The sequence below is a fragment of the Taudactylus pleione genome, unplaced genomic scaffold (assembly GCF_031769625.1).
Source record: "Taudactylus pleione unplaced genomic scaffold, aTauple2 ptg000488l, whole genome shotgun sequence".
NCBI lineage: Eukaryota > Metazoa > Chordata > Amphibia > Anura > Myobatrachidae > Taudactylus > Taudactylus pleione.
In genome coordinates, this window is record NW_028284890.1 from 1,183,092 (window position 1) to 1,442,928 (window position 259,837).

Sequence of the window (259,837 nt, forward strand, 5' to 3'; positions counted from 1 at the left end):
GCTAAGACCACCTCGGGCTAGGGCCCATATGTTTTTGAATAGGCACCATGCCCATTCTACCAATGTCCAGGTGGTTTGTGATGCAAAACTCAAAATCATGAGTGTTGTAGTTGGCTACCCTGGCTCATGTCACGATGCCTTTGTCCTCAGTCAGTCATCCCTCCATGACAAATTTGAGGCTGGTCAAATGCCGGAAGGATGGCTGCTGGGTAAGTATTTTCAATTTTGGTTTTGTCTAAGTTACATAGAAATACACATATAGTTCTAAATCTAATTTCTCTCTTCTGCACAATAGGTGACTTTGGTTATGGGTTTTGCTCTTGGTCACTGACTCCACTGTTGCTTCCAAATTCGCCAGCTGAGCACAAGTATAATGATGCACATAAGTCCACCAGGTGTGTGATAGAACGTACATTTGGCTTGTTAAAGTCTAGATTCCGTTGTCTAGATAAATCTGGTGGAATTTTATTATATGCGCCCAATAAAGTGTCAGATATTGTGCTCTGCTGCCGTCTTTTGCATAATATGTGTTTGCAGCAGCCTTTAACCGCTGATTATGTGGAGGACAGCCAGCAGGCGGGCTTTCTGGACACATCAGGCGACAGCGTGAGCACAGGAACTGGAAGACAGGTGAGGCAGAATCTGATTGAGGAGCATTTTACTGTCATTCCTCACCTGGTTTATTAGATGTGTCCTATGTTTTTATGTTCCAAATTTATGCTTAAGTGTTTTTAATGGCTTTTTTGTTGTCCAATTTTTTTGGGCTTATTCTAATACCTACATTGTTTGTTTTTTTTGTCATTTAATTAGGAATTAACATATTTGGCCAGTATGTTTTTTTCCCTAGAGTTTTCTGCTAGCTATTTTTTTCGGTATGTTTGTAACCTGCTGTTTTGGTCCCCTGAGTTTGTGTGTTCTGCCCACACCCTTGGGCCAACATTGCTGCTTTTACTGTTATTTGTTATTATGTTTTGTTGGTCAACCTTTGATGGAACCTGTACCTTTCTCATCTTTAACCAAAGCTTAATACATATTTACCACGTCATTACACCCATTTTGTGATGTCTAACTCAAAAATAGTCTGGTCTTTGGCATTCCAAAAATTGTTTTTATTATTTTCGAAGCAACCAATATAACCTATTTGGTCATTTGAAATGTATATTTGCAAAGTAAACAATCTGCTTGGTCTTTTTGACAAAAATATTACACAACGTCTTTGTGAAATAAACAAACACATAATTACATAAAAAATGGACAAAGAAGAGGACTTCTGGTTGGCGGCGCATCGTGTATGGCCGCTTTTTACCAGAGCTCCTCCAACTTATTTGAAATCCTGGTCTATCTGTCCTCCCACACAGCCTCTGTCTGTGATACTTTCACAAGAAACTGATAAGGAAGACTAGAGGCTGCCGCTGGACTCTTTATTTTTGGAGGAGCTGCTTTATTCCCCGGAACCCAGCCTTTACTTCTAAGGTGTTTATGACCGCCAGTGTTTGGCGCAAAACTATGCTGTGACTTGTTTCTCCTACTCATCACAAGCTAAGATACCTCTTGCTCTCCCTCAATAACTGCCCAGTAGCTTTCTTCACTGGCTGCTTCCCAGTTTGGCCCCGTTGCCAGTGTGGTACCTCCTACCTCTGAAGTCTGGCTTGCTGTGCGGTGTCGGGAAGACGCTGTCAGTGGAGGAAGCACTGTGTGCTTCTTCCCCTGTGCCTGCTGCTGATGGGAAGATCTGACTGCATCTGTTGCTCTGTGCTCCCTCTGTCTTCCAGGCTGGTTATTGCTGTGATCTTTCCTGCCACCGCTGGATCATACTCCCTGGACAGTGACCCTCTTATTCATTTGGCACCATCTTGTCACCGCTGCTGACTTCCTGAGGACTTATCTTCAATGCGCCTCCTAGATGGTGGCTTCAACTTCTGTATCTATCCGGCTTCTGCACTCTCGGCAGCATCTAACTCTGAGTCTTTCAGGTAATCTGTGCAATGCTGCTGCCTGCTGCTACTCTATTGGATGTCCGTCTGTGAAACTGTGACCCAGCTGTTTGTGTCTGCCTGATTCTACACCTATCTACTGGATTTATATTCTCAGGTATATCTGAGTCTATATTACTGATCAACTTCAGACCAAGGACACTGTCAACAAAATTATAATATTGCTGGACTCGTAGCTTATCAGTTTTCTAGTATTGCTGTGATTGCATATAACAAATACGCCATCTAGTGGTGAATTATATTCAATACAACTTACTGGTTAAACTTTTATTACAGTGTCATTGATATATTCAAACCTGCCAACTTTATGGTTACTGTTTATGGTTTCAGTTGACCTGGGTTATAACTGTACTTTACTGCTCATGTAATATTGCTTTTGTACTGTTTTGTATTATCTGTGTTACTTGGTCTGTACCTTTATTGGCTATGGATTCCTTGCCCGAATTTCCCATTGTAAACACGCCACAACTGACAGATTTTGTATCTCAGCTCTGTAACAGGCTGGATGTTATCTGGGTTTCACTCCAAGCAGTGATGTTACGATTAAGCTCTGTCGCACCACCTGTCTCCGACTTACAGCAGAAGCTAGAGGATGGTGATAGCGTACTGCCTTTACTGACAAATATTGCTCAGTCTAATTCTCTGGTTCTTGTTTTCCCACCCACTGATCTGGTTGACCTGAGTAATTATGATGCTCGTCCTAACCTTGAAATCCCTGGTGTGCCTGGGGGAATCGGGAGATCTGAGCTGCCTGATATGTTTAATGATTTCTCTCTCCCTCCCATTTCCATCTTTGGCTATACACATGTGCTTCTTGGTGACGGAGTCCTCCTGGGGCTCCCCAAATTTAGGTTTGGTTTCCCAATTTCTCTGGCTACACAGGGCTCTGCTTGCCTAATTTCCTTGGATGCTCCCAGGTTGGTTTCAAGCACTCCCATTCCTTATTTAAATCGCCCCTTTTTATTCCCTAGAAACGGTATGGGTTGATGCATATATTTATTTTACTTTTGCCTAGTCCATTTCCCACTGGATGCTTTATTGTTGCCTAATACAATTTATTCGATTTCATGCTGGCTGCATTTAAACCACGATTAATGTCTCACTCCTCAAATATTTGTTTACTTGTCACTATCTGCAACTAACATTTTATTTCTCAAAGTTCACTGCATATACAAAATGTATCTAACATACTGTTAAATGTTTTAAAATCTATGACATTTGTCATTTTGACCACATTTGTGTTATTTCTGCTTTCCTTGTTTCTCCTTCCCATGACTCCTCTTATCCGATTATTATGCTAGTTTTGCATATATAGAAAATTGAGAAAGTTTCTTGTTCTGCTATCATCCTTTGTTAAATATCTATCTGGATGTACCACTTTGTTTCTCCTTAATTTTTTTTTTGGGATAACGTGTTTTTTTTGTGTGTATTTTACACAACCATGATGTATATCTCTCTCTATGTTTGTACATCTGTAGGAACTTTCTTGCAATAAAAACATTTTGGAAAAAAAAAAAATGGACAAAGAAGTGTATTAAAATACACCTGAAACACAACACACAAAACTGTCCAATCCCCTTTTCATGTTTTCAGGTAGATTAACACATACAAATTTCCATCAATACTAGCAATTCTATCAAAACATAGCAATTCTTTACAAATGTACGTAAGGATAAAGGGGCCTATTCATTAAACCTAAAAATTCTCTGGAGATAATTAGCTTTAGAACTCTCATGGAGTTCTACCTAATTATAGGTGGAATTCATCCTTCCTCCTCTCCATAAGTATCTATTCCAAAAAGCTGTCATTTTTGCGATGACAGCTTTTCGGGAAATAGATACTTTTCCTGCCTACACCACCTTATCGCATCTGGAAACAGTGCTGCGCATGCGCTGTTACATCTGTAAAACCAGCGCATGCGCAGCACTGCCTACAGATGCGTTACACCCTACACCCCCCTCCGCTCACCTCCCCCCCCCCCCGACTTACCTGTCCGCGCAGCAGCCTCCGGCTCCGTCCTGCTGGTCTGTCATGTGGTTTCCCAGCAGACCACATGACAGATTAGAAAAAAAAAAACTTTTTAGTTTTTGTCTAAACTTTCTTGTGCTCTGCTGGGGAGCACACATGTCCGATCAGCCTCCGGAGCCTGAAGACGGAGCAGAGCGCCGGAGGGACTCGTTGGGGGACCTGCACACACGGATACAGGTAAGTTTCACCTGCTATTCGCCACCTCACAGTGGCGAATAGTAACTGCATCAAATTCCGAAAATTGATAATTGTCGGAATTTGATGAATACCACAATTTCCACATCCCCATACTAATGTACTAATGTACCCATACTAATGTACTAATGTATGGGGAGTGTGGAAATTAACGCAGGGGAACTTAGCAAGGAGATATCTGTGATATCTCCTGTGCTAAGTGGCTACATGAATACCAAAATAACGTTATTTAAGGAAAATGTCCTTAAAAACGTTATTTTAGTGTTGATGAATAGGCCCCAAAATCTGATTTGTCTATTCACCATAGTTTTTACATCTGGCTTTTGTTCAAGAAATCAGTTAGAGTGACCCCTCCCTGACTTGGTTTGCCACCCTGACTTGGTTTGCTGCCACCTCTGGTTCGCAGTGTTTGTCTAGGTGGTTTTAATTGGTGTTGGTGCCAGTGAAGTGCTGCTCGAGGTCAGGCTTGCTGTTGTTTCGTGTAAGCGACCTAACATTTGTGTGCCTAAATTTTGCAAAACAGCACAATACTCCCTAAAGGCAGCGGTTTGGTTTGCCATGATCATGAAATGATTGTTGTACGTGTGCAGCCTCCAATCTCACAATGCTCTGTCTTATTTGTTCTAAAGAGTTGGCGATTCGTGTAAGCTCCACCCTCTGAGCCATCTGGATTTTGATATGCCTATGACCAATTTTGTTTATGGTCTGATTTTGGGAAATGTGCTGTTGCAATCAATCAATTTGTTGTTGTTGACAAATATACATTTCTTGCCAGTATGTGGTTTCTGGCTGTGGTGGTGGAGGTTGAGATGCTGGTTGTGCTTGTGGTGTCCCCAACAAAATTGGGGGAGTGGAGGGTAGAAAATTTGATGCTGGCATCACTGGTGTTGGAGGTATGATGGTTAATGTAAACGTGTTTTCAGGTTCAGAAAGTTCATCTTCAGTCGAAATGGTGTCTGCAGGAAGATCAGGTTGTTCCAGAGAATCTAGAAGAGAGTTTCTGGTAAGTTTTTTTTAAATCACCTTCACATTTCTAAAGTTTTACCCGCAAGAATAAAGTTTTAGTAGGTATTGTCCTCCAAACCTAAGAACATGAGCCACATTATCTTGGTTTACACACATTTAAAAGCCAAATTATGGAGAATGTTTGGTGTCCTTAAAAACAGAAAAATTGTAAATAAGACAAAACTAGCATGGGCCCAAAAAAAAAAAACCCAACAGGTGCAACATGACATACCCAAGCCAAAAAAATAAATAGCAACGTATGATGTAGGTTTCACAACATACAAATCTATTTTTGGAAAAATAGAAGGCACATAGGTAACAAAAACAACTTTTTTTTTGTGATAAAGTCAGCAATTAAGGTTCGTACATTTTAAAAATGTGTAATGTATGTTTTTAAAACACATACGAAGTCAATATAATATATGAACAGAGTAACTTTTAGGAAAATAACAAAGTTATCCTTTTTAAAATGCAAAATCACAGGTATGATCTTACATTTAAGTACCTAACTAAGTTGAGAAACCAACACAATACTGCAAATGAAAGGCACAACAGAACTCGCCAGTGTGTTTCCATGGGACGAATTAAAAGTAAAAAAAGAAGACCCTTAAAATTAGTGTTAATTTGTCCAAACTTCTAAAAGCAAAACCATGTAAGTAAACCTCTAAAATTACTGAGACCTTAAACTAACAATGTCAACCATGAAAAAGTATTAGAAAAAAATGGAAAAAAAAAATACTAACAATTATGCATATATTTTCCCAAAACAGATCCACAACAACTCACCGTACAGAAGAGGTGAAGAGGGGCCTCCAGAAAACAAATCAACTTCATCACATATTGGTGTTGCAAAAACTGGGGGGTCAGATGCCTCTTTTTGGGAGGGCAGATTTGATGGTCCTACAGAACAACATTAACATTGTCATGGTCTCATTTACATTACTGTGGGTCTACACACAACTCCAGCTCCACAACTCACCAGCCTCCTCGGCCTCTTCATGCTGCTGTGTTATTTGGAGCTGCTGCTCTTGTTGCTTCTGCTGTTGCTGGGGTGGTTGCTGCTCCTTTTGGGGGAGTGATTTTTTACTCTTTTTCTTGGCTCTTTGTTAAAAAGAAAAATATTTTTTTTACACCAAAATGCATGCCATTTCTATGTGCTAACAAGGTACCATCAGACAAAAATGAGTGATGCCTCATTAATGACATAGGGCTTTAAAGAAATTAATCAAGTTGCATTAAGTGTGTTGCAGGGGTATTTCCATTACATTTCCAGGATTTGGGAACCTGATCTTTGTTTTAATTAATTGTACTTTGGACCATTTAATAAAAAAAAACACTTTATGTTGTTAACTCCAATATCTAAAAAAACATTTGTGGTTGACTTATTTAGTGCTTGGTATTTGAAAGCGTATACCAAGAACAAATCCAGGATGAAATGACAAACATATTCGAACCTACCAACTGCAAAATACACTGCAAGCTGGGTGAAAACACCTAACACAATGCATGTGATTGTAGGGTCCAAATACTTTCTGCAAAATGGTTGCTGTTGGTTACCACACTCAAATTAGTAAATTCATTTATAAAAAACGTAAAATAAAACAATGACACTGGACCATTAAGTGAAAACAATACACTTTTTACATGTTGAAATTAACTATTGTGAAGAAAATGTTAAGCTTAGCGCTCTATGGTACTGCAATAAGTATTCTATTCACGTCCTAATGTATGTCGTGGTCTATCTATAGAGCGTCCTAATGATTGTGTGTAGTTCCTAGTAGGCTTATGTCAGGTAGGCAATATCTATAGGCTGGATATTCCTTAATAATGCAAAAAGACCTTGCACTTCAGTCCTATATCAGCTCAGCAATAACTTTGGGCCGTGTGTTCTGATGGTGATATATGCAACAACTCTGTTCTTACACCAGGTGGACAATAACTTTGGGCAGTGTGTTCTGATGGCGAAATATGCAACAACTCTGTTCTTACACCAGGTGGACAATAACTTTGGGCAGTGTGTTCTGATGGTGATATATGCAACAACTCTGTGTTCTTACACCAGGTGGACAATAACTTTGGGCAGTGTGTTCTGATGGCGAAATATGCAACAACTCTGTTCTTACACCAGGTGGACAATAACTTTGGGCAGTGTGTTCTGATGGCGAAATATGCAACAACTCTGTTCTTACACCAGGTGGACAATAACTTTGGGCAGTGTGTTCTGATGGTGATATATGCAACAACTCTGTTCTTACACCAGGTGGACAATAACTTTGGGCAGTGTGTTCTGAAGGCGAAATATGCAACAACTCTGTGTTCTTACACCAGGTGGACAATAACTTTGGGCCGTGTGTTCTGATGGCGAAATATGCAACAACTCTGTTCTTACACCAGGTGGACAATAACTTTGGGCCGTGTGTTCTGATGGTGATATATGCAACAACTCTGTTCTTACACCAGGTGGACAATAACTTTGGGCAGTGTGTTCTGATGGCGAAATATGCAACAACTCTGTTCTTACACCAGGTGGACAATAACTTTGGGCAGTGTGTTCTGATGGCGAAATATGCAACAACTCTGTTCTTACACCAGGTGGACAATAACTTTGGGCAGTGTGTTCTGATGGTGAAATATGCAACAACTCTGTGTTCTTACACCAGGTGGACAATAACTTTGGGCAGTGTGTTCTGATGGTGATATATGCAACAACTCTGTTCTTACACCAGGTGGACAATAACTTTGGGCAGTGTGTTCTGATGGTGATATATGCAACAACTCTGTGTTCTTACACCAGGTGGACAATAACTTTGGGCAGTGTGTTCTGATGGTGATATATGCAACAACTCTGTTCTTACACCAGGTGGACAATAACTTTGGGCAGTGTGTTCTGATGGTGAAATATGCAACAACTCTGTGTTCTTACACCAGGTGGACAATAACTTTGGGCAGTGTGTTCTGATGGCGAAATATGCAACAACTCTGTTCTTACACCAGGTGGACAATAACTTTGGGCAGTGTGTTCTGATGGCGATATATGCAACAACTCTGTTCTTACACCAGGTGGACAATAACTTTGGGCAGTGTGTTCTGATGGTGAAATATGCAACAACTCTGTTCTTACACCAGGTGGATAATAACTTTGGGCAGTGTGTTCAATAGGTGGTGAAATAAACGCATAGACAACTGTGATCCAACTCTCCTTGTATGCAGGAAGTCTCTGAGTGTTTCTTCCCTCCTCTCTGTATAACATCATGGATACCTCAAAGTGAAATGAGTGCAGTATCAGGGTACTTGGACACTATATATGCAGATTGTTAGTAGATTGGAAAGTACTCACCAAATAGTGGCTTCTGCTGGTCCCCCAGCTTGCTGACTTGTAACTTCATGCATATGGGGCTAAATGATGTGACTATGGAGCTGATGTTAATCTGAATAAAACCTTTTATTGTACGCTTGTACTAAAAAAACAGCTGTGTGTTGCTGCTATTAACAAAAAAGTCCAGATATTTAAAGTCAATGCAACAAATGTCCTGGTGGTCCCAACGCATATCGTCCCCGTTTTGGGACTTTTTCAAGGGCAAATGGGGTGGTGGTGTGACTTACCCTGCTTTATACCCACTGTAATTAACCTGGGAATCCCTTCTGTGTGTGTATCAGCCTTACTTCCGGGTTCCGTCAGTATTGCCGCTCACGTGACTCATCACATGTCCATGTATTCCTACTGCACATGCTCCGATAGGTGTATGTGGTCACAATGTGTAGCGCTGGTCTATCTCTAATACCTCCCCTATATTTCTCATTAACAGTGCTTTGTATGGTATTTAGACCTGCCTAGTGGTTAGGCTTCGGTCTCTACCCTTGAGGCGGCCATTTTTGAAGTGATATTTACAATGCCACAGACTCGAATACAGTCTGCCTTTTGTTAATGTTTATTTTTTGTGTTTGGGAAATCTCTATTACCTCACAACTAACCACCTTTTATAAATGTGGTTACATAACAAGTAAATTTCTTTATCTCCATCATCTGCATAGCTAGAGTCGAATAAATATACTGAATAAAATGAAGTGTGGAATATTCTATTCCGATATATAATATTCTATATGCATATTCAATTGAGATTTATTGGTGGCTCACATATATACACATATATATATATATATATTACACATACATATCGCATGACATCTTCTGCATGTTGCATGCTAAGTTAACTGATTAACTAATGTGTCTTAGTCTTACACGTGGGGTATTCCCCCTAGGATATTTGGAGTATAAATTTAAACAAGTAGGATTGTATTATTGGGGGACAGGTCAATCCTTCATTGGATCTAACTTGTCATATAGAGAGTAGGGTTGTTGTTCATGAATCTATATGACATAATCACTAACTCAGGGATTAAGATTAAGTTCGATGCCTATCCAATGCCTAGGGTGGATTTCTGCACCAGAAGGGTTGTTCCAATACAAGATGTTGCCATTTGGCTTACATGGGGCACCTGCTACCTTTCAAAGGATGATGAATAAAATTCTAAGGCCCCATAGACAGTATGCTGCTAATTTAGCAGTCTCACTTACCCAGAGTACAAGCAGTGTTGGTCTACATCTATAAAGCTGGATTGACAGCCAAAAAGTGTTGTCTAGGGATGGAAGAAGTAAAGTGTATTGCATACACCATTGACAGGGGTTTGATGAAGCCCCAACTTAATAAAATCAAGGCACTACAATATTGGCCACAACCCCTAAATAAGAAGCAGGTGTGAACATTCTTAGGAATCACGGGGTAGGAGTTTATACCCAATTTTGCCACCATTGCAGTCCCACTGACAGACCTTACCAAAGGCAAAGAAACAGTTATGGTTAAATGGAGTCCTGAAGCAGAAAAGGCTTTTCAAGAGTTAAAAGTAGCATTGTGCACCCAACCAGTTCTGACGATACCTATATCTGACGAAATTCAGGTTGATTACTGGTCATGCCCCTTTAAAATGGTCAGAGAATAAAGAGAGCAATGGGAGAATAACTAGGTGGTTCTTGGTACTGCAAAATGTTACATTTTCAGTAGAGCACAGGCCAGGAAGCCAGCTGGCCAATGCAGATGCTTTGTCTCATGTGTTTTATATGGTGGCTGCAGTTGTTCCGTCCCACAGGTCAAAATAAAGGGGGGGGGGATATGTGACAGAAGCACTGGTAAAGTGCTAAATCACATATATGTATCTAAGGTTTTTGACCTATGTATTTTAAACCCCCAGGAAATGTATGTGTCTGCTTGATTAGAGTTTGGGCTTTAAGTAAAAGCCGGATAATGGGTCCTGGGGGTGTGGATGTGAGAGTGAAGGGAGGGCTCCATTCACGAGGCTGGTTTATGTGTTGGGGCCTTCAGCCTGAGAGCAGGCTAATTAGTGACTGCAGCTGTGAGAGGCTGATAAAGGCTGTGTCAGGGTTTGGCTCAGTGTCTCATACCTGGGAGACAGGCAGCAGACACACTATGATGTACCACTTGTAATACTGTGCATATGCCTATGTTGGTGGTTAAGGCAGTAGGCCCTATCACTTTGAGAGAGGGAATTTATTATCTAGTTAGTGCCCAGACAGACTAAGATTTATTTTTGTTTTACATTTTTATACTGCACAATAAAAACTAGCTGTGGCTAGCTTGCACGAAAATCCTGGACTGCTGTGTTGTTTCCTGGCAGGTGTGTTTTGAGGTGCACATCTACCCTAGGAGAGGGACCTCCTACCCCAATCCTATTACAGCACATACATACACACACATACTTTCTGTGATCATTTTATCCTTAATGATAATGGGTAATGAATATTTGTCAGTGTAACAGCAGTATATTAGTATATTTAGACATTGAAGATATGGCTTTAATTTTTATAAAAAATTTGCTATGAATAAAATTTGTACTACTATTGGGGTAAGAATTTGGTATTGGGATTGCGTAGAATAAAAGTATAGGGCAATATTATTGTTATTCATATGCTACTGAGGACAATGCCTAGAATTTATTTCATTGTCTATACAGGAAACTAATAACTGAGGTTAGGTTGTGGGTGAGATACTTAGACTTTGGGGGGGTTACAGTTAAGCTGTGGGGGATAGTTAGGCTGTGGGTGGAAGGCTTAGGCTGTGGGGGGGTTAGGGTAAATCTGTGGGGGGTTATGGTTAGGCTGCGGGTGGAAGGCTTAGGCTTTGGGGGGTTATGGTTAGGCTGTGGGGTGGTTAGGGTTAAGGCATAAGGTTTAGACTGTGCAGGGTTAGGGTTAATCTGTGGGGGTCAGTGTAAGTCTGGGAGTTATGGTTAAACTGTAGGGGATAAAGTTGGGCTGTCGGGGTAGGGTTAAGCTGTCAGGGGGTAGTGTTAGGCTGTGGGGGTTAGGGTTTAGCTGTGGGGGATAGTTAGAGTTAGGCTGTGGGGGATAGGGTTAGGCACCTTATGGAGGATTAGCAGGATACTTACTGGAATGTTGAAGGATCACAGGTCTGAAGTTACATGACAGCTGGGACACGGAAGCTGCTGCAGTCATCAGGAGCAGGTAAGTAGCTGCTGGGCCACCAGGGAGAATATGGTGACATTCAACATGGTTCATATTGACATTCTCATTGCAGCATTATAAATGTTGCCAGATCACACCATCGATGGCTTGGTTCCAATGTTAAGTGGCTTACCCAAAAAGGCTGAGGTTCCAATGTTTCCTTATCATTGACAATTCAGTTCCAATGTTAGCTCACTGTGACTGACTCCCGCGGCCGACCTTCCCCCACTAACTTCAGAGAATCTTCAACCAGACATGCAGCTTGGGCAGCGGCCAGTTGTCTGACGTGATGGTAACACTCATTATGTCACAACAGAGCAGCTCTGCCTGGCAATGACAAAGTGCACTGCTGATTGGCTAATCTCAGAGTCCATCAGGACAGTCACATGGGTGTCACAGGAGGCAGAGCAGTGTGTGATCACTACTGATTGGCTAAGCTCAGAGTCCATCAGGGCAGTCACATGGGGGTCACAGGAGGCAGAGCAGAGTGTGATCACTGCTGAGCATGAAGCACAGTAAAAGCCAGCCTACCATTATTAGGAGGTGGTGGGTCAGCTCAGCCAGTCCTGCTGTAACCATGAGGAGTCCTGTGTAGAGACATCAGAACACACTGATATGTTTAACGTTAAAATTTTTTGACCAAAGCTAAATACATCGGCTCTATCAATGGTTTCTTTATGTCCATTTCTTACTGTAATACAGACATCAGTAATATTATCTAAGTTGTCATCAGAGAAAATGTGGAGATGATTTACCAGAGATGGTTCCAGTGACAATTCCCAGCATCCTCCTCCAGTCCTCAGACCAAAGCTGGGGGATGTGCAGAGGGGCAGGTACATTAGTCCATGTATAAGGGGGAACTGTCCTGTTATATCTGTATGACTAACATAGAGCAGACACTTTACTGACATAGGGAGACGCTGTGACCCATCAGATAGGCTCATACACAGGTCCTTGTACCCATTACATGATCCCACATATGGGCTGTTATGGATCACGTGTGGTGAATTCTCCCATGTAATACAATTCTTCATTGCTGATCAATACCATATACTATACACTACACGGGAACCCTGGTATTGCTATACTATACACTACACGGGAACCCCGGTATTACTATACTATACACTACACGGGAACCCCGGTATTACTATACTATACACTACACGGGAACCCCGGTATTACTATAATATACACTACACGGGAACCCTAGAATTACTATATTGTACACTACACGGGAACCCCAGTATTACTATTCTATACACTACAGGGGAACCCCAGTATTACTATACACTACACACAGAAAAAAGAAAATTGCCCTCCAGCACACTGCAGATAATTCAAAAATACTTGAATCCTACATGATAATAGAAATTCAGAGGTATTGGTTTACATACATTTGCAAATATATGAATAAGCGCTGGGCCGTCGTCAAGGCTCCTCTATACCAGCGTCCCTGAAATTAAGGGGTTCACGTCCGAGAAGCAAGGCACCCCAAAAAATTCCAGCCAAGGACCACCCCCAGGGCATCACACGAAAAGGGGAAAAAAGGTGATAGTGAAGTGTTAAAGGATAGGTGTGTAAAGATAAATCAATAAGTGTTAATGAGATGTAAAAGAATTAAAATGACATAAATAATACACAAACGCATAGAAAAGTGAAAAAATATTCTATGTGAATTAAGTGGTGATGCCATGAGCAAGGTCCAGGCAGAACAATCCCGGGGGCCCCACTCCCAAACGCTCACCCCCAAATAATTATTGCTACATAATAGTAGCACCCACTCTGGGTCATATAATAACAAATTGATGTACTGCATGATAACAGTACATGTATGAGCTGAGAGCTAACTTACCTTGGAGGTACCCCAAAAAACCTCCACATGGCACTATAAGGATCAGCACCTCCTCCTAATGCTGACTCCTTTCGTGCCTCCAAACTGCAAGCAAAAAATATGGTAGTTGCTCAATCAGCTTGTAAAGGGCGGGGTTTACACTGAACACAGAAAAAAGAAAATTGCCCTCCAGCACACTGCAGATAATTAAAAAATACTTGAATCCTACATGATAATAGAAATTCAGAGGTATTGGTTTACATACATTTGCAAACATATGAATAATATAATTTTTTGGGGTGCCTTGCTTCTCGGACGTGAACCCCTTAATTTTAGGGACGCTGGTATAGAGGAGCCTTGACGACGGCCCAGCGCTTATTCATATATTTGCAAATGTATGTAAACCAATACCTCTGAATTTCTATTATCATGTAGGATTCAAGTATTTTTGAATTATCTGCAGTGTGCTGGAGGGCAATTTTCTTTTTTTCTGTGTTCAGTGTAAAGCCCGCCCTTTACAAGCACCTGTAGTATATTAAGCTGATTGAGCAACTACCATATTTTTTGCTTGCAGTTTGGGGGTGAGCGTTTGGGAGTGGGGCCCCCGGGATTGTTCTGGCTGGACCTTGCTCATGGCATCACCACTTAATTCACATAGAATATTTTTTCACTTTTCTATGCGTTTGTGTATTATTTATGTCATTTTAATTCTTTTACATCTCATTAACACTTATTGATTTATCTTTACACACCTATCCTTTAACACTTCACTATCACCTTTTTTCCCCTTTTCATGTGATGCCCTGGGGGTGGTCCTTGGCTGGAATTTTTGGGGTGCCTTGCTTCTCGGACGTGAACCCCTTAATTTTAGGGACGTTACTATACACTACACCTGAACCCCGGTATTACTATACTATACACTACATGGGAACCCCAGTATTACTATAATATACTCTACACCTAAACCCCGGTATTACTATAGTATACATTACACGGGAACCCCGGGATTATTATACTATACACTACACGAGAACCCCGGTATTACTATACTATACTCTACACGGGAACCCCGGTATTACTATACTATACACTACATGGGAACCCCGGTATTACTAAACTATATGCCACACGGGAACCCCGGTATTACTATACTATACACTACACGAGAACCCCGGTATTACTATACTCTACACGGGAACCCCGGTATTACTATACTATACACTACACGGGAACCCCAGTATTACTATACTATACACTACATGGGAACCCCGGTATTACTAAACTATACGCCACACAGGAACCCCGATATTACTATACTATACACTACACGGGAACCCTGGTATTACTATAATATACTCTACACCTAAACCCCGGTATTACTATAGTGTACATTACACGGGAACCCCGGGATTATTATACTATACACTACACGAGAACCCTGGTATTACTATACTATACTCTACACGGGAACCCCGGTATTACTATACTCTACACGGGAACCCCGGTATTACTATACACTACACAGGAACCCCGGTATTACTATACACTACACGGGGACCCCGGTATTACTATACTATACACTACATGAGAACCCCGGTATTACTAAACTATACTCTACACGGGAACCCCGGTATTACTATACTATACACTACACGGGAACCCCGGTATTACTATACTATACACTACATGGGAACCCCGGTATTACTAAACTATACGCCACACAGGAACCCCGATATTACTATACTATACACTACACGGGAACCCTGGTATTACTATAATATACTCTACACCTAAACCCCGGTATTACTATAGTATACATTACACGGGAACCCCGGGATTATTATACTATACACTACACGAGAACCCCGGTATTACTATACTATACTCTACACGGGAACCCCGGTATTACTATACACTACACGGGAACCCCGGTATTACTATACACTACACGGGGACCCCGGTATTACTATACTATACACTACATGGGAACCCCGGTATTACTAAACTATACGCCACACGGGAACCCCGGTATTACTATACTATACACTACATGGGAACCCCGGTATTACTATACTATACACTACATGGGAACCCCGGTATTACTAAACTATACGCCACACAGGAACCCCGATATTACTATACTATACACTACACGGGAACCCTGGTATTACTATAATATACTCTACACCTAAACCCCGGTATTACTATAGTATACATTACACGGGAACCCCGGGATTATTATACTATACACTACACGAGAACCCCGGTATTACTATACTATACTCTACACGGGAACCCCGGTATTACTATACACTACACGGGAACCCCGGTATTACTATACACTACACGAGGACCCCGGTATTACTATACTATACACTACATGGGAACCCCGGTATTACTAAACTATACGCCACACGGGAACCCCGGTATTACTATACTATACACTACACGGGAACCCCGGTATTACTATACTATACACTACACGAGAACCCCGGTATTACTATACTCTACACGGGAACCCCGGTATTACTATACACTACACGGGAACCCCGGTATTACTATACACTACACGGGAACCCCGGTATTACTATACTATACACTACATGGGAACCCCGGTATTACTAAACTATAAGCCACACAGGAACCCCGATATTACTATACTATACACTACACGGGAACCCTGGTATTACTATACTATACACTACATGGGAACCCCGGTATTACTAAACTATACGCCACACAGGAACCCAGATATTACTATACTATACACTACACGAGAACCCCGGTATTACTATACTCTACACGGGAACCCCGGTATTACTATACTATACACTACACGGGAACCCCGGTATTACTATACACTACACGGGAACCCCGGTATTACTATACTATACACTACATGGGAACCCAGGTATTACTAAACTATACGCCACACAGGAACCCCGATATTACTATACTATACACTACACGGGAACCCTGGTATTACTATACTATACACTACATGGGAACCCCGGTTACTATACACTACACGGGAACCCCAATATTACTATACTATACACGGGAACCCTGGTATTACTATACACTACATGGGAACCCTGGTATTAATATAATAAGTTGGGGATGGGATGTTGGCCGTCAGAATACCAACAGCAGCATACAGTCAGAATCCTGATGCCTGGAGGTAAGTACCCTAATCCCCCCTCAGCCCCCTCCTTGTACCTAACCTAATACTTACCATCAGGATGTCAGCGGTGATTCTGGTGCTGGGATTCTGATCGCCAGTATTTTACCGCAGAGCTGCCGACTACATCCCAATAAAAAAATGGTTACAGGTATATCCCTCATTCCCCCCACACATCGCCTTTTCCTTTATACACAAGTTATCACTAAACATAGCAGTGAGGCAGAATTTTCTACATCAGAGTCATTTTATTGCAAGGTTACAAGAATATAGTTTCCTTCTGTAGTAACACTTGGAATGTTATTTATTGAATATTTAATACTACAGATTACTATAATATTGTGTGAATGTTTTGCTGCTAGAATAGTGCAAGAAAAGCAGATTATAAAATGAGCAGCTGCTGTATCCTGCAAACCTGGGGGCAGACACACAAGCAGCAGATAAGGTGGGTGGAGCTGGAAATCTTTAACTACAAAGAGAATGGTAACAGCAGCACAAAGTAATTCAGCTCATATAACTCCATTACAACTATGATCAGACAAGACTGACATGGATACAGCTAGGTAACAGAACAGAGTAATGATGTGAGGCTCCCGGCATACTGGTGCAGTGACTCTGTGCTGTGCACCTGTATATAGATAACAGATCATACATCCAACGCTCAGAGATGTGCAGCATCCTGGCATTTTCCATCAGGTGTGGTCTGTACGTATTAGGAGCCATCCATGAGGAATAGCTGTTCTGGCTTTCTCTCTTTGGTATAATATAGTCCTTACATTAAAGATGAGAGTAACATCCTGCACATAATAGTCCTGTAAAGTCCAGTTACTCATATAGAGCAATTCCTGTTATTATTCATGGCTTGTGTACAATACGTCATTTCTGTATTACTCATGTATTATAAGCTGCAGGATATGATACTCGCACAGTGCTGTCATTCCCTCCATGACACACATACAATAGAGATGACATATTATCTAATACATATGTACTAACAATATACTGATATATACCATGATAGGAGGTAATAACAGGACAGGCCAGTGTATCCATGCAGGTGCCCATCAGAGAGCAAATCCCCAACACCAGAGCGGTGTCACAGTGACAGGAGACAGGAGAGAGGGGTACACGTGTAAGACAAAACCTTTCTTGTTTGGGTATGAGAAATGGATACTAAGACAGTCACAGTATAAAGATACTAAAAGCAAAGTTAGGATAAATCTAAAAAACAAAACAAAGATCTTACACCTAGGCCATCACAGAATATGTGCACCACCAAAAGGACAACTGGTCACTATTCCAGCTTTACTAACAATGTACAAAAAGTTGCAGGTCAAAAAGTGTGGAAAATACTAACAAGCGCGACACGCAGCTGTGTTACCCCACATGGACGTCAGACAGGTCCGTGCGGTGTTTGATTTTCTTACTTGTTACCAAACTCTTTGAACTATTTTTGTAGGTTAATAACAAAGCTTGTATTGTCCTTTCTATGCTCACTACCTCACTACCAAATAATCTCCATCTCCTGACCCTGCACATTACTGGTGGTGTCACCACTGTGGGAGGTGAGACAGGACATACTGGGGACAACCTGTACTGATCCTACTTATCCTGTAATGTCCCTGTATTATTCCCCAATTACTTCGTACCCTGCTCACATATGTATTCTGCTGGGGATATCGGGAGCCTGATGCACTTATTGTACATTACTGTTAGTGGTTTATACCAGGACCAGCAGCTTCCTGTGTCCCAACACTAATTACATTATATAATAATGTACAAATTACATAAGTGATAATCATTGTAATGTTCTTATCTTTTGGAATAATGTAAATAGTAGGTTACAGAGAATCTAATTAGAAGGAACCAGACATCAGACTGCTGTAAGGAGATTAGAGATCCATTTACCAGGAAACCCAACCAGAGAATACTGGATCCAGTGAGATAAAATCAGCGGTTACAGATGTCATTATATCGCCCATCTCACCCCATCACTTACAGCCCAGTCATCACATGATGTCATAGTTTCCCACTTCCCATATTACATCCCCAGCACATTGTCATGATGACAGATTAGTTATGTCCCTATATTACATCATGTGGTCTTGTTACTGTACAAATAGGCCAATAGCACAATAATATTCTAATACAGAGCTTCCCAAACTCTGCCATTACAATCCAAGTTTTAAGGATATCCATGTTTTAATACACATTGTTAATTCAAACTGACTAAGGCATTAAGTGACCTGTGCTCAAGCATGGATATCCTTAATACTTGGCCTGTAATAGTGGAGTTTGGGAAACTCTGATCTGATAGAATAAGGAAACTGACAGCCATTACATGAGGAATGTGTGGGAGCCCTATGTTGGTGACATCCGTGTGGATATATAATAAAATGTAATATATTAGTGTATAGGGGCTGATTCACCAGCGGACACAATGATGATAGTTACACAGATAGAGCGAATGTTTGCCATCACACCAGCATCTAAGTTACACTGCGCACGTACAGCGATCACATTGTGATTACGGAAGCACAGAGGAATACATCGCATAGTGAGTGGCAGGGTGACAGCATTTGGGGGGGAAGTAACAGGGGGGTGGACAGAAAACTGCAGGAGTGTCTGTCCGTGTGATTGCCATGTCATGGGCGTGGCTGTCCGTGTGATCGCCATGTCCTGCAGATGTGTCCGTGTGATCTCCATATCATGGGCGTGTGTCCGTGTGATCGCCATGTCATAGGCGTGTCTGTCCGTGTGATTGCCATGTCATGGGTGTGTATAAATTAGCCATAGCGATGGCAGCTGCAGCATGAGACCTCTCTGCGTGTCAGGAGAGCTGCAGTGTTTGCGGCTGGTCAGACCTGATGTAAATGCTGTGTGACTGCTTGATGTGCGGCGATGGTACCGATGATTACACAGGAGGGCGACATTGTACGGTAAGAAGACAGCAGTGGGCGTGGTTATGGAGGCTGTGCCCCGCCATTAGCACCTGCAATCTGTAAGAGACTGCAGCTGCATTTGCTTCCACTGCTGAATCAGGCCCATAGTGTGATAATGCAAATGTAATTTAACCTTCACTAAGCAGGGACAGCAATCTAGGCTAACATTGTATTTATGCTTGTTCTGATAATTCCCAATATTACAGTACTGCAAATACCGCTGCAATTTCTATATATTTCTAGATGCTCATACACATCGTTTTTCTCCTGTGTGACGTTTCTGATGACTAAAAAGAGCAGATTTATTTGTAAAACATTTCCCACACTCTGAGCATGGAAATGGTTTCTCACCTGTGTGACTTCTCTGATGTCTAACAAGATATGATTTCTCTGTAAAACATTTCCCACACTCTGAGCATGGAAATGGTTTCTCACCTGTGTGACTTCTCTGATGTCTAACAAGATATGATTTCTGTGTAAAACATTTCCCACACTCAGAACATGAAAATGGTTTCTCACCTGTGTGAATTCTCTGATGTATAACAAGATCTGATTTCTCTGTAAAACATTTCCCACACTCTGAGCATGGAAATGGTTTCTCACCTGTGTGAATTCTCTGATGTCTAACAAGATCTGATTTCTGTGTAAAACATGTCCCACACTCAGAGCATGGAAATGGTTTCTCACCTGTGTGAATTCTCTGATGTCTAACAAGATTTGATTTCCCTGTAAAACATTTCCTACACTCAGAACATGAAAATGGCCTCTCACCTGTGTGACATCTCTGATGTATAACAAGGTTTGATTTCTTTGTAAAACATTTCCCACACTCAGTGCATGGAAATGGTTTCTCACCTGTGTGACGTATCTGATGTACATCAAGTGTTCCCTGATGCAAAAAATATTTCCCACATTCAGAACATGTAAATGGTCTCTCACCTGTGTGAATCTTTGTATGTCTAGTAAGAGCTCCTTTCAGTGTAAAACATTTCCCACACTCAGAACATGAATATGGTCTCTCACCTGTGTGACTCTTTGTATGAATAGTAAGAGTTCCTTTCAGCGGAAAACATTTCCCACACTCAGAACACAGAAAAGGCCTCTCAGAAACGTGAACTCTCTTCTGATGTATAGAAAGACTGATCTGATTGGTAAAACCATTCCCACATTCAGAACATGACAATGGATTATCACCTGTGTGATCTGAGCTGTGTGTAACACTACTGGGATTATCAGGGGAACATTCTTCATGGTTAGAGAGATCAGATGATATATCTGTACTGTGAGATGCTGGATGCATACTGGGGATAATGGGGTTTTCTCCTGGAGAGTCCTTTGAGAAGTTATCATCTACGTCACCATCTGGAGATATGAGACGTCTCCCCGAGTTATTCCTGTTGCTGTGTCCATCTGTTGGGAACAATGAGTGTTATGGTAAGAACTTACCTTGATTAATGCTTGGTTTCGAAGTCCATAGGGTCTAGAGGGAGATCTTGGGGTATAGCTGGATCTGAATCCCGTGCACCACACAGTTAAAAGCTTTGCTCCCAGGATGCACTGGACCATCCTCCTCTATACCCCGCCCCCGATGCACCTCAGTTGGTAAGTAGCCAAAGGCCAGAGGAGGAAAAAAGAGAGAAGACTGGAACACTCAAAAATCACACTCACAGAGGAGACGGAAAACAGGTGACCAACATAAGAACCCACATGAAGCCAGGTGTGTCGTGGCGGGTGCCCTGTGGACCCTATGGACTTCGAAGAAAGAGTTAACCAAGGTATGTTCTTACCATAACTCATTTTCTTCTTCAGAATCCATAAGCTCCACAGGGAGACTGCCCACGAGGGGGGCTCACAGACCGAGTAGAATGAGCTTTAACAGAAGCCGGAACAGGCAGGCCTGCCTGTGTGTAAGCCTCTGGAGACAGTTATACGAAGCCATCTAGCCAATGTTTGTTTGTCGGCTGGCCATCCCTTTTTGTGAAATCCAAAGAGCATAAATAATGATTCCAATTTCCAAAGGGAACTGGTCCGGTCCACATAAATTTTGAGAGCACGGACCACAGCCAAGGAGGTCTCGCCCGCTGAGAGGTCAGGTGACAGAATGGCCGGTCCTATAATTTCCTGATTAATGTGGAAATTAGAAACCACTTTAGGAAGAAACTCAGGGCGAGTGCGAAGCACAGCCTTATCCTTGTGAAATATCAGAAAGGGAGAACAATAGGAGAGAACCCACAATTCCGACACCCTCCTGGCAGATGCATTTGCCAGAAGAAAAAGAGTATTAGCTGTTAACCACTCAATTTCCACCGAATCTAGTGGTTCAAATGGAGGGCCTGAAGAACTACAACCAAATCCCTAGGAGCCACCGGAGGGACAAAGGGAGGTTGAATCTGGAGAACACCCTGGAAAAAGGTGTGGATATCCAGGAGCGGAACCACACAGATAGTGCAGAGACATGCACTTTCAACGAGGCCAGTGAGGAGGTCCAAACCAGATTAAAGGAATGCTAATATTCTGGAAATACGAAACACTTGAGGGTCGAATGCCTTGTGCGACACCACTAAGAATATGTATGCCACACTCTGGTAGATCCTGGCTTAAGTGCTCGAAGCATCATGCCGATGACCAAGCTAAAGAATCCCTCGGAGCTTAAGATGGATGTCTCAAGAGCCACACCGCCAAAGACAGATAATCCAGGTCTGGGTAAAGACAAAGACCACGAGACAACAGGTCCTGATGTTGAGGCAGCAGGAACGGAGTGTCGATGGAGAGACTCCGAAGATCTGATTACCAATTACGTCTGGGCAAAGCTGGAGCCACTAGCAGGACCATGCCTCCGTCTTGCTTGAAATTCCAAAGAACCCGAGGAACCAGGGATACTGGAGGAAACAGGTACGCAAACTGGAAGGTCCACTTCACTGACAGAGCATCCATTTGCTTCGGCATCTCTTGTCTTGGACCCGTACACTGGCAACTTGTGATTGTGATGGGAGGCCATGAGGTCCACCTCTGGGAGGTCCCATTTGTCCACTAAGAGCTGAAACACCTCTTTGTGAAGAGATCATTCCCCTGGATGCACGCTGTGATGGCTGAGGTAGTCCGCTTCCCAAATGAGGACTCCCGGAATGAACACTGCCGAGATGGCCAGGAAGTGACTCTCTGCCCAAGTCAGGATGCATGACACTTCTGTCATTGCTGCCCAACTTCGAGTGCCTCCTTGATGGTTGAAATAAGCCACCGTGGTGGCATTGTCGGACTGAACCTGCACGGCTTTTCCGTGAAATATGTGTCTTGTCATCCTGAGGGCCCTGTACACAGCCCAAAGTTCCAATATGTTGATTGGAAGGAAAGCTTCGTCCACTGTCCAACGGCCCTGAAACAAATGCGGGCCATTCACCGTGCCCCATCCCCGGAGACTGGCGTCCATTGTGAGAAGTACCCAGTCCGGGATCCAAAAGGGGCAACCCTTGGTGAGAGAATTTGTCTGTAGCAGCCAAGGCAGAGACAGGCGCACCAGCGTCTGAGTCCTGATTTGGTGGGGTAATCTGTTCCACTTGGATAGTATCAGTCGCTGCAGGGGCCTTGAATGAAACTGGGTATATTCCACCACGTGGAATGTGGACATCATGGATCCTAGAACCTGCATTGCCGAGTGTACCGACACCCGGCGACAGAGCAGGCAATTGCGCACCCACAGTTGCAGAGAGATCTTTTCCGGAGATAGAAAAATCCTCTCTGATGAGGATCCAGAAAGGCTCCCAAATTAACCATTCTCTGAGGGAATGAGGACTTTTTCCAACTGATCAGCCACCCGTGCGCTTGTAGACAAGCGATCATCAGGTGCAACTATTGCTGAAGTACCTCTGGAGAGCACGCCAACTACAGGTGGTCGTCTAGGTACGGCAGGAGTTGTATACCCTGACTCCGTAGGTGGGCTGCCATGACCGCCATAATTTTGGTAAATACCCTTGGAGCCGTGGAAAGGCCAAAGGGCAGCGTCCGAAACAGGAAGTGTTGTTGCAGTATAGTAAACCACAGATAATGCTGGTGGGAAGGCATTATGGGGACATGTAGGTATGCATCCTGAATGTCCAGTGATACCATGTAATCCCCAGGTTCCATAGCCAGTATGATGGATCGTAAAGTTTACATCCTGAACCTGGGCACCCGGAGGAACTTGTTCAGAGATTTGAGGTTGAGAATAGGCCGGCCCATTCGGCTTTTGAACCAGAAACAGAGTACAGTAGTAACCAGTCCCGCGCTGAGATAGTGGAACTGTAACAATAACCCCTGCTTTCAGCAAGGACTTTATGGCTTCCTGAATCTGTAAGGCCTTGGTCTTGTCTATAGGAGGGCTCCTGCAGAAAAACTGGTGGGGAGGTCTTTGATGAAAATGAGAGACCACTTCTTTTATCCATGCATCCTTGGTTGGATGACACCAGTACTGGGCAAACTGAAGAAGTCGGCCTCCCACCCTGGGATCCCCCAGAGGGAGGCCCGTTCCATCAGGCTGAGGGTTTATCCTCTGTAGGTAGTAGGGCTTCTGGCACCCCAGGCCTGTTTCTAAAGCTGCGTACACACACAATGATTTTTTGAACGATTATCGTTAAACGATATCGTTTGAAAAAATCGTTCACTTTCTGAGTCAAACGATGAACGATTATCGTTCATGTGCGTTCACGTTTGTAGTTCAGGCAGACTTGTCAACTCAACGATTTTCATTAAGGGAAAAAAACGTTCATTACACTTTAAAAAATCTGACAGATAATCTGACAGAAAATCATTCATAAAATCGTTGGTAACAAAATCATTGTGTGTGTATGTAGCTTAAGGCTTAGAGGTCGACTTGGCCGCTGATTGTCTAGGGAAAGACTGTCCTTTGGGCTTTCCTTGAGAACGAAAGGACCGAAAGGAAGAGGTTCTAGCCTTTGAAGGAGCAAATAGCAAAATGCCTTTGATGCAAATGGCAGAAAAGCTGAGTTAGATTTTGCCAGAGTGTCCACAATTTTGTCCAGGTCTGGGCCAAACAATATCTACCCATTGAAGGGCAAGGCTTCCAGGCCCTCTTTGGAATCAGCATCCGCCGTCCAGGAGTGTAACCACAAAGAGCAGCGAGCAGAAACGGCTGCGGCCGAGACTCTGGAGGTCAGTAAGCTGGTATCCAAAGCAGCCTTACCAATATAGTCGGCTGCATCCATCATGTGGCCCACTAGAGACCTTTGAGTCTCAGAGGCCTCCTTGGCGAAGGTGTCCTCCAGAACATTTGCCCAGTTCTCAATGGCCTTAGCCACCCAAGAGATAGCCATGGACGGAAGGGCCACAGCTCCAGAGAGAGAGTAAATAGATTTCAGGCATGGCTCCACCTTCCTGTCTGTAGAATCCTTCAGAGAAGAAATGGAAGGCACAGGCAGAGTAGTTCCCTTAATCAGGTGAGTAACATGAGAATCCACCGCAGGTGGCGATTCCCACTTCTTGCAATGACCGTCAGAGAACAGATAACATGAGGCCAAATACTTTTGCGGTTGATACCTCTTACCAGGCGATTGCCAGGCCATGTGGTTTGCCAGCTGGTCATAAAGAGGGAAAACTGCTGAAGTCACCGTAGCCTGTTTAAACTCAGGGTATTTGGATTTAGGGGCAGGAACGTCATCCTCTATATCTAGTATGGATCGGACCACCCTTACCAATGCTGGAACATTAATAGCGGATTTGGGCTCCACCTACAATGCAGGGGAATCCGAATCAGACACCCCAGCCATTTCCCCATCATCTGATGACAAGTCCGAGAGTTGCGTAGACTGGGATGACAATACAGGACGCCTTTAGATGCCTTCTGAGGTCTTTCATTCCGCAACATGGTCTGACAGGCCATAGACGAAACTGCCAAACTCTGAACTGAACTAGAGAAAACATCCACCCAGGGTGGTTGCACAGCTTGCGTAAGACCCTGGAAGGAAATGACATTGTTGTGGTACCAGAGGGGATTGCATATAGAGTGGTAACCCCCGAAAGGGAACAACAGTTTGAGGCCCAGGAGTAGACTGCAATATTTGCGGGATACCCAAAGAGAGAAGGATGGCTGTTTGGTGTATTCCAATGAGGATACAATTCTGTGAATTAGCAGCTCCACCATTTTGTGGGTGACAGCAATCTCATTCTGTGAGAGTGCTGAATCTGCAGTTAACCACATTGTGTCATGGCATTCCATATCTGTATTATGCAAGGAACATGTAAAGTAAGGCGTCAGCCTTAATGATCGTAATTTCATTGCTTTTTAGAGTTTGAGTGGCAGAAATTCAGTAGGTTTTGTGAAATTTGAGATCATGTCTAAGAAGCCCTAATGGGACATGTGAAACCTTAAGGTTTTTTGGCTATGGAATTTCATTGCTTTTTTAAAATGTATTAACAATCAGGGTTTTTAGGAGCAAACCGGGTCACCTGTAGGGAAGAAGGGCAACAAAATGATACACTAGCGCAGGTGGAAGAGGGGCCGGAACACAGGAGACGAGAGTCGGCTGCAGGGGTGGACTGTATGTGTGCGGGGTAGCAACAGCAGCATGGGTGCGGAGGGGCAGCAGCGGGCGACAGAGTGCTCACCGGTACTGGGCATGCGCCTGAGAAAATAAAATCAATAAGTCACAAATGCACGGGCGCATCTGTGAGATCCATCTATGGGCCATTCAATTTGGAACGAAAAGTCCGTTATCAGCGATAATTCATCGCCGATGTCATTTTCACTTATCCCCATATTCAATTTTAAAGACTTTTCGCACGTGCGAAAAGTCTTTGTAAAAAAACGGGGATAAGTTTTCACCACTGCATAGGTGGCGAAAAAAATTGCAGAATTGGGGTGTAGAATTAAAAAAAGTACCCTGCAGCCTTTGGAATCTCCCCTTAAAGTAATCTGTGTAAAAATTTTTTAAAAAAAACAAGCATAGGACAGCCCAAAAAAAGGGGTTAAAAACTAGCGAAATTGACTCAGGGTGGTCCCCAAGTATGCTGCAGGTGTTTTCTAGAATGCGGGTGGTTGCGGCAGGTGCATTTTTGAATAATTTTTAAAAATCATTTTAGGGACTTAAAAATATGCTTGCACCCATTTTCATGTACCCCAAATTTGATGGGAGTAGTTATTTTTACTAAAAACGAAAACTAAATGCTATTCTTCACCACTTCTTCAAAGACGCATTAATGCACCTGCCGCAGCTGGTTAAAACCCCCCATTACCTTCAGCATGCCAAATCGGGGGTACCCATAGTGATCCCCCATGTCAGACCATCTTTGGTTGTTGACAGGAAGATTTCCCCAAAAGTGACAGGATTTTTTGATACTTACCTTTTTTTATCCCGTTTTCGCCGATTCCTAACTGAATACGGGGATAAGCGTGTACGCGCCCGATACTTTATCCCATTGAAAAACGGCGATGATGGTGAAAAGTCTGACCACGGACTTTCTGCCTCTGAATATGGCCCTATGCATTTATGTTAAAAATTGAATGTGTAGTGTCCTTAGAGGACACTACTAATGTTCGTGTTGTTGTGTTTTTTATTTGCCAAGACCCTGGATTGCCTACTTTGGAACGAAGAAGACAGATCCACGTATAGGAGGAGGAGAGTATGGATTTTTTATTACAGGTACTCCATAGGATTATCTACTGGGGAAGAGGACAGATTGGCTACAGGGATACATAGGTGAGTATGTGAGATAGTGAGTACGTGTGTGTGCATGTTAGTTGTAATAAAATTTTACTTTTCTACGGTGTGTGTGTTCTGTGGTCTTTTAATATTGATTTTGCTATGGTTCTCCAAGTACCAGCATGCAGGGGAGGCTTGCTGGGAACTGTAGTTCTGCAGCGAAAGATAATATTTTAACTTTAATTGCACCACACTTTACATAATCAACCCGGCACCCACCGGCCAGGGGTGCCGTGGATAGTCCCGGGCTATCAGCCTGGGATGCCCTGGAGAGGGGGACCCCTTTATTAGGGGGGTCCCCAGCTCTCCAGGGATCCCCGGCCTGGGCTGATGCTTTGACTGGGGGGGGGCTCGGTGAAAGGGCTTCCCTGGCTGTGGCATCACCCCCCCCCCCCCACTAGAAACGGTCCGGTGCTGTTTCTGGTAAATCCAGGGGGACCCTACACTTTTTTGCCCTGTATTTCCAGAACCAGGGACGGCTCAGAGCCCAGTGCTGGTTGTGCTGAATACGGGGGACCCCTAGGTCATTTGTCCCCAGTATTTTGGCAACCAGGACTGGTTATGAAAAGCCTGATATGGGTGAGCCCCACGTTTTTTGTCCCCTGTATTTAGCAAAACCTAGCCCGGAGCTGGTTGTTGTTTTTGGGTGGAAGGCCACGCCATTTTTTTATTTTTAAACAAGTTTTTTTTTTAAATTAAACACAGATGCACAGACGAATCTTAAGGGGCGTACACACTGGGCGATATTACTGAGCGATTGCACGATTACAACATCGTAATTGTGCAATCGCTCAGTAATCGTGCACTAAAATGTAGGAAATGACCAGCGATGCACGCGCCCGCTGATCGTTTCCGACATTGCAGGCCAATCTGCCGATAACGACAGATTGGCCATGTTCAGGAATGATGGAGTGTGCCTGCACTGAACGACTGATCGTTACATGATTACAATGTCGTACTCGTACTGTTGTTCCTGATCGCACAGTGTGTACGCACCTTTACTGATCCCGTATTTTGTTTCTGTGTTTGTTTATTTAAACACAGATGCAGGTATTGCAGATCTTTCAGATCCGAGCATCTGTGTGCTGCTACCTCCCCCGGGGCCTAACGCCTACACCACTGCCACTAATGCCCGCTACCGTCCCCAGGTCCCGCCAGGAGCTAACGCCCACAACCTCCCAGGTCCCGGCCGCAGCTAACACCAGTCTAATTCCCCTGAGCTCATCGCCGCTACCGCCCGCAGATGACAGCCATCTTGGTGCACCCGAGTGAAGCCACAGTGAGTACACCTGCTGGAGGCTCCTACTGAGGCTGCGCAACAAATTGAAACTTTCTATCTGTATAATGGCGGGTTCCTGAGGTAATAGTTTTAAAACTGTAACTTTCTCAATTACCTGAACCCCAAAAGGCCGACTGTGCCCTTATAATATATATATACGGGAAATCAGGAAGCGCAAAACTGAGTACCCACAAGGGATGCAAAACACTGGTCCAACAATACGGCACCGTGCAGCACACATGTGACAGACTCACAAATAATTGATATATAGAGATATATAATCCATAAAACCTCCCCTCACACACCGGTCAGGGCTGTAGGAAAAGGAAAGGGATAGATACAGACTGACAGAATTGAGAAAAAAAAAAAGCCAGCACTGGCATAAGTGACATACAATGCAGATAGAAAATACCTACTGCAACTTGGCACTACAATCAGCTGCCCAGATTCAGTGTCTGCTGTATACACTGACCCCAGGGGAAAGGTATACAGGGGGACTGGTCCGCACGCTTCTCCAGACAGATCTGTACTGGCGTCGGCGGGGTGAAGGAGCGGAAGCGCAGATGGCCTATGGACAGTCCGACGCTGCCGCTCTGAAGAATGAAAAGAAAAAAAACTATAAACTCATAAAAATAAAATAGCTTTGTGGCTGCTAATCAGCCCCCCTGCGCAAACAGTGACCCGACTATGGCCGGGCACAACTAGAACTGAGGCGCCTCTGGCTCGGTCGCGGGGTATAGAGGTCGATGGTTCAGTGCATCCTGGGAGAAAAGCTTTTAACTGTATGGTGCCCGGGATCCAGATCCAGGTATACCCCCAAGGTCTCCCTGTGGAGCCTATGGACCCTGAAGAAGAAAGAATAATTATATGGGAATTAGTGCTCCTGCATAACTATACTATACTGTGAAACTATTATAAGTTGTGCCCGGCTGTACCCCAACATCTCCATACTGTGTAACTATAATAAGACGTGCCCGGCTGTACCCCAACATCTCCATACTGTGTAACTATAATAAGACGTGCCCGGCTGTACCCCAACATCTCCATACTGTGTAACTATAATAAGACGTGCCCGGCTGTACCCCAACATCTCCATACTGTGTAACTATAATAAGACGTGCCCGGCTGTACCCCAACATCTCCATACTGTGTAACTATAATAAGACGTGCCCGGCTGTACCCCAACATCTCCATACTGTGTAACTATAAGACGTGCCCGGCTGTACCCCAACATCTCCATACTATGTAACTATAAGATGTACCCAGCTGTACCCCAACATCTCATACTGTGTAACTATAATAAGACGTGACCGGCTGTACCCCAACATCTCCATACTGTGTAAGTATAATAAGTCGTGCCCGGCTGTACCCCAACATCTCCATACTGTGTAACTATAAGATGTACCCAGCTGTACCCCAACATCTCCATACTGTGCAAGTATAATAAGACATGCCCGGCTGTACCCCAACATCTCCATACTGTGTAACTATAATAAGACGTGCCCGGCTGTACCCCAACATCTCCATACTGTGTAACTATAAGTTGTGCCCGGCTGTACCCCAACATCTCATACTGTGTAACTGTAATAAGACGTGCCCGGCTGTACCCCAACATCTCCATACTGTGTAACTGTAAAGACGTGCCCGGCTGTACCCCAACATCTCCATACTGTGTAACTGTAATAAGACGTGCCCAGCTGTACCCCAACATCTCATACAGTGTAACTGTAATAAGATGTGCCCGGCTGTACCCCAGCATCACCATATTGTGTAACTATAATAAGACGTGCCCGGCTGTACCCCAACATCTCCAAACTGTGTAACTATAATAAGACGTGCCCGGCTGTACCCCAACAACTCCATACTGAGTAACTATAATAAGACGTGCCCGGCTGTACCCCAACATCTCCATACTGTGTAACTATAATAAGACATGCCCGGCTGTACCCCAACATCTCCATACTGTGTAACTGTAATAAGACGTGCCCGGCTGTACCCCCAACATCTCCATACTGTGTAACTGTAAAGACGTGCCCGGCTGTACCCCAACATCTCCATACTGTGTAACTGTAAAAAGACGTGCCCGGCTGTACCCCAACATCTCCATATTGTGTAACTATAATAAGACGTGCCCGGCTGTACCCCAACATCTCCAAACTGTGTAACTATAATAAGACGTGCCCGGCTGTACCCTAACATCTCCATACTGTGTAACTATAATAAGACGTGCCCGGCTGTACCCCAACATCTCCATACTGTGTAACTATAATAAGACGTGCCCGGTTGTACCCCAACATCTCCATACTGTGTAACTATAATAAGACGTGACCGGCTGTACCCCAACATCTCCATACTGTGTAACTATAATAAGACGTGCCCGGCTGTACCCCAACATCTCCATACTGTGTAACTATAATAAGACGTGCCCGGCTGTACCCCAACATCTCCATACTGTGTAACTATAATAAGACGTGCCCGGCTGTACCCCAACATCTCCATACTGTGTAACTATAATAAGACGTGCCTGGCTGTACCCCAACATCTCCATACTGTGTAACTATAATAAGACGTGCCCGGCTGTACCCAACATCTGCATACTGTGTAACTATAATAAGACATGCCCGGCTGTACCCCAACATCTCCTACAGTCAGTGGTCGCGATTGTGGGAGCTCCCGGAGCAATTAAATTCAGCGTAACGACGTAACCTGGGTATTTAGTCTTGAGAACCGGCATTCTCCGACTAAAGTGCTGGCTGTGAGGCTGTTAGTACTGGGCTAAGCCGTCAAACAGCCGCGCGGTCGGAACTTTCATCAGAGTTCCTCTTCCACCCTCAGAAACATCGCGCTATACTGAATGGCGGCCAATGACTTCATCATGTATTTGGCGATGTTTCTCATGAGGAGGATTAGGGTGCAGCAGTAACACTGGCCGGGGAGTAATCACTAAAAATTACAAAGGGGGAGATGTACCAAACCTTTCAGAAGGTTTGTGGAGAAGTTGCCCTTAGCAACCAATCAGCTTCTGTCATTTCACTGACTGTACTTGATAATGATAGCTAGAAGCTGATTGGCTGCTGTGGGCAATTTCTCCTCTGTATCTCTCTCTAAGGCTTCATACACTTCCCCCAGATTCTCTCTCTTATGATATGTTATGTACTATGGGTGCAACATCAGGGCTTAAACCTGGGATTTCCTGCACTGAATTCAGACACCTTATCTATAATCTACACCAGTGGTCGAAGTGTGCCGGTATGCGGCGGTATGACATACCGGCACTTCGATTTGCACTGACCCAGAAGTTGCTGTGTCTGTACACTACAGTGAGCTTCTGGCCTTCTGCACAGCGGGGGAGTGGCTGCACGTGTGACTCATACAGCCACACACTCCAGAGCCCGGATTGCCACTTGCCTGTATAATGCTGCTTCTCGCCGGAAGTTCTGCTGCTCACAGGGCTGGGAGGCTGGATGGCCCTTGTCTGCTGTTGCTACTGGATGGATCTCCGGCGCTCCCCTCTTCATAGACACAGATACACTCCCTCTGTGCCTCCACTCCTCCTCAATTGACTGCTGCCCTTGTCTCCCGCGGTGTTGCAGATTACCGATGGACACTGTGGTCCCTGCTCCCCGCTCCCCACATCATCTCCACTCCCTCAGTGCCTCCCCACCCATCCTTCTCAATTAATTGCTACTGCTGCTCCTGTCTCCCACGCGGTTGCAGATTACAATGGTCGGAAATGCGGTCCCTGTTCTCCGCTCCCCTCCCCTTCTCCTTATTTGACAGCTGTTGCTCCTGGCTCCCACAGGGTGTGGGTTGCTGCTTGATGGAACTCCGGTCCCTGCTCACAACCACATCTCCTTTCCCTCTGTGCCTAACCTCCCCTGCTCCTCATTTGACTGCTGCTGCTTCATGCTCCTTTGGGGTTGCGGGTTGAAGGTCGGAACTCCACTCCCTGCTCCTCTTCTCATCTCCACTCCTTCTGTGACTACACACTGCCTCTGGACAGACACCATCCTAGGAGACAACCTGCCTACCTGTACCATGTCTCCGCAGCTCTGTTGACTGATTAGTGAGTAATACCTTCTATGGTGTATGTTTTTCCTGTGGGGCCTATGTCTGTGTATTTATTACTGTGGGGGCCTGTGTGTGTGTGTGTGTGGTTATTACTGTGGGGGCCTGTGTGTGTGTGTGTGGTTATTACTGTGGGGGCCTGTGTGTGTATTTATTACTATGGGGGCCTGTGTGTGTGTATTTATTACTGTGGGGGCCTGTGTGTGTGTATTTATTACTGTGGGGGCCTATATGTGTGTATTTATTACTGTGGGGGCCTGTGTGTGTGTATTTATTACTGTGGGGGCCTGTGTGTGTGTATTATTGCGGGGGCCTATGTGTATGTGTATTTATTACTGTGGGGGCCTATGTGTGTGTGTATTTATTACTGTGGGGGCCTATGTGTGTGTGTATTTATTACTGTGGGGGCCTGTGTGTGTATTTATTACTGTGGGGGCCTGTGTGTGTGTATTTATTACTGTGGGGGCCTATATGTGTGTATTTATTACTGTGGGGGCCTGTGTGTGTGTATTTATTACTGTGGGGGCCTGTGTGTGTATTTATTACTGTGGGGGCCTGTGTGTGTGTGTATTATTGCGGGGGCATATGTGTGTGTGTATTTTATTACTGTGGGGGCCTGTGTGTGTGTATTTATTACTGTGGGGGCCTGTGTGTGTGTATTTATTACTGTGGGGGCCTGTGTGTGTGTATTTATTACTGTGGGGAATGTGTTTGTTTGTATTTTGTTATTGGTGACAATGTGTGTTTTTTTCATGTGAATTCTATGGGGGGAATTCAAAGTGCATAATGTGTAATGGGCACTACTGTGTGTACAGAGGCGTAACTAGGGTATTTGGAGCTCAGGGCAAGCCCCCCCTATGCGCCGAAAAATGGGTATGGTCATGAGGGCATGGTCACTTTAAAATGGACGTGCCAACATGACACACCCCTTTCTCATCACTCTGCACCTTAATGTGTGGTCCCCCCTATGCAGTGCCACTTATATAGTGACCCCAGTAGTAGTCCCACCCATGCAGTGTCCCCAGTAGTGGTACCCCCTATGCAGTGCCCCTTATATAGTGACCCCAGTAGTAGTCCCACCCATGCAGTGTCCCCAGTAGTGGTACCCCCTATGCAGTGCCCTTTATATAGTGCCCCCAGTAGTGATCCCCCGTATGCAGGCCCCCAGTATTGATCCCCCCTATGCAGTGCCCCTTATACAGTGCCCCTGTAGTGGTCCTCCCTATTTAGTGCCCCCAGTAGTGGTCCCTCCAAGTGCAGTGGCCCTTGTGCCCCCAGTAGTAAGCCCCCCCAGTAGTAGTCCCCAGTAGAGGTCTCCCTTCCCGATGCAGTGCCCCCAGTTGTAGTGCCCCCAGTAGTAGTTCTCCCCCCAGTAGTGCCCCCAGTAGTAGTCCCCCCCACCAGTAGTGCCCCCAGTAGTAGTCCCCCCCCCACAGTAGTGCCCCCCAGTAGTGCTGACAAAAAAATAATAAAAATAAATAAAATAAAAAATTACCTGAATCCCAGCTCCGGCTCCCGCATTCATCCACGCATCAGTCCTCCCGGGCTGGCGCGCTCTGCATTATGGGAGCTACGTCATGACGTCTCTCCCATTACCCACTGCAGGAGCTGGAAGGCCAGCTCATGAGTTAGCTCCAGCCCGGCTCTTGCAGTGGGCGCTGCAGAAGTCAATGAGAGTCTGTCTGACTCTCTTCGGCTGCTGATTAACACACACATTGCGGCCGCGCTGGCGGCAATGTGTGTGTAAATACACAGCCTGAGCCCGCATATTTACAACCTTACTTTTTCCATACCCCCACTACAAATTCCCACTTCGACCACTGATCTACACTGTAATGGATGTTACACTGAGCTAAAACAGTCACTACTAATAGAGTGCAGAGTGCTCTATACATTATATCACACACAGGACATACTAGCTGCATCCTGCTGTGTCCTCACACTCTCCATATCTCCATCTCAGTATGTGTAACAGAGTGCAGGCATGGTCTATACATTATATCACACACAGGTCATACTAGCTGTATCCTGCTGTGTCCTCACACTCTCCATATCTCCATCTCAGTATGTGTAACAGAGTGCAGGCATGGTCTATACATTATATCACACACAGGTCATACTAGCTGCACCCTGCTGTGATCTCCATCTCAGTGTGTGAGATACACCAGAGAGTGTGGGGAGGAGACGCATTCGGTATGGAATGCCGGCTGCCGCATGACCGGCAGTTCGAATCCCGGCTACGGCAGCCCGACAAAACAGCATAACCCGGCAGCGGAAGACCGACAGCGCTGGAAATCCCGATCGTCTAAAGGTAAGTATAAACTATTCTATTCTAACCCCCTAACCCTCCTTAGGGGTGCCTAACCCTAACCTCCCCCCTCTAAGTGCCTAACCCTAACCCCCCCTTCCCCACTATCTAAACCTAAATCCCGGGGGGGGTGCCTAACCCTAAGACCCAGTGGGGATGCCTAGCCCTAACACTCCCTCCCCCTAGCCTAACCCTAACCCACCCGGGGGGGTGCCTAACTCTAAGTTCCCCCCAGGTGGCCTAAACGTAACCCTCCCCCACCCCTGCGGCTGTCCGCTTGCAGCGCCCGGCATCCCTTCGATCGTGATGCCGGGCGCCAGTGTCGGGAAAATGACAGGCGTCTGGATTATAGACGCCTGTCATTTAACCCTAGCCGGGATTAAGGATTCTAGATGCCGGCAGTCGGGATTGCGACCGCCGGCATCTTAAACATATCCTGGAGGAGACTGGTCAGATCTCTGGGCTGGTAGCACACAGTGACATGATGTGAGGGGGGAGAGCAGGAGTATAATAGGGGCTGATGGCTCCCGACTCCCCAACTAGGCAGATACATTTCCCTCATTAGTTTGTACTGACAGTGAAAGGTGTAGGCTAAGAGATTGTTGTAGTGACTGAGAAAGGAGAATATGTGACTGTTTTCTGTAGTAAGTGTGTATTACTCACCTGTGCTATCTGTATGGATTTCCTCCTCCTTACACTGCTGATCACTCCTCTCAAATGTCTCTTCTTCTCCCTCTGTATCTTCTGCCTTCATATCAGTCACATACGTCTCTTCTTCTCCCTCTATATCTTCTGCCTTCATATCAGTCACATACGTCTCTTCTTCTCCCTCTGTATCTTCTGCCTTTATAGCAGTCACATACGTCTCTTCTTCTCCCTCTGTATCTTCTGCCTTTATATCAGCCACATACGTCTCTTCTTCTCGCTCTGTATCTTCTGCCTTCATATTAGTCACATACGTCTCTTCTTCTCTCTCTATATCTTCTGCCTTCATATCAGTCACATAAGTCTCTGCTTCTCCCTCTATATCTTCTGCCTTTATATCAGTCACATACGTCTCTTCTTCTCCCTCTATATCTTCTGCCTTATTAGTATGAGCTGCACCCTAAACAGAAATAGTTTTTTTAAATAATGTTTGGTTTCAATAATTGAGAATAAACAGTAGAATATTAGTGTATTAGACACACACAGCATCTCTACACATCATATAGTGACAGTCCCTTTGGTACCTGATGCTCCTGTGGGATCCTGTGATAGTCCTCTGTAAAATCCTGGGAATAAAGAGGACGGGGACATATCTCTAGGGTATTACTGTTACTGGGCCCATCTGTAGGAGACACACAGTGACTGAGTACATTGTATATATGTGATTCTCCTCTGTACAGTGCTGGGAATACAGAGGACGGGGACATCTCTCTGGGGTATTTCTATAACTGGGCCCATCTGTAGGAGACACACAGTGACTGAGTACATTGTATAAACAGTGTTCTCCCCAGAAATTTTTTCCAGCCGGGTGGCATCATGAAGTAGCCGGGTGAGGGCCTTCGCAATAATAAAATGTTTTAAACCCTGACCTTACAATTAAACTTGAAATAACAATTCATATAGTAATTTTCTTATTATTAGAGGTCCAGGGGCCTATTCATGATGTTAATTATCAGGGTCTGAATGGACCCCTACAATTAACATTCTGATTCACCGCGGCTACCGGAGCAACTCATCATTGCACCGGCGCAATGACAGCTGATGCGATATCAGCTGTCCCCGGGAGCCGCTTCATTGCTCCTTTTCGGAGCAGTGAATCTTTTTACTGCTCCTAGCGGAGCAGTGACGGGACTGCGCATGTTTAACCTACAGGTCACGCATGCGCATAAGAGTCCCGACATCCAAAGGAAGGAGCCAGACAGGGGCGAAGGGATCTGAAAACATCCCTCATCGCAACCTGGACCTCCTTACCATAGGGAAGGAGCGGGTTGCAATGCCATAGCAGGAGCATTCGCCATCTGAAGATGGCGAATGCTCCCACAGTCAAGCTCTGAAAATATTATATTTCCGGAGCTTGATGAATTCTGTCCCCATACTAGTGTGTGGGGACAGCAGGCCGTTCCACAAAAGGAAGGTAAGTAGGAGATAGCTGTGATATCTCCTGCTTTACCTACTTGATGAATGGCACGATAACTTAATTTTTACAATTGCAGGTGAAAATGTGCACTTTCACTTTCTTTTGTGAAAATTAAGTGATGATGAATAGGCCCCTCAGTCATCTGATTATGAAAAATCTGCAAAGTCTGTAGGATCTGGTCCTTTTTATATAGCTCCCAGATACTGTCCCCACTTGCAGGATCTCAAAGTGCCGGGTGGTGCCTGGGGAGAACACTGATATATGTGATTATCAGGTGATGTGTGTATATAGAGGTCCCCATACCTGCTCTCTCCTGTACAATAAGTTATAGTCTCCTCTTACCCAGTGATGTGAGGGGCCGGTGATTCTCCATCATTACGTCCTTGCACAAAGCCCTGTGTTCCTCTATATACTCCCCCTCCTGCATGGAGACATAAGACAGTGACATCCTGACACCTTATAGGAACCTGACACACACAGTGATACAGTCATCACCCAGACACATGCCCTGGTGTTACTGTATAATGTCCCATTCCCAGCAGTCACCTCTCCAGTCACCACCCAGACACATCCCCTGGTGTTACTGTATAATGTCCCATTCCCAGCAGTCACCTCTCCAGTCATCACCCAGACACATCCCCTGGTGTTACTGTATAATGTCCCATTCCCAGCAGTCACCTCTCCAGTCAGCAGCTGAATGATCTTATTGGTGAGTTCCAGGATCTTCTGGTCATTGTCTCTCTCATGTATCAGTGAGTGAGGTGGAGGCACCGTGATGGGGCTCTGGGTCCTGCTCAGTTCTCCTGACACACGGGGATGGCTGCTGGGTGTCTCACAGTCACCGGATGTCTTCTTCACTACTGTGTAATCCTGTGTATTGGGGGAGACACAAAATATCACTGAATACACTCCCAGATCCCCTCACCTCCCCAGTCATGTCAGTGCACAACAGGGGGTGTAACAGCTGTACAGAGGTGTCAGTAACACAGGGGAGGGGGAAGGGAACAGAAGAGGTTAATAACACAGGGATAGGACAGCAGGCAGCCCAGGGGACACACAAAGGGTTACACAATACAGAATCCCATCAGTCACTCTGCACAAATGGTGAAATGACAAATGACCGCACCTCAGATGTATGTTACATGTGTGACCAGCCTGCCGGCCGTGCGTGTGCAGCGTAGGGTGGGGTGAGACATGTCCTGGGGGATAATCAGTGACACTCTGAGGATCTGGGGACTGTCACAGCCACTGGCTGTCTCTGAGAGAGTCTCTATTGCTCAGGATAACAAGACGCCCTGACAGACAGTCTCAGCTCAGGGAGTGCTGCCCTTTGTTACATGGCCTGTCTGTGTCCTTCTCACACATCCTTCCCCAGCTCCTGTTATGTATCATCTGGTATATATAGGAGGGTGGTTCAATAAATAAAGTAACAAGACCTCTCATTGTGTAAATGTAGTCACCTTGTACATATACATATAATAAATAGCATGGCCTTAGTACAGATTATTTATCCACATAGAGCCCGTACTTGTCTAAACATTTGTTCCAACGTTACACCAAGGCATCTATTCTGGCCTAGAAGAAATCAGGGTCAAGCGTCTGAAGCCAGGACATGATGGATGCTGAATTTCACCATCGGCTGTGAATCACCTTCCACCCAGGTACTTCCTCAATAGTCCAAAGAGATGGAAATGACTTAGTACCAGGTCAGGACTGTAGGGAGGATGGTCCAGTATCTCCCAATGGTAGCGCTGTAACAACACATGCATGCGGTTGGCTGAGTGGACGTGCTTGGCTGCTCATCTTGAATGTATGTCCTGCTGTTATCAAAGGCACCAACCCCAAACCTGTTACCATGACATTATCACCGTACACTCCAATAAGCTGGTGATGAATTACAGCTGCTGATGTGCCCTTTATACACAGAAATCTGATCACACTATGCACCTTAATGTGTGCCCATGTTACCGCCAGCCCCGCCATCTTACACCTGATGCTGGGACAGTATGACTGATATGAGGCGCAGTGTAATGGGTGTGAGGGGAAGCAGTGGTCTACCTGCTCTGTCCTGGTGGGTAATTAGAATGAAATAGAGAACATTACACATGAGAGGTCTTGTTACCTTATTGACCACCCTCGTACATAAGGGGTTGGGTTCAACATCCCGATGGTCAAAATGCAGATGGTTGGAATGCCAGAATTGGAATCCCGACACTGAAAATCTCGACATTTTCACTAAGTATCCTAAGGTTAACTCTAAACCCAATCCACCCTCCCGCAGCCTAACCCTAACCACCTCCTCTCCTCCCGCAGCCTTACCATAAACCTCCCCTCCGGTACCCTAACCCTCCACTCCCACAGCCTAACCCTAACACTCACCATTTGAAGTTGTCGGCATTTTGACCCGTCCGGATCCTGCAGACGGTATAGGGCGCATCAGGATTCTGACTGTCGTGATACAAACTATTTCCCATACATACATGTTATACCTATTATGTGTTATTTCTTTATCTGACAGCTCATTTGTGTTATTATAACTCTGTATCTGCTGCTATATAATAACAGGACACCACAGGCTGCTCCACCTGTAAAATTATTGTAGCAGGACACCACAAGCTGCTCCCCTGTATATAATAATAACAACAATTAATAACAACAACAACAATAACAGGACACCACCTGCTGCTCCCCCTCTATAATGATAATAAAAAGGAAATCACAGGCTAATCCACCTGTATAATAATTTTAACAGGACACCACGGGCTGCTTCTCCTGTATAATAATAATAATAATAACAGGACACCAGAGGATGCTCTCCCTGTATAATAATAATAACAGGACACCACAGGCTACTCTCCCTGTATAATAATAATAATAACAGGACACCACAGGCTGCTCCCCCTGTATAATAATAATAATAACAGGACACCACAGGCTGCTCCCCCTGTATAATTATAATAATAACAGGACAATACAGGCTGCTCCCCCTGTATAATAATATTATAAATAACAAACAAAAAGACACAGTATTCCTTTATGGGGCACTCACGGACCTATATCAGTTCAATATGACAAAATTTTGTCATTCAGTTATTTGGGAATATGATAACTATATTAAAATATAACCTTTATTCATATTAATGTGTAAAAAATGTTGTCCTCGAAATATAAAGTATACAATGAAAAGAAAATAGTATGAAATTAAACCAGTTAATAAAAGTTGTGTTACCACATCAAGTTCTTAACGTATTATTTATTATTATATGAATATTATGTCATGACATTTTAATAATCCATGATTAGTGTATGAATAGGGTGTCAGTAGACAATGGACACTTCACAAATAATAATTCACATAGATCTAATTAAACTCAACTCACATCAACTGTTAGTATCCACAGTGACTGTGTGCAGACGTATTCACAAACCCTCCTCACTGTCTGATTACAGCACTAGCTATGTAAGGGCTCAATATATAAAGGTATTATATCTATATAACCCACAGTATAGTGAGTAATTGTAATGCTGTCCTCTAATGGAAGATCTCATAAGATGCTCTATCAGGCATTTGGAATGACGTTCCCTAATAATCTAATGCACTGTTGTATGAGGAATCACCAATCACAGTTATATAATATAATAAAGGGAGGCTTGTATTTATATGCACTGGTCTGAGTGGTATAAGGTCAGAGAGCGTATTCTAACAGTGCCTTATCTGCACTAGCTCCTATAACTTCAGTCTCACATAGAACTGATCTTAGTCAGATTATATAACGTGCAGATAGCTGAGGTGATCTTGTGCCCATTGTAATTAGAATAGGCAAAAAGATCCAGAGTAGAGGTACCTTACTAACAGGTAGGATCATTCTATGGCAGAGGTTCCCAAAGTACGCCATTACAGTCCATGTTTTAGGGATATCCAAGCTTGAGTCCAGATGGGTAAATCAAATGGATTGAGGTACTAATTAAGTCACCTGTGCTCAAGCATGGATATCCCTAAAACGTGGACTGTGAAGGTGGACTTTGGGAACCTCTGTTCTTTGGGATGGTCCGATCTAATTGTTTTTTGAGTTCATCAGAGTTCTCGATACTAACGATTTGAACGTAACACTTTCCTGTGAGACTAGCCACACAGAAGTCACGTTCCCGGATCTGAGAATACAAAGATCACCAGACGGCAAAATACAAACGGATCTTTTCAGGAAAAAGACAGCTAGGAACAGTTTAGTACATAACACAAGTGCACACTTTCCTCCAGTATTACATAACACAAGTGCACACTTTCCTCCTGTACTACATAACACAAGGGCACACTTTCCTCCTGTACTACATAACACAAGTGCACACTTTCCTCCTGTACTACATAACACAAGTGCAAACTTTCCTCCTGTACTACATAACACAAGTGCACACTTTCCTCCAGTATTACATAACACAAGTGCACACTTTCCTCCTGTATTACATAACACAAGTGCACACTTTCCTCCTGTAATACATAACACAAGTGCACACTTTCCTCCTGTATTACATAACACAAGTGCAAACTTTCCTCCTGTACTACATAACACAAGTGCACACTTTCCTCCAGTATTACATAACACAAGTGCACACTTTCCTCCTGTATTACATAACACAAGTGCACACTTTCCTCCTGTAATACATAACACAAGTGCACACTTTCCTCCTGTATTACATAACACAAGTGCACACTTTCCTCCAGTATTACATAACACAAGTGCACACTTTCCTCCTGTACTACATAACACAAGTGCACACTTTCCTCCAGTATTACATAACACAAGTGCACACTTTCCTCCTGTACTACATAACACAAGTGCACACTTTCCTCCTGTACTACATAACACAAGTGCACACTTTCCTCCAGTACTACATAACACAAGTGCACACTTTCCTCCTGTACTACATAACACAAGTGCAAACTTTCCTCCAGTATTACATAACACAAGTGCACACTTTCCTCCTGTATTACATAACACAAGTGCACACTTTCCTCCAGTATTACATAACACAAGTGCACACTTTCCTCCTGTACTACATAACACAAGTGCACACTTTCCTCCAGTATTACATAAAACAAGTGCACACTTTCCTCCTGTATTACATAACACAAGTGCACACTTTCCTCCTGTACTACATAACACAAGTGCACACTTTCCTCCAGTATTACATAACACAAGTGCACACTTTCCTCCTGTACTACATAACACAAGTGCACACTTTCCTCCAGTACTACATAACACAAGTGCACACTTTCCTCCTGTATTACATAACACAAGTGCACACTTTCCTCCTGTATTACATAACACAAGTGCACACTTTCCTCCAGTACTACATAACACAAGTGCACACTTTCCTCCAGTATTACATAACACAAGTGCACACTTTCCTCCAGTATTACATAACACAAGTGCACACTTTCCTCCAGTATTACATAACACAAGTGCACACTTTCCTCCTGTACTACATAACACAAGCGCACATTTTCCTCCTGTACTACATAACACAAGCGCACCCTTTCCTCCTGTATTACATAAAACAAGTGCACACTTTCCTCCTGTACTACATAACACAAGTGCAAACTTTCCTCCAGTATTACATTACACAAGTGCACACTTTCCTCCTGTACTACATAACACAAGTGCACACTTTCCTCCTGTATTACATAACACAAGTGCACACTTTCCTCCAGTATTACATAACACAAGTGCACACTTTCCTCCAGTATTACATAACACAAGTGCACACTTTCCTCCAGTACTACATAACACAAGTGCACACTTTCCTCCTGTATTACATAACACAAGTGCACACTTTCCTCCTGTACTACATAACACAAGTGCACACTTTCCTCCTGTACTACATAACACAAGTGCACACTTTCCTCCAGTATTACATAACACAAGTGCACACTTTCCTCCAGTATTACATAACACAAGTGCACACTTTCCTCCTGTATTACATAACACAAGTGCACACTTTCCTCCTGTATTACATAACACAAGTGCACACTTTCCTCCTGTATTACATAACACAAGTGCACACTTTCCTCCTGTATTACATAACACAAGTGCACACTTTCCTCCAGTATTACATAACACAAGTGCACACTTTCCTCCAGTATTACATAACACAAGTGCACACTTTCCTCCTGTACTACATAACACAAGTGCACACTTTCCTCCAGTATTACATAACACAAGTGCACACTTTCCTCCTGTACTACATAACACAAGTGCACACTTTCCTCCTGTACTACATAACACAAGTGCACACTTTCCTCCAGTATTACATAACACAAGTGCACACTTTCCTCCAGTATTACATAACACAAGTGCACACTTTCCTCCTGTATTACATAACACAAGTGCACACTTTCCTCCAGTATTACATAACACAAGTGCACACTTTCCTCCTGTACTACATAACACAAGTGCACACTTTCCTCCAGTATTACATAACACAAGTGCACACTTTCCTCCTGTACTACATAACACAAGTGCACACTTTCCTCCTGTACTACATAACACAAGTGCACACTTTCCTCCAGTACTACATAACACAAGTGCACACTTTCCTCCTGTATTACATAACACAAGTGCACACTTTCCTCCAGTACTACATAACACAAGTGCACACTTTCCTCCAGTATTACATAACACAAGTGCACACTTTCCTCCAGTATTACATAACACAAGTGCACACTTTCCTCCAGTATTACATAACACAAGCGCACACTTTCCTCCTGTACTACATAACACAAGCGCACATTTTCCTCCTGTACTACATAACACAAGCGCACCCTTTCCTCCTGTATTACATAAAACAAGTGCACACTTTCCTCCAGTACTACATAACACAAGTGCAAACTTTCCTCCAGTATTACATTACACAAGTGCACACTTTCCTCCTGTACTACATAACACAAGTGCACACTTTCCTCCTGTATTACATAACACAAGTGCACACTTTCCTCCAGTATTACATAACACAAGTGCACACTTTCCTCCAGTATTACATAACACAAGTGCACACTTTCCTCCAGTACTACATAACACAAGTGCACACTTTCCTCCTGTATTACATAACACAAGTGCACACTTTCCTCCTGTACTACATAACACAAGTGCACACTTTCCTCCAGTATTACATAACACAAGTGCACACTTTCCTCCAGTATTACATAACACAAGTGCACACTTTCCTCCTGTATTACATAACACAAGTGCACACTTTCCTCCTGTACTACATAACACAAGTGCACACTTTCCTCCTGTATTACATAACACAAGTGCACACTTTCCTCCAGTATTACATAACACAAGTGCACACTTTCCTCCAGTATTACATAACACAAGTGCACACTTTCCTCCAGTACTACATAACACAAGTGCACACTTTCCTCCTGTATTACATAACACAAGTGCACACTTTCCTCCTGTACTACATAACACAAGTGCACACTTTCCTCCAGTATTACATAACACAAGTGCACACTTTCCTCCAGTATTACATAACACAAGTGCACACTTTCCTCCAGTATTACATAACACAAGTGCAAACTTTCCTCCTGTATTACATAACACAAGTGCACACTTTCCTCCTGTATTACATAACACAAGTGCACACTTTCCTCCTGTATTACATAACACAAGTGCACACTTTCCTCCTGTACTACATAACACAAGTGCACACTTTCCTCCTGTACTACATAACACAAGCGCACACTTTCCTCCAGTATTACATAACACAAGCGCACACTTTCCTCCAGTATTACATAACACAAGTGCACACTTTCCTCCAGTATTACATAACACAAGTGCACACTTTCCTCCAGTACTACATAACACAAGTGCACACTTTCCTCCAGTATTACATAACACAAGTGCACACTTTCCTCCAGTATTACATAACACAAGTGCACACTTTCCTCCAGTATTACATAACACAAGTGCACACTTTCCTCCAGTACTACATAACACAAGTGCACACTTTCCTCCTGTATTACATAACACAAGTGCACACTTTCCTCCTGTACTACATAACACAAGTGCACACTTTCCTCCAGTATTACATAACACAAGTGCACACTTTCCTCCAGTATTACATAACACAAGTGCACACTTTCCTCCAGTATTACATAACACAAGTGCAAACTTTCCTCCTGTATTACATAACACAAGTGCACACTTTCCTCCTGTATTACATAACACAAGTGCACACTTTCCTCCTGTATTACATAACACAAGTGCACACTTTCCTCCTGTACTACATAACACAAGTGCACACTTTCCTCCTGTACTACATAACACAAGTGCACACTTTCCTCCAGTATTACATAACACAAGCGCACACTTTCCTCCAGTATTACATAACACAAGTGCACACTTTCCTCCAGTATTACATAACACAAGTGCACACTTTCCTCCAGTACTACATAACACAAGTGCACACTTTCCTCCAGTATTACATAACACAAGTGCACACTTTCCTCCAGTATTACATAACACAAGTGCACACTTTCCTCCAGTATTACATAACACAAGTGCACACTTTCCTCCAGTATTACATAACACAAGTGCACACTTTCCTCCAGTATTACATAACACAAGTGCACACTTTCCTCCAGTATTACATAACACAAGTGCACACTTTCCTCCTGTACTACATAACACAAGTGCACACTTTCCTCCAGTATTACATAACACAAGCGCACACTTTCCTCCAGTATTACATAACACAAGTGCACACTTTCCTCCAGTATTACATAACACAAGTGCACACTTTCCTCCAGTACTACATAACACAAGTGCACACTTTCCTCCAGTATTACATAACACAAGTGCACACTTTCCTCCAGTATTACATAACACAAGTGCACACTTTCCTCCAGTATTACATAACACAAGTGCACACTTTCCTCCAGTATTACATAACACAAGTGCACACTTTCCTCCAGTATTACATAACACAAGTGCACACTTTCCTCCTGTATTACATAACACAAGTGCACACTTTCCTCCAGTATTACATAACACAAGTGCACACTTTCCTCCAGTATTACATAACACAAGTGCACACTTTCCTCCAGTATTACATAACACAAGTGCACACTTTCCTCCAGTATTACATAACACAAGTGCACACTTTCCTCCAGTATTACATAACACAAGTGCACACTTTCCTCCAGTATTACATAACACAAGTGCACACTTTCCTCCTGTATTGAGAGGGATTCCAAAAGGCGAATTTTTACACCTAAGAAGGAACTGCTCGAGTTATCTGCACGTTATATAATCTGACTAAGATCAGTTCTATGTGAGACTGAACTTATAGGAGCTAGTGCAGATAAGGAACTGTTAGAATACGCTCTCCCCCTGTAAAAAAAAATAATAACAGGACACCACAAGCTACTCCCCCTGTATAATTATAATAATAATGGGACACCACAGGCTGCTTCTCCTGTATAATAATAACAATAGAACACCTCAGGCTGCTCCCCCTGTATAATAATAGTAACAGGACACCACAGGCTGCTCCCCCTGTATAATAATAGTAATAACAGGACACCACAGGCTGCTCCCCCTGTATAATAATAGTAATAACAGGACACCACAGGCTGCTCCCCCTGTATAATAGTAATAACAGGACACCACAGGCTGCTCCCCCTGTATAATAGTAATAACAGGACACCACAGGCTTCTCCCCCTGTATAATAATAGTAATAGCAGGACACCACAGGCTGCACCCCCTGTATAATAATAGTAATAACAGGACACCACAGGCTGCTCCCCCTGTATAATAATAGTAATAACATGACACCACAGGCTGCACCCCCTGCATAATAATAGTAATAACAGGACACCACAGGCTGCTCCCCCTGCATAATAATAGTAATAACAGGACACCACAGGCTGCTCCCTCTGTATAATAATAGTAATAACAGGACACCACAGGCTACTCCCCCTGTATAATAACAGGACACCACAAGCCGCTCCCCCTGTATAATAATAGTAACAGGACACCACAGGCTGCTCCCCCTGTATAATAATAGTAATAACAGGACACCACAGGCTGCTCCCCCTGTATAATAATAGTAATAACAGGACACCACAGGCTGCTCCCCCTGTATAATAATAGTAATAACAGGACACCACAGGCTGCTCCCCCTGTATAATAATAGTAGATGACATTACCAGGGATACAGCAGGAGCCGCCGCTAGAACAGGATCACACGGCAGCCGGTCATGTGACGCTGATGCTGCTGCTGGAGTAAGGGGGAGGAGCTCCGGGCACTAGAGCAGGACTCTATGTACAGCTACAGTAAGTGTCCCCAGTGTGCAAAAGAGACGGAGGCGGCGGCCATTTTCCCGAGGCCCAAATCACTTCATGAAGAACAACAGGTGACTATAGATCCCCTTCAGTGTTTGTTCCCTGGAAGTGACGTAGTAGTGAGGGCGGAAGTGACGTTACACGCCCATACAGTCTCTCTATCATTCCCAACGACTGCAGATACAGGAAGCAGCAATTGTTGTGTTTGGCAGGAGGTAATTATGTTATTATTCTATAGGCTGAGCAGACTCTTGTGTCACTTTACTGTAGTACAGATGGAGCTGACTCTGGTGCTGCATTGTCATTGTGCAGGAGGGTTGCACTCAAGTCTCCTCTATTTGTATGATACATGTGGTGCAGACTCAGTTGTTACTATAATACAGGTGGTGCAGACCCTGTTGTTACTATAATACAGGTGGCGCAGACCCCTTTGTTACTATAATTCAGGTGGCGCAGACCCCATTGTTCCTATAATACAGGTGGCGCAGACCCCATTGTTACTATAATACAGGTGGCGCAGACCCCATTGTTACTATTATGCAGGTGGTGCAGACCCCGTTGTTACTATAATACAGATGGCACAGACTCCGTTGTTCCTATAATACAGGTGGCACAGACCCCGTTGCTGTTATAATACAGATGGTGCAGACCTTGCTTGGTAACTGATTGCTCTGATGCCTAGGGATAGGGATTATAAAATGGGTCAGCGGAATTTGGTAAATATATGGAATTCTCCTGAACGGCTCAGCTCACTGCAGCGCCCCCTGCCTCTGTAGAACTGTCAGTGCACGTCCTTATTTGGGGATGCGTGACTTAGGGATGGACATCGGAAGCCAACCATCAAATGTTTGAAACTTACGATGTGAAGGTAACTAACCATCGCATCAAAAGAATTCAATGGTAAAACTATATGATATGCACATACGCAATAATAACTGCAGCTTGGTAGGCAGGGGGTGGGATTGGGGGCGGGGTCTGGAGTAACAACATAATACTGTGTACTCTCTAATGTGCGGATTCAGACCCGCTCGCGAGCGCAGGAAGCTCGCAAGCTGGTCGATGGTGCAGAATTGCGCATGCGCACTACGGAGGGAGCTCCGTCATGCGCATGCGCGAGACCCGAATAACGACGGCCAAGCCGTCGTTATGGGTCTCGCACCAAGGGGGGCGTGCTGTCGATGGTGAGTGACAGCACGTCCCCTTTGGTGGGGGTGCCGGGGGCGTGGCTGCCAGTTTGAGGCGTTCCCATGGGAACGCCTACCGTCTGAGTCCGGCCCCACTGACATCAGTAGTGATGTCAGTGGGAGTGATTTTGGCTCTGATAGAGCCAAAATCACTCCAGGGCTTGCGGTCACCGAGACCCTACTGCAGGGTCTCGTCGCAAGCCCGATGGTCGCGATGGTCTTGACCATCGCGACCATCATCATGGACGCTCGCATAAGCTGTGGGTGGTAACCCACAGCTATGCGAGCGTCCATGAGGCCGCTCCAAGTTGAGGGAGGAGGGCCCTGATTCAGAGCGAGCGCTCTGGTCAGAGCGTTCAGCTCTGAATCAGGCCCTCAGTCTTTGCATATAAATGAAGGGACATAAATAAGTGAACAAGAAACCAGTGACTTACAGTACAATACAATGCAGGACAAGGGTTATACACATTGCTGCATTAGTGATCAGAGTACTCAGATACACAACAAGGCGTGTTAGGTGCTCTAGTGGGGAGTGAGAGGTATATGTAAGTATAAGTAAGTAGAAGCACAAGAGGGATGAGGGCCCTGCTCGTCAGAGCTTACATTCTAATGGCTGTCCCTGCGTTATGCTGCTGGGACTGTAGGGTACACTACATACCCAGGATGAACCCATGAAGATTCCCTGATGCTGGCAGCAGACAAGGAGCCAGGGGAGGCATAGCTATTAGCAATTCAAAAAAACAAGCCACCACCGGAACACCACTGAATGATTACCACCCGATGGTGACAAACAATCGAAGGCCGCCATCGAATGGTAAAAAGCACTACCATAAAAACAAACATTGATGGTGAGTAAACATCGGATGTCAGTGTCCATCCCTAGTGTGACAGGCAGAAATTACAGCCTCCTTGTATGAAGCTGCTCAGGGCAGAATGGAGCCTGGGAGCCCTGCTCGGAGCCAGCTCTACTCCTTGGCGTGATCTGCATACACGGTGGGGATACATGCATCCTCACCACTACCGTGCCTTCTCTATCACTGCACATTGTGACCAGATCTGTGGGTTGGGTTACCACCTTTTCATTTTATGGGCAAAAACAGCACTTTATATGCTATAAAGGCCCCTCGTGCTCTTTTATATGACTTAGAGCCCCCTTGTGCCCCTTTATAAGTCTCAGCGGACAATCGCACCCCTTCATATGCCTCAAAGCCCCCTTATGCCGCTATATGCCAGCCAAGAGGCCACACGTGCCTTTATATACCTCCAGAGCGCTCTCACACCCCTTTTTATGCCTATGAACCCACTTGCACCCCTTTATATTGGTGGCCTGCAAGTGTGACTAAGTGATATGCAGCTGACATCGATAAACAGGAAGAGGTGCCAGTATGGAGCTACAGTACGTTAGCATGCCATTCTGGGTGCTCAAACAGAGCTAGAGTATGTTTGCCATCTATTCTGGATGCCAGAATGGAGTTTTAAGTGCATTAGCAATCCGTTCCCGGTGCTGGATTAGAGCTCTGATACCCTTAACCAACCATGGTGGAGGGAGCTCTGAGTATATTAGCCAGGTGTTTGGGCTGCCAGATTGGAGGTCTGAGTACGTTAGCCATCAATTCTAGACCCAGAGTAGGGCTACAAGAACCTTGGCTATCCCTTTAAGCTGCCCTAATTAGGTTTCCCAGTATCTCAGCCATCCATTCTGGGTGCCGGTATGGGGCTCTAAGTTGCCGAGCCGTTCATTCCAGCTGCTGGAATAGGTGTTGGAGCAGTAGTTCTATCTGTTTGAGAACAGGTGTTAGGTTACTAATTCCATCTCTTCCAGCTCCCGGAATAGGTGTCCCAGTACCATGGTTGTAACTAGAGCTTTGTGGCCCCACAGTAACATCTTGAAGGGGCCCCTGCAAAACACTCACACCCAGAGGGAGGGCATCTGCATACAAGACAATAACAAGTCATCATTTACTCTGCCCTCAATACTTAAACACTGGGGGGCAACATCATCATATCTAGTGAGGGAGCTATTAACCCTCTCACCAAGGAAAACTCAGGCCAGCCTTGGTTACCAAGTCACTAATAAAGAGGTGCACGTGGGAGTGTCGGTGTAAGCCCCTATACACGAATCAGGTCCACTTCCTCAGGCGATTGCATCAAGTATGTGTTGTGGAGGTCCAGGACTCTTGGCCACGAGAGGACTATTGGTGTAACCTCCAGCAATGCCGTGTGGTGGTCACTGAGCAGCCCTATGAAGCTGGGCCAGAGGAACTTCTGAGAAACACTGACCTAGACTCTATGGCTCTGGGAATGAGGGGATTAGTGGTCACTCAGTGTACTCTTACATTTATATAGGCAACACAATAGCGTAGTGGACAGCATTTCTACTCTGCTCTGTGGTCGTGAATTTAATTCCCAACCAAGGTCCTGTATTTGTGGATTCTGTATGTTCTCCCCCTGTTTGCATTGGTTTCTTCCACTCCAAAGAGACACTGGTAGGTTAGTTGACTTCTTTCATAAATACCCCTAGTGTGTGTGTATGGGCTGTCCATGTGGTAGGAAATGTAGATTGTAAGCTCCCCTGGGGCAGGGATAGATGTGACTAAATATTCCCTGTAAAGCGCTGGGTAATATGTGCGCACTACATAAATGACTGGTAAGAAATTGCTTCTAATAATTATATTTATTTCTAGATTTCTCTGCAGTGAGTCGTCAGATCCTTGTTGATAGAAATCACGTGAGAGTGAGATGTGTCCTGTATAAATCACTGATCACCGACGATGGACAAGGACAGGAGTCAGATGACTGAGAGGATACTAAATCTCACCCTGGAGATAATCTTCCTGCTGACTGGGGAGGTGAGAGGGTCTGGGAGTGTCACAGTGACATCACTTATATCTATAGTAATAATACAGGGACATGACTGGGGAGGTGAGGGGATCTGGGAGTGTCACAGTGACGTCACTTATATCTATAGTAATAATACAGGGACATGACTGGGGAGGTGAGAGGATCTGGGAGTGTCACAGTGACATCACTTATATCTATAGTAATAATACAGGGACATGACTGCGGAGGTGAGAGGATCTGGGAGTGTCACAGTGACATCACTTATATCTATAGTAATAATACAGTACAGGGACATGACTGGGGAGGTGAGAGGATCTGGGAGTGTCACAGTGACATCACATATCTATAGTAATAATACAGGGACATGACTGGGGAGGTGAGAGGATCTGGGAGTGTCACAGTGACATCACATATCTATAGTAGTAATACAGGGACATGACTGGGGTGGTGTAGGGATCTGGGAGTGTCACAGTGACATCACTTATATCTATAGTAATAATACAGGGACATGACTGGGGAGGTGAGGGGGATCTGGGAGTGTCACAGTGACATCACATATCTATAGTAATAATACAGGGACATGACTGGGGAGGTGAGAGGGTCTGGGAGTGTCACAGTGACATCACTTATATCTATAGTAATAATACAGGGACATGACTGGGGAGGGGAGGGGATCTGGGAGTGTCACAGTGACATCACTTATATCTATAGTAATAATACAGGGACATGACTGCGGAGGTGAGGGGATCTGGGGGTGTCACAGTGACATTACTTATATCTATAGTAATAATACAGGGACATGACTGTGGAGGTGAGAGGATCTGGGAGTGTCACAGTGACATTACTTATATCTATAGTAATAATACAGGGACATGACTGGGGAGGGGAGGGGATCTGGGAGTGTCACAGTGACATCACTTATATCTATAGTAATAATACAGGGACATGACTGGGGAGGTGAGGGTCTGGGAGTGTCACAGTGACATCACTTATATCTATAGTAATAATACAGGGACATGACTGGGGAGGTGAGAGGATCTGGGAGTGTCACAGTGACATCACATATCTATAGTAGTAATACAGGGACATGACTGGGGTGGTGTAGGGATCTGGGAGTGTCACAGTGACATCACTTATATCTATAGTAATAATACAGGGACATGACTGGGGAGGTGAGAGGATCTGGGAGTGTCACAGTGACATCACATATCTATAGTAGTAATACAGGGACATGACTGGGGAGGTGAGAGGATCTGGGAGTGTCATAGTGACATCACATATCTATAGTAGTAATACAGGGACATGACTGGGGAGGTGAGGGGATCTGGGAGTGTCACAGTGACATCACATATCTATAGTAATAATACAGGGACATGACTGGGGAGGTGAGGGGATCTGGGAGTGTCACAGTGACATCACTTATATCTATAGTAATAATACAGGGACATGACTGGGGAGGTGAGGGGATCTGGGAGTGTCACAGTGACATCACATATCTATAGTAATAATACAGGGACATGACTGGGGAGGTGAGGGTCTGGGAGTGTCACAGTGACATCACTTATATCTATAGTAATAATACAGGGACATGACTGGGGAGGTGAGGAGGATCTGGGAGTGTCACAGTGACATCACTTATATCTATAGTAATAATACAGGGACATGACTGGGGAGGTGAGGGGATCTGGGAGTGTCACAGTGACATCACATATCTATAGTAATAATACAGGGACATGACTGGGGAGGTGAGGGTCTGGGAGTGTCACAGTGACATCACTTATATCTATAGTAATAATACAGCGGCATGACTGGGGAGGTGAGGAGATCTGGGAGTGTCACAGTGACATCACTTATATCTATAGTAATAATACAGGGACATGACTGGGGAGGTGAGGGGATCTGGGAGTGTCACAGTGACATCACTTATATCTATAGTAATAATACAGGGACATGACTGGGGAAGTGAGGGGATCTGGGAGTGTCACAGTGACATCACATATCTATAGTAATAATACAGGGACAGGACTGGGGAGGTGAGAGGATCTGGGAGTGTCACAGTGACATCACTTATATCTATAGTAACAATACAGGGACAGGACTGGGGAGGTGAGAGGATCTGGGAGTGTCACAGTGACATCACTTATATCTATAGTAATAATACAGGGACATGACTGGGGAGGTGAGGGGATCTGGGAGTGTCACAGTGACATCACTTATATCTATTGTAATAATACAGGGAGATATGGTATCAGTGCCTCGGTCCTCACAGGAGCTGGAATATATCACATTGCTCACAGTATCTAGTTTTGTTTCTTTTCTATCACTGAAATGAATATGGCAGGAGATGTGCTGTATTCTGTCCACTTTCCTATATACAGTTACAGATAGGATAGGGGTTTTATTTGTAAGACTGACCCTTCTTGCATATTATGCGCTGATGACATTAAACAGCTCCATGAGTATAATTTTCCCCTTTTATTGATGTCTCCCCCCATACACAGGGTTACACAGTAGTGAAAAAGACATCCGGTGAGTGTGAGACACCCAGCAGCCGTCCCCATGTGTCAGGAGGACTGAGCAGGACCCAGAGCCCCATCATGGTGCCTCCATCTCACTCACTGATACATGAGAGAGACAATGACCAGAAGATCCTGGAGCTCACCAACAAGATCATTCATCTGCTGACTGGAGAGGTGATAGCTGGGAATGGGACATTATACAGTAACACCAGGGGATGTGTCTGGGTGATGACTGGAGAGGTGACTGCTGGGAATGGGACATTATACAGTAACACCAGGGGATGTGTCTGGGTGATGACTGGAGAGGTGACTGCTGGGAATGGGACATTATACAGTAACACCAGGGGATGTGTCTGGGTGATGACTGGAGAGGTGACTGCTGGGAATGGGACATTATACAGTAACACCAGAGGATGTGTCTGGGTGATGACTGGAGAGGTGACTGCTGGGAATGGGACATTATACAGTAACACCAGAGGATGTGTCTGGGTGATGACTGGAGAGGTGACTGCTGGGAATGGGACATTATACAGTAACACCAGAGGATGTGTCTGGGTGATGACTGGAGAGGTGACTGCTGGGAATGGGACATTACACAGTAACACCAGGGGATGTGTCTGGGGGATAACTATCATTGTGTATGTCAAGTTCCTATAAAGTGTCAGGATGTCACTGTCTCATGTCTCCATACAGGAGGGGAAGTATATAGAGGAACACAGGGGTCTGTACAAGGACGTGATGATGGAGAATCACTGGCCCCTCACATCACTGGGTAAGACAAGAATGCAATTTATTGTACAGAGGAGAGCAGGTATGGGGGCCTCCTATATACACATCACCTGATAATCACATATATACAATGTACTCAGTCACTGTGTTCTACAGATGGACCCAGTAACAGAAATACCCCAGAGAGATGTCCCCGTCCTCTATATTCACAGGATTGTACAGAGGAGAATCACAGGACCCCAGAGGAGCATCAGGTAATATAGGCTCTTCCCAATGACCACAAAAAACAAAGTGACTTTTCACTAATTGACCTGTATTTATTACTTATTCTGCATCTACGATATTTTAACATGCTGATATTATACTATTTATTCTCAAATAATGTACTCAGACATTATTAAGGTGTTATTTTATTGTTTTCTGTGAAATTTAGAGTAAAGATCTGACTGATATGAAGGCAGAAGATATAGAGCGAGAAGAAAAGACGTATATGACAGAAATGAAGGTAGAAGATATAGACAGAGAAGAAGAAATGCATGTGACTTATATTAAAGCTATAGAGGAAGAAGAAAAGATGTATGTGACTTATATGAAGGCAGAAGATACAGAGGGAGAAGAAGAGACGTATGTGACTGATATGAAGGCAGAAGATATAGAGGGAGAAGAAGACACGTATGTGACTGATATGAAGGCAGAAGTTACAGAGGAAGAAGAAGACACGTATGTGACTGATATGAAGGCAGAAGAACAGACGTATGTGACTGATATAAAGGTAGAAGATATAAATGGAGAAGAAGAGACGTATGTGACTGATTTTAAGACAGAAGCTACAGAGGGAGAAGAAGAGATAAATGTGTCTGATATGAAGACAGAAGATACAGAGGGAGAAGAAGAGATGTATGTGGCTGATGATAATAAAGCAGAACATACAGAGGGAGAAGAGATGTATGCAAGAGAAGATCAGCAGTGTAAGGAGGAGGAAATCCCTACAGATATCAGCACAGGTTAGTAATAAACACTTATTTTTTTGCAGAAAAAAGTCACATATTCGCTTTGCTCAGTCACTACAGCAATCTCTTCTACACAATCCTCTTCCAGTACCAACTAAAGAGGGAAAAGTATCTGGACAGTGAGGAGTCAGGAGCCATCAGCCCCTATTATACTCCCTGCTCTCCCCCTCACATCATGTCACTGTGTGTTACCAGCCCAGAGATCTGACCAGTCTCCTCCCCACACTCTCTGGTGTATCTCATACATCAGGAGCCATCAACCCATATGAGATTCTTTCTCCCCCTCACATCATGTCACTGTGTGTTACCAGCCCAGCGATCTTACCAGTCTCCTCCCCACACTCTCTGGTGTATCTCATACATCAGGAGCCATCAGCCCCTATTATACTCCTGCTCTCCCCCTCACATCATGTCACTGTGTGTTACCAGCCCAGATATCTGACCAGTCTCCTCCACACACTCTCTGGTGTATCTCATACATCAGGAGCCATCAGTCCCTATTATACTCCTGCTCTCCCCCTCACATCATATCACTGTGTGTTACCAGCCCAGAGATCTGACCAGTCTCCTCCCCACACTCTCTGGTGTATCTCATACATCAGGAGCCATCAGCCCCTATTATACTCCTGCTCTCCTCCTCACATCATGTGTTACCAGCCCAGAGATCTGACCAGTCTCCTCCCCACACTCTCTGGTGTATCTCATACATCAGTAGAAGGGATGTCAGCTTTATCGTACCTGTGTTCAGGGCCGTAAAGAGCTGCGCTGAATCCCAGTGGGGGGCATTGGCTAATCACTGGAGGTGTGGCCATGACCCCTTAGGGTTTAAAAAGGAACATTTTTGCAGTGCCGCGTAGTGGTGCGCTGAGAGCCCCTCAGCTCTGCGCAAAGCCTGGTGGAGGCACGATTAGTGTGATCGCCCACCAATCCCCCCCAACAGGCAAGAGGCTATTCAGTGTGTGGTGGGCTGATGTGAGGTAAGAGGGAGCGGAGGGGGTGGGGCCGAGCCTGAGCCAGGCCCCTCCAGCAAGCCCGGGTCTGGGTAATTAGTACCCGGTCTCACCCCTCTGCCCCCATACCTGTGTTCTACCACATGTGAGATTATCCTCTTGAATAATAATACCTTACTAGTTCATTCTTTATATGTGTATACTAATACTTCAATACTAAAGCTGAATAAAACTTACCACACATCTAAAGATTATCTGTCCAACCAGCCAACTAGTTGATTGGTTGGAATGAAAGTCTGGTAACGTATGGGAGTAAATGATGATCAGCAATTTGCTCCTAAATGCCAGAAAACAGATGAAAATGGCCGTCAGTTATGTTTGATCTAAACAATTTGTTCAAACAACAGTTTTTGTCCATTTTCCGGCGTTTGTGAGCAAATAACTAATTGTTATTTGCTTTCATACTTTACCAGATTTTCATTCCAACCAATCAACTAGTTGGCTGGTTGGACAGATAATCTTTAGATGTGTGGCCAGTTTAAGAGGCGTGACTTTATATTGCATTCTAGTGTAGCAGAGTTAGTGCACATTTTGTGATGTTTTTACAAAATGTGCACCAACCCTCCACTGTATTAGAGGGCTGCCAGAATTGTGCCCCCGCTTATATACCGTGACCATCATCTAATATTAGAGACTAGTGTAAAACATCAGCAATAAGGTCAAAATGGCCGCAAGAGGATTTCCTATGACTCCACCTTAATAGAGTTGCCATGTTCTAGATATGGAGGTCTTAGGACTCCGGATATACGTTTTAAAACAAAGTATTTACACTGGTATCTAATTTTAGATGATGATCACAGTGTAGAAGAACTTAGGCTTGTTATTATTGTATATAACCCTGAGGAAGTCATACAGACCACACTGGTGGTCAGGACGAAACGCGTTGTGAAGACTGATGGAGGTTGTGTCAGTGTCTATTATCTGCAGTCTTTTAGAAAGATTTTTCAGATAAGTGATTCATAGGGCTCGATTCAATTGATCGAAAAGTAAATAGTGCCTGGAGGGAGCTCCCGGCGCTATTCAATTCTGCGCCGTTAGGTCAGGGAATGCCCCTTCTCCCACCCCTTGTGCCTTAAACAGGGTGTTTAGTAACGAGAACGGTCATTCTCCGACTAAACTTCCCGGCACGTGCTGTTTTCTCAGCACTAAGGGCAGAAAACAGCAGTAGCGCGTAGACTTTTGTCGGATTTCTTCTCGCATCCCAGGAAGGGTGAGAGAAGAAATCATTATCCGGGCTTTGCAGCGCGCTGAATTGAATAGCTTCGGGAACTAATTTCCGGAGCTATTCAATTCACGTTGAATTGAATCGAGCTCATATATTTTAATCATAGTACGTTTGGATTTATCTTGTTTTTCCAGTTATATTGGCTGCACTAGAATGGATATTTTCACCATTTTTGTGAGATGATCATGTGACCTGTTTATTTTTGGGACGGGACCATGTGGTTATTACACATTCTCCTTTGGATGTGTTGTTGATTTTATGTGGACAATATTGCACAAATATATAGAGACACACTATTGCACAAATATATAGAGACACACACACATATAGTAATGTATGTGAGGCTTTGTCTTTTTGGGACATCGCAAGACAACTGCAGATGGAGTAAGAAGGCGCTTATTAATTATCTTGGAAGAGTAAAGCTTGATTCTCTATAGCCCTGAGGATGTTGTATTATACAATGAAACGCGTAAGGAATAGTGCACATGCTGGAGGGTCCTCTTATTCTGGATGAGGATTTAGGTTTCCTGAATCCAGAAAGATCTTTTTTCTGCTATTTTGTTCTTTATTATTGTATATTATTTATAAGACAGCACAAAGTGCTCACAGGACCATACAAACAGGGTAAACAAAAAAAAACCATGTCATTGGGATATTTCCCGTAAGGACAGAAGAAAGGATCCTTTTTGGGGGCACACTGTTTTAATGATTGCAGAAAAAAATAATAAATAAAAATGATAGGTAATATCTCCATGTATTAAGATTAAAAAATGTCCGATTTAAAATAAGTATTAAATGTAGTATATTTTGTAAGGGATATCAATACTTGCCGTAGTCTGAGAAATGGCGAAAATATTTAACGCATATATATGAAAACGGGTAAATACCTATAAAAGTCAATGGTTCTAGAATAATAAATGATGATCGAAGAGGCTGGTAGAGAATTTTTAGATGCTTAGAATATATGGAAAATTTTGGGGAAAGAGGGCCTGGCCTGCACACCCTAGCTCTAATGGGATGTGTTACCTAGTTGAGACTTATTACAACAAAGAAAAAAGAGAAACCAGATGCACCCGAAACCACGCTGGGGGGGGGTTGGGGGTGCCCCGTGCCCTAGACATGAACCCCTATAGTGTTAGGGACTTACCCGATGAGGTTTATTTTGACGATGGTGGGTAAGCTCATATATTTGGCCTAATTTCTGCCAAAAACCTCATATATTATGCATAATTATTAATGGTTGTATGGTGCATCTGGTTTCTCTTTTTTTTTTTTTTAATATATGGAAAATACCAGAATATATTAAGATTAGAGCAGCATGTCAAAGTTTGACAGATAAATACAAATGAAAGATCTAATTTACTCCCAGATTTAGTATAAAATACAATTGAGCAGCTGGATCTGCTCAAGGCTTGGCAAAAAAAATAATTTAAACACATGAAGTTTCTGCAGCCCATAAATTGTAACGTTTGTAGCTGATAATTGACAGTGGCCCGTATTCTATTTGAGGTGAAAAGTCCAGACTTTTCACCTGCTGGACTTTTCGCCTCCTTCACCTGTTTTCCTGGCGGAAAAGTATCGCGCGCGTTCCTGCTATTCCCCATATTCAATTCCAAAGTAGGCGAAATTGGGAACCGGCGAAACTGGGATCCGCGAAATAAAAAATGGGAATTTCCGGGAATTAATCCTAGGACCCCCTAAAGATGTCCAGACATGGGGGATCACTATGGGTACCCCCGTTTTTGCCTGCAGAAAAAAGTCGGGTTTTTAAATAGCCGCGGCAGGTACATAAATGCGGCTTTGAAGAAGGTTAAAAAAAATAACTATGCCCATCACATTTGGGGTACTTGAAAATGGGTGCATGCATATTTTTAAGTCCCGTAAATGATTTTTAAAAATTCAGCAAAAATGCACCTCCCGCAATGAAGAAAACACCTGCCGCATATAAGGGAACCCCTCTGGACTCCATTCCGCTAATTTAGAAATGTGATTCCTATTTCTTTTTTTTTTTAAACCAAAAATTTTAATAAATTTTTTGGGGTGTCCCTATTTTTTTTTAAACTTAACACAGATTATTTTTAGGGACTATTCCCAGGGGTGCAGGCTATTTTTTTTTTAAACCTGCACCCTTAGACCCCATTTGTACACTTTTTTTCGCCTGCTAAAGGCGAGCGATAAATTATCCCCGTTTTTTTACATTGACTTTTCGCACCGGCGATAAGTCAGTGAAATTGAATACGGGCATAATGGAAATAGGCAAAAATTACAGACTTTTCGCCCCATTTTGAATATGGCCCTATGTGTATTATGTAATCGCAGCCCTGTGATGATAGGAGAGGTGCTGTCCTGAAGTAGGAGTTGAAAGGTGTAGTTCCAATACCTATGTCCCGCTTCTGCTTTCATACCATGTGCAAGCAGTGAACGGGAGGAGGAGAGAGCGGGTCATAGGATTGAAGTCACAGGAGGAGGAGAGAAGTCACTTATGGTGCAGGGCGAGTGTAGCTGTGAGCACCGATATCCAGGAGCATGGAGGGAAAGGCAAAGGGCCTGATTCAGCTGCGGAAGTAGTTACTATTGCAGCTGCTAACATGATAGCAGTTGTGAAGCTTTATTATGGTAATGATGCAGGAGGCATCCATTTGTTCTGCATGCATTACTTTTCCAAGCATAGTCCAAGGATGCAGCATCGGATCATCTGCGATCACATTGGCTGGCCTTGCTGACCATGGGGTCAGGCAAACCACGCAGATGCTCAAAAGAGACCTGGCCTCTCCAATCCTTCCCACACCGTGGTGACACTCCTTAATATCGGGAAAACAGAGGCCGTTGCTGCCGCAGACTGTTAATCATTGACAGTCTGCTGCCAAACTCCGTCCAACAGACGTGTACTGCACATTTGCATTATGGGTCTGGCGCATGCGCATATTCCTGATCCTTGGGAGTCTGTGATCAGGCTCAAAGTACCTGATCGGGTTGTGCTATATATGCTGCAACCCATGTGCCCCATGGGGCAGGTTGGAGGTCCCACCACTCACTGCTGGGATCACCCCATGTGTAGGGGCCGGTTGGAGGTCCCACCGCTCACTGCTGGGATCACCCCATGTGTAGCGACATGTGTTTCGCTTAAAAATATTTTTTTAATTTACAATCATTAAGTTATTTCTTCCATACAGCTCCACAGGGCGACAATGGGGTGTAGGTGGTACTTGGAGGACCAGACACCAACAGCAAAGTTTTTTTCTATAACAGGATGCTCCAGTCCTTCCCCCTATGCCCCGCCCAAATCCCAAAGGCAACTCAGTTTCTTTGGTGTCCAGCAGAAGCTGGATCACCGTTATACAGTGGGGCTGTTATAAGGCCAAGCTTTATTTTTATTATTTCTTCTTTGGGGTCCTTGGGGTCCACAGCCATTACGTTGGGGTATGAATCCCGGTCACCAAACAGTTAACACAAACGAGCTCTCTGCTCCCAGGATGCACCGGGGTTCCTCCTCATATACCCCACCCCCTGCCTCAGGTAGCCAGTTCTTCCTGTTTGGTGTGTACAACACATAGACAGTGGGACTGCAGGAGCAGTCCTGCAGACGAGTAAAAAAGAAAAGAGAGTTCTACTCTCTGTCTCAGCGGGTGGTCCGAGCTGTCCTGGAAGCAGCCTCGTGCCTGACCGGAGACGCACCGGCCACGCGCTGCAACTACCTTCCCCGGCGCCGCACCGCTAGCCTTGGCTGGGCTTCGGCAGGGGCTCTCATGCCCTGGACCGCACCCGGATCAAGGGGATGGCGGTTAAGCAGGTGGTTGCGGCAGCCGCTGACGCCGGGACCACGTGGCGGTCCTGCCTCCGGTGGTGAGACTGGCCGGAGGCGCGCTGCAGTCGGGAGGCATACGGCTTGTTTCCTACACTAGACCGCCGGGATATGATGTTCCTGACCAGCCGGGGCTTGTGGCAGGGGCCAGGTCAGTTTACCGGGCAGGTCCAAGCAGCATAGGGGAGGTATGCTTCCCCAGCGGCCCCTCCCCCAATCCACATGCTAGTTCAGTACTCTGGCACAGTGATTCTGGGTTGCTCCTCCCAGCCTCCATATAAGGCAGCCAGCGTGTATGTCAGTTGCTCTCTGATCGCTGCTGCTGCAGGACGCTGGGCAGTCTCCCTGTTTACCTTTCCTACTGCTACTTCAGGTTTTACAGGGCTCTATCCTACCTAAGCCTAGGCTGATTGTTGGTAGTGAGAGCTTATATGCGTATGACTCATAGAAGTGTTTATGCATGACATGTGATTGTTGTCTATATGGATACTGTAATTCCTGTATACTGTCACTCTCTCCCCTTCCCTTGCTATGGGTGTGTGGGTTGAGAGTAGAACGCAGCACATATACACTCAGAACCATTGGCATAGTGTTATGTGTAAGGAGTCTGAGGGTCAGGTGGCGGGAGCCCCGTTGCTGATATCCTGTATAGCCTGCAAGGCAGGATTGTCCCCACAGGACTTTCTACAAAATGGGCTTTGTGGGAACTGCTTTAGACAGCCACCACACCAATTAACTCTGCCTGTTACAGGCCCTGAGCCACCTTGGGCATCATTTTCTTAGGTTATGGCTCAGGTGGCGGAGCGGCTGGCTGCTCCGGTACCACCAGTGTGGGGTTTGCCTCAGCAGATGCATCCTATGCCCATGATGTGGCCGCCTTGGATGGACCCTGGTGCTGGTAAGGTTATGGCATCCTCGGGGGTTTTTCAGCCTCAGGCTGTCAAACCAAAGCAGCCTAAATCTAGGTGCCATTTGCCTTCTCGCATGGGTGAGTACTCCAGTACCTCCTCCGAGGAGAAATAGGCACAGGACTCTTCACAGGAGTCTAGCTGTAAGGACCTGGTGCTGGTAAGGTTATGGCATTGACTTGGATGGATCCTGGTGCTGAAAAGATTATGGCATCCTCGGGGGTTTTTCAGCCTCAGGCTGTCAAACCAAAGCAGCCTAAATCTAGGTGCCATTTGCCTTCTCGCATGGGTGAGTACTCCAGTGCCTCCTCCGAGGAGAAATAGGCACAGGACTCTTCACAGGAGTCTAGCTCCGAGGAGGGTGATGATCATTTCCCAGTAGCCGATGTCCCCTTTCTAATAAGGGCTGTAAAATCAGTGTTAAATATCGAAGAAGGGGATCCTCCGCTTAGGAAGGCCCCCTGTTTAAGCGCCAGAAGGTGGTTAACGCAGAATTCCCAAAGTCTGAACATTTGTCAGAACTTATGGAGGAAGCGTGGGTCTGTCCAGATAAGAAAATCCATTCTTCTAAAAGAATGGCGCTTCTATATCCTTTTCCAGCAGAGGACTGTGCCAGGTGGTAGAATCCACCGTCAGTTGAGGCACATGTGGCGCAGCTGATTAAACGTACCACACTGTTAATCCCAGCGGCTTCGCTGAAGGAAGCCACGGATTGGAGACTTGTCTCAAATCAATTTTCTCACTGACAGGAACGGCCACCCGCCCAGCTATGGCCACTGCCTGGGTAGCAAGAGCTATTGAGGAGTGGGCCAAAACTTTAACGGAGTCTTTACCAGATGCCTCTAAGAAGCAACTGGATATGATCTCCTTTATTAGAGAAGGGGCCTCTTATTTGGCGGATGCCGCCTTGGATGCAGGGATCCTTTCCACCAGGGTTTCTGCGGAGTCCGTGGTGGCATGTAGGATTCTCTGGTTAAAGGATTGGAAGGCAGATGCCGGGTCCAAAAAGGCCCTTCCATTCACAGGGGGTGTTCTCTTTGGTCCAGAATTGGACAAAATTGTATCCTCCATGGCAGCCTCAAAGACGGCAGGTTTGCCATCAGCAACCTCGTCTAAACTGAGAGGGGCGTCCTTTTGGGGGTTTTGGCCGCAGGGCAAGGCCAAGGGTCAGCCCTCAGTGAGATTTCCACCAAAAAAGGCAGGACCCAGGAAGCCTTGGCAGAACAAACGTCCAGGATCTAGGGTCCAGGATAAACCAGTGGCCTGATGGGACGGGCCTCCCCCTGGGGGATCCCAGAGTGGGGGGCCGACTGCTTCGGTTCTCGGGCGCCCTGGCACCTCACGATGGAGGATGCCTGGGTTCGAGGAATTGTCTCCCGAGGGTACGCCCTGATGTTTTGGAGGACTCCTCCTCAAAGGTTTTTTTGTGTAAACCCACAGGAGGGTTCAGAAAGAGCTTTGGCCCTTCAGAAAGCAATTCTTGTCTTACTAGCATCGGAGGTAGTGATTCCGGTGCCAGAGAATCAGTTCCGAGAGGGGTTTTACTCCAATCTGTTCTTGGTTCAAAAGCCGAACGGGTCGTACTGGCCTATTCTGAATCTGAGAGAGCTCAACACATTTGTTCGAGCCCCCGGGTTCAGGATGGAAACATTGCAATCGATTGTGTTTGCAATGGAGCAGGGGAACTATATGGTATCCTTAGATATACAGGATGCCTACCTCCACATAACAATCACACAGGCTCATCAAAAATGTCTTCGTTTTGCGGTAGGAGGGGAACATTTTCAGTTCCAGGCCCTACCTTTTGGCCTGTCCACAGCCCCTTGGGTATTCACCAAGGTGATGGCGGTGATGATGGCATGCCTCAGACGCCAAGGCATCAGGATTTTGCCTTACATGGACGACCTCCTGTTGCTAGGGCAGTCCCCGCAGCAGTTACAGGATCATTTGAGGCTGACAGTATCATGTCTGTACAGTCACGGCTGGATCATAAACTGGCAAAAGTAGTTACCCTGTCCGGTAAAACAGTTGTGTCATTTGGGAGCAAGATTGGACTTCGTGGTGCAGAAAATATATCTGCTGGAGGAGAAGATTCTTGCCTTACAATCACGAATATGCAGGTTGCTTCGCAACAGGCAGATATCTGTTCTAGTGGCCATGCAAGTCCTGGGGTCGATGGTGGCAACCTTCAGGATGGTGGAATATGCTCAATTCCACTCCAGACCTCTGCAGCAATTAATTCTGTCTCACTGGGACAAGGATCATCGCACGATCAGGTCTCAGTTGCTGCGTCTCTCTCCAGAGCTGCGGTTGTCCCTGTCCTGGTGGTTGCAGACAAAGCATCTCAGGCAGGGTCACCCCTTTTGGGTGTCGGATTGGACATTGGTCAAAACCAACGCCAGTCTTCAAGGTTGGGGGGCGATGACGGGGTCACACACTTTCCAAGGAAAGTGGTCAGTGGCGGAAAGCCGGCTACCGATAAACATCCTGGAACTAAGAGCTATATTCAAAGCTTTAGTGCAGGCTCAGGAAATCTTAAAGGGCAGGCCGGTGCAGATACAGTCGGAACAATCGCACCGCGGCTGCCTACCTACATCATCAAGGGGGCACAAGGAGTTGGGCTGTCTTGGCAGAGGTATCAAAAATCTTGGTCTGGGCAGAGACTCGTCTTCCCACGATATCTGCTGTGTTCATTCCGGGGATTCTGAATTGGGAGGCCGACTTTCTCAGTCGGCAGGAGCTAAATGCAGGAGAGTTGGCCCTACATCCACAGGTTTTTTGGAATCTTGTGGACAGGTGGGGTCTACCAGAAATAGATCTGATGGCATCAAGAAGGAACAACAAGGTTCCCAGGTACGGATCCTGGACAAGAGATCCGAGAGCTGAGTTTGTAGATGCACTGACAGTAAAGTGGCGTTACAAGCTGGTATATCTGTTCCCCCCCATTTGCTCTTCTTCCCAGAGTGGTCAGACAGATCAAACAAGAGGGCAGCACCGTGATATTAATAGCTCCGACGTGGCCGAGACAGCACTGGTTCACAGATCTACGGTCTCTCTCCATAGACACTCCATGGCCTCTGCCATTGAGACCGTATTTGTTGCTGCAGGGTCCCTGCTGGTACCCGGATCTTCATCGGCTATCGTTGACGACATGGCTCTTGAGGAAGAAGGGGTTTTCCGAGTCTGTTATATGGGCGATGCTGAAGGCACGGAAACCATCTTCAGCCCGTATATACTATAAAATTTGGCATACTTTCTTTCAGTGGTGTGAACTGAAAGGGTAAGACCCACAGAAATTTCTGATATCCAGAGTGCTTGATTTTCTTCAAAGCGGTCTGGAAAAAGGGCTCCGCCTGGCCTCTTTGAGAGTACAGGTGTCTGCTCTTTCAGTCTGGTTCCAACATAAAATTGCTCTGAGACCAGATATAAAGACCTTTTTTCAGGGGGTGTTGAGGTTTCAGCCTCCCTCCGTTTCCCTGGTTGTTCCGTGGGACTTGACTCTAGTTCTGAAGGGTTTACAGGCTCCTCCGTTCGAGCCTTTAAATTCAGTAGACATCAAGTGGCTAACAGCAAAGACGGTATTTCTTCTTGCTATGGCATCTGCACGTAGAGTGTCGGATTTAGCTGCGCTTTCCTTCCGTGAGCTGTTCTTGATATTTCATCAAGATAGAGCAGTACTACGTACTAGGGAGGGTTACCTTCCGAAAGTGGTGTCTAAATTTCCTATTAATGAAGAAATAGTAGTTCCAGCATTTCAGGGCTCTAGTCTCTCACCAGGTGAGGCTTCCCTGGATGTGGTCCGTGCATTGAGAATTTATGTGAGACGCACAAGCAAATGGATTGTGTTTCTGTTTGTTGTTGGTTTTTTGAGTTGTAATTATTTAGTTATTTTCTTCTATTTTTGAGATATTGTCTATTTGTTCTTGTAATTCTGTTTCTTTGTAGCCCTTTTGGATAATTAGTTTTCTTCATTTCTCTGCAATGTTCAATGAAGATGTGGTCACCTGTACAGTTTTGTCTTAAGCATTGGAATTGTCCTTCTGGAATATTTACCCATTGTCTATGGTAATTACTGTTGTATGCCAACATATTGTTTCCATTCACTTTCTTGATATGGGGTCTTGTTTGGATACTGTTTTCTTTTATGTGAATTTCAAGATCCAGGAATACCACCATATCTGTGCTGTAGGTGGTTGTGAACTCCAGATTTAGAGAATTCCTGTTCATATAAATAAGAAATTCCTTCAGCTCTTCATGGGACCTGTGGCCGGAGGCTGGCCACACGTGAATCATGGCCGCGGCTCTGAAAGGGTTAACCCCCTGTGCTGCGGCGCCATTTTTAAATGTAACAATAGGTGCTAGGCGCTCTGTATTTAAATGTTTTAACGGTGCTAAGTGCTGGGTGAGTATTAAAATGTATTTATATAGTCTTCCGCGGCCCGGACCTCCTCTGATGACCGAGGCAGTATTAACCCCTCGTTGCACGGTGTCAGGGGGGAGGTTGTAAGGAGCCATTGAGTGCTTCATGCTGGGGATGGGAGCTTAGCTCCCCGGTGGCACAGCTACACAGCAAGGCTGCAGTGCTGTGTGCTGACTGCCTGGAGCCGTAAGCACAGCTCCCTGGGCTCCAGGGCAGCAGGAAGCCGCTGCAGCCAGGACAAGTGTCCCAGACTGCAGGGCTAAGCACTGCATGCAGGGGGGACCAGGCTAGCCGTCTCCCTCCATGGCGCTGATTAACCCCTGGTGCACGGTATCACGGGGCACTGTGCGCTGACGCTGGGGGTTGGCGGCCTACCTCCCGGCGCCCCAGATCCACGGCTCAGCGTGGATGCCAGTTAACCCTTGATGTGCTGCACCGATGGGAGGACTGCGGCAGCTGCACGCTGGGGGTCGGTACCCCAGTACGGAGGAGAAGCCGAGGGGGCTGTGTGCCAGCTACTGGGGACCGGTGCGCTGTCCCAGGAGTCAACGGTGCCACCAGCCCCAGGAGCTCCAGAGGCTGCGACTAACAAGTGGGGGTGGGAGCGCTGGGGGACCAGGCAAGCAAGCTTCTGGTAACCCCCGGTACTGAGAGAGCCCCAGCCCTGAGCTCAGTCTGCAAGAGTTCCGGGCTAGGAAAGCCCAGCGCTTAGCCCAGAGTATACAAAAACAAATGGGTTTAAATGAAAATGTCTTTAAACTGTATGTGCAGCACTGAGCTGGGCTCACAGAACCCAAGCTGCAGTGATTAGAGCCTGATGGGGGGCACAGGCACAGAGTGCATATGTGTACAATATAAACATTTATTTTAACGGTATATACTTAATGTATGATTTTAAATGTATTATTTAAGGAAAATTGCACTTACCTTTGATTTCCCTGGTTGGCCAGGGATTCCAGAGTTCTCAGAGGGCTGCTGGATCCTCCAGCCCCTTCCAGAGCAATAAATGTGCCACCTATGCAGCCTAATGCCTGGAAGTGGTATGAGGATGTGCATAGGAAGCTGGCTAATGCAGCCAGATAATTGTTCTCAGTGAGCTCCAAAAGAGCTTCCCCTCTGTGGCCAGGAAACCATGCCTAGGGACCCTGCTTGTCCACCTCTGGAGCTCGGATTCAGGCAGGGGTGGCAGGCTTGGTCCCTTAGCAGATTCCTGGAAGACGGTTTTGGGGGTAAACCTCCCCTGGCCCTAGATGAGCCGACTCCTGGGTGGCGACTAAAACACCAGGTAGGCTCAGGCACAGGGGAGTGATCACTCCTCCTTGTCCATAGGGGACAATGTTAAATGTGCATGTGGCCAGCACATGCACAGGACATGTACTTAAGGTGATTGGCTGGAAACCACAGGGTGGACTTACCCCCTGTGGTAATGTGTATTTGAGTGGCATAAAAGAAGGCTGCATACCTGGTAAAAATGTGAAACCTTGTATATCTTTGGAATATCAAGACTGCTGTATCATCTATGTATACTATACCCCTGTAAAGCTAAAGGGAAGATCTTTTTCAAGTCTGTGAGCAATAAACATCTTTGCCGTACAACTGCATCTGAATCTTGCGACCAACAGAATTGCAAAAAGTGCTATTCCGTTCTCCAGCTGTTCTTTATTGATCCAAATGTCTCCAAAGCTCAAACCCATTGCCAGCTACCCTGCAGAGTCTGGTCCTTTGCGTGGGATAAGGAGGAATCAGCCGACACCAATCAGGGGGTGTGGCCGCAGCTAGCTAACGCATACGCAGCAGAAGCGGTTCCAGGTGCCGGAGGTAGGAGTCTGAGTGTACATAAGGAAAAGCGGTTCCAAACGACAATGGTGGGAGTTCGGTGGTGGCAGTTATATACCCACCCACTGCGCAGTGGTTGGAGTCAGTGACAAGCGGTCACTGATGGTAAGCAGGGATCCCTGATACCCCAAGGTCCAGTAATCTGTGATCGGGAGTAGAGGCTGCAGCCATCTGGTCACAGGACCAATTCTAGACGAAAAACAGATGGTCTATATACTTTACCTATTCACTATTTTATCTATGTAGATAATGCAATGATACCAGCATCTATGCTTTTTATTGTATTTCATGAGGCTTATATAAGCTAGAAGTTCTTATAGTCTTGAATCATTTTTTTTTTATATATATTTTCTATCTTTGTATATTCTTATTAAATTTATATTATTCATTTGCAATCATGGGTGCTTCCTGATTTCTCACTGCCCTACCATATGTATGGTACTCTGTAATGCTGGCACACCCATGCTTGCCTCCGGTACTGCGCCCGGTGACCTTCAATTACCTCTCCCAGTCAGGAGAGGCATAAATATATAGCATCTATATATAGCAGCACTCAGGACGACTACTAAAATAGATATACTGTGACAGAAGCACCGGTAAAGTGCTAAATGGCAAATATATTTCTCCAAGGTTTCTGACCTATGTATTTTAAACCCTCAGGATTAGTGCCTGAAGCTGTGAGATAAGCTGTGTCAGGTTTGGCTCTTGTACTACTTTTAAATACTATGCCTATGCTTGTGGTGAGGGAAATAGACCCTACCACTTTGAGAGGGGGAATCTGTTTCGTGCTAGGATTTGTATATTTTCCATTTTATACTGCACAATAAAAACTAGCTGAGGCTAGCTTGTAGGAAAACCCTGGACTCGTACTGTTTCCTAACTGCTGTGTGTTTGCAGGTTGCATCTACCCCAGGAGTGGGACCTCCTGCCCCAATCTTATTACAATAGGTAGAGCTCTATAACTAGACAGATAAAATTTTATATATATATATATATATATATATATACATACATACATACAGATTCGGAGGTATAGGCGGCACTCCTCCAGACTTGTAATAAGTATAGAATACGTCCATTATTTCCAACGTTTTGGAAGGAGTACCTCCATCTTAAGATGGAGGTACTCCCTCTGAAAAGTTGAAAATAAAGGACGTATTTTATACTTATTACAAGTCTGGATAAGTGCCGCCTATACCCCCGAATCTGTATATTGAGTGGGCAGACACTCTAGGAGGGCACCACAGCAAGATATATGATTGAAACCACACAGAGTGCCAGCCTCGCAGGGTTCGTTTATCTTTATTAGTACAGTTTTCATCTTTTTTTTTACTTTTTGTGGGACTAGCACTACTCCTCATTTTACCTAGCCGCTGTTTTTTCCCCTATAGACTAATATACAATTTTCTATTAAATTTATATATAGGATATATTACATCCTTAATCAATTAGTATTTTGTACGTTTTTTATTAGCACTAAGGAATTTTTTCTGCCTTTTGTGTCAATAGTGAGGGATAGATCTATCACCCTTTGCCTAGAACTTGGGAACCGGGTGAAAGTTCCCCCTTGGGCATTATCTAGGGCTGGCCGGCTCCTGGGATAGTAAAATGAGCCTAGAGTTCTAGGGTTCTGATCTATTTAGTAAGGTTTGTTTCTTCTCCTATATTATGTGTATGAGTGTGAACGGTAGAAGCCCAGAGTGTTCTGCATGATGTTGTACTAAGCACAAATCTCTGGGAATAGGGGTGAGAATAATATTAATTAATGATGCCTTTTCTGTGGGATACTTGGATAACTATTTTATTTCTACCAGGTGGAGAGAATACAAGGAAGACCTCGGAGGGACATCTTGTTTTGTCTCCAGATTTTAAATTAGAAGATAACCACACACAAGGATCTCTGGAAGAAAATTACATAACCCTAAATATACATCCATCACTTCTTAGTGCAGATATACCATCTGATCCCTCTATTTTTGAAGAATGTACTTCTGGTTACTCACATATTGTTGCACATAGTACAGATCATAGCAGTGATACAGTCACTTCTGATTGTGGAAAATGTTTTACTCCCAAATCAGCTCTTGTTAGACATCAGATAAGTCACACAGGTGAGAAACTATTTCCATGTTCTGAGTGTGGGAAATGTTTTACAAAGAAATCAAATCTTGTTATACATCAGAGAATTCACACAGGTGAGAAACCATTTCTATGTTCTGAGTGTGAGAAATGTTTTACAAAGAAATCAAATCTTGTTATACATCAGAGAATTCACACAGGTGAGAAACCATTTCTATGTTCTGAGTGTGGGAAATGTTTTACAAAGAAATCAAATCTTATTTCACATCATAGAAGTCACACAGGTGAGAAACCATTTCCATGTTCTGAGTGTGGGAAATGTTTTACAGAGAAATCATCTCTTGTCACACATGTGAGAAGTCACACAAGTGAAAAACCATTTCCATGTTCTGAGTGTGGGAAATGTTTTACACAGAAATCACATCTTGTTATACATGAGAGAAGTCACACAGGTGATAATCCATTTCCATGTACTGAGTGTGGGAAAATTTTTCCAAGCAAATCAGAGCTTATTGCACATCAGAGAAGTCACAGGTGAGAAACCATTTTCATGTTCTGAGTGTGGGAAATGTTTTACACAGAAATTAAGTCTTGTTACACATCAGAGAAGTCACACAGGTGAGAAACCATTTATTCTAATCAAGTATTAAACAATTTGGTATGAAAGGAATAAGTGCTAAAGCTCCCGTTCTCCATTCCTATAAATGGAGGAGAATCTAATAGTGGTTATAATTCTCGATCGAATCCTTACCATATAGTGTGTTCCAACACTTGAAACGCTTCCACCACGTGGTGGAGCACCGGAAATACATCATCTAAAGTGAGTCTTCGGCATCGAGCATTTTGTGAACACGTGGATCGTTCCGCTCACGTGATGTCCACACGCCTGGAATGTATCATGCATGTGTGGGGCTTCATGCCCATCAAGTCACATGGGCAGTATGGGGGGAAGACCTTCCATCTATTTAGACAGGATGGGTAATGTACTTAGGAGACAACACTTTTCTATAAGAAATGGGATAGATAATAAAAACCTCCCACATTAAAATGACATCACCATGGTTTAACAGTTTAAATACACTGAATAACATCACCAATTTAATAAACATTTAAATGATATATAAAAGGAGAATACATTTGTCATAGTGAATTCCATATCTACTATAGAGAAAAATCATCTAGTATTACATACGATTACATAAATACTTATAAATATGAGTAAAAAATATTTAAAAAAAAAACGTAAGAAGCCGATAAGATAATTCATGAATTTAAAAAAACCATTTGAGCTCAAAATCGCTGTTTCACCCTAAAGGTTCCAGGGTCCTCAGCTCATATATGGTTTTCATTTCCGTTTTGGCTAGACATATCTGATTTTTATTATTCTCCAGTTTCCCTCAACTTTTTTAATACCTATAATATGTTTGATACCTGCCGTAGAACATGCATATTTTAATTTAAAATGTTTAGTGTGTGATTTTAGTACCCTCTTTTAATACTCCTCATGTTCCCCCATCTATCTTTTAATTTCCTTTTTTGTTTTTCAAATATATTGGAGATTACAAGTGCATTCTATAATGTATATACAATTAGTGCTTTCACAGGTAATGAAATCCTGTATTTTAAAAACCTGTCGTGGTTGTTGATTAATAGGTCTCTTACATTTTTGATGTTGATGGGTCCTACATGGGATGCACTTTCCACATCGATGGAATCCAGTGGTTTTTATTCTATTGCGCCTTTTTTCTGGGATTGCACTTTTCACAATTTTATTTTTCATATTTTGCGCTTTTCTTTATGTGAAAGCAGGTACAGGGGTAATATCTTTTAAAAGGTTAAAATATGCCAATGTTTTTTAAAAATCTGTTCTACTGAATGATACTGATTGTTGAAAGTGGACACGAAAGGGAGTCTTGGATGATTATTCTGCGATTGTGGTTTTCTGCATTCCAGCAAATTTCTCTGGGGGATTTTTTTCATCTCTTCAATATTGTCTTCAATTGATTTTGTATCATATCTTTTTACAATGAACTTATTTTTGAGTTCTGCTTGTTGGAATACATTTTCGTTGGTACAATTTCTTCTAATTCTCTGAACCTGGCCCTTTGGGACATTTTTTAGCAACCTCGGGTGATGATTACTGGTGGTGTATATGTAGGCGTTACTGTCAGTTTGTTAACTATCATTTTTGGTGTTTAATTTATCTCCTTTATAAATTAAGTCTGAAAAATTCATCTCATATTTATTCTTGTTAAAAACTAAATTAATATTAAAGAGAGTTTTTTAAAATGTCACAAACTAAAAGAAGGTTGTCCTCTGTCCCGTTCCAGATAAAAAATATAAACATCGATATATCTAACCCATAAAACTGTATATTGTGAATAAAATCATTATTTTCCCATATTGTTGACTCCTCCCACCATCCCATAAATAAATTGGCATAAGATTGTGCAAAAGGGTGCCCATAGCAGTCCCCCTAAGTTGTAAATAGAACTGTCCATCAAACCAGAAATAGCCATTTTGTAAAATGTATAAAATGGCTTCTTTAATAAAATTTATCTTTTTATCATTAAAAAGAGGATTCTTTCTCAATGCATATTCTACACCCTTAACTCCTGCCTCATGGTCAATAATGGTGTACAATGCACTTACATCTGCTGTAAACAAGAAGCTTCTTCCATAAGGTTAATTCCCTATATTTTTCTAATTACATCCATTGTATCCTTTACATAGGATTTCAGTTTGATAACTTCTGGTTGTAAAAATGAATCGAAGAAGTGTGATAGGTTAGAGGAAACTAAGTCAGTTCCCGCAATGGGGCGTCCCGGTGGGTTTTGTTGATCCTTATGTATCTTTGGTAAGATATAAATTACTGGGAGAACTGGATCTTACTTAATTACATATTTGGATTCTTGTTCACTTATCTCATCATTTACTGATCTTTGTATCATGATTTTTATATATTAAATTTTTTCACTGGGATTTCTGTTTAGAAGTTTGTCTCTACATCGGACCCATGCACACAATAGTGGTTGACCTGACCCTCCCACAGAATTGCTAAACTTCCTGCACGCAGTAAGAGCTCAGGCTGCATCTTCCATCGCAGGGGCTTAATTATTAATGTACCTGTAATGGCCGAACGGTCACTTCCTGTCAATCAATGTGCAATGAGACTGCGTGCTCACTGTGATCGGTATCCAATCGCATTGGGCAGTTTGCGCGGGTGCACTGCCACTCATACGCATGCGCAGTGCAAAACAACTGGGTGCGTGCAAATTCGCATCTGTGTCCTTTGCTGAATCAGGCCCATAGTGTGTTGTAAACAAACAGTGAAGGGTTAAAATGTGTTATAACATTTTAACCCTTCACTGTTTATTATATATGTACTTCACTTTTTATTTTCATTCTTTATATGCAGCCTAGGCTGCTCTTAGCTATCTTTTACACTGCACTTTTCTTACTATGGTGGTGCCCTGGGGTGGCTTGGCTGGGCCAGTTTGGGGATGTCCTGCGCTCTGGATTTGAATCCTAGTATGTTAGGGACCTACCTGGCAGCGGTGGATAGGCCCATAACCTTGGCCAAGATTATGCCAAAAACATCTATTCATTGCAAAAATGTATTTATTTATATACAATCAGTTAATTTGGAGTTGAGCACCTGTACTTCTTTTTTTTGTGCATATATCAATTGTCTCCACAGGTAGTACGTCCAATTATATATATATATATATATATATATATATATATGTTCAAGGTGTGCAGTCTGAAGCCCATTTCCCATATAAACATCCATAACTATGACAATACCGATCACAATACTGACAAGTAAACAATCTCCCTTCACTGTCACAATACCGACAAAAGCCAACCAAGAAGTCACATCAGTCAGAGGAGTCTCGCTAAGTCCCGTAATTGTCCAGATCCGCCATGGAACAGACGGCAATGTAGATGGCTAACCCCAGGCTAATGCGCGAGTTCTGCCTTCATATACCATCTAAAAATAGCCGGCCATCCCGTTTACAACGGCCATACCTGTCCCTTAGTAGAGGGCAAGTAATACCCCTTTTACACCGGAGCTAAAACCCGGGTTTTTGAAGGGTTAACCCGGGCAGCTCCCTGGTGTAAAAGGGGAGAGGGTTGGATCGCCGGGTCGAGTGACCCGGCAATCCAACCCAGTTAACTAGCAGGGTTTAACACGGGCGTAGCCCGTGAAACCCTGCTGTGAGAACAGCGCACTCCGGGTCACGATGACCTCGAGTGCGCAGTTAGCCGGCCGATTGGGCCGGCTTCAGTGGCGCTTGGAGATGACGTCATCTCCAAGCGACCACTTTCACTCCGCAAAAGCCGGGTCTATGCAGACCCGACTGCGGTGTGAGCGGCGCTGACTCGGGAATATCCTCACATACTGTGTATACGGGATACGTATCCTAATCCTACAAGGGAGATGTCTAAACATCATCCCCCCCCTTCCCCTAGCCTAATCTTAAACCTCATGCGGGGCCTAAAACTAACCCTCCCCCCATAGCTAACAGCTACTATAGTTTTGCTAACCTGCATTTTGGAAGCCATCCGTCGGGGTTCTGGCATCTAGATCTAGACAGACCTTTGAATATAGATGTCTGTCTTTAGTCATGCCTCTAGCTTTAGAAGCAAATATGTAGTAGGCCTGCTTTTCTGCTGTGGGCATTTTTAATACCTCTCTCTCTCTCTCTCTCTCTCTCTCTCTCTCCTCCCCCCCCCAGATAATGGTGCACTCCATGACCCATCGATAGCATGTCCCAGTGCCTTCTTTATCCCTGGCGGAGTCCAATATTGCAATTGTGGAAGCCGTCGCTCAGCCCAAAAAAATTTAACAGCAGGTAAATTAAACGTTTTGAAATCCAGAACCACATAAAATACATTGAAAGAGCAAAGTTCACCTAATACACACTTCAGCTCCTCCATGTGTCACTCCAGCCCCCTCCCTTACCATTCCAACCCTACAGCTCACAGGCGGCCTCCCCCAATGGCTCTCAGGCAATAGTGCCCCCGTGTATTTGTGGCCCTTATGCAGCGCCTCCTGTATTTGTGGCCCTTATGCAGCGCCTCCTGTATTTGTGGCCCTTATGCAGCGCCTCCTGTATTTGTGGCCCTTATGCAGTGCCTCCTGTATTTATGCCCCTTATGCAGTGCCTCCCATTTTTGTGGCCCTTATGCAGTGCCTCCTATATCTTTGGCCCTTATGCAGTGCCTCCTGTAGCTTTGACCCTTTTGCAGTGCCACTTATGCATTGTCCCCTGTTGTTTTTATCACATATAGTAGTGCCCCGTATGCTGCGCCCCCAGCCTACTTAGTATAACTTACCTGACCACTTTGTCTTCTCCAGCCTCCGAGCGTCTCTACTGCTGCTGCTGCCTTGCGCCTCTGACTTGATCTAACTTTATCCATCGGGTGTGCAGGGTAGGCTCTGCACCGCGTGGGTAACAATGATTTCACCCTCGCAGTGCACTACTGGGAACGCTGCTGTTCTCTGAAGTAAATGCTTCTTTAGCCTTCGGTAGCTTCAGAGGCCAGCGTTCCTGTAAGCAGGGGTAGGAGCGGAGCGCCCTAGGCAATTGCATGGGTCGCCTGCCCCTATAAACGGACCTGCATTTGTGTATACACAAACACACGCATGTTTAATTTTATATGGCAAGTCGATATTACATATTTTGATAAAAATACAATAAAGTTATGTTTATTATTATTTATTTAAAGTTAAAAAAATAATGCAAGCCATGTTTTATTCACAAAGCAAATCAACATAAATTTAGCAAATCAACATAAAATTTTAGTTTAACATTTACAAGCTAAAAAATATGAAATATACATTATTTCTTATTCATGCAAATAAAAAAAGAAATACTTTGCTTAAGACAAATTAAACAATACATTATATGTTTTTCTTTGTATAATTTTGTTATTGTATTTGTATAAATGTTTTTTATTTATTGACTTGTATTTTTTAAATCCATTTTCACTAGTTCAAATTCCTCTATTAGCTATGAAAAAAAATAAGATTAAAATCTAACTATACTCCAATATGTTATTTAAATCAATAACACACAGTCCTAAATTATTGAAACAGTTCTTCTTTCGTATAATAAATATTTAGTCAACTATTTTCTATAGCTTTGTGTATGAAATTCTGACGGCTGGTAAGTATCTCACTAAATACTGATGTTGCAATCACAAACTCTGAAGATCCTGACTGGGCATGGAAAGTATACTAACCCTCCCCTTCTCCCCCAACCCCTAACTGGAACCCTCCCTTAGTGGTGCCTAACCTGCCCCCTATGGTATCTAACCTCCCCCCTATGGTACCTAACCCCCTTGTCGTGGGTGCCTAACCCCAAGTCCCTCTTGGTGGTGCCTCAACCTAAAATCCCCCTCCCGCAACTTAGCCCTAACGCACCGGTTGTGCCTAGACCTAACACTCCCTTAACCTCTGAAACTTACCTTCTGCATGCCTACATTTTGCATTCTGTAGCTGGGAAGCTGACAGTGGGCTTGATTCAGCACGGATAGCAATCCTGCACACGCTGAAATGTTTTTGAAATGAATGCCATCACAATACACTCGCAGCCCAATACTTAGAGACGCAGCACAACATAAATCCTCCCCCTTCACACAGTGATTGCTCAGGCTGCATATAGGTTTGCAATGGATAAATTATACATACCCCTGCAACTTTATTCATATACAGTGACACGCCTGCACTTGCTTGACCACACTCCCACACCACCCACCAATGATACTTCATGTCAATCACTTCCAGGTGGGCCTGTGTATACATTGCAATCACATTCCCTATTTTAGTGACTAGTTTGCATACACACTGTAACTAAGATGTATATACGAAGAATGAAAGAATCATCTGACTGCAGAGTTGCACTTGTGTTACTTGTAGAATTAGGGCCACTGTTTGTATTCTAGTAATGGTAATTACAGTGAGCATCCCTTAAGCTGGGATGATGACTATCCCTTTTTTATTCATGTATTACTTTATCTTAAAACAAAATGTTGTGGGGGGAGCCCCAGAGAATCTTTGCGCTTACCGTCTGCCCACCACCTTTACAGCTCTATGCCAGCCTCATTGGTTCCTCCCTGTCTAGTGACAGGCTGGTCCCTTCATACCGCCCCGCTTCTCCTGGACACAATGGCGGAGGAAAACAAACATGGCATGAAGCTTCAATCTTCCCGAAAGAAAAAACAACCAGCACCTTGTCCCCAAGTCCTACTCTCAGCCCGATATCCTTGTGCTGTCATCACAGGGTCCTGCGCTCCAAAGTAGGACACAGACCCCTTACGCCCAGTCTAACTCCAAAAAAAACACCCCCAACAAAACATCTTTTACCCCCAAAAAATAAAAGGAGTGTAACAAAACACATCCTCAACCCCTGACAAAAAATCAATCAATACATTTATAGGGTTACAATCAAATATCTATTTTACCTTTAAAAATCATGGTTCATCAGTTCTTGGTTCCGGGTCCTGTTCTTCCTGGCTTGAGAATTGCATCCGTTCCATTTCCATCCTCATCTGAAGCTCTCTATTTTCTTCATGCATTTGCTGGACTACACTGTATGTTGATGGCATTGCAACCTGATCAGTTTGTATACATATGCATATATGTGTGTGTATATATATATACAATGGATACAATGGCAATGGCGGCGCGTGTATACGCTGCGGCTGCACTTACCGTTGGTGCCGGTGATGGCGATTCCTATGGTCCGGGTGTCCGTGTGTTGCACGCTCCGGATGTGGTGTGGTTGTTCCTGTTCCTGCTTGTCGGAGTCCTGTGTGGTGACGGCGGCCGGTGTGGGATCACATACCCCCGCAAGGTGCTCCTTGGTCTCCGCCTGACTGGAGTTTGGAGTGGAGTGGCAGGTTCCGGAGCTGGTGGAGTGGAGCCGCTTGCGGGAGCTGTTGGGTCCGGCGCAGAGGCTGTGCAGGTTTCTGAGGGAGGGACAGCCCCGGGTAACCCCTCAGCCACAGGCATTGTGGGTGGAGCGGGGGTGGCTGGGATTGCTGCCGCTTCTGGAGCCTGTGTGTCTGCTGCCCCTGGAGTTACTGTGCCTGCAAGCGTGGCGGCCCTGGATGGGTCTGTCGCAGCTGGGGTGGTGAGTGGTGGCTGGTCTGGAGACTGGAGTTGTGAGAAGAGCCATGTGCACGGCAATGGAAGTAGAGATTATGGGGGTGGGCAGCGCTCTGGAGGGGGGCATTTCTGGAGACTCGGTTATCCCTGGAGATGCAGGCAGGGTTGGAAGAGGCATCGGAGGAGGGAGAGGAGGCAAAAAAGGGGTAAACGAGCTGGTACTAGAGCCAGGCTCAATTTATGTTTTATCAAACCCCCTTTGCCTAGCTTATTTCTAGCAAATGTTCAGTCCCTGACTAGTAAACTGGACGAATTACATGTAGTTCTTTCATACATGAAGCATCTGGAGTCCTGCTCTGTATTAATTTTTACCGAGACTTGGCTAAATGACTTAGTTCTGGATACTGCGGTCTCTTTTGGAAACAGGATTCTGTTCAGAGCAGACAGAACTTCTTCATCAGGGAAAAGTAGGGGTGGGGGGCTGTGTTTGTATGTCCTGCGTACCTGGTGTATTGATGCTATCTGTATTGGTAATCATTGCTCAGTGGATATTGAATATCTGTCTGTCAAATGTAGACCCTTTTATTTGCCCAGAGAAGTTTCGGTGGCAATTATCATTGCCGTTTATATTCCCCCTCAGGCTAATGTGACAATTGCCCTGGGAATTCTTTATGAGAAAATTGCGAAATTACAATCTGTGTATGTTGAGGCAGTTTTTATTATAGCAGGTGATTTCAACCTGACCTGAGGAAAGTATTGCCTAAGTTATATAAAAATGTATCGGCTCCAACTAGGGGCATGCGTACCTTGGACCAGGTGTATACAAACCTCAAGTCAGCTTATGAAACTGTTGTTTGCCCCCATATTGGCAGATCCGATCACATGTCCCTGTTTCTCATACCTGTTTACAGGTCATTAGTTAGGAGAGTGCGACCGGTCAGACGTCTGGTAACTATATGGCGGGAGGATGCACTGATTAGATTACAGGATATGTTGGAATTCACAAACTGGGATTTGTTTATTGATGAGAGTAGGGTAAATGGCGATATAGATATTGACTCTCTAGCATCATTGGTATTAGGTTACATCGGTTGCTGTACAGATAGTGTTACAGTAACAAAGAGTATTAAAATATTTCCCAACGTGAAGCCTTGGTTGAACGGGGAAGTTCGATCTCTACTCAAGGCTCGTGATAGAGCGTTTAAATCTGGTGATTTAGAAATGTTGAAATCTTCCAGGTGTGAATTGCGGAAAGGTATTAGGAGGGCTAAAATTAGTTACTCCGCAAAGATTGAAGCTAGAAGTCATGATAACAGGAATCCGAGAAGCCTGTGGCAGATGATCCAGGATATTACTGGTTGTAAAATAAAAAAGGAGGTGATTAGCAATGACAATAATCTATTAGCTGAAGATTTGAACCTGTTCTACTCTAGGTTTGATCAAGAGAATAGTTTTTCTGTTACGCCCCAAATTCCCCGGGTGGGGGAGTCTCCTCTTATGTTGGAGGAGTATGATGTGATTAAATGTCTACGTCGGGTTGATTTGTGTAAATCAGCCGGCCCGGATGGGATTAGCGGTAAAGTCCTCAAGGGGTGTGCAGACCAGTTAAGTTGGATATTAACGGTCTTATTTAATTTGTCCCTTTTTAATTGTGTAGTGCCGAGATGTTTTAAGAAGGCAAATATTGTTCCAGTTCCAAAAAAGGGGGTAGTAAAATGCCTTAATGATTATCGCCCAATTGCACTAACTTCATTGATAATGAAATGCTTTGAAAGGCTGGTATTAGGACATATTCAATCTTTTTTCCCAGCAGATTTTGATCCTTTTCAGTTTGCATATAGGAAAAATCGTTGCACTGATGATGCGGTACTTGCAGCACTTCACTCTATTTTAGCTCATTTGGAAGTGAGGGATTCTTATGTTCGGATACTCTTTGTTGATTTTAGTTCTGCTTTTAATACGGTCATTCCCGTCTCACTAACATCTAAGTTGTTTGACTTGGGGTTAAGTGGGTCTATTTGTAACTGGGTTTTAAACTTTTTAACTGATAGACCACAAGTAGTTAGAATTGGAGGTGCTGTGTCGGGGGAAGTGTTGATTAAGACTGGTGTTCCTCAGGGTTGTGTTCTCAGCCCCCTATTATACTCGCTATTTACCCACGACTGCGTGTCGACTTCTGATTCTGTGAAAATCATCAAATTTGCTGATGATATTGCAGTCGTTGGGTTAATTAGCGGGAACGATGAGTCCCATTATAGGAAAGAGATCAAAAATTTGGTTTCTTGGAGTGGTGATAATCACTTGCTCCTAAATGGCGACAAGACAAAAGAACTGGTAATTGATTTTCGTAGGAGATGTTTAGAGCAGAAATTGCCAGTGTCTATTAACAACCAGGATGTTGATACAGTCGAGTCTTTTAAATTTCTGGGTATCCAGGTTGCGGCAGATTTGACATGGTCTTTAAATACACTGTCCCTAATTAAAAAGGCGCAACAGCGTTTGTTTTTCCTAAGACGTTTGAGGGCCTCGGGAGTTAGCAAAGTAACTATGCTAAACTTTTACAGATGCTCAATTGAGAGCATTCTGACGTTTGGTATCATTATCTGGTATGGCAACTGCACAGCGAGTGAAAGAAGTGCACTGGAACGGGTTGTTAGGGCTGCCAGCAAAATCATTGGCGTGCAGTTGCCAACTATTCATGATGTTTATGGGCTTAGGGTTCTAAAGAGAACCAAAGGTATCATATCGGATCCAAGCCATCCATTTCATGAATCTTTTGATAAGCTCTCATTTTTAAAACGGTTCAGAGTACTTCGGGCACGTAGGAGTCGCTTGAGGGTTAGTTTTCTTCCATCTGCTGTGCGCATGCTGAATGCTATGAATGTATCTCTTTAGTTAATTTAATTTTATTATTTTCGTGAAATTGTTTGTGATAACCTTTACCATGGATTGCTATTCACTGTTTTTTTTAAAAAAAGTGCAATGTAATTTCGTCTGTCAAACTTGTTTTGCTGATGACAACAATAAATACAATACAATACAATAGATGTGGATCTACTTCAGAGGGTCTTATTTTTATATTGTCCGTCAACAGCTACAGTTGGTTGGCAATCAATCTTGTGTTTGTGTTGACTTGATGCTGCCACATTACCATATGGTTAAAGTGGCTGTCCATCTGTTGGAGACGACTAAAAAGCACATCAATCGTAGTCATTTGACGAAGTACTGGCCTACCGTTTCCCAACTGCATGAGTGATTTAGCTGTATATTTGAAATTTGGTTCATGCTCTGCGCTAGGCTGTTAAAATGTCGTCCCATCCTTTCCCGATCTTCTGTCCTTTGTTCTTCTATCCAATCCCGATCTTCTCTTCTCCTTTGTTCAAACCGTTCCCGATCTTCTCCTTTGTTCAAACCATTCGTGTTCTCATGTTTTCTGTTCCATCCATTCACGATGCTCTATTATTGCATTATTAATATAACAAAGTTAAAGTTTTGTAAATAAAAATAAAGATATTAAAAAATTTAAACTTTTGAATTTTTTTTTATGTATAATATTTTTTGGGTCCTTACCAATAATCTCTCTTTGAGGTGCATTTTCTTCATTTGATTGCAAGTTTGGTGAGGATGGTCCTCCAGATGCAGTATCTATGTTACTCTCTATTGTACTTTATTCTCCTGCAATTATAAAAAACAATTATATAGATATATATATATATTTTAATGTAAAAAAACAAATTTTTTTATGTTGATTAATAGAAAAAATAAACAATTTTAAAATATTAAAATTTAATAACATTACATTATAACAACGGTATGTAGTGATAATGTTGATGTAGAACAGTACAATGAAAGAAACTTAGTCTTTGATTAGTTTAGAAACAGATATACCTGTGTTTTTTCCTTTAAGCTTCCAACATATTAATGTTTTACCAATGTCATAAAATCATATTCTGTTATGAGTATTGATAGCCCAAGAAAAATCACTAGTGGAGTGTGTACTAAATATGTACTAAATCAGATTCCCTTTATGTAATCTTCAGTTCTTGCAGAATCCCACAGTGAAGATTGGATAAATAAAAAAGTGGTGTACTCCACTCACTATGCAATAGGTGTTCTCAGGTATTTTAAGTTTAATTTAAACAAATGTGTACTGAACTCACGTATAGTCTAGATGTTTATTTCCATAAGTCTTTTTCATTGATGAGACAGCTTTGTGATTTCCCAAAAATATTGTAGATATTCACCAGAGTTAATTATAAATGTTCATTAAAAAAAATATACTGCTGGGTGTAAGCACAACAGATAACAGGAGTTCTCATACACTTTTACAATCTACTGAGAATAAGAAAACATTATATTCCTGTACCTTAGTTGAAGTCCAGTATATTATATAATCTTGCATCATGCTGCAATCATTTCATAGTAAACACGATTACTATTCTCCCTGCGCTTGTCCCTGAGGGACAGATGTACTAAGCTGTGAAAAGTTATACACTGGAAAGTGATAAACAGCCAACAACTCAGCTGCTAACTGTCATGTTTCAGGCTGTGTTAGAAAAATGATAGTTAGGAGCTTATTGGCTGTCGTTTATCTCGGTCCAGTTAATCACTTTCCAGAGCTTAGTACATCTGGAGCAAAGTGTTCGAGTGCACAGCTTCCCCGTTTCACAGTTACATTTTATCCACAAGTCTTTAAATGATAAAATTCTCTCAGCAATGAAAGATACTTTTATGGGAATAGAACATCTGTCTTGTTTTGGATGAACTAACCACTATGAAGATGAAAAGTTAACCATATCATTCAGTTTTTACATATTTATGTCCAATTTATACATATACCCAGAGTGCAGTTTTCTTTAACTTGTGAATGAACTTTCTAAAAATAAATGCTCCCCACTCCAATTAACTAATGTAGTTGGGGTAGGGTTGGATTTAGGCACTAAGGGACAGAGGGCCTGATTTAGACCTGCTCGCAAGCACATAGTGTTCGCAAGCGGGTTGATGGTTGGCCATTGCACACGCACGGCATGTGCAATGCACGTGCACGAGCCCCGGAGCGAGTGAGAATTCACTCATTCTGGGGCTCGCTACAAAACGGGATGGCTGTCGATGTTGATCGACAGCTCGATCTGTTTTGTAGGGGGGGTCTTAAACTCGTGAATGAACTCTCTAAAATGTAAATGTAGTAAATGTTCCCCACTCCAATTAACTAATGTAGTTGGGGATAGGGTTGGATTTAGGCACTAAGGAACAGGGTTAGGTATAGGGTATGGTGAGTGTTAGATTAAGTGTACTTACTAGGTGAGATTTTAGGCTCTATCACTAGGTAATGAGGGTTAGAGTAATGAGAGGGCGAGGCATATAATATCGACCAAAATGTGTAGTAATGTTTGCATTGTAATTCTGACTGACTATTTCAAGCACAACCATAATGGACAAAACACTGCTTTAAATTTTATAGCTTAAAAATTAATTATAATCAATAATTATTCAATGTCTCTACTAAGTAAATACATTGTACATTTTGGTTAAACATGCATACCTGTGTCCAACGTGGTTATTGCCCTGTCCGCTGTCCTTGGTTCACTTTCGCTGTCATGTTCTTCCTCAACAAAAGAAATTCTTCTCTTTCTCTCTTCTCCTGTATATATATATATATATATATATTTTTTTTTTAAATCATTTAATAATTTTATGTATAATGTTCAAACATTTTTAAAGCAAAGTAAATAACTATATTATTTACTTTCTGTTTCTGATGGTGTCGTTGCATGTTTCTTTCTTGTAATTGTTTCCTTCTTTGTTGGTCTGGTTTTTTTACTGCTCTTCTTTAGCGTTCCTATACAATAACCACAATGAAAATTGGACATTTAGTTCTGACAATTACAAGTCTTAAACCTCACTACTTATAAAAAAAGAAAAAAACAACCATATAATAATTATAAATGACATACATACCTTGTGAGCTAGTGCCTGGAACTTCTTCCTCCCTGACCATATCGAAGTTTGTCTGTATCTTCTTTTCTCATTCTTCCTACAGGTCATTTCCATCTTGGATTTTGGTATTTGTTGTCCTTTTACAGTCACAAAGCCTCTTCTTGCATTTTTCCGGTGTGCGTTCTGTTTTAATGACTGAGGAAACGGCTTGTGAAATCTTTTCCCATGTTGAATTTTTGAATTTGTGGTGCATGTTCTTTGCCTGCGAACCAAAAGCAGAGAGGTGTGAAGAAATACCTGGTAGATGAGGATCTCCATTTGCCTTGTGCTGAAATTCAGGGCTCTCTGCCTTGATCCTTTATCTTCAGACTCATCTTCATCATGTGAAACATTGACAGTCTCCATTGTTGAGGTGTCTTGGTTTGCTTCTTCTGGACCGATCCTCTGGTCATGCTCAGTTTCTTCTTGTGTCCTCACCTCCACGGACATGGTTTAAATAGCTATTTAAAAATAAACATTATTTAAAGACACTCAAAAAAAAGCAAAAAATTAAATGACTATTCAAACAGTTTCAAAATTACGCATACACGTTTCTAAAGTAAAAAGGCCTTAAACAAGGTAAATCAGGTTGTGTACTGGATCACAGACCAGGAATACTCAGTGACATCCCACACATCTAAAGTTAATTAACAAATCCCCTTCCACTAACCTTTAATAACCTTACATCAATACGTAACCCTTCACTTCACCCTTGCGATTAACCCTACCCCACAAAATTTAACAGTATAATTTGACATAACTGGATTGTAGCCACAGTTATACTGGCGGCAACATTCAAGCTCCATAATGGTGAGCGTTGGTATGATGAGATCCTGATACAAAATTGCATCCTGTTAAAAATAAATATATTTATATCCCTTAAAAGCGATGAAAAAATAATGCAATATCAAACATTAAATATATGTAACAAACTAAACTTATTATTTTAAATGTTTTCAAAATTTAAAATGTTGAACTTATAACATTGTTTACTATACTAATTTCTTAATGCATTTATACAGGTCATGGTTTAAGGATATCCATGGTTTAACTACCTGTCTAAGTAAAACATCAAATTCTTCATTATGTATTTTCTTTAAACTAGGACTGTTAGACTGGCTTAAGGATTGAGGGCTTCTTTTAAGCAGACGGCACCCTGGCCTTCAGTATTACAACTACATTACATTTCAAATATATACATTCATCCAATTATAAATGTATATCTCTCCCATGTTACCAGGCATGCATCTGTGCATTAAACATGTTTTGCAGGTGCTAAAAGTGTATTAAGATTTTTGTTGTACAAAAATATAAATGTATTTTTAAACTTTTATCATTTAAAAAAAATTAAAATATTTTGTTTTCTCAATACCATATTTTTGGATACATGCATTAGATTATCTATAAACACACACACACACACACACACACACACACACACACACACACACACTAATCAATATTCCCACCAACAACAGAAACAAAGAATATTCATTTATATATTATATAGACCATTGATTATCAAACTGAGTAACCACATAATACACATTTTCAATCTCACACATCAGGTGCAGATCTGTGTTCATTAAATTGACTAACACAATTCAAATTATCCATAGGTATAGCTAATTATGGGATCTATTTACTAAGCATTGTTAGGAGACAGAGTGAAAAGTGATAAAGTGCCGGCCAATCAGCTCCTAACTGTCACCTCACAGGCTGTGTTTGAAAAATGACAGTTGGAAGCTGATTGACTGGCACCTTATCACTTTCTTATCACTTTTCACTCTGTCTCCTAACACAGCTTAGTAAATATACCCTTATATGAGGAAACCTAGAAAATAGGCACAGTATGGGGTGCTAATTCCAGAGTATGATAACATTTCAATGAACTAACATATAAGGGATGTAGTTAATATACCACCGGACTAAATGCCAGCAGTATATTTACTGACACCTAAATTCCAGAGGATTAAGAATAGGCGTCAAAATACCAATGCCTTTCTCAAGACCGACGCTGGAATGCTGAAGGACGCCAGACCGAACGAAGTGTCCGGCGTCCATCTGTATGGCACCGGTTGGGGGGGAGGGTTTGATTTACTGTGGGTTAGGCACCACTAAAGGATGGTGTGGTGGGGGAACAGGGGATACATGTAATATTTATAATAGTATTTTATTAACTCTCCCAAAAATTATTTTTAATAACAGTAAATACTTACGTTGATTAAAAAAAAACTTTCAGAAGCAATATGGTATTTGCTATCTCGATCAGTTAATCACCAGTTAGCAGTTGTCAATAAAAGAGCCGATTCCCTCAATGCTGTCACCATCAGTTTCAGTGGAAGGAAAATGGCAACTGTGCTAGGGCGTGTCAAAGCTTTTATATTAAACACAAAGTGCGCGAAAATATTAGCAATCCCCTTGTTCAAATCTAGACGTTGTTATTGGTTATCTCACAGGCTACAGAAAATGTCACTTAATTCATCCCCCAGGAACGGCAAAAATAATCGATAAAGGAAAAATAGGTTCTGAAAATGTTTGGTTTGCAGGCGGCCATTTTATCAGTGCTGTGAATAAAATTTCACATTTGCTTCCAAAATATTTATGTAATATCTAAATAATTCATACATCACCGCAGCTCATAGCTAGGATGGTGGATTATTAAAAGATGGCATCGTAATTTTGGCAACTATATTTTATCAGTGGTGAGGCTAAGGGGTGAGGGGTTACGGACCCTTGGTGCCACCGGGGGGAGACTTAGGGTGGAGTGGGTTAGGGTGTTGGTATTTCACTTCATATAAATTGATTTCCTGGCATACATGATGCTGTACATCTAAATATCGACTACTTCTACATCTACTACTAAAGACAGATGCATAAACCTAGATGGGTGTACCTAGAAGGGGGGTGGGATGCTGACATCTAAATCGAGACGCCCGGCATCCCTTACCATGCTTCAGCGGATTAGTATAGTTTACGGGGAGGTATTAATATACCGTCAGACTAAATGCCGTCATTAGATTTATTGATGCATAAATTTATATGAGATCATTAAGATAGGCGTCTAAATACCGACACCTATCTTAAGAATGACTTGCCAAAAGACGCCAGACCGAACGAAGTCAGTCCGGCGTACTTCTGTATCCGTGGGTGGGAGGGGCATGTTAGATTTAGGCACTCCCGGGGTGAATAAGCATTAGGCAACCCCTCCGGGAGTTTGAGGTTTACGGTGTGGGGGGAGGTTAGGTTTATTCAACCCTGGTGGGGGGGACTTTGAGTCAGACACCACCCCTGGAATTTTATGGTTAGACACCCTAAGGGATGGTTAGAGTTAGGGGGGTGGAGGGTTAGGGTACGTAACAGCTGGCATTGGGATCTCCTCTTGTCGGGATTTGAACCGGCGGCTTCACAGCCTTCGGCCGTAGTGGGGCGAGCAAGGTTTAGGAAACCAGGGGAGATGGGTTAGGATCAAAATCATTGTGACTAACACTGTATGTACAGCTGCTAGGGTTATCCATCTAGAATACACAGGATATGCATGGTTTAGCGGTTTAGAGACTGGAAGATGACAGATATCGTTAGCCGTCTACAACATGTTGGATATATATATTTAGTTGCCTATCTGATTTCCACAATGGGGATTTGAGTGTTGGAATATAGACCCCGATGGCATCTCTGGCGCAGGTTTATTATCTACATTCCACACATACACAGACTTGTCTGTACTGTAGGTGCAAAACAGGGAACATAAGTCAGGTGTTTTGTAATTAAACACAACCAAATTATAAAAATTAATACTGATTCACCTATACTTTGTCCACATACCTTGCATTACTTATTTAATCCTAGAAAAAGATGGTGGCTTCGGTAATAAAATATAATACTTAATTTTTTAAACAAACAAAAACAATTGGAGTATGATTGACATTTTAATTATAATCATAATAAATAAGTATTAAAATATAAATATATATTTTAAACTAAGTGTACATTTAAAAAAAAAGCCAAAGCATTAGTAAAATCAAATCATTTATTTAGTATTTATACCTTAGGCAATATTCTGTAAAGTGCATCTTCCATAAAATTTTGATTTTAAAGTGAAGAAATTAAGTTATAATCACATTATGAAAGAAAATAAACAATCTAAGAACTCAAGCATAACACAGGTAAACTTTTACTTAACATATGCAGAAAAGTGCGGCAGATTTATGCTATATTTTAGCATTAAAATAAATATTTAAGGTTTCAAATTGTGTGCAATGCCTCTTAGAAATGTCATTGTGTCCACTGTATCTCTAGTGTGGATGCAATTCTGCAATGCTCTTTCTTTAGTGACATTTTCTTTACGTGGGGGGTTTTGGACACATTGGCTACAACTCTTTCGCATTGAATGATTGTATTGCGCTGTTCCTTGATTAGATTTGTAATAAGATTATAAATTCCCAATTTGTTGTGTCCTAGAATAGTGTTCCAGCGGTGATGCCAACCTTCTCATTTATTTTGCGTTCTGGGTATACCCAGGTCATTATTTACTGTTACCGACCAAATTTAGGGGGGAAAAGTTGGAGGGATTCTGGCTGAGTTGCTCCACGTTCCTGTTTTGCCAAGTACATAATTTTCCTCAGAGTATCGAAGTACTGGTTGAGCGTTAGCAGGCATCTGAGTTTTTCATTCAATGAAGGCAGATGGGATTTCACTTTCTATCAAGAAAGCAAGTGCTTGTAAATGTCTCATTTTTAATGAAAATTCAGGGTCTGACCCATATTGTTCTGCTAGTCCGGTGTCCTGTATGTTTTTCGAAATACTTTGGGATAAGTGGAAAAGACAGCATTTGTGTACACTGCTCCCAAACTCATTCTTAGCTGCATGAATGACACCCAATTCCAAGTCAGTCATGAAATATTGTGGTGCCAATTGGATTTCATTTTCATCAGCAAAATCCTGCAAATCCGAAAATAATAGCTTGTAGCATTCCAGGGATGTGCTGGAGAGTAAACCATACACCTAAGGTAGGAATCTTTGGGAGGACTCATCTGTCCCAACCATGAAGTTTAATTAAGTTCTCTACTGTACAAAACAATAATATTCTGTTACCAGCAAAGGTTGTATCTTTAGCCAGGAAAACAGCACCATCAATTTCTCTTACATTTTGGAGCACATTTATATCTATCAAAGACTGGGCTTCTGTAGGTAAATTCTCTCTTCTGGCCCTTTTTATAACTTGCCTCAAAGCATCTTGATTAGGTATGGCAATAGCACTGGTAGTTGACATTTCTGTGGTGACATTCTGAATTATTTGTGCAGGAGATTCTGTTGTACATCTTGCCCTTTGTTTCAGAGCAGCTCTGGCGATTAATACATCAGTCTGCGGCACGAGGAGGATGATTGTGCTCTCCATGTGAACGCACTGCTGGTTCTCCACAATCAATGGTTCTGGCATATGACAAACAGTAGCCACTTCTTTTCTCCCCACAATTCCAATAAGAAGTGTCACCTCTCGTCTTGTTTTTAGCAAACAAATATCCATGTATGTTCAATAACACCTCCCTTTTGTGAAGGAACAAGCTTGCAGGAGGGTTATTGTTGCTGTTGTTGTTGTTCCATTTTTAGGTCGTTAAAATTCTTGACCAACTCAAAAGCAAAATTTTCCAGTTTGGACTATTTGTGGTGAAAGGCGTGGTGTTTATAGGTAGGCTGTATCTGACAAAATTATTCGGAATATGCTGCGCTATATAAGAAAGTGTTAATAATAAATTGGTTAATGATTATTAAACAATAAAGTTATTTATATAGATATTCATAATCACATACTGTAAATTCTATTGGATTTTATTAAAGTCCCTCCCTCTGGGTTCATGCTAAATATCGCAAAAACAGTAGATGGGTGGACAGGATCTTTTGGGTGGTATGGTAGCTACATCCATGCCATGCATAAATAAAAAAAATCCTCCTATTGTCTAACCCTCCACCTAATACTGCTACACCACCATCCAGTTTAAGGTAATTATTTCAAAAAATAAAAAAGTCTATACTTAATACTTATTATATTTCAACTGAAATTCCTGTGTGACTGGATCATGCAGCCCACCAAGAAACTGTGTATTCTGGCTGGACCAAAATGCAATATATAGCACCTATCCTTGTGTATCAATGCCTATTTCCCTATAGATTGTAAGCTTGTGAGCAGGGCCTTCCTACCTATATATTTGTCTGTTATTACCCAGTTTTGTTCTATTAATGTTTACAATTGTAAAGCGCAACGGAATACTCTGCGCTATATAAGAAAGTGTTAATAATAAATTGGTTAATGAATATTAAACAATAAAGTTATTTATACAGATATACTCCTAGTGGGATGTAACTAATACACTGGTGGAAAAGATTCCACTGGTCTATATCCTGATGCCCAAAACACGAAGCTGGAATTAAGTTATGGGTCTAAATCCCGACGCCCAAAACACGAAGCTGGAATTAAGTTATGGGTCTAAATCCCGACGCCTATCTTTAGCTAGATGCCAAAATCCAGACTGTCTGCATCCTTAACAAAAGTAAAAGAATAAGTTAGCCGCATGGGGGGGAAGGTTAGATAGGCACCCCCCTTGTAGGATTAAGATACGTATCCCCCATATATACAGTATGTGTGTAGTAGGTAATACCGCAGTTTGGGCGTCTAACTTTCTGTCTAATAAGGGACGGCTATTTTCATTTTTAGATGGGATATGAAGGCGTACTCCCGTATTAGCCTAGGGTCAGCCATCTACATTGCATTCTCTTACATGGCGGATCTGGACAGTTATTACGGGACTTAGCGACTCCTCTGACTGATGTCACTTGTTGGTTGTTTACTTGTCGGTATTATGAGGATCGGTATTGTCATAGTTATGGATGTGTCGAGATTAGGTTTGTCGGTATTTCATTTGGCGATATTTTGGTTCCTGATTATTATGATAATGAATGGAGGTTATTTATTGTCGGTATTGTAAATATCGGTATAATAAAAGTTTTAGGTGTGTTGAGATTATTTTTGTCAGTATTTCAGTTGCCGATATCTTATAACCGGAAATTATTGTCGGTATATTAAATGTTAGGTTTATGATATGTCAGAGTTTTGTTGGCAAATTCATTTGTCAGTAAATCAGTTGTCAGTTTTCTCTCAAGGAATATTAATGTCGATATTATATTTGTAGGTATTTTAACCTACTTACATTGTGGTTTTCGGTCTTTTGGGCTGTTGGATTTATTGCAATTTTGGTATTTCAACTTTGTGAGCATAATGAATTGTTGTTATTTCATTCAAATCGAGTTTATTACCCGTCTGAGTCTTGACGTTGGGGATAACAATATATTGGTATAATGATACTGTCTGTATTTTACATTTTGGTATAATGATTGTAGGTCTATGTTAAGTGTCTTTGTTACGGTGTTCAGTATTTTAACACAATCGGGATTCCACTGTGGCCAGGTTTAATGACGGTATTAGCTTTGTTGGCAAATAGTATCACACCCGGTATAAGAAATGTTACTGGTATTAGCAGTCAGTGATGATGGCGTACCTCACTTACACTGAAAGTAGTGACACCAAACATGTATGTGTGTCTATGCAAATGGGAGATGGAAATCACATGTGTACAATACTCACCACTATGCATACTCTGCCTCTCATATACAGGTATCATTAGCTGGTATAAGGAATGTTACTGGTATTAGCAGTCAGTGATGATGGCGTATCTCACTTACACTGACAGTAGTGATGCCAAACATGTATGTGTGTCTATGCAAATGGGAGATGGAAATCACATGTGTACTATACTCACCACTATGCATACTCTGCCTCTCATATACAGGTATCATTAGCTGGTATAAGTAATATTACTGGTATTAACAGTCAGTGATGATGGCGTACCTCACTTATACTGACAGTAGTGACAGCAAACATGTATGTGTGTCTATGCAAATGGGAGATGGAAATCACATGTGTACTGTACTCACCACTATGCATACTCTGCCTCTCATATACAGGTATCATTAGCTGGTATAAGTAATGTTACTGGTATTAGCAGTCAGTGATGATGGCGTACCTCACTTACACTGACAGTAGTGATGCCAAACATGTATGTGTGTCTATGCAAATGGGAGATGGAAATCACATGTGTACTGTACTCACCGCTATGCATACTCTGCCTCTCATATACAGGTATCTTTAGCTGGTATAAGTAATGTTACTGGTATTAGCAGTCAGTGATGATGGCGTACCTCACTTACACTGAAAGTAGTGACACCAAACATGTATGTGTGTCTATGCAAATGGGAGATGGAAATCACATGTGTACAATACTCACCACTATGCATACTCTGCCTCTCATATACAGGTATCATTAGCTGGTATAAGGAATGTTACTGGTATTAGCAGTCAGTGATGATGGCGTATCTCACTTACACTGACAGTAGTGATGCCAAACATGTATGTGTGTCTATGCAAATGGGAGATGGAAATCACATGTGTACTATACTCACCACTATGCATACTCTGCCTCTCATATACAGGTATCATTAGCTGGTATAAGTAATATTACTGGTATTAACAGTCAGTGATGATGGCGTACCTCACTTATACTGACAGTAGTGACAGCAAACATGTATGTGTGTCTATGCAAATGGGAGATGGAAATCACATGTGTACTGTACTCACCACTATGCATACTCTGCCTCTCATATACAGGTATCATTAGCTGGTATAAGTAATGTTACTGGTATTAGCAGTCAGTGATGATGGCGTACCTCACTTACACTGACAGTAGTGATGCCAAACATGTATGTGTGTCTATGCAAATGGGAGATGGAAATCACATGTGTACTGTACTCACCGCTATGCATACTCTGCCTCTCATATACAGGTATCATTAGCTGGTATAAGTACTGTTACTGGTATTAGCAGTCAGTGATGATGGCGTACCTCACTTACACTGACAGTAGTGACACCAAACATGTATGTGTGTCTATGCAAATAGGAGATGGTAATCACATGTGTACTATACTCACCACTATGCATACTCTGCCTCTCATATACAGGTATCATTAGCTGGTATAAGTAATGTTACTGGTATTAGCAGTCAGTGATGATGGCATACCTCACTTACACTGACAGTAGTGACACCAAACATGTATGTGTGTCTATGCAAATGAGAGATGGAAATCACATGTGTACTGTACTCACCACTATGCATACTCTGCCTCTCATATACAGGTATCATTAGCTGGTATAAGTAATGTTACTGGTATTAGCAGTCAGTGATGATGACGTACCTCACTTACACTGACAGTAGTGACACCAAACAAGTATGTGTGTCTATGCAAATGGGAGATGGAAATCACATGTGTACTGTACTCACCACTATGCATACTCTGCCTCTCATATACAGGTATCATTAGCTGGTATAAGAAATGTTACTGGTATTAGCAGTCAGTGATGATGGCGTACCTCACTTACACTGACAGTAGTGATGCCAAACATGTATGTGTGTCTATGCAAATGGGAGATGGAAATCACATGTGTACTGTACTCACCACTATGCATACTCTGCCTCTCATATACAGGTATCATTAGCTGGTATAAGTAATGTTACTGGTATTAGCAGTCAGTGATGATGGTTTACCTCACTTACACTGACAGTAGTGACACCAAACAAGTATGTGTGTCTATGCAAATGGAAGATGGAAATCACATGTGTACTGTACTCACCACTATGCATACTCTGCCTCTCATATACAGGTATCATTAGCTGGTATAAGAAATGTTACTGGTATTAGCAGTCAGTGATGATGGCGTACCTCACTTACACTGACAGTAGTGATGCCAAACATGTATGTGTGTCTATGCAAATGGGAGATGGAAATCACATGTGTACTGTACTCACCACTATGCATACTCTGCCTCTCATATACAGGTATCATTAGCTGGTATAAGTAATATTACTGGTATTAACAGTCAGTGATGATGGCGTACCTCACTTATACTGACAGTAGTGACAGCAAACATGTATGTGTGTCTATGTAAATGGAAGTTGGTAATCACATGTGTACTGTACTCACCACTATGCATACTCTGCCTCTCATATACAGGTATCATTAGCTGGTATAAGTAATATTACTGGTATTAACAGTCAGTGATGATGGCGTACCTCACTTATACTGACAGCAGTGATGCCAAACATGTATGTGTGTTTATGCAAATGGGAGATGGTAATCACAAGTGTACTGTACTCACCACTGTGCATACTCTGCCTCTCATATACAGGTATCATTAGCTGGTATAAGTAATATTACTGGTAATAGGAGTCAGTGATGATGGCGTACCTCACTTACACTGACAGTAGTGACACCAAACATGTATGTGTGTCTATGCAAATGGGAGATGGAAATCACATGTGTACAATACTCACCACTATGCATACTCTGCCTCTCATATACAGGTATCATTAGCTGGTATAAGGAATGTTACTGGTATTAGCAGTCAGTGATGATGGCGTATCTCACTTACACTGACAGTAGTGATGCCAAACATGTATGTGTGTCTATGCAAATGGGAGATGGAAATCACATGTGTACCATACTCACCACTATGCATACTCTGCCTCTCATATACAGGTATCATTAGCTGGTATAAGTAATATTACTGGTATTAACAGTCAGTGATGATGCCGTACCTCACTTATACTGACAGTAGTGACACCAAACATGTATGTGTGTCTATGCAAATAGGAGATGGTAATCACATGTGTACTATACTCACCACTATGCATACTCTGCCTCTCATATACAGGTATCATTAGCTGGTATAAGTAATGTTACTGGTATTAGCAGTCAGTGATGATGGCGTACCTCACTTACACTGACAGTAGTGACACCAAACATGTATGTGTGTCTATGCAAATGGGAGATGGAAATCACATGTGTACTGTACTCACCACTATGCATACTCTGCCTCTCATATACAGTTATCATTAGCTGGTATAAGTACTGTTACTGGTATTAGCAGTCAGTGATGATGGCGTACCTCACTTACACTGACAGTAGTGACACCAAACATGTATGTGTGTCTATGCAAATAGGAGATGGTAATCACATGTGTACTATACTCACCACTATGCATACTCTGCCTCTCATATACAGGTATCATTAGCTGGTATAAGTAATGTTACTGGTATTAGCAGTCAGTGATGATGGCGTACCTCACTTACACTGACAGTAGTGACACCAAACATGTATGTGTGTCTATGCAAATGGGAGATGGAAATCACATGTGTACTGTACTCACCACTATGCATACTCTGCCTCTCATATACAGGTATCATTAGCTGGTATAAGTAATGTTACTGGTATTAGCAGTCAGTGATGTTGACGTACCTCACTTACACTGACAGTAGTGACACCAAACATGTATGTGTGTCTATGCAAATGGGAGATGGTAATCACATGTGTATTGTACTCACCACTATGCATACTCTGCCTCTCATATACAAGTATCATTAGCTGGTATAAGAAATGTTACTGGTATTAGCAGTCAGTGATGATGGCGTACCTCACTTACACTGACAGTAGTGATGCCAAACATGTATGTGTGTCTATGCAAATGGGAGATGGTAATCACATGTGTACTGTACTCACCACTGTGCATACTCTGCCTCTCATATACAGGTATCATTAGCTGGTATAAGTAATGTTACTGGTATTAGGAGTCAGTGACGATGGCGTACCTCACTTACACTGACAGTAGTGACACCAAACATGTATGTGTGTCTATGCAAATGAGAGATGGGAATCACATGTGTACTGTACTCACCACTATGCATACTCTGCCTCTCATATACAGGTATCATTAGATGGTATAAGAAATGTGACTGGTATTAGCAGTAAGTGATGATGGCGTATCTCTCTTACACTGACAGTAGTGATACCAAACATGTATGTGTGTCTATGCAAATGAGGAATGGGAATCACATGTGTACCATACTCACTGCTGTGCATACTCTGCCTCTCATATACAGGTATCATTAGCTGGTATAAGTAATGTTACTGGTATTAGCAGTCAGTGATGATGGCGGACCTCACTGACACTGACAGTAGTGATACCAAACATGTATGTGTGTCTATGCAAATGGGAGATGGAAATCACATGTGTACCATACTCACCACTATGCATACTCTGCCTCTCATATACAGGTATCATTAGCTGGTATAAGTAATGTTACTGGTATTAGCAGTCAGTGATGATGGCGTACCTCACTTACACTGACAGTAGTGACACCAAACATGTATGTGTGTCTATGCAAATGGGAGATGGTAATCACATGTGTATCGTACTCACCACTGTGCATACTCTGCCTCTCATATACAGGTATCATTAGCTGGTATAAGTAATGTTACTGGTATTAGGAGTCAGTGATGTTGGCGTACCTCACTTACACTGACAGTAGTGACACCAAACATGTATGTGTCTCTATGCAAATGGAAGATGGAAATCACATGTGTACTGTACTCACCACTATGCATACTCTGCCTCTCATATACAGGTATCATTAGATGGTATAAGAAATGTGACTGGTATTAGCAGTAAGTGATGATGGCGTATCTCACTTACACTGACAGTAGTGATGCCAAACATGTATGTGTGTCTATGCAAATAGGAGATGGTAATCACATGTGTACCGTACTCACCACTATGCATACTCTGCCTCTCATATACAGGTATCATTAGCTGGTATAAGTAATGTTACTGGTATTAGCAGTCAGTGATGATGGCGTACCTCACTTACACTGACAGTAGTGACACCAATCATGTATGGGTGTCTATGCAAATGGGAGATGGAAATCACATGTGTACCGTACTCACCACTATGCATACTCTGCCCCTCATATACAGGTACCATTAGCTGGTATAAGTAATGTTACTGGTATTAGCAGTCAGTGATGATGGCGTACCTCACTTACACTGACAGTAGTGACACCAATCATGTTTGGGTGTCTATGCAAATGGGAGATGGAAATCACATGTGTACTGTACTAACCACTATGCATACTCTGCCTCTCATATACAGGTATCATTAGCTGGTATAAGAAATGTTACTGGTATTAGCAGTCAGTGATGATGGCTTACCTCACTTACACTGACAGTAGTGATACCAAACATGTATGTGTGTCTATGCAAATGAGGAATGGGAATCACATGTGTACCATACTCACCACTATGCATACTCTGCCTCTCATATACAGGTATCATTAGCTGGTATAAGTAATATTACTGGTATTAACAGTCAGTGATGATGGCGTACCTCACTTATACTGACAGTAGTGACACCAAACATGTATGTGTGTCTATGCAAATGGGAGATGGTAATCACATGTGTACTGTACTCACCACTATGCATACTCTGCCTCTCATATACAGGTATTATTAGCTGGTATAAGTAATATTACTGGTATTAACAGTCAGTGATGATGGCGTACCTCACTTATACTGACAGTAGTGACACCAAACATGTATGTGTGTCTATGCAAATGGGAGATGGGAATCACATGTGTACTGTACTCACCACTATGCATACTCTGCCTCTCATATACAGGTATCATTAGATGGTATAAGAAATGTGACTGGTATTAGCAGTAAGTGATGATGGCGTATCTCACTTACACTGACAGTAGTGATACCAAACATGTATGTGTGTCTATGCAAATGAGGAATGGGAATCACATGTGTACCATACTCACCGCTGTGCATACTCTGCCTCTCATATACAGGTATCATTAGCTGGTATAAGTAATGTTACTGGTATTAGCAGTCAGTGATGATGGCGGACCTCACTGACACTGACAGTAGTGATACCAAACATGTATGTGTGTCTATGCAAATGGGAGATGGAAATCACATGTATACCGTACTCACCACTGTGCATACTCTGCCTCTCATATACAGGTACCATTAGCTGGTATAAGGAATGTTACTGGTATTAGAATATTATAGTGCATGGATATGCCTGACACATATAAACAAATACAAAATGTATTACCCAGGGGGTTTCATGCTCCCCCTGGAGCAAAGTGAGCAGTGATGATGTTAGGAATCACTAATATCATTTTCAAGAAACTAGATGGTGCAAACAAGGGTCTTACCTCCTTCCAGGGTATAAGTATGCAGCGCCAGCGCGCTGTACTACAGCCAACGCATTTCTAGATATTATGGGCCTCATTTATAAACAAGTTTTATCATTTATTCAAAACTCATTGCATATGATAACGGTGCTCCAGCCAATCAGCTCCCATCTGTTTAAACAGTGACAGTTGGGAGCTGATTGGCTGGAGGACCATTAATCATACACAGTCACTCGTTGTGAATAATAAAACTCATTGATAAATAAGGCCCTATATATCTTTATCACGGCATGGAGGGTAACTTCCAAAGTGCTCACTTCTATATTAACAGTTTTCTCTTTAAAATGGTGTCACTTCAGGTTCCGGTGCTGCAGACTGGAAGTGGAGGTCCATCTTCATGTATAAAATAAGCATCTTCAGGGGTGTGGGGCAGTAGTGACTTGTATCATAGTGCCGGTCTTTTGTCAATCTGGGGATCTTCAAGGTAATAAAAACCCTGAGTGGGATGGCGGAAGTGATGTCACCATGATGATTAGGTCTGATATTGGAGGCATCTTCAGGGAATTAGGTAATATGTAGTTTTCTCATGGGAAATGTAGTTTAATGGGACATTTCTTTTAGGATCATGCTGAAATTAGTTCTGAGACAACTGGAGTATCTTATTCCATAATAAAATAGGTTAGACATTTATACATTTGGAATAAAATTAAAGTATACAGTATGAGTAGTGTCAAAAATCTGTATTATCTAAAAAAGGATCCATGCAATGTGGTACATGTAAGGTGTGCCCAGTGATGGTACCTACTAATAATAATGTGATAGGTAGAACAAAACATGGTACATATATTAATATATTACCTGTAACACAGCAGCAATTATCTATAATATACAATGTCCATGCAAGAATAATGAGAGGACCACTGAAAAAGAGGACTTTGGAACACCTGGGGAACATACACAATGCCAAACGTGACCAACAACTGATGGGGCCACTAACACCAGGGGATAGACATTTTATACTATACCACAAATGTCACCCTAATGTACTAACACCAGGGGACAGACATTTTATACTATACCACAAAGTAACCCTAATGTACTAACACCAGGGGACAGACATCTTATACTATACCACAAAGTAACCCTAATGTACTAACACCAGGGGACAGACATCTTATACTATACCACAAAGTAACCCTAATGTACTAACACCAGGGGACAGACATCTTATACTATACCACAAAGTAACCCTAATGTACTAACACCAGGGGATAGACATTTTATACTATACCACAAAGTAACCCTAATGTACTAACACCAGGGGATAGACATTTTATACTATACCACAAAGTAACCCTAATGGACTAACACCAGGGGACAGACATCTTATACTATACCACAAAGTAACCCTAATGGACTAACACCAGGGGATAGACATCTTATACTATACCACAAAGTAACCCTAATGGACTAACACCAGGGGATAGACATTTTATACTATACCACAAAGTAACCCTAATGTACTAACACCAGGGGATAGACATCTTATACTATACCACAAAGTAACCCTAATGGACTAACACCAGGGGATAGACATCTTATACTATACCACAAAGTAACCCTAATGGACTAACACCAGGGGATAGACATCTTATACTATACCACAAAGTAACCCTAATGGACTAACACCAGGGGATAGACATTTTATACTATACCACAAAGTAACCCTAATGGACTAACACCAGGGGACAGACATTTTATACTATACCACAAAGTAACCCTAATGTACTAACACCAGGGGACAGACATCTTATACTATACCACAAAGTAACCCTAATGGACTAACACCAGGGGACAGACATTTTATACTATACCACAAAGTAACCCTAATGGACTAACACCAGGGGACAGACATTTTATACTATACCACAAAGTAACCCTAATGTACTAACACCAGGGGATAGACATTTTATACTATACCACAAAGTAACCCTAATGTACTAACACCAGGGGATAGACATTTTATACTATACCACAAAGTAACCCTAATGGGATAACACCAGGGGACAGACATCTTATACTATACCACAAAGTAACCCTAATGGGATAACACCAGGGGACAGACATCTTATACTATACCACAAAGTAACCCTAATGGACTAACACCAGGGGATAGACATCTTATACTATACCACAAAGTAACCCTAATGTACTAACACCAGGGGATAGACATTTTATACTATACCACAAAGTAACCCTAATGTACTAACACCAGGGGATAGACATTTTATACTATACCACAAAGTAACCCTAATGGACTAACACCAGGGGATAGACATTTTATACTATACCACAAAGTAACCCTAATGGACTAACACCAGGGGACAGACATCTTATACTATACCACAAAGTAACCCTAATGGACTAACACCAGGGGATAGACATCTTATACTATACCACAAAGTAACCCTAATGGACTAACACCAGGGGATAGACATTTTATACTATACCACAAAGTAACCCTAATGTACTAACACCAGGGGATAGACATCTTATACTATACCACAAAGTAACCCTAATGTACTAACACCAGGGGATAGACATCTTATACTATACCACAAAGTAACCCTAATGGACTAACACCAGGGGATAGACATCTTATACTATACCACAAAGTAACCCTAATGGACTAACACCAGGGGATAGACATTTTATACTATACCACAAAGTAACCCTAATGGACTAACACCAGGGGACAGACATTTTATACTATACCACAAAGTAACCCTAATGTACTAACACCAGGGGACAGACATCTTATACTATACCACAAAGTAACCCTAATGGACTAACACCAGGGGATAGACATTTTATACTATACCACAAAGTAACCCTAATGGACTAACACCAGGGGATAGACATTTTATACTATACCACAAAGTAACCCTAATGTACTAACACCAGGGGATAGACATCTTATACTATACCACAAAGTAACCCTAATGGACTAACACCAGGGGATAGACATTTTATACTATACCACAAAGTAACCCTAATGGACTAACACCAGGGGACAGACATCTTATACTATACCACAAAGTAACCCTAATGTACTAACACCAGGGGATAGACATTTTATACTATACCACAAAGTAACCCTAATGGACTAACACCAGGGGACAGACATCTTATACTATACCACAAAGTAACCCTAATGGACTAACACCAGGGGATAGACATCTTATACTATACCACAAAGTAACCCTAATGTACTAACACCAGGGGACAGACATCTTATACTATACCACAAAGTAACCCTAATGTACTAACACCAGGGGATAGACATTTTATACTATACCACAAAGTAACCCTAATGGGATAACAGCATTTGGCATGAGGAAAATAACATGGACATTAGAGGGAGCGATATCGATAGTGAACTATTAAGATGAGAAACAAGACTCATATGTGTAATGGGCACCTGGGCACCAGTGGGCCTAAATGAGGAGAACAATTATACGGCATTTCTCATGTAATCCTGGGGATTTAAAAGAATTATTTTAAAAACAACTAATATTTCACAAACAATCCTATTAGTGGAGGGGGCTCCCCCACATCTGCTTAGGAACAATTACTTAAATCTGTCCCATTCCACTTAAATATAAGGAACAATTACTTCAATTTGTCTTATGTTGGTGAATATTGGGACTATTTTTATCCTTATTCTGACATAAGATTTGGTATTTGTGTTTGATATTAAGAAAATTGACACCAAAATCAGATTGGAAAATGAAGATAGGGATAGATAAATTTATGGCAGACACCTCTCCCTATTACATGTAAGAGAATTACAGTAATATATCAGGAATATACTTATTTATTATACTTCTATTTGTAAAATGCAATGTTGATCATCATAATTGTTTTACACAATTAGGTTTTTGTAAAATTCTTTTCACCTTCCCTTCATTACCTAAATGGGTGTCAATAATCCCATTTATTCACACACACACACATTTATATCTACACACTATATGGAAAACAGTATTATATATCTATCTCTACACACTATATGGAGAAAAGTATTATATTTCTACTTCAGGGTCCATAGGGTATCCACAGGATACCTTGGGGTATAGGTGTGACGTCAGTCGCAGGGCACCAAAGAGTTAAGCTTTCAGCCTCCCAGGATGCACTAGGTCCCCCTCCTATACCCCGCCCCCGGGCCAAGGCACCTCAGTTTAGTTTGGTGCCCGGCCGGAGTCGGGTGCACCTGTTGGAGTGGGGGCTAGAAGAGCCCCTGAAGCTTATTCTTCATGCAGCTGTGGCTGCACATCTGGATGAACAGCATGGACAGTCAGTCCTGACGTCCATGCTGTCTTCCCTACACCCCGCCGGTACCAGAACGCCGGTACTGATCCGGGGATGCTGGTGGGCGTCTGGGGTCACAGCTAGCGGTGACCCCAGATGCTCCGGACCATGGCCGGATTCAAGGGGGACAGAGGTAAGCAGCGGGGTCCCGCGGTGGGTCCCCGCTGATCACATGGTCCTAAGTCCCCAGGCAGGGGGCTCCCTGGGGACTGGCTGCAGCGTGGAGCCAGGCGACCAACCTGCGCTTCCACTACCCCCTGGGACAGCGGACCGCAGCAGAGCGGTAGCGCTGCGGCGTCCCAGGGGTTAAATGCATGCCAGGGGAGCGCGCCTTCCCTGTCTCACAGCCGGCGCCTCCCCCGCTGCACACAGCCCTCTCTGCATGCTGCCGACTGGTCCTGTGGCAGCGCTCCTCCCCCAGGCCAGCCTCCTCTCTGCTCCTCGGCGGCCATCTTCTCCAGAACGCATGGTGAACGCTGCTGGAAGCGCTGGACGGAAGCATCGTGGTCTGGGTCCCCCCGCATACCTCTCCTCCGCTGTGGTCAGGTCTGTGTATGCAGCGCTGTGTCCTACCAGGCCCTGTGTCTGTGTAGTTGAGTGATCAGCGCTGTTAGTGCAGGAATTGTTATTTCTCTGCATTGTATGTGACTGTGCTAGCGCTGCTGCCTGTAACTTTTCTTCTCTAAACTGTCAGCTTTATTACTGTCCCTGTTCTTTCTGCTAAAGCCCTTGCGGTGCGGTGCTGCAGGGTGGTCTCTCGCCTATTTAATACTTAATTGGTGAGAGAGGTCACATACGTGGTGCCATCATGTCTGAAAGTGATTTTCCCCTCCGGCTACAGTGTACCACGTGCAAAGTACCGTTAGCGGAGGGGGAGGGTAGCGCGGAGGGCCTTTGCCGGCAGTGTTTGTCCATGGCGTGGCCTATTACGGTTACAGCACCGGTACAGGAGCCGCCCTGGGCTTGTTTCGCTCAGGCGTTAACAGCTTTAGTGGGCCAGTTAGCTCCGCAGCCCGCGTTTACTCCGATGGGTTTGTCCCAGCAGTCTGTGGTGTCGTCACCCATGCAGGGGTTCCCACGACAATTGGTGGTACCCCATAGTCTCCCTATTTCCCCGCTCCCGGGTTCTCAGGAGCCAGCGTGGGTTAACTCCCTGACGAGTTCTGTACAGCACTTGTCGGATGTGTTGCAAGGGGAGTCTGTGATGCGGTCTCATAAAAGGCCGGTGGCGTCTCTGTCCGCTCCTTATGAGGATGACGAAGGGACGTCTGATGATGGGGAGATTCTAGATCCTTACGATCAGGAACCTCTCCATACTAAGGACGCTGATGCTAAGTCCAAAGTATATATTCCTGGACTTATTCGGGCGGTCCGCACAGCCTTGGTGATTGAGGACGAAGTTCCCCCAGCGGCTAAATCTAAAATGCCTTTTTCAAAGATGTGAAGGGCGATGCCACAGTCTTTCCTCTTTCGGGTCAGTTGGTGGACCATTTAGAGGAGGCGTGGAAACAACCTGGCAAAAGATACCAGCCGCAGAGACGCCTGGCGGTGGCTTATCCGTTCGCGGATATTTTGCTAAGTGGGAATCCCCTCCACAGGTGGATTCTCACGTGACCCGTCTTGTCCGTAGTGCCACATTGCCGATGCCATCCATGTCCTCCCTTAAGGATGCTACGGACCGCAAGGTAGAAATCTGCCTGAAGTCCGCTTATTCCCTTGCAGGGGGGGCAGCACGGCCGGCTATGGCCATTTGCTGGGTTGCCAGAGCGATGGAGCGCTGGGCGGATTCATTAGAGGCTTCTTTTGAATCCAACTGTCCGGCCGATCAGGCGGAGTTGATTGGCAATCTCCGTGATTCGGCCACCTACATCAACGAGGCGGCTCTAGACATTAGTACTCTGGTGTCTAGAATTTCTTCAGCAGCGGTAGCTGCTCGTCGCACCTTGTGGCTGCGATCCTGGAAGGCGGACGCAGATTCCAAGAAAGGTCTGGAAGCGTTGCCGTTTACCGGAGAAGTTCTCTTCGGTCCGGATCTGGATAAGATTGTGGCCACGCTGGCGGCAGCCAAATCTGCCTGTCTCCCGTCGGCCGCTGCTCCTTCTGGTTCGGGACCATCGTCCTTTCGGTCATCTAGGGCCCAGGGCAGGCCCAAACCACAGTCGTTTCCTCGACAGGCTGGCCCTAAGAAATCGGTCAAGCCCCGGAAGCAGGCATGGAGTACCAGACGTCCGGCCCCCAAGCCAGATGACAAGCCTGTGGCCTGACGGTCCGGGCCTCCCTTTGGGGGATCCCAGGGTGGGAGGCCGCCTGCTACAGTTCGCCCAGTGTTGGTCGACCACTACGACAGACACTTGGGTTCTGGAGGTGGTTTCCCACGGATACGCCCTCTCCTTCCGGCACAGACCCCCGGCTCGCTTCTTCACCACGGGTCTCCCATCAGACCGGAACAAGGCTACGGAGCTGCGGAAGGTATTGCACACTATGCTCCAGGCTGGAGTTATAGTGGCGGTTCCATTCTCCCAGAGGGGCCAGGGTTTCTATTCAAATCTATTTTTGGTACAGAAACCCAATGGGTCATATCGTCCGATTCTCAACCTCAAAGCACTCAACAAGTCTTTGCGGGTCCCGAAGTTTCGGATGGAGACCCTACGGTCCATCATTCTGGCGCTGGAACCTGGGGACTACTTGGTGTCATTGGACATACAGGACGCTTACCTGCATGTCCCTATTCTTTGGCGCCATCAACAGTTCCTCAGGTTTGCAATCAGCAGCGACCACTTCCAGTTTCGGGCATTACCTTTTGGCCTGGCAACAGCACCACGTGTTTTCACCAAGGTGATGGCGGTCATGGCGGCTTCTCTGCGGCTGCAGGGAGTCCGCATGTTGCCGTATTTGGACGACCTGTTATTGGTGGCAGGATCTCCAGAGCTCCTGTTACGCCACTTGGACCTGACCATTGCACTGCTGCAACGGCACGGCTGGCTAATCAACTGGCAGAAGTCCACTCTAATCCCGTCTCGGAGGATTCTGCATCTTGGAGCCTTATTGGACTCGGGACAGCAAAGGATCTTCGTGACGGAGGACAAGATCTCTGCTTTACAGTCAAGGGTGCGCAGTTGTCTGCACAGCCGCCGGGTGTCCTTACACTCGGCGATGAGGTTACTGGGCTCCATGGTGTCGGTGTTCGACATGGTGGAATACGCCCAGTTTCTCTCCAGACCTCTGCAGCACCTGATCCTGTCCAAGTGGAACGGGCTGACTCAGTCTCTGAAGTCCCAGACGATTGTGCTCACCCAGGAGGTTCGCCTGTCCCTTACGTGGTGGTTACAGACGACCCACCTCAACAAGGGACGTCCGTTCTGGGTTCCAAATTGGGTCCTGTTGACAACGGACGCCAGTCTTCGGGGCTGGGGAGCAGTTTCGGGTCCACACTTGTTCCAGGGCAGGTGGACGCCGACAGAAGCGGAGCTTCCAATAAATATCTTGGAACTCCGTGCGGTCTTCAATGCTCTCCAGCAGGCACAGCGGTTTCTCCAGGGTCGCCCGGTGCAGGTCCAGTCGGACAACGCTACCACCGTGGCCTACATAAACAGGCAAGGAGGAACTCGCAGTCGGGCGGCTCTCGTAGAGGTCTCTCGGATCCTGGTTTGGGTGGAGCGCAATCTTCCGGCCATATCAGCGGTCTTCATCCCGGGAGTGCTCAATTGGGAGGCGGACTTTCTAAGTCGCCAGGACGTTCATCCGGGGGAATGGTCCCTGCACCCGGACGTTTTTCAACTACTGGTGGACAGGTGGGGTCTTCCAGAAATCGACCTCATGGCGTCCCGGCACAACAACAAGTTGCCGGTGTACGGGTCTCGCACAAGAGACGAAGGGGCGTCTCTGGTGGATGCTCTGTCCGTCCGGTGGACGTTCCGGTTCGCATACCTGTTCCCTCCGGTCTCCCTTCTTCCACGGGTAATCCGGAAATTCAAACAGGAAGGAGGGACGCTCCTGTTGATAGCTCCCGCGTGGCCCAGACGGCACTGGTTCTCAGACCTTCAGGATCTGTCCGTGGACATTCCTCTGCGGTTGCCGCTACGACCGGACCTTCTGTCTCAGGGTCCTTGCCTTCACCCGGACCTGACTCGGCTGTCTTTGACGGCGTGGCTGTTGAGACGGCCATGCTGAGGTCCCGGGGGTTTTCCAGCTCTGTGGTGCGTACCATGTTACGAGCTCGGAAACCGTCTTCCGCGAGGATATACCATCGCGTGTGGCATACGTTCTTCCAGTGGTGTCGACCGAGAGGTTATGCACCGCGGGAGTTTCGTCTGTCTCGGATTCTCGCCTTCCTGCAAGCGGGACTAGATCATGGGCTTCGCCTTGCTTCTTTGAAGGTACAGGTTTCGGCCCTATCTGTCTGGTTTCACCGCAGGATTGCTACAATCCCGGATGTGCGCACCTTTATGCAGGGTGTTCTCCGCATTCAGCCGCCCTTTGTTCCACCTGTGGCGCCTTGGGATTTGGCTGTGGTCCTGAGGGCTCTCCAAGGACCGCCGTTTGAACCACTGGGCTCAGTGGATCTTAAATGGCTAACAGCTAAGACTGTTTTCCTTCTGGCCATTGCTTCGGCCAGACGTGTTTCTGAGTTAGGGGCTCTTTCTTGTAGACCCCCTTTCTTGGTTTTTTATGGGAACAGGGCAGTGCTCCGCACTCGGCCCGAGTTTCTTCCCAAAGTTGTTTCCCAGTTTCATATTAACGAGGAAATAGTTGTTCCGGCCTTTAACTCACCGGGTCTTTCCGTGGGTGAGGCCTCTTTGGATGTTGTGCGGGCCTTAAGGACTTATGTTGACCGCACTTCTTCGTTTAGGAAGTCGGACGCTTTGTTTGTCCTCTTTGGCTTCCGTAAAAAGGGTTGGCCTGCTTCAAAGCAAACTTTGGCAGCCTGGATCCGTATGGCTATTTCTGAAGCTTATCTTCATGAAGGCCTACCGGTCCCTCCTTCTCTGAAGGCTCATTCCACTAGGTCTGTGGGTCCTTCGTGGGCAGCTCGACGTGGTGCCTCGGCAGTTCAGATCTGCAAGGCTGCTACGTGGTCTTCTGTCCATACCTTCGTGAGGTATTACAGGTTTGACACCTTCGCCTCTCAGGATGCTTCCTTCGGGCGGCGGATTCTCCTTTCTGCACAGGAGCGTCCCCACCCTTAAAGGATACTGCTTTGGGACATCCCCAAGGTATCCTGTGGATACCCTATGGACCCTGAAGTAGAAAATATGAGATATGGTAAGAACTTACCCTTGTTATCTCTATTTCTACGAAGTCCATAGGGTTCCACAGGACTCCCGCCCTGTCGCACCTGTGCTGCAGATGGGCTTTGCTCTGGTCACCGGTTTTCCGTCTCCCTCTGGTGAGAATGTGATTCTTGTATGTGTCCAGATCTTTGTTCTCTCTCTTCCTTCTCCTCCTCCGGCCTATGGCTTGGTAACTAACTGAGGTGCCTTGGCCCGGGGGCGGGGTATAGGAGGGGGACCTAGTGCATCCTGGGAGGCTGAAAGCTTAACTCTTTGGTGCCCTGCGACTGACGTCACACCTATACCCCAAGGTATCCTGTGGAACCCTATGGACTTCGTAGAAATAGAGATAACAAGGGTAAGTTCTTACCATATCTCATATTATCTATCTCTACACACTATATGGAGAAAAGTATTCAGATGCCTGATCATTATACCAACAGGGACTGTAATACATATACTGTAATATGGAGTTGGTCCCCCTTTTGCAGCTATAACAGCTTCAGCTCTTCTTAGAAGGCTTTCTGCAAGTGTTTGGGGGGTTTCTGTGGGAATTTGTACCCATTCATTCTGTAGAGCATTTGTGAGGTCAGGCACTGATGTTGGATGATAACTCCTCACAATCTCCATTCCAGTTCAACCCGAAGGTGCTCGATGGGGTTGATGTCAGGGCTCAGTGTGGGCCAGTCAAGTTCTTTCACCATATCAAACCATGTCTTTATAATCCTTGCTTTTTTGCACTTGGGCAGTCATGTTGGAATAGAAACGGCCTTCCCCAAACTTCTCCTTCCCTCTAGCATTAAAAATGTTCACAAGGTTTATTACATCCCCTTATTGACCCAGTTGACGTCCTTAGCCACAGCTTGGATGTGTCACGATGTCTCCTGGTTAGGCCGTCTGGCGGCGTTTAAAATTATGTTGTTACCAAAACTGATGTACATATTTTGTGCCATTCCCTATGCAATCCCCCGTACATTACTACAACAGATGAGATGATTGATGTTTTCTTATGTGTGGAAACGTAAGCCCCCCAGAATGGCTTATAATGTTACGATTCACTCAGAACCGCAGGGTGTCTTACCCTTCCTGATCTTATTAGATATCATGAGACTGTCCTACTCTCCCAATTATGTGACTGGTTTCTGCCCCCTCATTTTAAGTCCTGGGTGGATTTGGAACATGCTCTCGTTAAAGGTTTCCCTCTCCCTGACCTTCCTTGGCTACCCAGTCAGCTCCGTCCACACCCTCCACTGTTCCCCGCAGCTGTCCTCGATTACCTAGTTTGGGATCTTAAGCACAAGACCCATTTTGAGTTTACCAATCTCAAAAGGAATGTTTCCCTCCAGGCGTTAGATAGAACTCTGCCCCATCTGCATATCTCTTATTGGATGCGCCTAGGTATCAGGTCTCTGACAGATTTCCTTTTCCCATCTTCCATCTTACCATTGTCTGACCTTTGTGTTAAATTGAATTTAAGTCCCTCGTCCTGGTTCTATCACCTTCAACTTAAACACTGGGTTTATAGTATGTATACAGATCCCAATGTGTTTCAATCACCCACGGATCGAGTTCTAGGCAGGTTGACTAGACCTTCCCGTGATGCCATCGTACTGGTATTGACGGATAAGTCCCTAGTTCAACTTAAGTGGGAGACTGATCTCCAATGTACTTTCACCATTAAACAGTGGGAATCTATTCACCTTTCTTCCTTCTCCCTCTCTAAATGCACCAATCATACTGAAATGCTGTCAAGCTCTTAAATAGATTGTACTTCACTCCCTCTAAACTCCATAAGATATGGCCTGCGACGTCAACATTTTGCTGGCGTCTCTGCCGCTAAGACGGCTCTATTTTCCATGTTTTTGGGAATGTCCTGTTCTACACTCTTTTTGGTTGTAAGTGTTTACCCTTATATATGATGTATTAGGCCTCACCTTAACCCCAGACCCCCCCCATAGCCCTCCTACATTGGTATCCTTCCACTGTTCCTAAATCTGCCTGCTATGTCCTTGGTCACATTATAGTATCTGCCAGGGCCACCATAGCCCAGCATTGGTAATCCCCTTATCTTCCTCTATTTGCAAAAGTTATTTCTAATGGTGCGTACACACGGGTCGATTTTTTGGACAACTGAACGTCCATAGGTATCCACTGGAGACCTTGGGCTATAGGTTGATGATGTCAGTCATCGGGCACCTCATAGTTAAACTTGTGCTCCCAGGATGCACCGGGCCCCTCTCCTATACCCCGCCCCCAAGCCAAGGCACCTCAGTTTCGTAACAAGACAATGGCCGGAGGAGGAGAAGAGAGAAGGAAGAATTTCTGGAACACATAAAGTATCACACTCTCACAAAATCCTGGATAATCCAAATGTCCAAGGATTATAACCTCTGGGACGACACCATTCAAAGAAGGTGTGCCACACTCTATAATCCTCGCAGAAGCAGGCTTGCGAGCTCTAAGCATGATGTTTACCACCGAGCTGGAAAAACCCCTGGAACTCAAGAAGGTAGTCTCAAGAGCCAAGCCGTCAAAGACAGATGACTCAGGTCTGGGTAGAGACAAGGACCTTGAGACAACAAGTCCAGATGTTGTGGCAACAGCATCGGAGTGTCTATTGATAGACTCTGAAGATCTGCGTATCAGTGACGTCTGGGCCATGCTGGTGCCACCAGCATCAGCATACCTTCTTGCTTGAACTTCCGGATCACCAGAGGCAGACGGGAGAATGGAGGGAACAAATACGTGAACTGGAAGGTCCATTTGACCGACAGAGTGTCTACCAGCAGAGCCTCCACGTCTCTTGTCCTGGAGCCGTACCATGGCAGCATGTGGTTGAGCCGAGATGCCATTAGATCTACTTCGGGAAGACCCCACTTGTTCACCAGAAGCTGAAATACTTCCTGGTGAAGTGACCACTCCCCTGGGTGTACGTCGTGATGGCTTAGGAAGTCCGCTTCCCAGTTTAGTACTCCCGGGATAAACACCGCCGATATGGCTGGTATATTACCTCCGCCCAAGTCAGGATGCGGGACACCTCTATCAGTGCCGCCCGGCTTTGAGTGCCTCCTTGGCGGTTTATATAGGCCACTGTGGTGGCCTTGTCTGACTGGACTTGCACAGGATTTCCATGAAGTATGAGCCTTGCTTGTTGAAGAGCCCTTAGAACCACCCTGAGTTCCAATATGATTATTGGAAGTACTGACTCCTCTATTGACCACCTTCCCTGGAAGAGGTGTGAACCTGTCACTGCACCCCAACCCCGGGGACAGGCGTCCGTTGTAAGAAGGATCCATTCCAGAATCCAAAAGGGATGGCCCTTGGTAAGGTGACTTGTGAGCAGCCACCAAGTTAGAGACAGACATACCTCCAGAGACGGTACCAATGTCTGTGTTCTTATCTGGCATGGAGATCCATCCCATCTGGAAAGGATCAGAGTCTGTAGAGGCCGGGAATGAAACCATCATGTTGAAGGTCGACACCATGGAGCCCAGTAACTGCATTGCAGAGTGCATCGACACCCGGTGACTGTTCAGGCAGCTGCGAAACCGCTGCTGCAATGTGGTTATCTTGTCCCTAGTTAAGAAAATCCACTGTTGTTGAGAATCCAACAATGTCCCCAGATGTAACAATCTCTGTGAGGGCGTCAGTGAAGACATCTTCCAGTTGATCAACCAACCGTGGCTCTGTAACTCTGTTATTGTCAGCTGTAGATGCTGAAGAAGCAATTCCGAGACCTGGCTAGCAATAACAGGTTGTCCAGGCAGGGTAAAAGACGGACCCCCTGCAGCCACAGTCAGGCCGCCATTACCGCCATAAGTTTGGTGAACACTCTGGGTGCCGTGGACAGTCCAAACGGCAGGGCCTGAAACGAAGTGTTGATGTAACACTGCGAACCTGAGGTACTTCTGGTCAGCCGCAGCTATCAGGACGTGCATGTAGGCATCCTGTATGTCCAGAGACACCATAACATCCCCAGGTACCATAGCCAGTATAATTGACCGCAGGGATTCCATTTTGAACCGAGGCACTCAGAGAAATTTGTTTAGGGACTTGAAATTTAGGATAGGCCTGTATGTACCATTCAGTTTTGGAAACAAAAATAGAGTGGGATAATACCCCATTCCCCTCTGGGGAGTAGGTACCGTAACTATAACTCCCTGTAGAAGCATAGATTGAATAACGTTCTTCAGTTCCAATGCCTTTTCCTGATCCATCTGATGTCCCATAAGGCAGAATTGATGAGGAGGCCTGTATTGAAAGGAAAGGGCGTACCCATAGCGACGTCGCTTTTTGATCCTTCGCTGTCGGCTCTTCCTATCATTGTGAAGCAGAATTCACCAAGCGTTGGATGGTTCACCCACTAATAGGGAACGTGAGCTGGGTTTAGACCGTCGTGAGACAGGTTAGTTTTACCCTACTGATGAGGTGTTGTCGCCATAGTAATCCTGCTACTTCCCTTACCCATGTGCCTGTCGTTGTATGACACCAACACTGGGTGAACTGAAGTCGGCCTCCCATCTTCGGGTCCCCCAAGGAGAGGCCCGTCCTGTCAGGCTGAGGGTTTGGCATCGGGCTTGGCAGCTGGACGCCTAGCACTCCAAGCCTCTTCTTGGGCTTTGTGACTTTCTTAGTTCCAGATGGTCTGGGAAAGGACTGACCCTTGGCCTTACTCTGAGGATGGAAGGTCCGAAAGGACTGAGGGCCTGATTCAGAGCCGGACGCTCTGAAAGAGCGCTCGCTCTGAATCAGGGCCGTCCTTCTTGTTTTTCAGAGCGGCCTCCTGGCCGCTCGCATAGCCGTCCGGTCAGCGCTACAAACGCGGTGCAGTCTGTGTCACAGTGACACAGACTGCACCGGCCCGCGGCCCGGGGGCACATGGCACCCTGCCCCCCGGCCCAGCCCGCCACTGCACTACCACATGTATCTTCTTTACCTATTACAGGAAATATACCACTAGTTACACCACTCTAACCGCAATGTGTTTTAGTGGTACATCTATTACTGCTGAACAGACCTAAATACAGAGAATTACATGTCTTATCCTGCACATCCCATCATTATAGGCTGGTCTCCTATCAGTTATTCATGTCATCCTGGTATTGTGTTACCTACACATGTGGGGAATATGGGTAACAGACCTAAATACAGAGAGAATTACATGTCTTATCCTGCACATTCCATCATTGTAGGCTGGTCTCCTCCATCAGTTATTCATGTCATCCTGGTATTGTGTTACCTACACATGTGGGGAATACGGGTAACAGACATAAATACAGAGAGAATTACATGTCTTATCCTGCACATTCCATCATTGTAGGCTGGTCTCCTCCATCAGTTATTCATGTCATCCTGGTATTGTGTTACCTACACATCAGGGGAATACAGGTAACAGACTCCGCACACAAGTCATGTAACCCCTATTTGTACAGAAAGAGTTGCAGTTATGGCCCCATATACAGGTCCAGCTGACCAGGCTGACTACACCAACATCTAAGCACAGGACTCAATCTTTATCATGGGTGGCCAACCAGTCGGAGGCAAAGAGCCAAAAAATATATGTAGTCAACCGAAAGAGCTGATAGCATACGCGCGTGTCCTAGCTGACACAAGGCCACGACCCACTTTTGTGCACACGCCTTTGGTATGACATTGCAGGAGCATGACCTTGTGTCACACCACCCTTTTTAGTCACGCTGGGGGCAAGCCCAGGACATTGAATATACACATTTTACATAATCTTCCCAATATACATTTTCACTGCTAGAGTGAAAGAAAAAGCCAGAGCAATATAGAAAACATTGAAATAGACACATTCACATAAACAAGGCAGATCCACATAAATCACACATCCACACAAAATACACAGAAACAAGCCAGATCCACATAAACATATTGAAATCCAGAACCACATAAAATACTTTGAGAATGCCAGTGCCCATTATGCTGTGCCCCCCTGTAGCTCTGCACATTATGCAATGCCCCCAGTAGTTGTGGTCATTAAGCAATGCCCCCATTATGCAATGTCCCCTGTAGCTGTGTCCATTCTGCAATGCCGCTTGTAGCTGTGCCCCTTCTGCAATGCCCCTGTAGCTGTGCCCATTCTGCAATGCCGCTTGTAGCTGTGCCCCTTCTGCAATGCCCCTGTAGCTGTGCCCATTATGCAATGCCCTCTGTAGTTGTGCCCCTTCTGCAATGCCCCCTGTAGCTGTGCCCATTAAGCAATGCCCCCATTAGTTGTGGCCCTTATGCAATGCACCATTTGGAGCTGGCCCATTAAGCAATGCCTGCAGCTATTGTGCCCCTTCTGCATTGACCCTTGTAGCAGTGCCCATTAAGCAATGCCGCCTCTAGCTGTGCCCCTCCTGCAATATCCCTGTAGTCGTGCCCCTAAGGAAGTTCCCCCAGCACTAGCTACCCCTCCCAGCACACACCCCTATGAAGAAACTTCCTTTCATGCTGGCACCGCTCCAAGCCATCAGGGCTCCCGACTCCCGCCGTCACTGCTGCTTCCGCCGCCTGCTGGATCTAACTGGATCCAGCAGACGCGTGGGCTCCTCACATCGCGGGTGACATCATGACGCCACCTGTGCATTGCATTACTGGTAACGCTGGCCTCTGAAGCGATCAGAGGCTTCTTCAGTCTCCGATGGCTTCAGAGACCAGTATTCTCAGTAATAATGGGGGTCTGCCCAGCTGCATTAGAAGCTCAAAATAGCCTCATGCGGCTCGAGAGCCGCAGGTTGGCCACCCCTGATCCATAGTATCACTGAGCCCTTGTGGGAACAAGGTATGTAATGTAAACACCCATAATGCCTCTTTAGCACATAAGTACCTGAGCCTGTCTGCGCCCCTGCTTGTCCTCCTCACATGCTGCACCCCTACATGTGACAGGTCTTCAGGACCACAGCTGTGATTGGTAGCAAAGTGCTGCGACACACTGTGCGGCTGGTGACCCTTTACCATGTTCATCTGTGTTCCCTGAATCGAGCTTTCAGGGAGTGAATGGTACATCCAGCATATTGTATGACACAGAAGCTTTTATTATATACATTAATATACACAGCTATTACAGTATATAGTATCGATGCAGTACCTAATATACATTAGTTGCATCAATCGGCCATAGTGTAAATATTCAGCAGCTATTCAATATCCAAAGCATATAAATGTGATATAGGTGAATAAAATGAGAGCATAGACCACACTGCGATCAGTCACCAGGAGCGTCTGCAGGTCACATATACAGAGCTGATAACACTGTAACTGTATATGATGGTAGCGCAATAAATGCCAATTGGTAGGAACTATTGGGGTCCCATGAGGCTGTAGAAACTCCAACTAGGATGAGTCTCCCCAGATTAGTATTTATTGTGCTCATTATTCAGATGCTATTCATTGTGTTTTCCCTCTACACACCTGGATTGTGCTCTGTGCAGCACTTTGGGTCCATGAATATCAGCTCATTGAAATTGTATTTCTCCTGTGTCTAGTTCTATGATGTCTATGAAGGGCTGATTTCTGATTAAAACATTTCCCACACTCAGAGCATGGAAATGGTTTCTCCCCTGTGTGACATCTCTGATGACTATCAAGATCTGATTTCTGTGCAAAACATTTCCCACACTCAGAACATGGAAATGGTGACTTCTCTGATGACTATCAAGACCTGATTTATATGAAAAACATTTCCCACACTCAGAACATGAAAATGGTTTCTCCCCTGTGTGACTTCTCTGATGACTATCAAGACCTGATTTATATGAAAAACATTTCCCACACTCAGAACATGGAAATGGTTTCTCACCTGTGTGAGTTCTCAGATGTCTAACAAGATCAGATTTTACTGTAAAACCTTTTCCACACTCAGAGCATGGAAATTGCTTCACACTTGTGTGATGTCTCTGATGACTATCAAGACCTGATTTATATGAAAAACATTTCCCACACTCAGAACATGGAAATGGTTTCTCACCTGTGTGACTTCTCTGATGTATAACAAGAGCTGCTTTATATGAAAAACATTTCCCACACTCAGAGCAAGTAAACGGCTTCTCACCAGTGTGTGTAATCTGATGTCTAACACAAAGAGATTTCTGGGTAAAGCATTTCCCACACACAGAGCATTGAAATGGCTTCTCTCCTGTATGAGTTCTCTTATGTGTAACAAGAACAAATTTACGTGTAAAACATTTCCGACACTCAGAACATGAAAATGACTTCACACCTGTGTGAGTTCTCTGATGTGTAACAAGATCAGATTTTACTGTAAAACATTTTCCACACTCAGAACATAGAAATGGCTTCTCACCTGTGTGACATCTTTGATGTGCAACAAGATCAGATTTCTGTGTAAAGCATTTTCCACACTCAGAGCATGGAAATGGTTTCTTACCTGTGTGACTTTTCTGATGTCTAACAGAAACTGACCGACATATAGAACTTTTACCAGATTTAGAACAAGATAATATTCTATTACCTATATGAGCTGTACTGTGTGTAGCAAGTTCTGAAATATCAGGAGAAAGTTCCTCATGATTAGAGGGACAAGATGACATATCCGCACTGTGAAGTGCTGGATGTATATTTAGGGTAATTGGAGTCTCTCCTGGACAATCTTGTCTTATGTTCTTATCTTCTATTATAAAATCTGGTGACACGATGAGATCTCCCTGCGAGGTATTCCTGCTTGTGTGTCCATCTACTGGAAACAAATGTATAAGAATAAACAATTTACAATGAGAGCAAATGTTCTTGGATATCACAGTGCTTTCTTAAGCTTAACATGTCTAAGACTGAGCCGATTGTTTTCCCACCATCTGGAGTCCCCTCACCTCCATCGACAACCTCACCACATCCCACAAGTCTGCTGTCTTGGAGATATCCTTAACTCTGCCCTCTGCTTCAATATCCAAATTCAGTCCCAGTCTTGCCACTTCCACCTTCAAAATATCTCCAGGATCAGAGCCCCTCTCACCCTAGAGGTAACGAAGACCCTCATCAACTCACTGTTCATCTCTAAACAGGACTACTGTAACCTCCTCCTATGTGGCCTCCCCAACACCCATCTCTCTCCAATGTAATCTGTCCTCAATGCTGCGGTCCAGCTCATCTTCTCCATACTACTGCTTCTACCTCCCCATCAATACATTCAAGCTCCTTACAATCACCTATAAAGCCACCTTATGTCTCCCCCCTTCATCTCTTTCTACATCTCCCTCCACTCTCTCATCACCTACTTTGCTCTGCCAATGCCTGGCGCCTCTCCGCCCAACTCATTATATCCTCCCACTCCTGCCTCCAAGACTTTGCCTGTGCTGCTCCCCACCACTGGAACTCTCACTCTCTCAGACTCACCACCTCTCTCCAAAGCGTCACATAGACAGTACTATTATAGGTTGAATTATTCATTGTAGACAAGCATTGGTGGAAGGACTGTGCAATAATAAGTGTGTGCTTATAGCTGGTGTGTGTGTATACATGGAGTTTGTTGTGATGTGGGAGTATATGGTTTTATAGTGCAGGGAGGAGACACTGGTCAGATCTCTGGGCTGGTAACACACAGTGACATGATGTGAGGGAGAGAGCAGGAGTATAATAGAGGCTGATGGCTCCTGATGTATGAGATACACCAGAGAGTGTGGGGAGGAGACTGGTCAGTTCTCTGGGCTGGTAACACACAGTGACATGATGTGAGGGAGAGAGCAGGAGTATAATAGAGGCTGATGGCTCCTGATGTATGAGATACACCAGAGAGTGTGGGGAGGAGACTGGTCAGTTCTCTGGGCTGGTAACACACAGTGACATGATGTGAGGGAGAGAGCAGGAGTATAATAGAGGCTGATGGCTCCTGATGTATGAGATACACCAGAGAGTGTGGGGAGGAGACTGGTCAGTTCTCTGGGCTGGTAACACACAGTGACATGATGTGAGGGAGAGAGCAGGAGTATAATAGAGGCTGATGGCTCCTGATGTATGAGATACACCAGAGAGTGTGGGGAGGAGACTGGTCAGTTCTCTGGGCTGGTAACACACAGTGACATGATGTGAGGGAGAGAGCATGAGTATAATAGGGGCTGATGGCTCCTGATGTATGAGATACACCATAGAGTGTGGGGAGGAGACTGGTCAGATCTCTGGGCTGGTAACACACAGTGACATGATGTGAGGGAGAGAGCATGAGTATAATAGGGGCTGATGGCTCCTGATGTATGAGATACACCATAGAGTGTGGGGAGGAGACTGGTCAGATCTCTGGGCTGGTAAAACACAGTGACATGATGTAAGGGGGAGAGCAGGAGTATAATAGGGGCTGATGGCACCTGACTCCCCCACTGTGCAGATACAATTCCCTCATAAGCTTGTACATTGATGTAGTGACTTAGCAAGGAGAATATGTAATGTGTTTATAACTCACCTGTGCTGATATCTGTATGGATTTGTTCCTCCTTACACTGCTGATCACCCCTCACATACGTCTCTTCTTCTCCATCTATATCTTCTGCCTTCATATCAGTCACATACGTCTCTTCTTCTCCCTCTATATCTTCTGCCTTCATATCAGTCACATACGTCCCTTCTTCTCCCTCTATATCTTCTGCCTTCATATCAGTCACATACGTCTCTTCTTCTCCCTCTATATCTTCTGCCTTCATATCAGTCACATACGTCTCTTCTTCTCCCTCTATATCTTCTGCCTTCATATAAGTCACATACATCTCTTCTTCTCCCTCTATATCTTCTGCCTTCATATCAGTCACATACGTCTCTTCTTCTCCCTCTATATCTTCTGCCTTCATATCAGTCACATACGTCTCTTCTTCTCCCTCTATATCTTCTGCCATATTATCAGTCACATACGTCTCTTCTTCTCCCTCTATATCTTCTGCCTTCATATCAGTCACATATGTCTCTTCTTCTCCCTCTGTATCACTCACATACGTCTCTTCTTCTCCCTCTATATCTTCTGCCATATTATCAGTCACATGCGTCTCTTCTCCTCCATCTGTCTCTTCTGCCTTAATATCAAGATCTTCACTCTAAATGATCCATATAACAATAATGTCTGATTTAATTGAGACTAAACAGTATAATATCAGTGTATAAGACACACACAGCTTATCTATGCATCATGTAGTGACAGTCACTGTGGTATACTGGTGAGACCCTAAATCCCACCTACCTGATGCTCCTGTGGGGTCCTGTGATTCTTCTCTGTACAATCCTGTGAATAATGAGGACAGGGACATCTCTCTGGGGTATTTCTGTTACTGGGTCCATCTGTAGGAGACACACAGTGACTGAGTACATTGTATATATAGATGTGCCCTTACACATCTTTGCTGCAGTCGAGACAAAAAGCCCCTTACGGAGCGCCAAGTCCCATTAGACACAAAGCGCCAGGTGACTTTTTTGCAACTATTTTTGCTGAAAATGCGTCTAAGTCACAATGCGATGTGATCAGCAGATTAATTGACATGCAACATATGTATATCTGTGTGTGACTGAGTCTCTGAATCTCTATACGAAGTGCTACAACCTGGCGAAAGCAGCTTTTTTCATTCCAAGTTCAGCTGTGCATCATATACAGACATAGGTGCAAACAGATATACAAGTGTCACATATCACATTAATCAGCACAGTCTGCTGGTGTATACTAGTAGCACAGGACCTGTTGGTTCATGCATGCCAGGCAAGTCGCACTGCGTGCTGTTATTTAGGTTAGATTTGAGGACACATCTCTATGAAAGACGCCCAACGTTAGCAGAGTAGCACGGGATCTAAGTGAGCTGCCAGGCAAATCACAATGTGTGGCATATTGAGGACAGATGTATGAGAACACATCTATAAGCGATTATCAGGTGATGTGTCTGTGTATATAGGGGGCCTCCATACCAGCTCTCCCCTGTACAATGAATGACAGTATCGTCTTACCCAGTGATGTGAGGGGCCAGTGATTCTCCATCATCACGTCCTTGTACAGACCCCTGTGTTCCTCTATATACTCCCCCTCCTGCATGGAGACACAGATAAGTGACAACCTGACACCTTATAGGAACCTGACACACACAATGATACAGTCATCACCCAGACACATCCCCTGGTGTTGCTGTATAATGTCCCATTCCCAGCAGTCACCACCTAGACACATCCCCTGGTGTTACTGTATAATGTCCCATTCCCAGCAGTCACCTCTCCAGTCATCACCCAGACACATCCCCTGGTGTCACTGTATAATGTCCCATTCCCAGCAGTCACCCCTCCAGTCATTACCCAGACACATCCCCTGGTGTTACTGTATAATGTCCCATTCCCAGCAGTCACCTCTCCAGTCATCACCCAGACACATCCCCTGGTGTTACTGTATAATGTCCCATTCCCAGCAGTCACCTCTCCAGTCAGCACCCAGACACATCCCCCGGTGTTACTGTATACTGTCCCATTGCCAGCAGTCATCACCCAGACACATCCCCTGGTGTTACTGTATAATGTCCCATTCCCAGCAGTCCCCTCTCCAGTCATCACCCAGACACATCCCCTGGTGTTACTGTATAATGTCCCATTCCCAGCAGTCACCTCTCCAGTCATCACCCAGACACATCCCCTGATGTTACTGTATAATGTTCCATTCCCAGCAGTCACCTCTCCTGTCAGCAGATGAATGATCTTGTTGGTGAGTTCCAGGATCTTCTGGTCATTGTGTCTCTCATGTATCAGTGAGTGAGGTGGAGGCACCATGATGGGGCTCTGGGTCCGGCTCAGTCCTACTGACACACGGGGACGGCTGCTGGGTGTCTCACACTCACCGAATGTCTTCTTCACTACTGTGTAATCCTGTATATTGGGAACATATCAATGAGAAGGTCAATTAAACTCCACCGAAATGAGGCTGTTTATTCAGGTGATCAAATTGCATAATATACAAAAAAAAAAAATCTTATAACAATCTCCCATATGTATGAAAATGTGGAGTATATAGTATCTCTTGCACCCCAAAAACTTTTTTGTAAGTGACAGAAAAAGAACAATATACTGATAGCAATGTAATACCAACTCCAGTGAGAACTGTGGGATTAATACTATATCTGAGACCGACTCCCTGCTGCTCGGATATTACTATAGATATAAGTGATGTCACTGTGACACTCCCAGATCCTCTCACCTCCCCAGTCATGTCCCTGTATTATTACTATAGATATAAGTGATGTCATTGTGACACTCCCAGATCCCCTCACCTCCCCAGTCATGTCCCTGTATTATTACTGTAGATAGAAGTGATGTCACACTGTGACACTCCCAGATTCCCTTACCTCCCTAGTGATGTCCCTGTATTATTATTATAGATATGTTATGTCACTGTGACACTCCCAGATCCCCACACCTCCCCAGTCATGTCCCTGTATTATTACTATAGATATAAGTGATGTCACTGTGACACTCCCAGACCCTCTCACCTCCCCAGTCATGTCCCTGTATTATTACTATAGATATGTGATGTCACTGTGACACTCTCAGACCCTCTCACCTCTCCAGTCATGTCCCTGTATTATTACTATAGATATAAGTGATGTCACTGTGACACTCCCAGATCCCCACCTCCCCTGTCATGTCCCTGTATTATTACTATAGATATAAGTGATGTCACTGTGACACTCCCAGACCCTCTCACCTCCCCAGTCAGCAGGTAGATGATCTCCAGGGTGAGATTTAGTATCCTCTCAGTCATGTGACTCCTGTCCTTGTCCATCTTCATTGATCAAGATCTGACTCCTCACTGCACAGAAATCTAGGAATAAATATAATTATTAGAAGCAATTTCTTACCAGTTATCTATGTAGTGCGCACATATTACACAGTGCTTTACAGGGAATATTTAGTCACATCTGTCCCTGCCCCAGGGGAGCTTACAATCTACATTTCCTACCACATGGACAGCCCATACACACACCAGGGGTATTTATGAAAGAAGCCAACTAACCTACCAGAGCACCTGGAAGAAACCAATGCAAACACAGAAAAACATACAGAATCCACACATACAGGACCTTGGTTGGGAATTGAATTCACAACCCCAGAGCAGAGTAGAAATGCTGTCCACTACACTATCGTGTTGCCTATATAAATGTAATACACTGAGTGACCACTAAGTCCCCTCATTCCCAGAGCCATAATGTCTAGGTCAGTGTTTCTTAGACGTTCCTCTGACCCAGCTTCATAGGGCTGCTCAGTGACCACCACACGTCATTGCTGGAGGTTACACCAATGGTCCTCTTGTGGCCAATAGTCCTGGACCTCCACAACACATACTTGATGCAATTTGCCCGAGGAAGCGGAACTGATCCATGTATTGGGGGTTACACTGACACTCCTGGGTGCCCCCCTCTATTAGTGACTTGGTAACCATGGTTGGTCTGAGCTTTCCTTGGTGAGAGGTTAATAGCTCCCTCCCTAGATATGATGATGTTGCCCCCCAGTGTTCCAGTATTGGGGGCAGAGTAATGGATGACTAGTTATTGTGGACATCTTGTATGTAGATGCCCTCCCCCTCTGGGTGAGTGTTTTGTAGGGACCCGTCAAAAAGGTTACTGTGGGGCCACAAAGCTCTAGTTACACCCATGGTACTGAGAAACCTATTCCGAGAGCTGGCGGAGATGGAATTAGTAACCCAACACCTGTTCTCAAACAGATAGAACTACTGCTCCAATACCTATTCCAGCAGCTGGAATGAACGGCTCGGCAACTTAGAGCCCTATTCCGGCACCCAGAATGGATGGCTGAGGCACTGGGAGACCTAATTGGGGCAGCTTGAAGGGATGGACAAGGTTCTTGTAGCCCTATTCTGGCATCTAGAATTGCTGGCTAACTACTCAGACCTCCAGTCTGGCAGCCCAAACACCTGGCTAACATACTCAGAGCTCCCTCCGCCATGGTTGGTTAAGGGTATCAGAGCTGTAATCCAGCACCGGGAACGGATTACTAATGCACGTAAAACTCCATTCTCCAGAATAGATGGCAAACATACTCTAGCTCTGTTTGAGCACCCAGAAAGGCAGGCTAACATACTGGAGCTCCATACTGGCACCTCTTCCTGTTTATCGATGTCAGCTGCATATCACTTAGTCCCACTTGCAGGCCACCAATACAAAGGGGTGCAAGTGGGTTCATAGGGATAAAAAGGGGGTGAGAACGCTCCGAGGTATATAAAGGCACGTGTGGCCTCTCGGCTGGCATATAGCGGCATAAGGGGGCTTTCAGGCATATGAAGGGGTGCGACTGTCCGCTGAGACTTATAAAAGGGCACAAGGGGGCTCTAAGTCATATAAAAGAGCACGAGGGGCCTTTATAGCATATAAAGTGCTGTTTTTGCCCATAAAATGAAAAGGTGGTAACCCAACCCACAGATCTGGTCACAATGTGCAGTGATAGAGAAGGCACGGTAGTGGTGAGGGTGCATGTATCCCCACCGTGTATGCAGATTGTGCCAAGGAGCAGAGCTGGCTCTGTGCAGGGCTCCCAGGCTCCACTCTGCCCTGAGCAGCTTCATACGAGGAGGCTGTAATTTCTGCCTGTCACACTAGGGATGGACACTGACATCTGATGTTTACTCACCATCAATGTTTGTTTTTATGGTAGTGGTTTTTACCATTCGATGGCGGCCTACGATTGTTTGTCACCATCGGGTGGTAATCATTCAATGGTGTTCCTATGGTGGCTTTTTTTAATTGCTAATAGCTATGACTCCCCTGGCTCCTTGTCTGCTGCCTGCATCAGGGAATCTTCATGGGTTTATCCTGGGTATGTAGTGTACCCTACAGTTCCCGCTGCATAACGCAGGGACAGCCATTAGTATGTAAGCTCTGACGAGCAGGGCCCTCATCCCTCTTGTGCTTCTCTTTACTTATACTTCTCACTCCCCACTAGAGCACCTAACATGCCTTGTTGTGTATCTGAGTACTCTGATCACTAATGCAGCAATGTGTATAACCCTTGTCCTGCATTGTATTGTACAGTAAGTCACTGGTTTCTTGTTCCCTTATTTATGTCCCTTCATTTATATACAAAGACTGAATCCGCACATTAGAGAGTACAGTATTATGATGTTACTCCAGACCCCAATCCCACCCCCTGCCTACGAAGCTGCAGTTATTATTGTGTATGTACATATCATATAAATAGTTTTACCATTGAATTCTTTTGATGCGATGGTTAGTTACCTTCACATCGAAAGTTTCAAACATTTGATGGTTGGCTTCCGATGTCCAGTCCCAAGTCCCCAAATGAGGATGTGCACTGAGAGTTATACAGAGGCAGGGGGCGCTGCAGTGAGCTGAGCCGTTCAGGAGAATTCCATATATTTACAAAATCCTGCTGACCCATTTTATAATCCCTATCCCTACGCATCAGAGCAACCAGTTACCAAGCAAGGTCTGCGTCACCTGTATTATAACAGCAACGGGGTCTGTGCCACCTGTATTATAGGAACAACGGGGTCTGTGCCATCTGTATTATAGTAACAACGGGGTCTGTGCCACCTGTATTATAGTAACAACGGGGTCTGCACCACCTGTATTATAGAAGCAATGGGGTCTGCGCCACCTGTATTATAACAACAACTGAGACTGCACCACCTGCATTATAGTAACAACGGGGTCTGCACCACCTGTATTATAGTAACAACTAAGTCTGTGTCACCTTTATTATAGTAACAACTGAGTCTGCGCCATCTGTATTATAGTAACAACGGAGTCTGCGCCACCTGTATTATAGTAACAACGGGGTCTGCCTCACCTGTATTATAGTAACAACAGAGTCTGCGCCACCTGTATTATAGTAACAATGGAGTCTGCGCCACCTGTATTATAGTAATAACGGAGTCTGCGCCACCTGTATTATAGTAATAACGGAGTCTGCGCCACCTTTATTATAGTAACAACTGAGTCTGCACCACCTGTATTATAGCAACATCGGGGTCTGTGCCACCTGTATTAGAGTAACAACGGGGTCTGCGCCACCTGTGATATGGCAACAACGGGGTCTGCGCCACCTGTATAATAGTAACAACGGAGTCTGCACCACCTGTATTATAGAAGCAATGGGGTCTGCGCCACCTGTATTATATCAACAACTGAGTCTGCACCACCTGTATTATAGTAACAACGGGGTCTGCACCACCTGTGATATGGCAACAACTGAGTCTGCGCCATCTGTATTATAGTAACAACGGGGTCTGCACCACCTGTGATATGGCAACAACTGAGTCTGCACCATCTGTATTATAGAAGCAATGGGGTCTGCACCACCTGTATTATAGTAACAACAGAGTCTGCACCACCTGTATTATAGTAACATCAGGGTCTGTGCCACCTGTATTAGAGTAACAATGGGGTCTGCGCCACCTGTGATATGGCAACAACGGGGTCTGCACCACCTGTATAATAGTAACAACGGAGTCTGCACCACCTGTATTATAGAAGCAATGGGGTCTGCGCCACCTGTATTATAACAACAACTGAGTCTGCGCCATCTGTATTATAGTAACAACGGGGTCTGCACCACCTGTATTATAGTAACAACAGAGTCTGCACCACCTGTATATTAGTAACAACAGAGTCTGCGCCACCTGTATTATAGTAACAACAGGGTCTGCGCCACCGTCTGCGCCACCTGTATTATAGTAACAACTGAGTCTGCGCCACCTGTATTATAGTAACAACTGAGTCTGCGCCACCTGTATTATAGTAACAACAGAGTCTGCACCACCTGTATATTAGTAACAACAGAGTCTGCGCCACCTGTATTATAGTAACAACAGGGTCTGCGCCACCGTCTGCGCCACCTGTATTATAGTAACAACTGAGTCTGCGCCACCTGTATTATAGTAACAACTGAGTCTGCGCCACCGTCTGCGCCACCTGTATTATAGTAACAACGGGGTCTGCGCCACCTGTATTATAGTAACAACAGGGTCTGCGCCACCTGTATTATAGTAACAACGGGGTCTGCGCCACCTTTAGTATAGTAACAACTGAGTCTGCACCACCTGTATTATAGTAACAACGGAGTCTGCACCACCTGTATTATAGTAACAACGGAGTCTGCACCACCTGCATTATAGTAACAACAGGGTCTGCGCCACCGTCTGCGCCACCTGTATTATAGTAACAACTGAGTCTGCGCCACCTGTATTATAGTAACAACTGAGTCTGCGCCACCTGTATTATAGTAACAACGGAGTCTGCACCACCTGTATTATAGTAACAACGGGGTCTGCGCCACCTTTATTATAGTAACAACTGAGTCTGCACCACCTGTATTATAGTAACAACGGAGTCTGCACCACCTGTATTATAGTAACAACGGAGTCTGCACCACCTGTATTATAGTAACAACGGAGTCTGCACCACCTGCATTATAGTATCAACAGAGGCTGCGCCACATGTATTATAGTAACAACAAAGTCTGCACCACCTGTATTATACAAATAGAAGACTTGAGTGCAACCCTCCTGCACAATGACAATGCAGCACCAGAGTCAGCTCCATCTGTACTACAGCAAAGTGACACAAGAGTCTGCTCAGCCTATAGAATAATAACATAATTACCTCCTGCCAAACACAACAATTGCTGCTTCCTGTATCTGCAGTTGTTGGGAATGATAGAAAGAGACTGTATGGGCGTGTAACGTCACTTCCGCCCTCACTACTACGTCACTTCCAGGGAACAAATACTGAAGGGGATCTATAGTCACCCGTTGTTCCTCATGAAGTGATTTGGGCCTCGGGAAAATGGCCGCCGCCTCCGTCTCTTTTGCACACTGGGGACACTTACTGTAGCTGTACATAGAGTCCTGCTCTAGTGCCCGGAGCTCCTCCCCCTTACTCCAGCAGCAGCATCAGCGTCACATGACCGGCTGCCGTGTGATCCTGTTCTAGCGGCGGCTCCTGCTGTATCCCTGGTAATGTCATCTACTATTATTATACAGGGGGAGCAGCCTGTGGTGTCCTGTTATTACTATTATTATACAGGGGGAGCAGCCTGTGGTGTCCTGTTATTACTATTATTATACAGGGAGAGCAGCCTGTGGTGTCCTGTTATTATACAGGGGGAGCAGCCTGTGGTGTCCTGTTATTACTGTTATTATACAGGGGGAGCAGCCTGTGGTGTCCTGTTATTACTATTATTATACAGGGAGAGCAGCCTGTGGTGTCCTGTTATTACTATTATTATTATTATACAGGGGGAGCAGCCTGTGGTGTCCTGTTACTATTATTATACAGGGGGAGTAGCCTGTGGTGTCCTGTTGTTACTATTATTATACAGGGGGAGCAGCCTGTGGTGTCCTGTTATTACTATTATTATACAGGGGGAGCAGACTGTGGTGTCCTGTTATTACTGTTATTATACAGGGGAGCAGCCTGTGGTGTCCTGCTAATACTATTATACAGGGGGAGCAGCCTGTGGTGTCCTGTTATTACTATTATTATACAGGGGGAGCAGCCTGTGGTGTCCTGTTATTACTATTATTATACAGGGGGAGCTGCCTGTGGTGTCCTGTTATTATTATACAGGGGGAGCAGCCTGTGGTGCCCTGTTATTACTGTTATTATACAGGGGGAGCAGCCTGTGGTGTCCTGCTAATACTATTATTATACAGGGGGAGCAGCCTGTGGTGTCCTGTTATTACTATTATAATACAGGGGGAGCAGCCTGTGTTGTCTTGTTATTACTGTTATTATACAGGGGGAGCAGCCTGTGGTGTCCTGTTATTACTATTATTATACAGGGAGAGCAGCCTGTGGTGTCCTGTTATTACTATTATTATTATTATACAGGGGGAGCAGCCTGTGGTGTCCTGTTACTATTATTATACAGGGGGAGTAGCCTGTGGTGTCCTGTTGTTACTATTATTATACAGGGGGAGCAGCCTGTGGTGTCCTGTTATTACTATTATTATACAGGGGGAGCAGACTGTGGTGTCCTGTTATTACTGTTATTATACAGGGGAGCAGCCTGTGGTGTCCTGCTAATACTATTATACAGGGGGAGCAGCCTGTGGTGTCCTGTTATTACTATTATTATACAGGGGGAGCAGCCTGTGGTGTCCTGTTATTACTATTATTATACAGGGGGAGCTGCCTGTGGTGTCCTGTTATTATTATACAGGGGGAGCAGCCTGTGGTGCCCTGTTATTACTGTTATTATACAGGGGGAGCAGCCTGTGGTGTCCTGCTAATACTATTATTATACAGGGGGAGCAGCCTGTGGTGTCCTGTTATTACTATTATAATACAGGGGGAGCAGCCTGTGTTGTCTTGTTATTACTGTTATTATACAGGGGGAGCAGCCTGTGGTGTCCTGCTAATACTATTATTATACAGGGGGAGCAGCCTGTGGTGTCCTGTTATTACTATTATTATACAGGGGGAGCAGCCTGTGGTGTCCTGTTATTACTATTATTATACAGGGGAGCAGCCTGTGGTGTCCTGTTATTACTATTATTATTATACAGGGGGAGCAGCCTGTGGTGTCCTGTTATTACTATTATAATTGTACAGGAGGAGCAGCCTGTGGTGTCCTGTTATTACTATTATTATTGTACAAGGGGAGCAGCCTGTGGTGTCCTGTTATTACTATTATTATACAGGGGGAGCAGCCTGTGGTGTCCTGTTACTATTATTATACAGGGTGCAGCCTGTAGTGTCCTGTTATTACTATTATTATACAGGGGGAGCAGCCTGTGGTGTCCTGTTATTACTATTATTATTATACAGGGGGAGCAGCCTGTAGTGTCCTGTTATTACTATTATTATACAGGGGGAGCAGCCTGTGGTGTCCTGTTATTACTATTATTATTATACAGGGGGAGCAGCCTGTAGTGTCCTGTTATTACTAATATTATACAGGGGGAGCAGCCTGTGGTGTCCTGTTATTACTATTATTATACAGGGGGAGCAGCCTGTGGTGTCCTGTTATTACTATTATTATACAGGGGAGCAGCCTGTGGTGTCCTGTTATTACTATTATTATTATACAGGGGGAGCAGCCTGTGTTGTCCTGTTATTACTGTTATTATACAGGGGGAGCAGCCTGTGGTGTCCTGCTAATACTATTATTATACAGGGGGAGCAGCCTGTGGTGTCCTGTTATTACTATTATTATACAGGGGGAGCAGCCTGTGGTGTCCTGTTATTACTATTATTATACAGGGGAGCAGCCTGTGGTGTCCTGTTATTACTATTATTATTATACAGGGGGAGCAGCCTGTGGTGTCCTGTTATTACTATTATTATTGTACAGGAGGAGCAGCCTGTGGTGTCCTGTTATATTACTATTATTATTGTACAGGGAGAGCACCCTGTGGTGTCCTGTTATTACTATTATTATACAGGGGGAGCAGCCTGTGGTGTCCTGTTATTACTATTATTATACAGGGAGCAGCATGTGGTGTCCTGATATTACTTTTATTATACAGAGGGAGCAGCCTGTGGTGTCCTGTTACTATTATTATACAGGGGGAGCAGCCTGTGGTGTCCTGTTATTACTATTATTATACAGGGGGAGCAGCCTGTAGTGTCCTGTTATTACTAATATTATACAGGGGGAGCAGCCTGTGGTGTCCTGTTATTACTATTATACAGGGGGAGCAGCCTGTGGTGTCCTGTTATTACTATTATTATACAGGGGGAGCTGCCTGTGGTGTCCTGTTATTATTATACAGGGGGAGCAGCCTGTGGTGTCCTGTTATTACTATTATTATACAGGGGGAGCAGCCTTTGGTGTCCTGTTATTACTATTAATATACAGGGGGAGCAGCCTGTGGTGTCCTGTTATTATTATTATACAGGGGGAGCAGCCTGTGGTGTCCTGTTATCACTATTATTATACAGGGGGAGCAGCCTGTGGTGTCCTGTTATTACTATTATTATACAGGGGAGCAGCCTGTGGTGTCCTGTTATTGCTATAATTATTATACAGGGGGAGCAGCCTGTGGTGTCCTGTTATTACTATTATTATTGTACAGGAGGAGCAGCCTGTGGTGTCCTGTTATTACTATTATTATTGTACAGGGGGAGCAGCCTGTGGTGTCCTGTTATTACTATTATTATACAGGGGGAGCAGCCTGTGGTGTCCTGTTACTATTATTATACAGGGAGCAGCCTGTGGTGTCCTGTTATTACTATTATTATACAGGGGGAGCAGCCTGTGGTGTCCTGTTACTATTATTATACAGGGGGAGCAGCCTGTGGTGTCCTGTTATTACTATTATTATTATACAGGGGGAGCAGCCTGTAGTGTCCTGTTATTACTTATATTATACAGGGGGAGCAGCCTGTGGTGTCCTGTTATTACTATTATACAGGGGGAGCAGCCTGTGGTGTCCTGTTATTACTATTATTATACAGGGGGAGCTGCCTGTGGTGTCCTGTTATTATTATAAAAGGGGAGCAGCCTGTGGTGTCCTGTTATTACTATTATTATACAGGGGGAGCAGCCTCTGGTGTCCTGTTATTACTATTATTATACAGGGGGAGCAGCCTGTGGTGTCCTGTTATTACTATTATTATACAGGGGGAGCTTCCTGTGGTGTCCTGTTATTATTATACAGGGGGAGCAGCCTGTGGTGTCCTGTTATTACTATTATTATACAGGGGGAGCAGCCTCTGGTGTCCTGTTATTACTATTATTATACAGGGGGAGCAGCCTGTGGTGTCCTGATATTATTATTATACAGGGTGAGCAGCCTGTGGTGTCCTGTTATCACTATTATTATACAGGGGGAGCAGCCTGTGGTGTCCTGTTATTACTATTATTATACAGGGGAGCAGCCTGTGGTGTCCTGTTATTGCTATAATTATTATACAGGGGGAGCAGCCTGTGGTGTCCTGTTATTACTATTATTATTGTACAGGAGGAGCAGCCTGTGGTGTCCTGTTATTACTATTATTATTGTACAGGGGGAGCAGCCTGTGGTGTCCTGTTATTACTATTATTATACAGGGGGAGCAGCCTGTGGTGTCCTGTTACTATTATTATACAGGGAGCAGCCTGTGGTGTCCTGTTATTACTATTATTATACAGGGGGAGCAGCCTGTGGTGTCCTGTTACTATTATTATACAGGGGGAGCAGCATGTGGTGTCCTGTTATTACTATTATTATACAGGGGGAGCAGCCTGTGGTGTCCTGTTATTACTAATATTATACAGGGGGAGCAGCCTGTGGTGTCCTGTTATTACTATTATTATACAGGGGGAGCAGCCTGTGGTGTCCTGTTATTACTATTATTATACAGGGGAGCAGCCTGTGGTGTCCTGTTATTACTATTATTATTATACAGGGGGAGCAGCCTGTGTTGTCCTGTTATTACTGTTATTATACAGGGGGAGCAGCCTGTGGTGTCCTGCTAATACTATTATTATACAGGGGGAGCAGCCTGTGGTGTCCTGTTATTACTATTATTATACAGGGGGAGCAGTCTCTGGTGTCCTGTTATTACTATTATTATACAGGGGAGCAGCCTGTGGTGTCCTGTTATTACTATTATTATACAGGGGGAGCAGCCTGTGGTGTCCTGTTATTACTATTATTGTACAGGAGGAGCAGCCTGTGGTGTCCTGTTATTACTATTATTATACAGGGGGAGCAGCCTGTGGTGTCCTGTTACTATTATTATACAGGGAGCAGCCTGTGGTGTCCTGTTATTACTATTATTATACAGGGGGAGCAGCCTGTGGTATCCTGTTATTACTATTATTATTATACAGGGGGAGCAGCCTGTAGTGTCCTGTTATTTCTAATATTATACAGGGGGAGCAGCCTGTGGTGTCCTGTTATTACTATTATTATACAGGGGGAGCAGCCTGTGGTGTCCTGTTATTACTATTATTATACAGGGGGAGCTGCCTGTGGTGTCCTGTTATTATTATACAGGGGGAGCAGCCTGTGGTGTCCTGTTATTACTATTATTATACAGGGGGAGCAGCCTCTGGTATCCTGTTATTACTATTATTATACAGGGGGAGCAGCCTGTGGTGTCCTGTTATTATTATCATACAGGGGGAGCAGCCTGTGGTGTCCTGTTATTACTATTATTATACAGGGGGAGCAGCCTGTGGTGTCATATTACTATTATTATACAGGTGGAGCAGCCTGTGGTGTCCTGTTATTACTATTATTATACAGGGGGAGCAGCCTGTGGTGTCCTGTTATTATTATTATACAGGGCGTCCTGTTATTATTATTATACAGGGGGAGCAGCCTGTGGTGTCTTGTTATTACTATTATACAGGGGGAGCAGCCTGTGGTGTCCTGTTATTACTATTATTATACAGAGGGAGCAGCCTGTGGTGTCCTGTTATTACTATTATTATACAGGGGGAGCAGCCTGTGGTGTCCTGTTACTATTATTGTACAGAGGGAGCAGCCTGTGGTGTCCTGTTATTACTATTATTATACAGGGGGAGCAGCCTGTAGTGTCCTGTTATTACTAATATACAGGGGGAGCAGCCTGTGGTGTCCTGTTATTACTATTATTATACAGGGGGAGCAGCCTGTGGTGTCCTGTTATTACTATTATTATACAGGGGGAGCAGCCTGTAGTGTCCTGTTATTATACAAGGGGAGCAGCCTGTGGTGTCCTGTTATTACTATTATTATTATTATTATACAGGGGGAGCAGCCTGTAGTGTCCTGTTATTACTATTATTTTACAAGGGGAGCAGCCTGTGGTGTCCTGTTATTACTATTATTATACAGGGGGAGCAGCCTGTGGTGTCCTGTTATTACTATTATTATACAGGGGGAGCAGCCTGTGGTGTCTTGTTATTACTATTATTATACAGGGGGAGCAGCCTGTGGTGTCCTGTTATTACTATTATTATTATTATTATAATACAGGGGGAGCAGTCTGTAGTGTCCTGTTATTACTATTATTATACAGGGGGAGCAGCCTGTGGTGTCCTGTTATTACTATTATTATACAGGGGGAGCAGCCTGTGGTGTCCTGTTATTAGTTTTATTATACAGGGGAAGCAGCCTGGGGTGTCCTGTTACTATTATTATACAGGGGAAGCAGCCTGTGGTGTCCTGTTATTATTATAATTATACAGGGGGAACAGCCTGTGGTGTCCTATTATTATACAAGGGTAGCAGCCTGTGGTGTCCTGTTACTATTATTATACAGGAGGAGCAGCCTGTAGTGTCCTGTTATTACTTATATTATACAGGGGGAGCAGCCTGTGGTGTCCTGTTATTACTATTATACAGGGGGAGCAGCCTGTGGTGTCCTGTTATTACTATTATTATACAGGGGGAGCTGCCTGTGGTGTCCTGTTATTATTATAAAAGGGGAGCAGCCTGTGGTGTCCTGTTATTACTATTATTATACAGGGGGAGCAGCCTCTGGTGTCCTGTTATTACTATTATTATACAGGGGGAGCAGCCTGTGGTGTCCTGTTATTACTATTATTATACAGGGGGAGCTGCCTGTGGTGTCCTGTTATTATTATACAGGGGGAGCAGCCTGTGGTGTCCTGTTATTACTATTATTATACAGGGGGAGCAGCCTCTGGTGTCCTGTTATTACTATTATTATACAGGGGGAGCAGCCTGTGGTGTCCTGTTATTATTATTATACAGGGGGAGCAGCCTGTGGTGTCCTGTTATCACTATTATTATACAGGGGGAGCAGCCTGTGGTGTCCTGTTGTTACTATTATTATACAGGGGGAGCAGCCTGTAGTGTCCTGTTATTATACAAGGGGAGCAGCCTGTGGTGTCCTGTTATTACTATTATTATTATTATTATTATACAGGGGGAGCAGCCTGTAGTGTCCTGTTATTACTATTATTTTACAAGGGGAGCAGCCTGTGGTGTCCTGTTATTACTATTATTATACAGGGGGAGCAGCCTGTGGTGTCCTGTTATTACTATTATTATACAGGGGGAGCTGCCTGTGGTGTCCTTTTACTATTATTATACAGGGGGAGCAGCCTGTGGTGTCCTGTTATTACTATTATTATACAGGGGGAGCAGCCTGTGGTGTCTTGTTATTACTATTATTATACAGGGGGAGCAGCCTGTGGTGTCCTGTTACTATTATTATACAGGGGGAGCAGCATGTGGTGTCCTGTTATTACTATTATTATTATTATTATTATTATTATAATACAGGGGGAGCAGTCTGTAGTGTCCTGTTATTACTATTATTATACAGGGGGAGCAGCCTGTGGTGTCCTGTTATTACTATTATTATACAGGGGGAGCTGCCTGTGGTGTCCTGTTATTAGTTTTATTATACAGGGGAAGCAGCCTGTGGTGTCCTGTTACTATTATTATACAGGGGAAGCAGCCTGTGGTGTCCTGTTATTATTATAATTATACAGGGGGAACAGCCTGTGGTGTCCTATTATTATACAAGGGTAGCAGCCTGTGGTGTCCTGTTACTATTATTATACAGGTGGAGCAGCCTGTGGTGTCCTGTTATTATTATTATACAGGGAGAGCAGCCTCTGGTGTCCTGTTATTAATATAATTGTTATTATACAGGGGGAGCAGCCTGTGGTGTCCAATTATTATTATACAGGAGAAACAGCCTGCGGTGTCCAATTATTATTATACAGGGGGAGCAGCCTGTGGTGTCCAATTATTATTATACAGGAGAAGCAGCCTGTGGTGTCCAATTATTATTATAATTATACAGGGGGAACAGCCAGTGGTGTCCTGTTATTATTATAGTTATACAGGAGGAGCAGCCTGTGGTGTCCTGTTATTATTATAATTATACAGGAGGAGCAGCCTGTGGTGTCCTGTTGTTGTTGTTGTTGTTATTATTATTATAATACAGGAAAAGCAGGCTGTGGTGTCATTATTATTATTGTACAGATTGAGCAGCCTGTGGTGTCCTGTTATTATTATTATACAGGGGGAGCAGCCTGTGGTCTCCTGTTACTATTATTATACAGGAGAAGCAGCATGTGGTGTCCTGTTATTGTTATTATTTTTATTATTATTATTGTACAGGAGGAGCAGCCTGTGGTGTCCTGTTAAAATTATTATACAGGTGGATTAGCACGTGATTTCCTTTTTATTATCATTATAGAGGGGGAGCAGCAGGTGGTGTCCTGTTATTGTTGTTGTTGTTGTTATTAATTGTTATTATTATTATTATTATTATTATATACAGGGGAGCAGCTTGTGGTGTCCTGCTACAATTATTGTACAGGTGGAGCAGCCTGTGGTGTCCTGTTATTATATAGCAGCATATACAGAGTAATAATTACACTAATGAGCTGTCAGATAAAGAAATAACACATAATAGGTATAACATGTATGTATGAGAAGTAGTCTGTATCCCGACAGTCAGAATCCTGATGCGCCCTATACCGTCTGCAGGTTCCGGACGGGTCAAAATGCTGACAACTTCAAATGGTGAGTGTTAGGGTTAGGCTGCAGGAGTGGAGGGTCAGGGTACCGGAGGGGAGGTTTATGGTAAGGCTGTGGGGGGAGAGGAGGTGGTTAGGGTTAGGCTGCGGGAGGGTGGGTTGGGTTTAGAGTTAACCTTAGGATACTTAGTGAAAATGTCGAGATTTTCAGTGTCGGGATTCCAACCATCTGGATTTTGACCATCGGGATGTTGTACCCAACCCCGTATGTACGAGGGTGGTCAATAAGTAAGGTAACAAGACCCCTGAAGTGTGTAATGTGTAATATATGTATATGTACAAGGTGACTTCATTTACACAATGAGAGGTCTTGTTACTTTATTTATTGAACCACCCTCGTATATACCAGATGATACATAACAGGAGCTGGGGAAGGATGTGTGAGAAGGACACAGACAGGCCATGTAACAAAGGGCTGCACTGAGCTGAGACTGTCTGTCAGGGCGTCTTGTTATCCTGAGCAATAGAGACTGTCTCAGAGACAGCCAGTGGCTGTGACAGTCCCCAGATCCTCAGAGTGTCACTGATTATCCCCCAGGACATGTCTCACCCCACCCTATGCTGCACACACACGGCCGGCAGGCTGGTCACACATGTAACATACATCTGAGGTGCGGTCATTTGTCATTTCATCATATGTGCAGAGTGACTGATGGGATTCTGTATTGTGTAACCCTTTGTGTGTCCCCTGGGCTGCCTGCTGTCCTATCCCTGTGTTATTAACCTCTTCTGTTCCCTTCCCCCTCCCCTGTGTTACTGACACCTCTGTACAGCTGTTATACCCCCTGTTGTGCACTGACATGACTGGGGAGGTGAGGGGATCTGGGAGTGTATGCAGTGATATTTTGTGTCTCCCCCAATACACAGGATTACACAGTAGTGAAGAAGACATCCGGTGAGCATGAGACACCCAGCAGCCGTCCCCGTATGTCAGGAGGACTGAGCAGGACTCAGAGCCCCATCACGGTGCCTCCACCTCACTCACTGATACATGAGAGACACAATGACCAGAAGATCCTGGAACTCACCAACAAGATCATTCAGCTGCTGACTGGAGAGGTGACTGCTGGGAATGGGACATTATACAGTAACACCGGGGGATGTGTCTGGGTGATGACTGGAGAGGTGACTGCTGGGAATGGGACATTATACAGTAACACCAGGGGATGTGTCTGGGTGTTGACTGTATTATTGTGTCAGGTTCCTATAAGGTGTCAGGATGTCACTGTCTATGTCTCCATGCAGGAGGGGGAGTATATAGAGGAACACAGGGGTCTGTACAAGGACGTGATGATGGAGAATCACCAGCCCCTCACATCACTTGGTAAGAGGAGACTGTCATTTATTGTACAGGAGAGATTAGGTAGGGGGGCCCCATATATACACATCACCTGATAATCACACATATACAATGTACTCAGTCACTCTGTGTCTCCTACAGATGGACCCAGTAACAGAAATACCCCAGAGAGATGTCCCCGTCCTCTTTATTCACAGGATTGTACAGAGGAGAATCACAGGATCCCACAGGAGCATCAGGTAGGTGGGGTTTGGGTCTCCTCAAATAGTAATATACGAAGAGACTTTCTATATCAGTGCTCCATGGCAGTCCCCACAAAGGGTAATGTCTATAACGAGGCTTCTCCGCATCACCTGTATCTTTTCCTGTCTAAGTCAGTTAGTGTGTATGGTCTCTGAAACAGAGGCTTCTCTCATCATTCCCAGCTGTAACAGAGGCTTACTTCTCTCATCATTCCCAGCTGTAACAGAGGCATACCTCTCTCATCATTCCCAGCTGTAACAGAGGCATACCTCTCTCATCATTCCCGGTTGTAACAGAGGCTAACCTCTCTCATCATTCCCAGCTGTAACAGAGGCTTACCTCTCTCATCGTTCCCGGTTGTAACAGAAGCTTACCTCTATCTTCGTTCCTGGCTGTAACAGAGGCTTACCTTTCTCATATTTTCTGGCTGTAACAGTGATTTACATCTCTCATCGTTCCCGGCTGTAACAGAGGCTTACCTCTCTCATTGTTCCCAGCTATAACGGAAGCTTACCTCGCTCACTGTTCCCGCTGGAACAGAGGCTTACCTCTCATTGTTCCCGGCTATAACGGAAGCTTACCTCGCTCACTGTTCCCGCTGGAACAGAGGCTTACCTCTCTCATTGTTCCCGGCTATAACGGAAGCTTACCTCTCTCACTGTTCCCGCTGGAACAGAGGCTTACCTCTCTCATTGTTCCCGCCTATAACGGAAGCTTACCTCTCTCACTGTTCCCGCTGGAACAGAGGCTTACCTCGTGGTTTACGGCTTTAACAGAGGCTTACCTCTCTCATTGTTTTTGGTTGTAGCAGAGGCTTACCTCTCTCATTATTCCCAGCGGTAACAGAGGCTTACCTCTCTTATTGTTACTGGCAATGCACCATGTTAGTTCTACAAGCTGAGGATGGGCAGTCTGATCCGCGTGCATCACTGTCGGGTGAGTGATATAACATAAAGCACCTGAACTAAACAGATCGATGGTCTGAGGATGCACACGCTCTGAGGCACATTGGTAGCACCAGGCAGGATGCAAGAAGCCGGGAACCTTGAGCTCTCTACAGTGATCCTGTTCTTGCTGCAAGGGTGTAAAAATACATGTCTAGCAGCCAGTTGGAGCCTGAGCCTGATCCCACACACTTGGAAGTCCCCCGCCCAAGGTAATTTCTTAAATTAGAGGGTGTCCATATGCTGTATCCTGATACATAGTGATTAGTGTTTCTCTTCAGCGCCCGTGCAGAGTCTTTGGGGGAGAAGATGACAAACAAGTGACCACATAATAAGCTCTGTGCAGCCTGTGATGGGAGGTTTCCTGCACACAATGAAGGAGTACTGTGTAGCACACGTAGATCCCAGGATAAGGGATGGAACCAGCCTCCAGGGCAATTTATAGAATAACTTGTATGAATGAGAGAAGCTTTTATTACTAAGGAAAATCTTTGTTACACAGGGAGGCTAGAAGAACAAGGGGGAGATGTATCAAACCGGGCTGTGGAGTCGATAAGCTAAAGTTTAGACTCTGAGGGCCAAATGTAATAGGTATAGTCTGTTTTAGTAACAGTACAAACTCGCACTTTCTCGCACTTTTAAAAAGTGCGAGTTTGTACTGAAACTCGCAAATTCAATAGCCTGCGAACTTTTCAGCTCGAGGCTACTGCATTTGCGAGTTTAGGCGAGTTAGGACTATGTAAACTGACACCTTTTAATGCGAGTAGCATTAAAAGGTGCGAGCTTTAGAGAAGCCATCACAGATCAGTGAGATCCGTGATGGCTTCTGTGTGTGTTTAAAAAAAAAAGTGCACCCCCTCCCCAAAAGCATAACCAGCCCCGGGCTTTATAAAGTAGGGGTCCCCTGAAAATTCCAAAACCAGCACCAAACTCTTTCTAGCGGGGGATTAATGCCACAGCCAGTGAAAACCTTTCACCGGTTTCCCCGGCCAAAGCATTACCCCTGACCGCTAGTCAGTCCAGGCTGGGGATCCCTGGGGAGTTGGGTACCCCCCCAATAAAGGGGTACCCCTCTCCAGGGCACCCCAGGCCCAGACTGATAGGTCGGGGCTATCCCCGGCACCCTATGGCCGTGGGTGCCGGGTTGATAGTGTTAGTGTAAAGTGTAAAAATAAAGTTTCCATATTGTCTTTAGTTGTAGAACCACAAGTACCAGCAAGCCTCCCCTGCATGCTGGTATTTGGAGAACCACAAATACCAGCATGCGGGGCATTACGGGCCCGCTGGCACTTGTAGTTCCACAACTAAAGAAATATGTAAATAAACAAACATACACCGTGAAAGTAAAATTTTAATTAAACATACATGCACACTCACATATACTCACCTAGTATCCGAAGTAATCTATAGGGGTATACCTGAAAAAAAAAATCCATACTCACCTCTCCTATGCGTCGATCACGTCCACTTGTCCAAGTAGGCAATCCAGGGGTTAAAATAAAAAAACGCAAAAAACCGATCCATGCCGGACACAGCAAAGGTATGTGTATACATACCTTCGCTCCACGTAAATGACCGTTGCACACGTGTGCCCCGTCAGTGAAGGGGCCGCCAGCCAATCAGGGAGCATCTCCATCGGAGCAGCTCCCTGATTAGCTGAATGCGGCCAGCCTGTGTGTCCCATAGACTTCTATGGTGAGAAATCCCCATTGAAGTCTATGGTGGGAACCGCTACATCGTAGCCACAAGGTTACCTCAGGTTAATCTTGCGGTTACATCACTGATACAATGTCGCGACATTGTATCATTGATGTAACCACAAGATTAACCTCAATTAATCTTGCGGTTACGATGTAGCGGCTCCCTGCATAGACTTCTATGGGGAATTCTCACCATAGAAGTCTATGGGAGACGCAGGCTGACCGCATTCAGCCAATCAGGGAGCTGTTCCGACGGAGATGCTCCCTGATTGGCTGGCGGCTCCTTAATACAGAACCTCCTACAACCTTCACTAAGAACAGCCACAATATCCCAGTTCCTTCAGGACAGAAGAGCAAAGGCTTTTCCATGTAGGAGGACATCAGGATCCTTGTCACAACTCTCGGATGGATTATGGATGCGGCCTGTATTTAGGGAGTTGGCTAGACCTATGCCTGAGACACGGAGTCTAATTTGCTGGCGGTGTTCACCAGGGACCCTCGCAAGAAGGTATAGACTTGGATGCGTCCGACACACAGGTCGCGGCCCTCAGGCCTCAGGATAGGTTCCCTTATACAGGTGCTGGTGAACTCTGGACGTAGTGGAGGAGACATATAGCTTAGTCGACGGGCTGGTCAGAACCAAACGGACTAGACGGTACCAGGGAGCAGGTGTAAACAGGTCACAGGAGATAGCCGAAGTCAAAACCAGATATCAGATGCAGTACCAGGGGTCAGGCGAAATCAGGGTCACAAAACGAAGCCAAGGTCAGGAACAGGTCACGCAGTATCACAGGAACGCTGGAGTATGGGAAATGAGCCTATACTTTGGCACCTATGTGCTGCCAGAGACTCCCTCTTATAGGGAGGACTCGAATTCTCGCACCAAATGTGATTAGCGTTTGGCGCACCTGCCCCTTTAAATCTAGAACAGGACAGCACGCATGCTCCTAGGAGAGCTGCGGCCACCTGTCACAGCCGCCGGGGGGAGCCGGAAGCATCGGCAGCGGGCGTCCTGGACTCCTCATCCGCTGCCTGACAGACCAGGGTCACCGGACCCGGTAAGTGCACCCTGGAGTCCGGCGCACTGTGACATTACCCCCTCCTCTAGGGGTGGGCACTGAACACCTCACAAATGGTTTATCAGGAAACTTTTGATGGAATTTCTGAAGTAATAGAGGTGCATGAATGTCTGAAGCCTTGACCCAACAACGTTGCTCCGGACCATACCCCTTCCAATCAACCAAGTACTGAACAGATCCCCTCGACATTCTGGAGTCCAAGATCTGTTTTACCTCATACTCCTCCTGATGGTCCACCGAAATTGTAGAAGGGGAACTGCGAGGCACTGAGAAACGATTACGCACCAGGGGTTTTAGAAGGGATACATGAAATACGTTAGGTATCCTAAGTGTACCAGGTAATTTTAAACAAAATGCCACTGGATTAATCACCTGAAGAATCTGGAAAGTACCTGGCAGCAAACTTCATAGTGGGAACTTTCAATTTCAGGTGCCTGGTTGACAGCCAGACTTTATCACCAGGATTTAACAACGCACCCCGCCTCTTTTCCGGGACCAGGTGGAGAGTGCAGAGGAATCTTGTGCTGAGCACAAATTTGACAGGCTGCCACAAAATCCTTAACATCTTGACTCGGCTAGGGTTTCTCGGCATGGTAGTCACTGGGTATTACCTGTGAGGTCATTATGGCGGGGGGTCTCTGGCAGTGGTGCTGGTGTTTGGTGAGGGGCATTGGCTGCGCGTGGTTCTGTAGGGGAACATTGTCACTAGGCCTGGTGAGGTCTGACGATGTTTCTGTTCCGTTGGCATAGGCGCCACCATCTTGCCTGCGGCCATGTTATTCCAGCTGTCCAATCCTGGTAGGTCATGTGCTCATTCCAGCCAGTCACAGCGCTGCACTGAGTATTTAGGAAGGTCCAGAGCCTTCCTTCCTTTGCCAGTGCAACGTGTTTCTCAGCTGCGGCTGAGAGAGAGTACCTGTGCCTTACCTGCCTGTCTGTTTACGCTACTAGCCTGAACCTTGCCTGCTCCAACCTGCTGGACTTACCCTGCACCCTCCACATACCTTTTCACCTGCCTGAGTACCTGAACCTGCTGTTCCCTGCACCTTGCCTCCCTTCACTCCCAGCTGGGCTTCATTACCTCAGCCTGCATTTGTTACAGCTCACCATACCTGCACTCGTTACAGCTCATCATTCCTGCATTCAGTTACAGCTCATCATACCTGCATTCTGTTACAGCTCATCATTCCTGCATTCAGTTACAGCTCATCATACCTGCATTCTGTTACAGCTCATCATACCTGCATTCTGTTACAGCTCATCATTCCTGCATTCAGTTACAGCTCATCATACCTGCATTCTGTTACAGCTCATCATACCTGCATTCGTTACAGCTCATCATATTTGTTTACTGGACTGTTCCTGCCTGTCACTATCTGGACATTTCCCATTAACCCCCACTACAGTTATCAAGTGCACTTTAGTGCTATACCTGGACTTTTTATTTGCCATTCCCATGTCTTCTAAGCCACTTATTAAAAACTCCACTTTTTCATTCAAGTCTGCTTCTGTGTCTGCTCTTATCACCACCCTGGGTCCACAACAAATTCAGAACCTCACAGTTTGCACTGGCCCCATGGATCCGGCCATGGAACAGGAGTCTGGAGTGGATTTATTTAGTTGTATTGCTGGTCGTTTAGAAAACCTGGAAGCTATGCAACATCAAATGGCCCAGTTCCTACAGTAGACGTCTAAACGACAAGATAATCTGCAAACCTCATTAAACATCCCTGGGGTATCAGCCACTACACCCCCTCCTGTGCCTGGTAATACAGGGACCAGGGTATCCCCTCGTCTACATCTACCCATGCCAAGCAAATTTGACAGCAATCCTAAGCTCTGTCATGGTCTTTTAAATCAGTGTGATATACACTTTACGTTACAGCCTGATAACTTCCCCACCGCTAGAACCAAAGTGGCTTATATCGTGTCCTTGCTGACCGGCTCGGCTCTGGATTTGGGCCTCCCCACTCTGGGAGTGTTCAGACTCGCAGCTGGATAACTATACAGACTTTGTATCTTCATTCAGGAGGATTTTCGATGAACCTGGATGCACAGTGTCAGCATCGTCCAGCATCATGACCCTGAGACAAGGAACCCGTCCTGTCAGCCAATATGCCGTACAGTTTCAAATCTTGGGATCAGAGCTTAAGTGGAATGAGGAGGCCCTCACCTCAGCCTTTTGGCATGGCCTTTCCGACCGATTAAATGATGATCTGATTACCCGTGAGCTCCCTACCAACTTGAATGATATGATCTCACTCTGCAACAAAATTGACCTACGCTTCAGAGAACGTCAGGCTGAAAAGCACAGAAGTGACCGGCAAAGATCATTTACGTTTCCCTTGCCTACCCGTCCACCCCATCCTCCTATAGATGAGGAGCCCATGCAGGTGAACCAAACCCATCTCTCCAAGGAGGAACGTCAGAGAAGGATGCTAAAAAACCTCTGTCTGTACTGCGGAGATTCGGGTCACCTGGTGGCCTCCTGGAAGTCGGGAAACGCCCGTTCCTAACTGACCTCGGGGACATCAAGTTAGGAGTTATGTGCCCGTCCCCAAATACTGAAGAATTCAAGAATTCCTTAGCTTTGGATCTCAAGCCCAAACCTGTCTTCGTCTCTGCTCTATTAGACTCTGGAGCAGCTGGAAACTTCATGACTTCCAGCCTAGTTGATAAACTACAGATTCCTTGTTCATCTCTCAAGCACGCAATCTCCCTGACTTCTGTAGATGGACGTCCTCTAGCTAAAGGAGTGGTCACCAAGGAAACTCAACCCGTATTAGTTCGTGTTGGGGAACTCCACTCAGAGTCTTTAAAGTTCTTAGTGATACCAGAGGCTTCTCAAGAAATCATCTTAGGACTTCCCTGGTTACACCAACAAAATCCCAGGATAGACTGGTGTTCAATGCAGATTCTTTCATGGGGAACTGACTGTCAGAAATCCTGTCTTCCCAAAATACTACCTGTAAGAAAGACAGCTTCGTTACCATCTCCAGCTATACCCGAGGAGTACCAGATGTTCTCTGATGTTTTTTCAGAGCAACAGGCGAACTTCTTACCTCCCCACAGAGAATGGGACTGTCCTATCGAGCTGCTGCCTGACAAGATGCCACCCCGTGGTCGCACCTACCCTCTATCAGTGCCTGAGACTCAAGCCATGTCAGAGTGCATCCAGGACAACCTAGCAAAGGGGTTTATTCGACCTTCCATCTCTCCCGCTGAAGCCAGCTTCTTTTTCGTTGGCAAGAAAGACGGAGGCCTAAGACCTTGTATAGATTACTGGGGCCTCAATGATATAACAATTAAGAATTGGTATCCTCTTCCCCTGATCACAGAATTGTTTGACAGAGTTAAAGGGTCCATCATATTCTCAAAGCTGGATCTGAGAGGGGCTTATAATCTCATCCGCATTCGTGCTGGCGATGAATGGAAAACCGCCTTTAATACTCGAGATGGACACTTTGAATACCTTGTGATTCCCTTTGGGTTGTGCAATGCCCCTGCCGTGTTTCAGGGCTTTGTTAACGAGATTTTCCGGGACCTGTTGTACGTCTCGGTTGTAGTTTACCTAGACGATATATTGATTTTTTTCATCTTCTGTAACAAAACATCATGAACATGTGAAGGAAGTATTGTCCCGTCTGAGAAAGAACCACCTTTATTGCAAACTGGATAAATGTGTCTTTGGGGTTCCCAGAGTGCCATTCCTTGGTTACGTCATCTCTGGCTCCAGTCTAGAAATGGACCCCAAGAAGGTGCAGGCGATTTTGGATTGGTCCCGTCCTCAAACTTTGAAAGCCATCCAGAGATGGCTTGGGTTTGCCAACTACTATAGACGTTTCATTAAAGGATTTTCATAATTATTGGCTCCCATTACCGTGTTGACCCGAAAAGACGCTAACCCTGCCCTATGGTCACCTGAGGCAGAGACTGCCTTCCAACTTTTAAAACAGGCATTTATTTCAGCTCCAGTCTTACGACAACCAGATCTGGATAGGCTGTTTCTAGTGGAAGTGGATGCATCATCTGAGGCCGTGGGTGCAGTTCTTTCCCAGTCATTATATATGTCATTTTAATTCTTTATCATTTCATTAACACTTATTGATTTATCTTTACACATCTTTTCTACATACTTCACTATCACCTTTTTCCCTTTTTCGTGTGATGCCCTGGGGATGGCCCTTGGTTGGAATTTTTTTGGGGTGCCTTGCTTCTCGGATGTGAGCCCCTTAATATTAGGGACGCCAGTATAGAGGAGCCTTGACGATTGGACTGGCGCTTATTCATATATTTGCAAATATGTGTAACCAATACCTCTAAATTTCTATTATTATGTAGGATTTAAGTATTGTTTTTGCTGCAGTGTGCTGGGGGGCAAATCTCTTTTTTTCTGTGTTCAGATTAAACCCCGCCCTTTACAAGCACCTGTGTTATGCAATTAAGCTGATCTGAGCAACTACCATTTTTCTTTCCCAGTCACCACCTGGGACTCAGGAAGCAAAAGAGGAAAAATTCTTCAACGGGGTGGTACCTTCCCAGGCAGTAAGTCTATAGCACAATCCCATTCTCGGTTAGAGGGTAGCGTCTCTGCTGCTTTTTTACTGAACCCATCTCTAAAGGATTGATAAGGAACTGGAAGTTGATCTTATGGAGATACGACTGAGCTGCGAATGGCATGGTGAGGAGGCTGAACCGATGATAAACAGAACCCATGGCATTGAGAACCCCATGACAGTATTTGAGGTTCATTCCAATCTAAGACGGGAGCATGCTTGCGGAGCCAGGGGAGATCTAGAATGACTGGACTCTCGGCTGACGGGAGAATGTAGAATGTTATCAACTCTCGATGAAGAGCCCCTATTTGCATGGTGTCTTCCATCATCTCTGAGTGAATGGTAGCCGTAGGAAGTTTGTTCCCATCTACTCCGATGATGGAAAGGGGTTATTTTGGAGGCATGCTAGCAATACCCAACTCTTGGACCTTTTTTGCCGTAATGAAATTGCCATCGGCACCCGAATCTAAGAAGGCCTTGACTACTTCAGAGGAGTTTCCCATGGCCAGGGTTACGTCGATGGAAAACTGAGGAGTAACTTTGTTTTTTGGGGTGTATTTCAACGCACCTAAACTGACCACCCCTTGATCATATAGGCCTTCTCGTTTCCTGGACGCTTTGGACAGCCAGAGAGAAGATGTCCTGATTCACCACAGTATAAACAAAGCTTATTTTTGAACCTCCTTTTTCTTTCTGCAGCAGGGAGGTGAGATTTCCCAATCTGCATGGGTTCTTCTGGAGCCTCAGTAGGTGCTGTGAATCGTGGGGCCAGCTTAAAAGTGAAGCGACAAGACTGTTCTCTTTCTTGCGCCCTCTCTCTGTGGCAAAGGTCTACTCGGATACACAAGGAGATCAAGTCGTCCAAGGAAGTTGGCAACTCCCTAGATGCAAGAACATCTTTAATTTTCTACGACAGTCCCTGCATACAGTAAATGCGGCAACCAAGGCTTCATTGTTCCACCCCAACTCTGAAGCAAGGGTTCAAAACTGCACAGAATACTGTCCCGCAGATTGGTTTTTCCCTGCTTCAGCTGCAAGATGGCCGAGTCTGCGGAGGATTCTCGCCCAGGCTCATCGAAGACCTTCCGGAAGGCTCTCGGAAACTCGGCACTGTTGTTGACGAGTGGATCATTTCTTTCCCACAATGGAGAGGCCCAAGCCAATGCTTGACCTGACAACAGCGAGATCATATAAGGCACTTTTGTCCTATCTGAAGGGAAACTTGCTGTATGGACTTCAAACTGGATCGAGCACTGGTTCAGGAATCCACGACAGCCAGTCAGATCCCCATCATACTTTGTTGGATTCGGAATCCATATTGGTGCGGAAGCCCCTGCGGCTGGTGCCGTAGTAGATGGACCCGGTAATACAGGAGGTGCTTGAGCGACACCGACTTGCTGCATCAGGGTCCGTAAACACTGCATAATCTGAGCCTGGTCTTGTTGTTGCTTCTCGACTCTAGCAAGTAAGTTCTCGAGCAGGTCTCGTGGTGACAGGTTACCAGTTGCATCCATTTTTTAGGCCAGAGTATTCTGTCACAATTCTCGCATGGATTATGGATGCGGCCTGTATTTAGGGAGTTGGCTAGCCCTATGCCTGAGGCACGGAGTCTAATGTGCCAGCGGTATTCACCAGGGACCCTCGCAAGAAGGTATGGAGTTGGCTGCGTCCGACACACAGGATAGGTTCCCTTATACAGGTGCTGGCAAACTCTGGACGCAGTGGAGGAGACGTATAGCTAAGTCGACGGGGCCGGGTCAGAACCAAACGGACTAGACGGTACCAGGGAGTAGGCGTAAACATGTCACAGGGGATAGCCGAGGTCAAAACCAGATATCAGATGCAGTACCAGGGGTCAGGTAAAATCAGGGTCACAAAACGAAGACAAGGTCAGGAACAGGTCACGGAATATCACAGGAACACTGGAGTATGGGAAATGAGGCTATACTCTGGCACCTATGTGCTGCCAGAGACTCCCTCTTATAGGGTAGAACTTGAATTCTTGCGCCAAATGTGATTAGCATTTGGCACACCTGCCCCTTTATATCTAGAACAGGATGGCACGCGCGCTACCTAGGAGAGCCGCGGCCACCTGTCAGCCGCTGGGGGGAGCCGGTGACACTGGTCTGACAGGCAGCGGGCGAGGAGTCCAAGGCGCCCGCTGCCTGACAGACCAGTGTCACCGGACCCGGTAAGTGCACCCTGGAGTCCGGCGCACTGTGACAATCCTTTTGCACCATCCTCATTCTGAGGAGACTAAATAACTATGTCAGTATCAGACCATTTTCCATGGGAATAGTGAATTGGATCCTCTCTACTATCGGCCAAGAGGAACTCCTCACACCCATAGACCTGCAGGACACTTCCTCATATGTTGTAGTTTAGCACAGGAAGTGACTCAGGTGCTGGATCAGGGACACCATTACCATCTCACCGGGCTTCCTTTTGGCCTGGCAACTTCTCTATGAACCTTTACAGAAATGCTGGTGCAGAGATAAGAGATCTGGGGCCCAGGTGTGGCCACATCTATACATCATCCTGGTTGTAGGAGAATCAGAACATGTGATAGACACCAAGAACATACAGGTGATGACCTTATTGCAGAAACATGGCCGAATCGTGACCAGGATAGAAAGTCAGCTTGTTCCCTCACAGCAAATACAATGTCTGGGAGCACAAATACCATAGCGTACACAGTAACTCTGTCAGAGGAAAGGTGTCTCACACAACAGCACTTAGTGCATGATGTACGGATTCATCACTGGTCACCAATGAGGAGAGTGCTGCAATTATCGGGAATGTTCTCAGCCATAGGAATAGTTCCTTGGGCTAGATGGCACATGCACAGTCTCCAGCTGGGATTGGTTACTCTGTGGTATCACAAACAGGCTGTCATCACCTACCAGGAGATCTCTAATCTGGTGACAAGACCCAGGACTGAGGACACCGCAGTGGCGGAACTGTGGGAGACAATGGAGTCAGTTGCCGCCTGGCGCTAGCCCTGAAAGGGGCACCTCCTCCATTGTCCCCCACTCCATTGTTCCCAGTTCTATTGTCCGCCGCAGCCATTCCGTTTTCCTGCAACAGAGAGGAGCCACTGAGCTGAAGCTAATTGGCGCTCCTTCTCCGTGAGCTGTGTGATCTGGGTCGCGGTCCGCGGAGGACTTGTACCATGTGACCGTGACCCTGCCCGACTGAGGAGGGAAGTGGATAGATCCCCTTCAGTTTTGGTACCCTGAGATCAGAGATACAGTGCGGCTGGGACCAGGTGTATATACAAACTGAGCGTCGGCTGTCACTGGGGAGTGGAGAGGACTGGGAGTCAGTGCGTGAGCGTGGAGCCGGCGGCTGTCACTGGGCAGTGGATGGGAGTCAGGAAGGCAGAGCTAGCGGATAAGGATAAGCAGCAGTGGCTGAAAAACAGTAAGCTGTGCTGGGGGAGGGGAAGGGGGAGCATTCCATATTTACATTTAAAGAGCAAGATAGTGTAAATACAGCCAGATGCACCTTCAGGTTTTAAATGGGGGGTGGACTCCAACATTTACCTTGCCTCCTGGCAACTGGTACAAAGTTACGCCACTGGGACACCAGGTATGTCACTCTCAGATCCATGGGCAACACGGATGACAGATTCCAGCTCATGTAACTAATATAACACAAAGGACTTGGTCACAGAAAGAAAGGAGACTCCAGGTAAATGTACTAGAAATGAGAGCTGTATGGGATGCAGTTCAGCAATTTCATTCATAGTTACTGGGAAAGTATTTACAGAGAAGATAACAGGGATGCCAGGAATGTTACAGCCAAGGAGGCACCAGAAGCAGAACTGTGATGTTGGAAGTAGAAAAACTAATACCTTGGGCAGAAGAAAATCTTCGACCTCTTCCAGTATTCCATGTCTCAGGTACAGAGGATACAGTGGCAAATTGCCTGAGCCATAACCAGGAGAATGGTGACTGCTTCAGGAATTCTTCCAAAAAGGTTCTGTCTTCTACAGGTGGACAATATGGGAACAACCCAGAATGCCAAAATACCAGTATTCTTCTCTCAGCACAACGTTCCTAGGAGTGAGTAGATGCATGGACAAAGCCATGGAAGGTTCATCTAGCCTATATCTTTTCCTCTCATTTATCGCCAGCAGTAAGGGACTGGCCTTATATACACACACACACGGTACACGTATCATCAGTAAGTGCTTTCTTACATGCTAATTTGGTTACAGGAGAATTATATGTTGTCTCCAGGTGGTGATGAGTATCCGCCTGTCTGTAAGATCCTTTGTGGTCCCATGGGCTCTCAGTCTAGCACTGGGTACTTTAATGGAGTGATTCTGGATCTCCTCATGAGAAGGATGACACTGATGGTGGCTAATTGCAGCTGCCAGGAGAATTACAGGCACTGTGGGAATAAAGGAACCTTAGCTAATGTCTATAATTATACAGTGTCTGTAATCACCTTCCCAGCTTCTCTCCCCAGGTGCTGTCTATATATCACATTACCCAGGAGAGTTACAGGCACTATGGGAATAAAGGAACCTTATCTAATGTCTATAATTACACAGTGTCTGTAATCACCATCCCAGCTTCTGTCCCCAGGTGCTGTCTATATATCACATTACCCAGGAGAGTCTTCTACCGTCTTACCCACAGCCAGTGAGGAGCAGAGTGAGGAGACATCAGTCACTGGGCTAAGTGTGAGCGATTAATATGTGTCCTCCCAGGACAGAGTGTCCTAAGTATACAGAGTATTTATTGGTGATTCCCTAGGGACCTCAGAAAGTTTGTGCCCCATTCCCTGTAATCAGACGGATACAAGAAATGTGCACATAAGTTACCAGGGGTAACAATAGGCCCCTATACTGGGGCAGAGGTAACTTCTGGGACAAAGGAAGCTCAGCCCTCAGTGACTGAATGTAGCAGAGGCTGCTGGATGACCTCACTAGTCATTACCACTTGGATGTATTATCCTCTGCTCGGTCTCAGTGTGCGACATGTTCTCCATGTAATAAATGTATTATTATGCAGCATTTACATTTTTCTTTGTGACCATTGCTATTGTATTGTCTTGGTGCGTCCCATGGTCTGGGCTCCCAAGGAGGACTGAAGGCGAAAAACAGTGATTTATGTACCTGATAATTCCTATTCCCCTAAGCACTCCATGGTGGCCCAGTGTTCCCACCCATCTTGGTTCATATTATATATATTTCAGAGACAGTTTGTGAAGTTTCTCAAAGACACAGTGTGTCACATGACCTGGGTATAAACTTACCCATTGAAGTTCATGGGATTATTCCAGTGGCAGGAGCTGGTCCAGGTATGGCAGTGAGAAGCAAGTAACCCACACAATGTTTTGGATGCAGTGAGGAAACAAGGATATGTGTAACACTGTTCAGCAGAGTCTGGGTGGTCCTGAGGTCTGCATACTAGCAGCTATCTGGTGTAAGCTTGTCCTGCAGGTCTGATACACTAATAAGCAGTTCATTGGCCAGTGCACTAAATTGTAGCCAAGAACAGAGCCAGGTTTGGAACAACATGTAAGCAGGAGGATTAGAGCAGAGGTGAATAGTCTCACACAAGCCGGAATCAGTGTATCGGCAGCAGGAAGATCGGAGAAGAAGTGAGTAGCCACACACCAGCTGGGATCTGTAGTAGGTAGTCACACCAGCTGGGATCTGTACATTGTATCCGCAGGCAGAGCAGAGGCAAGAAATCAACACAAGGGGGGGGGACAGAGCAGAAGTGGGTAGTCAAACACCAGCTGGGATTTATACACAGTATGAGCAGGAGCAGCAGAAGATGGTAATCAAACAAGCAAGGAGTGGAATACTTTATCACCTAGCATTGTGTGCAGGAATAGCTTTGATAGCACTAGCAATCACCTAGAATCAGCTGCTAGGTCTGCCCCTACTTTACAGTGTCAGAGGATGCAGATCTAAGGGCATTAGGACTAGCAGACCACTTGCACATGCACAGATGAACTTCCATAATGCTGGGGACTCAAAATACACCTGTCACACATCTACTCAACCAAGATACTTTAACAGCTTCTCATACTGCTGAAATGGTATAGTTTACACAAAACATATGTAACATGACATGAAATGAGGAGCCGCATTATAGGCCTAAATGTGCAATTCAGAATGCAGATTCCTGATGATCAGGAATCTGTGCAGATGCCAGACCCGTTATGCGCAGGTGCAGAATGTGTCTGGGGGCCCGCATGGAGACTGCCAGCAGAATGTCATTGATTGACACTCTGCTGCGGTTTGTGGGTGGGGAGGGGGCGTCAACAGCCTCCGTTACCCAAAACTGAGTTGTGTCACCACTATTGGGGGGAGGGAAGAGGCCAGGATCTCCATAGCCTGATTGAAATTCTCTGGCCTCTTCCTCGCTGCTGCGATGGCCGGCTGCATGACTCTATTAGCAGGCCGATCGTTGCAGAGTATCTGATGCTGCATTTGACAACGCAGCTTGGATAGGTAATGCGGCAGGAGGCGTGATGCTTGCTTGCGAGCAGCTTTGCAATTCCGTCCGCCCTTATACCATCCTATTGGGTGTGTTTTTATAAACTTGTCTCTAGCTAAGTTAGATGGAACTTAACCCACTGTAAGAGCTGCCATGGAGAACATCAATGAAAAGTACTTTTCAGGTACATAACTTGCTGTTTTCTCTAACATCCACTTGGAGGACACTGGATACTATGGGGAAGAGACATCAGGAGTATGAGAGTTTCCAGTTAATATAAAGTGACCATGCTCCTGTTTCCACACTCCGTACCTCATAGTATCCAGTGTCCATCAGAGGGAGAGAAGGATTCATAATGCAAGTGCAAAAATCCAATGTTTCATTATATGACCTGTGTGCATCTAATACACCAATATTCTTCTAGATAATCTCAATCAGTGGAACTGAAATTACTAAGTATTATTTTATTATTTTTGTGGATTATTTAGAGTGAAAATCTGACTAATATGAAGGCAGAATATACAGAGGGAGAAGAAGAGACGTATGTGACTGATATGAAGGCAGAAGATATAGAGGGAGAAGAAGAGACGTATGTGACTTATATGAAAGCAGAAGATATAGACAGAGAAGAGACGTATGTGACTGATATGAAGGCAGAAGATACAGAGGGAGAAGAAGAGACGTTTGTGACTGATATGAAGGCAGAAGATACAGAGGGAGAAGAAGAGACGTATGTGACTGATATGAAGGCAGAAGATATAGAGGGAGAAGAAGAGACGTATGTGACTTATATGAAAGCAGAAGATATAGACAGAGAAGAGACGTATGTGACTGATATGAAGGCAGAAGATACAGAGGGAGAAGAAGAGACGTTTGTGACTGATATGAAGGCAGAAGATACAGAGGGAGAAGAAGAGACGTATGTGACTGATATGAAGGCAGAAGATATAGAGGGAGAAGAAGAGACGTATGTGACTGATATGAAAGCAGAAGATCCAGAGGGAAAAGAAGAGACATATGTGACTGATATGAAGGTAGAAGATATAGAGGGAGAAGAAGAGATGTATGTGACTAATATAAAGGTAGAAGATATAGAGGGAGAAGAGACTTATGTGATGGGTGATCAGCAGTGTAAGGAGGAGGAAATCCCTACAGATATCAGCACAGGTGAGTAGTAAACACTAATTACAAAAGAGTATCAAATATTCTCTCCATACACCATGATGACAGTGTTCATCTTAATGTTAACCAGTGTCTTTTATATGTGGAGTGTTTGTTTGTACTCTCTATGTGGCTTTGCTTCCCCAGTTCAAAATATACTTCTATGCTAATCATTCAGTATGTACGATAATCTCTTTCTACACCCTCTTCTGCCCCTATTAGACTCCTGCTCTCCTCCTCACATCATGTCACTGTGTGTTACCAGCCCAGAGATCTGACCAGTCTCCTTCCCACACTCTCTGGTATATCTCATACATCAGGAGCCATCAATCCCTATTATACTCCTGCTCTCCCCCTCACATCATGTAACTGTGTGTTTCCAGCCCAGAGATTTGACCAGTCTCCTCCCCACACTCTCTGGTGTATCTCTTACATCAGGAGCCATCAGCCCCTATTATACTCCTGCTCTCCCCCTCACATACTGTCACTGTGTGTTACCAGCCCAGAGATCTGACCAGTCTCCTCCTCACACTCTCTGGTGTATCTCATACATCAGTGTAGGGGACGTAGCTATAATGATTAAATCACTGGTCAGTGTGATGAAACCCCATGTAACATAATCCTACTGACTTGCTTCTGTTCCCTGCTCTGCCTTTCTGCTTTTTTTCCTCTTTCTGCTGTTGCCCATCTGTGCTCTTCACCATTCTCCTACCCGTCCTGCTGCCTTTCCTCCTCTATGCCCTGCGCCATTCCCCTACCCTGTCCTGCTGCCTGCCCCGCACAGTGCCATGCGCCATTCCCCTATCCTGTCCTGATGCCTCCCTCGCTCTGTGCACTCCACCATTCCCTACCCTGTCCTACTGCCTCCCCCCTCTGTGCCCTGCACCATTCCCTTACCCTGTCCTGCTGCCTCCCATGCTCTATGCCCTTCACCATTCCCCTACCCTGTCCTGCTGCCTCCCCTGCTCTGTGCCCTGCACCATTCCCCTACCCTGTCCTGCTGCCTCCCTGCTCTGTGCCCTGCACCATTCCCCTACTCTCTCCTGCTGCCTCCCCCGCTCTGTGCCCTGCACCATTCCCCTACCCTGTCCTGCTGCCTCCCCAGCTGTGCCCTGCACCATTCCCCTACCCTGTCCTGCTGCCTCCCTGCTCTGTGCCCTGCACCATTCCCCTACTCTCTCCTGCTGCCTCCCCCGTTCTGTGCCCTGCACCATTCCCCTACCCTATCCTGCTGCCTCCCCCGCTCTGTGCCCTGAACCATTCCCCTACGCTGTCCTGCTGCCTCCCCCGCTCTGTGCCATCATTCTGTGTAGCTCTGTCCTATCGCTCTCCTTCCCTCTCAGCGGTTATATACAGTGACCCTAAGTTAGTAACATGACTCTGTTGGGGCTACTCTCCCTGAGGATGACCAGAGGACCATATAGAGGCTGCTTTTGCTACATATATATCCACCTGGAGAACTTTGTGTAGTGTGGACGCAGTTGTTGGTAATTAGCCCACAAGTTTCCTGTGTGTATGTGTGAGAGCGTTCTAGATGGGTTTTGTGGTTCACCAACGTCACTGACTAATGAGGCTTCCTGCTCTGTGATGATGGCTAGGGAACGTTACCCAGCAAAATCTGCATTTGGGGCGGAGATATACATTGGTGATGTGCTATCTGCCTGTCCCTTGGGCTGGGTCTCTGGCATATGCTGATAATGTGGGTGTGGTATTTTATCTGTTTAAAGAGAATCTTATTTGTTGGTTCTTTTCTAAATGAAATAATGTGGTCATAGCTCATACCTGCAAATTAAACAAATAAACGCTTTATTTATTATAGTAACATGGTGGAGTGATGGTTAGCATTACTGCCACACAGCACTGAGTTCAATTCCCAGCCAAGGTGCTTTGTGGAGTTTGTATTTGTTTCTTCCAAAAATCATACTGGTAGGTTAATTGGCTTCTGACACAAATTAATCATAATGTGAGTGCGAGTAGATATGGTGGGAATATAGATTGTAAGCTCCATTGGTGCAGGGACTGATGCGAATGTCTAAATATTCTTTGTAAAGTTCTGCTCAGTATGTCTGTGCTATATAAAGATCTCTTACTAATAATACAGTTATTGTATTTCCAGCAGATGGACGCACAAGCAGGAATACCTTGGAGAGAGATCTCATCTTGACTACAGATATTAAAACAGAAGATAGCTTAACACAGGAATCTCCAAGAGATAATCCCGTTACACTAAATTTACATCCAGTACCTCACAGTGCAGCTATATCATCTGATTTTTATAATTATCAGGATTGGTCTCCTGATACCTCAGCTTTTGTTACAAATAGTGCAGCTCATACACCTGATAAATTATTTCCATGTTCTGAGTGTGGGAAATGTTTTAAACATAAATCATATCTTGTTACACATCAGAGAAGTCACACAGATGAGAAACCATTTTCATGCTCTGAGTGTGGGAAATGTTTTAAAGATAAATCCAACCTTATTGCACATCAGAGAAGTCACACAGGGGAGAGGCCATTTTTATGCTCTGTGTGTGGGAAATATTTTACACGGAAATCACATCTAGTTACACATAAGAGAAATCACACAGGTGAGAAACCATTTTCATGCTCTGAGTGTGGGAAATGTTTTAAAGATAAATCAAATCTTGTTACACATCAGAGAAGTCACACAGGTGAGAAACCATTTCCATGCTCTGAGTGTGGGAAATGTTTTACAGTGAAATCACATCTTGTTAAGCATCAGAAAAGTCACACAGGGGAGAAGCCATTTTTATGCTCTGAGTGTGGGAAATGTTTTGCACATAAAGCAAATCTAATTACACATCAGAGAAGTCACACAGGTGAGAAACCATTTTCATGCTCTGAGTGTGGGAATTGTTTTAAAAATAAATCACATCTTGTTAGGCATCAAAGAAGTCACACAGGTGAGAAACCATTTTCATGCTCTGAGTGCGGGAAATGTTTTACATTGAAATCACATCTTGTTATACATCAGCGAAGTCACACAGGGGAAAAACCGTTTCCATGTTCTGAGTGTGGGAAATGTTTCACTGAGAAATCACATCTTGTTACACATCAAAGAAGTCACACAGGTGAGAAACCATTTCCATGCTCTGAGTGTGGGAAATGTTTTACATTGAAATCACATCTTGTTAAGCATCAGAAAAGTCACAGGGGAGAAGCCATTTTTATGCTCTGAGTGTGGGAAATGTTTTACACATAAACCAAATCTAATTACACATCAGAGAAGTCACACAGGTGAGAAACCATTTTCATGCTCTGAGTGTGGGAAATGTTTTACACAGAAATCAGATCTTGTTAAACATCAGAGAAGTCACACAGGGGAGAAACCGTTTCCATGTTCTGAGTGTGGAAAATGTTTCACTGAGAAATCATATCTTGTTACACATCAAAGAAGTCACACAGGTGAGAAACCATTTCCATGTTCTCAGTGTGGGAAATGTTTTACCCAGAAATCACAGCTTGTTATACATCAGAGAAGTCACACAGGTGAGAGGCCATTTCCATGCTCTGAGTGTGGGAAATGTTTTACATTGAAATCACATCTTGTTAAGCATCAGAAAAGTCACACAGGGGAGAAGCCATTTTTATGCTCTGAGTGTGGGAAATGTTTTACACATAAACCAAATCTAATTACACATCAGAGAAGTCACACAGGTGAGAAACCATTTTCATGCTCTGAGTGTGGGAAATGTTTTACACAGAAATCAGATCTTGTTAAACATCAGAGAAGTCACACAGGGGAGAAACCGTTTCCATGTTCTGAGTGTGGGAAATGTTTCACTGAGAAATCATATCTTGTTACACATCAAAGAATTCACACAGGTGAGAAACCATTTCCATGTTCTCAGTGTGGGAAATGTTTTACCCAGAAATCACAGCTTGTTACACATCAGAGAAGTCACACAGGTGAGAGGCGATTTCCATGCTCTGTCTGTGGGAAATATTTTACACGGAAATCATATCTTGTCACACATAAAAGATCACATAGGTGAGAAACCAATTCCATGCTCTAAGTCACACCTTAGCAGACATGAGATTTCACACAAGAGAAAAGCATTTATATGAGCTGACACAAAACAGGGTTGCAGGAACACTCCAGTCACGCAGTATTTAACATTTGAAATGATCCATCTGCAGATAATTGGTATGTGTGCCATTAATATAAAAAGAGGAGAAATGTACGTGCTAGGGAAATTTTAACAATAAATAATGAATGTAGGGTTTGCTAAAGATGCAAGACAAATATATCATATTTTAGTATGAACTGTCCCAGGGGCAGTGACAGATTTCACTATCGAGGTTATTTGGATGTTGCTACAAGCCGCTGTTGCAGCTTACCTTCTTGCTCCCCGGCTGTCACTCCCCATCCGGGATGCCATGTTCTTCTGCCTGCAGCTTCAGACAGCCTCCTCTGTTGCCAGGCAACATAGATGCCGAACTAAGATGGCGCTTGCTGGGAGATCAGGACACTGGGCAGCCGCACATACTTCTGGAACCACTGGATGACGGCCATTGGCTCAGCTGTTGGCCATTAGTTAATCTTCAGCTTTGCTTGCTATTGGTGCAATATCATTGAAAAATGTGCCAGTCCAGCGCCATCTTGCCGGTTATAGCGTACCCTTAGCACGTGTACTCCAGTTCTGTCAAGTCGGACTTTTGATCATGAGACTCTTCTGCATGGCTATGACTCCTGTGGAACATCTATTTGTTCACTCGCAGTTGTCATCTAGAGCAGTGTCACCCACGTGTAAGACCAGACGGCAACCTAAGTACCAGTGAGCATTTCCAGCTCTAAGGGAATATTCATATCTAAACAAGGGGGTGGAAAGGGACGGGTTGTCTTGAGTGGTGCATTGTTATCAAGTAAAATATAACCTTTACTAAGTCAAATATAAGGGAATGGGGAAAGGGGTAATAGGTCACACCATGCCTATTGTGATTGCAAGACTACCCTGGTTATAATGACATGTTTATTTTAGTATCGTATAGTCACATTCAGGGGTGCTACTCAGGGATATATCACTACTACATTACACATCAAGAAAATCCCAATACCAGTGCACAATGTCCCAATAATGCTATAATATAACTTTTATTGCTAATCTTTAATATCCACCTAAGTGGTTGGGTTAAAACCCAGCAAAATATGAAAAATTAGATAGGAAATAAAAGGTTTAAAACAATCGAGCTCAGTCACCAGTGTCTCTAACTCATACACTAACTAGTGCGCTGCTGTATGTGACCATATTGTGAGAATCACTATTATAATTACCAAGTAAGTATATTTATTATATAGATTACAATCAGTAGTATAATATAGTGTGTGTATACCTCTTGGTACAATAGATATTAGATTATAGCTACTTAATAGTCATGTTTGTTATCTTCATATATAAACTCCATCATATGGAGATCAATATACTGTAATAAACACATTTAATCTAGCATATTCTCCGTGTTTCTTATTGAATGTGCATGCCTGGAAAGGCCCATGCTACATATTTGTGTGTTATTTGAATGAGATTTATAACACAGGTCTTCAAAATTTAAGGTATTGAAAGCTTTTTTAATAATACTTTTTTATTCTTAATTATACTGTGTACATCAAGAAATAGTTTATTAAAAAAAATTAGCACATCACATTTACCTATAGGGTTTACAAACATTTTTAAGAAAAAACAAGAAGTTTAATTGTTTTTGACATTTATTGTGAAATGTGATGTGTAGATGATATCACTGTTTTTGTCTTAATTACATAATAAAATAACAATAAAATCAAGCAATAATAGAAACAAAACCATACTTATTGAAAAAATCGTTAATATCTTGTTTTTTTTGTCTTCAAACTTCATTTTGTCGCTTTTCGCTTATAAGCTTATAAGTTGTTGTGTGTGTGCAATGTACCTTTAGACAGTATGGGGTTTAGGCCCTTTGTAAATTTCAGCTCCAGGCACATGTGGACCTTACAGAATAACATGATGTGATATGCAAAATCGGGAGTCATTTTCGTGTTCAGAAGCCAAAAATATACATATCACATAAATTTGTTAAAAAAGCTTTTTCATTGCGGACTTGTGTTATTAATCTGGCGATCGCAGACCTGTGTCACTGTAACACTTGTGTCCTCTTTACTGTGTCACTGTAACACTTGTGTCCTCTATACTGTGTCACTGTAACACTTGTGTCCTCTATACTGTGTCACTGTAACACTTGTCTCCTCTATACTGTGTCACTGTAACACTTGTGTCCTCTATACTGTGTCACTGTAACACTTGTGTCCTCTATACTGTGTCACTGTAACACTTGTCTCCTCTATACTGTGTCACTGTAACACTTGTCTCCTCTATAATGTGTCACTGTAACACTTGTGTCCTCTATACTGTGTCACTGTAACACTTGTGCCCTCTATACTGTGTCACTGTAACACTTGTGCCCTCTATACTGTGCCACTGTAACACTTGTGCCCTCTATACTGTGTCACTGTAACACTTGTGTCCTCTATACTATGTCACTGTAATACTTGTGTCCTCTATACTATGTCACTGTAACACTCGTGTCCTCTATACTATGTCATTGTAACACTCGTGTCCTCTATACTATGTCACTGTAACACTTGTGTCCTCTATACTATGTCACTGTAACACTCGTGTCCTCTATACTGTCACTGTAACACTTGTGTCCTCTATACTATGTCACTGTAACACTTGTGTCCTCTATACGATGGGCCTGAGTCAGAGCCGCTCGTAAGCGGCCGCTCGTTCGCTCTGAGCGATGTTTGCCCAACTGCGCATGCGTACGGATCGTAATACGCATGTGCGAACCAGTCAGTGCGGCCGAAAATCGCTTGTTCGCTAAATAGCGAGTGCCTGCTATTTTGAGTGACAGGAGGAGGCGTATGTGGGTGGTAACAGGGGAAGGTGCTTGAAAACGGGGAGTGGAGAAACGAACGCAGGCATGCTTAAATGTCAAAATGGGTGTTTTAAGGGTGTGCATAATTAAAACAGCAGCGTCATTGACCACGTCACTGGGTTATTTTATAGCCAGAACTGCTCGCAAAATTGTGGTAGCAAAAACCAACCACAAGAATAGCGAGCAGTTCATACGCTGGTCGATGTACTCGATTAAACTAATAAATAGCGGACATGACGTAGGATGTGAGCGGCCAGGGGGCGTTTTGTACCAAAAAATGACCGCAAGTTTTGTTCGTTCGTTCAGACATAGAGGCGTGAACAGACCGCAAAGAGCGAACGGTTCATTTGAATAGCCACCCCTTTTTTCTGAACGAACGACCCCAAATAACGACCGGCTCTGAATCAGGCCCTAAATGTCCAATTTTTATTGTGGTTATTGTATAGGAACGCCAAAGAAGAGCAGTAAAAAAAAATCCACACCAACAAAGGAAACGATTACAAGAAAGAAACATGCAATGACACCATCAGAAACTGAAGGTAAATAACATTATTTACTTTGCTTTAAAAAATGTTGAACATTATACATAAAATGATTAAATTATATATATAAAAAAATATATACACAGGAGAAAAGAGAAAAAGAAGAATTTCTTTTGTTGAGGAAGAATATGACAGTGAAAGTGAACCAAGGACAGCGGACGCGGCAATAACCATATTGGACACAGGTATGCATGTTTAACCAAAATGTACAATGTATTTACGTAGTAGAAACATTGAATAATTATTGATTATAATTTTTAAGCTATAAAACTTAAAGGAGAGTTTTGTTCATTATGGTTGTGCTTGAAATAGTCAGTCAGAATTACAATGCAAACATTACCACACATTATTGTTGATATTATATGTCTCACCCTCTCATTACTCTAACCCTTATTTTCTAGTGTTAGTCGATGGTGCCCAAGTGCGCATGCGCACGACGGAGGAGGCTCCGTCGTGCGCATGCGCGAGACCCGAATAACAACGGCCAAGCTGTCATTATGGGTCTTGCACCAAAGTGCTGTCGATGTTGATTGAGAGCACGCCCCCTTTGGTGGGCGTGGCTGCCCAGACAGAGGCGTTCCCATGGGAACGCCTACCATCTGGGTCCGGCCCCACTGACATCACTAGTGATGTCAGTGGGAGTGCTTTTGGCTCTGATAGAGCCAAAATCACTCCTGAGCCTGCGGCAGCGATACCCTACTGCAGGGTCTCGTTTCAAGCCCGATGGTTGCGATGGTCTTGACCATCGCGACCATCATTTTGGCCGCTCGCTATAGCTGTGGGTGGTCACCCACAGCTATGCGAGCGGCCAGGAGGCCGCTCTAAAAAACCAGAGGGCTGGCCCTGATTCAGAGCGAGCGCTCTGTCAGAGCATCCGGCTCTGAATCAGGGCCTCTGTCCCTTAGTGCCTAAATCCAACCCTACCCCCAACTACATTAGTTAATTGGAGTGGGGAGCATTTATTACATTTAAGTCTTAGAAAGTTCATTCACGATCTAAAGAAAATTGCATTCTGGATATATATATATAAATTGGATATAAATATGTAAAAACTCGATATGGTTAACTTTTAATCTTCGTCGTGGTTAGTTCATCCAAAACAAGACAGATGTTCTATTCCCATAAAAGTATCTTCATTGCTAAGACAATTTTGTCAATTAAAGACTTGTGGATAAAATGTAACTGTGAAATGGGGAAGCTGTGCACTTGAACACTTTGCTCCAAATGTACTAAGCTCTGGAAAGTGATTAGCTGGACAGTGATAAACTACCAGCCAATAAGCTCCTAACTATCATTTTTCTACCACAGCCTGAAACATGACAGTTAGCAGCTGAGTTGCTGGCTGTTTATCACTTTCCAGTGTATAACTTTTCACAGCTTAGTACATCTGTCCCTCAGGGACAAGCACAGTGAGAATAGTAATCGTGTTTACTATGAAATGATTGCAGCATGATGCAAGATTATATAATATACTGGACTTCAACTAAGGTACAGGAAAATACTGTTTTCTTATTTTCAGTAGATTGTAAAAGTGTATGAGAACTCCTGTTATCTGTTGTGCTTACACCCAGCAGTATATTTTTTTAATGAACGCTTATGATTAACTCTGGTGAATATCCACAATATTTTTTGGGAAATCACAAAGCTGTCTCATCAATGAAAAAGACTTATGGAAATAGAACATCTAGATTGTATGTGAGTACAGTACACATTTGTTTAAATTAAACTTAAAATACCTGAGAACACCTATTGCATAGTGAGTGGAGTACACAACTTTTTTATTCATCAAATCTTCATTGTGGGATTCTGCAAGAACTGATGATTACATAAAGGGAATCTGATTTAGTACATATTTAGTACACACTCCACTAGTGATTTTTCTTGGGTTATCAATATTCATAACAGAATATGATTTTATGACATTGGTAAAACATTAATATGTTGGAATCGTAAAGCAGAAAACACAGAAAGAACAGTTCCTTCTGACCAGGAAGAAACCGTAGGTGAAAGAGCAGCCAGGACTATAACCACAGTACAAGATTTTCTTGACACAGGTATGTCTGTTTCAAAATAATCAAAGACTATCTAACTTTCATTCACTGTACTGTTCTACATCGACATAATCACTACATACCGTTGTTATAATGTAATGTTATAAAATTTTCTTTTTTGAAATTGTTTATTTTTTCTATTAATCAACATATATATATATATAAAATAGTTTTTTATAATTGCAGGAGGACAAAGTACAATAGATAGTAACATAGATACTGCATCTGGAGCATCATCCTCACCAAACTTGCAATCAAATGAAGAAAATGCACCTCAAAGAGAGACTATTAGTAGGGACCCAATAAATATTATACATAAAAAAAAGTAAGAAGTTTTTATTTTTTAATATCTTTGCGTTTATTTACATAATTTTAAATTTGTTATATTAATACTGCAATAATAGAGCATCGTGAATGGAAGGAACAGAAAATAAGAGAAGATCACAAATGGTTTGAACAAAGGAGAAGAGAAGATCGGGAATGGTTTGAACAAAGGAGAAGAGAAGATCGGGAATGGTTTGAACAAAGGAGAAGATCAAGAATGGATAGAAGAACAAAGGACAGAAGATCTGGTATGGATGGAACAACATTTTAACAGCCTGGCGCAGAGCATGAACCAGATTTCAAATATACAGCTAAATCACTCATGCAGTTGGAAAATGGTATGCCAGTACTTTGGTCAAATGACTACAATGATTGATGTGCTTTTTAGTCATCTCCAACAGATGGACAGCCACTTTATCCATATGGTAGTGTGACAGCATCAAGGCAACACAAACACAAGATTGATTGCCAACCAACTGTAGCTGTTGACGGACAATATCAAAAGAAGATCCTCTGAAGTAGATCCACATCTACAAACTGAACAGGTTGTAACGCCATCAACATACAGTGTAGTCCAGCAAATACATGAAGAAAATAGAGAGCTTCAGATGAGGATGGAAATGGAACGGATGCAATTCTCAAGCCAGGAAGAACAGTACCCGGAACCAAGAACTGATGAACCATGATTTTTAAAAGTAAAATAGATTTTTGATTGTAACCCTATAAATATATTGATTTTTTGTCAGGGGTTGAGGATGTGTTTTGTTACACTCCTTTTTTTTGGTGGGGTAAAAGATGTTTTGTTGGGGGTATTTTTTTTTGGAGTTAGACTGGGCGTAAGGGTGCGCAGGACCCTGGTGCGCAGGACCCTGTGATGACAGCACACGGATATCGGGCTGAGAGTAGGACTTGGGGACCAGGTGCTGGTTGTTTTTTCTTTCTGGAAGATTGAAGTTTCATGCCATGTTTGTTTTCCTCTGCCGTTGTGTCCAGGAGAAGTGGGGCGGCATGAAGGGACCAGCCTGTCACTAGACGTGGAGGAACCAACGAGGCTGGCATAGAGCTGAAAAGGCGGTGGGCAGACGGTAAGCGCAATATATTCTCTGGGGCTTCCCCCACAACATTTTGTTTTAAAATAAATACTTGAATAAAAAAGGGATAGTCATCATCCCAGCTTAAGGGATGCTCACTGTAATTACCATTACTAGAATACAAACAGTGGCCCTAATTCTACAAGTAACACAAGTGCAACTCTGCAGTCAGATGATTCTTTCATTCTTCGTATATACATCTTAGTTACAGTGTGTATGCAAACTAGTCACTAAAATAGGGAATGCGATTGCAATGTATACACAGACCCACCTGGAAGTGATTGACACGAATTATCATTGGTGGGTGGTGTGGGAGTGTGGTCAAGCAAGTGCAGGCGTGTCACTGTATATGAATAAAGTTGCAGGGGTATGTATAATTTATCCATTGCAAACCTATATGCAGCCTGAGCAATCACTGTGTGAAGGGGGAGGATTTATGTTGTGCTGCGTCTCTAAGTATTGAGCTGCGAGTGTATTGTGATGGCATTCATTTCAAAAACTTTTCAGCGTGCGTGTGCAGGATTGCTATCCGTGCTGAATCAAGCCCAGTGTCAGCTTCCCAGCTACAGAATGCAAAACATAGGCATGCAGAAGGTAAGTTTCAGAGGTTAAGGGAGTGTTAGGTCTAGGCACAACCGGTGCGTTAGTGTTAAGTTGCGGGAGGGGGATTTTAGGTTGAGGCACCACCAAGAGGGACTTGGGGTTAGGCACCACAGTGGGGGAGGTTAGGTACCATAGGGGGGAGGTTAGGCACCACTAAGGGAGGGTTCCAGTTAGGGGTTGGGGGAGAAGGGGAGGGTTAGTATACTTACCATGCCCAGTCAGGATCTTCAGAGTTTGTGATTGCAACGTCAGTATTTAGTGAGATACTTACCAGCCGTCAGAATTTCATACACAGAGCTATAGAAAATAGTTGGCTAAATATTTATTATACGAAAGAAGAACTGTTTCAATAATTTAGGACTGTGTGTTATTGTTTTAAATAACATATTGGAGTATAGTTAGATTTTAATCTTATTTTTTTTTCATAGCTAATAGAGGAATTTGAACTAGTGAAAATGGATTTAAAAAATACAAGTCAATAAATAAAAAACATTTATACAAATACAATAACAAAATTATACAAAGAAAAACATGTAATGTATTGTTTAATTTGTCTTAAGCAAAGTATTTCTTTTTTATTTGCATCAATAAGAAATAATGTATATTTCATATTTTTTAGCTTGTAAATAAACTAAAATGTTATGTTGATTTGCTAAATTTATGTTGATTTGCTTTGTGAATAAAACATGGCTTGCATTATTTTTTTAACTTTAAATAAAAAATAATAAACATAAGTCTTTATTGTATTTTTTATCAAGATATGTAATATCGACTTGCCATATAAAATTAAACATGCGTGTGTTTGTGTATACAAACACAAATGCAGGTCCGTTTATAGGGGCAGGCGACCCGTGCAATTACAAAGGGCGCTCCGCTCCTACCCCTGCTTACAGGAACGCTGGCCTCTGAAGCAACCGGAGGCTAAAGAAGCATTTACTTCAGAGAACAGCAGCATTCCCAGTAGTGCACTGCGAGGGTGAAATCATTGTTACCCACGCGGTGCAGAGCCTACCCTGCACACCAGATGGATAAAGTTAGATCAAGACAGAGGCGCAAGGCAGCAGCAGCAGTAGCGGCGCTCGGAGGTTGGAGAAGACAAAGTGGTCAGGTAAGTAATACTAAGTAGGCTGGGGGCGCGGCATATGGGGCACTACTATATGTGAAAAAAACAACGGGACAATGCATAAGTGGCACTGCAAAAGGGTCAAAGCTACAGGAGGCAGTGCATAAGGGCCAAAAATATAGGAGGTACTGCATAAGGGCCACAAATACAGGAGGCGCTGCACAAGGGCCACAAATACAGGAGGCGCTGCATAAGGGGCATAAATACAGGAGGCACTGCATAAGGGCCACAAATACACGGGGGCACTATTGCCTGAGAGCCAGTGGGGGGGGCAGCCTGTGAGCTGAAGGGTTGGAATGGCAAGGGAGGGGACTGGAGTGACACATGGAGGAGCTGAAGTGTGTATTAGGTGAACCTTGCTCTTTCAATGTATTTTATGTGGTTCTGGATTTCAAAACATTTAATTTACCTGCTGTTAAATTTTTTTTGTGACGGCTTCCACAATTGCTATATTGGACTCCACCAGGGATATTTAAAGAAGGCACTGGGACACGCTATCGATGGTTAATGGAGTGCACCCTTATCTGTGTGTGTATATATATATATATATATGTGTGTATTAAAAATGCCCACAGCAGAAAAGCAGGCCTACTACATATTTGCTTCTAAAGCTAGAGGCAGGACTAAAGACAGACGTCTATATTCAAAGGTCTGTCTAGATCTAGATGCCAAAACCCCGACGGATGGCTTCCAGAATGAAGGTAAGCAAAACTATAGTAGCTGTTAGCTATGGGGGAGGGTTAGTTTTAGGCCCCCCATGAGGTTTAAGATTAGGCTAGGGGAAAGGGGGGATTATGTTTAGACATCCCCCTTGTAGGGTTAGGATACGTATCCCGTATATACAGTATGTGATTACAGGAAGCGTGTTTAAAAACTTTGATTAAAAACAAACAAACAAGGGTATAGTTAGGTATGAAAATTGGATTTTGTTAGCATTCTCTATTTGGTTTCTTGGTATATTATCTATCTAACTTGCCCTCTAATAAGGGACAGGTATGGTCATTGTAAACGGGATGGCCGGCTATTTTTAGATGGTGTATGAAGGCAGAACTCGTGCATTCGCCTGGGGTTAGCCATCTACATTGCCGTCTGTTACATGGCGGATCTGGACAATTACGGGACTTAGCGAGACTCATCTGACTGATGTGACTTCTTGGTTGGCTTTTGTCGGTATTGTGACAGTGAAGGGAGATTGTTTACTTGTCAGTATTGTGATCGGTATTGTCATAGTTATGGATGTTTATATGGGAAGTGGGCTTCAGACTGCACACCTTGAACATATATATATATAATTGGAGGTTCTACCTGTGGAGACAATTGATATATGCACAAACAAAATAAGTACAGGTGCTCAACTCCAAATTAACTGTATATAAATACATTTTTGCAATGAATAGTTTTTTGGCATAATCTTGGCCAAGGTTATGGGCCTACCCACCGCTGCTGGGTAGGTCATTAACATACTAGGATTCAAATCCAGAGTGCAGGACACCCCCAAACTGGCCCAGCCAAGCCACCCCAGGGCACCGCCATAGTAAGAAAAGTGCAGTGTAAAAGAGATAGCTAAGAGCAGCCTAGGCTGCATATAAAGAATGAAAATAAAAAGTGAAGTACATATATAATAAACAGTGAAGGGTTAAAATGTGTTATAACATATTTTAACCCTTCACTGTTTGTTTACAACACACTATGGGCCTGATTCAGCAAAGGACACAGATGCGAATTTGCACGCACCCAGTTGTTTTGCACTGCGTATGAGTGGCAGTGCACCCGCGCAAACTGCCCAATGCAATTGGATACCGATCGCAGTGAGCACGCAGTCTCATTGCACATTGACAGGAAGTGACCATTCGGCCATTACAGGCACATTAATAATTAAGCCCCTGCGATGGAAGATGCAGCCTGAGCTCTTACTGTGTGCAGGAAGTTTAGCAATTCTGCGAGAGGGTCAGGTCAACCACTATTGTGTGCATGGGTCCGATGTAGAGACAAACTTCTAAATGGAAATCCCAGTGAAAAAATTGAATATATAAAAATCATGATACAAAGATCAGTAAATGATGAGATAATAAGTGAAGAAGAATCCAAATATGTAATTAAGTAAAATCCAGTTCTCCCAGTAATTTATATCTTACCAAAGATACATAAGGATCAACAAAACCCACTGGGGCGCCCCATTGCGGGAACTGACTCAGTTTCCTCTAACTTATCACACTTCTTCGATTCATTTTTACAACCAGAAGTTATCAAACTAAAATCCTATGTAAAGGATACAATGGATGTAATTAGAAAAATATAGGGAATTAATCTTATGGAAGAAGCTTTTTTGGTTATAGCAGATGTAAGTGCAATGTACACCATTATTGACCATGAGGCAGGAGTTAAGGGTGTAGAATATGCATTGAGAAAGAATCCACTTTTTAATGATAAAAAGATACATTTTATTAAAGAAGCCATTCATTCCAGCTATTCATTCCAGCTATTCATTTTACAAAATAACTATTTCTGGTTTGATGGACAGTTCTATTTACAACTTAGGGGGACTGCTATGGGCACCCGTTTTGCACAATCTTATGCCAATTTATTTATGGGATGGTGGGAGGAGTCAACAATATGGGAAAATAATGATTTTATTCACAATATAGTTTTATGGGTTAGATATATCGATGATATATTTTTTATCTGGAACGGGACAGAAGACAACCTTCTTTTATTTTGTGACATTTTAAAAAACTCTCTTAATATTAATTTAGTTTTTAACAAGAATAAATATGAGATTAATTTTTTAGACTTAATAATTTATAAAGGAGATAAATTAAACACCAAAAATTACAGTTTACAAACTGACAGTAACGCCACATACACATATACACCACCAGTAATCATCACCCGCATTGGCTAAACAATTTCCCAAAGGGCCAGGTTCAGAGAATTAGAAGAAATTGTACCAACGAAAATGTATTCCAACAAGCAGAACTCAAAAATAAGTTCATTGTAAAAAGATATGATACAAAATCAATTGAAGAAAAGATTGAAGAGATGAAAAAAATCCCCCAGAGAAATTTGCTGGAATGCAGAAAACAACAATCGCAGAATAATCATCCAAGACTCCTTTTCGTGTCCACTTTCAACAATCAGTATCATTCAGTGAACAGATTTTTAAAAAACATTGGCATATTTTAACCTTTTAAAAGATATTATTACCCCTGTACCTGCTTTCACATAAAGAAAAGCGTAAAATATGAAAAATAAATTGTGAAAAGTGCAATCCCAGAAAAAAGGAGCAATAGAATAAAAACCACTGGATTCCATTGATGTGGAAAGTGCATCCCATGTAGGACCCATCAACATCAAAAATGTAAGGAGACCTATTCATCAACAACCACGATAGGTTTTTAAAATACGGGATTTCATTACCTGTGAAAGCACTAATTGTATATACATTATAGAATGCATTTGTAATCTCCAATATATTTGAAAAACAAAAAGAAAATTAAAAGATAGATGGGGGAACATGAGCAGTATTAAAAGAGGGTACGAAAATTACACACTATCTAAACATTTTAAATTAAAACATGCATTTTCTACGTCAGGTATCAAACATATTATAGGTATTAAAAAAGTTGAGGGAAACTGGAGAATAAAAAAAATCAGATATCTGTCTAGCCAAAACGGAAATAAAAACCATATATGAGCTGAGGACCCTGGAACCTTTAGGGTTAAACAGCGATTTTGAGCTTAAATGGTTTTTATAAATTCATGAATTATCTTATCGGCTTCTTGTTTTTTTTAAATATTTTTTACTCATACTTATAAGTATGTAATCGTATGTAATGCTAGATGATTGTTCTCTATAGTAGATATGGAATTCACTATGACAAATGTATTCTCCTTTTATATATCATTTAAATGTTTATTTTTAAACCATGGTGATGTAATTTTAATGTGGGAGGTTTTTATTATCTATCCCATTTCTTATAGAAAAGTGTTGTCTCCTAAGTACATTACCCATCCTGTCTAAATAGATGGAAGGTCTTCCACCCATACTGCCCATGTGACTTGATGGGCGTGATGCCACACACATGCGTGATACATTCCAGGCGTGTGGACATCACGTGAGCGGAACGATCCACGTGTTCACAAAACGCTCAATGGCGATGACGCACTTTAGATTATGTATTTCCGGTGCTCCACCACGTGGTGGAAGCGTTTCAAGTGTTGGAACGCACTCGGTGGTAAAGATTCGATCGAGAATTATGGCCACTATTAGATTCTCCATTTTTAGGAATAGAGAACGGGAGCTTTAGCACTTATTCCTTTCATACCAAATTGGTTAATACTTGATTAGAATAAGTGGTTTCTCACCTGTGTGACTTCTCTGATGTGTAACAAAACTTAATTTCTGTGTAAAACATTTCCCACACTCAGAACATGAAAATGGTTTTTCACTTGTGTGACTTCTCACATGTGTGACAACAGATGATTTCTCTGTAAAACATTTCCCACACTCAGAACATGAAAATGGTTTTGCCCCTGTGTGACTTCTCTGATGTGTAATTAGATATGATTTCTTTGTAAAACATTTCCCACATTCAGAACATGGAAATGGTTTCTCACCTGTGTGACTTCTCTCATGTCTAACAAGTTGTGATTTCCGTGTAAAACATTTCCCACACTCAGAACATGGAAATGGTTTCTCACCTGTGTGATGTCTCTCATGTGTAATTAGATGTGATTTCTTTGTAAAACATTTCCCACACTCAGAACATGGAAATAGTTTTGCACCTGTGTGACTTATCTGATGTCTAACAAGAGCTGATTTGGACGTAAAACATTTTCCACAATCAGAAGTGACTTCATCACTGCTATGATCTGTACTATGTGCAACAATATGTGAGTAACCAGAAGTACATTCTTCAAAAATAGAGGGATCAGATGGTATATCTGCACTAAGAAGTGATGGATGTATATTTAGTGTTATGTAATTTTCTTCCGGAGATCCTTGTGTGTGGTTATCTTCTAATTTAAAATCTGGAGACAAAACGAGATGTCCCTCTGAGGTCTTCCTTGTATTCTCTCCACCTGGTAGAAATAAAATAGTTATCCAAGTATCCCACAGAAAAGGCATCATTAATATTATTCTCACCCCTATTCCCAGAGGTTTGTGCTTAGTACAACATCATGCAGAACACTCTGGGCTTCTACTGTTCACACTCATACAAATAATATAGGAGAAGAAACAAACCTTACTACATAGAGCAGAACCCTAGGACTCTAGGTTCTTTTTACTATCCCAGGAGCCGGCCAGCCCTAGATAATGCCCAAGGGGGAACTTTCACCCGGTTCCCAAGTTCTAGGCAAAGGGTGATAGATCTATCCCTCACTTTTGACACAAAAGGCAGAAAAAATTCCTTAGTGCTAATAAAAAACGTACAAAATACTAATAGATTAAGGATGTAATATATCCTATATATAAATTTAATAGAAAATTGTATATTAGTCTATAGGGAAAAAAATAGCGGCTAAGTAAAATGAGGAGTAGTGATAGTCCCACAAAAAGTAAAAAAAAAGATGAAAACTGTGCTAATAAAGATATACGAACCCTGCGAGGCTGGCACTCTGTGTGGTTTCAATCATATATCTTGCTGTGGTGCCTTCCTAGAGTGTCTGCCCACTCAATATATAGATTCGGAGGTATAGGCAGCACTTATCCAGACTTGTAATAAGTATAAAATACGACCTTTCTTTCCAACTTTTCGGAGGGAGTACCTCCATCTTAAGATGGAGGTACTCCTTCCAAAACGTTGTAAATAATGGACGTATTATATACTTATTACAAGTCTGGATGAGTGCCGCCTATACCTCCGAATCTGTGTGTGTGTGTATATATATATATATATATATATATATATAAATAAATAAATAACTTTATCTGTCTAGTTATATAGCTCTACCTATTGTAATAAGATTGGGGCAGGAGGTCCCACTCCTGGGGTAGATGCAACCTGCAAACACACAGCAGTTAGGAAACAGTACACGAGTCCAGGGTTTTCCTACAAGCTAGCCTCAGCTAGTTTTTATTGTGCAGTATAAAATGGAAAATATACAAATAAATCCTAGCACTAAACAGATTCCCCCTCTCAAAGTGATAGGGCACAGTATTTAAAAGAGCCAAACTTGACACAGCTTATATGAGCCTCTCACAGCTGCAGGCACTAATTAGCCTGTTCTCAAGTTGAAGGCTGGAAAATCCCAAAACTCTCAAGCATAAACATACATTTCCTGAGGGTTTAAAATACATAGGTCAGAAACCTTGGAGAAATATAATTTGCCATTTAGCACTTTACCAGTGCTTCTGTCACAGTATATCTATTTTACAAGTCGTCCTGAGTGCTGATGTAGATGCTATATATTTATTCCTCTCCTGACTGGGAAAGGTAATTGGAGGTCACCGGGCGCAGTACCGGAGGCAAGCGTGGGTGTGCCAGCATTACCGAGTATCATGCATATGGTAGGGCAGTGAGAAATCAGGAAGCACCCATGTTGTTTGCAAATGAATAATATCAATTTAATAAGAATATACAAAGACAGAAAATATATATTTAAAAAAAATGATTCAAGACTATAAGAACTTCTAGCTTATATAAGCCTCATGAAATACAATAAAAAGCATAGATGCTGGTATCATTGCATTATCTACAAAGATAAAATTGTGAATAGGTATAGTATATAGACCATCTGTTTTTCATCTGGAATTGGTCCTGTGACCAGATGGCTGCAGCCTCTACTCCTGATCACAGATTACTGGACCTTAAAGTATCAGGGATCCCCGCTTACCATCAGTGACCGCTTGTCACTGACTCCAACCACTGCGCAGTGGGTGGGTATATAGCTGCCACCTCCGAACTCCCACCATCGTCGTTTCCGCTTTTCCTTATTTACACTCAGGCTCCTATCTCCAGCACCTGGAACCGCTTCTGCTGCGTATGCGTTAGCTAGCTGCGGCCACACCCCCCGATTGGTGTCGGCTGATTCCTCCTGATCCCACGCAAAGGACCAGGCTCTGCACGGTAGCTGGCAAAGGCCTTGAGCTTTGGATACGTTTGGATCAATCCAGAACAGCCGGAGAACGGAATAGCACTTTTTGCAATTCTGTTGGTCGCAAGATTCAGATGCAGTTGTACGGCAAAGATGTTTATTGCTCACAGTCTTGAAAAAGATCTTCCCTTTAGCTTCACGGGGGTATAGCATACATAGATGATACAGCAGTCTTGATATTCCAAAGATATACAAGGTTGGACATTTTTACCAGGTATGCAGCCTTCTTTTATGCCACTCAAATACACATTGCCACTGGGGTAAGTCCGCCCTGTGGTTTCCAACCAATCACCTTAAGTGCATATCCTGTGCTGGCCACATGCACATTTAACATTGTCCCCTATTGACAAGGGGAAGTTATCACTCCCCTGTGCCCGAGCCTACCTGGTATTTTAGTCGCCACCCAGGAGTCAGCTCATCTAGGGCCGGGGGAGGTTTCCCCCCAAAAGCGTCTTCCAGGAATCTGCTAAGGGACCAAGCCTGCCACCCCTGCCTGAATCTGAGCTTCAGAGGTGGACAAGCAGGGTCCCTAGGCATGGTTTCCTGGCCACAGAGGGGAAGCTCTTTTGGAGCTCGCTGAGAACAATTAGCTGGCTGCATTAGCCAGCTTCCTATGCACCCTCCTCATACCACTTCCAGGCATGAGGCTGCATAGGTGGAACGTTTATTGCTCTGGAAGGGGCTGGAGGATCCAGCAGCCCACTGAGAACTCTGGATTCCTTGGCCATCCAGGGAAATCAAAGGTAAGTGCAATTTTCCTTAAATTATACATTTAAAATCGCTCCCGATCCCCAGCGTGCAGCTGCCATCCACGCTGGGAGCTGTGCTTCCGGCTCCAATCAGTCAGCACACAGCACCGCAGCCTTGCTATGTAGCTGTGGCACCAGGAGCTAAGCTCCCAGCCCCAGCATGGAACACTCAATGGCTCCTTATAGAAGACGCCATGCACCGAGGGGTTAACACTGCCACGGCCATCTGAGGAGGTCCAGGCAGCGGAAGATCACATAAATACATTTTAATACACACCGGGCACTTAGCGCCAATAATACATTTAAATACTGAGTGCCTAGCACCTATTGTTACATTTAAAAATGGCGCCGCAGCACAGGGGGTTAACCCCTTCTGTGCCATGGCCATGATCCACGTGTGATGTGGGATAACCGGAAGCTGGCACTTGAATAAATTTGAATAGAAGCTAGCTCCTCCCCCTCTATACCCCCTACAGGTCAGACTAAATAAACTGTGCCCGAGGAGAGCTGGAAAATAAATCATAGAGGAGAAGAGAAGCTAGAACATACCTGAACAAATAAACATATATGCAAACAAATCAAGGAAACCTTGAAGAAAACATCTGTCCAAACCTGGAAGAACAATAGCGAATGCAGGTGGAACAGCACTATGTGGGCATCCAGTGTCCCCTGTGGAATCGGAGAAAGGGATTTATCGGTAAGTACCAAAATCCTGTCTTCTCCTTCATCCACTAGGGGACACTGGAGTCTCAGTACAGTGGGGACATCCCAGAGCTCACATCCCGGGTGGGAGAGGGCTAAGAACCCTGCAAAACAGCACGGCCATACTGTGAAGCAGATGCCGCAACTGTGTTAAAACGGGAAACATTTTTGCAAAAGTATGCCGGCCTGACCAAGAGGCCGCCTGACAAAGCTGAGTTAGGGAAACACCGAGGGCAGCCGCCCACGAAGGACCCACCGAGCACGTAGAATGCACTGTGATTGAAGTAGGAGGTTGATTCGATGCAGCCAAATAGGCCTGTCTGATAGTCAGACGAATCCATCCTGAAATAGTCTCTTTTGAAGCCGGCCCACCAGGACGCGCCATATCATATCGAACAAACAGCGTATCCGACTTTCTGAGGGATGCAGTCCTATCAACATAAATCCGAAGAGCCCAAACCACGTCTAGGGATCTGGATGCTGAAGAATCGTCTTAATACACCGGAACCACAATCGGTTGGTCGATGTGGAACGCAGACACCTTAGGTAAAAAAGATAACTGTGTACGGAGCTCAGCCCTATCCTCCTGAAAAATGAAGTAAGGTGGACGACAAGAAAGCACCCCTAGCTCCGACACACGCCTAGCAGACGCGAGCGCCAAAAAGAGAACCTCTTTCCAAGTTAAACATTTTAATTCCACAGTCTGTAAAGGTTCTAATAGTGAAGACTGGAGAAAGGAGAGGACTAAGGAACTAATTCAGACCCGCTCGCGAGCGTTGAGCGCTCGCAAGTGGGTCGATGTTGGGCAAGTGCGCATGCGCACGACGGAGGCTGCTCCGTCGTGCGCATGCGCGAGACCCGGATAGCGATGGGCAAGCCGTCGCTCCGGGTCTCGCACCAAAGGGGGCGTGCTGTCGATGGTGACAGCACGCCCCCTTTGGTGGGCGTGCCGGGGGCGTGGCTGCCCAGACGGAGTTGTTCCCATGGGTACGCCTACCGTCTGGGTCCGGCCCCACTGACATCACTAGTGATGTCAGTGGGAGTGCTTTTGGCTCTAATAGAGCCAAAAGTACTCCAGGGCTTGCGGCCAACGAGACCCTACCGCAAGGGTCTCGTCACAAGCCCGATGGTCGCGATGGACGCTCGCTCGCACAAGCTGTGGGTGGTAACCCACAGCTATGCGAGCGGCCAAAAGGCTGCACTATGGAAAAAAAAAACGCCCTGATTCAGAGCGGGCGCTCGTTCAGAGCGTCCGGCTCTGAATCAGGGCCTAAATCCAAATTCCATGGGGCCGTAGGAGGTACAAACGGAGGTTGCAACCTGCAAACCCCCTGTAGAAATGTCTGGACATCCGGCAATAATGCTAGTCTCCTTTGAAAGAAAATTGACAGAGCCGAAATCTGAACCTTCAAAGATCCCAGACGATGGCCCGCTGATAAACCAGCCTGTAGAAAAAGAAGCCTTGCTATCTTAAATTCTGACGGTGGCGAACTCCTGCGTTCACCCCAAGATACATACGCCTTCCGTATACGCTGATAGTGCTTAGACGTAACTTCCTTTCTAGCCCTCAGCCGAGTAGGAATTACCCTTGAAGGGATACCTCTTCTTCTTAGGATAGGCCTTTCAACAGCCACGCCATCAACTAATCCGCTTTAAGTTCTGATAAACGGACCCTGGTGCAGAAGGTCCTTCTGCAGAGGAAGAGGCCACAGGTCGTCTTATCAGCAGCCAACATGGTTGGAATACCACGCCCGCCTGGGCCAGTGTGGGGCCACCAACAGTACCTTTACCCTTTCTCGTTTGATTTTTTGAAGCTTACGAGAAAGAAGTGGGAGTGGAGGGATAAGGTAAACAAACTGAGACCTCCAAGGAGTTGTAAGAGTATCCACTGTCACCGCCTGTGGGTCTATTGTCCGTGAGCAGTAGAGAGGCCATTGATGGATCAACCTTGACGTCATGAGATCTACCTGAGGAAGACCCCAACGCTGAATCAGTTGTTGAAACACCTGTGGTTTGAGCGTCCATTTCCCCGGATGTCTTGTCGACTGAGGTAGTCGCCTCCCAATTTCTGCTGAAATTGCTACTGCTAATTCCTCTGCCCAGAGAAGAATGCGGCTTACCTCCCTCATGGCGGACTGACTCTTGGTGCCGCCTTGTCTGTTTATGTACGCCACAGCTATGGCATTTGTTGGACTGCACTCTGATTGCATGGCCCTTCAACAGGGGCTGTGCCATCCGAAGAGCATATAACACTGCCCTTATCCTTATGGGCAGTACCGCCTCCGGTCGAGTCCAGCGGCCCTAAAAGTGTCCTCCCCGAGTCACTGCCCTCCATCCTCTCAGACTGCTGTCTGTGGTGAGGAGAATCCATTCCCACATTGCAAACCTCTTGCCTACCAGTAAGTGTGAGGAATTCAGCCACCAATGAGAAATGTTCGAGCCTTGGGTGACAGTTGTACTCGCTGGTAAAGAAAAAAGGTGGGACCCTGACCACTGAGAGATGAATGGAATGGACGGGTATGGAACTCCAGTCTTGAATGGACTCGAAGGTCGCAAACATATTCCCCAAAGGAGGAATACGCAGGTGTACTAACACCCTGCGATGGCGTAGTATCAACCACACCATGTGTTGGATGGAGCTGTCTTTTTCCTGCGGAAGAAACACCCTCTGCTCCACCATGTCCAAAAACATCCCTAGGAAAAGCAGACGCTGAGTAGGCTGTTGGAAATTCAGGATCCATCCCTCCTGCCGTAATTGAGTGACTGACGGAGCCTTGAGACATAGATCGTCCAAGTACGGGACTATAGTGACACCCTGAATCCGAAGAAAGGCCATCATTACAGCCCTGACCTTCGTGAACACTCTTAGTGCTGATGAAAGACCAAAGGGTGAAATTGAAATTGAGTCCCGCACTGCGTGATGAAACCAAATGGGAATGTGGAGATAGGCATGGTGCCGTGACTTGGAAGTGAACAGAGGTTGCTGCGGAAGAGTACTAACCACTGTACAATCACGGCCTCCCTCTCGAGACCTGCAATGACAGACTGCACGGACTCTATCTTGAACCTTAAGTTCCGCAAATAAAGTTGAAATGTTTCAGGTTCAGAATGGGTCTCACTGAACCGTCCGACTTGGGAACTACAACCAAGCTGGAATATAAGCTTTGACCCTGATTGTATAACAGTTTGTCTGCTGACGCCTGAAATTGCAAAAGCGAGCTCCCACCTTGGGGTCCCCCAGGGGAGAAGGTAGTGCGTCATGCCGGAGGCTTAACTGCTGGGAGGAAGATGCAGTGGCTCTACCCCTGCCTCTGGGACCACGGGACATAGCGGGAGCTACTCTGGAACGACCCCTGAATTTCCTTGGGATCCGCAAGGACCGAAAGGACGGTCCAAAGAGGAGTTGCAGATGGGAGATAAGTGGACTTAGCACCTGTGGCTTTAGAGATCCACTTGTTCTTATCCAAACAGAGCTTCCCCTGTGAATGGAAAAGCTTCCACAGCTCTTTTAACTTCCTCATCCGCCTGCCATTGTCTCAGCCACAGGGCTCTGCGGCTGAGATAGCCAAAGCCGAGGATCTAGAGGAAAGATAATAAATATCTTTTGAAGTCTCCCTGATAAAGGGAAGCAGACTCTGCAATCTGTTCCATTAAAAGAACCAGATCCTCCACCGGAACACCAGTTTTAAGGCCCTCAGCAAGCTGCGTAGCCCAAGCTTCCACAGCATTGTTGACCCAACAACTGACTAGTGCGGGTCAAGTTACAGTGTACCTAGACGTTTGAACTCGGGTTGTCTGGGGATAAAGTCTGCAGCACCTGGTATTCCCAGGCGGACTCTCATCCAAGTACTAACCAGGCTTGACCCTGCTTAGCTACCAAGATCAGATGAGATCTGGCGTGTTCAGGGTGGTGTGGCTGTAGGCTGCCAGACAGATGTGCCCTGAGCTATTCCCTAGGCACACTAAAGTATGGCAGTGGCGAGAACTGCTCCCATACAGGGAGCACCGTCTTTTTAAAAGACATGACATCGACTTCCGGTGGGCGGGGCACCCAGAGTGGCCGCATTTTACTTGGGCTCCAGCCTTATATGCTATAAATGACCCAGGATTGGGTTTCTTTACCCGAATTAATCACCCAAAAGCTGCCTACTACAACGCCACTGCACTACAGAGTGACTTGTTTCAGTTATTGGGTCTGGAGCCAGAATCTATCCACCGGGATCCAGGCCTGAAGAGGTCAGGCGTTCATGACTGCCCCCCGCCATTTTGGGCATGAAAAGCCTGAGAGAAGACTCTCCTTCTCCTGCTAAAGCGGCCATCTCTGCCTTCTCAGGAGTCGCACCGCAGAGATTGCTAGCCCCCTTGAAGACTACACCTGCATGGGATAATTATATGTGGCAGCAGAAGACTGGCAAGCGTTCGCGGACCATCCGTTTTACCCGCTGCTGACGTCCTGGCCTGAAGTGGTTAACACGCGGAGGCGCTGTACCTGTGACCGCTCCCTTGGATTGGCAGTGTGGGTGATCAGGTCGTGCGTTGCGGTCCGGAGCCTCTCCTCTGGTCATTGGCAGCGGTGATCATCGATCCCCTCCGGTACTGCAACATAGCCTGAGGTTACACTTGTTCTAATTAGCGGAGCTTACCTGCCGGATGCGGGCTGAGGTTCCGGGGGGCGATGTCCGGGTGATAGGGATGTGCCTGCTCGGTATATCTCCTAGACCCCACTGCATACTCAGCCGCTGATGGGACAGTCCTTCCGGGTACTTCTGCTGCAAGCTACGCGGCCTGATACCCCCTCCACTGCTGTTCCTGACACGGTGTCTCCCCGAGTGTGACTGTCAATATAGCTGGGGATCTATCTGGCTCCGGTCCTTTGCTGGATGTTGGCAGCTATTTGCTGAAGACCGCTGCACGCCTGGAAACCTGTTTGATGCCCTTGAGATTGCGCGGGCAATGAAGGACCTGTCATAGATCCTGGATCCCCTTTTGCTGCATTTGAAGGAGACGATCTGATCTTAAGTGCCTTGTACCCTGATGTGATAATCGGAGAATACTTACTTGGAAGCTGTCGCTAATCTCTCCCTCCTCCCAGGGACCCCAACCTCTACACAGAAGTCTGATTTCCGGTGTGTGCCAGCAATCCATTGTCTTTCTGGTTGAAGACTACTTGTAATAATTATCCGACCCCCTCTGCTTCTCCCCCGACCCCGATTACCTGCTTGGTTGTTAACCCCATCCCTATACCGCGGTCTCTGAGTGCTGAGGAGGCATCGCTGATTCGGACACTGGGCTGCTGATGTCCGGACTTTCTATTTTTGCTGTTCTGGGAAGGTGCGGAGGCCGAGGTGCTCATTTTGCTGCACTTGGCTAATACCCCGGTTGTCCTGGACTTTGTTGTGCCATGCTGAAAGTCTGATAAGTAACACAGCTAAATATTTATACTTGTTGTTTTTCTTTTTGTGAGCTTTTAGTATATTGTACTTTGAACAGTGAAGATATACCTTTGTCTATCATATGTATTATATCTGACCTAACACTAGTACATCGCTGCCATCTGCTGGTCAAAGTGACAAACAACAGTATCTAATTCTAGCCTCTATGCTGATAGGCATTTCATAAATTATCTGTATATCATTGTTGCCACATACTGGCAGCAACGGAAGCAAATTTTGTTAGTTTCATGTTACAGGTACACGGTGTATCATGGAACCTTGGTAGGGCTTCATCATATAGAGGAATGTAGCTCAATTATTCTTGCTCAGATTATAAGACATAGGTATTAGACAGAATGATGTATATTTTTGAATCTTCATAACATGTCTGCAATTTAGGGGTGGTCCGTGCGCATATATGCCTGTACCTTGCTATATCTCTTGCTAATCTAGTGTCCTGCTGAGGAATTTGGAATTCTTCTGACCTTACTAACTGCTAAGGATCTACTTTGAGTAGAATTTTCAATGGATCTCTCACTAGGTTATGGACAGATACGTCCGTAAATCTACTCCCGCTTCACAAGGGTCGACAGGTAAAATGGACAAAGTGTCTAAGACTCCAGCTAAAGTTATTCCCCCTTCATCACGTAGTGACACTGCTGATATGGAACCTGAGGAAGCTACAAATTTCAGTCATCACTCTCAGGGTCCCTCGTCAGTTGCTGAAACGGCTCAGGAAATTTCTAAAATACTAATGCCTCTAATAGATAAAAAACTGGATTCCCTCCAGTCATCTTTTGACGCTGCACTTGCTAAAATAGATTCCAATACCTCCAGACTCGCTGCCTTAGAGCAGCGAGTTAGTGATGTGGAGGATCGCTCCCATGATATGCAACACACTGTAGATACGCAATTGAACAGTGTTCAATCGCTATTAGTCAAAATTGATGATATGGAAAATCGACTTCGAAGAAGTAATTTGAGGTTTATTGGGGTACCTGAGCAAATAACTGGCCAGGCTCTGGTTCAACTGGTAGCCCACAAAATCCCTGCAGCCCTAAATTTGTCGGAAAATTCCATCTTGCCCCACGTAGAGAGGGTCCATAGAATAGGTCCGGAAAGACCAGCGCCTAATTCACGATCTAGACCAGTGATTGCAAAGTATCTAGACTATCGAATGAAGGAAAGGATACTTGCTGAATATAGGAAGATACCCACACTAATGATAGATGGTTATAAGGTGCTCATATTCCAGGATTTTTCAGCAACGGTAACACAGAAAAGACGGGAGTTTTCAGATGTGTGCAAATTATTGTATGAGCGCAACACTAGATTTGCTCTGCTATATCCTGCCAAGCTGAGGGTGGAGGATGGGGGTCAAACATTGTATTTTTCAGACCCTAAGATTGCTAAACATCATTTTGGTGTGGGTATAGACAGGGAGCGCCCGCCGCAACGGTCACCAAATAGATGATTGGATAACTGTTATAACACCAATTTAAGGTACGATTCTAATTTCTAAGCATCCACGATCATCCCTGAGAGTAGATTGTTCATTTACATTTGATGCTAATCTGTTAAACGAGAAACTAATATTGAATGCCATCACGTCTGATTGACATAAAGGAGCATTCCTCGTTCCAGTGAAGTTTTTCTAGTGTACTGATACACGTTTTGTTTGCTACTTTATAAGTGATATTTAGTAGTTCAGGTGTGAATCACAGGTTGCGAGTAATGAACACCACATTGAAATGTTGGAGAGAAAATAAAAGAAAAGGGTGTAAGAGACATTGCGCAGAAATGTATAATGCATTTATTTTTCTATGGTTTTTCATTTTTATTTTTATTTAAATTTTTTATTTTGTTGGCTCTCTCTCGTTTTCTCTCTCCCCCCCTGGGGGAATTCGGTGCCGGGGGTTTCGCATTCTTTAAATAAGGTGGTCTCCGCATGCTGGGACGGAGTACCACGTTTTGACTTCATTTTGTTCTTAAACTGTTTTGTCCCACAGCAAGGTATTGGATAAGACATGTCTAACGATATGAATACTGGTAATACTGGGGCACCGGTTTGTTAAGTTGAAATTTTTATCTTGGAATGTTGGGGGTTTGAACTCTACTATTAAGCGCAAAAGAGTAGTAACTCATTTAAAAAAATTTAAGTCAGATGTAGTTTTTCTGCAGGAAACGCATTGGGCAGAGGGAGATATTTCCACTTTGAGGACCCCATGGATAGGGGAATGTATTAAGGCTAGCTGCGGTAGAAAGATCAGGGGGGTGGCCACAATATTTCAAAGGAATCTGCAATATTCTATTATAAATACCATAGCTGATCCTAATGGAAGATTTTTGATTATTGATGTAGAGATTCAGGGTGCCTGTTATACTCTGGTAAATCTGTATGCACCAAATGTTTCACCTCAAGAATTTATGAGAAGTGTGATGGACATCTTGGCACAACGTACTAACTATGCATTGATAGTGGCGGGAGATTTCAATTCAGTAGAGAATCCCTCATTAGACAACCGACTCCTCAATCATCTAATATGACAATATGGAGACAATTCCAATCTTTTAAAGCAAATCATCAACTTACAGATGTTTGGAGGCTATTGAACCCTACAGATAAATCATACACCTTTTACTCTGCTGTCCATAAATCTTGGTCGAGAATTGACTTGTTTCTGGTCTCAGATAGCCTGGTATCTAGAACACAGGAATCCAGATTGCATTCAATTCTAATATCTGACCACGCGCCTATTACAATTTCGTTGAGTGTAACGCAGTCTCCGAGAAACTTGAAACATTGGAGGTTTCCATCTTATTTGTACAAGTCCACTAAATTTAGAGATCACCTACTAGCACAGTGGATGAATTATCAAGACGATAATATAGAGGCATGGGATACACCAACAATTTTTTGGGGTGCATCGAAGGCTGTAATGCGGGGACAGATCATAGCTTTTGTCTCATCCCAGCGAAAGACAGAGGCTGCTGTGTATAAATCAATGTCAGAGGCCCTAACTTTAGCGTTACAAAATTATATAGTAGACCCTACTGATGTATCTCGGGAAACGTATGTTCAGGCGAAACAACTCTTAGAATCACACCTGTTATCCCAAGCTAAAAAGGATGTATTGTTTACTAAGCATAAATTTTACAGATGGGGGAACAAGGCTGGAAAGTTGCTTGCTAACGTGTCTAAGCCCTGGTGTAGAAGAACATATATCACAGCCATTAAAGATCCGCATACCAATGCTTTACTCACAACGAATAATGAAATTATAAATAAGTTTGAAGAGTACTATAAGGACTTATATAGAGATCTTCCTTTTGATCAGTCTCGGTATGAAGCTTTGATCCCCAATGACTTGTTGCCTTTATTAACTATAGAACAGCAGGAGGCACTCTCTGGGAAAATAACTCTAGATGAAATGCTGTCGGCTATTTCACAGTTACAACTCGGGAAATCACCGGGCCCAGATGGTTATTCAAACGAATATTATAAATTATTGCGGCACCAGGTGGCCCCGATTCTAGTGGATTTATTTAATGACATGATAGACAACAATTCTCCATTCCCATATTTTACAAATACAACTACAATATTGATCCCTAAACCTCAAAAGGATGTACAAAAATTAGAATCGTACCGACCTATTAGTTTGTTGAATACTGACGCGAAGTTATTAGCTAAAATTATGGCAAGTCGCTTACAAACTATTTTGACAGAATTACTAACTCCTCATCAACTGGGTTTTGTAAAAGGGCGTCACTCAGTTCGAGGAGTTAGAGCGGCCATTGCTGCAGTGGCAGTATCAGCTGGGACATCTCCAATTACCACTAATACTCTATTAAGTTTAGATACGACAAAGGCATTTGACACAGTGTTATGGCCCCACCTATTTAATGTGTTACAAATGCGTGGGTTCGGCTCTTCATTTATCGGACTGATCAAATATCTTTATTTATCCCCAATGACGTCCCTAATGATAAATGGTTGTACTAGTGCACCTATAGAGATGTTTAGAGGTACTAGACAAGGGTGTCCTCTGTCACCCCTCTTATTCGATCTAGCTATAGATCCGCTGATTAGAATATTGGAGAAGGACGATCTTTTTAAGGGAATAAAGATTGGTTCTAAAACAATAAAATTAACAGCATTTGCAGATGATATAATGCTTTACATTGCAAATCCTCATGACTGCTTAACGCATATACTGGGGCTTTTGAAAAGTTTTGAAGAAATATCAGGGTTCGCGGTGAACATAGGTAAATCGGAGGCACTTTATTTGGGTTCGCGCAATTCATTGCCACGTCTACCTAGTGATGTTCCACTTAAGTGGGCCAAAGACAGGATTACATACTTAGGTATTGTGCTTCCCAGCAATTTGGCAAATTTATATCCTTTTAATTATAGACCCATTATAAAAAAGATTTCGGACGAATTGGATGGCTGGAGGAATATCACTCTGTCATATATGGGTCGCGCGAGCTTAATCAAAATGATTTAATTTCCAAGATTAATGTACATGCTCCAAATCCTACCTTTGCTCATTACAGTTAAGGATCTGAGTCTTTTAAATAAGATATTTAGATCCTTTATATGGAATGGTAAACGGCCTAAGATTAGTTTGTTAAAATTGCAACAAACCAAATTGAATGGAGGAATAAGCTTTCCAGACATTAGATTATACAATAAAGCAGCTATGTTCCGTTATTTGTCGGATTGGATAAATGGATCAGAGAATTATGCCAATACTTCACTTGAGCGAGAGTTCTTAGACCAGTGCCGATTTGATTACATTTCTTCACTCCCCTGATCAGGAACTACCCACCACAATTAAAAATAATCCATTACTGTGGAATACAAAACGAGTTTGGCACTTAATAAGACAAGAGGCAGGCCTTAACTCACACAAATCATTATTTCTTCCTCTCGTAAGAAATCCGCATTTTCAGTCTGGGCAGGCGACATATCCATTCACAATATGGCGAGTGGGTGGCATTCAGAGAATAGGATGTTTGGTAGATAAAGAAGCATGTCGGGTTTTATCTTTTAGCGAAGCTGCAGAAAAGTATAATACTCTGTTGGGGTTCCCCATGGCCTTCCTGCAGGCAAAGCATTATATCAACTCAGTAATCCAGGTGTTTGTGGCGAAAGATTGGAATAATCCAGTAGATGACCTTCTTTCCAAACCTCCAATACTCAAGAAAGCTATTTCTAATTATTATCAATATTTTAAAATAACTTTGGATCACGCGTCCAATGGTAGGGGACTTTCGCAGTGGATTCAAAAATTTCCCTTGTATACAGTTGAACAGTTATTGACTGCCCTAAATTATTCTTGTAAATCTTTAACATCAACAATATATGTGGAGATGTTTCTAAACATTTTTCACAGAGCCTATTTGTCTCCGCATAGAAGTTTTTTAATGGGACGTTCGGTTTCTCATTCCTGTTATAGGTGCGGAGAAGATAATGCGGACTTATATCATTGCTTTTGGTCGTGCCCTATAGTCCGAGGATTTTGGTTACGGATCAAGCGATATGCGGAGTCAGCTTTACTCAATTATGTCCCTTTCACTCCAGAGTGGGCTATTTTTGGCATTATACCTGCAGATATAAGGGCTAGCAAAGGAAGCAGAAGACTGTTATTGGCAATTAGCGCGGCTGCTCGTAAAACGTTATTGCAGGAGTGGATTTCGACTTCCTCCCCCTCTTTTGTGTTATTTAAGACAAAATTATACAAAATATTTTAAATGGATTGGGTAGAGGTAGTCTTGGAGAAGGAAAAGAAAGTAGAGAAATTTTTTGATATGTGGGAATCATATATATCTACATTATCCCTCGACATAAGGCGCCAAATATATTATAGTGTGAAGGATACATCTTGGTTTTTACTCCAGACTATTGGGAATAATCCACCAATAGACATCAACTCTACCGCGACATAATGTGTTTACATCAGATGCAGGTGGCTGTGGTTCCTTTGGGGGAGGGGGGGGGGGAGGATTGGGAGAGAGCTCTTTTTTTTTTTTGCTTGTTTGTTTATATTTGTTTTTGTTTGTATCTGTCAAATGTTGAAAGTTTCAAATATTATCTGATATATAATATGATCTGATAACTAGGATGTATGCAGTGTTTATATGGTGGAATACTGCTATCATAAGCTATATATATGTATATGGTTTTTGATTTGTTTTTAGGTTTTTCTTTCTCCTTAGGTAGACACACTGTTACTATATTATGTCCAAAACAATTATGATCTATATGTCTACTGTACTCTATGTATATCTATATTTTTCGTGACTGTTATTTTGATGTATTTGATTGTGTTTATGTGCGGTGTCTCAATAAAAGAAATTGTTTAAAAAAAAAAAAGTAGGTTTTAAAAAAGACTCCGATTGAAATAATCTGCATCCAGTGTACCCGTTTTCCAATCAGGAAGCCACCATGGGTGTATAAAAGTTCACCCTGTCACGGACCTGGCATTATTGGTGTGTAAGGTCTGTAACTGTGAAAGGGGTCTTACATGGGATGTAGGCATTTACAAATCCCCAGTGCAACCCACCTTCTGCGTTGTGAAAGAAGTTATCAGTCCTATAGAAATATTTCTGTAAATGATATCCCCTTTCCTTTAATAGTGTGTGCATTATTTATTCACGCCCCTGAATGGACACAATCTATTATGTAGTAGTGACAGTGTTTGATAGCCAAGTATAAAGCAGTCATTTAATTTTAATCAAATAATATACTGTAAAATGTGTGAACCATTAATTCAATGTTATAAGATTATTAGGGGTAATTTTACTAAGAATCGAGTTTGTGTGAGTTTAGCCTGTTCTTCAAACTCGCAAATTTACTAAGAAAAAACAGGTGTGTTTTATCAAAACAAACATCAAATCTTGTACGTGTTTTCTAAAATCCCCCAAATACACCATCGCCAAAACTCGCAATTACTTCCCATAGGAAACCATACAACTCGCAAATTTACCAAGAATCGAGTTTGTAAACTCATTAGAGAAAATAACAAACTCACCACTAAATACTTTTCAAATAGACGACCTCCTGAGATGAGTGTTTGGGCGAGTTTGGAAGTGTTCACAGGTGTTTGTAGTTTCACTTATTGGCAACACAATGATGATACCTATAAAAGTGGCTAAAGCTGCAGCGTACATTAGTCTGGAGAGTTCTGCAGCACTGCCGGGAATATGATGTGGCTGGGATTTATGGGGCTCTACCAGCAGGCTGAAAGCAACCAGGAGCAAGAAACTGAGCAAGCTCAGGAGGTAATGCCGGTTTCCCAAAGCTTGCGCAGGGCATGTTTCTTTAGGAGGTGTTTGAACCTGAACGCATTGGCCGATGGTGAGGTCATACAGATGTTCCGGCTGAACCATAACATCTTCCATCTGTATGACCGAGTCAAACTGGACCTAGACCCTGACACAGCACGTTCCCACTATGTCTCAGGCCTGCATAAGCTTCTGGCTGTGTTGCAGTTTCTGGCTACTGGGAATTTTCAGTCTGTTACTGGTAGAGTTCTTGGTATATCCCAGTCCACATTCTCCAGATACTTCACCCAGGTACTGGCCTCATTTAGGACACTTATGGATTCCTGCATCTGCTTCCTTAGCCATGAGACACAGTGGCAAGGTAGCTTTGTATGGCATTGCAGGCATGCCAAATGTCTTGGGTGCTATTGACTGCACACACATTGAACTGAGACCACCTAGGGCCAGGGCACATGTATACCTAAATAGGCACCATGCCCATTCTAACATGCAGGTGGTGTGTGATGCAAAAATTTAAATCAAGAGTGTAGTCGGCTACCCTGGCTCATGTCATGATGCCTTCATCCTCAATCAATCATCCCTTCATAATTGTTTTGATGCCGGAGGGATGGTTGCTGGGTCAGTACCTTAGACATTGCCACTTTAGTAATGTTACGCATGTTTAGATCTGTTCACTAAATATATTTTGAATTTATTTACAGGTGATTCTGGGTATGGGTGTCTTCGTTGGCTTCTGACCCCGTTGGCACTTCCAGTTTTTCCTGCTGAGCATAGTTATAATCGAACACATACTGTAAGTCTACTAGATCTGTGATAGAGCATACATTTGGGCTGCTTAAATCTCGTTTCCGATGTCTGGATAAATCGGGTGGTCTTTTGTTATACGCTGTTGCTAAAGTTTCAGATATTGTGCTCAGCTGCTGTCTATTGCATAATGTGTTTTCAGCAGCCAATCCCGGCTGATTTTGCTTTAGACAGTGAGCAGGCAGGAGACTCTGGGCCCGATTCTGACCCGCTCATGAGCGCACAGCGCTCGCAAGTGGGTCAATGGTCCCTCACTGCGCATGCTGGAGCTGGCCCCGTGCAGACTGTTCTCCGGAGGTCTGCGATCTCCAAACAGATTAATAACACAGGTCTGCGTTGAAAAAGCTTTTTTAACATACGTATAGATTTTTGGCTTCTGAACACGAAAAATGACTCCCGATTTTGCATATCACATCATGTTTTTCTGCAAGGTCCACATGGGCCTGGAGCTGAAATCTACAAAGGGCCTAAACCCCATACTGTCTAAAGGAACATTGCACCACACAACTACAAGGTGAGCTGGCGAAGGTGGAAACAGATGCAACACAGTTTTGCCCTGTGCCGGCTCATTTTAACCCCTGCCTACTACCACATACACAGTACACACTACACACACACAGTACATACACAGTACACACCACATACAGTACAGTTTAAATTTTTAGGCAATGTCAAAGGATCTAAACTACAAAGAAATAGACAGGGAAATGCTTAATAATGACAGTAACCTTGGCTGCAATATGAGTTTAAAGGTACATTTTTTGAATTCCCATATTGAGCATTTCCTGAATAATCTCGGACACTACAATGAAGAACAGGGTGAACGGTTCCATCAAGAAGTTAAAGATGTAGAAAGAAGATACCAGGGTAATTGGGACGTCAGCATGATGGCTGACTACTGCTGGATGATACACAGAGACGACACAGAAAAAGCTTATAAGCAAAAAACAAAGTTTGAAGACAAAAAACCCCCCAAGATATTCACGATTTTTTCAATAATTATGGTTTTATTTCTATTATTGTTTGATTTTATTGTTATTTTATTATGGAATTAAGGCAAAAACACAGTGATATCATCTACATTTCGTATTTCCCAATAAATATGTCAAAAACAATTAAACTTCTTGTTTTTTCTTAAAAATGTTTGTAACCCCCTTATAGGTAAATGCGATGTGGTAATTTTTTTTTAATATACTATTTCTTGATGTCCACAGGAGTATAATTAAGAATATAAAAGTATTATTAAAAAAGCTTTCAATACCATAAATTTCGCAGACCTGTGTAATAAATCTCATTCAAATTACACACAAATATGTAGGATGGGCCTATCCAGGCATGCAAGTTCAATAAGAATCACGGAGAATATGCTAGATTACATGTGTTTATTACAGCATATTGATCTCCATATGATGGGAGTTTATGTAACAAATATGACTATTAAGTAGCTATAACCTAATATCTATTGTATCAAGAGATATACACACTTACACTATATTATACTACTGATTGTAATCTATATAATACATATACTTACTTGGTAATTATAATAGTGATTCTCACAATATTGTCACATACAGCAGCGCACTAGTTAGTGTATGAGTTAGAGACACTGGTGATTGAGCACGATTGAGTGTTTTGCTGTGTTTTAACCCAAGCACTTAATTAATTTCCACCTATTAGTAATAAAAGTGATATTATAGCATTATTGGGACATTGAGCACTGGTATTGGGATTATTTTCTTGTTGTGTAATGTAGTAGTGATATATCCCTGAGTAGCACACCCCTGAAGGCGACTAGACGATACTGAGATAGTCATGTCATTATAACCAGGGTAGTCTTGCAATCACAATAGGCATGGTGTGACCTATTAACCCTTTCTCCATTTCCTTATATTTGAATTAATAAAGGTTATATTTTACTTGATAACAATGAGCCACTCAAGACAACCCCTGTCCCTTTCCCCCCCCCTTTTTTGATATGAATATTCCCTTAGAGCTGGAAATGCTCACTGGTACTTAGGTTGCCGCCTGGTCTTACACGCGGGTGACACTGCTCTAGATGACAACTGCAGCGATTGAACAAATAGATGTTCCACAGGAGTCATAGCCATGCAGAAAAGTCTCTCACGATCAAAATTTTGACTGACAGGAACCGGAATACACATGCTAAGGGTACGCTATAACCGGCAAGATGGCGTTGGACTGGAACGTTTTTAAACGATATTGCACCAATAGCAAGCAAGACTGAAGATTAACAAAAGGCTAACAGCTGAGCCAGTGCCCGTCATCCAGTGGTCCCAGAAGTATGTGCGGCTGCCCAGTGTCCTTATCTTCCAGCAGGCGCCATCTTAGTTCTACATCTATGCTGCCTGGCAACACAGGAGGCTGTCTGAAGCTGCGGCAGAAGAATATGGCGTCCCGTAAGGGGAGCGAGAAGGTAACAAACCTCGACAGCGGCTTCTGGCAACATTAAATAACCCCCTGACAGCATAGATAGCGAAATCTGTCACTGCCCCTGGGATAGTTCATATTAAAGTATTATACATTTGTATTTCATCTTTAGCAAACCCTATAATCATTATTTATTAAGATTTCCTTAGTGCGTACATTCCTCTTTTTATATAAATGGCACACATCCCAATTATCAGCAGATGGATAATTTAAACTGTTAAAATACTGTGTGTCCAGAGTGTTGCTACAACCCTATTTTGTGTCAGCTCATATAAATGCTTTTCTCTTGTGTAAAATCTCATGTCTACCAAGGTGTGACAGAGCATGGAAATGGTTTCTCACCTATGTGATCTCTGATGTGTAACAAGAGCTGATTTCTGTGTAAAACATTTCCCACACACAGAGCATGGAAATGGTTTCTCACCTGTGTGACATCTTTGATGTGTAATTAGATTTGATTTCTGTGCAAAACATTTCCCACACACAGAGCATGAAAATGGTTTCTCACCTGTGTGACTTCTCTCATGTGTAATTAGATTTGATTTATTTTTAAAACATTTCCCACACACAGAACACGGAAATAATTTATCAGGTGTATGAGCTGCACTATGTGTAACAAAAGCTGGGGCATCAGGAGAACAGTCCGGATAATGATAAAAATTAGATGATATAGCTGCACTGTGAGGTACTGGATGTATATTTAGCATAACGAGATTATCTACTGGAGATTCCTGTGTGATGTTATCTTCTGTTTTAATATCTGTAGACAAGATGAGATCTCCCTCCAAGTCATTCCTGCTTGTGCGTCCATCTGCTGGAAATACAATAACTATTATTAATTACAGCTTTTTATATAGCATAGACATACTGAGCAGCACTTTATATAGCACAGACACACTGAGAAGCATTTTATATAGCACAGACATACTGAGCAGCACGTTATATAGCACAAACATACTGAGAAGCACTTTATATAGCACAGACACACTGAGAAGCACTTTATATAGCACAGACATACTGAGAAGCACTTTATATAGCACAGACATACTGAGAAGCACTTTATATAGCACAGACATACTGAGAAGGACTTTATATAGCACAGACACACTGAGAAGCACTTTATATAGCACAGACACACTGAGAAGCACTTTATACAGCACACACATAATGAGAAGCACTTTATACAGCACAGACATACTGAGAAGCACTTTATACAGCACAGACATACTGAGAAGCACTTTATATAGCACAGACACACTGAGAAGCACTTTATACAGCACAGGCATACTGAGAAGCACTTTATATAGCACAGACACACTGAGAAGCACTTTATATAGCACAGACACATTGAGAAGCACTTTATATAGCACAGACACACTGAGAAGCACATTATATAGCACAGACATACTGAGACGCACTTTATATAGCACAGACATACTGAGAAGCACTTTATATAGCACAAACATACTGAGAAGGACTTTATATAGCAAAGACACACTGAGAAGCACTTTATATAGCACAGACACATTAAGAAGCACTTTATATAGCACAGACATACTGAGAAGCACTTTATATAATACAGACATACTGAGAAGGACTTTATATAGCACAGACATACTGAGAAGCACTTTATATAAAACAGACATACTGAGGAGGACTTTATATAGCACAGACACATTGAGAAGCACTTTATATAGCACAGACATACTGAGAAGCACTTTATATAACACAGACATACTGAGAAGCACTTTATATAGCACAGACATACTGAGAAGCACTTTATATAACACAGACATACTGAGAAGCACTTTATATAGCACAGACATACTGAGAAGCACTTTATATAGCACAGACATACTGAGAAGCACTTTATATAAAACAGACATACTGAGAAGGACTTTATATAGCACAGACACATTGAGAAGCACTTTATATAGCACAGACATACTGAGAAGCACTTTATATAGCACAGACATACTGAGAAGCACTTTTTATAGCACAGACATACTGAGAAGCACTTTATATAAAACAGACACACTGAGAAGCACTTTATATAGCACAGCCACACTGAGAAGCACTTTATATAGCACAGACATACTGAGAAGCACTTTATATAGCACAGACATACTGAGAAGCACTTTTTATAGCACAGACATACTGAGAAGCACTTTATATAAAACAGACATACTGAGAAGCACATTATATAGCAAAGACACACTGAGAAGCACTTTATATAGCAAAGACACACTGAGAAGCACTTTATATAGCAGACACACTGAGAAGCACTTTATATAGCACAGACACACTGAGAAGCACTTTATATAGCACAGACACTGAGAAGCACTTTATACAGCACAGATATACTGAGCAGAAATTTACAAAGAATATTTAGTTATTCACATCAGTCCCTGCACCACTGGAGTTTACAATCTATAATCCCTACTGTATCTACCTCGCACTCACATTATGATTAATTTGTGTCAGTAGCCAATTAACCTACCAGTATGATTTTTGGAAGAAACACATACAAACTCCACGAAGCACCTTGGCTGGGAATTGAACTCAGTGCTGTTTGGCAGTAATGCTAACCATCACTCCACCATGTTACTATAATAAATAAAGCGTTTATTTGTTTAAATTGCAGGTAAGAGCTATGACCACATTATAACATTTACAAATGAACCAACAATAAAGACTCACGATGAACAGATAAAATATTGACATAAACTGGCACAAGCACATTATCAGCACATGTCATAGACCAGCACCAGGGACAGGCAGATGGCCCATCACCAATGTATATCTCCCCCTAAATGCAGACTTTCCTGGGTAACGTTCCCTAGCCATCAACACAGAGCAGGAAGCCTCAAAAGCCAGTGACGTTGGTGAACCACAATGCCCGTCTAGACCACCCTCACACATACACACAGGAAACTTGTGGGCTAATTACCAACAACTGCGTCCACACTACAAAAAGTTACCAGGTGGATATATATGTAACAAAAACAGCCTCAATATGGTCTTCTGGTCACCATCAGGGAGAGTAACCCCACCAGAGCCATGCTACTAACTTAGGGTAATGAGTCACTGTATATTACCGCTGAGAGGGAAGGAGAGCGACAGGACAGAGCAACACAGAATGATGGTGGCACAGAGGGGGGAGGCAGCAGGACAGGGTAGGGGAATGGTGCAGGGCACAGAGCGGGGGAGGCAGCAGGACAGGGTAGGGGAATGGTGCAGGGCACAGAGCGGGGGAGGCAGCAGGGTAGGGGAATGGTGCAAGGTACAGAGTGGGGGGAGGCAGCAGGACAAGGTAGGGGAATGGTGCAGGGCACAGAGCGGGTTAGGCAGCAGGACAGGGTAGGGGAATGGCGCAGGGCACAGAGCAGGGGAGGCAGCAGGACAGGGTACGGGAATGGCACAGGGCACAGAGCAGGGGAGGCTGCAGGACAGGGTAGGGGAATGGTGCAGGGCACAGAGCGGTGAAGCAGCAGGACAGGGTAGGGGAATGCTGCAGGGCACAGAGCGGGGGAGGCAGCAGGACATAGAGCGAGGGAGGCTGCAGAACAGGGTAGGGGAATGGTGCAGGGCACAGAGCGGGGGAGGCAGCTGGACATAGAGAGGGGGAAGCTGCAGGACAGGGTAGGGGAATGGTGCAGGGCACAGAGCGGGGAGGCAGCAGGACAGGGTAGGGGAATGGTGCAGGGCACAGAGAGGGGGAGGCAGCAGGACAGAGTAGGGGAATGGCGCAGAGCACAGAGGGGGAGGCAGCAGGACAGAGAAGGGGAATGGAGCAGGCCACAGAGCGGGGGAGGCAGCAGGAAAGGGTAGGGGTATGGCGCAGGGCACAGAGCGGGGTAGGCAGCAGGACAGGGTAGGGGAATGGTGCAGGGCACAGAGTGGGGGAGGCAGCAGGACAGGGTAGGGGAATGGTGCAGGGCACAGAGTGGGGGAGGAAGCAGGACAGGGTAGGGGAATGCCGCAGGGCACATAGCGGGGAGGCAGCAAGACAGGGTAGGGGAATTCCGCAGGGCACAGCGGGGGAGGCAGCAGGCCAGGGTAGGGGAATGGTGCAGGGCACAGAGTGGGGGAGGCAGCATGAGAGGGTAGGGGAATGCCGCAGGGCACAGAGCTGGGGAGGCAGCAGGACAGGGTAGGGGAATGCCGCAGGGCACAGAGCGGGGGAGGCAGCAGGACAGGGTAGGGGTATGGCGCAGGGCACATATGGGCAACAGCAGAAGGAGGAAGAAAGCAGAAAAAGTAAAACAGAAGGACAGAGCATGATATAGAGACAGGTCAGCAGATAAAACGCAACAGTACAGAGCATCCAAGCACAGAGACTGGATGGAGCCATTGTGGAATAAAGGGTGTGAGGTTATAGCTCTGTGTGTGATGTTTCAATGGACTGGTAGTTGCATGATATGAGGGGGAGAGCAGGAGCATAAAAGGGGCCGATGGCTCCTGATGTATGAGATACACCAGAGAGTGTGAGGGGGAGGAGACTGGTCAGATCTCTGGGCTGGTAACACACAGTGACATGATGTGAGGGGGAGAACAGGAGTATAATAGGGGCTGATAGTTCCTGATGTATGAGATACACCAGAGAGTGTGGGGAGAAGACTGCTCAGATCTCTGGGCTGTAACACACAGTGACATGATGTGAGGGGGAGAACAGGAGTATAATAGGGGCTGATGGCTCCTGATGTAAGAGATACACCAGAGAGTGTGAGGGGGAGGAGACTGGTCAGGTCTCTGGGCTGGTAACACACAGTGACATGATGTGAGGGGGAGAGCAGGAATATAATAGGGGCTGATGGCTCCTGATATATGAGATACACCAGAGAATGTGAGGGGGAGGAGACTGGTCAGATCTCTGGGATGGTAACACACAGTGACATGATGTGAGGAGGAGAGCAGGAGTTTAATAGGCACTGATGGGTCCTGATGTATGAGATACAACAGATAGTGTGGGGAGGAGACTGGTCAGATCTCTGGGCTGGCAACACACAGTTACATGATGTGAGGGGGAGAGCAGGAGTATAATAGGGGCTGATGGCTCCTGATGTATGAGATACACCAGAGAGTGTGGGGAGGAGACTGGTCAGATCTCTGGGCTGGTAACACACAGTGACATGATGTGAGGGGGAGAGCAGGATTATAATAGGGGCTGATAGCTCCTGATGTATGAGATACACCAGAGAGTGTGGGGAGAAGACTGGTCAGATCTCTGGGCTGTAACACACAGTGACATGATGTGAGGGGGGGAGAACAGGAGTATAATAGGGGCTGATGGATCCTGATGTAAGAGATACACCAGAGAGTGTGGGGAGGAGACTGGTTAGATCTCTGGGCTGGTAACACACAGTGACATGATGTGAGGGGGGAGAGCAGGAATATAATAGGGGCTGATGGCTCCTGATATATGAGATACACCAGAGAGTGTGAGGGGGAGGAGACTGGTCAGATCTCTGGTCTGGTAACACACAGTGACATGATGTGAGGGGGAGAGCAGGAGTATAATAGGGGCTGATGGCTCCTGATGTATGAGATACACCAGAGAGTGTGGGGAGGAGACTGGTCAGATCTCTGGGCTGGTAACACACAGTGACATGATGTGAGGGGGAGAGCAGGAGTATAATAGGGGTTGATGGCTCCTGATGTATGAGATACACAGAGAGTGTGGGGAGGAGACTGGTCAGATCTCTGGGCTGGTAACACACAGTGACATAATTTGAGGGGGAGAGCAGGAGCATAAAAGGGGCCGATGGCTCCTGATGTATGAGATACACCAGAGAGTGTGAGGGGGAGGAGACTGGTCAGATCTCTGGGATGGTAACACACAGTGACATGATGTAAGGGGGAGAGCAGGAGTATAATAGGGGCTGATAGCTCCTGATGTATGAGATACACCAGAGAGTGTGGGGAGAAGACTGCTCAGATCTCTGGGCTGTAACACACAGTGACATGATGTGAGGGGGAGAACAGGAGTATAATAGGGGCCGATAGCTCCTGATGTATGAGATACACCAGAGAGTGTGGGGAGAAGACAGGTCAGATCTCTGGGCTGTAACACACAGTGACATGATGTGAGGGGGAGAACAGGAGTATAATAGGGGCTGATGGCTGCTGATGTAAGAGATACACCAGAGAGTGTGGGGAGGAGACTGGTTAGATCTCTGGGCTGGTAACACACAGTGACATGATGTGAGGGGGAGAGCAGGAATATAATAGGGGCTGGTGGCTCCTGATATAAGAGATACACCAGAGAGTGTGAGGGGGAGGAGACTGGTCAGATCTCTGGGCTGGTAACACACAGTGACATGATGTGAGGGGGAGAGCAGGAGTATAATAGGGGCTGATGGCTCCTGATGTATGAGATACACCAGAGAGTGTGGGGAGGAGACTGGTAAGATATCTGGGCTGGTAACACACAGTGACATGATGTGAGGGGGAGAGCAGGAGTATAATAGGGGCTGATGGCTCCTGATGTATGAGATACACAGAGAGTGTGGAGAGGAGACTGGTCAGATGTCTGGGCTGGTAACACACAGTGACATGATGTGAGGGGGAGAGCAGGAGCATAAAAGGGTCCGATGGCTCCTGATGCATGAGATACACCAGAGAGTGTGAGGGGGAGGAGACTGGTCAGATCTCTGGGCTGGTAATACACAGTGACATGATGTGAGGGGGAGAGCAGGAATATAATAGGGGCTGATGGCTCCTGATATATGAGATACACCAGAGAGTGTGAGGGGGAGGAGACTGGTCAGTTCTCTGAGCTGGTAACACACAGTGACATGATGTGAGGGGGAGAGCAGGAGTATAATAGGGGCTGATAGCTCCTGATGTATGAGATACACCAGAGAGTGTGGGGAGAAGACTGGTTAGATCTCTGGGCTGGTAACACACAGTGACATGATGTGAGGGGGAGAGCAGGAATATAATAGGGGCTGATGGCTCCTGATGTATGAGATACACCAGAGAGTGTGGGGAGGAGACTGGTCAGATCTCTGGGCTGGTAACACACAGTGACATGATGTGAGGGGGACAGCAGGAATATAATAGGGGCTGATGGCTCCTGATATATGAGATACACCAGAGAATGTGAGGGGGAGGAGACTGGTCAGATCTCTGGGATGGTAACACACAGTGACATGATGTGAGGAGGAGAGCAGGAGTATAATAGGGACTGATGGCTCCTGATGTAAGAGATACACCAGATAGTGTGGGGAGGAGACTGGTCAGATCTCTGGGCTGGTAACACACAGTGACATGATGTGAGGCGGAGAGCAGGAGTATAATAGGGTCTGATGGCTCCTGATGTATGAGATACACCAGAGAGAGTGGGGAGGAGACTGGTCAGATCTCTGGGCTGGTAACACACAGTGACATGATGTGAGGGGGAGAGCAGGATTATAATAGGGGCTGATAGCTCCTGATGTATGAGATACACCAGAGAGTGTGGGGAGAAGACTGGTCAGATCTCTGGGCTGTAACACACAGTGACATGATGTGAGGGGGGGAGAACAGGAGTATAATAGGGGCTGATGGATCCTGATGTAAGAGATACACCAGAGAGTGTGGGGAGGAGACTGGTTAGATCTCTGGGCTGGTAACACACAGTGGAATGATGTGAGGGGGGAGAGCAGGAATATAATAGGGGCTGATGGTTCCTGATATATGAGATACACCAGAGAGTGTGAGGGGGAGGAGACTGGTCAGATCTCTGGTCTGGTAACACACAGTGACATGATGTGAGGGGGAGAGCAGGAGTATAATAGGGGCTGATGGCTCCTGATGTATGAGATACACCAGAGAGTGTGGGGAGGAGACTGGTCAGATCTCTGGGCTGGTAACACACAGTGACATGATGTGAGGGGGAGAGCAGGAGTATAATAGGGGTTGATGGCTCCTGATGTATGAGATACACAGAGAGTGTGGGGAGGAGACTGGTCAGATCTCTGGGCTGGTAACACACAGTGACATAATTTGAGGGGGAGAGCAGGAGCATAAAAGGGGCCGATGGCTCCTGATGTATGAGATACACCAGAGAGTGTGAGGGGGAGGAGACTGGTCAGATCTCTGGGATGGTAACACACAGTGACATGATGTAAGGGGGAGAGCAGGAGTATAATAGGGGCTGATAGCTCCTGATGTATGAGATACACCAGAGAGTGTGGGGAGAAGACTGCTCAGATCTCTGGGCTGTAACACACAGTGACATGATGTGAGGGGGAGAACAGGAGTATAATAGGGGCCGATAGCTCCTGATGTATGAGATACACCAGAGAGTGTGGGGAGAAGACAGGTCAGATCTCTGGGCTGTAACACACAGTGACATGATGTGAGGGGGAGAACAGGAGTATAATAGCGGCTGATGGCTCCTGATGTAAGAGATACACCAGAGAGTGTGGGGAGGAGACTGGTTAGATCTCTGGGCTGGTAACACACAGTGACATGATGTGAGGGGGAGAGCAGGAATATAATAGGGGCTGGTGGCTCCTGATATAAGAGATACACCAGAGAGTGTGAGGGGGAGGAGACTGGTCAGATCTCTGGGCTGGTAACACACAGTGACATGATGTGAGGGGGAGAGCAGGAGTATAATAGGGGCTGATGGCTCCTGATGTATGAGATACACCAGAGAGTGTGGGGAGGAGACTGGTAAGATATCTGGGCTGGTAACACACAGTGACATGATGTGAGGGGGAGAGCAGGAGTATAATAGGGGCTGATGGCTCCTGATGTATGAGATACACAGAGAGTGTGGAGAGGAGACTGGTCAGATGTCTGGGCTGGTAACACACAGTGACATGATGTGAGGGGGAGAGCAGGAGCATAAAAGGGGCCGATGGCTCCTGATGCATGAGATACACCAGAGAGTGTGAGGGGGAGGAGACTGGTCAGATCTCTGGGCTGGTAATACACAGTGACATGATGTGAGGGGGAGAGCAGGAGTATAATAGGGGCTGATGGCTCCAGATGTATGAGATACACAGAGAGTGTGGAGAGGAGACTGGTTAGATATCTGGGCTGGTAACACACAGTGACATGATGTGAGGGGGAGAGCAGGAATATAATAGGGGCTGATGGCTCCTGATATATGAGATACACCAGAGAGTGTGAGGGGGAGGAGACTGGTCAGTTCTCTGAGCTGGTAACACACAGTGACATGATGTGAGGGGGAGAGCAGGAGTATAATAGGGGCTGATATCTCCTGATGTATGAGATACACCAGAGAGTGTGGGGAGAAGACTGGTTAGATCTCTGGGCTGGTAACACACAGTGACATGATGTGAGGGGGAGAGCAGGAATATAATAGGGGCTGATGGCTCCTGATGTATGAGATACACCAGAGAGTGTGGGGAGGAGACTGGTCAGATCTCTGGGCTGGTAACACACAGTGACATGATGTGAGGGGGACAGCAGGAATATAATAGGGGCTGATGGCTCCTGAAATATGAGATACACCAGAGAATGTGAGGGGGAGGAGACTGGTCAGATCTCTGGGATGGTAACACACAGTGACATGATGTGAGGAGGAGAGCAGGAGTATAATAGGGACTGATGGCTCCTGATGTAAGAGATACACCAGATAGTGTGGGGAGGAGACTGGTCAGATCTCTGGGCTGGTAACACACAATGACATGATGTGAGGCGGAGAGCAGGAGTATAATAGGGTCTGATGGCTCCTGATGTATGAGATACACCAGAGAGTGTGGGGAGGAGACTGGTCAGATCTCTGGGCTGGTAACACACAGTGACATGATGTGAGGGGGAGAGCAGGAGTATAATAGGGGCTGATGGCTCCTGATGTATGAGATACACCAGAGAGTGTGGGGAGGAGACTGGTCAGATATCTAGGCTACTAACACACAGTGACATGATGTGAGGGGGACAGCAGGAATATAATAGGGGCTGATGGCTCCTGATATATGAGATACACCAGAGAATGTGAGGGGGAGGAGACTGGTCAGATCTCTGGGATGGTAGCACACAGTGACATGATGTGAGGAGGAGAGCAGGAGTATAATAGGGACTGATGGCTCCTTAAGTAAGAGATACACCAGATAGTGTAGGGAGGAGACTGGTCAGATCTCTGGGCTGATAACACACAGTGACATGATGTGAGGGGGAGAGCAGGAGTATAATAGGGGCTGATGGCTCCAGATGTATGAGATACACCAGAGAGTGTGGGGAACAGACTGGTCAGATCTCTGGGCTGGTAACACACAGTGACATGATGTGAGGGGGAGAGCAGGAGTATAATAGGGGCTGATGGCTCCTGATGTATGAGATACACCAGAGAGTGTGGGGAGGAGACTGGTTAGATCTCTGGGCTGGTAACACACAGTGACATGATGTGAGGGGGGAGAAAAGGAATATAATAGGGGCTGATGGCTCCTGATATATGAGATACACCAGAGAGTGTGAGCGGGAGGAGACTGGTCAGATCTCTGGTCTGGTAACACACAGTGACATGATGTGAGGGGGAGAGCAGGAGTATAATAGGGGCTGATGGCTCCTGATGTATGAGATAAACCAGAGAGTGTGGGGAGGAGACTGGTCAGACCTCTGGGCTGGTAACACACAGTGACATGATGTGAGGGGGAGAGCAGGAGTATAATAGGGGCTGATGGCTCCTGATGTATGAGAAACACCAGAGAGTGTGGGGAGGAGACTGGTCAGATCTCTGGGCTGGTAACACACAGTGACATGATGTGAGGGGGAGAGCAGGAGCAAAATAGGGGCTGATGGCTCCTGATGCATGAGATACACCAGAGAGTGTGGAGAGGAGACTGGTTAGATCTCTGGGCTGGTAACACACAGTGACATGATGTGAGGGGGAGAGCAGGAATATAATAGGGGCTGATGGCTCCTGATATATGAGATACACCAGAGAGTGTGAGGGGGAGGAGACTGGTCAGATCTCTGAGCTGGTAACACACAGTGACATGATGTGAGGGGGAGAGCAGGAGTATAATAGGGGCTGATAGCTCCAGATGTATGAGATACACCAGAGAGTGTGGGGAGAAGACTGGTTAGATCTCTGGGCTGGTAACACACAGTGACATGATGTGAGGGGGAGAGCAGGAATATAATAGGGGCTGATGGCTCCTGATGTATGAGATACACCAGAGAGTGTGGGGAGGAGACTGGTCAGATCTCTGGGCTGGTAACACAGAGTGACATGATGTGAGGGGGACAGCAGGAATATAATAGGGGCTGATGGCTCCTGATATATGAGATACACCAGAGAATGTGAGGGGGAGGAGACTGGTCAGATCTCTGGGATGGTAACACACAGTGACATGATGTGAGGAGGAGAGCAGGAGTATAATAGGGACTGATGGCTCCTGATGTAAGAGATACACCAGATAGTGTGGGGAGGAGACTGGTCAGATCTCTGGGCTGGTAACACACAGTGACATGATGTGAGGCGGAGAGCAGGAGTATAATAGGGTCTGATGGCTCCTGATGTATGAGATACACCAGAGAGTGTGGGGAGGAGACTGGTCAGATCTCTGGGCTGGTAACACACAGTGACATGATGTGAGGGGGAGAGCAGGAGTATAATAGGGGCTGATGGCTCCTGATGTATGAGATACACCAGAGAGTGTGGGGAGGAGACTGGTCAGATATCTAGGCTACTAACACACAGTGACATGATGTGAGGGGGACAGCAGGAATATAATAGGGGCTGATGGCTCCTGATATATGAGATACACCAGAGAATGTGAGGGGGAGGAGACTGGTCAGATCTCTGGGATGGTAGCACACAGTGACATGATGTGAGGAGGAGAGCAGGAGTATAATAGGGACTGATGGCTCCTTAAGTAAGAGATACACCAGATAGTGTAGGGAGGAGACTGGTCAGATCTCTGGGCTGATAACACACAGTGACATGATGTGAGGGGGAGAGCAGGAGTATAATAGGGGCTGATGGCTCCAGATGTATGAGATACACCAGAGAGTGTGGGGAACAGACTGGTCAGATCTCTGGGCTGGTAACACACAGTGACATGATGTGAGGGGGAGAGCAGGAGTATAATAGGGGCTGATGGCTCCTGATGTATGAGATACACCAGAGAGTGTGGGGAGGAGACTGGTTAGATCTCTGGGCTGGTAACACACAGTGACATGATGTGAGGGGGGAGAAAAGGAATATAATAGGGGCTGATGGCTCCTGATATATGAGATACACCAGAGAGTGTGAGGGGGAGGAGACTGGTCAGATCTCTGGTCTGGTAACACACAGTGACATGATGTGAGGGGGAGAGTAGGAGTATAATAGGGGCTGATGGCTCCTGATGTATGAGATACACCAGAGAGTGTGGGGAGGAGACTGGTCAGACCTCTGGGCTGGTAACACACAGTGACATGATGTGAGGGGGAGAGCAGGAGTATAATAGGGGCTGATGGCTCCTGATGTATGAGAAACACCAGAGAGTGTGGGGAGGAGACTGGTCAGATCTCTGGGCTGGTAACACACAGTGACATGATGTGAGGGGGAGAGCAGGAGCATAATAGGGGCTGATGGCTCCTGATGCATGAGATACACCAGAGAGTGTGGAGAGGAGACTGGTTAGACTTCTGGGCTGGTAACACACAGTGACATGATGTGAGGGGGAGAGCAGGAATATAATAGGGGCTGATGGCTCCTGATATATGAGATACACCAGAGAATGTGAGGGGGAGGAGAATGGTCAGATCTCTGGGATGGTAACACACAGTGACATGATGTGAAGAGGAGAGCAGGAGTTTAATAGGTACTGATGGCTCCTGATGTATGAGATACAGCAGATAGTGTGGGGAGGAGACTGGTCAGATCTCTGGGCTGGTAACACACAGTTACATGATGTGAGGGGGAGAGCAGGAGTATAATAGGGGCTGATGGCTCCTGATGTATGAGATACACCAGAGAGTGTGGGGAGGAGACTGGTCAGATCTCTGGGATGGTAACACACAATGATATGATGAGAGGGGGAGAGCAGGAATATAATACGGAAGGATGGCTCCTGATATATGAGATACACCAGAGAATGTGAGGGGGAGGATACTGGTCAGATCTCTGGGATGGTAGCACACAGTGACATGATGTGAGGAGGAGAGCAGGAGTATAATAGGGACTGATGGCTCCTTAAGTAAGGGATACACCAGATAGTGTAGGGAGGAGACTGGTCAGATCTCTGGGCTGATAACACACAGTGACATGATGTGATGGGGAGAGCAGGAGTATAATAGGGGCTGATGGCTCCTGATGTATGAGATACACCAGAGAGTGTGGGGAACAGACTGGTCAGATCTCTGGGCTGGTAACACACAGTGACATGATGTGAGGGGGAGAGCAGGAGTATAATAGGGGCTGATGGCTCCTGATGTATGAGATACACCAGAGAGTGTGGGGAGGAGACTGGTTAGATCTCTGGGCTGGTAACACACAGTGACATGATGTGAGGGGGGAGAAAAGGAATATAATAGGGGCCGATGGCTCCTGATATATGAGATACACCAGAGAGTGTGAGGGGGAGGAGACTGGTCAGATCTCTGGTCTGGTAACACACAGTGACATGATGTGAGGGGGAGAGCAGGAGTATAATAGGGGCTGATGGCTCCTGATGTATGAGATACACCAGAGAGTGTGGGGAGGAGACTGGTCCGATCTCTGGGCTGGTAACACACAGTGACATGATGTGAGGGGGAGAGCAGGAGTATAATAGGGGCTGATGGCTCCTGATGTATGAGAAACACCAGAGAGTGTGGGGAGGAGACTGGTCAGATCTCTGGGCTGGTAACACACAGTGACATGATGTGAGGGGGAGAGCAGGAGCATAATAGGGGCTGATGGCTCCTGATGCATGAGATACACCAGAGAGTGTGGAGAGGAGACTGGTTAGACTTCTGTGCTGGTAACACACAGTGACATGATGTGAGGGGGAGAGCAGGAATATAATAGGGGCTGATGGCTCCTGATATATGAGATACACCAGAGAATGTGAGGGGGAGGAGAATGGTCAGATCTCTGGGCTGGTAACACACAGTGACATGATGTGAGGGGGAGAGCAGGAGTATAATAGGGGCTGATGGCTCCTGATGTATGAGATACACCAGAGAGTGTGGGGAGGAGACTGGTAAGATCTCTGGGCTGGTAACACACAGTGACATGATGTGAGGGGGAGAGCAGGAGTATAATAGGGGCTGATGGCTCCTGATGTATGAGATACACAGAGAGTGTGGGGAGAAGACTGGTTAGATCTCTGGGCTGGTAACACACAGTGACATGATGTGAGGGGGAGAGCAGGAATATAATAGGGGCTGATGGATCCTGATGTATGAGATACACCAGAGAGTGTGGGGAGGAGACTGGTCAGATCTCTGGGCTGGTAACACACAGTGACATGATGTGAGGGGGAGAGCAGGAGTATAATAGGGGCTGATGGCTCCTGATGTATGAGATACACCAGAGAGTGTGGGGAGGAGACTGGTCAGATATCTAGGCTACTAACACACAGTGACATGATGTGAGGGGGACAGCAGGAATATAATAGGGGCTGATGGCTCCTGATATATGAGATACACCAGAGAATGTGAGGGGGAGGAGACTGGTGAGATCTCTGGGATGGTAGCACACAGTGACATGATGTGAGGAGGAGAGCAGGAGTATAATAGGGACTGATGGCTCCTTATGTAAGAGATACACCAGATAGTGTGGGTAGGAGACTGGTCAGATCTCTGGGCTGATAACACACAGTGACATGATGTGAGGGGGAGAGCAGGAGTATAATAGGGGCTGATGGCTCCTGATGTATGAGATACACCAGAGAGTGTGGGGAACAGACTGGTCAGATCTCTGGGCTGGTAACACACAGTGACATGATGTGAGGGGGAGAGCAGGAGTATAATAGGGGCTGATGGCTCCTGATGTATGAGATACACAGAGAGTGTGGGGAGGAGACTGGTCAGATCTCTGGGCTGGTAACACACAGTTACATGATATGAGGGGGAGAGCAGGAGCATAAAAGGGGCCGATGGCTCCTGATGTATGAGATACACCAGAGAGTGTGAGGGGGAGGAGACTGGTCAGATCTCTGGGCTGGTAACACACAGTGACATGATGTGAGGGGGAGAGCAGGAGTATAATAGGAGCTGATGGATCCTGATATATGAGATACACCAGAGAGTGTGAGGGGGCGGAGACTGGTCAGATCTCTGGGCTGGTAACACACAGTGACATGATGTGAGGGGGAGAGGAGGAGTATAATAGGGGCTGATAGCTCCTGATGTATGAGATACACCAGAGAGTGTGGGGAGAAGACTGGTTAGATCTCTGGGCTGGTAACACACAGTGACATGATGTGAGGGGGAGAGCAGGAATATAATAGGGGCTGATGGATCCTGATATATGAGATACACCAGAGAGTGTGAGGGGGAGGAGACTGGTCAGATCTCTGGGCTGGTAGCACACAGTGACATGATGTGAGGGGGAGAGCAGGAGTAGAATAGGGGCTGATGGCTCCTGATGTATGAGATACACCAGAGAGTGTGGGGAGGAGACTGGTCAGATCTCTGGGCTGGTAACACACAGTGACATGATGTGAGGGGGAGAGCAGGAGTATAATAGGGGCTGATGGCTTCTGATGTATGAGATACACCAGAGAGTGTGGGGAGGAGACTGGTCAGATCTCTGGGCTGGTAACACACAGTGACATGATGTGAGGGGGAGAGCAGGAGCATAATAGGGGCTGATGGCTCCTGATGCATGAGATACACCAGAGAGTGTGGGGAGGAGACTAGTTAGACCTCTGGGCTGGTAACACACAGTGACATGATGTGAGGGGGAGAGCAGGAATATAATAGGGGCTGATGGCTCCTGATATATGAGATACACCAGAGAATGTGAGGGGGAGGAGACTGGTCAGATCTCTGGGATGGTAACACACAGTGACATGATGTGAGGAGGAGAGCAGGAGTATAATAGGGACTGATGGCTCCTGATGTAAGAGATACACCAGATAGTGTGGGGAGGAGACTGGTCAGATCTCTGGGCTGGTAACACACAGTGACATGATGTGAGGGGGAGAGCAGGAGTATAATAGGGGCTGATGGCTCCTGGTGTATGAGATACACCAGAGTGTGGGAAGGGGACTGGTCAGATCTCTGGGCTGGTAACTCACAGTGACATGATGTGAGGGGGGGAGCAGGAGTATAAGAGGAACTGAGGAGGATGTAGAAGAAGATGATTGTACTGACTGAAATATTATTTATTTATAATTAGCCAATTATAGTGATGTATGCAAGATATGTAGGCATTCCCAAGTTCCATACACATAGGAGTTTACTATCTACATACCTGAACACACAGGTGCATTGTGTCAGAAATCAATTAACAAACTAGTATATTTTTGGATTGGGGAAGGAAAGTCACACAAACCTGGGAGACCATACAAACTCCACACATATAATACACTGGTTAAAACCGAACACTATATCATGGTGCAGAGAGAGAATGTGACTTTTTTCTGTAATAAGTGTTTATTACTCACCTGTGCTGATATCTGTAGGGATTTCCTCCTTCTTACATTGCTGATCACCCCTCACATACGTCTCTTCTTCTCCCTCTATATCTCCTGCCTCATTATCAGTCACATACATCTCTTCTTCTCCCTCTGTATCTTCTGCCTTCATATCAGTCACATATGTCTCTTCTTCTCCCTCTGTATCTTCTGCCTTCATATCAGTCACATATGTCTCTTCTCCATCTATATAATTTTTCTTATTAGTCAGATCTTTACCCTAATTAAATCAGAGAATAAAATAATGCATAATGTCTGATGTCATTACTTGCAATTACACAGTATAATATCAGTGGATAAGACACACACAGCTTCTGTAAAGATCATACAGCGACAGTCACTAATTCCCATCTACCTGAAGCTCCTGTGGGATCCTGTGATTCTCCTCTATACACCGCTGTGAGTAATGAGGACGGGGACATCTCTGTGGGTTATTTCTGTTACTGGGTCCATCTGTAGAAGACACACAGTGACTGAGTACATTGTATATATGTGATTATCAGATAATGTGTATATAGGAGACCCTCATACATGCTCTCCCCTGTACAATAAGTTACAGAATCCTCCTACCCAGTGATGTGAGGGGCCGGTGATTCTCCATCATCACGTCCTTGTACAGACTCCTGTGTTCCTCTATATACTCACCCTCCTGCATGGAAACATAGACAGTGACATCCTGACACCTTATAGGAACCTGACACACACAGTGATACAGTCATCACCCAGACACATCCCCTGGTGTTATTGTATAATGTCCCAGTCCCAGCAGTCACCTCTCCAGTCATCACCCAGGCACATCCCCTGGTGTTACTGTATAATGTCCCATTCCCAACAATCACCTCTCCAGTCATCACCCAGACACATCCCCTGGTGTTACTGTATAATGTCCCATTCCCTGCAGTCACCTCTCCAGTCATTACCCAGGCACATCCCCTGGTGTTACTGTATAATATCCCATTCCCAGCAGTACTCACCTCTCCAGTCATCACCCAGACACATCCCCTGGTGTTACTGTATAATGTCCCTTTCCCAGCAGTCACCTCTCCAGTAATCACCCAGACACATCCCCTGGTGTTACTGTATAATGTCCCATTCCCAGCAGTCACCTCTCTAGTCATCACCCAGACACATCCCCTGGTGTTACTGTATAATGTCCCTTTCCCAGCAGTCACCTCTACAGTCATCACCCAGACACATCCCCTGGTGTTACTGTATAATGTCCCTTTCCCATCAGTCACCTCTCCAGTCATCACCCAGACACATCCCCTGGTGTTACTGTATAATGTCCTATTCCCAGCAGTCACCTCTCTAGTCATCTCCAAGACACATCCCCTGGTGTTACTGTATAATGTCCCATTCCCAGCAGTCACCTCTCCATTCATCACCCAGACACATCCCCTGGTGTTACTGTATAATGTCCCATTCCCAGCAATCACCTCCCCAGTCATCACCCAGACACATCCCCTGGTGTTATTGTATAATGTCCCATTCCCAGCAGTCACCTCTCTAGTCATCACCCGGACACATCCCCTGGTGTTACTGTATATTTTCCCATTCCCAGCAGTCACCTCTCCAGTCATCACCCAGACACATCCCCTGGTGTTACTGTATAATGTCCCATTCCCAGCAGTCATCACCCAGACACATCCCCTGGTGTTACTGTATAATGTCCCATTCCCAGCAGTCATCACCCAGACACATCCCCTGGTGTTACTGTATAATGTCCCTTTCCCAGCAGTCACCTCTCCAGTCATCGGCTGAATGATCTTGTTGGTGAGTTCCAGGATCTTCTGGTCATTGTGTCTCTCATGTATCAGTGAGTGAGGTGGAGGCACCGTGATGGGGCTCTGGGTCCTGCCCAGTCCTCCTGACACACGGGGATGGCTGCTGGGTGTCTCACAGTCACCGGATGTCTTCTTCACTACTGTGTAATCCTGTGTATTGGGGAGACAACAATGAAAAGGTCAATTAAACTCCACCTAAATGTGGGTGTTTATTCAGGTGTTAACTTTGCATAATATACAAGAAGACTATTTCACCATATCAAGTCTTGTAACAATCTCCTATATATAGGAAAATGTTGAGTATGTCGTATGCAGATCTGGCATATTTGTGTCAGTGACAAAAAGAAAAGAACATACTGTGAGCAATGTACCAAATCCCAACTCCATTGAGGACTGTCGGACTTATACTATATCTGAGACTGGCTCCCTGCTGCTCATTTATAACTATAGATAAAATTGATGTCACTGTGACACTCCCAGACCCTCTCACCTCCCCAGTCATGTCCCTGTATTATTACTATAGATATAAGTGATGTCACTGTGACACTCCCAGACCCTCTCACCTCCCCAGTCATGTCCCTGTATTATTACTATAGATATAAGTGATGTCACTGTGACACTCCCAGATCCCCTCACCTCCCCAGTCATGTCCCTGTATTATTACTATAGATATAAGTGATGTCACTGTGACACTCCCAGATCCCCTCACCTCCCCAGTCATGTCCCTGTATTATTACTATAGATATTTGTGATGTCACTGTGACACTCCCAGATCCCCTCACCTCTCCAGTCATGTCCCTGTATTATTACTATAGATATAAGTGATGTCACTGTGACACTCCCAGATCCCCTCACCTCCCCAGTCATGTCCCTGTATTATTACTATAGATATAAGTGATGTCACTGTGACACTCCCAGATCCTCTCACCTCCCCAGTCATGTCCCTGTATTATTACTATAGATATAAGTGATGTCACTGTGACACTCCCAGATCCCCTCACCTCCCCAGTCATGTACCTGTATTATTACTATAGATATAAGTGATGTCACTGTGAAACTCCCAGATCCCCTCTCCTCCCCAGTCATGTCCCTGTATTATTACTATAGATATAAGTGATGTCACTGTGACACTCCCAGATCCCCTCACCTCCCCAGTCATGTCCCTGTATTATTACTATAGATATAAGTGATGTCACTGTGACACTCCCAGATCCTCTCACCACCCTAGTCATGTCCCTGTATTATTACTATAGATATAAGTGATGTCACTGTGACACTCCCAGATCCTCTCACCTCCCCAGCCATGTTCCTGTATTATTACTATAGATATACGTGATGTCATTGTGATACTCGCAGATCCCCTCCCCAGTCATGTGCCTGTATTATTACTATAGATATAAGTGATGTCACTGTGATACTCGCAGATCCCCTCACCTCCCCAGTCATGTCTCTGTATTACTATAGATATAAGTGATGTCACTGTGAAACCTCCAGGCCCTCTCACCTCCCCAGTCAGCTCGTAGATGATCTTCAGGGTGAGATGTAAGATCCTCTCAGTCCTGTGACTCCCGTCCTTGTCCATCCTCAATAAATCAGTGAGAAAAAAGAACGTGTGATGTGTAATAGACTCTGGTTCCTCACAGCTGGACTGTCTAGGAATAAATATAACAGTTATCACAGAGAACACATGTAACACAGTCAGACATGTAACAATAAGTGACCAGTAAGTCTCCCCTCTCCCCCCAGCCATAGAGCTCTGGCCATTGTCTATCAGACGTTCCTGTGACCCAGCCCCATAAGGCTCCTCAGAGGCCATCACACAATGTTGTACTGTATAAGGTTACACCAATGCTTCTGGCCGGGGGTCTTATTCCTCCCAGACACATATCACATGCTCTTTGCATCACTGGATATAAGTTACATCGGTGGAAGGATACTGGGCCTCAATCAGACCCGGTCGCAAGCTCTGAGCACTCTCAACCGGGTCGATGTTTGCCCACTGTGCATGCGCACGTCGGAGCCGGCCGCTCCGGGTCTCACACCAATCATCATCGATACCTTGCCCCGTTTGGGAGGCGTGCCGGGGGGGGGTGCCCGGCCAAACGGAGGCATTCCCGACAGAACGCTTGCCGTTTGGGGGCGGCCTCGCTGACATCAGCAATGATGTCAGTGGGGAGCTTCCTGCTCGATCAGAGCAGGAAGCTCCCTGGGGCTTCGTCGCAAGCCCCGATGGTCGCGATGGTCCTGACCATCGTGACCATCACCCTGGTCGGTCGCTAGGCTGTGGGTGGTAACCCACAACTTAGCTAGCGACCAAGAGGCTGCACTTCAAGATGCAAGTGGCCACCCTCAATCAGAGCGACCGCTTGCATCTATCGACTAGGTCTGAATGAGACCCACTGTCCTTTATTTTGTATCTGGCCTGCAGTACCTCTCTGTCACCAGAGGTGCTGCTGATGTATTCTGACATTGTTTCCTCACATGCAGATGTTAATATTACTCCCCTGTTTAACTACCTGCATCTGCCTCACAGACTATTTATTCCTGCCCATCACCATGCCCCCTGCTGGTCATTGATTGTTATCCCTGGATTGTATTCCACGGCCTGAACCTGATCTCCTGTCTACTGGACTTTTGCAAACTGCAGCTCCATTGATGTCTGTGAGTCTGTCTCATCTATACTGCAGCTTTTCGCCTTTGCTTGTATCCAGTCTGTATATCTCCAACCTATAATATGTGCAGCTAAAGCCAGCTGGGCCTCTGCAAGCTGTCCCTCCTATTACTGCATGTGACTCTGACTCATCTACTCTGCAGTATATGGTTCTTGTTTGTATCCAGTTTTGCAGGCCTCCAAGTTTCTGTTACCACCAGTTCCCGTCCGGTTCATGTATCACTCCTGGCTTCTCTGCATTGTCTGCACTATGGTTTTGTTTCAATAAACATTTTATATTTCACTATGCTCCTGACTCCACAGCTATCATTACAGGTATCCAGTTACATAACAATGGGACAGAAACGGGGGCTTTCCAGATAATTTGGATTCTATTTTAATTTCACCCTTGAAAAGGACAATGTCAGACCCCATAATTACATATAATATAAATTACATAAATGACACTATTCACTTTTTTTCCTAGAGACATATTATATACATACATATATACATACATAGAAATAACATCCATGCATAAATAAATACATAATTGCAGAGGGGCTTTGCGGAGGTTTTGCAAAAGATTTTCCTGAAATGCCCCATAACTCTTTTCTGGGACATTACCAATATATATAATTCCTAGCACATATATACGATACATTGTTCCATTATATATAATTCCTAGCACATATATGAGCATTACCCCTATATGCTCCTTATTGCGCCTGTAACTAATAAATTATCTGGTTTCCTAAGCAAAAGACATAAGAAATTCAGCACCCTTGAATCTTTTTTCATCAGCTGTGAGGACCATAGACAGGACCTGGATCGCTCAGAGCAGCTGTGAGGAACACAGACAGGACCTGAATTGTCAGAGCAGCTGTGAGGAAAACAGTCGGGACCTGGATCACTCAGAGCAGCTGTGAGGAGCACAGACGGGACCTGGATCGCTCAGAGCAGCTGTAAGGGACACAGGCGGGACCTGGATCGCTCAGAGCAGCTGTGAGGAGCACAGACGGGACCTGGATTGCTCAGAGCAGCTGTGAGGAAAACAGTCGGGACCTGGATCGCTCAGAGCAGCTGTGAGGAGCACAGACGGGACCTGGATTGCTCAGAGCAGCTGTGAGGAATACAGAAGGGACATGGATCGCTCAAAGCAGCTGTGAGGGACACAGACGGAACCTGGATCGCTCAGAGCAGCTGTGAGGAACACAGACAGGACCTGGATCACTCAGAGCAGCTGTGAGGAACACAGACGGGACCTGGATCACTCAGAGCACCTGTGAGGAACACAGACAGGACCTGAATTGTCAGAGCAGCTTTGAGGAACACAGACGGGACCTGGATCGCTCAGAGCAGCTGTGAGGAACACAGACAGGACCTGAATTGTCAGAGCAGCTGTGAGGAAAACAGTCGGGACCCGGATCACTCAGAGCAGCTGTAAGGGACACAGGCGGGACCTGGATTGCTCAGAGCAGCTGTGAGGAATACAGAAGGGACATGGATCGCTCAAAGCAGCTGTGAGGGACACAGACGGGACATGGATCGCTCAGAGCAGCTGTGAGAAATACAGAAGGGACATGGATCGCTCAAAGCAGCTGTGAGGAACACAAACGTGACCTGGATCGCTCAGAGAAAACTATTCTGGATAATACAAAATGGAGATCTCAGAGAGACAATAATGTTTCTCTCACTACAATGTGGCTGAATCAGAGGTAGGCGCAAAAGAGCCTGTAGCTGGTCTATTTCCGTGTAACACATGTGCCATAGGAGGATTTAGGGATTATTGCACAGGAACAAGAACATTTTTTTCAACATTGATTGAAGAGACTGGCGGGGAGAGACTGGAGGGAAGAAGCTGGAGAGAAGATACTGGAGGGAATATACTTTAAGAAAGAGACCATAGGGAAGAGACAAGAAGAAAAATGCTGGAGAGAAGATACTGGAGAGAAGATATGTACTGGAAGGAAGAAACTGGAATGAAAATACTGAAGGGAAGATACATACTGGAATGAAAATACTGGAATGAAAATACTGAAAGGAAGACACTGGAAGGAAGACACTGGAAGGAAGACACTGGAAGAAAGATACTGGAAGGAAGATACTGGAAGGAAGATGTGCCACCACCGAAATGTTAAACATAAAGAAATAATAAGCAATTTTCGAATTAGGGCCCTGATTCAGAGCCGCTCGTAAGCGGCCGCTCGTTCGTTGTGACCGATGTTCGCACATCTGCGCATGTGTACGGATTTTAATACGCATGCGCGAACCAGTCAGTGCGGCCGAAAATAGTTTGTTCGCTAAATAGCGAATGCCTGCTATTTTGAGTGACAGGAGGAGGCGTATGTGGGTGGTAACAGGGGAAGGTGCTTGAAAACGGGGGTGTGGAATTCAAACGCAGGCGTGCTTAAAGGTCAAAACGGGCGTTTTAAGGGAGTGCATAATTAATACAGCAGCGTCATTGCCCACGTCACTTGGTTTTTTTTTACTCAGAACTGCTCGCAAAATAGAGGTTGAAAAAAACAGCCACAAGAATAGCGAGCAGTTCATACGCTGTTCGGGAACATCGGACCCCCTGACCACTCCCCTCACCACACCCAAATGCTGACCTGAAGTCACTCACTCTGCGATGGCTTTGTATCTGTGAGAGTGATCGCAGAGCAATAGCAATGCTAACTCGCAAATGCATGCGAAGTGCACACCATCGACCGAGCAGCGTACGCTATCGCAAAAGCGATCCATTCTGAATCAGGCCCAGTGTGTGCTGGGACTAGTGTTATCTAGCGTTCCCGCTAGGCTGTTTTAGCGGGGCGCGGCGCCCTGCCCTCCTTCTGGAGGGCAAAAAGCACCCTGCCCTCCAGGAGGAGGGCAAAAGCGCCCTGCCCTCACAGCCTGCGGGAGCCGTTCTCACCCGCGGGATGCAGTGTCCCGCGGGTGGAGAAACATGCGGTGACCCTGTCACCGCCGGAGAATAGACGCCGGGCGCATGCGCCCGGCATCTATTCTCCCTGTCTGCAGGGCTTGGGGGCTGCCCGGCGTGTCCGTAAGTGCCGGGCACGCCCCCAAGAGTGACGAAAAGGGGACGCGTCTTATAGACACGCCCCCTTTTCCGATGACCACGCCCCCTTCTCAGTCGCACGCGCCTTTGGTGCGCACACGGGCATGCCCTCTCTAGCTCCGGCGCCCTGCCTCCCGCCGGATCTAGAGGGAACACTAGTTATCCACCTCATTTATCACTGTACAGTTACCTCCCCCTATATAATAATAATACCACATATCAGTGTGTGCTGGGAGCTGTGTTATTCCCCTCATATATCACTGTACAGTCCCCTCTCCCTATATAATAATAATACCACATATCAGTGTGTGCTGGGAGCTGTGTTATTCCCCCTCATATATCACTGTACGTTCCCCTCTCCCCTATATAATAATAATAATATAACCACATATCAGTATGTGCTGGGAGCTGTGTTATTCCCACTCATATCACTGTACGGTCCCCTCCCCCCTATATAATAATACCACATATCAGTGTGTGCTGAGGGCTGTGTTATTCCCCCTCATATATCACTATACAATCCCCTCCCCAGGGGAGTTTCTAGAGAGGAGGGGGCCTGTGTGCAGTCTCCGACACGGGCCCCCACCTCTCTATCCAGCAGCGCACTGAGCTGTGCGCGGCCAGCACCAGAGTTATATACTCTGGGCAATAGCGTGAGCCCAAAGTCTATAGAGTTTGCACAGGTCACTGGGAAAATGACCACGGCGGCCATTTTCCAGTCGTTTTTACAGCACCGAACACCCGCACCGATGTTGGACTCCAGAGAGGTAAGTAATACTATGGGTGCAGGGTCTGCGGTGTGGGGCCCCCCTGGACCGAGGGGCCCTGCACCCATTATAGATACATCCCTGCCCCTCTCCCCTATATAATAATACCACATAGTGTTTGCTAGGAGCTGTGTTATTCCTCCTCATATATCACTGTACAGTCCCCTCCCCCCTATATAATAATAATAATACCACATAGTGTTTGCTAGGAGCTGTGTTATTCCTCCTCATATATCACTGTACAGTCACCTCTCCCCTATATAATAATAATAATACCACATATCAGTGTGTGCTGGGAGCTGTGTTATTCCTCCTCATATATTACTGTACGGTCCCCTCTCCCCTATATAATAATAATATAATATATAGAGGACACGTTACCTGGATCCGTCTGTCAGGAATGTCTATGACAAAATGGCCTACTAAAGACCAAGTAGCCCGTCCCCTCTGCTCTGTGACTGGGAGACTATAAGAATATGGCCGCCGGTCACCGTACATGAGGACACCATTAGACTGTACAGCTGTTACTCTAGTGATGAAGCTGTGAGCGGCAGGTGCAGGTGGCTTCTAGTTACAGGACGTCCTTCCTACTTTGTGCCGCCTGATTGGCTACTCACTTCTGCCAATCACCGCCCTGAGGGGAAAGAGAGGAGGGCGGTTTCTTAGATAAGAGGGGCGGGGCAGACAGTAGCCATAGCTACACGGAGAGAGAGGGGCGTGGCTATATAGAGGGGCGTGTCTTCTTGTATAACTGCAGCTTCCGGGTGACGGTCCCAGCAGGAAGAAGCAGCAGGTGATGGTATTTATTGGTATCATACAGGGGGAGCAGACTGTGGTGCCTCATTATTATCATACAGGTATATCAGACACCAGTGTTCTATATAATACAGGTGTAACAGACCCTGGTGTTACTACAATACAGCTGGAGCAGCCTTTAGTGCTGCACTATGTATATACAGGTATAGCAGACGCCAGTGTTGGTATAATACAGGTGGAGCATAACCTTTTGATACTATAATACAGATGGAGCAGACTCTGGTGCTGCATTATCATTCTACAGGTGGTGCAGACCCCGGTGTGGGTATAATACAGGTGGAGCAGAACATGTTGTTACTAATATACAGCTGGAGCAGACTCTGGTGCTGCATTATCATTATACAGGTAACAACAGAAGCAGAAAGTTCTCTCTATGTTTTGGGGCACTCACCCTACTAATAATAACACGTAACCTGTAATAGTGTCAGTAAGAAATGACCGAGGTGTTATCCGTATAGCGCAATAAGTCAGGAAATACACAGAAAGTAACAGAAAGAGGATATAAAGCCTGGTCTAACCAGGGCCAATAACCCCTCAGCACTGACCAGCTGTGTGATGGGAGACGTATATACTGATTATCTGTATCATTTATGGTCAGACATATATATCATTACCCAGTGCTCAGAGGTTTGGGGAATTTATATATATATATATATATATATATATATATATATATAATCACACTAAGTGTAAGCAGGATGATTCCCTCTGTGTAATAAAGCATCGGCTACAAAAAAGATTATATATAAATGTATGTATATATATATATATATATATATGTGTGTGTGTGTGTGTGTATATATGTGTATATATATATATATGTGTTTTTAGGTGAGAGATGTATAGGGGCAGCGCACAGTAAATACTGATTCCCTCAGACTGAATTAAGTAGCGTGATAATAAATTATTTGTACATAAATAACGTGCATCTAGTGCAATATGTGATTTGTAGGTGTGGTATTTTCCGTAAAGTCACTGATCCTTAATTGAAAGGCGGCAGCAGTCTTCTTGGGGTCCGTTTGGCTAACGGATGGAGTGGTTCTGGAAGAAAGGTTTAAGAAGACAGCCTCTATATATAATCACTTTATTGATTGTAAGGAAATACTACACTATATATACTCTCTCTCCCATGAGCTTGTATAAGCTTTTTATAAGGTGATCCAGCGGACATCCCATTTAACCCATCCAGTGTGGACCACTTATTTCTGGACCTCAGATAAGCTTAAAAGATTTTCTCTAGTACGCACATTTATTTTTACGAGCACCGGTTACTATTTTATTTTAAATACTACACTCAGGCGCATGTCTTCTTAAACCTTATATATATATATATATATATATATATATCTCCCTATATCTGTGTGTGTAACCAGCTTTAGTGTTGGGGGCTCTGATCATATGGTAACAACCTGTGTTGATAATATTTTATCTATTTCTCTCCTTGTGCTCCCAACTCAGACTCTGATGATTGCAGACACCTGAAGTGGACATAAGAACATTCCCACAGGTAAGATTATCAATATCCTGTGATTTATTATTATTCCCATCTCACAGCCGTCTCCTTGTACAGGATATCACACATTAATAAATAACGCAATAAAGAACATTATATTAGTATGGTTCTTTTCTCCCTCACAAAGTCTGGCCTCTGGGTATACGGTAGACGAGGGTGAAACAAGGGACCCGATTGCCAGGTTCCCTCACAGATGTGGCCCTTAGTACATCCCATACACTTTTAGCCAATTTATATGCACATGTAGGTAACAATTTCCTCTTGCTTGGCCAATACCACTAATATTCTCAGTAATACAATAATACAGATCAGTGGTAGATGGAGCACTAGCTGTAATAACCCTGTAGTTATTAGGGAATAACAGGACACATGTATTACTAGTGGTGTTAGATGGAGATGTGACTAAGGTCTGATTCTCAGTAATACAATAATACAGATCAGTGGTAGATGGAGCACTAGCTGTAATAACCCTGTAGTTATTAGGGAATAACAGGACACATGTATTACTAGTGGTGTTATATGGAGATGTGACTAAGGTCTGATTCTCAGTAATACAATAATACAGATCAGTGGTAGATGGAGCACTAGCTGTAATATCCCTGTAGTTATTAGGGAATAACAGGACACATGTATTACTAGTGCTGTTAGATGGGGATGTGACTAAGGCCTGATTCTCTATCACCATATTTCTTAGAGCTGATATAGAGTGATAAAAAGAAACTAACCTTTGTTGCAAAATATAACCCCTCACTTATCACCCGACCACCTACACACACACATACACCTATTGCCTCTTACAGTAACTACCTGAGTAAATAGAGGGTTTTTTTGTAATTTAAAACAACCTTTACCATGAGAGCTCTCAGATTTCAAAGTACATCTTTCGGTGGTGCACGTTTAAGTATGATCCCTGTTTTTTGTATACACTAGATAAGTGAGCTTATCTAGTGTATATGCTATATTAAAGACAAAGACGAGTGAAATGACTGGAAATACTATGGCTTTGATTCAATTAGACGCAAAGGGGTGAGTTACCGCTGCGACGGCATGAAATCGCAAACCAACTTACCCGCAACCTGCTCCGCTCATGGCCCGATCTAACCCCACAACCGTGGATATTTATGTGAGTGTGGTGGCACCGTAAGTGTGGCATATAACTGTGGATACTAATACTAACATAATACTTGTGGATGCGACTGTCATGTCTAATTGAATCGACCCTAAATCCTGGGGAGTGTCACAGTGGCATCACCTATATCTATAGTAATAATACAGGGACATGACTGGGGAGGTGATGGGATCTGGAAGTGTCAGTGTGACATCCCTTATATCTACAGTAATAATACAGGGACATGACTCCGGAAGTGAGAGGATCTGGGAGAGTCACAGTGACATCACTTATATCTATAGTAATAATACAGGGACATGACTGGGGAGGTGAGGGGATCTGGAAGTGTCAGTGTGACATCCCTTACATCTATAGTAATAATCAGTGATATTTTTCAGGGGGAACGGTCAGGAACACACTTCCTGAAGCTCTTTAGCAAATTTACGTCATCGGGTACGGTGTTCCTGAACCTGTCTGCAAAGAGGATTTTAGTGGCACTTGCAAAAACGAGTAATTGGCCCCGGACCGGCAGCCATGCTACAATGGCAATCATCAAGAAGAAAGGGACAGCCGCAGCATTTCAGATAAGCTGCCAGCCATGAGACAATCATAGCTCATTGACCAGCAGCCAATCAGGAGCGGCTGCCGGCCTGTGAGCTGTGATTGGCTCGCAGTCGGCAGTTTTTTGAAATGCTGAGGCTGTACCTCAATCTAGATGACTGTCAGGACCAGCTCGTGCAGTGCGAACTGTATGTGGTTGGGTGTTCAAGAATATTGAAAAATGGCGCTGCTTGTGTATAGTACTTTTGTGAACAGTGGAAAGAATAAATATACTTATCCGTATAAATGCAGTTATAGACGTCAGTCCTAAGGTCCTCTCTTTGTCTTTACCAGAGGTCCCGCAGATATAGGGAAAAAGGGTATATATATGACGTCAGTGTGAGATGTTCTTAAAAATTATAATATACACTGTTTCTTCAAGACTTAATTTGAAGAAAGAGAAAGATGAGGCATACCCCAACTCACTGAATATAGAGATGGGTACACTCCTATAATGATATCTTTGATCTATCTAACTTACAGTCCTATCAAGCGGTGCAAAACATATAAAGGTATCTTTAGTTTCAAACAGAATACTTGAAAGCAGAGAAGTGTACCAGTACTCATAAAACTGTAAGTTGTCCTCCACTTATAAAGGTATCTTTTCATTCCTCCATAATCAACAATGGGTATTGCAAAGTTTTTCCATAAAAATAAATTTATTATAATGACAAAAAGCATTAAAACATATAAAACATTCTCAGAGGGATATAAACTGCAATGTGAACAGCTGAGGTATAAATATGGTGTGGAGGTAATTGGGTCCGGATCCCAAACACATGTCCAAATAACTAAACACCTCTCCGCACCTACCTCCAGTATGTTCGCAACATGCAGTAGTCCAAGTGAGAATGTCCCCTTCTATCCAACGCGTTTCGAGACTGAGTCTCTTTATCAAGGCATGAAGGTAAATTGCTGAGTTTCCAGTTTATATACCAGTCTCCCTGGAATCCAAAAGATGGCGTCTTCGCTACTTCCGGTCCGCACGAAAATGACTCCTCCTTCTTCTCTGCTGGTTAACAGCGGACCCTCCTTTATCCACTTAGTCCCCGCTGCCTTCCTCCCCATAACAAAGTGGGACCGACTGCACACGCGTAGTCCACATGATCGCGGGTCGTCAGAACACCATCTCCGGGTCTCCACCGGAAGCTGTAATCCAACTCCAAAGGATTCTGGGAGATGTAGTCTTTTCCTTTTAGACACAGTCCCAGACCGAGTATTCTACAAGTCTCCAACGTAACTTCCGTTTAAAACATAGTGGATTCTGGGAGATGTAGTTTCTCTTTTTGAAAACGGAATGGTCACAAGTTTGGATGAATCTATTAGACAGAATCAAGTGTTAGTATTAGGTAAATCAGATCTTTAACAATATACAACTGGACCTTAAAAGTGATATCCCATATTAAGAACAGATAGTAGTTTAACACATTAAAACTCAATTGGATGTGAATAATTACTAATAAAAATAATATTAATAGCAATAATTAGGATTAAGAATAAAAAATTGAAACACTTCATAAAAACCATTTTAACTCAAAATCTTGATTGAGTCCTCTTGGATGGAGGGTTTTAAGTTTAAATATAGTCTTCATCTCCGTTTTAGCAAGATTTTGTTCGACATTTTTATCCCTCCAGGACGCTTTCACATGTATCAATCCTAAAAAACGTTTGATATGTGAAACTGAACAATCGTGTGATTTTAAAATGATTAGACCGAGAATGTGTGGTAAGTCCTTTTTTGATGTTCCTAAGGTGTTCGGAAAGTCGCACTTTTAAAGGTCTTGTGGTCCGTCCATTATACACCAATCCACAACACATTCTACAAGATAAATTACATTTGATGTGTTACATGTTATAAAATCTTGTATTTTAAAATTTACACCATTGATCTGTACTTCTGTATGTTTCATGTTGTTATCCTTGACATGCCTACAGCCCATACACAATCCACACCGATGGAAACCCTTTGTCCGTACAAGGGGCCTGATTCAGACCCACTCGCGAGCGGCTGTCCGCCCGCAAGTGGGTCGATGTTATGGACTGAGCATGCGCACGACGGAGGGAGCTCCGTCATGCGCATGCGCCAGACGCGACGAGCGAAGGAAAGTCCTTCGCTCGTTGTGTCCGATCAAAGGGGGCGTGTTGTCAATGTTGATTGACAGCACGCCCCCTTTGGTGGGCGTTCCGGGGGCGTGCCTCCCTGACGGGGGCGTTCCCACGGGAACGCCTCCCGTCAGAAGCCGGCCCACTGACATCACTAGTGATGTCAGTGGGAGTGATTTTGGCTCTGATAGAGCCAAAATCACTCCGGAGCTTGCGGTTGAAAACCTCAACCACAGGCTCCGGCTCGCAATTTCGATGGTCACGACCATCGCGGCCATCACAATGCACGCTCGTATAGCCTGTGGGTGGTGACCCACAGCTATACGAGCGTCCAGGAGGACGCTCCATTTTCATGGAGCCCGGCCCTCATTCAGAGCGTGCGCTCTGCTCAGAGCGTACGGCTCTGAATGAGGGCCAAGGTTCCTTGTTGGTATAGGTAACATGCTTTTTACCAAGAAGTTCTTAAAATTCTTAGATTTACGATAAATAAAAGTAGGATGGTCTGGGATTACTTCTCGTAATACAGGATCCCTTTGTAAAAGGTGCCAATGTTTCCGAAAGATTTTTTCTACTAGTTTATGTTGTGAATCATAACCAGTAATCATAGCCCATTTAAGCCTATCATTTTTACTGTCATCTTTCTTTACCCTGTTAATACCATATAAATTCGATCTCTCTTTCTCCATTGTCTCTTGTATAGCCTTATCCAGACCTTTTGATTCGTACCCCTTAATTAAAAAGTCATTTTTCATCTGAGAAATTTGATCTTTGTGTATATCCTCTCTGCTGCAATTACGCTTAACACTTAGAAATTGACTTTTTGGTACTTCTTTTAACCACTGCCTGTGATTTTGACTATCTATTGGAATAAAGGAATTGATATCCGTGGATTTTTTATAGGTTTTTGTGTGAATCTTATTCTCCTCTATGTAAACAGTCAAATCTAAGAAATGTATCTCCAATTGACTGTATGTCAAAGTGAGATGCACATTTACATCATTCACATCCAGGTATGAAAAGAATTGGACGAGATCATCTTCTGTACCTTTCCATAGCAGCATCACATCATCGATGTAACGGTACCATTTAATGAGGTTTGTGCCCCAAGCTATGCCACTGTACACATGAGTCTCTTCAAAGAACCTCATGAACAGATTGGCATAGCTTGGGGCAAACTTAGTCCCCATAGCTGTCCCTGTGCGTTGGAGAAAAAATTTGCCATTAAAAAGAAAATAATTATTTTCTAAAATAAACTTAATGGCTAACAACACAAAATCCTTCCTTTCTGATGATAACTCCATTTTCTCCAAAGACCATTTTATCGCCTCTAGGCCTTTTACATGTAATATACAAGTATATAGGGACGTAACATCGGCCGAAGCCAACCAGATATCTTCTGCCCACACAAAATCATTATTTTCCTCCAAAATGTCACCTGTATCTCTTAAGATGGATTAGCAATTACCAATGGCTGTAAAATACCATCTATGAGTGATGACAGGTTGGAAGTCAAACTATCCGTCCCCACTATGATAGGTCTTCCCGGGGGATTTCGTAACACTTTTGTGCACCTTAGGTAACACATACATCGTGGGAATTATGGGATTTGTATGTGGTTGGCTCCAGAGGACATCCCCACCCTCCACCCAGCCACTGGTGAGGAAGCTTTATGATGAAGGAAAAGTGAGGGGGGAGGGAAGGGGTGGCAGTGTTGCACAGAGCGCAGTGCACTGTCAAACACATACTGACCTGCAGAGTGCTAACAACCGGAGCCGCCACTGATGGCTGTCATTCCTGGACGGATGCGGGTCTGGTACCTATCACCCCCCAGTCCAGAGGTCAGTTACAGTGTTCCTTGCCCTGTGCTCCCTGCCCCCAGTCCAGCGTTCCCTCACAGACCAGTGTTCCCTGCCCTCCCCCCATTTGTACAGCATTCCCTGTAATGTGCCCACCCAGGTCCACCCTTCCCTACCATGTGCCCTCCAGTCCAGCATTCCCTACCATGTGGCTCCCCCATCCAGCCTTCCCTGCCCTGTGTCCCCCATTAAGTTCCAACCTTCCCTTTCATTTGCCACCCTCGCACCATGTCTAGACATCCCTGTGCCTCCAATAGATCCAGCCCACCCTGTTTTGCACTTCCTCTTAGTCCAGCCCTTCCTGCCCTGCATACCAGCTTGGTCCAGCACTCCCTACCCACAGCCCAAACTTCAAATTTAAAAAAAAAATTGGTTACACACCAGCTGATGCCCCACTCCAATTTTAGCTCTGCCCAGATTGCCCACAGCCCCTTCCCCCAAGAATGGTTCCACCCACCTATTTTTCTACCAAAATAGCACTGGTAATAATACAGGGACATGACTGGGGAGGTCAAGGGATCTGGGAGTGTCACTGTGACATCACTTATATCTATAGTAATAATACAGGGACATGACTGGGGAGGTGAGGGGATCTGGGAGTGTCACAGTGACATCACTTATATCTATAGTAATAATACAGGGACATGACTGGGGAGGTGAGGGGATCTGGGAGTGTCACAGTGACATCACTTATATATAGTAATAATACAGGGACATGACTGGGGAGGTGAGGGGATATGGGAGTGTCACAGTGACATCACTTATATCTAGTAATAATACATGACAGTACAACTAGGGGATGTGTCTGGGTGATGACTATATCATTGTGTGTGTCAGGTTCCTATAAGGTGTCAGGATGTCACTGTCTATGTCTCCATGCAGGAGAGGGTATATATAGAGGAACACGGGTCTGTACAAGGACGTGATGATGGAGAATCACCGGCCCCTCACATCACTGGGTAAGAGGTGACTGTCATTTATTGTACAGGGTAGAGCAGGTATGGGAGCCCTATATACACACATTACCTGATGAGCACATATATACAATTTACTCAGTCACTGTGTTTCCTATAGATGGACCCAGTAATAGAAATACCACAGAGAGATGTCCCCATCATCTTTATTCACCGGATTGTACAGAGGAGAGTCACAGGACCCCACAGGAGCATCAGGTAGATACCAGTATACCAAAGTGATTGTGACTATATGATCTATAGAGAATCTGTGTGTGTATTATACACAGATTATTTTACTGTTTATTCTCAATTAAATTAGACTTGATTATTTTATGGGTCATTTAGAGTGAAGATCTTGCTGATATTAAGGTAGAAGATACAGAGGGAGAAGAAGAGACGTATGTGTCTGATATGAAGGCAGAAGATATAGAGGGAGAAGAAGAGACGTATGTGACTGATATGAAGGAAGAAGATACAGAGGGAGAAGAAGAGACGTATGTGACTGATATAAAGGTAGAAGTTATAGAGGGAGAAGAGACGTATGTGACTGATATGAAGGCAGAATATATAGAGGGAGAAGAAGAGACCTATGTGACTGATATGAAGACAGAAGATATAGAGGGAGAAGAAGAGACGTATATGACTGATATAAAGGTAGAAGATACAGAGGGAGAAGAAGAGACATATGTGAGGGGTGATCAGAAGTGTAAAGAGGAGGAAATCCCTGGAGATATCAACACAGGTGAGTAATAAACACTTATCTCAGAAAAGAGTCACATACTCTGTTCAGTCACTACAGCAATCTATTATCCTACACCCTCCTCTGTCAGTACAAACTAATGAGTAAAATGTATATGCACAGGGGGGGAAGCAGGAGCCATCTGCCATTATTATACTCCTGCTGTCCCCCCTCACATCATGTCACTGTGTGTTACCAGCCCAGAGATCTGACCAGTCTCCTCCCCACACTCTCTGGTGTATCTCATACATCAGCAGCCATCAGTCCCTATTGTACTCCTGCTCTCCTCCTCACATCATGTCACTGTATGTTTCCAGCTCTTAGATCTGACCAGTCTCCTCCCCACACTCTCTGGTGTATCTCATACATCAGGAGCCATCAGCCCCTATTATACTCCTGCTCTCCCCCTCACATCATGTCACTGTGTGTTACCAGCCCAGAGATCTGACCAGTCTCCTCCCCACACTCATCATATCTTTGTCTGCTACAAGCTACTTATGTTCTTTACTGTCCACTACAAAAATGACCTTTGTCGATGGTCCTCCCCATGCCCTTCAATGGGGTATTACCCATGATCCTTCCTGACCACTACTGCCTGACATGATCAATGATCACTAATGGTAATAACATCTTTGCATGTGATTTCTTGTACTGATTTTATTCTGTTTTACCAGAGATATGAACCAGACCTGTATAAATATCTTTTAGGAAAGTATTAAATTTTCTGCCTGGAGGTCCACAGCGAGAGCAATGGTGGATCCCGATTGTTAAAAATGTGGATTTTTCTGTTCCATTGTGCATGTTCCAGTAGATCCCCTTAGAGGCTAGAGCGTATCTAACCTCCAGTAAAGATATTAATTCCTAGAGAGATACAAACTGGTTATTTTACATTTACTGAGATAGAGATCCGGAGAGTGTGAGGACACAGCAGGATGCAACTAGTATGACCTGTGTGTGATATAATGTACAGACCATGCCTGCACTCTGTTACACATACTGAGATGGAGATATGGAGAGTGTGAGGACACAGCAGGGTACAGCTAGTATGTCCTGTGTGTGATATAATGTATAGACCATGCCTGCACTCTGTTACACATACTGAGATGGAGATATGGAGAGTGTGAGGATACAGCTAGTATGTCCTGTGTATGATATAATGTATAGACCATGCCTGCACTCTGTTACATATACTGAGATGGAGATCCGGAGAGTGTGAGGACACAGCAGGATACAGCTAGTATGTCCTGTGTGTGATATAATGTATAGACCATGCCTGCACTCTGTTACACATACTGAGATGGAGATATGGAGAGTGTGAGGACACAGCAGGGTGCAGCTAGTATGTCCTGTGTGTGATATAATATATAGACCATGCCTGCACTCTGTTACACATACTGAGATGGAGATATGGAGAGTGTGAGGACACAGCAGGGTGCAGCTAGTATGTCCTGTGTGTGATATAATATATAGACCATGCCTGCACTCTGTTACACATACTGAGATGGAGATCCGGAGAGTGTGAGGACACAGCAGGATACAGCTAGTATGTCCTGTGTGTGATATAATGTATAGACCATGTCTGCACTCTGTTACACATACTGAGATGGAGATATGGAGAGTGTGAGGACACAGCAGGATACAGCTAGTATGACCTGTGTGTGATATAATGTATAGACCATGCCTGCACTCTGGCCCTGATTCAGTGCCGTACGCCCTGACAGAGCGCTCGCTCTGAATCAGGGCCATCCCTCTGAAATTAAGAGCAGCCTCCTGCAAGGCTCCACCGCAACAGTCTGCCAATTTCCCCTGTGGTGTGTTGTAGACACTTTAAAGGGTTGTGATCAGTCACCACAGTAAATTACCGGCCATACAAATGGAGCTTTAGCTTCTTCATAGTCCAAGCAATTTTCAAGCATTCCTTTTCAATTGTGGCGTACCCCACCTCCTGGAAAGACACAAATTATTCTAGCGCCCGAGTCAGACCAATGGGGAAATCACCTGCTGCAGTCATTTATATTGTGACCCCCACAAAAGCAACAGAAAATTAAAAAAACTCCTCTGGTCATTTCATATCAGTCAGAGGCTCTTATCAATTCTGAAAAATATTTTTTAGTTTATTTGTAATAAATACTTAGGGGTTAATCTAATTATTTGTTAATTGCGAGGTGCAATTTGCTGTTTTCTCTTCGAATTAGCACAGCTAATTAATTTTGCAATCCAATTAGCAACTTGCACTGAACCAGAGTAAATTTGCATTTTTCCATTTGCACCTCCCTGAGGGTGAGAGATGGAAAGGAAAATCTTTATTTTAAGAACCCCTTGGACATCCCCCCTAATGACTAATCAGGCATTTGGAAATTTCAAGTTAGCTTAATTAGTCCAATAATTACGTCATTTTTGAGGGTAAAAAAATGGCCTCAAATTACCCCAAAATTAACTTTTTCGTTAGTTTAGGAACCCCAAATGTAATTAGTTTTTTTTTTTATTGAAAAATAATTGTTTACTTCATTTTTTTTTACAATTTTTTAGTTTCCACAATGTAGCCCAAAATCTCCGTGTTTCCTACTTTTTTTGCAATTTTCATTTAATTAATTTGAGATTAAACAAAAAAGTTTGCTTTTTTATCATTTTTTTTGCATCTTTTTAAACAAGAACACAAATCAGCCATTTCACACCATTTAAAGGCCTTCAGTACTTTCCTTATGCCCACAAACAGCCCTATACGGTCCTGCTAAAAAAATTATCAATTTTGGGTGGTCCAGGATGGTCTCCCCACTTTTTCATGCACTTCTCTTACGTCGCATTTGGCAGTCAGTTCGCACCCCTCCACTGCGAGCACCGTGAATAGGCATTTTTCATTGGATTGGAGAATTCTCGGGAGCGCGCATTTGTGCAAAGTCTGTGAGTTTCATGAAACAAACTCGCTACTCGCAATTAGCACCTAATTGGAATGTCCCCTTATATTGAGGATTAGAAAATAAACACAAATAACTACAATGTTGCTAAAAGAATGACATGGCATGAAGTCATCTCATAAAGGATTATCCTACACTGATAATCAGATTAGTAAATTCAACACAGGAACCACATAAAAAATTAATAATAAAAATAGTTTCTCAATTAGATGAGATTCAAAAGACAATGTCCAAAGTCATGAAATGATCCCATGTATTTCCTTAAGGTGACCATATCTCTCTCTTAATATTTCAGAAGAAGTTTAATGGGTTACCTACTCCTTACTTAGCCGACACAAGGAAAACCAGATAAGCGCTGGATGGCTGTATATTGTTGCCGCACTGAGTCTGGACTTCAGTGTAGTACATCCGCGGCTGTCACAGATTTTTAGTCTCTGTGGTTCCCGATCACGGCGTACTTGAGCTGCAGGACCCGCCTCCTCTAAGCTTTTTTGCCGGCAACTGTCACAAATATAGCCGCTCGGGCTCCCCATCTCTAAGCAGCGTGCTCGGGCTGCAGGACCCACTGGCTTCACAAATATATCAGCACAGACTCCCTGTCTTTAAGCTGCGTGCTCGAGCTGCAGGACCCACCGGCTTCACAAATATAGCCGCTCAGGCTCCTGGTCTCTAAGCATCATACTCGAGCTGCAGGACCCACCGGCTTCACAAATATAGCTTCCTGGTCTCTAAGCGCCGTGCTCGGGCTGCAGGACCCACCGGCTTCACAAATATAGCCGCTCCGGCTCCTGGTCTCTAAGCAGCGTGCTCTGGGTTGTAGGACCCGCCAGCTTCACAAATCTATCCGCTCAGACTCCCTGTCTTTAAGCTGCGTACTCGAGCTGCAGGACCCACCGGCTTGACAAATATAGCCGCTCGGGCTCCAGGTCTCTAAGTGGCGTGCTCGAGCTGCAGGACCCACCGGCTTCACAAATATAGCTGCCCGGGCTCCCGGTCTCTAAGCGGCGTGCTTAGGCTGCAGGACCCACCGGCTTCACAAATATAGCCGCTCGGGCTCCCAGTCTCTAAGCGGCGTGCTGAGGGCTGCAGGACCCGCCGGCTTCAAGGGCCAGTGTAATTTCAGGCAATAATCTGACCCTTGTCCTTCTTGGTTAATAAAGGAGAATAGTCCCAATTCGTGGCTCACCATAGGAAAATTATAGAAGATAATGTGGACACCAATTGATGCGGACAGCGATGCGTTTCATCCACAACTGTGAATATATTTAAGTTGAAACCTCCTGCTGTAGCAGTTTCCTTCTTAAATAGGCCACAAGATGCTCCTGCCCATCTGGTCCCTTCTGGCTCAGTACTTCTCCGTCCGTACTGTGACCATTCAGTCTGTACAACAAAATTCTTACTGTAGTCTGGCACCAGCAGTACTGGAGCTCTTGTACCAGAGACATTTTAAATGACTGAAATTCCAGCTCACAAGAGTGTGTCCAGTCAACTACCTTGGGGAGCTTCTTCTTAGTCAAATCTATAAGGGTTTTGGCTACAGAACTGAAGTCAGGGATAAAGCATCAGTAGTACCCTGCCATTTTTAATAAGGCCAGGGCCTATCTCTGGGTTGTGGGCGGGGCCAGTCTCTACTTTCGCTGGTTCAGGCTTCACCTTACCTCCCACACAGTGCCCCAGGTACTGTACATCCCCATTTGGCACTTGTCTGCCCTGATGGTCAGACCTGCCCACCGAATCCTTTTTAACACCAGCCCCACATGCCTCAGGTGATCTTCACAAGTTCCACTGAAGATGGCGGTCATCCAAGTAGGCCTAAGCAAAATCTCCGTACCCCTTCAGTATGTCATCGACAATGCTCTGGAAGGAGGCTGGCGCATTCTTCATCCCAGATGGTCTTGAACTCTTAACAAGCCAAATGAGGTGATGAAGGCAGATCGCTTTTAAGCCTCGGGGGTCATTGCTATCTGCCAATGCCACTTGCTCAATTCAAAAGTGGAGATGTATTTTGCTCCTGCCAACTCGTCTAACAACACATCAATGCGGGGTAAGGAATAAGTATCAGATTTGGTTACCTCATTCAACCGGCAGATATCTACACAAAACCACGTGGTACGGTCCATCTTGGGAACCAATACAATGGAGGCAGGCCAGGGACTGTTACACCTAGCACTAACATCTCCTGCACCTCATTGTAGATTTTCACCTGCGCCTCTGATGAGACCAGATATGCAGGTTGCCGAATTGGCCTATGCTCACCAGTGTCTGTGGTGTGCACGCAAAGAAGCCAGACCAGGCTTCCCACTGAAATGGGCTTCAAAGGACTGCTGAACTGACTCAAGATCTTGAAAAAAGTTCAGTAAAGAACTGAAACGTTGACTAATTGTGTGTCACGTATCGTTTATCCATTGAGATTATGCCGCGAGTGCCGCACCTTGGCTATCTGTATATATATATATATATATATAATAATGTATGTATGTGTGTGTGCAATGCATTTGTTAAAAATGTTTAAATACATTTTCAATAAATTGCACTTACCTGTGTTTCCCTGGAAGTCCGGGGGATGTAGAGCTCTCTGTGGGCTGCTGGATCCCCAGCCACTTCCAGAGAAAAATGGACTGTCCCCCCCCCCCCCCCCCCATGCAGCCTCATGCCTGAAAGAGGTGCATGGGGAACTGGCCAGTGCAGTCAGCTAATTATTTTCAGCGAGCTCCAAAGTGACCAGGAGACTACTGGCTGGGGATCTTGTCTGCCTTGTTCTGGAGCCCAGATTCAGGTAGAAAAGGTGGCCAAGTCCCCCTCAGCAGAATCCTGGAAGTACATATCGTAGGGAAGTTTTTTCTCATCCCAAACATGCCGGCACCTGGGCGTCTAAAATGACGACAGGTGGGCTCAGGCATAGAGGAGTAAGCACTCACCACTGTCCATTAGGGACAATGTTAAAGTTGAGCATGCCTTGTGCATGCAAGGCAAATGCACTTGATCAGGTAATAACTACAGGGTGCACTAACCCCTTGTGGTATTGTGTATTGGAGTAAGATAAAAGAAGGCATGTGAGCCTGTTTCGTTTGAATTTTTTTGAACATCAAGAAGGTATGAACTGCCATATCATCTGTATGCTGTGATACTCCCAAGGGGAAATGTCTTTTTTAAAACTATTTGAGCAATAAACATCTTGACTTTGAGATGACTTCATCTGTATCCTGCGACATCAGAATTGCACCAAGCGCTATTCCATTTTCTGACTGCTTTAATTTGAGCCCAGTGTCTCCGAGTTCAAACCCGCTGCCAGCTACCCTGCTGGGCCTGGTCCATTGCGAGGGACCAGTGGGTATCAGCCAACACCAGTCAGGAGGTGTGGCTGCAGCTAGTCTAAGCATATGCAGCAGAGGCAGTTCAGGTGCCGATGTAGGAGCCTGAGAGAAGTGCTTTTCAGGTGCCAGTCCAAGATCTTGGTGGTGGCAGCAAAGTTGCATGCCAATGGCACAGTGGGCAGAGTCAGTAACAGGTGGTTACTGATGGTAAGAGGGAATCCCTACAAGATCCAAGATTGAAATGGGATCCCCCCCCAAGATCCAGTGGGATCAAAAAAATATCTGTGGCTGTTGGCGTAGGCAAGGTTATCCGGTCACAGTTACCTATTTGCTATCTGACTTCTACATTCACAACTGAAACTTGGAAATAACACTGACTGTATGAGATGTTGGGGTACAGCCGGGCATGTCTTATTATGGTTACACAGTATGGAGATGTTGGGATACAGCTGGGAACGTCTTATTATAGTTACAGAGTATGGAGATGTTTGGGTACAGCCAGGCATGTCTTATAGTTACACAGTATGAGATGTTGGGGTACAGCCGGACACGTCTTATAGTTACACAGTATGGAAATGTTGGGGTACAGCCTGGTACATCTTAGTTACACAGTATGAGATGGGGTACAGCCGGGCACGTCTTATAGTTACACAGTATGGAAATGTTGGGGTACAGCCTGGTACATCTTAGTTACACAGTATAGAGATGTTGGGGTACAGTCGGGCACATGTAGTTACACAGTATGGGGATGTTGGGGTACAGCCGGGCACTTCTTATAGTTACACAATATGGAGATGTTGGGGTACAGCCAGGAATGTCTTATAGTTACACAGTGTGGAGATGTTGGGGTACAGCCTGGTACATCTTAGTTACACAGTATAGAGATGATGGGGTACAGTCGGGCACATATAGTTACACAGTATGGGGATGTTGGGGTACAGCCGGGCACGTCTTATAGTTACACAATATGGAGATGTTGGGGTACAGCCGGGCATGTCTTATAGTTACACAGTATGAGATGTTGGGGTACAGCCGGGCATGTCTTATAGTTACACAGTATGAGATTTTGGGGTACAGCCGGGCACGTCTTATAGTTACACAGTATGGAGATGTTGGGGTACAGCTGGGTTTGTCTTATAGTTACACAGTAGGAGATGTTGCGGTAGAGCCAGGTACATCTTATAATAGTTACACAGTATGTAGATGTTGGGCTACAGCCAGGCACGTCTTATAGTTACACAGTATGGAGATGTTGGGGTACAGCCGGGCATGTCTTATTATAGTTATACAGTATCGTATAGTTCTGAAGTGATGCTAATTCCCATATAATTTTTCTGTTCCCAGCAGATGGACACAGCAGCAGGAATAACTCGGGGAGACATCTCATATTATCTTCAGATTGTAACCTAGCCGATAACTTGTCACAGGACTCTCCAGGAGAAAACCCCATTACCCCCAGTATACATCCAGCATCTCACAGTGCAGATATCTCATCTGATCCCTCTAACCATGGGGAATGCTCCCCTGATACTCCCAGTAGTGTTACACACAGCTCAGATCACACAGCTGATAAACCATTGTTATGTTCTGAATGTGGGAAAAGTTTTACCAAGCAGATCAGTCTTTCTGTACATCAGAAGAAAGTTCATGCAGCTGAGAGGCCTTTTCTATGTTCTGAGTGTGGGAACTGTTTTACACTGAAAAGATATCTTACTAGACATATAAAGCTTCATACACGTGAGAGAACATTAGCATGTTCTGAGTGTGGGAAATGTTTTGCGCAGCAGAGCAAACTTGGTATCCATCAGAGAACTCACACAGGTGAGAGACCATTTCCGTGTTCTGAATGTGGGAAATGTTTTATAGAGAAGTCGGGTCTTGTTACACATTATCGAGTCCATACAGGTTTGAAACCATTTTCATGTTCTGAGTGTGGGAAATGTTTTACCTGTAAATCAGCTCTTGTGACACATCAGAGAACTCACACAGGTGAGAAACCATTTCCATGCTCTGAATGTGGAAAATGTTTTACACATAAATCATATCTTGTTACACATCAGAGAAGTCACACAGGTGAGAAACCATTTCCATGTTCTGAGTGTGGGAAATGTTTTACCTATAAATTAGCTCTTGATACACATCAGAGAAGTCACACAGGTGAGAGGCCATTTCCATGTTCTGAGTGTGGGAAATGTTTTACATATAAAATAGCTCTTTTTACACATGAGAGAAGTCATACAGGTGAGAAACCATTTCCATGCTCTGAATGTGGGAAATGTTTTACACTGAAATCACATCTTGTTACACATCAGAGCAGTCACACAGGTGAGAGGCTATATTCATGCTCTGAGTGTGAGAAATGTTTTTCAAATAAATCACATCTTGTTACACATCAGAGACATCACACAGGTGAAAAACCATTTCCATGTCCTGAGTGTGGGAAATGTTTTAAACAGAAATCACATCTTGTTACACATCAGAGAAATCACACAGGTGAAAAACCATTTCCATGTCCTGAGTGTGGGAAATGTTTTAAACAGAAATCACATCTTGTTACACATCAGAGATATCACACAGATGAGAAATAATTTCTTCAGGGCCCATAGGGGAGACCTTGGGATGTAGGTGGTAGTTGAGGACCGAGCACCAGACAGTTAAAGCTTTGCTCCCAGGATGCAACGGTCCTTTTCCCAATACCTTGCCCCGAGACAGAGGCACTTCAATTTCGTTGATGCCTGGCCGGAGTCGGGTCACCATTTTAACTGGGATGTTTCATGCAGTCCAAAAGCTTTTATCATTTTTCTTTATTTTTTATGCTTCTGAGCGGGCAGCAGCAGACTGTGGGATGTCTGTGCTGCCGCTCCAACACCCCTATGGGCACCACAACGTCAGCTCCGCCTTGTGCTCTCGGCGGGCATCCCGTGGACATTGCTAGCCAGTTCCATGGACAGACTTAGACTGCAACACAGATTCTAAGGGGACAGGTAAGGCGGGTCGCCGCTATGGTGTTGCCACAACAGGTAAAAGCAATACAGGTACCTCCTATGCATTCTCCATGGGTAGACACTCAGTACAGAGTCTGGTGGCTACCTCTACAGCCTTTCAAAATATGTTCCAAGGTGGGAAGCCGCTACCCAGTGAAGCTAGGTACACACTGACTGATATATTGGCCGATCAATTGATTGGCCAATATCTGCTGGCCATCGCCAAGTGTGTACCTGCGATATGTCTGTGATCCACATAGTTCTCAGACATATCGCATTGGCTGTGCTGCACAGCTGATGGATAGATATGTCTGCAGACATACCTGTCCATCAGCAAGTGTGTACTGGCGGTCTGCATACTGCCCGTACACAGCGGCAGCCGCCAAGGAGGGGGGTGGGACACGCCGCTTGGCTGCTGGGACCCACGGCTAGAAGCAGATGGCCATTCAGTGTGTATGAACAATCATCTGCAGATATATCTGTATAGTGTGTATCCAGCTTAAGTCTACTAAGCGTCCTGTGTTATCTTCACAGTCCACGCAGCTGTCATCTGAGGAGGCAGAAGATACTGATCTCTACTGCGGAGTCTCCTTCGGGGGAAGAAGCATAGAGTCTAAAATTAATATACCTGCTTTGGTGCGAGCAGTTAGATCTATCTTACAAAGAGAAGATGAGCCCGCCCCCACATCAAAGCACCCACTATTTAAATGATAAAACGTGGCTTCAGCAGAGTTTCCGCTCTCGGATCAACTAGTTGAGCACATGGCAGCAGCTTGGCAGATTCCTAGTAAGAGGTTTCAGCCCCAAAAACGCCTGACCTCTTGTTATCCTTTACCTCCAGCTCATTGTACAAGATGGGAGACTCCCTCAGCAGTTGATTGCCATGTTATGCATTTGATTAAAAGTGCTACATTACCTATCCCTACAGTTTCCTCACTGAAGGACCCTATAGATAGAAAGATTGAAACTGGCCTTAAATCTGTGTACTCTCTTTCAAATGCCATTACTTGCCCAACCATGGCTACTGCATGGGTGGCTAAAACAATTGAGAGCTGGGCACCCTTGAAGAATCTTATCCCTCAGATGCCTCTTGGGATCAGATGTCTTATGTAGCTCACATAAGAGATGCAGCTTCATATATTCGAGAAGCATTCTTGGATTCCAGTCTCCTAGCTTCTATATCTTTGGCCATGGCGGTGTCTGCCCTCCGAATTCTGTGGCTGCAGTCATGGATGGCGGATTCAGATTCTAAGAGTCTTAGAAGCATTACCTTACAATGGGAAGATCTTGTTTGGCCCCGACTTGTACAAGATTGTGGCCACATTAACAGCCTCAAAAACCGCCTTTCTGCCATCAGCAACTACTGCAAGGCCTCGGACAACGTCCTTTAGGTCCTTTTATCCCAAAGGCAAACCTAAAGGTCAGTCCTTTCCTAAGCAATCGGCTTCCACTAGGGCCACAAAGCATAGGACCAAGCAGACCTGGGCCACCAGACGTCCTGCTTCAAAATTCGAGGACAAGCCTTCAGCCTGATGGGGCGGGCCTCCCCCTGGGGGACCCCAGAGTAGGAGGCCAACGTCTTCAGTTTGCCCAGGAATTGCGTCGAACAACCACAGACGTGTGGATAAGAGACTTCTCACAGGTATGCCCTCTCATTTCAGAGATGGCCACCCCACCAATTTTTCTACACAGGCGCTCCATCAGACCTGAACAGGGCCCTGCTCATCCAGAAAGCCATTAAAGTGGAGGTAATAGTTCCAGTTCTTCCTGTCAGTGAGGGAACGGTTATTATTCTACCCTGTTTCGGTGCAGAAACCAAATGGGTCTTATCGGCCTATCCTCAACCACAGATCCCTAAACAAATTCATCAGGGTGCCTACATTTTGCATGGAAACTCTGCGCTCTATTGTACTGGATATGGAGCCTCTGGACTTTAAGGTATCTGGATATTCAGGATGCGTACCTACAGCGTCCTCTTATCAGCGATCTCTGGTTTGCTGTGCTACAGCAACATTTTCACGGGTCTTTACCAAAATTATGCCGGTCATGGCGACCAACCTGTGCTGTCATGGAATCAGCCTGCTGCCATATCTTGATGACCTATTGCTCTTGGCAAGCTCCCCAGTGGTTCCTCAATGCCACCTTCAGGTAACCCATGCCTTCCTGCAGAGGCACACTTGGTCAATCAACTGGAAAAAGTCCTCCCCGAACCCTTCACAGAGGATGGTCTGTCTGGAGCTCTTTTAGGTTCTCCGGGTCAGAGAATCTTCCTGACAGCAGACAAGATCTACACACTGAAAATAAGTGTGCGCAGATTCCTACGCAGTTGCCGAATGTCAGTCCACTCAGCAATGCAAGTTCTAGGATCCACTACATGCCCCTGCAACAGCTAATCCTATCCAGGTGGAACGGGTTGCCCCTTTGGATCAAAGCTCAGACAATGGTTCTTTTTCCAGAGTTTCGTCTGGTGGCTACAGACATCCCATTTAACCAGAGGTCGCCCCTTTTGGATCCCGGAATGGGTACTCCTTACAACGGACGCCAGTCTCCTTACAACTGGAGCGCAGTGACCGGTCACCACTCCTTCCATGAGCGTTGGACATCGGCTAAGTACGCATTCTCACATGGGCTGAAGGTCACCTCCTGGCCATCTCCGCAGTGTTCATTCTGAGTTCTAAATTGGGAAGCGGACTTCCTCAGCCGTCACAACGTGCATACTGGTAAATGGTCTCCACCCAGAAGTCTTTCAACTCCTAGTGGACAAGTGGGGCCTACCAGAGGTGGACCTCATGGCTTCCAGACACAATCACAAACTGCAAGTGTATGGGTCCAGAACATGGGACACCGAGGCAGCCTTCTTAGACAAAATGTCCATGAAATGGACCTTCCATCTGGCGTATCTATTCCCTCCAGTCTCTCTTCCTCGAGTTCTTCAGAAGTTCAAACAAGATGGAGGCACTGTTCTGCTGGTGGCCCCAGCCTGGCCCAGACAACATTGGCACTCAGATCTTTGGAGCCTCTCCATAGATGCCTTGTTCCTGCTACCTCAGCAGCCATACCTGTTGTCTCAGGGTCCTTGTCTTCACCCACACCTGGAATGTCTGTCTTTGATGGCGTGGCTCTTCAGAGATCCCTCCTGAGGTCTAAAGAGTGTTCTTGCTCTGTAGTCAAGACTAGGCTGAGCGTGCAAGCCAGCCTCTGCCCGGATTTACCATAGAGAGTGGCATACATACTTTCAATGGTGTGATGCCAAAAACTATGACCATCAGGTGTTTAGGGTTTCTAGAGTGCTGGCCTTCCTCCAAGCAGAGTTGGACCTTGGACTCTACCTTACCTCGCTGAAGGAGCACGTCTCTGTTCTGTCCATTTGGTTCCAGCATAGAATTGCTTTACTGCCGGATGTCCATACCTTCCTTCAAGGTGTCCTCCGCATACAACCTCCCTTTGTCCCTCCTGTGATGTTGTGGAATTTGTCAGTGGTTCTTCAGGCCCTACAGGGCACTCCGTTTGAACCTTTTGGAATCTGTGGATCTCAAGTGGCTCAGAGCGAAAACGTTTACTTCTGGCTATGGCGTCCACCCGAAGGGTGTCTGATTAAGGGGTGCCCTCATCCCATTCCCCATTTCTAATCTTCCATCAGGACAGGGTAGTTCTCCGAACTCAACCTGGCTTCCTATCCAAGGTGGTTACTCATTTCCATATTAATGAGGAAATCCTAGTCCCGGCCTTTTATTAACCTGACCTCCTTCGATGTGGTCCATGCTCTCAGGATCGACGTAGACCGTACCAGTTCTCTGAGGAAAACAGACTCCCTATTTGTGCTCTATGGATTTCACAAGAAGAGATGGCCAGCTAATAAACAGACATTGGACAGATAGTCATGCAAAACCATCTCCCAGGCTTACACGCAGACAGGCCTTCCTGTACCGGCTACTGTCACTGCCCATTCCACTTGCTTTGAGTCCCTCGGCAGCTCAACATGGAGTCTCAGCTGAACAGCTTTGTAAGTGTGCCATATGGTCCTCTGTCCACACCTTTCTTAGGTTCTATGCCTTCGATACACTTGCCTCTAGGATGCTTCATTTGGACGCCAGATTTAACTCTCAGGAGTGTCCCCACCATTGAATAACTGCTTTGGGACATCGCCAAGGTCTCCCGGTGGAGCCCTATGGACCCTGAAGAAGAAAACAAGAGTTATGGTAAAACTTAACAAAGTTAACTCTTTCTTCAAAGTCCACAGGGTACCCGCCCTGATGCACCTGGCTTCTATGGGCTATGTTTCCCGGTCACATGTTTTCTGTCTGTGTGAGTGTGATTCTTCTGTGCACCAGTCTTCTCTCCTCTCCTCCGGCCTTAGGCTTGTTATAAACTGAAGTGGCTCGGGGGCAGGGTATAGGGGGAAGGCCTGTTGAATCTTGGGGGCAAAGCTTTAACTTTTTGGTGCCCGGTCCTCAACCACCACATGTGGACCCTATGGACTTCGAAGTAAGAGAGTTAACAGGTAAGGTAAGTTTTACCATAACTCTCGTTTTCCATGCTCTGAGTGTGGGAAATGTTTTATAAAGAAATCCGCTCTTATTAGTCATCAGAAACATCACACAGGAAAAAAACAATGTGTATGAGCATCTAGAAATATATAGAATTTGCAGCGGTATTTGCAGTACTGTATTGTTATTGAAAATATTCAAAACAAACATGAATACAATGTTAGCCTAGATTGCTGTCCCTGCTTAGCGAAGGGTAAATGACATTTGCATTATCTCACTATATACTAATATATAACACTTTTATTTAGGGATGTGCAGGCTCGGTTCTACTCGGTTCCGTTCGTTTTTTTTTACCGAATCTTATTGGCTATCCAAAACTCGTGACAGCTGAAACCCAATAAGATTCTGAAAAAAAAAAACGAACGGAACCGAGTAGAACCGAGCCTGCACATCCCTACTTTTATTATATATCCACACGGATGTCACCATCCTAGCTCTCCAACAGCTTTCATAATGTAATGGTTTTCAGTTTCCTTATTCCATCAGATCAGAGTTTTCCAAACTTGGCTATTACAGGCCAGGTATTAAGGATATCCATGCTTGAGCACATGTCACTTAGTACCTCAGTCAGTTTGATTTAACATGGATATCCTTAAACCCTGGTCTGTAATGGCAGAGTTTGGGAATTTCTGTATTAGATTATTATTATTGTGCTATTGGCCTATTTGTGCAGTAACAAGACCACATGATGTAATATAGGGACATAACTAATCTGTCATCATAATGTCCTGGGGATGTAATATGGGAAGTGGGAAACTATGACATCATGTGATGACTGGGCTGTAAGTGATGGTGTGAGATGGGTGATATAATGACATCTGTAACCTCTGATTTTATCTCACTGGATCCAGTATTCTCTGGTTGGGTTTCCTGGTAAATGGATCTCTAATCTCCTTACAGCAGTCTGATGTCTGGTTCCTCCTAATTAGATTCTCTGTAACCTACTATTTACACTATTCCATAAGATAAGGACATTAATATCATGATCACTTATGTAATTTATACATTATTAGATAATGTAATTAGTGTTGGGACACAGGAAGCTGCTGGTCCTGGTATAAACCACTAACAGTAATGTCCATTAAGTGCATCAGGCTCCCGATATCCCCAGCAGAATACAGATGTGAGCAGGGTACGTAGTAATGGAGGAATAATACAGGGACATCACAGGATAAGTAGGATCAGTACAGATTGTCCTCAGTATGTCCTGCACTGTCTCACCTCCCACAGTGGTGACACCACCAGTAATGTGCAGGGTCAGGAGATGGAGATTATTTGGTAGTGAGGAATTCACAGAAAGGACAATACAAGCTTTGTTATACACCTACAAATATATGAGATAAAGAGTTTGGTAACAAGTAAGAAAACCGAACGCTGTACGGACCTGTCTGACGTCCATGTGGGGTAACACAGCTGCGTGTGGCACTTGTTAGTATTTACCACACTTTTTTTACCTGAAAGTTTTTGTACATTGTTAGTAAAGCTGGAATGGACTCCAGTTGTCCTCTCGGTGGTGCACATGTTCTGTGATGGCCTAGGTGTAAGATCTAGTGATTTGCTGTAAGACAGGATTTAGTGGAAACTCTGATGTTACCAGAGATGTCACAAGGAAGTATAGAGGTTTCTGCATGAGGGTGAGTTGTGTCTCACGGGCTGGTCACACTAGGCCACAGCTGGCAGGAGAAAATAACAGAGATAGGGACAGGGCAGTCAGCTATAGACCAGGGTATGAGGTCAGGGCCACAGGAGAACAAGCTTCAGGCATAAGCCGGGTCAGTATTGGTCAGTCAGACATTTACTATGACTCATTCAGAACTGGATATAAACTGACATAAAGCTGTATTACTCTGTCACTTTAGGTACCGGTGATTATAGGTATATATTGGGGCTGCACCAGCTCTTCCTATTCCCAGGTTCTTGTAATGCAGTTTTTATTCTTTTGTGTTTTAGCTTTATCCTAACTTTGCTCTTAGTATCTTTATACTGTGACTGTCTTAGTGTCCATTTCTCATACCCAAACAAGGAAGGTTTTGTCTTACACGTGTGCCCCTCTCTCCTGTCTCCTGTCACTGTGACACCGCTCTGGTGTTGGGGATTTGCTCTCTGATGGGCACCTGCATGGATACACTGGCCTGTCCTGTTATTACCTCCTATCATGGTATATATCAGCATTATGTTAGTACATATGAATTAGATAATATGTCATCTCTATTGTATGTGTGCCATGGAGGGAATGACAGCACTGTGCGAGTATCATATCCTGCAGCTTATAATACACGAGTAATACAGAAATGACATATTGTACACAAGCCATGAATAATAACAGGAATTGCTCTGTATGAGTAACTGGACATTACAGGACTATTATGTGCAGGATGTTACTCTCATCCTTAATGTAAGGACCATATTATACCAAAGAGAGAAAGCCAGGACAGCTATTCCTCATGGATGGCTCCTAATACGTACAGACCCCACCTGATGGAAAATGCCAGGATGCTGCACATCTCTGAGCATTGGATGTATGATCTGTTATCTATATACAGGAGCACAGCACAGCGTCACTGCACCAGTATGCCGGGAGCCTCACATCATTACTCTGTACTGTTACCTAGCTGTATCCATGTCAGTCTTGTCTGATCATAGCTGTAATGGAGTTGTATGAGCTGACATACTCTGTGCTGCTGTTACCATTCTCTTTGTAGTTACAGATTTCCAGCACCACCCACATTATCTGCTGCTTGTGTGTCTGCCCCCAGGTTTGCAGGATACAGCAGCTGCTCATTTTATAATCTGCTTTTCTTGCACTATTCTAGCAGCAAAACATTCACACAATATTATAGTAAATAAAGTAATAAATATTCAATAAATAACATTCCAAGTGTTACTACAGGAGGAAACTATATTGTAATCTTGCAATAAAATGACTCTGATGTAGAAAATTCTGCCTCACTGCTGTGTTGAGTATAACTTGGGTGTAAAGGGGCCTATCCATTAGAAGATCTTTCTGATAGACAAAAGACAAAAGATTTATCTTTTGAAAACTCCTGGGGCTGCTGTGACAGATATCTGACATGTACATGACAGATTTTTTGCAAACGACGAACGATATCGCATGACATCATTCTGGGAGTGGATTTTTTTTTTTTATGTTTCTATTCATTTACATTAAAAAAATCGTTTGTCGTTTACCTCAATAGATATTTCTAATATCTGTCAGCGATAAATGATAATTGACCAACATATTGGAGAGACAAAAGACAAAATTTGTCAGCCGCGGGAGTGCGCAATTTTATCATTCAGAGCCTACTATCCATTAGCAGATAAATTGAACGATAAATCGTTCATCTTTCAAATTTATCTGCTAATGGATAGGCCCCTTTAAAGGAAAGGGCGAGGTGTGGGGGAAACGAGGGAGAAGGTGATATATAATAATATAATGGTCAGTAATCGGGAAATATAATTAATTGAAAAAAAAATCTACAAATGTAAGTAAAGCCCATAATGTGGTGTAATGGGTACAAGGACCTGCGTATAAAGTGGTGTAATGGGTACGAGGACCTGCGTATAATGTGGTGTAATGGGTACGAGGACCTGCGTATAATGTGGTGTAATGGGTACAAGGACCCGTGTATAATGTGGTGTAATGGGTACGAGGACCTGTGTATAACGTGGTGTAACGGGTACAAGGACCTGTGTATAACGTGGTGTAACGGGTACGAAGACCTGTGTATAACGTGGTGTAACGGGTACGAGGACCCGTGTATAACGTGGGGTAACGGGTACGAGGACCCGCGTATAACGTGGCGTAACGGTACGAGGACCCGTGTATAGTGTGGTGTAATGGGTAGGAGGACCCGTGTATAGTGTGGTGTAATGGGTAGGAGGACCTGTGTATAATGTGGTGTAATGGGTACGAGGACCTGTGTATAATGTGGTGTAATGGGTACGAGGACCTGTGTATAAATTGGTGTAATTGGTACAAGGACCTGTGTATAATGTGGTGTAATGGGTACAAGGACCTGTGTATAACGTGGTGTAACGGGTACGAGGACCCGTGTATAACGTGGGGTAACGGGTACGAGGACCCGCGTATAACGTGGCGTAACGGTACGAGGACCCGTGTATAGTGTGGTGTAATGGGTAGGAGGACCTGTGTATAATGTGGTGTAATGGGTACGAGGACCTGTGTATAATGTGGTGTAATGGGTACGAGGACCTGTGTATAATGCGGTGTAATGGGTACGAGGACCTGTGTATAATGTGGTGTAACGGGTACGAGGACCTGTGTGTAATGCGGGGTAATGGGTACGAGGACCTGTGTATAATGCGGTGTAATGGGTACGAGGACCTGTGTGTAATGCGGGGTAATGGGTACGAGGACCTGTGTGTAATGTGGTGTAATGGGTACAAGGACCTGTGCGTAATGCGGTGTAATGGGTACGAGGACCTGTGTATAATGTGGTGTAATGGGTACGAGGACCTGTGTATAATGCGGTGTAATGGGTACGAGGACCTGTGTGTAATGCGGGGTAATGGGTACGAGGACCTGTGTGTAATGTGGTGTAATGGGTACAAGGACCTGTGCGTAATGCGGTGTAATGGGTACGAGGACCTGTGTATAATGTGGTGTAATGGGTACGAGGACCTGTGTATGATGTGGTGTAATGGGTACAAGGACCTGTGTGTAATGTGGTGTAATGGGTACAAGGACCTGTGTGTAATGTGGTGTAATGGGTATGAGGACCTGTGTGTAATGTGGTGTAATGGGTATGAGGACCTGTGTATAATGTGGGGTAATGGGTACGAGGACCTGCGTATAATGTGGTGTAATGGGTACGAGGACCTGCGTATAATGTGGTGTAATAGGTACGAGGACCTGCGTATAATGTGGTGTAATAGGTACGAGGACCTGTGTATAATGTGGTGTAATGCGTGAGGACCTGTGTATAATGTGGTGTAATGGGTAAGGACCTGCGTATAAGTTGGTGTAATGGGTACGAGGACCTGCGTATAATGTGGTGTAATAGGTACGAGGACCTGTGTATAATGTGGTGTAATGGGTACGAGGACCTGCATATAAGTTGGTGTAATGGGTACGAGGACCTGTGTATAATGTGGTGTAATAGGTACGAGGACCTGTGTATAATGTGGTGTAATGGGTACGAGGACCTGTGTATAGTGTGGTGTAATGGGTACGAGGACCTGTGTATAATGTGGTGTAATGGGTATGAGGACCTGTGTATAGTGTGGTGTAATGGGTACAAGGACCTGTGTATAATGTGGGGTAATGGGTACAAGGACCTGTGTATGAGCCTGTCTGGGTCACAGCATCTCCCTATGTCAGTAATGTCTATCTGCTCTGTCAGTCATACTGATATAATAGGAAAATACCACCTTATACATGGACACATGTAGCTGCCCCTATGCACATTCCCCACCTTTAGTTACAGGACTGGAGGAAGTTACATTATTGCTGGAACCATCTATGATAAATCTCCACATTTTCTCACATGATAACGTTAATAACTAGTGTTACAGATGTTTGTATTATAGTAGGGATTGGACATAAGGAGAACATAGTGTCAGTGTAATTAGCATTCATCACACAACATTGTTTAGGCCTAAGTACTGATCCCGGAACATCGATGGTTTCCGATGTTTCCACACAAGACTCCTCATCGTCTCCTCAGGGCTGGCTGAGCTGACTCCTCCTGTTACTAATAGTGGTGGACTGGCTGCTGCTGTGCTTCATGCTCTGCAGTGATCACATATTGCTCCGCAACCATCTGACTGCCCTGACAGACTGTGAGCATAACCAATCAGCCGGGCACTCAGTCACTGGCAGGCAGTGATACGCTGAGTACCACCATCACGTCATAGACACAGTGATAGGCTCAGAGTGACTGCCCGCCACCCAAGACACCTGCTCCTGTGCTGCATGGCTGACTGATAATCCTCTGCATTAGGCAGGGAAAGGCCGCGGGAGCGAGTTACACTGACCCAACATCGGAACAACACTATTGTGAGGAAACATCGGAACCTCACCACCTTTGGATAAACCATTAACCACTAAAAACAAACCAATCAACTCCCATCATTACCATATAGCTGACCATAGTGTTAGAGCCACTCAGCTATATTTGGTGAGGTAAAGCCTTTAGGTCCATTCATGGCTCATTTGGTTTCCATCACGTTTTTTTTTTTTTTTCTAAACCTTTTTTTATTGGTATCCAAAATACAATACAAAGAAAAAAAAAACATGGAGATTAGTCAACATAATGGGTAATATACATTAAAAAAAAAGAATATTTTTTTACTAGAAACGGAGCGTAGTATAAACAAAATACACCAGTATATAATTAAAGTAATAACAATCATTGCAAATCATACAATATGGAGTATTAGTGGCGTATGATGAAAATCGAAAGAAGGTTTAGTATTATCCTCTATCTCACACTCCATAGCAACCATAAAAATAAGGTCCAAATACCAATATTTCAACATTAAAAAAAGAGGGACAAATAAAAATAAGGGAAAAATTGAGAGAGAAAGAAATTGAAGAAACTTTATATTGTTACTTTACTATAGATACAAATGGCATAGAAAGCGATTATCATTTGGTTGTTAAGAAATATTCCATAGACAAAAAACTTACGGTTTCACATGTCCCATTAAACTTCAAAAAGCAATAAAATTACGATCATTAAGGCTGACGCCTTAATGGACGTGTTCCTTGCATAATACAGATATGGTATGCCATCACACCCTGTGGTTAACTAGAGATTCAGCACTCTCTTCCCTGGCCCTTCCCCATGAGGTCATGGCCTTTTTTCAGGTGCACTATCTAATGTCTCTATTTATAAAATGGTGGAGGGAGGGCACCAATGCTCTCTCTGGCAAAGGGTACCAAAAAGTTTAGTTACGGCTCTGGTGTATTCCAATGAGCACACAATTCTGTGAATTAGCAGCTCCACCATTTTGTGACAAACAGCAATCTCATTCTGTGAGAGTGCTGAATCTGCCATTAACCACAGGGTGTGTTATAACGTAATTAGCCCTTTGTACAATCCTTCCTATACCTTCTAAACCTTTATACGCTCCTGCCTATACCTTCTAAAATTGTCGCTATTTGCGTACGCAGTCATACAGTAAATAAATGCCTTCAGACTTTGAAATGTGTTTCCAACGCACAAAGGATATTATTCAACATAAAAACAGTAGGATACACGCTGTGATCTAAAGACAATTTAGGGCAAAGAAATTATACAGACCCAAGGTACAGCTATACATACGCACGCGCTCTGAGACCAGTTACCGGCATCAACAAGAAACCTCCGTCAACAGCATCAGCATGAAGACTCCAGATTGGAGTCTGTACGCACATTTATACCCTTACAGGGATAAGCAATACAATAAGCAAGTTTGGCATGATCCCATTGCTTCTCCGTCACGGTGCTTCTGTTACAGGACATTTAACAGGTGGATTCAAATGGACACAGATCAGCCTCCAACAGCCTTTTGTCTCCTTTTTCCTGCTGCATGCAAATCTAAGCTGCTAACATTACAAAGTACATTTTAGTGCTTTAACTCTCTACCGTCCATAAGTTGAGAACGCATGTTGCGATCTTCTCCCCAATGACACCGGATAGCTGTTGAGACAGAGTAGATCAGTACAACACCAAACATGGCTTATCATGTACTAAACCTTAGATATCAAATAGTCTTTATTTCACAACATTAGTAATAAATGAATAAACCTTGAATATTTCACTTTGAAGCTATGGAACCTTTTATGTGAGTGTGCAGTGTGTAAGTATGAGGGGTTTGGGAAAAGACGCTAGTTAGATTTATGTAGTGAGGACTTTATACTTGGGGCAGATGTGTACGCATGAAGCTAATTAAAGGAACGATCATAATTTGTAGGGGCATAAATATCACATAAAGTGTAAAGGACACCAGAAAGCGTAATCTGAGGAATAACAAATCGGGCATTTAGGTCAGATATCTGCTTTTCAACTACAAATGGGAGCCCTTTCCGTATAAGAATAGCAACTCCACGCGCTTTAGAGGTAAACGATGAAAAAGCTACAACCCGTTGTCGCAACACAGATAATTTCACATGTTCCGAATCTGTCAGGTGTGTTTCCTGTAAAAATGATATATCGGCTTTTTTCAAATTGAGATATGAAGTTATTTTGTGACATTTCACAGGGGAATTAGGGCCTGATTTAGACCCGCTTACGAGCGCATAGCATAGCGCTCGCAAGCGGGTCGATGGTGGCCCAGTTCACACGTGCGGTGCGCAAGCCCCGTAGCGAGTGAGAACTTCACTCGCTCCGGGGCTCGCAACAAAATGGGGCAGCTGTCGATGTTGATCGACAGCTCGCCCCATTTTGTGGGCAGGTAGGGGCTTGCCCCTACCCACGGGTAGGGATTCGCCCCATTTTGTAGGCGGGTAGTGGACTTCCTGCTCTATTACAGCAGGAAGTCCACTCGGCATTGAGAGTGCTGAGACCCTACCTTAGGGTCTCCTCGCAATGCCGATGGTCGTGATAATCGCAACCATCTCCAGCCCGCTCTCACAAGCTGTGGGTGGGCACCCACAGCTTAGCGAGCGGGCAGGAGAAAAAAATAAATAAAAATCCCGCCCTGATTCAGAGCGAGCGCTTGCAAACAGCGAGCGCCTCTGAATCAGGCCCTTTATGCCTTGGACATTCCAAGAACACACTCTAATATTATTCAATATTTAGGGAGTTTAGAGAAAATAGCGCAGACATCCCACCCAAAAAAGCACACCATCGCATTGCTATAGAACAAAAAAACATCGATTTTATTAGTTGGAACATCTCCCCAATCTTGGAAAAAAAGAGGAAATCAGAAGAAAAAAAAAGGAAAAGAAGGAACCAGAGAAAAAAAAAAGGAAAAAATGTAAATAAAACAGAAATAATTCACGGTATGAATACAGTTAGAGACATACGAGAACAAGGAAGAGCCGCGCCCCCCGTAATAATGTTGATAAAAATATATAGAGCAGTGGTGTCAAACTCGGGCCCTTCAGCTGCAATGGAACTACACATCCCAGCATGCACTGTCAGAGTTTTGCTATTAGGACTTGCTAAAATTGTGGCAGGGCATGCTGGGATATATAGTCCCACAGCAGCTGGAGGGCCCGAGTTTGACACCACTGATATAGAGTATCAGAAAGAAATCTATACATAGGCATATCAATATCAGATGTTCAAATAATAATATGCCGGAATATTTCTAACATGAAAAGCACAAAAGTCTAAAGAGAAAAATCGGTTAGAATTAAACCAATTTTAAATATGCTGCAAAGTTCCAACAATGATATCCCAGGGCAGCAACATAAAAGTGCAATAATATAGAAACACCATCATCGGAAAACACACAACAGAATCAAAGTATTAATTGTATTAGAGCAAAGCAGTATCTGAGAGTCCAGTACAAGAATCTGACAATAAGCAGAAAATGATATTTAGCAGGTATATCAAAGAAATCTATCAGTCAGGATTAGCCATGCGCTCTTCCTCCTCCTCTTCCATGTATGCTCGGGCATCGGCGGGCACAGTAAAGTCTTTAAAATCTTTACCTTGCAAGATTCTGAGCTTAGCGAGATAAAGAAGAGCGAATTTCCTCTGTGTCTGGACAAGCTTTGAGCAGATAGGGTTCATCTCCTTGCAGGCCCAAGTGACTTCGGCCGATTAGTCTAGAAAAATGAGCAGGCGATGGTTATTCCACATGATCCTGTCCATCTTACGAGCAGCAGACCATAAAGTCATTTTATGAGCAGAGGGCCTGATTCAGAGCTGAACGCTCTGACCAGAGTGCTCGCTCTGAATCAGGGCCCTCCTCCATGAAAATGGAGCGGCCTCCTGGCCGCTCTCATAGCTGTGGGTGACCACCCACAGCATATGCGAGCGGCCAAAAAGATGGTCGCGATGGTCTTGACCATCGGACTTGCGACGTAGACCCTGCGGTAGGGTCTCCCTGCCACAAGCCCTGGAGTGATTTTGGCTCTATCAGAGCCAAAATCACTCCCACTGACATCACTAGTGATGTCAGTGGGGCCGGCTTCAGACGGTAGGCGTTCCCATGGGAACGCCTCCGTCTGGCAGGCACGCCTCCGGCATGCCCGCCAAAGGGGGCATGCTGTCAATCAACATTGACAGCACGCCCCCTTTGGTGCGAGACCCGGACGATGGAAAGCCCGTCGCTCGTCGGGCCTCACGCATGCGCACGACGGAGCACCCTCCGTCGTGCGCATGCGCAGTGGGGAACATCGACCTGCTTGCGAGCATCCTGCCGCTCGCGAGCGGGTCTGAATGACCCCCAGAGTTCAAGCAACAAAGTATCATTGTGCGTGGGCGTGAGGAATCGGTGAAAGATCCTAAACTGTGCGCCCTTTCAACAGTAAAGTCAGGTATAACATCAGCAACTCCCAAAATCTGTGGTAGATCAGAGGGTAGGAATTTGATGAGGTCAGGGCCCCTCAGACTTTCTGGAAGGTCTACCTTACGCAAATTATTCTAGCGGGAATGATTTTCCAAGTCATCTACTTTGTCAATCAGCTGGTAGCTGGATTTTTGCAGGGACACTGCCTGTTGTTTCAATTCGAAGATATCTTGTTCATGCTCACTAATCTTCTGTTCGTTAGATACCGGTGGAATCAAGTTGGGATTTTACCTCTTTCAGAGCTGCCGCAGACGTAGCAGACTGCTGTTGCATGATTGGGGCCATTGTATCCTTAATCGCTCTGACCATGTCTTCATAGACTAATGGAAATGCAGGGGGAGCATCTGCTTGGGGCAGGGTGGAGAGTGGTAAGTTGGTGGTACTCATAGAGGACGTCTGAGAAGGCTGAGAGGACATCACGACTAGCGATGAAGGCTCTGCAAGGATAGCAATATCTCCACGTTTACCCGATTTGTTTCTGAGGGTTTTTCCTGGGGTAGGAACCATTACGAATTTCTCCATGTCCCGTATTGATAATATTGATAATTAAGAATGTACTATATAGATTATGAGCACCACTAGTAGCAGATGAGGTGTAATAAAGCAAAACAGAAGTAGGTCCAATAAATAGGCAAGATATAGATCAGGATAGATACCCTTGTGCACAGAGTATGTGTTTGTATAACTAAGGTAAGTGCTGCTGCCATGAGTGGGGATACTAGAAAATTGGTTTGTGTAGCGCTCAGACATATTGCTAAGTGGTATTGTTATAAATGATTGGGTGATGTGTAAAAGAAGAATGGACCCAAAATGTTGTAAGATACAGTAATAGTTTACTGGTCTCAATAGACAGCAGCAGTACACAGAATATTGGTTATGTACAGAGAGATGTAGCAATCATAGATGTGGGTTGGTTGGTATGAACAAATATTATAATGTGCACAATGACACAAGTGGGGCTATCTCGGACATGCAGGATGCAGCAAATCAAAAGTCAATGTGGCATGTCCAGTAACAATAGTAGTGTGGTAAAGTGGAAGGTGGTAGTGGGCATTATCAGCACCCAGGATGGTCTATTCCGGTATTCAGAGAGTCCAATACGTGGTTAAGCAGAGTGTAATTTCCACCTAGTGTTGCGGTCTTTTTAGAGTTAGGGGCAGCGTCCCGCTTACCTGTCTGGTCGTCCTGGTTATGCGTGGTCAGTGCCTGGATACTTGTGTATGTGTAGCAGAGAGACGTGGGCACGGGTGGCCTTGTGTGGTAACCGTGTGATGTTGATCTTGCACAATGGGGACCTTCAGGAGATGCTTCCTCCGGCAGTTGAAATGTAGCCTGACCGTGGTGTATCCATCCTTCTTGTCTGTAACATCCAGGTACGTTCCTGGCACGGTGTGATGAGGCATGATTCCCCAATCCTGGGGTTTTGCGGGTTGATTCCTGCTGGGTGGTGCTCTGCGTTGATATCGGCTCAGACCGGTCGGTAGCACGGCCCGCTGTGGGTGTGGGTGTTCATGCTAGCTGTGGTATAGTGTAGTGTTTGGTATAGAAGATGTGGATGCAACTCCAACGCGTTTCTGCCCAGTGCGGGCCTTCCTCAGGGAGTATGAGTGCATACTGGACATTGTCACATTGACTTGTTTTGTTTTGCTGCATCCTGCATGTTAGAGATAGCCCCACTTGTGTCATTGTGCACATTACAATATTTGTTCATACCAACCAACCCACCAGGGACGGTTCTAGGGTTTGGCTAACTGGGCCGTCGTCCGGAGCACCGACCCCTGGAGGGCGGCACTGAGTCAAAATATAAAAAAAAGGTCTTTGTCTTTGTTTATTGGCGGGCAGTGCTGAGCCCTGCGCACTCAGCTCAGATGCTGCCCGGCTGTGCGCGGCACCTTGGTGTGACGTCAGAGGTCACGCAGCATTGCGCAGTGCAGCACAATGCAGCCTGTCTTCCTTCAGCCATGCCCGCAGCAATCTTAAGTGGAGGAGGATGGAGCGGCATTGCTGTGGGGGTTAGTGTGGTGTCAGGCAGCCAGCCCGGCCCCTGTGAAAATAAAAGCCTCTGACACAAAAATAAAAGTGCCAGGGCCAAACTATTCAGGAGGAGGGAAGGAGCCCTGCTGCACCCCCACCCCAGGAAAGGAGCCCTGCTGCACCCCCACCCCAGGAAAGGAGCCCTGCTGCACCCCCACCCCAGGAAAGGAGTCCTGCTGCACTGCCCCAGGAAAGGAGCCCTGCTGCACCCCCACCCCAGGAAAGGAGCCCTGCTGCACCCCCACCCCAGGAAAGGAGCCCTGCTGCACACCCACCCCAGGAAAGGAGCCCTGCTGCACCCCCACCCCAGGAAAGGAGCCCTGCTGCTGCATCACCACCCCAGGAAAGGAGCCCTGCTGCTGCATCACCCCCCCAGGAAAGGAGCCCTGCTGCTGCATCACCCCCCCAGGAAAGGAGCCCTGCTGCTGCATCACCAGGAAGCCTGTACCCCCACACAGTGCCTGCTGGAGCACCCCTTGCTGCCTGGCTGCTGATTTGGAGGAGACTGGAGAGTTATACATGCGTTACTGGCCTAGGTGAGTCTCCTCTCTGAGGATGATGTACATTATATTTGCAAATTCATCATACGCCTGCTGTGCTGTGATATGGTGAAAAGGGCGGGCTGGGGACCTTTGCTGAAAGTAATTTATTCCTGTCGGAGGCTGGGGACAGGGTTGGCCATATATGTCAATATACTTCTGCTGCTGACTGTTGGGGCCCGGCCAGGGGCCATGAAAGATTTATTTTTTCCTGTGGGCCTGTGCTGGGCCATGAATAATGTTTATTTTATAGTACCTGTGGTGTTGGGGGCCTCTGGCTGAGCCCTAACACTACAAAAATAAAAGTACATTCATGGCCCAGCAAAAGCTCAAAAGAAAAAAATATTTTACTTGACCAACTCAATGCCGGGGATCCCATGATTGAAAAAATGGCCCAGGATTGGCCTCCCTGTGGCGGCCATGACAGCAGGTCTTATCAGCTGCAGCTCATTATCCCCTACCCCACTGTGAAGGATACATTACACACGGGTCCTCGTACCCGTTACACCACATTACACACGGGTCCTCGAACCCGTTACACCACATTACACACGGGTCCTCGTACCCGTTACACCACATTACACACGGGTCCTCGTACCCGTTACACCACATTACACACGGGTCCTCGTACCCGTTACACCACATTACACACGGGTCCTCGTACCCGTTACACCACATTACACACGGGTCCTCGTACCCGTTACACCACATTACACACGGGTCCTCGTACCCGTTACACCACATTACACACGGGTCCTCGTACCCGTTACACCACATTACACACGGGTCCTCGTACCCGTTACACCACATTACACACGGGTCCTCGTACCCACTACACACGGGTCCTCGTACCCGTTACACCACATTACACCCGGGTCCTCGTCCCCATGACACCACATTACACACGGGTCCTCGTACCCATGACACCACATTACACACGGGTCCTCGTACCCATGACACCACATTATACACGGGTCCTCGCACCCATGACACCACATTATACACGGGTCCTCGCACCCATTACACCTCATTATACACGGGTCCGCGTACCCATGACACCACATTATACACGGGTCCACGTACCCATGACACCACATTATACACGGGTCCTCGTCCCCATGACACCACATTATACACGGGTCCTCGTCCCCATGACACCACATTATACACGGGTCCTCGTCCCCATGACACCACATTATACACGGGTCCTCGTCCCCATGACACCACATTATACACGGGTCCTCGTCCCCATGACACCACATTATACACGGGTCCTCGTCCCCATGACACCACATTATACACGGGTCCTCGTCCCCATGACACCACATTATACACGGGTCCTCGTACCCATGACACCACATTATACACAGGTCCTCGTACCCATGACACCACATTATACACAGGTCCTCGTACCCATTACACCACATTATACACAGGTCCTTGTACCCATTACACCAAATCATGGACTTTACTTACATTTGTAGTTTTTTTTCCCATGAATTATATTTATTGATTACTGACCATTATATTATTATATATCACCCTCTACCTCATTCCCCCCACACCCCGCCTTTTCCTTTATACACAAGTTATAACTAAACACAGCAGTGAGGCAGAATTTTCTACATCAGAGTCATTTTATTGCAAGATTACAAGAATATAGTTTCCTCCTGTAGTAACACTTGGAATGTTATTTATTGAATATTTAATACTACAGATTACTATAATATTGTGTGAATGCAAGAAAAGCAAATTATAAAATGAGCAGCTGCTGTATCCTGCAAACCTGGGGGCAGACACACAAGCAACAGATAAGGTGGGTGGAGCTGGAAATCTGTAACTAAAAAGAGAATGGTAACAGCAGCACAGAGTAATTCAGCTCATATAACTCCATTACAGCTATGATCAGACAAGACTGACATGGATACAGCTAGGTAGTACAGAGTAATGATGTGAGGCTACCGGCATACTGGTGTAGTGACGCTGTGCTGTGCACCTGTATATAGATAACAGATCATACATCCAATGCTCAGAGATGTGCAGTATCCTGGCATTTTCCATCAGGTGGGGTCTGTACGTATTAGGAGCCATCCATGAGGAATAGCTGTCCTGGCTTTCTCTCTTTGGTATAATATGGTCCTTACATTAATGATGAGAGTAACATCCTGCACATAATAGTCCTGTAACGTCCAGTTACTCATACAGAGCAATTCCTGTTATTATTCATGGCTTGTGTACAATGTGTCATTTCTGTATTACTCATGTATTATAAGCTGCAGGATATGATACTCGCACAGTGCTGTCATTCCCTCCATGACACACATACAATAGAGATGACATATTATCTAATATATATGTACTAACAACATGCTGATATATACCATGATTGGAGGTAACAACAGGACAGGACAGTGTATCCATGCAGGTGCCCATCAGAGAGCAAATCCCCAACACCAGAGCGGTGTCACAGTGACAGGAGACAGGAGAGAGGGGCACACGTGTAAGACAAAACCTTTCTTGTTTGGGTATGAGAAATGGATACTAAGACAGTCACAGTATAAAGATACAAAAAGCAAAGTTAGGATAAAGCTAAAACACAAAATAAAAACTACATAACAAGAACCTGGGAATAGGAAGAGCTGGTGCAGCCCCAATATATACCTATAATCACCCCAATATATATACCTATAATCACCGGTACCTAAAGTGACAGAGTAATACAGCTTTATGTCAGTTTATATCCAGTTCTGAATGAGTCATAGTAAATGTCTGACTGACCAATACTGACCCGGCTTATGCCTGACGTTTGTTCTTCGGTGGCCCTGACCTCGGCTCATACCCTGGTCTATAGCTGACTGCCCAGTCCCTATCTCTGTTATTTTCTCCTGCCAGCTGTGGCCTAGTGTGACCAGCCCGTGAGACACAACTCACCCTCATGCAGAAACCTCTATACCTCCTTGTGACATCTCTGGTAACATCAGAGTTTCCACTAAATCCCGTCTTACAGCAAATCACTAGATCTTACACCTAGGCCATCACAGAACATGTGCACCACCGAGAGGACAACTGGAGTCTATTCCAGCTTTACTAACAATGTACAAAAACTTTCAGGTTAAAAAGTGTGGTAAATACTAACAAGCGCCACACGCAGCTGTGTTACCCCACATGGACGTCAGACAGGTCTGTGCAGAGTTCGTTTTTCTTACTTGTTACCAAACTCTTTATCTCATATATTTGTAGGTGTATAACAAAGCTTGTATGGTCCTTTCTGTGATTTCCTCACTACCAAATAATCTCCATCTCCTGACCCTGCACATTACTGGTGGTGTCACCGCTGTGGGATGTGAGACAGTGCAGGACATACTGAGGACAATCTGTACTGATCCTACTTATCCTGTGATGTCCCTGTATTATTCCCCCATTACTACGTACCCTGCTCACATCTGTATTCTGCTGGGGATATCGGGAGCTGGATGCACATTACTGGTGGTGTCACCACTGTGGGAGGGGAGACAGTGCAGGACATACTGAGGACAATCTGTACTGATCCTACTTATCCTGTGATGTCCCTGTATTATTCCCCCATTACTACGTACCCTGCTCACATCTGTATTCTGCTGGGGATATCGGGAGCTGGATGCACATTACTGGTGGTATCACCACTGTGGGAGGTGACAGTACAGGACATACTGAGGACAATCTGTACTGCTCCTACTTATCCTGTGATGTCCCTGTATTATTCCCCCATTACTACGTACCCTGCTCACATCTGTATTCTGCTGGGGATATCGGGAGCTGGATGCACATTACTGGTGGTGTCACCACTGTGGGATGTGAGACAGTGCAGGACATACTGAGGACAATCTGTACTGATCCTACTTATCCTGTGATGTCCCTGTATTATTCCCCCATTACTACGTACCCTGCTCACATCTGTATTCTGCTGTGGATATCGGGAGCTGGATGCACATTACTGGTGGTGTCACCACTGTGGGAGGGGAGACAGTGCAGGACATACTGAGGACAATCTGTACTGATCCTACTTATCCTGTGATGTCCCTGTATTATTCCTCCATTACTACGCACCCTGCTCACATCTGTATTCTGCTGGGGATATCGGGAGCTGGATGCACATTACTGGTGGTATCACCACTGTGGGAGGTGACAGTACAGGACATACTGAGGACAATCTGTACTGCTCCTACTTATCCTGTGATGTCCCTGTATTATTCCCCCATTACTACGTACCCTGCTCACATCTGTATTCTGCTGGGGATATCGGGAGCTGGATGCACATTACTGGTGGTGTCACCACTGTGAGAGGTGACAGTGCAGGACATACTGAGGACAATCTGTACTGCTCCTACTTATCCTGTGATGTCCCTGTATTATTCCCCCATTACTACGTACCCTGCTCACATCTGTATTCTGCTGGGGATATCGGGAGCTGGATGCACATTACTGGTGGTGTCACCACTGTGAGAGGTGACAGTGCAGGACATACTGAGGACAATCTGTACTGATCCTACTTATCCTGTGATGTCCCTGTATTATTCCCCCATTACTACGTACCCTGCTCACATCTGTATTCTGCTGGGGATATCGGGAGCTGGATGCACATTACTGGTGGTATCACCACTGTGGGAGGTGACAGTGCAGGACATACTGAGGACAATCTGTACTGATCCTACTTATCCTGTGATGTCCCTGTATTATTCCTCCATTACTACGTACCCTGCTCACATCTGTATTCTGCTGGGGATATCGGGAGCTGGATGCACATTACTGGTGGTGTCACCACTGTGGGAGGTGAGACAGTGCAGGACATACTGAGGACAATCTGTACTGATCCTACTTATCCTGTGATGGCCCTGCATTATTCCTCCATTACTACGTACCGTGCTCACATCTGTATTCTGCTGGGGATATCAGGAGCTGGATGCACATTACTGGTGGTGTCACCACTGTGGGAGGTGAGACAGTGCAGGACATACTGAGGACAATCTGTGCTGATCCTACTTATCCTGTGATGTCCCTGTATTATTTCTCCATTACTACGTACCCTGCTCACATCTGTATTCTGCTGGGGATATCGGGAGCTGGATGCACATTACTGGTGGTGTCACCCACTGTGGGAGGTGACAGTGCAGGACATACTGAGGACAATCTGTACTGATCCTACTTATCCTGTGATGTCCCTGTATTATTCCTCCATTACTACGTACCCTGCTCACATCTGTATTCTGCTGGGGATATCGGGAGCCTGATGCACATTACTGGTGGTGTCACCACTGTGGGAGGTCACAGTGCAGGACAAACTGAGGACAATTTGTACTGATCCTATTTATCCTGTGATGTCCCTGTATTATTCCCCCATTACTACGTACCGTGCTCACATCTGTATTCTGCTGGGGATATCAGGAGCTGGATGCACATTACTGGTGGTGTCACCACTGTGGGAGGTGAGACAGTGCAGGACATACTGAGGACAATCTGTACTGATCCTACTTATCCTGTGATGGCCCTGCATTATTCCTCCATTACTACGTACCCTGCTCACATCTGTATTCTGCTGGGGATATCAGGAGCTGGATGCACATTACTGGTGGTGTCACCACTGTGGGAGGTGAGACAGTGCAGGACATACTGAGGACAATCTGTGCTGATCCTACTTATCCTGTGATGTCCCTGTATTATTTCTCCATTACTACGTACCCTGCTCACATCTGTATTCTGCTGGGGATATCGGGAGCCTGATGCACATTACTGGTGGTGTCACCACTGTGGGAGGTGAGACAGTGCAGGACATACTGAGGACAATCTGTACTGATCCTACTTATCCTGTGATGGCCCTGCATTATTCCTCCATTACTACGTACCCTGCTCACATCTGTATTCTGCTGGGGATATCAGGAGCTGGATGCACATTACTGGTGGTGTCACCACTGTGGGAGGTGAGACAGTGCAGGACATACTGAGGACAATCTGTGCTGATCCTACTTATCCTGTGATGTCCCTGTATTATTTCTCCATTACTACGTACCCTGCTCACATCTGTATTCTGCTGGGGATATCGGGAGCTGGATGCACATTACTGGTGGTGTCACCACTGTGGGAGGTGACAGTGCAGGACATACTGAGGACAATCTGTACTGATCCTACTTATCCTGTGATGTCCCTGTATTATTCCTCCATTACTACGTACCCTGCTCACATATGTATTCTGCTGGGGATATCGGGAGCTGGATGCACATTACTGGTGGTGTCACCACTGTGGGAGGTGAGACAGTGCAGGACATACTGAGGACAATCTGTGCTGATCCTACTTATCCTGTGATGTCCCTGTATTATTCCCCCATTACTACGTACCCTGCTCACATCTGTATTCTGCTGGGGATATCGGGAGCTGGATGCACATTACTGGTGGTGTCACCACTGTGGGAGGTGACAGTGCAGGACATACTGAGGACAATCTGTACTGATCCTACTTATCCTGTGATGTCCCTGTATTATTCCCCCATTACTACGTACCCTGCTCACATCTGTATTCTGCTGTGGATATTGGGAGCTGGATGCACATTACTGGTGGTGTCACCCACTGTGGGAGGTGACAGTGCAGGACATACTGAGGACAATCTGTACTGATCCTACTTATCCTGTGATGTCCCTGTATTATTCCTCCATTACTACATACCCTGCTCACATCTGTATTCTGCTGGGGATATCGGGAGCTGGATGCACATTACTGGTGGTGTCACCACTGTGGGAGGTCACAGTGCAGGACATACTGAGGACAATGTGTACTGATCCTACTTATCCTGTGATGTCCCTGTATTATTCCTCCATTACTACGTACCCTGCTCACATCTGTATTCTGCTGGGGATATCGGGAGCTGGATGCACATTACTGGTGGTGTCACCACTGTGGGAGGTGAGACAGTGCAGGACATACTGAGGACAATCTGTGCTGATCCTACTTATCCTGTGATGTCCCTGTATTATTCCTCCATTACTACGTACCCTGCTCACATCTGTATTCTGCTGGGGATATCAGGAGCTGGATGCACATTACTGGTGGTGTCACCACTGTGGGAGGTGACAGTGCAGGACATACTGAGGACAATCTGTACTGATCCTACTTATCCTGTGATGTCCCTGTATTATTCCCCCATTACTACGTACCCTGCTCACATCTGTATTCTGCTGGGGATATCGGGAGCTGGATGCACATTACTGGTGGTGTCACCACTGTGGGAGGTGACAGTGCAGGACATACTGAGGACAATCTGTACTGATCCTACTTATCCTGTGATGTCCCTGTATTATTCCTCCATTACTACGTACCCTGCTCACATCTGTATTCTGCTGGGGATATCGGGAGCCTGATGCACATTACTGGTGGTGTCACCACTGTGGGAGGTCACAGTGCAGGACAAACT

General features: G+C 44.6%; 4 protein-coding genes and 1 pseudogene across 8 annotated transcripts; 1 reads left to right on the top strand and 4 right to left on the bottom strand.

The window, feature by feature from the left end:
* Positions 1-17,003: 17,003 nt before the first annotated feature.
* Positions 17,004-47,564, bottom strand: LOC148502635 (uncharacterized). 3 transcript variants are annotated; one of them, XM_088449585.1, is made up of 6 exons: positions 47,400-47,564; positions 37,864-38,055; positions 37,528-37,606; positions 36,293-36,390; positions 35,727-36,168; positions 17,004-21,127 (listed from the first exon to the last, which is right to left on the bottom strand). In XM_088449585.1, the coding sequence occupies exons 3-6, from the start codon at positions 37,559-37,561 to the stop codon at positions 19,965-19,967; spliced, it is 1,737 nt and encodes a 578-aa protein (XP_088305711.1). In that variant the 5' UTR covers positions 37,562-37,606; positions 37,864-38,055; positions 47,400-47,564; the 3' UTR covers positions 17,004-19,964. The 3 variants fall into 3 exon arrangements, with proteins under 3 accessions (XP_088305711.1, XP_088305713.1, XP_088305712.1); XM_088449587.1 differs by lacking the exons at positions 36,293-36,390; positions 37,528-37,606; positions 37,864-38,055; XM_088449586.1 differs by lacking the exons at positions 36,293-36,390; positions 37,864-38,055; positions 47,400-47,564 and having other exon boundaries at positions 37,528-37,608.
* A 96-nt stretch (positions 47,565-47,660) lies between these two features.
* LOC148502636 (uncharacterized) lies at positions 47,661-234,775 on the top strand. The gene is given in 9 exon segments (XM_088449601.1): positions 47,661-47,750; positions 51,404-51,568; positions 137,288-137,479; positions 137,621-137,744; positions 137,862-137,959; positions 153,195-153,873; positions 155,984-157,040; positions 157,042-157,799; positions 233,643-234,775. Coding segments are annotated over 8 exon segments (3,753 nt in total). The 5' UTR covers positions 47,661-47,750; positions 51,404-51,490; the 3' UTR covers positions 234,410-234,775.
* LOC148502637 (uncharacterized) lies at positions 116,002-127,688 on the bottom strand. 2 transcript variants are annotated; one of them, XM_088449571.1, is made up of 7 exons: positions 127,582-127,688; positions 122,649-122,765; positions 121,622-121,813; positions 120,914-120,992; positions 120,162-120,259; positions 119,397-120,018; positions 116,002-117,680 (listed from the first exon to the last, which is right to left on the bottom strand). In XM_088449571.1, the coding sequence occupies exons 2-7, from the start codon at positions 122,730-122,732 to the stop codon at positions 116,443-116,445; spliced, it is 2,313 nt and encodes a 770-aa protein (XP_088305697.1). In that variant the 5' UTR covers positions 122,733-122,765; positions 127,582-127,688; the 3' UTR covers positions 116,002-116,442. The 2 variants fall into 2 exon arrangements, with proteins under 2 accessions (XP_088305697.1, XP_088305696.1); XM_088449570.1 differs by having other exon boundaries at positions 116,002-117,683.
* Positions 178,891-179,009, bottom strand: LOC148502638 (5S ribosomal RNA; annotated as a pseudogene).
* Positions 189,693-216,519, bottom strand: LOC148502639 (uncharacterized). 2 transcript variants are annotated; one of them, XM_088449595.1, is made up of 7 exons: positions 216,283-216,519; positions 210,928-211,075; positions 209,382-209,573; positions 208,210-208,288; positions 207,995-208,092; positions 207,610-207,859; positions 189,693-191,876 (listed from the first exon to the last, which is right to left on the bottom strand). In XM_088449595.1, the coding sequence occupies exons 2-7, from the start codon at positions 211,003-211,005 to the stop codon at positions 191,404-191,406; spliced, it is 1,170 nt and encodes a 389-aa protein (XP_088305721.1). In that variant the 5' UTR covers positions 211,006-211,075; positions 216,283-216,519; the 3' UTR covers positions 189,693-191,403. The 2 variants fall into 2 exon arrangements, with proteins under 2 accessions (XP_088305721.1, XP_088305720.1); XM_088449594.1 differs by having other exon boundaries at positions 189,693-191,879.
* Positions 234,776-259,837: the final 25,062 nt, after the last annotated feature.

Excerpts from the sequence above, each read along its gene's own strand:
- LOC148502635 (XM_088449585.1), bottom strand. The coding sequence starts at position 37,561 with ATGATGGAGAATCACCGGCCCCTCACATCACTGG. Across the intron at positions 36,391-37,527 it reads CCGGCCCCTCACATCACTGG|ATGGGCCCAGTAACAGTAAT; the intron begins GTAAGAGGAGAC and ends TGTCTCCTACAG. Across the intron at positions 21,128-35,726 it reads AATCCATACAGATAGCACAG|ATGGACACAGCAACAGGAAT; the intron begins GTGAGTAATACA and ends TGTTCCCAACAG.
- LOC148502639 (XM_088449594.1), bottom strand. The coding sequence starts at position 211,005 with ATGGACAAGGACGGGAGTCACAGGACTGAGAGGATCTTACATCTCACC. Across the intron at positions 208,093-208,209 it reads CCGGCCCCTCACATCACTGG|ATGGACCCAGTAACAGAAAT; the intron begins GTAGGAGGATTC and ends TGTCTTCTACAG. Across the intron at positions 207,860-207,994 it reads GGATCCCACAGGAGCTTCAG|GGTAAAGATCTGACTAATAA; the intron begins GTAGATGGGAAT and ends TGATTTAATTAG.
- LOC148502637 (XM_088449570.1), bottom strand. The coding sequence starts at position 122,732 with ATGAAGATGGACAAGGACAGGAGTCACATGACTGAGAGGATACTAAAT. Across the intron at positions 120,993-121,621 it reads TTCATCTGCTGACAGGAGAG|GAGGGGGAGTATATAGAGGA; the intron begins GTGACTGCTGGG and ends GTCTCCATGCAG. Across the intron at positions 120,019-120,161 it reads GGACCCCACAGGAGCATCAG|AGTGAAGATCTTGATATTAA; the intron begins GTAGGTGGGATT and ends TGGATCATTTAG.